Here is a 288,358-nt window from a genome sequence, read left to right as displayed (position 1 = left end):
AAACGAAGAAAGTCAATAAGTTCTATTTACTGTGCATAAGCTGCAAGTATATAGAACTCATAAAATAAGTTCAAAAAGTTGAGAAAACATGGAAAAAAGTACAGAATTAAGATAAAAGAGAAAAAGAAAATTATTTTAAAAAAACTTTAAAAATCTGAAAAAAAGATATAATATCTTCATCAGCTCACACGATTATATCCGCAAAACTTTTCCCTCTCATTTATGTTCATTTGAATTCGCTTTATACTTTCGTTTTATGTTTTATTCTGTTTTTTTCTTTACATTTTAGTTTCTGCCTTTTTACGTGATATTTATTAGACGAAGAGTAATAAAAAATAAAAGTTAACACGATTTTGTTACTACGTTTTGTTTTTGTATTTCCTTTCGGCATTTATTTAAATAATGTCAGGTTTATGGAAAGTCAAACACACCCGAGAGAAATACACCACATTAAATTAAATAGAAATAATTTATTATTCCTTGGGGTGATGCTGCATAATTTGTTCCACGGATAGGTACCAGTTCACCCCCGGGGATTACATCATAGGTTTTCGCATCGTCAGTTATCAGATCAATTTTATTTTGCATACATATAAGTACAGTCCGCAAAAAAAAAAGATGTCACCCTGAATAACTTTCGTTCTAATGATCGGATTTTCACGAACTGAGTGTCAATCTTAATGGTTCCGGGGGGTGACCTCAAATATGCTAATTAATTAGTGCTAATTATTAATTAAGTTACGAAATCAGACACAAAAATGTACTTTCTCTGAATAAACATATAATTTTTTTTTTGCATATTTGAATTCCTTATCTCCAAAATATAGGGGGTAGTCGCAATCTGGGAAATGTGGTCCCCATAGTTGGGTCAGGAGAGTGATTCGAAGTTTGGACCCCTTAATGTTAATTTCGTTTTTTGCGTTTTCTGTCATATTTTAAAAACTAATGAAGCAATTCAAAAAAAAAAAAAAAATTGCACCCACTCATAAAACTCATTTACCCAAAGATAATTTCATGAAAAAAATTAATTTTAATAATTATTTTTTTTTTTTTTATTGTTTAATTAAAGTGAGGATGAAAAAATTTTGAATTATAAGGTAAGGATTTTTTTATACCATTTTAATCTACATATTTTTCAATTGAAAAATCTAAAGTTTCTATTGTTTATATTTATTAGAAGATGAGCAAAATTAAAATTAATTACTTAGAAAATAATAATTTGGCGACAATGAAGAAATGATTTAATGGAGCGATTAATATTAAAATGTGATAAACTTACGAGGAGCTTGACTTAGCGCGAGTGGCGTAAAATTTGATTAATATTTTTTTCGCTAATAATCGTTTGCAAATATTTTTATTTTTACTTTTTTAAAACTATAAAATGCGATATTTCTTTTTCAGTCATCTAAAATTCTATTTGCAATTTAGTAAAGAAATTTGAACAAAACATTTTAATCAACGAATGTCGAGTTTTATAAAAGCACTAGGAGGCCTCGCCCCCTGCTCGCTGGCGCTCGCCAACCTCCGGAACTGCTTTCGCAGTTCATTTCGGATTGCTTCGCAATCCGATGCTCGCTTTGCTCGCTCATTGGATACGTTCTTAACGTCTAGCTTTTGTATACTTTTTTGAACACTGAAGTTCCGAAAACTTTTCACTGTAGAAAATTCTAAACCCGTGCATTTCAATATTAATTTGAAATTGCAAACAGTTCACATATTTTTCTTAATCACACTATTCTAAATTTCAGGTGTTGAGAAAAGTAACTGTTGTAAGTTTTGTTTTAAAGTCTTTCCCACCAGAGGGCTAAAACCATGTGTTGTAAAACAATTCGCGATCGCAACGCTCGAGTACGCCGTCTAGCGAGAGCCTGTAAATATCAGACATTAATTTATCACGTTTTCATTTAGTTCCATCAAAATCATTGACAGAATCAGACGTCATTTTTTAGCAGCAAATAAGAAACAAAATTTCCCTAAGGAAAAGGCCGAAGAACTTGAAAAAAATCTCCAAAATATTAGCAAATCTTTCAGGAACAGAACACGCCAAACATTTGAAGAAAAATTCCTCTATAATTTTTAATTTCTATTATCAACAAACTTGCAACTGATGACTTCCGATTTCGGATACTGTTACAGATGTGTGTATTAAGGTAAAATGCATTTCATCTGTCTTCAATTCATTACGAATTAAAGTGAAGTCAACATTGCTTTCGTCATTCCAGTGAATAAATATGAATTCAGAACATACAGAATTGTAATAGTTATAGCATATTCTTCTTCGTTATAGAATAGTATATATTTCTGTATCCATATAATTCGGAAAACAACAATAAAAAATTATCCAAGTTACTTGAAATAGTGCCATTTGTGCTGATTCTTAATTAATTTTAATCGTTTTCTTGGTAAGTATTTTTTAGTTTTGAAAGAATAAGTTCAACTAGAATTCAGCTATTCTGTTTTTAGCTACATATTCAAATTCATATCAATTATAAAATTTTGCTGTGTAGTATGTTATCTAAAAGTAATGAAGGGATAAACTATGTATCTATTATTTGAGAATAAAGTTTTCAAACAAGGAACATATCATTTTGGAATTCTCCGGGAATTATAAATCAGGTAAGTGCAATGATTTTTACAATAAAAAATTTGCTTGTAAATATTTTTTTTTCATTTGATGATAGTTCTCTACAGGATGCTTTTTTACGTCTGATTAAGAACTATAAGAATAAAAAGAGAAACAATATGGAAGTTTTTTATTTCAATATGAGGAATTTTTAAAATCGTTTTTTTATCCTAAGAATTCTTTATTTTACGTTTTTTAGTTTATAATTTTTTGATAAAAATTGTTGTGAAAATAATTGTTTTGAAAAATTAAATGGTATAAAATTATGTGCTAATGTATACTTCTTGCATATTCTAATGTTTGAAATAATATGATTCAAAAAGTATGAAATAAAAATTCGGTACTTACGTAATAACGCCACGGCAACTACAGATTTGGCGGTTTATAAGTGCCACCAATCTACACCAAAATTTTTGCGACAAATCATAAAATAAAACACTTTATTTAAAATCAAAGTAGTTTATCGGATTTCGGTGGACAATGGGCAAAATATTTCGCTCCTGAAAAAATAAAATTGCATCTTGTTCTATTTTTGGCAAATCCCAAAGACGCATTTTCGTAGCACTAAAAAATGGTAACAGAAATCGAAGAACAAATCATTTTGGAATTCTTCTGACTTATAAAGCAGGTAACTAATAATTTTTATAAAATAAAAAATTTTACTTTTAAGTAGTTTTCTTCTTATTTGATTATAGTTTTCTATAGAATGGTTTTTTGCGTCCGATTATGAATCAAAAAAGAAAAAACATGAAAGTTGTTTATTTTAATGTAAGGAATTTTTAGAATTGGTTTTTTCTTTTTTGCTTTGTATCGTAAGCATTCTTTATTTTACGTTTTTTAGTTTCTAAATAATGATTTTTATTGAAACTTGAAATTTTTTGATAAAAATTGTTGTCAAAAAACTTTTTTTACTAAATTAAATTTCATGAAATTATGAGGGTTATGTATACTTTTTGTTCATTTTAATTTTTAAAGTAATATGATTCTTAAAACTATGAAATGTAAAGTTTAAATAGGCCTTTGATGTTATATCATTAAATTTAGTAAAACTATTTCTCGGGCATTAGGTTTTAACTCTTATAAGAATATACATATTTTTTTCTGTTTATGTGCAAATATTTTTCCGATGTGTTTTGGATGTTCCTTCTCTAAAAAAAAAAGAGATACCATTTTGTTTTCGTTTGCATAAGAAAGGATATTAAACATTTTTCTTTTTTAAATTTAATGAGCCACGATAAAGAAGGAACGCTGCAATGCTACACGCTACATTAAAGACGTCCCTAGAGTAAATGAATGACTGTTCATATAGAAATCGCAGGTATTAGTCTCATACAACAACGCCCCCTATAGTTCGTTGCGATCGCGAATTAAACCTCTCCGAGCAATCACAGAGCATTATTTAAATTATTGTTTTGCAGTCAGAAATTGGTTGCTTAGCAACCTAGTGAAATTAAGTCTTCTTCTTTTGAATTAGTCAATGGGTTACCTTAAAATATTAATTTGCGCAGGCGACTTTTTTTGGCGGTTTTCTGGACTATCGCCAAATATATAAACATTTATTGTGGCCTAATTTAAGACCCAATTATTTCAAAATTTTGTCTGACCCCCTTAATTCAAGTGTCTGGATTTCAAATTTGTAAAAAAAATACATGTTTATTCTGAGAAAGTGCGCTTTTGTGTCTGATTTCGTAACTTAATTAATAGTTAGCACTAATTAATTAACATATTTGAGGTCACCCCACCGGAACCATTAAGATTGACACTTAGTTCGTGAAAATCCGATCATTAGAACGAAAGTTATTCAGGGTGATATCTTTTTTTTTTTGCGGACAGTACATGATTTTACCTGATTCGAGAGAAAGGACTTAAAATCTGAAATTAGCTTTGCTAGTTTTACTAATTTAATATTTTTTTTAAATGATATAATTAGTTTATTTTTTATTTCATTTTATTTTTATTTATTTGATTTTTAGACAGAATGGAAAGGTTTAAGAGGAAACATCTATAGGTTTATATATCTTCTATCTATGTTTATATAATTCTCTGTTCTTTTGAAAGTGACACTTCAGATATGAGTGTAACGTATTGCATGATAAACAGAAATATATTACCACCATGGTTCTACCACTCCCTATGTACCAGAGCTGTGGGGACACTTAGCAAGTCACTCGAGTGTAATTTGAAAATTTTTGGTTTAGACTATATTGCTGATCTGAAATTAATGATGAGAAAATATCTTAGAACTGTAAAAAAATCTGTTATGTTAAATTATTTTGAAAACAGCAAGAGAATAAGAATAATGAAACATATGATTTTTAATCTCACCTATATGTTTTGAATTCACTTAAGTTTTTTTCTTCAAATAACTAAGTCTGAAAGCTTTCTATGAAGGATAAGTATAGAAGAAGGAATCAGTATTCTATGAAGGAATCTTTCTATGAAGGAATTAGTATTTAATAAAACATTCATTGCAAAATTAAACTTTGGAATAAGACTTAGCGTTCAAGAAATAATTTTAAGTTTCGTATTTATTTAATTTTATGCATCAGTTATAAAATTTTAAAAAAAATGTATGAAAAAGCACTTCATAGTTAAAAGAAATCAGCACTTTTCTTTGTTTAACATAATTTGAATTTTCTTCCATATTTATTATGATCAAAAAAAAAATCATCAAAGTAACGAAGCGGAAGCGAGAATCGCCTATTTTCAGTGTGGCAACTGCAACCCAGATGTACAAATTTTGACCACAGCACGTGCGCTCTAAAGAGTCCTCAACACTCTTTCTAATTCAGGATCTTTACTCATAAATATTTGTCATGACTTTTCAAATTTTCCTCGGTTGTGGTCATCATGATTCTTATTTTATAGCTTGAAATACAGCGTCTAGAACAGTGCTTCCCAACGTGGGGCCCACGCCCCACCGGGGGGCAATGGACTCTACATGAGTTTAACCCTTTTGCTCCGGGCCATTTAAATGCAATGTTAGATTTCGGTGCCGAAATTAAAAGAAAATAGCAAATTCTTAAATAATTGCGGCCAATAAATATTATAAATTCGTTTGACGAGAACAAAATATCAACTGGGTTTTTGGCGTCATCAAGTTAACCTCTCTGCAGCAGACGGCAGGCTACGCGTGGATCCCCGGAAAAAATCATACTATAGGAAAGAATTTAATAAAACCGTCAATATCAGCATTTCTTAAAATGGTTCTTGACAAAGTTGTAAAAGCTATGCCACTCAGCAACAACACTGTTAGTAGAAGAATAGACGAAATGAGTGAAGATATTGAAAAACAACTTGTTGAAAAGCTGAAAACTAGAAAATTCTCAGTGCAAACGGATGAATAAATTTTGTTAGACAGTGTGACAGTATTGATAACTTATGTAAGATATATTGATAAAGGGCATTTTGCTGAAGAAATGTTGTTCTGCAAAAGATTAGAAAGCACCACTTCCTCCAAAGATATATATAATAAGTTTAAAAACTACTTAGATGTCAATAATATACCAATGAAAAATGTAACATCTTGTGCTGCAGATGGTGCTCCTAATATGATGGGCAAGAAAAATGGCTGCTTAAAATTGAAGAAAGATGAGAATCCAGGAACGACTTTTGTGCATAGGGAAAACTTGGTAGCTAAAAACATCTCGCCTGTTCTAAATGAAGTACTACATTCAGTAATAAAGTGTATCAATGCTATTAAAACTAATGTGAGCGTCTCTTCAAGCTATTTTGTGAAGAAAAAAAACAGACCATATGAGACTTTTGCTTCACACTGAAGTAAGATGGCTCTCTATAGGGAACTTCTTGAAAAGATTTATGAAACTGTTTGATACTCTTTGTGATTTTTTTTAGTGGCAAACCTGAAATGAAGTACCTGTTAACAGTCGATTGTAAAGCATTTGTGAGTCATTTAGCCGATATCTTTGAAAAACTAAATAGATTAAATAAGCAACTTCAGGGAACAAATAAAACTCTTAATAATGCAAAGGCGAGGATATTGGGTTTTATTACCCTTATTGAGTTATGACAGAAATATATTAACAACAAAAACATTGAACAGTTTCATTGACTCCAAAAATGTGAAGTAAATGTTACCGCTTTAATTGTTATTGTCGATCATCAGAAAATTCTATCGGCCGATTTAAAAGAAAGATTTTCTGATTTAAAACAAATTGATTTTCCTACATGGATGATGCAGTCAATGCTAGTGGATTTGTCTGATATATCAAATATGCAGTATCAAGAAGAACTCGCAGAAATGCAAAATGATGAGTCAGTTAAAACTTCATTTAATATAAAAGGAGTGATGGCATGGGTTTGTGAGGAAACAGAAATCAAATAACCAAATTCAACCAACTGTGCAAGAAAACTATTGTTACCGTTTCCATCTTCATATTTAGCTGAATGTGGATTTAGTGCTGTAAATTATTTACTGGTTGAAAAAAAGAAATCGTCTGGATATAAAAAAAAACGGGGTGACTTGAAACTGAAGCTAACCAAATCAGAACCTAACATAAAATCTCTGTGCATCAAGCGCAAGGATCTCACTAAATTAAAATATTAAATTATTATAGGAAAATCTAATTAAAATTATTTAGAATTTAATTTTTCATTATGTGTTTTGAAAATTTACTTACTGTCTTTCGTTAACTATTTCCTAGTGATTTCTTCCTAAAACCCATAATTTAAGATTCTTAAACGAACAATTAAATTTTTTTTAATATTAAAAATTATGTATATGTTACATAGGGGGGCAAAAAAATCTTAGAAAGGCATAGGTGGGGCATGGCACAAAAAAGATTGGGAAACACTGGTCTAGAATTAAATAAGTATCTTTCAAGTAAAGCTATACCGGATGTAAAATTAAGTCCTTAGATATTAGATTCATTGCATTGTGGAATAATTTTTATTTATTTATGTATAATTAGTATTATGTATGACCAGTATTTTTTTCTGCTTCGTGAATTTTTGGAACTGATCTTAATATTTTCACCTCTTTGATTTCAAATTTCCTAGGAAAATTGGTTTATATTTACAAATTACAGTTTTTAACCAATTTAATAATATATTCTTCACCAGGATTTTGTAAAATTAATGAATACTTAATGTCCCCACTTCTCTTCGACGTAAGGAGTTGTAGGAAGGCTATAATGCGTTTCATTTTACGATGAGATACAAATTATTCCCCGGTGTAGTTATTAGTATGTTCACTATTTTTAAAATGCATACACATTTGTTTATAAAAGAAGAAAAATATTACACCTATAAAATTGGAGGATAGAAGAAGTAAATAATGTCTAAAAGTTGAATTAGACAGAAAAAAAAAATTGGAGGACGCAAGTACTAAAGATATTTATTGTATTAGGGGGAAAAATTGGAGTATGAAAAAAGTGAAGATATTTGGAGGATCGGATGATCAAAATGAATGGATAATTAAAGGAATGGAGGGGAAAAAAATTGAGGATGCAAGAAGTGAAGGAAGATTTGAGGGTAAAAATTTCAGGATGCAAGAAGTGAAGATATTTGATTTGAGAAATGTATTTTATATTTCATAATGGGTCTGAGAGAAAACCCTTTCGTCCTCTTCAAACAGCAATGCGAGAAACAATTACGAATAATGTTATTTTTGCAAAAAAAGAAATGCTGTCTTTACTAAAGCACTATTTTGGAGTTGCAAAGAATTTACGGATAAAAAAAATACATTTTTTATACTTTTTTTACTGAACTCACAAAGATCTATACTCATATTAACCCCTTGGGGACGGGTGATTTAGAAAAGCATTCGTACAAAATCAGAATCAAGTTGTAATTAAGTATAAAACGGAAACTTAAATGTAGTCGTTTCTAATTTGACAGACTTACTTTGCTCTTACTTTAATTATTGTTAGTTTAATCTTATATATAATCAATGTTAATTCAAAGCATAACTAAATAGATTTATTTTGAACAAAGTAATGGTGAATTAAATAAGTCAAACAATTATAACTCCGCCCACAAATAAACTGCTAAAGAAATACTTTGATTACCAGCTTTATCTTTTTACCCTGATTGATGCGGTTTTATGCTGGCACATATTTGTGACACTCGGCGCGAAAGGGTTAATAACGATTGATTAAAACTTTACCGAACAGGAAACTTTAATTCCATATTAAAGCTTAATTTTATTTTTTTTAAACTACCAGTATAAAACATCAAAAAAAGAATATATATATTTGTAATTCTATAAATTCCTGGATATACTTGTGTACTTCGGAAATTAATTGAAAAAATTGCTCGCTATGTAAGTAGTGGGCAAATTTAGCAAAAGTAGGTTCAATTTCTCTCTACATTCTATTAAATAGGTAACAAAAATAAATTAAATGTTATAAATCGTTGAACTAAGATAATTACACTTACTCTTGGAAGAAGTATCCACGAGATAAAAGCAATAAAGTTGTATTTTATATGATATGTCGATGTGAAATGGCGGAAAATTTTCTTAAAAGGTTGAATACTAAACTAAAAATAACTTAAATTTCAATTTCCCTTATAAAATACCTTTTTACAAGACGATACAGAAGTTGGCATCTCTGGAAATGTTTTGTCAGACAGATGAATTTCAGGATAATTACTGAAAATGACAACATATGATTTCAGTTCTTACCACATGAGCTGCATTTCTTTAAAATATTACTAGAGAGCAAATTATTTGTTGCATGTATACTGGCATTTAATTTTTCCTAATTCACAGATATGCCAACTTGCTCCGCTTTGCAAAAAAGTTGTTTTCTAATAAAGTTAAAGTTATGCTTCCTTTAGTATTTTTCATTTTAAGTAAATTTTCTATCACTATATATAAAAAAAAGTCAATGCACAATCATATAAAATGCAACTTTATTCTAGTTAGCACATGGTGATACCTTTAAAGAGTGGATGCAATAATCCTTATTATTCGTAATTTATTACTTAATTTATTAAAACATTTGCTGACGCTGAGCAGTTGTCATATCTGAATTCAAAGTAGGAAAAGGTGAGGGAATTTCAAAACTAAAATAAGTTTTGTTTGATTTCAAAATGATATTTTTAAGTTTAGCTTATGTCTGAATTTGCAGGTCTGAAAAACGTAATGGTTTATATAAATTCCATACACTTGTCGCCTCCTTTAAGTATATAACCTTAATATATCTCATCATAAATTTTCGAAACATAAATTACAACAATTCGTACCATAAATTAGTGGAACGAATTGTTTTGTTGCATGTGTACAAGAACTAGATCTTAGCTGATTCGGGTGAAAGGATTACAGATCTGAAATTATTTTTGTTCGGAAAGCTAGTATATTTATTTTTAGTATGATATTTATTTTATTTTTTATCAGAATGTTTATGTTTAATAAGAACATATACTCTGTGTATGTTTGTATATTTGTCTGTTATTTTGAAAATAACTCTTAAGATACTAGTTTATCGTATTGCATCCCAAACTGAAATATATTATTACCTAGTTCCTACCATGCCCTACGTACCAGAGCTGTAGAGACACTTAACAAGACACACTAGTGCAATTTGAAAAATCACTGCTAGGACTATGTTGCTGATTTGAAATCAACGATGCGAAAATATCTTAGCTCTGCAAAAAAAAACTATTATATTAAATTATTTTCAAAACAGAATAAGAATAATGAAGCATATAGTTTTCAAACTCACACCTACATATTTTGAAATCACCAAAGTTTTTTTTTCTCCGAATAATCAGGTCAGAAAAGGTCTCTATGAAATATATATTAATCAGTACTTAATAAAACATTCGTTAAAAATGAAACTTTAGATTAAGAATTACGTAAAAAAATAATTTTTAGCTTTATATTTATTTAATTCTATGCATCACTCATAAAATAAAATAAATGTATGGAAAAGAACTTTGTTGTTAAACAAGGCAGCATTTTGCCTTGTCTAACGAAGTTTGAAATTAATTCCATATTTATTATGATTAAAATAGTCCTCACAGTAACGTAATGCATACCTGCCAACTTTTACGCATTCGGCGTAAAGTTTTATTTTCATATTTAAAGTGGTAGTAAATATATACTACTTTTTTCGTTTGTAAACTTAATTTTTAAATGAATTTAATCACCACTATTCTTCAAAAAATTAGGCATATATATAAATACGTGTTACTATCATGGTTGTCAGCTTAAGCTTACTCAAATACAACATACTTTTATTTGCTTAAAATTGAAATTTTAATACCACTGGCAGAAATCGTAATGGAAGAGATTAAAAGTTAACAGGTATGGTAATGGAAGCGAGAATCACCAATTTTCAGTGTAGCAACCGGCAACCCATCTGGACAACATTTGACAGCAGCACGTAAGCTCTAAAGATTTCTTAACACTTTCAAGATCTTTGATCAAAAACATTTGTTATGACTTTTTAAATTTTTTCAGTTGTGGTCATCATGATTCTGATTTTATAACTTAAAATACCGTGGCCAGAATTAAATAAGTATATTTTAAGTAAAGCCATAGAGGAGGTAAAATTAAGTCCTTAGATATTAGATTAATTGCATTGGTGAATAATTTTTATTTATTTATAATTTTTTTTCTGCCTCGTGAATTGTTGGAACTAATCTTAGATATTTTCATCTCTTTGATTTCGAATTTCCTCCGGAAATCAGTTTATCTCTACAAACTGCAGTTTTTAACCAATTTAATAATTCGGCAGGATTTCTTAATATTAGCTTGAGTGAATACCTAGTGTCCCCACTTCTCTTCGACGTAAGGACTGGCAGGAAGAAGGCGATAATGCGTTACAGTTTACGATGAGTTACAAATTATTATCTGGTGTAGTTATTAGTATGTTCATTATTTTTAAAATGCATACACATTTGCTTATAAAAGAAAAAAAATTGCACCAAGAAAATTGGAGGATGCAAGAAGTAATTATATTTGTAGAATTAGAGAGAAAAAGAAATTGGAGGACGCAAGGAGTGAAGATATTTATAGGATTAGAGGGAAAAATTGGAGTATGAAAAAGGTGAACATATTTGGCGGATCAGGTGGAAAAAAATTAATGGATATTTAAAGGATAGGAGGGGAAAAAATTTCAGGATGCAAGAAGTGAAGATATTTGATTGGAGAAATGAATTTTGTATTTCTTAATGGGTCTAAGAGAACCCCTTTCATCCTCTTCGAACAGCAATGCGAGAAACATTTACGAATAGTGGTATTTTTCAAAAACTGAAATGCTGTCTTTACGCTATTTTGAAGTTGCAAAGAATTTACGGATAAAAAAAAATAGTTTTTACACGTTTTTTACTGAATTTATAAAAGATTTATACTCATATTAATAACAATTGGTAAAAACCTTACCTAATGGGAAACTTCATCTCCATATGAATCAAAATTTGATTTTTTTAAAAACTACCAGTATGAGAGATGTAAAAAAGTAAAAATGCAATTGTACTTTCATTAACCAGCTGAATATAGTTTTTTGAATACTGTATATAAATAAAAGCAATTGCTCGTTATCTATAAGTAGTGGGTAAGATGCTCAATTAAAGTGGGGAATTGATTTTTGATAAGTTCTATTAAATTAGATGTTTAATTCGTAGAACTAAGATAATTACACTTTCTCTTTGAAAAAGTAACCAAAAGTATTCAAGTTGCATTTTATCTGATTCTTTGATGTGAAGTGGTGGAAAAATTTCTTAAAAGGTTGAATACTAAACTAAAAATAAATTAAAATTCGTTTCCCTTTCATAATATCTTTTTACAAGACGATGCAAAAGTTTGCATCTCTGAAAATGTTTTGTCAGACAAAAGAATTTCAGGAAAATGACAACGGATGATTTCAGTTTTTACTACATGAGCTGCATTTCTTTAAAATATCAAATATTGCGAGAAAACAAATTATTTGTTGCATGTATACTGGCACTTAATTTTTCCTAATTCACTACTGTTGTGGTCATCATGATTCTGATTTTATGACTTAAAATACCGTGGCCTGAATTAAATAAGTATATTTTAAGTAAAGCTATAGAGGAGGTGAAATTAAGTCCTTAGATATTAGATTAATTGTATTGGGGAATAATTTTATTTATTTATAATTTTTTTTCTGCTTCGTGCATTGTTGGAACTGATCTTAGATATTTTCATCTCTTTGATTTCAAATTTCCTAGGAAAATACGTTTATCTTTGCAAACTACTGTTTTTAATCAATTTAATAATATATTATTCACCATGATTTCCTAAAATTCCCTCGAGTGAATACTTAGTGTCCCCACTTCTCTTCGACGTAAGGAGTGACAGAAAGAAGGGCATAATGCATTTCAGTTTATGATTCGATACAAATTATTCCTCGGTTTAGTTATTAGTATGTTCATTATTTTTAAAATGCATGCACATTTGCTTATAAAAGAAAAAAAATTACACCAAGAAAATTGGAGAATGCAAAAAGTAAATATATTTGGAGAACTAGAGAGAGAGAAAAATTGATGACGCAAGGAGTGGAGATATTTATAGGATTAGAGGTAAAAATTTGGAGTATGAAAAAAGTGAAGATATTTGGAGGATCGGATGGAAAAAAAATATGGATAATTAAAGGATTGGGGGGGGGGGGGAATTTGAGGATGCAAGAAGTGAAGGAGGATTAGAGGGTAAAAATAGCAGCATGCAAGAAGGGAAGATATTTGATTGAGGAAATGTATTTTATATTTCTTAATGGGTCTAAGAGAAACCCCTTTCGTCGTCTTGGAACAGCAATGTGAATAGTGTTTCTTTTGCTAAAAATGAAATGCTGTCTTTCCTAAAGCATTATAAAAAAAATTATACGTTTTTTACTGACCTCACTGAGATCTATACTCATTTTAATAACGATTGATTAAAACTTCACCTTATAGGAAACTTCAATTCCATATAAAAGCTAAATTTGAATTTTTAAAATCTACCAGTATGAGAGATATAAAAAAGTAAACATATATTTTTAATTTCTTTGACTTTTTGGAGATTATTAAAAAGTTATTGAGTTGACCTGAGTTCAGGTTTTTGATTCCGAGCGGACGTGTCGACTTTAAAACTTACTGTGTTGATCGTAGTAGTGTTAGAGTTGGAGTTTTCAATTGGAGATTGATGTTTTCCGAAGCTTTTTCATGAAGTCAGTTGGTTAATAACTAGGTTTTAGCGAGAGTAATGTGACTAAAGAAAAGCCACGTTTAAGTTTCTATTTCGAATTTTTATTATTTTCTGAATATCATTTTTTTTGTTGGATAATAAGCGAACATCCATGCATTTATAGTTAGATGTTAAAAATCTCCCTCCTTATTTCAGGATTACCAAAAAACAGGTAAGCTACTTTTACTCTTTACCTTTTGGGGGCCATCTGGTCAAAATGACCAATCTCCTAGACTACCAGTGGTGCTCCAAGGAGCCCATAGAAGATATTTTGGCTCATGCTAAAAACAACGGCTCAGCAGACTTTTGGTTTAATATTGAAGCAAAAGAAAAATCTAGTGCTATACCTCAGACCTCACCAGTACGCCTTAAAGCAGACCTAAATGCTTCTGTACCGACAAAAAAAATTAAAAGTATTAGATTCCAAAAAAGCGGGTCGCTCCTTATTCAATGTGACGACTTAGAAACTGCAAAATACATCTTAAAGATAAAAACAATCCTAGAGATTCCTGTAGCAGTTAAACGCCTTCTAGAATGCATTTCCTCCAAATTCATTCTCAGGAACTTTCCTGTTGAAACTTCGGTTTCGGACATTAGTCGGGAGTTCAATTTTGAAAACAAGACACAAGCTCTAGAAATTCGTCGGTTCTTAAAACAAGGGAAACCGACAACCACAATCCTTTTCAATGTCTTAGGTACTGTTGTCCCTGAGAAAATACGTCTCTGGTATCAATACTATGAGACTAAACTCTTCCAAGATAGCGTTACCCTATGCAAAAACTGCTGGAGTTTCGGCCACCCCGATAAATACTGTAAATCCCCAACCAGATGCCACAACTGTGGAGGCCTTTCTTCCGAACATCAGGGCCCGTGTACTAGGGTCCAGTGCTGCAGAAATTGTAACGGCAACCATAATCCAATTCAGCGTGATTGTCCTGCATTTTTAAATTTTGAGAAACTAATGAGAATTAAGTCTACCCATCATGTTCCGATGAGTGAAGCTAGAAGAATAGCTTATTTGAAAAAGCCCTCATACGCAGAAATAACTCAGTCTGTGCCAGGAGAATACATTACCCGAGCAGAGCTAAAATCGGAACTTAATAAGTTCGCGGGTTCCATGCAACAGCTAGTCGAGAATACCTGCGCAAAACAAGTTTCTATACTGGCAGCCCAAATTGAGAATTTGACTGCTTCCATAAATAATATTCTTATCCCCGCGATAACTAACATCCAACGAAGCACCACTGCCCAGGGTGCAATCACAGAAACAAAAATCTCATCCTACTCGTCCGACTTCTCTCCAGAACGGGCAAAAAAGAAGAAGAAATCAAACTCACCCCCAACTTATGTGCAATTCACTACAAATCCTCTCCTAACAGCTGATCACCCTATAGTCCAAGATCTGCCTATACCTATGGACAACTCCTTATCAATGCCTCTAATACCGTTGAACAACGATGAGGATGAATTATCTCTTGTGCCTTAAGAAAAGGCTTTAATTTAAAAAAAAAAAAAAACTCTTACCTTACTACATACATACTCTGTCCCAGGCGTTTAGAAAAACTTTAAAAAAAAAACAACTTTTATTTTTATTTCTTATAAACTATGTCAATTCCGATATTTAATATAGTGCAATGGAATGCTCGCAGTCTTAGAAATAAACGCTACTGGCTGAGTCAAAACATCTTTTCAGAAGCCGATATTATCGCAATTCAGGAAACCTTCCTTCAAAGCGATGATCAAATTAACTTTAAAAATAAAATTACTCTCCGACAAGATCGTGACCCCCCTAACCATAGAGGTGGTGGCACCCTCTTAGCTATTTCAAAACATATCCCATTTCAAAGAATTTATTTCCATAATCTCCCCCCTTCCCGAATTGAGACCCTCGGTGTAAAAATTCAAGTTAATAATAGACAAATCACGGTAGTTAATATCTATTCACCAGACGGTAATTACTCCTCACAATGGTTGGAAAATTTCCTTCCCAATATTGAAAAACCCTTCATCATCGTCGGAGATTTTAACGTAAGACACCGAGCCCTCGGCTCTGCCTCTTGCTCCCAAACTGCTGACATCTTTCTCGACTGGATCCTAACAAATAATATTACTATTTTGAATACAAATACTCCCACCCACTTTGGCGGCCCACATCATCAACAGTCATTATTAGATCTTACCCTAGTTTCCCCTGAACTTTACCAGAAATCTTCTTACTCTGTCTTCCCAGACCCTTTTGATAGTGACCATTTTCCAATTATTACCAAAGTTAAATTCTCCTTAAACAACCCTAACATCCCACGCCCGTACCTCCATTTGCAAAACGCACAAAATGAAATCACTCAAGCTCTGTCAAATAACAACTTCAACGCAAAGAACATAGAAGATACTTGCAATTCCGTAGTCAAAGATAATACCCGATTTACAAAATTTTCCCCGCATCCCACGACTCCGTGGTGGGATAAAAAATGCGCGTTTCTGCTAGGTCAAAAGCGCAAATTTTTGCGTAAGGCTAAAAAACAAGTCTCATCCTCATTTTGGCTTAAATACAAACACTACTCCGCTCAACTCCGCCAATACATTAAAATCAGAAAAAGAATCTATTGGGACAAAATTTGTTCCAATTTAGGTTCCTCAAAAAACATTTTTAAAATCTTAAAAAGTATCTCAACTCGAAATTCCTCTGCTCCCTCCGAAAACCTGATTTTAACCCACCAAGCGACAGCTATCACCTGCCCACTCGCCCAAGCGAACCTTTTTGGGGAGCACCTTTTTCATGCTCAAAGCCCCTGTCCAATCCCTTTCTCATTCTGGGTACAGGCTACAGCCACTTGGATACCCCTTTCTCGTCTACCGAACTGGAAGCAGCTATTCGTCGAACAAAGGACACGGCACCCGGGCCAGACCGCATTCCGGCTACTCTCATTAAATTTATTCACTCCCGTTACCCAACTAAGCTCCTTAACTTTTTTAATGTCGTTCAAGATACAGCCCAACCTCCATGTTCATGGACCCAAGCAAAAATCGTTCCGATCTTAAAACCAGGAAAAAACCCATCAGAAATTCTCAGCTACAGACCTATTGCTCTCACTTCGACTTTCGCCAAGGTCTACGAACGTATGCTTTTACAAAGGCTCCTTAATTTTTGCCTTCAGCAAAATATCTTCCCCCCCTCCCACACTGGCTTCCTCCCCTTTCGTGACTGTAATACAACTCACTCAATACTCTACCATGACATACGAGAAGCACGTGAACGGAGAAAATTTATCGTTTGTGTTGCTCTCGATCTAGTCTCGGCATACGACAACGTATGGATTGATGGTCTCCTCACCAAACTCCTCTCGGTCGGCATATCTGGAAAAACAGCACTTTTCTTACAAAACTTTCTCTCCGATAGAACCTTCTACATCTCTTGGCGCAACACCCGGTCTAAAGATTTTCAGCAACCCCAGGGCCTTCCGCAGGGCAGTGTCCTCTCCCCCCTTCTTTTTATGTTTTACCTTAAAGACATTCACAAACACCTTCCCACTGGAGTTCAAATTCTTGTGTTCGCTGATGACATCTACATTTACTATGCTGCAAAATCTTTTGACAGGGTTATTGCTAAACTTCAAGATGCCCTCATCACCATTCAAACTTGGTGCACAGAGTGGAAAATGGCTATTTCACCCTCAAAAAGTGCAACTATTAATTTCTCTAACAAACGTCTGTCACCTACGATTCAGTTAACAATTTTTAACGAACGAATTCCCCAAGTTAATTCCATCAAAATTCTCGGCATCCATTACACTGCAAACATTTCTTTCCTCGGTCATTTTCAATACCTAAAAAAGAAATGTTTAAAAAAAATTAATGCACTCCGCTGCATCTCTAGCACTCAGTGGGGGTCTCGAACCTACCACCTCATTCAGATTGTAAATGCCACAATCAGAAGTATCTTAGAGTATGGCAGCCCAATCCTCTTCTTTGCGCCAAAATCACATCTCCGAGTAATTGAAACAATCTACAACTCTAGCCTCCGCGCAGCAACGGGCCTCCCACGATGGACTCCAATTCATATCCTCCACAGAGAAGCCGGCACTACTTCAATCTCACACAGACTTGTTTTAGCAGCTAAAAAATTCTACCTCCGTCACTGTTCCCTTGGCTCTCACTCCCCAATAAATCGCCTTTTGCATAAATTCCATTTTACTAGACTTAAAAAGAAACCCCACATTTTCCTCAAATTTCAGGACATCTTCAGCCAAAAAGGCATAAGTAAATTCAATATCATCCCCTTCCACATTCCAGTTTTCCTCACAGATCTCCCGAACCTCTGTCTTTTTGTACACGATCTTCCTTTTCAAACTACGAAAAATCCCAACGAAATCCTCCCTCTCTATCAGGAAACCCTCCACACCCTTTGGAAAGACTCTGTCATCCTGGCTACCGATGCCTCAAAATCCAGTACGAACACAGGTATTGCGGCTTTTAACTCAAGGAACAACATGTCTTATATCTCTCAAATCCATCCTATTAACTCAGTTTTCACCGGAGAAGTTTTAGCGATTTGGTTAGCAGTCACAAAATTCACTACCGAGTATCTAGATTACGTTATTTTATCGGACAGTAAGTCCGCAATCACTGCCCTCATCTCAGCCACCCATAAATCCCCTCACAGCATCCTCCTCTTACAAAACAAGATAGTTTCAGCAAGTGCAAAAGTGAAATCAATCACGATCGCCTGGACACCAGCACACGTTGGCATCCCCCCCAATGAAACCGCTGATAAGCTGGCCAAACACGCCACCAATGCCCCTCGAGCCATCTCTTTTATCTCACCTGAAGACTTGTCATATTCAGCAGTTTTAGACTCAAACCGCGAACTCAGTAACCTCCGGACTAATTCAAAATACCACAAGCGTTTCCCCTTTGATCACCCTGTTAATAAAACTTCCCTCAATCAACTCCCAAACCGAAAATACGATATCTTAATCTCGCGTCTCCGAAGCAACACAATCCAACTTAACGAAATTTATGCAAAAATAGGGCTCGTAGACTCCCCTTTGTGCGACCATTGTCAACTTCCAGAATCTGCTATCCACCTCCTCTTTGAATGCAAAAAGTTCGAGCATCAGAGACAAACACTTCAATCGGAGTTTTTCCACTCTCCCTTCACCGTCTTCTTAGTTATAACCAATACGATAATCTTCTCAAAAATTTAGTGGATTTTTTAATTTCAACTAAGCGTTTCTAGCCTCCAGTTTTCAAATCCATAATTAAATGCAGTCACTAATTTTTAAGTTTTAGTTTAAGCCTCTCTGAGCGCCTGGGAAAAAGAGTATGTTTTTCTTATTTTTTTGTTTTGATGAACGTGTTTCTCCAAAAGTATTGGAACCACCAAATGCTAGTTTTTAATTTTTTCTAATCTTCCTCTCCAAAAGTGTTTTGGAAAATATTTAATTTTGATCTCTACTGTAAACTTGTTTCGCTTCTTCAAGAACAGCGTACACTCTCATCACCTCATCGTCATCATCTTCAGCATCAACAACTCAACTCACAAAAATACACCTTACAGCAAGGGGGATAAAAGCGAGTAGCAGAGATCCCCCCACATCATCATCAACAGTCAACAGACTTTTTGGAGTGTTTACTACATCTACATCTTTATAATAAAGTATTTGTTCGTTACGTAAGAAGTGGGCAGATGATTGAACATTATGGTTTTCGTAGAACTAATAACGATAACGTAGAACTAACTACGATAATCGTAGAACTAAGATAATTACTCTTCGAAAAAGTAACCATGAGATAAAAGCAATCAAGTTGCATTTTATCTGATACTATTTTAAAAATAGAATGAGAATAATGAAGCATATAATTTTCAATCTCACCTATATGTTTTGAATTCTACAAAGTTTTTTTTCTCCGAATAATTAAGTTAGAAAACTTTCTATGAAGGTTATATTAATCAGTATTTAATAAAACATTCATTCGAAATGATACTTTTTAGTTATATTTAACGTTCAAGAATAAGTTTTATGTTTATTTAAATCTGTGCATCACCCAAAAATAAAATAAATGCACGAAAAAGAACTTTGTAGTTAAAAAAGGCAGCATTTTGCCTTGTCTAACGAAGTTTGAAATTATTTCCATATTTATTATGATTAAAAAGATCCTCACAGTAACGTAATGGAAGCGGAAATCGCCAATTTTCAGTGTAGCAACCGGCAACTCAGCGGGGCAAAATTTGACAGCAGCTCTAAGGAGTTCTCAACACTGTTTCTAATTCCGGATTTTTGACCAGAAATATTTGTCATGATTTTTTAAATTTTTTCTCGGTTGTGGTCATCATGATTCAGATGTTAGAACTTAAAATATCGGAAATAAATAAGTATATTTTAAGATAAACTATAGAGGTGCTAAGATTAAGTTCTTAGCAATTAGATTCATTGCATTTGGGAACAATTTCTACTTATTTATGTTTTTTGTTTGTTTTCTGCTTCGTGAATTGTTGGAACTAGTCTTAGATATTTTCATCTCTTTGACTTCGAATTTTCACTGGAAATCGGTTTCTCTTTACAAACTAGAGTATCAAACCAATTTATAATAAATTCTGCGCCAGGATTTCGTGAAATTCCTCAGGGTGAATGCCTAGTGTCCCCACTTCTCTTCTACGTAAGGAGTGGTAGAAAGAAGACTCTATTACGTTTCAGTTTATGATGCAATACATTCAGACAATATTTTTTTTGGGTCGAAAGGAACTTTCATTGTTATTATTCATTTGTTATTTTCAAAGGAATAGACAAAAGTATATGTATGTATAGACACTTATAAGCTCTTCATAATTTTCTGCATTTAAATAAAAAAACAACTAAGCTGAAAAATATCATTTTGCAAGCATTCTGCAACTATCAGAACAAAAATAATTTCAGAATTGAAATATTTACTTCAATATTGTACTTGTAAAAATGCAACAAAAAATTATTCTCCAGTGTTATTACACAGTTATTAGTGTGATCACTATTTTTACACCACATACATATTTGTTGTTGGAGGAAAAATATATTTTACATTTCTTAATGGAAACTCCTTTCATCCTTTTTTGAACAGCAATGCGTTATTTTGAATCGTGTTATTTTTGAAAAAAAATTTAAAATTACTATCTTTATAAAAACGTTATTTAGGAGTTGCAAAGAATTTACGGATTAAAAAAAAATCCTTTTTGCTGAACTTATAAAAATTTGGATTCATATTAATTACGATTGATAAAATTCCACACAAGAGAAAACTTTATTTCCCTATAAAAGTTAAATTTTAATTTTTTAATCTACCAGGATGAGAGATATAAAAAAGTAAATATTAAATTTGTAATTTTGTGAACAAGTCTTGAGACCATTCTATTTCGCAAAGTATTAAAGCAAGTGCTCGCTCTGTAATTTGTGGGCAGATGCTATCTTAATTAAGAATAGATATGCTTGAAATCAGGAATGCTAGCACTCTCTGTAAAAGTTTTAATAAATTCATAGTGTTAGATAATAAATAAATAAGAGTCCGGATAATTTTCCAGCTACACTTTGAGAAAGTAATTACGAGATTAAAGCAATTATGTGCAATTTTATATGATATTTCATTGAAGACTTAGCTGCCAAATTTGTGTACTTTTGGTAAAAAAAAATTTTTAGTGGTAACTAAGTTTATGATTTACTGCATTATTTTTTATTCATTGAAACTTATTTTTCCACACTACTCTATACAAATGATTTAAATGCTCATATGGAACGGCACTTTGTCTCAGATCTTTCGTGGTGAGGCTTTTAAAACTTTGGCAACATTACCAAATATTCTGAAAGCTTTGCTTTTTAAAATGTTTACGTTAAAACATAAACTTAGATACCACCAGAATAAATTTTTACAAAAAGCGTAGAAAGGTAGCAGCCCTGCACTTGTCGGCTCTTTTAATAATAGCTAAAAACATATAACCTTAACTTATCACATAAATTTTCGAAACATAAATTATAATAATTTGCACTATAAATTATTATAATTTTTTTTTGTGGCATATATACTAGTATTTGACTTCAGCTAGTTCGGGTGCAAGGATTCAGATCTGCTTTCAGAAAATTACAGTTTCTTATTTCCATATGATATTTTACGGTTTACTTTTTGCGTGAATTTACAGGTTCATAACGAACATATCTTGGTTTTTATACACTATAGCTATATTTGTCTGTTCTTTTGAAAATAACTTTTTTACATTAGTGTAACATATACATAGACATAAGTCTAACGTATTGCATCATAAACTGAAATATATTATTACCCTGTTCCTACTACGCCCTACGTAACAGAGCGGTGGGGACATTTCGCAAGTCACTCTAGTGTTATTTAAAAATCCTGGTTCGAATTTTAATGCCGATTTGCTATCAACAATGCGAAAATAACTTAACTCTTTTAAGAAATCTCTTGCAAGAATACGCAGGGCTGCCAACTTTCGACGCTTTTTGTAAAAATTTATTAGTTTATGTTTTAATGTATTATTTTTTATTCATTTCAACTTATTTTTCCGCACCACTACAAAAAAATGATTTAAAAGTTCATATGCAACGCTACTTTCACTATACATGACGCCACATGAGACTTTAGCAAATTTCCAAAATTCTGTAAGCTTTGGCTTTTGAAAGACTACCACTCTGCAAAATATTTTGCGAGAAACGTAGTTGTTTACTGGCCTATACATTGAACCTTACCTCTGAGTTTAAAAGTAATCCCTTTACCACTTTCTCTCTTTAACGCGTTCACGCCGGGAAAAGTGAAAATACTGGTACAGGAAAAGAGAAAATACTGGTAGAAGAACTATTTCAATATTAGATAATATTCGGGAGGAGTTAATCTATTCTCAACAATAACAATTCACTGTTAGGAAATTTATCACGACGAAGAAGCAATTCAATATAAAAATTGCATCCGTTAAAAACAATTGGTAGTTATGGATTTTTATTATTCCCGGAAAAAAACTAAAAAATGAAATTTATTCTTACCAGTTCTTACTCCGGTGCGCTGCCAAGATGAGACAATCTAGCGTGACCCACCGGTGGGTCACCCCGGCGTGAACGTGTTAAAGAACCTTTTGTATTATTCTATAGAAGACGCACGCTTTCACGGGCATAACTTTTTATAATTCCATATTTATGATATTAATTTCAATCATACGTACCATCATCATGGATTTCTGTTTCGTAATGGTATATTTGAGTTGCTAATTTTTAAATTTCTACAAAAAGGAAAGAAAAAAAAATATTTTACTACCATTTTTTAAAAGATAAATGTTTTATGATACGTTTTCACTATATTTGAACGTTGAATGCCATAAAAGTTACTGGCAAAGCCAAGATTATTAGAAACACAAAATTCAGTTATATTTTTAATTTTTTTATATCATTATCCAGACCTGCCAACTTATAATCCCTTCCATTATCATTTTTCCCAGTGGTATTAAGATGGAATTAAAACTTCAATTTTAAGCAAACAAATACGTTGCATTTGAAAAAAATTAAGTTGACAACCATCACGGTAACGTATATTAATATATAAGCTTAATTTTTGTAAGAATAGTTGTGATCAAAATCATTTAAAAATTAAATTTATAAAAGGAAAAATAGTATATATTTACTACCACTTTAAATATGAAAATAAAATCTCCCGCAAAATCCGGGAGAGTTGGCAGGTATGCATTATCGTTACTAAAATGGTTTGAAGAAATTAATGCAATATAGAACACACAAAAATAGTTTTATTTATTTACACAGAGATGCCAACTTGCTCCGGACAACGAATAAATATTTTCAAGGGGTAATTTATTAATTGTGATTCTTGGTTTAATAAATTCAATTCAGTAGATTTTTATCCACCACTATTTCTAAACAATTCGTAGGCTTATATCATTCACCACTTTTCGTGATATGCCATGCTAAACCTTTTAAAAAACTAGCAAAATCTGTCTAATTTTTGAAAATTTAGTTTGAAGTTAATTGCTGTTGGTCAGACGAGCAAGCCATCTAAAATTAGCGTGTCATTCAACGTGTTTAAAAGGCGCCTCCCTGGCCAAGCGTGAAAGTAGCGGGTAGTAATCCAGCAGTTACTCTGGATGTATCTTTGTGCTGTCCTTTTTTCCACAAATGTTTATGAGCCTGCAATGTGTGTAATTCCAATAACCCCACATCATTAAAAATGGTAAGAAAAAGTCATTTATAGTAAACTTTGTTCTAACAACATTTCTTCCTTGCGTAATAATTAGCAGTTATGTATTTTTGTTTGTTAACGAAAGATTGAGTGACGTTTTCAGAGTGGATATAGTCAGGATAAGAGGAAAGTTGTCCAAATTATTTTGTAATAGATTTTTCCTCCCAATGAGGTGACATTGGTTCTAATCCGAGCGATGGCTATTCGATACAAATTTAACACCCGGCTGACATCGACTAAAATGGTGACCTATAATATCCTCTGTGGTAGACGGATCATCGGCTAGAGCAGTGTTTCCCAAACTTATGACTTTTGTGTACCCTTTCTAAATTTTTCGTAATGCTGTGTACCACTAATAAAAAAATGAATGCATTTTTTACTATAAAAAAATTGCACATAAGTTCAAAATCACAACTGGATGTTGACTCCACTAATTATTAACTGTTAAGTCTACAAAAAATAGCCGTTAGAAAAATACGTAATTGTAAATTTTCATGGTTAACTTTGTTTTTAAATAAAATGTTTTGAAATTTTCGTTTGTTGCAAGATATATCACATAAGAACGCGTACCCCCGCTAAACTGTTCCCGTACCCCAGGGCTAGAGCACCACCTCCTACATCAGAAAGCCTCCACACAGTTTCTTATAAGTAGTCTGCGCGGACTATTTAAAAAATGAGCCAGTTGTGCCCTGGGATCTAAATTCTAGTTTAAAAGCAATTGGGAGAAATTTATGATATATATTTGAGAATTGAATCTGTAGTGGTTGACGAGTAAATAAGACAAACCAATTATATTCATAAATTAAAAAAATTTTTAGACATATATTTTTACCACTTTCTTCTTTTTATTAGATTTTCTATTAAATGGCTCTTTCGTTTAATGGTTTACCTTCATAGTGGTCTGATCGGATAACCTATAAAAAAAACGTGCTAAAGCTTTTAGTTATAGGATGCGTTGGCTAGAGTCTTCTTGCAGTCAGGCTAACCGTGAGAAATTTTCATGCTTCTCCTCGCCATGTAACGTTAATGCGGGTCAGTCCTCAATAAAAGCAAATTTCCCCCACTTTATCCAGAAGTTCCCTTGTCCTCTGGATTGGGTTGAAAATTACAAGGCTACGGAGTTGAACATTGCTAGTCGTTTGTTCATATTTATGAAACAACCAATATGTACGTTACAGTGAATTACCGAAATCAAGATAATGTTGGCTTTGACCGGTGAATGTCAACAATCACATAGTCGCTATGGTGAACGTCCAAAATATTTGTTATATCCGATTTGATACTAATTTATTTGTTGATATAATTCTACTTATTCTATCGTTTTAATATCTGCTGAGGATAGATAAGGAGAAACATAAGTGTTCAGACTACCGGTTAAATGCATACTGGACACTTGATCTTAAAAAACATTGATGTAGGGCATACCGGGCAGTGGAACTTAACTAGACTAGTATATATTTCGGACATTTATCATAGAGTCTATATGATTGTCAACATTCACCGGTGGAAGTCAACAACCACCTATTTCGGTCATTCACAATAACATACATATATTTTATGCCGACATAACATATTATTATTTATTACACACTATATCAAATAATTATTTAACATATTATTTCTTATTACATATTTATAATTTCCGCTAGAAAAATTATTTTACCTGAGACAAAAGAGCAAAAGAACTATGCAATTTAATACGCCTTATAATAAGGCAACTATGCAATCTATACTCACTTATGCATTCGGAAGATGATATAGCCCAAACCGGCAATGATTATAATGAATCCAACACTTAGAAGTCCATAACCAATCTTCCATGGGGTGTCATTTGCATACCTGCCAACTTTTACGCATTTGGCGTAAAATTTTATTTTCATATTTAAAGTGGTAGTAAATATATACTGTTTTTTTTCTTTTATAAACATAATTTTAAAATGATTTTGATCACCACTATTCTCGAAAAAAAGTAGCATATAAATTGATATGTGTTACTACCATGGTTGTCAGCATAAGTTTTTCTAAATACAACTTATTTTTTTGCTTAAAATTTAAATTTTAATTCTATATAAATACCACTGAGAAAAATGATAATGGAAAGGATTAAAAGTTGGCAGGTATGCATTTGGTCCTGACTCAACTGCAATTGAAATTTTGTTAACATTATTCTATGACAGTCACAAAATCTTTTTTTTAAACGTTCCACGATCACTTTTAATGGAAGATTAAAGAGAAACAGTGTTACTGTGAATGACCGAAATTGGTGATTGTTGACTTCCACCGGTGAATGTTGACAATTACTGGGTAACAAAAAAGTATAGGGATCACTTTTATGGTTATCTACCACTAAAGTTTTAAAACTTTTTTATATATATAGCATACTGATCTAAAGCTCTGCTATTAGACTTTCAATTACAATACTATTTCATAAAATCAAAATTTTACAAAAAGCTAATTGGTCAATTACAAGCATTTTTAGAACTTCAATGGAGCCACAGGGTTATACAAACCCATTTTAAAAAGAAAGGTATTGCGATTTCACTCAGCCATTTCAGTCGCATCAAGAATTCAAAACTCGGATTGATGCAAAATAAAAGCCAAAAAGAAGTGGATGGCCAAGCAAATTGAAGAAATCAGATTTGCAGAAGCTTGATAAGATGACATCAAAACCGGATCCACCAGCACAGTCAAGCATGGCTAAAGCTCTCAACGTGAGTCAGCAAGTTGTAAGCTATCAACTAAAACAAAAGTTGAAGAAAAAATGCCATAAAAACCTAAATGTCATCATTTAAGTGAGAGATCGGTGCAGATTAGGAGGCAACGTACATGGCCTCTCTACAAGCTTCTCCGTAAGGACAGATGGCGAAAGTTCATTACAACTGATGAAGCTTGGATCTATCTATCTGATACCAATGCTTAGCCGTGGGCAGAACAAGCGAGACTTGACACCATCAACCACGGTGCCTCATCCCAAAGACGTAATGGTTTGGATGGGCATATCCGCTCATGGGAACCTGGGGCCAAAATAAATTCTGAGTATTACGTACGGAAAATATTAAAGCCCTTTCTTAAGGATGATTACTGCAGATTGTACCCTAATGGTGATGCTGTGTTCCATCAGGACTCTGCCCCATCGCATGCATCTAAGGTCACCCAGAAATTCCTAACAGATCAGCAACTGCAATTCCTGAGACTAGAACAATGGATTCCAAACAGTCCTGATGCTGCACCATGCGACTATTTCCTATGGGGACATCTGAAAAACAAACTGAATAAGCGAAGAATTTCTACATTAAAAGGCCTTCAAAGAGCTATTAGAGAAGAGGTGAAAAAAATCCCCCAGGAAATAATTTTGCAGGCTTTAAAATCATGGCCGAAGCGTTGTAGACAAATCTATTATGCCAGAGGTTGACATATTGAGAAGCATCGCTGAATTTATGTAATAATGTTTGGAAATAAAAACATTCAAAAATGATCCCTATATTTTTTGCTACCCTGTACATAGTAGTTTCGGCAAATGCCCGAAATATATACTAGGTCAAGTTAAGTGCAATTGCCCAGTATACATTTGCATACTATACCATACACAGATGTTTTTTTAAGGTTCAATACCTGGTATACATTTTCCCGGTATTCTGAGCGCTGATGTTTCTTCTAATCTATCCTCAGCAGATATTAAAGTATCGAATATATATAATGAAAGCAACGACTAAATTAATATCAAATCAGATATGACATAAATATATTTCGGTCATTCACCAAAGTGACTATGTGATTGTTGGCATAGAGAAAACATGGAAAATAATAAAGATTTATGAAAGGAGAAAAAGAAAATTTATTAAAATAAAATATCTTTAAAAAATATTAAAACAAGAAGTAAAAAGGCGGAAAACAAATAATGAGAAGATATAATTTCTTTATCAACTCAAAACATTATATATGCAAAATAAAGTCCTTTCTGATATTGGATCAATATAGCCAAAGTGAAATATATTAATACAATAGAGAAAGGAGCACTAAAAAATGAAACAAAAATAGATTATATTAAGTCAAAAATATATCAAGCAAAAAATAGAAAATAAAATGTAAAATAAAGAACAAAATACAAAACGAAATCTATAAAGCGAGTACCGAATTAAAATGAACTTACTCCTTTATATATATATATATATATATATATATATATATATATATATATATATATATATTTCGTCAAACTGGCAACGACTACATTTAAGTTATCGTTTTTTATTTAGTTACATTCTCTCTTTGTACGAATGCTTTTCTGAATCACCCGTCCCAAAGGGGTTAAGATTCTAACATTTTTTATTGTCGAAAACCTCAGATGGCTTAGTACAAGAAGCTAAGAGGATGTAGCCAACGCCTCCTATAACTGAAAGCCTCCACACTGTTTTTTGTAAGTAGAAACCAGTATTCTAAAAATACTCAGTAGACGCCTCGACTAATACCGCTATCTGAAAACAAAATAATGTTTGTTCGCATAAATGCAATAATTTTTAAATAATATAATATTTTTTGTAAATTCTTCGTGGTAGATAACAAAATCTCATCTTCTTTTTTAGTTTGAAAATAAACAGATTGAAATATTTTTCTAATAATATATTATACATTAATAGGGGAGAATTTCATTCCTTGTTTTCTGACAGAATAATCGCTGAAATCTTTGCAACTTTTGAGCTACCACCTGTGAAAAACTAAAGAAATTGTCTGTAAATTCCAGGCATATGCCCAAAAGTCACACAGTAATTACTTACCATCATTGACTATTTCCAAAATTGGAAACTTGCCCTCAATATCGACAAAACTCAGGTGGTGCTATTCACCAGAAAAAGGACCTACAAGAAGGATGTTATCATTGATAACAACTTCTCTTTCAAATGGGAAACGAAGGCCACGTACTTAGGTGTCATTATGGATAAAACCCTGACATTCAAATATCATTTTAAAAACATTAAGAGTAAATTCATGGCTGCAAAATGTGCACTTTATCCTATTCTAAAAAAGAACTCTCCCCTCAGCACTAATAACAGGATTCTAATTTTTAAAATGCTTCTCACCCCCCTATTAAAATATGCAGCACCCGCCTTCGGGGAGGGGGGGACTGCAAAGACAAATCTTAAACTCTTACAGAGTGCTTATAACAAAACCCTCCGCAATATCTAATGACACCTGTACGCCTAGCCTTCTTGACTTATACAAAAATAGCTCTCTTAAGTATTTTCTTAAGAGCACTGGACACTTCAACCCCCTTATTTGGTCTTCCTCTAACTACGATCCTGATGACCCTAAGAGCAGGAGACGGCCTAAGGCAATTCTCCATTACTATTATAATCTCCAAGACATCGTTTGAGACGTATTGCTGATTTTTCTATCCCCCTGACTGGCTCCTCTGTCATCATTACCCTTTTCCACCTTCTTGGGTTGGCCCAATCCTTCGCGGAATTTACTGATTCAACTACTAACAATGCTAATCACGCACTGCTTATTTGTCAATAATTTTAAATAAAAAATAAATAATGATTTATAATAAATAAAAAAAAAAATTTCCTTTTTTTTTCATTGTTTATGTTATTACCTGTCTGTGTTATCCCTGTTCTATCTTCTTTCCCACAATTTTATTTAACTACTAATATTAAGTTTAATAACCCAAATAATTTTAATATCAATGGCCTTCGATTCTGTTTGTAATCATATAATTTACGGAGGTGGCGTTTTCGGCCAGGTACTCCGGTGCACCAATTATTAGTTTCCGCAGTTTTTTCCGCAAAAGTCACACCGTGACTCTGAACCACCTTGTGCACTTCGACGAGACCATCGCCGTAGTCATCAAGGCCAAAAATCAACCAAAAATTTTCTTGGAAAGGCCATGTACCGCAGCGGTGCTTAACAGGGCTAATATTTAACTTTACAGGGATGCCAACTGCTCCGCTTTCTGCAAGATTTTTAAGAAAACGGTAACGAATTTAAAATGGCCTAACTCGTAGAACTAGAATAGTAACGCCTACTTTTTGAATGTGTAACCGCGAAATAAATGCAATATAAGTACGAGCTCTTGACCTGCTCGACTTCCAGAAAGTTCGCAACTGCTTATTACAGCTTATTCTGGGTGGGGATGTCCTTAAACAGTGTTGGCGCCTCTATCGGCTTTGGCTTCGTTTATCTTTTCATTTGGCGAAAAGAAGACTTCTTGTTGTTTTTGTTTTTGATATCGTCGGACGTCTTCAAATGGCGTCATTCATCGTTTGTTAATAAATTGTTAAATAGTTATCGTTTGTACTTAATCAATCGTAATATACAGTCCGCATATCGACCCCCTCAACATGTTCCTGTCTACCCGGAGTTCAAACTTGATATAATTTGAAAATAACAATTTTGATCAACTTTCGTTTTCGTTTCGTCATAACTTCGTTTTTGGATTTCGTTTGAAACATTTTTGATTTGCAAAAATGACTGATACTGAGGAACAATATGAAAAGAGCTTAAAACAATTGAATCGTCGTCGTGGTAGCTCTAAAAGCAAAATTACTAGATTAGAAAGCTTTATTTCTACAAATGGAAATGAGGCTGACTGTCTCGAACTGCAATCTCGTATCGATAGCATAGGATTAATTCTTCAAGAAATAGAAGTTTTAAAACTGGATTATTATTCAATTTTGAAGGATGAAGAATTAGAAGCTTATCAATCCCATTTTGATGAAATGGAAGAACAGATAGAATCTTGCAAGGTAAGCTTACAAAGACTTTTTCATTCAAGAAGTTCTAATATTTCTCATTTGCATAACAATGAACAATTAAGTAATAGTAAAATAAATGTTAAATTGCCAGATATTTGCTTGCCTTGTTTTGATGGAAAAATCGAAAATTGGAATAACTTTAAGCTTCAATTTGATAGTTTGATAACTGAAAATCAGTCTTTAAATAGCATGCAGAAATTGTTTTATTTGCGTTCAGCTTTAAAAGGTGACGCTAAATATATTGAAACACCAGAAGATACTTTTGAATCCTTGATGAAAATCCTAAAAGAAAGATTTGAAAATACTCGTTTAATTGTAAACAATTATATCTCGAACATTTTGAATTTTGAAAAAATTTCTGTTGAATCTTATAAAGAATTGAGACATTTAATTGATACTTTAAATAAAAGTTTAAGAGGTTTAAAATTAATGAAATTGGAAAGTAATGATCTTGTTGAACAATTAATAATTAACATAACTGTTCAAAAATTGGATAAGGAAAGTCGCAAACAGTATGAAATGAGTTTAACTTCTACTGAACTTCCAAAATTCAATACATTTATGGAATTTATTCAAAAAAGATGTCAAACATTAGAAAATCTTCAGGGAAACTTTTTTGTGAACAAAGCTAAGAATATTCAACATCAAAACAAAGCACGCAACTTTGTTGTGAAATCGAATTGCAATAAATGCCATTTGTGTTCAAAGGACCATTTAATTTACAACTGTCCCTCTTTTTTAAAAATGTCACCAATTCTCAGATTTGATGTTGTTAAGAAAAATAATCTGTGCATTAATTGTTTAAATGCATCACATAAACTGAATTCATGTCCATCGAAATTTACATGCAAATTCTGTCAAGCTAAGCATAATTCCTTATTGCATCGCAAGGAAAATAATTTTCGCCAAACGGAGATTAATTCGGAATCTCTAATAGAGCAAGAATCGCAGGCGCCAGTCTGTAATCCAACTTCTCAGGACATAAATAATGTTTCAAATGATAATTTAATATCTCATGTGTTCGCTACTACAAACACTTGTAAAAATAAAAACATAATTCTCGCAACGGCTCTAGCTTGGATATGGAATCCTGTGAGTAACTGTTTCGTTCAAGGACGTTTATTGTTGGATAGTGGAAGTATGGTAAACATTATGACTTCGGATTTCGCAAACAAAATCGAATTGAAAAAAGAAAGAATAAATATTCCAATAAGTGGGTTAGGAGGAAATGAAACAAATGTTAAATATAAATTGATTGCTCTTGTTTCTAATAAAGATTCATCGTTTTCGCTTCGCACTGAATTTTTAGTAGTCAATAAAATTACGGATTTAATTCCATCTAACACTTTGAATTTACAGAACATTGTTATTCCCAATCATTTAATATTAGCTGATCCCTCTTTCACTAAGGCTGGAAAAATTGATATGATCTTAGGTGCTGAACATTTTTTTGAAGTCATTAAAGAAAATAAATTTCGCACTTCAGAAAACTTAACATTTCAAGATTCTGTTTTTGGTTTTATTGCTAGTGGTTCATTTGAATCCAAACATCCAAAACATTATTGTAATTTAGTTTATCGTGCAGAAAACATTGAAAATAGCATTAAGAAATTTTAGGAAATTGAAGAAATAGATAATTCCCGAATTTTGAGTGATGAAGAAGCATTTTGCGAAAGTCACTTTCAAAAGAATCATAAAAGAGTAGAAAGCGGTCGTTACATGGTCAAAATGCCTATTCGTGAGGAAGCGCTGGAAACTATTGGTGAATCTCGTTATATAGCTCAGAAACGCTTGAATCAGACCGTGAGAAGATTGAACACCAATCCTGAAATGAAGAAACTTTATTTTGAATTCATAAACGAATACGAAAATTTAAATCATATGGAAAAGGTTGTAGATGGTGTTTCACCTTCTTTATCATATTACATGCCACATCATGGCATTTTTCGCCCGGACAAAACTTCTACAAAACTAAGAGTCGTATTTAATGCCTCTACGCCTACATCGACAGGACAAAGCTTAAATGACATATTGCTAACCGGAGAAGTGAGAGAAAACGTTTTTGATTTGATTGTTCGATTTCGAAAACACAAGATTGCCTTAACAGCTGATATTAGGAAGATGTTTCGTCAAATATTAATCGATCCGTCTCAAAGAGATTTATTGAGAATTTTGTGGAAAACTCAAGAAGACGAAGTGCCTACAGTATTCAGAATGAAAACAATTACGTATGGAACAAAAAACGCTCCATTTCTGGCCATTAGAACATTGAAGCAGTTAGCAATGGATGAACAGTTGAATTACCCTCTTGCTTCAGAAGTTGTTCTTTCTGATTTATACATGGACGATGTAGTTACTGGATCAACAGATCTTGAATCGGCTTTAGAGTTAAAGACTCAATTGGTAAAAATGTTTGATAGTTGTGGCATGACCTTGCACAAATGGAACTCGAATTCCAGGGACTTGATCAACTTTAACGAAGAATTCTCTTTCGAGACTGAAGAATCTACTAAAACACTAGGTATAATTTGGCAACCGGGACAAGACAAGTTCACTTTCAAAGTATGCGTGTTCCAGCAATCAACCTATACCAAACGAGATGTATTGTCAGTCATTGCTAGGTTGTATGATCCAATTGGCTTTCTTGGACCCGTCATCAGTAGAGCTAAGATAATGCTTCAAAAACTTTGGACTCAAAACCTTAATTGGGATGACAATTTGCCGGATCACATTGCTCTAGAATGGAATCGTTTTGTCAGTAACCTGAAAGCTTTAGAGAACATTCGAATCGACAGATATGTTCTAACCTCTAAAGTTAAGAAAATTGCTCTCGTTGGATTTGCTGATGCTTCCACTTTGGCGTACGGAGCTGTGATATATCTTCATCCTGACAGTTCTAACTCTGCCTTTAAAATCCTAGCCAGTAAATCTAGAATTGCACCTCTAAAAACAATATCCGTACCTCGTTTGGAGTTATGTGCATGCCTTTTGCTTGCTAAGTTAGTTCAAAAAGTTATAGCTGCTTTAAGAATGGATATCAAAGAGGTCACTTTATTTTCAGACTCTACCATCGCCTTGGCTTGGATTAACTCATCTCCGCACCAATTAAAAACATTTGTTGGAAATCGTGTATCCAAAATTCAAACACTTTCAAATAATTTTCACTGGAGACATATACCATCTGAGGAGAATCCTGCTGACTTGATTTCGCGAGGAATCGATCCTTCCGAATTGGTGTCACTGGACTTGTGGTTCTCTGGACCATCGAATTTAGACATTCAACCAACATTTCAACAATCCATTGAAATTTTGAACAGTGAACTTTATGAGCTTGAACTTAAAAAATCATCGAATATAACTCTTACTTTGTCTTCCAACTCAGACTTTGTTAATAGTTTTCTCACTTTAAGTAATAATTTTGTGAAACTAATTCGTATTTTGAGTTACATTTATAGGTTCATTTCTAATTGTCGGAAACAGGAAAGGATGTTTGGTCCCATCACTAGAGAGGAACTTCAGCATGCAAAGCTTTCTCTAGTAAAGTTAGTACAGGTAATTGTATTTAGGAAGGAGATACATGCATTAAAAAATAAAAAAAGATTGAAGGACAGCCACGTAAGTAATTTAAATCCTTTTCTTGATTCTAATGGTTTGGTTAGAGTAGGGGGCAGAATCAACAATTCGAATTTATCTTATGATCAAAAGCACCCATTGCTAATTCCAAGAGATCATAAAATAACTACTTTAATTTTCCAGTATTTTCAGTTAAAAAATTTGCATGTTGGTGCGCAAACTTTGCTTCATTGTGTTAGACAAGAGTTTTGGCCCTTAAATGGTAGGAACACTGCTCGGAAAATCGTTCACGATTGCATAACATGTTTCAAAGCTAAACCTAAGATAGAACAGCAAATTATGGCTTCTTTACCGAAAGAAAGAGTTACCATAAGCCCTCCCTTTTCAAAAACTGGAACCGATTTATGCGGTCCCTTTCTTATTAAATATAAAAATCAGCGGAAGGGAATCTTAAACAAAATCTATGTTGTAATTTTTGTATGTTTTATTACCCGTGCCATTCATTTGGAAATAGTAAGTGATTTGACAGCAGAAGCATTAATTGCCACCCTTAAAAGGTTTTTCGCGAGAAGAGGTCTGCCTTCTATTATATTTTCTGATAATGCCACAAATTATACTGGTGCTCAATCTGAATTGAGAAAATTGCATGATCTTGTTAAAAATTCAGAAAATCTTGCTTCCTATTTATCCCATGAATTCGTTGTTTGGAAATTTATTCCTCCCAGATCGCCAAATTTTGGTGGCATTTGGGAGTTAAATCTTTTAAGCACCATTTGAAAAGAACTATTGGAAACTCTAAATTAACATTAGAGGAATTTTTAACGGTTATAAACCAAATTGAAGGTGTATTAAACAGTAGACCACTTTTTCCCCTTTCTTCGGACCCCAATGATTTTGAGACCCTAACTCCCAGTCATTTTTTAATTGGGCGACCCATAAACAGTATTCCGGAATTTCCTGTTGCAGACATTCCTGATAATCGACTCTCTCGGTGGCAAAGGATACAAAAAATCAATCAAACTATTTGGAAAAAATGGTCAAGAGATTATCTAAATAATTTACAGCAAAGAAGTAAATGGTTATTCGAAAAAAACAATGTTAAACCAGGAACACTAGTTTTAATTAAAGAAGATAATCTACCCCTTTGTTCATGGATTATTGGTCGTATCCAGAAGGTTATCCCAGGAAATGATGGAAAAATTCGAGTTGTTATTGTAAAAACTGCACAAGGTTTCTTTAAACGCAGCATATCAAATATATGCGTTTTACCTATCAATGAGCCTACTAGTAATTAGTTTACATGTTTATTTTTTTTCATTGTTGTCATAAAGAATGTGATTGTATGCATTTAGTTTGCTTTTGAAAAATATTATGTTATTTGGTTATTTAGTCATAAATTTTTAGAACTCTTTTTTTATCATTTGCGTTATAAATTGTCTATTATTGTTTTTATGTATTTGTTTGAAATTGATATTTCAAAGCCGGGCGGTATGTTGGCGCCTCTATCGGCTTTGGCTTCGTTTATCTTTTCATTTGGCGAAAAGAAGACTTCTTGTTGTTTTTGATATCGTCGGACGTCTTCAAATGGCGTCATTCATCGTTTGTTAATAAATTGTTAAATAGTTATCGTTTGTACTTAATCAATCGTAATATACAGTCCGCATATCGACCCCCTCAACAAACAGGTAATTTTGTTTTCAATAAAAGAGATTAATTTTGTGACTTCCTTGCTCAAGTCTAATGTATTTCATAAGATATTAATGGTATAAAGTAAATCTGGAGAGTTTGAAACGAAAATTTACATTTAATTTATTTTTAGATAGATTGTTAAAAAAAGATGATACGGTTTCTTAGAAAGAACTCGTTTTTTTAGCAAGCCCTGGCTTGACCTCTTTTTACTTACTTATTACTGTTTGTTCTTGTTGCGAACCATGAACCGTCATACAGTAGTGCTAGCAATTTGGTCGAGCTACGAGGTTAAGCTAATTTTACAAAAGATCATTTAAGCTTAAATTTTCGAGTTGGTACATTCCTGTGAAGGTAATAAGCAGTTTATAACAAGTATTTTTTTTAAATGTTAAGTTTTCAAATGCTAAGCTACACAGCAAGAATCACTTCGAATTTCAGACATAAAACCCATTGTAAACTCAAATAATAAATCAGGTTACAAATACCATGTATACAAGAAATACTACGCAAGAGAGTCTCAAAGTAGAATGAACTTGTTGTGAGCCAAATGACTTTGAAATACACCGGAAACGCTAACCTGGAAGTATTCTGTAGGACTACATGGCCTTATATCTCCCCTTAATATTGACGAATAATATTAAAACTAGACCACGTAATATATTGCCTTGTACTAGTATTCCCTACCCGAGGAAATAATTTCTTTGAAAGGTGAAATTTACAAAGAGATAACTTTGTTTTTAATAAAAGAAATAAATTGTATTTAATTCTATGTAAATAAATTGTCTCATATTTTGTCAGAAACGATATGACCTCTTTTGACATGTTTATTATGGTGTGTCCTTCATGCAAACCGTGCACAATCATACGTTAGTGTTAACCTATTGTTCGAGCAGCAAAATTAAGTTCATTTTACAAGTTATCATTAACATTTAAATTTCAAATTTGGAATATTGTTGAGAAGGTAAAAAGTGTTTTAAAACGATTCTTTTGTAAATTACAAACAATAAATACACTTATGTATGAAATACTACTTAAGAGAGTCTCAAAATACAATGTTTAGATTTTGATCCAAATGGCTTCAAAATTTCCTCAAAAAAAAACGAGTCGGGTGTAAGGACAATTTAGTGCATCCTAGAAAACGCCTTCCATTTGATAAGTTATGTCATTATCTTATCTCTATGAGTTATGTCAGATAACATAAAGCAGTGAGGGTAGGTACTGAACCAACGCTTCCCATAACTGAAGGCCACTTCACACGGTTTTTTATACGTACTCACTATAAAGGTAAACCAGTTTACGAAAGAGCCATTTCATGGAATATCAAGTGAAAATAAGAAAATTAAGGCAAATATACGTCTAATTTTTCTTTTCAAATTTGTGGATTTAATTGATTTTTCTTATTTACTTCTCAACCGTGAAAGATTCAATTATTAAATGTATGTGATAACTTTTTCTCAATTACTTTTAAAATGGAATTTTGTTTCAGGTGCACCGTGTATAAAAAAAGCGTGTGGTGGCTCTCTGATGTAGAAGGTGATGACTGAACCAGGGGTGAAAGCGAGATGGAAAAGAGGAAAGACTGGTAGTAAAACTATTTCAGTTATTGCTAGTTTTCGGGAGGAGCTTACTTATTCTTTTTTTAAACGATTTAACAATTTCTACTAAATCTTGGAAACGAAGCAGTTTTTTATGTATGTTGAAATTATAAATGAAATATTGATAGTTACATATATTTTATTTTTCTTGAAAAAAATACTAGAATGAAATGTCTTTCGTACCAGTTTGTACTCTTTTCCGTCTTGCTATATAAGGGCTTTCAGCTATGGACTGAACTGAGTAAGCTGAACGACTTCACGCCCATTGCTGTTACTCCATAAAATAGGCGTTACTTTTCATCGTATTCTTGATAGATATTAACGTCTCGTTTAGTACTTTTCTGTTTTACTTATCAGAAGTTAATCGATGCAACTTATTAAAAGAAATTAAACTCAATTATTTCTATTATTGGCATAAACTAATATTTAAAAAAGTGTTAGTTTACACCGTATTCTATTAACTATCACGTTACAGCCAGCATTTCCTCAGAGTCATGACTGAAAACCCTTATATAGCAAGACGGAAAAGATGAAAAACTGGTACGCTACATATTTTATTATAGCATTATTTACGAGAAAAATAAAATATATGTAAGTACCAAGATTTCTTTTGGATTTGAGCATATATATATAAATCTGCTTCGCCTCGAAGTTAAAATAGATATTGTTAAAGAGCTTAATAAATGATAAGTTAACTTAACTCCTCCCATAAACTAGCAATAACTGAAATGGTTTTACTACCAGCCTTTTCTCTTTTCCGTCTCGCTTTCATCCCTGCTCAGAGTCAGAGCAGCGAAAACCATCGAATGTAAATTCACACCCAGGGTATTTAACTTCATTAAAATTAAAATCCCCGAGTTTATGTTATGTTATTACAAGTCGGTGGTAAACTAAGAAGTTAAAACTGAATTGATATTAATAGAATTATATGTTAAATTTTAAAAAATATATTGGTAACAGTTTCGAAAATGAATTAGGAAATTGGAGTAGGATTAAAAATGCCGGTAACGGGAAGAAAATTTCATTTTACAGTAAATTTTTTTTCTTTCACTTTGTATGTCTGTTGTTCAATGCCTAAAAGTTTCTTCGATTGAACATTTTTTTTCACTTTCCACTTTTTATGAGCTCATATTCTTTATATGCTAGGAAAATTAACGCCTACTTTCGACTGGATGGTTTATTTACAGGAAAATATAATCCTACACTCCTGAACTGATTTAATAATGAAGTAATTTATTCATAAAATCATCATGATCGACCCCTTCATCGAAAAATGGCGTTTCTTTAAAAACAGTAGTTCAAAGATTAAAATAGGAAGCAAAGCCTTTTAAACCTAAAATTTAAATTTTTCTAAAATAGCCTTATAAGTCGAAAGACACAAAAATTCTAACCTCAAAATATTTTGAAGCACTTTCCTGCCATATATCTAAGAATAAGAATGTGATTAAAAGCAGTTTCATCGTACGACGACACTTTTAAAAAATTAATAAATAAGTTTTATACTTTTCTAAATCTTTTCGAAAAAATTTTAAACATAAAACTTTTAAAGAGAGAAAGAAAAAAATGCCATTATGAAGCTATGGTGTTAATTTCATTAAATACTAATTGCATTGCATATATGGTGTTAATTTCATTTCTCTCAATCCTCCTCAGAACCTTGTCACGCTTGCAATTGTTTTCCAGACATTGGTTCGCACTTATAACAGACCGCATAATTGAAAGCATAGCTGTATTGCTGCTAGAGGTGATCTTACTCTACATTGAAGGTAGTTTTTCTATTTCAAATTGAAGCATATTACTTATTCATTTATACATATGCTAATTTCTGTTACACCATAATGGTCTTGTTATTTTTTTTGTTATTTTATGCATTACTATGTGCACTATAATATGTACCAATTTGTATGCCTAGCTTTTTGAGTTAAGGTAATTTCCATTTCTATAATGTTGTGCTTTCTTTCAGAATCATGAATACATCTAAGCAATGTGTTTCAAAGGGGGGAATGATGAATATAGATAAAAGTGTCAATAAAACAAAAAAAGAAAGAAAAGTGGGTCATCATTAATAAACAGAAGTAAAGCCCCATTAACATGACCGACTTAACACGACTCCATTAACATGACATGACCGACTATAAAACCTTTCAGAATTTTGTACCTATTCATTTATATTGTTTTTATTAATGGCCAAATGTGACTGTAAAAACACACTCATCTAACTTTTTAATCCCCACGGAAAGCTTGCTATACTCGAACTGTTTAATAATATTCATACCCAGGGTAAGTAACTTCACTGAAGTTAACCTCCCCCGAGTTTTAGTTTTTCTATTCAGATTTAGATAAATTTTTTTTTATAATTATAATTCTATATACTTTAAAATTTAAAACATATATTGGTATACTTTTTAAAAATTAAAAAATTAATGTCTTGGAGTACAATCAAACCTGCCCGATAGCGGGAAAATAATTTTTTTTCTGTTTTTTTGAATAATTTGTTTTCTTGTTGTTTAATGGCTAAAATTTTCTTTAATTAAGATTGTTTTTCCTCTTATGCTGTCATATTTTTAAAATTTTATATGCTAGGAAAATTAACGCCTACTTTCTTCTGCATGTTTATTCACACGAAAATATAACATTACGCTGATGAACTTATTTTAATTCAGAATAAACTTATTTATAAATCATGTAGATTGACTTCTTCATAGAAAATAGGCGTTTCTTTAAAAACAGTAGTTCAAAGATTAAAAGTGGAAGAAAGAATTTTTTTTTAAACCTAAAATTTTATTTTTTATATTATAGCCTTATAAGTTCCGTGCATCCAAAAGTAAAACTACTTCCATACTTCAAAAATTTAATTTATCCTCCACTAAAATAAAAGGAAAACTGTTTGATTAGAATTTTCAATTAAAAATCCTGTGCTCAATTATACTTTATTTACTTCTAGTAAGTACGCTTACAAATACAAATTTATTCGATTTGAGGTATGCTACAGGACGTCACAAACTATAATTTAACGCTAAACTTACCTAGTTAAGCGTTGAAATATAGTTTGGGTCGTTGTACCTAGTATTAGTTGGGGCGTTGAACCTAGTGATATGGCTGTTCGTTTAACAATCGTTTTAGCAAGGAATGAAAAATCATACACATCTAGTATTCAATTAAATATTCCGAACTCATTTGCAAGAGAAAGCACGCACGCTCACTGATTGATGGTTTTGCTACTGGTAGGATTGTCCTTACTTTGATTTAATAACAATTTTTAATAAAATTCTTCTTGCCGAAAGACACAAAAATTCTAACTTCAAAATATTTTAAAGCACTTTCCCGGCAAATGTCTAAAAATAAGATTGTGATTGAAAGCAGTTTCATTACACGACGACTAAGAGCAAACACTTAAAAAAAAAAAAAAAACATCATAGTTTTCTAAATATTTTCGAAAAAGTTCCAAACATAAAACTTTAAAAGAAAGAAAGAAAAAAGTGCCATTTTGAAGCTGGGGAGTTAATTTTGCTGTATGAAATGCCTAACATTATTTCATAAGTAACATATTGCTTCCTGAACAGTTGTAATACCGATGTTTTATTTTATGTTTCAAGCTGCTTTTCCTTTCCATCAAATTATGAATTACAAAAAAATAAATAAAAATATTGTTATTGCAGACTGTTTCAAAACTGGCAATTGCAACGTACATACATCTATTTCATGATTTTCTACTCAATCTTTTCTCTAAATTTCGTCTTTTAATTCATGATTATCACTTAACTACTGCAAGACTAAGACCTTTAGTAAAACCCGGGAGTACAACGTGGCTTCTGAAGCCTATCAAGGGGTCTATGAAGTCTATCTATATACATTACAAAAGTGAAAATACTTCGATAATGGGTAATGCCGAAGAACTTGCTTCCTCGTGCTGTTGCAATGCAAGTCAGTGTAGATCAGACTACAACGAGTTCCTTCAGCCTAGCTCCATATCTGCACACGCTTGCCTCATTCTACAAGTCAATATAGGGGTGTTTATATTTTGTAATATTGGTTACAGAAGGGAAAAATTTAGACGTATCAATATAGGTCCCTCGGTGCATGTCCTTATGGGACCCGTATAAGCCAATTTCAAGCCCAGCTGCAGCTAATGTAAAATTGTTACCAGGGCTAATTCGCGTGAAGAGATTTTAAATTTAACACTAATTTCGTTAAGAAAAATGCAGATGTTTTTCAAATATATTTTTAGTTTAGTTAATTTTTTTGGCAGAATGTTAAATTTTATTGAGATTTATGCACTAAACACTTGTCTACTACTTTGAAAATAACACTTGAGTGAGGCAGAAAATATATGACTTTAAAATAATGCATCATAAATTTAAATATATTATTGTCTTCTTCCTGCCTCACCCTATGTACCAAAGAAGTGGGGACGCTTAGTCTTCATTCGTATGAATTTTAAAATATCCTGGTTTGGAATTGAATGAGATAAATATAGCTTATACAGAAATATCGGTTTCAGATTTGAAATCAAACAATATGAAAATATATAAAATTCGTTAAGAAAAATCACATGCAACAGGAAAAAAATTATCCCCTTTTAACGACTCCCTCTGTTCCAAATTAATTGATACATTTCAATGCTTTTGTACTGATTATTGATGCTGATTAACCTCTATCCCATATTAGTTTATGCATTTGAATGCTTTTGCACTGCTTAGTGGTGCTGATGGATTCATGATTTTGTTTCAACAGTTATTAGAGATTTCAGGGTGCTATGCTATCAATCAACATCTTCTTAACAAGCATTTACTCCTTTAATCAGAACAAAACTAGTTTAAACTATTTCAGGTGTTCTGGCTCTTAAGCTGTCTGTTTTTATCATTGTTTATTTTTCCACCAGTACTATTTATATATCCGTCGTTAAATAGCCGGCCCAATTTTGGGTTTTCAACTACTAATGTTCAACTCCGCAGCCTTGTAATTTTGAACCAATTCAGAAGACAAATAAACTGCTGGTTCAGTACCCTCAGATGTATGATTCGTTATGGGAACATGAAGGACTTTATGAGTCGACTGATTTAGCGTGTATCAGCCACCATTTACTACACGGAAGGTCTTCGGCCGGCGGGAATCGAATCCACTAACTCTTGGATATGGGCCCAGTGCCCTACCAACCAGGCTATCCCGGCCCAGCAATGGCATTAAGCAATCTTTTAGCCAATGGGTCATGAACTCATTGTTGTAGGCGCTTTTGAGAGTTTGAGTAACGCAATTAACGTCAACCCTTTCGCCAACTCATTTTAGTTCGTGTTTGTCTTCAGTTGTGAATCATTTCATTTTGATTTCTATTAATTTCGTTTTTTTTTTTTTTTTTTTTTTTTTGGTAATTATATACTTTTATGGAGAAGTTTCGTTTTATCGGAACCTTATGATTGTAGTCATATCAAACTCGTGATAGAAAATGTTTTGTTATCTGTTAATTATTAAATAAGCTGTTATTTATTCATAACTTTTTCGTTGTTCGTCATAATGGGCATTCCATCATTGTTGAAATATTAAAATTGGCATCGTGCATATTGGTTCGTCGAGCTGGAATTGACTCGAGTGACATTCCTCCAGAAGAGGCCTGGTACCTTAGAATTTTTTGAATCCCTTAACCCAAAAGTGGCCCCTCCTGTTTACTGATCTAGCTACCCACAGCCTTGGCGGGCTCCGAAGAACCAGCAGGAAAAGAAGTTTTTATTGAAAAAATCTTTTTTTTTTTTTTTACATGGAGACTTTTACTCAAATAACGTTGACATTTTGTTGATAATTTTGACATTTTGTAGATATGTTATTTTACATAGCATTTTGGTATGACAGTACAATTTTTGTTTTTTTTTTAATATCGATGGTATATAACTTGAAATACTAATTTTGACAAATATTAGTTAGAAGCAAGGCCACTTGTTTGTTTTTGTTTTTTTTTGTTTTTTTTTTAAGTTTTAAGTAATTTTAGTTTATAATTTTATTAAATTGAAGAATTTATTTAATTTTTTTTTTAGCATTACTTTTTGAAGAGGTTTTTTTTTTTTTTAAGAATTTGATTAGATGGTCATTTTCTGCAAGGAAATTCATGACCTCATGAAGTTTTTTATTCAGAATTTTGTTATTTATGAATGAACTTCACCATTCTATTATGAAGTTGGGATTTGGCTTTAATGTGTGCCAAAAGATTGTAAGGGGCAGTCTAGTAGATAATGATCAGGATCTCCTATTTTGCCACTTGTGCAGGAATCTGTGTTTGTAATTTTTAAATAATAGAAATATTTTGGAAATGGGCCATGACCTGCCAGGAACCATATTTCCTGTTTCGTTAATATTTTTTCCTTGAGGGAATTTATGTTTTTATACTGATTAAAGAGTCTTCTTCCCGTATTTGAATTAGTCCATAATTCTTGCCATTTTTTGTTAATAATTTTCGTGAGTTCTGTTTTCAAGAAAGATTTTGGATATGGGTGGAGATAAATTGGTTGTTCTGAATTTGTTGCTTCTTTTGCTGATTTGTCTGCCAGATCATTACCCTTAAAATCATTGTGTGCTTTTATCCATTTTAGTTTTGTGTTTGAGGTTTGTAGGAGAATTTTAATGTTGTTGATTGTGTAGTTTTTATGGTTGGGATTAAGGATAGATTGAAGAGCAGATTTACTGTCTGACCAGATGTTTATTTTGTTTGATTGTTAGTTTGATTCTTTTATGAATTTCAAACATTCAAAGATTGCTAATAGTTCTGCCTGGAAGATTGAATTATTATCATTGAGTTTATATTTTTTTCCTATCATATTGCTTGCGAAGGCGAAGCCTGTTCCTGAGGGTTGTTTGGAGCCATCAGTAAAGAAGTTGTTATTAAGGATTTGGTGTTTCAAAGAGGTTTGAAATGTTTCTTCTGTTAGAATTTTTTGATTTATTGTTTCTGCTGGATGAAATTGTTGTTTGTAGAAATAAGTTTCATATTTACTGGCTTGGAGGTTTTTATCAAAAAGGGTTGAGTCTGTATTTAGTTGGATGATGTTTATTTTTTTAGCGATTGCTTGTATTTCAAGATGCATAGGAGGGAGCTGTGTTATTAAGAGGAGGGCGGAAGTGGGTGTAGAATGATAGGCTCTGGAAATTGATAGAAGAAATTTTCTTTGTATTGTTGTGAGCACTCTTTCTAGGCGAGGTGAGATGTTTTGGGCCCAAAGATTTGCTCCATGAGAGATTGTCGGGATTACTATTGTTTTGTAAAGATGCTTTCTGGCTTTGTTGTTAATTCCCCAATTAATGGAGGCTATTTTTCTGAACGAATTTTGAAGTTTTGTTGATTTTTCTTTAAGAATTTTTGAATGTGAACCCCAGTTTAATCCCCGGTCAATGTTTACTCCGAGGTATTTGAAGAAATTTGATCCTTTGAGAGATTGATTAAATATTTTTAGGATTGGTCTTCTTTTTGAGAAATTAAAATAAGTGAAGGAGGATTTATTGATAGAAAGTTTGAGGAATCTTGATGTGAGCCATTTTTCTATTTGGGATAAGATTTCATTGCTTTTGAGTTCAAGTTCTTTTCTCGTATGACCTCCTGTAATTATAAGGAGATCATCGGCAAAAGCAATAAGATTGTTTGAATAAGAAGAGTTTTTTAAAAGATCATTGAAAAATAGATTCCATTGTAATGGGCCTGAACAAGATCCTTGTGGACAACCTTTGTAGAGGTTTATTGATACAAAGCCCTCTGGGGTTAGAAGAGAAATTTTTTTGTTGTTGTTAATTGAAATGAGAATTTTTGCTATATTTATTGGAATGTTAGATTTCGTTAATTCTTGGTGAACTAGATGATATTGAGTGTTGTCGAAGGCTCCGGCAATGTCTAGAGAGATGGCTGCTGTATGTTTAAATTGTTGTTTTTGTGAGATTAGAACGTTGTTGAAATGTTGTAATGCTGAATTAACAGATTTTCCTTTCCTAAAGCCAAATTGATTTGATTTAGTTGCCCTCACCTATGAAGCATCTTCTTATATAGTGGGATTATTTACAACTGAAAAAGAAATAACTACCTATTTTCTCTTCATAAATATCATCAAAAACAACATGTAATTATCCAAGGCATCTCTGGTGAGTCTTTTCCGGGCCCTGGGAGCCCTTTATTTCATGTTTTAATTTTTTAAATTGGACGTTCCATTGATTAAGGCCTAACGTATAGGATCGCCATTTTAACATGTCTTGTAATGCAAATTTTTTTCATCGCTAACTTTCAGTACCTAAATATTCCTCAATTTAATTCTAAATTCATATCTGCCTGCTCATTTCAATGATACATACGATTATCCTTAGCTCAATATACTTTTCTTTATTTTTCGGCGATCCTAAATTAATTTTTCAATAACTTTAATTTTACATGTCATTTTAAGGTATAGGCCATCGCTATGTTAAACTTTTATTATTTTGTACTCTGACTTTGAGAAGTATTTAAATATTCTTAAATGTTATTGTATGTTCTAAATTTTTTATATGTTGTGCCCCAACTTGTGCTTTATGCTGAGATACTAATTTCAAAATATATAACCCACCACTTATTTTTATAATCATTTTCTATTAAACCTTTCTATTCACATTTTCGCCGTTCTTTTTCCAAGCAAAATATCAACAATATATTGTAAACAAACTAAAGTAAAGATTACAATAACAGTTAAGTTCTTATCATCACGCCACATCCAACTTTCAAAAAATAATTTTCATTATAATTGACATTATGCAACAACTTTCCAATTAGTTTTTCTTTCTTTAAATTATACCCATTTATCTCAGAGTCAGAGTATAAACAAAATTTAGTATTGCTTCTATTATTATTCTTACATATATTATTATTTTGCTGCATTTACTATATATATTGTATGTTTTATCTATTAAAAAATATCTTTGTGTGCACTGTTGTCTCTTATTACTTTCCTACACGTATATTTACGTCAAACCAATATTCCTCTTGGACGAACTAACCAAATAGGCAAGCCATCTTCAACTGTGTACAAACCTCAACTTGCATTGTAATCACTTTAGAAGGGAAATACTGACAACCACCATTTTAGGTTTGTCTTCTATTTATCTTTTGTAGTCTATCATAGCGTTGGCCAACCTTTGTCTAAGTTACTATTATGTTCATTGGTACTTGTTATCTCGCCAATCTAACTTTTTCTAGTAACCAACGCCAGTCTGGTTTTTCTTTTACGATACATTTATTTTTCCTCACCTAACAGGACCAAATTTATCTTATAATTTTTTAGCATTTCTGCACATTGCTAGCACCCCCAACTTTCTTCTTCTCATCAAATTACTATAATAATCTTTTTTATATTTACTCATTGTCTTCCTAACTGGTTTATATCAAAAGACCACGACTCTATTAACTTTTATTGGCGTCTCCGCACACTGTTAGCATCGACCAAAAATTTTTTTATTTGTATCTTAGCTTGTTTTAAACATATTTTTTCCTTCCACTCCTTCACCCCCACTTCTCTCATAAAAAAAAATAATAATTATTATTATTCCCCCCCCCCTCTAAATTTAGTAATGGATTTTTGGCACTAGTTTTCTCGCCAGTTTAACATTTATCTAAAAGGCACTTCTTACTGTTTTATTACTCTCGCTACGTTCCTAATCTTCATCTAAACTTATCTCATAAATCCAAAGTATTAATATATATTGCTGCACAATGTTAGCACCGATCCCTCTTTTTCACAATTCTAATAATAACAACATTTTCTAATAATCTTTCTCATAATCATTGTTTTTTCAACAGGGAAATTTCAAAAGACAACAAATTTATTACCAATAACTGGCACCTCCGCACATTGTAAGGACCTATTACTTTTATTTATTTTGCCCCTAAACAAGTAATAAACAAAAAATCCCACCATCATTACCTCACCCCATTTCCCCCCCCATTCCCTCCCCCCCCCCTAAAAAATTAAAATTAATCTTTCTCATATTCATTGTTTTTTCAACAGGGAAATTTCAAAAGACAACAATTTTATTACCAATAAATGGACCTCTGCACATTGTTAGGACCTATCAATTTTTTTTCTTTAAGCAAACAAGTCCCAAAACAAGTAGTAATCAAAAACTCCCACCATCATTACTCATAACTTAACATTACTCATAAGAAACTTAAAAAATCAGCTAAATAAAATTAATACATTTGGTAAGGATATCGAAGATGCCTAGGAAAGATTACAGCGAAATTAGAATCCGTAGCTCGATTAACACGTTCACGCCGGGAAAAGCGAAAATACTGGTACGGGAAAATTGAAAATGCTGGTAGAAGAACTATTCCAATATTTGATAATATTCGGGAGGAGTTAATCGATTCCCAACAATAACAATTCACTGTAAGGAAATTTATCACGGTGAAGAAGCAATCAATATAAAAATTGCATCTGTTAAAAACAATTGGTAGTTATGAATTTTTATTATTCCCGGTGAAAAACTAAAAAATGAAATTTATTTGTTACCAGTTTTTACTCCGGTGCGCCGCCAAGATGAGAGGTCACCCCGGCGTGAACGTGTTAAGGGAAACCTTGGAAGAGCTAAAACTGGGTTATAATAGCGAAGCTCAAATGGTTGATGTGGACTCAGCTTTGGATTTATTCAATAATGGCAGAGAATCGTTCTTTGAATAGATGTCCTGGTCCACGCATCGCACTAACACGAGAGATTTTGTGGAGTAGAAGATGTTGAACAGATCGGTGAATTCTCGAGCGGGAATTTTCCCCTTTTTCTTATTTCATGTTTGTGTCTGTCAATAAATAATTGAAAAGACACATGGTCCGTCATTTCTTACAATTTAGGAATCATCATCAATATTTATCTGGACCGTACAATTTAGGAATAACTTTTATCATCCCTATATTACCTTAACAAATAGTTAGAGGTAAATTTAAAAGAACTTTGTCGTTGGATTTACATAAGTCTGCCCCAATTCCTGATAATGTTTCAACTACCTTGGAGTAGTTAATTCTCACATTAATGCTTTATTGTTAATGGATAAAATTATACTTGATTCAGCTAAGGATCTATGCTTTTTAATTGATAATTTATTGAAAAATATTAGAGCCTTAACATTATTAAAATCTGAAACTAATGAATTAACTGAGGCTTTATTGATTAATGCGTCAGTTAATAAATTGTTTCAAGAATTGCGAAAAGCTTTTGAAATGTGTCTGAAGTCTAAAGACATACCCACTTGCTCAGAATTAATTGTATTTTTGCTGAAAAATCTAATTTGCATCATAAAAGTCATCGCTTTAGTGGATTTCAAAAATCGAAATCATTGTTGTTTAATTCTGAAAAAGAATAAAAAATTCTACTATGTAAAAAAAAAAATTACGCGTAAACAAAATTATCGATTTTATGTTTAACCATCGAATTAATAACTGTTGCTCTAATATCGTCCGCGATTTTTGCAAAGGAGGACATAATAAACTTTTCCATTTTCCTAATCAGACTATTGTAAAACTTAATTTAGTAATTATTTTTTCTCTCCTCCACCTATATCGTCTCCTTATCTGGCACCAGAAGAAAAAGATTCTGAAAACATACTATTTATGGCCACTTTCACTCATTCTAAATGCGTTATTTTGAGTATTGCATGATTCTTCCGGAAACAGGCATCGTTTACTGATAATGGATCTATGACTAATTTTGCTAGCTGAAAAACAGCCTGTAAATGTCTCGGTTACACCAATTAATGATAATTGTATGATAGTTAAATCAAAATTAATGTATCTGGTATTTTTCAAATATCTTTGGAATTTCATTCGATACCTAATATCTCTGATTATTGCTCTGTTCACTGTATTGAAGTCAAATCATTAAATATTCTTAAAAATTTAGTCTTGACTGACCCTGGAGTCGACATGTCTTTCAAATATTCTTTTGGGCATGGATACATTTTTTTTTTATTTGTTGAAAACTTATATATTAAAGGTGAATGATAGTTTGAATCCAATGCACAATGAATTTGAATGTAATGTTAGTAGGAGCCGCGATGGTTCAGAGGATAGAGCGTTCGACTTCCAGTGAGGTGAACCGGGTTCAAATCCCGGTGATGGCTGGTCATTACGAATTCCGTATCCGGCTTGCACCGACCACAGTGCTGCCGTGAAATATCCTCAGTGGTAGAATAATCATGGATTAGAGTTCATTTGTCGTCAGGCGAACCATCGAAGACTCTCGTGGACTCCATATATAAAATATTTTTGCTAAAAATTATTACCTATTATTTTTACTTATCAAAAGTAAACAAACATTATCTTCATATTTTTTTTTTACATTGAAAAAATATAAAATTTAACGTTACACGAAAAAAACTGAGAGCAAGAAATTTCTTTTTTGTGCTTTAAAATAATCTTGAATTATTGTTACAAAACCTCTCTCAAGAACAACCTCTTGATGTTTCCTATGTTTAAAAGCATTATATTTAACATTATGAGGAAAACAAACTGAAGTATTTAAAGATGCTTCTTTACAGTAAAAATTTTATGTAATTTGTCAAATAAATTCTCGTTAAAAAAATTTAATAAAACTTTTTTAAACCGCGTACAAATATTTTCAGCATTTTTAATTGTTTAATAACTTTGTCTTGTTTTGTCTTTGTAATAAGACATGAAATAAACAATATTGACTGAAACAGCAAATATATTGGCCTTTTTAACATTCGCAACATCATATGGAGTTAACCTCTTTACTTAAGTCGAGTCAAATTTCAAAATTGTCCCCTAATCACAATCCAAAAATTCTGAAAAATTAATTTAGCTCGTTTTTATCAAGAACTTTTCTACAAACATTTTTTATGAGAAATTGTTGACTTAATCCATCACTTCCTACATCTCAGAGATGCCAACTTGCTCTATTTTAAAGTGCTAGTTTATCAATTGTAATTCTTGGTTTAATAAATTCAATGAAGTGGATTTTTATCCACCACTATTTCTAAATAATTCGTAGGCTTATATAATTCACCACTTTATACTAGACATGTCATAAAGCAAATGCAGCAATAATAGCCATACAACCATTAATATATAATCAGAATATGTCACTTAAACTAAAGAAGCTACTATATACAGCAATGATCCGCCCAATACTTACCTATGCCTCACCTGCCTGGACAACGATACCTCAACATCTACTGAAGAAATTAAACCAATGCCAAAACAAGATCCTTAGAAAAATAACCTGTGCAAGATGGTTCATCCGGAATACCAATATACATGCAGACCTAAAAATACCAACTCTATCACAGCATATATACAAGCAAAACGCAGATTTTTTCGATAAAGCCATAGAATGTAAAACAGCAAATTTTAATGAAATCTTTAAATTTGAAAATTATATCAAAGATAAAAACTACAGACCAATAGCTGCACATTTCACCTCCGACGCCTCATATCATAACTATCAAAACAAATAATTTCATCAACCTTTCTGAAAATAACGTTTACTCATGCTGATACAATTCTGAACAACTCCAAAATCAAACAAACACAGTTTAGAGCAAGCTGCTCAATTTATTTTTGATTCCTTTTTAGTTATTCAAGCAAAGAGCTTGAAACATTCATAAAAGCAACTCCATTGCCTGCTTACTTCATTGCTCAACCAAAACTGCTCAAAAATTCCAGATGAATGGGATAGGGGCCGCTTCGCGGCCCAGGTGCCCAGTAAAATCTAAACACTTGGACTAGGACTAGACATGTCATAAGAGCTACTCCAGAACGCCGAACTTGTGACTATGCTCCAATCCCTCATTTCCGATGTCTCAGCCTAACCCAACAGGACACTGCCTTTGCCATGTACCGATCACAGCCCCTGTGATCTTTTCTTTTCTTCACAGAGTCCACCTCTCCTAGGAGTGGAAATTGACTGAACCAACATCATCGACTCTGAATAGCGACGAATCGGTTAAAGCCGCTACGCGGCTGTGCACCGAGATACTTCTAATTTCTAATGTTCTAACTAGTCATGTCATTTTATACCCTTCAAAAAGCAAGCAAAAAAAGTCAATTATTTGCAAAATTTAGTCTGTAGATATTTACCGTTATTTTAATTATTTTCGCGTGTCCGGAGCAGTTGGCATCTCTGACATCTGAAAGCCTTGACACGGTATTTTATACGTAGTCTGCGCAGACTATCTAAAACGTGAACCAGTCATGCGCATGAACCCAACTTCGATTGTAAAATTAATAGAGAGAAATTTATGACAAACCAATAATATTCATAAATTATACAAATATTTACACATATATTTGCTACCACTTTCTTACTTTTAATAGATTTTTTAATAAATGGCTCTTTCGTGTACTGGTTAGCCTACATTGTCGTAGTCTGACCTGATCGAAATACCTAAAAATACCGTGTGTAGGCGTTGCTGTGCTTGATTTCAATGAGTTTCTATGTAATGCGAAACGTTACGCTTACTTTTTCAGAACACTAAATAATTATGCTATGAGACGTAACGCCTACTAATGTTTACTAAATTGCAAAGAGCATCAATAAATAATTACACAGTAGAAAATTTTTTTTAGTTGTATTTATATAACTTGATCTTAAGTTTGTATTATCGCTTACAACGTCGAATACCTCTTCATGCATGGCGAGTTTTTTTTAACCGGAAAACAGCTCTCGTGAAGTATTTTTAACGATCAAGGCCACCAAAGTGGGCGGATCTTTAACTTAATGCTATTGCAGATCCCGAGCGATCTGGTAAAGATTTGAAGGTCTTCGACTAAAGAAATTGTTGACACAGACGGATCTTCAACGCCATTCATTTAAATTCCCAACTTTTCCACATAAAACTCAACTCAATCATTCTACAACTCGTTCAGTCGGACTCCAAACTCTGAGGGGATGACGGAGTGATAGATTTAGTAGTTGTCAGAACTTACGCTACAAATCTTTTCTTTATTGTTTAATCCCTCATAGTGGGATTCCAAAAATTAGCTTAAGCTCATTAGGATGCTCCTCTCCACGGTAATCTTTAGTAAAAGGCGAAAGATTTGCACGATTGATGAAGAAAAGCCAGAGCATGGTCATGGTACTCATTTGATTTATTGAAATTATTGATTTATTGAAATTACATACATTTGCAGACTTGTGTGCTCAATATATAGGCTTATAAGTCATTGTCAAGTAGAAAATACAAATAGAACAATTCAAAGAAAGACATCACAAAGAATACATCCATAAGAGAAATGCGCAAAATTAATGAAAAACGGAAAAAATGGAGAGTATCTTTTTTTCTACTTTATATCCAATCCAATTAATCCTTACTCTCCATCATGTGATTCAATCACGATCGTTAGTCGCCTTCTGAAATATTTCAAATGGCACTATCACATTTACCTTGTGAATGAACAAGTTCAAAATCGACATTACCCATTATCGAGGTATTTCCACTTTTGTAATGTATTTCTTGATAGACTTCAGAAGCCACGTTGTACTCCCGGTTTTTGCTCTAAAGGTCTTAGTCTTGCAGTAGTTAAGTGATAATCATGAATTAAAAGAAGAAATTTAGAGAAAAGATTGAGTAGAAAATCCTAAAATAGATGTATGCACGTTGCAATTGCCAGTTTTGAAATACTCTGCAATAACAATATTTTTATTTTTTTTGGAATTTATAATTTGATTCTAATCAAACAGTTTTCTTTTTATTTTAGTGGAGGATAAATTAAATTTTTGAAGAATGGACGAAGGTTTAACTTTTAAATGTACGGATCTTATAAGGCTATAAATAAAAAATAAAATATATAAAGAATAAAATTTTATGGTTAAAAAAAAATTCTTTCCTTCCAGTTTAAATCTTTGAACAGCTGTTTTTAAAGAAACGCCTATTTTCTGTGAAGAAGTGTCTTTTTGGTCAGTTTTTTTTAAACAACTTTTCGGGCAGAGTCAGGTCAACTTGAAAAATACAAAACGGATGTCGCCCATTTGATGTTCCTGACGAGGAAAAAATTTTGATGTTTTGAGTTATTGATGTTTAATCCTTTTGGTGAGTAGTTCTTAATAATTCTCTCGAAATTATGTCTGGACGTGGCAAAGTTTGAAGCTCGTAGTTTAAAGTAAAGTACAAAAATTAAGTTTATTCAATTCAATTTTTAAAGTACTGCAAAATGAGTCTTCGATGTTGCGGACGTGGTGGAAAGACAAGCACGCCTACCGGGCGTCACAACCTCAGTGACTCTACGACGGATGAGGAATCCACAGAATTCGACAACAAAATCAAATCACGCAATATGGCTACATATCAAAATCATCCACGTGGCGGAAAATGGCAAACCGAAAAGACTTCACGAGAACCAACGGTAAATGTGGAAAGCTTGAGTCCAGGTGAACGAAAGTTATATGAAGAATGGATGGAAATGATAAGGATGACCAACGAAGAAATTGAAACAACAGCGAAAGTGCTCCAGGATTGCTCGCAACTCAAAACTCAACTAATGGAAACTCAAGATGCAGGCCAAATTTTAGAACAGAAAAGCGAAATGACAACCGATACAGAAATACAGCTAAAAATAATGCAGAGCCCCCTACGAAAAAGCGAAAAAGGAAGAAGAAAAAGCAAAACAAAGCCAAAAATATTTAGGATACACAAATCATGATTACAGAAAGCACCTCTTCTTCACTAATAGATGCCGCCACCTCCTTGCCATTACCTGATGCAATAGTCAACTTCTACATAGCTCCACCCATAGAGGATGGAGTTTCATAGATATAAGGAACCCGTAAGAGGAAGTGAAGGTCCTATCTTCCCGGTGGCAACGAAAAATGGGTTACTTTTTTCAATCATCGTGGCGACTTTTTCTATCTGTTAAATCGCCACATCGCCAGTGTTCGTGTGCTTTGTTGTGATGGCTTGTTAATTTCACGTGTTGAAATTTTACTGCATGGGATCGATATCTAATCTGTTGTGGTAAGTAAAAATTATTAATATATTAATTTTTTGTATTTATTTTTAGCTAATTAAATGTGAAAACATTGCATAAATGTTTATATATTACGTTCTATAAAGCGTAAACAGCATTTTCGTGTTATTTTCCAATGAGAATGAATTTTATAATGCATTTATAACTCCACTCTTTTAGAAAATTATTTTTATGTGCTTAGCATTAATTGATTGAGTGGTTATTGTTTAAAAAATTTGTAAAATAATTTTTACAAAGGGAAATTTCTGATAACCTAAAAATGTTTTCATATTGGAATATTTATTCTACCGAATGTTTTGATCATTAAAAATGTTTTAGTAAAATATGCGATAATATAACGAAAATGAGTTTGCATAAATTTTAGGAAATTATATAGTCTGTTATTTATGCACAATAGTAAATGAACTTATTTAGAGATAAATGCTTGTGTTTTGTGCTGTTTGTCATTAGAATTTAGGAACGATACTAAATTTTACGTTACAAATAGTTTATAATATGGAGTATTAATATATGAAGGTTGTATTTAGTTATATTAAGAAAAAGTGGTGATTAAAGTTAAGAGTATTTTAGATCTACAATTCATCTTTATATATTTCTAAATTTCCTGGTAACTATCATAGGAATTGTATGCCTTGCATTCAAAATTGATAGATGAGATTAATGTATTTAAAATAAATAAGTTAACTCTAAGAAAGAGTAACAACATATTGTGATTTTTTGTCACTGTGAGAAATTTATCTCTTGACGTTGTAATTTTTTAATACAAGTATTGTTGATGTTACTTTTTTTTCTCTAGTGGTTCATGATTCATATATAGGAATGACTGGAAGCATGTCTGTGTACCACATACAGTTGGCAGATCGTGGAGAAGATAAACTTGGTGAAACAATAGCTAGAGAACTGCCTATTTAGAAAGTTTATTAACCTTTCTATATAGATGTTTTTAAAATGGTTTTCTTTTTATTGTTTTTTCCAAGTTCAGTATAACAGCTAAAGCTCACCTGCAAACTTGGCTAGATATTAATTACTTTCTAGGGTAAGTCATTCATTAACATTTTCAAGTACTTATAAGTTTAAGAATGTTCTAAAAAACTTATTACTACATTAGCTATATATGTACCTCTTACTGCAATTCGTATTGCATTGATATGACATCAATAAAAGTTAAGTGACATTTTTACAGACTCCCGAAACTGGTAAGTTCCCATTTTTGGGTAAAACATTGCAGTTTTATCAAAATATTTTTAGTTTAATTTTGATCTTTAAAGATATGAAAGTTTTCTGTAATTCATATATTATAATAATATATATTATAATATTTATATTGCCGATTATTTATAATTTGGCCTTTATATGGATATGTAAATAAACATTTGGAGTTTTCATTATTCTCCATTTAGTTGTGTGCATATAATCATATCATGAAATGTAATCCAAAGTTCTGATTCTCGTATTTATACAAAATTTAATCTGCTGTTTGGGAGTAATGTTAAGGTTATTGTTTCTAATTTATAAAAATTTAAGTATTGTTTTTAAAATTGTACATGATTAAATGATCAAGTTTTTGATTATAATTTAAGTTCTTTAACTCTTTTAATGCACATTCCATGTATTGTTGTAAAATGAGTAAACATATCACATAAAATTTCAAGTATATTGTCAATTTTAACTGGAAAATATTGCACTTTTTCTATTTTGATAACTAGAAAAATCTCTAAAATTCCTTTTGTGTAAAATATGTAGTACATTCTGTGACAATTATCATAAAATGTTTATTGTTTCGTAAAATCTACTGGATTTTTTCCTATCCCTGTCGTTCCAACGCAATTTTTCAGAGGAGAGTTTCGACAATTTGAAATATAGTTATTAAGGTTTATACTTATGTATATGAAACTTTTTTTTTTTTTGCATGCTGGAAATTTATTTAAAGAAGAAAATCTATGCAATGAAATTCTATAAACCACATTAACTTTTAATATCTTTCTATTTTTAAGTCTACTCTACTTGGTTAAGCAAACTAAAGTTGATAAATTTATTGTGTTATATTGTTGTTATATGTTCTTGAAAGTTTAAAAAAGTTTTTTTCTGTAATGCTTAAGCACATATTTATGTGTCTAACTATTTGAATCTTAAAATTATATTATGCATTTTATGGCTTGTCTTTCTCAGATTAATATTACTGTCATGCTTAGTTGGTAAGTTTAAACATGTGTCCAATGTTCTGTATGACACAAAATTCTATAAAATGCAAAGACACATGTTTTAAATGTGTTTTTAAGATATTGTTTTAATAAACTTTGAAAAAGTTACTATTAATCCTATAAATAATATTTTGGAGTTGTGAACACCTAATTAAATTTAATTGTAGGCTTTAAATGAATGGCAAATATTATTCTGAATTTTTGTTTTATTTTCAATTGCACATTATTTGTGAAAAAAATATATATATATATATATTTGAAAACCCAGACAAAATTTAATAATTTTCTCTTCTAAACTAGATTCTTTAAGCATGTATAATATAACGTTAAAAATTAATAAAATAGATTTTCGTATAGAATTATTGGGTGAATTATGTTAAACTTCCATTTTTAAATTAGATGTTTATTGTAAATGACAGTTTCTTGGATTGGGTAGATTTACATAATCAGTTTTTTCTAGCCTGACAAGAGCTTACCAATCCTGGTACTATTTGAATGTAATGTTTGAAGAAGCTACCACTAAGTAATAATTTTTAAAACCGTTCTATCAAGGAACGAATCCTTATGTGCAAAATTCTTATTTATATTTTTTATTTGTATCTAAAACTATTGTTTGTATGGTTATTAATACATTTATTTAAGAATATGCATTTAGATGAAGTGTATTTAAGTTGTGATGTCTGTCTGCTGAAATTTCAGAAAAATGAGAAACTGTGCAACTATTTTATTAAGTAAAGTTTTAAATTGTTCACATAACCAGTAGTAATTTTGACTTCTTTCATTTATTATAGCTTCGTACTTAAAAAATTTTTATTGAAGTAAAAATTCATACCCAATGCACCTACAAGATGTTGATTACAGTATCTTTGTACAATAAATAAATAAAATTAGTAAAGATATTTGTTGTTTTTTTTTGTTGTAAATAATGCTTAAAATATTTAATTAAAAAATTCTGTTGAGATATGTTTTGAGTTATCACTTTTGAAATTTGAAAACGGTGTGTAAATATCAATTTGCGATATCTACCAACTTAAAATTCTACACTTTTAAATTTTATTGCAATTTTTCAGATAAACTTTCTGTCCTATCTTCCTTAATATTAGTGCATTTTTTAAACGTTTGGTCTTCAGGTAATGAAATAGTTTGGGAAATTCTATACAAAATGCAATCAGATCCATTAAAATGGAACAATTGCTCAGCAATAACTCTACTTGGAACAATTTCTCTGCTTCTGAAAAATTAGCATCTTGAACACTTTTCAGAAGAATACAAAATACATATTAAAAATAAGCATAATATACTCAGAAAATAAAGGTTTTACTTTTTTTTAAGGTACATTTCAATAAAATTATTTTTTCTCTTGTGAGATAATGGATGTGGAATTTTTTAAAATAGCCTAGAAATAAATGAAATATTTTAAGTACTTTGTATGCAATTTTTCTTTAATTTATTAAAATTTATTAATTATGACGTTCTAAAATAAATTTAGGAAACCTTTACAAGTTCAGACCATATACATATATACAGCTGATTTTTATAACCATTTGAGTGTAAAAGGGGGTCTTTAAATCTTGTTTTTAATTTATAATTTTAGAATTGTTTTCAAAAATAAAGACAGAATTAACATTAGCGGTCGCAGATTAATTTTCAAACAAGGAAGAAAATAAGCTTCTTGAATGATGAATCATCATTGAGGAAAGCAGGATTAAATTTAAACCTAATATATTTCAAACATTTGCCTTTCACATCCTCCCGGTTTTCTTTAGCAACCTACCAAGTTTTATTGTTTTAAAATTACGAATGAATGATTTTTCAGATTTTCATAACCTTTCTGCGTTAGTTTCGTTGAACTTTACTTAGCAACACATGTATGTGTTTTCATTTAATTTTACGCATCCTCAAAAAGTATATTAAAAACAGTGGTAACGAGCTTCTTATATATGAGCTTATCAAAATATATGATAGCATATATATAAAGACTTTAGATCTAATAATTAAGTACGAATACAAAGAGTTTGAAAATTTTGTTAAATATTCTTCCCCAAATTTGTGAAACAAATAAATTTTCTAAAAATGTTACTATTCCGTTCTCACCTGATGCGTGTAGAAGATTCCCATCATAATGTATATTTGTAATTATTAGATTTAAGATATCAATAAAAACTAAGAAAATAATTATGGATCGCATTTTTCTATCATCCTTTGTATTTTGAAGCATTTTGCAATTTGATCCTCTCGAAATCCGCTGCTTCTCCAAATTATTTTATGGTCTAATAAAGTATTTTGGAATACATTCGATGCAAATATGTCAAAAAATTTCACGCGACGTATAAAATTAACCAGTAAGTAAATATAAAAAAGATATTTTGTTTCATATTAACTTTATTTCAACAATGGTTAAAAAATATAATATTAAATGCAGCGGGAACAATTTTTCAAAGAGACATTTTTTTTTTAGAAACTAGCTAATTTTAGATAAATAATCTCTTTGCCGAGAACAATCAAAATGAAAAAAAGCTAAATACAGTTTGTTTGTTTTTTTCATTCATAAATTATTTCCGAACAGTTTTAAGAAAATAAAGACATTTCATCACATACATTTATTATTTAACCGTGTAATTATTAGATATGGAATGACCTTAAAAGCTAAAAGAATAAAATTGCATAATCTGCCACTTACTATTGTTATGCATTTGACGCAATCCGGCCTTATAAAGTCGAAACGAAATTTTTAAAAGCTATTTGATAATGAAATAAAATAGTTTTCAACACCAGCATTTGCTGAAATTAAAAAAAAAATCGTACGCCATATTTTACATTAATTAGTAGTAAAAGAAGGATACATCGTCTGAAGTGGAAATTATTAGTTAAAAATTCTAAGAACATTCATCATAGTCTATCAAGTTTTATCAAGAAATTAATCCTTGAAACAAATCAGAATGTAAATTTTGAATTCGATAATGCTGTAAGTTATTTAAAATTGTAAAAAAAAAAAATCAGTATTGAACTTTTAATTTCAACAAAGGTGTCTTTAAAAATTATTTCTCTGTATCAGTGGAAAATAAAGGTAATTAAAAGAAAATTTATCTTTCGTAAATAGCAACTAACTCCAATTATAAACTAAATAAATACAACAATTGAGAATGATGCATAAATTTTGTAGTATTATTAAATTTAATCTCTTATTTTGCTAAATTACATATGAATTATATAAATTTTTAATTCATAAAAATATCATTTTATGGATTTAAAGAAAGAATTTTAAAAAAAATCGGAAAATTTTGAAAAATTTTTTGGGTTATGGCACGTGCTTCCTTAGGTCCCTTTCCTGGGAATTAATGATCCAAAGAAATCAGAAAATAAATTTCGAATTCCAAAACATATCCTGCCAGTTTCGTAGATAATTTGAATACTATGAGACAGAATTTATTTATATTACCGTGAATGAAAGAAATTGGTGGTTGTTAACTTCCACCGGTGAATGTTGACAATAACATAATCGCTTTTGTAAATGTCCGAATTATATACTAGCTCTAGTTATGTGCAACTACCCGATATACATTTGCCCGGTATGCCCCATATCAATGTATTTTAAAGGTTCAGTGCCATTGCCCGGTATGTCCTACATCGATGTTTTCTTAAGGTCAAGTGCCACTGCCCAATATGCATTGAATCGGTTCTCCGAACACTGATGTTTCACCCAATCTATCCCACGATATTAAAATAGCGAATAAATAAAATAATATCAACGAATAAAGTAATATCTAATCGGATAAAACAAATATTTCGGACATTCACCAAAGCGACTATGCGATTGTTGGCATTCACCGGTGAAAATCGACATTCCCTTGATTTCAGTCATCCACGGTAACAATTATGCTGATATATATATATACGAAAAAAAAGAAAAAGAAAACAATAAAAAAAGAGCATTATTAAAATCTGATAATTTAATTTCAGTCACGGATAGCATGTATGTCATCAAAATCATAAAAGACCAGTTAGTATGCCATAGACTAAATGGGGAAGTAAGGATATTATTTGGGTTACTAGATTTATTTGTTTGACTAATTGGATTATTACTATTTTTCCAATTAATTATGAATCCATTTAAACTGTGATTATCCTCAACAGTGATTCCTAAGATTTTGATAAAATTCTGACTGAGACATTTATTTGCGACACCAGAACATGAAGTTTTTAATCAGATTGCGACTTCATGTGCCACATGCATTTTTAAAATATATGAACAGAGTGTTCCGTTTCCTCGTTCTTAATATTAATTGTTTAAATATTTATTAAGAATTTAATCTAAATAGTACGCAATTAATTGCGTACTATTTAGATTAAATTCTCAATAAAATAACCTATAATTATTGGTTAATCTATAATTAAAGGTTATTTTATTAAGAATAATTATAGGCTAACCTATAATTATCGGAGACCGATAACTATAGCAAAGAATATAGAGGGGTTCTATAATCAGGCGGGAAGGTGGACGCACGATGCACCCACTTGAAGCTTGGGAGGGGGGAATTTTTACACTAAATAAAATGAATAGTTTGGGGGGGGGGAATTTAGACGAGAGAATTTTTTTCTTTTTAAGTACATAAATAAAAGAAGCAACGTAGCACTATTTCGAACAAGCTAACATGGAAGGGGGAAGTTAGCAAATTATTTTAGGGGGGGGATGAATGCGCCTAAGAACTTGGGGGGGGGGACACTGTCTATAATATTCTTTGATTATTGGTCGCAGGCTAATATGCGGAGAAGCGAGGAAGTAACAAAAAGATAGTTGGAAACTATCGAGTCCCTAAAGAAGAAAAGATGAAAAAACGGCAAAACCAATTTGATTGCCTAATGATTCTTAGATATAGTTCTACCAATCTCCTTTCAATTTTTTTCTGGTTCACCCGAAAATCAAGTATAATGCTTCGTTATTTACCCCAACTGGGATTCGCTGGTTTTCACAGATAATGTTTCGTTCTCGCTTAAATTTTAATATGCATGAAATTTATTTGCAGCCTTTGTCTATAGTTTCTTTTAAGTACAATTTCAAATATAATTTATTTTCCTTCTTCAGAAGAAGTTAAAAAGCTGAAGCGTCAAAACAACGAATTTTCGAAGAACCATTTTTTTTCAGAAAAGGCTAACATTAACACACACAAGATAATTTTTAAAACAATAGTTGAATACAGGGACGTAGGTAAGGGGGGTGTTCAGGGTGTTCAAACACCCCCCATTGTACAGAGCAATGTTGTTGTTTTTTTAATACTATAGATAATTTTTCCTTAATTTTACAAACTTTTTAAATGTTTTATTTACTGAAAAAAAATGTAGAATTCCCATGACATTTCATTTTGAGGCTTTTATTAGTCTGTAACAGAAATAAAATAATCACTGCTGCCTCTTTGCTACCCATTCATCAAGAGAGCAACAAACGCTTATCTTGAGTGATTAAATTAGATAGCATCCCTTTCCTCATTGATTTACCACCCACAAAACTTCTCCCCTCAGAAAAGTAGCCAGCCCAGCTCATATTACTCTAAGGGAAAATGTTCTTCCAATGGGTTCTATCTTATCTCATCTACTTTTTGAAATATCGGCTGTACACAGATCCTATTTACGGTCATAAAATGCATGCCTCAAACACAGAATTCTCTTGGATTTCTAGGACTGCATATATATGTTAACCTTTTCAAGACATAAAAACTTCCTTGGCAATTTTTTCGGTCATTCTGTCTGGGAACTTTGTTTTAGACACTCATCCTAAAAGCTCTAAGTTTTAGATTTTTCCTTTTGTTTAATGTAGCATTTTATTTAAAATTTCGTTTTATATTTTCTTTCTGATTAATTTTTATTTGTTAATTTCGTCCGTTAATTTTTAATTTGTATTGTGTAATTCTGTTTCTGTAAATGAAATGTGATCTTTCATTGGCTATATAAAGAACTTGAATCAAAAATATTGGAGGTAAGCAAATATTTGTATTAAATCAATCTTTCCGCATATATGTAACATTTATAATGTTTTTGTATTTTCGCATATACGTAACATTTAAACTGTACAACAAATTGATTTATTTAGTAAATTTGATTATTTATGCATAATTTTATTTTTAATTCCCAATTTTTGTTCTTATTTTATGATTAGGAAATCGGACTTAAAAATTGTTGAAGTTTTAAACTGAAAATTAAAACAAATTTATTATAATAATTCAGTCAGAATTGAAATATCTATGTTACATTTAATTTTATAATAAAACACAAAAATTTCATAAATTAATAGCTGAGAGTAATTAATCATTCAAACTGTCTTAGTATAAATGTGTAAGTTGTAACTTAAAGTTTAACTATTTTTTAGAAAATTAAAAAAACTTTCTATTACTAACTTTCTTTTCTTGGGATTTTATTGCAAGGGAAGTTACTTATGATATTGAAAAATTTTAAACGATAATACTTCATTGCATAATCAAAAGAAGCGATATATATAACAGCTTTATAAAATTAAAACAAATGTCATCAAACCTTTAAATTATCATAAAAATGACTGAAATTGTTAATTAAAGAAACAATTCAGTACTTTCTAAGAATGATTTAAATCAGCTCAAATAGATTTTTTTGTCTACTTAATTTCAAATATATTTATGGCAGAGTCGAGCCCCCTTTTTCTTTAGCTATTATATGCCTAGACCTTGTGAAGAAATCCTTAAAAAAGATATACGCCAACTGAAATTTAGTAAATAATGAATATTTTACCCTAACACAACAGATTAACAAGAAACCTTTACACCCACTTATTAAATAATATCAGTTTAAATTAAAAAATATCAGAATAGTATCGAAGAGCTTCTAGCCTGTAATGAAAAAAATTATTAACCAATAATAAATTTTTCGTAATAATATATTTTTCATAATTATAAATTTTTCGTAATAATAAATTCAACGTAATTCATAAATTTTCCGTATAATTAAGATTGCGACAACATGTTCTGAACTAAATAAAAATTACGCATAACGCATAACGCATTTAATGTTTATTTTCAGTGATTATACATGCATATATAAATATATATAGCAAATAAAATTAACAATAATTACGCTGCACTAAACTAAGTCTGACACTGAATAAAAAAAGAAATCAAGTTAAATAAAAGAGTAAACTACCTTAAAAATAATACTTTAATTCTAAGAGTTTGAAGATATTTTATGCTTTGACTTGAAGTATCCAACGCCTTAATTATGATTTATCGTCAACACAAACTAATGAAAAAAAATCTTTGTTTAGCAAAATGTTTCAAGATTATTAAAAATGTAAGGGGTAACATCTATTTCTCTTTAAAAATAAAATTTAAGTAGAAACTGCTTTAAAAAATATCATCAAGTCATTATTGTCGTACATGATACAAAAATTTAAGATCAAAATGGTAAGAATATTAATTATATTCCATTCTATGGTGAAGCTTATACAGGAGTTGAAATATATATATATATATATATATATATATATATATATATATATATATATATATATATATATATATATATATATATATATATATATATATATATATATATATATATTTCAACCCTGCTTAACTATAATATATATATTATATGTGTGTGTGTGCGTATAAAACATTTAAACACATAATGGTTTTCGTTACTGATAAAGTAACGAAAACTTGTTTTTAAAGTCCACAAACTTAAAAGAATTAATTGTTTCTCTGACATTTAAATTTAATTTAGTGTGATAAATAAGGCCCGGATTTTGATGACATTTGCATTTTTGGACATTTTTTGTCCTTTAGAGCATTTTTTTAGATTTATAGGGCATTTTTTTTAAATTTCGCATTTTAAAGCATTTTTTAAGTTTTTTGTTAATTTTTTCCAATTTTTATTATTTTTTGGGGCATTTTTATTTCATGAAATGCAAGATCTGTCTTATAATTTGTCTTGATTCAGAAGATGCTGCATCAATTAAGATAACGCAAAACGTGTTGGTCTCTGATAAAATAGAAGGAAACTTAACATTTATCAAGTCTAACTTTGCTATTGCGTCCTCGACAATAACAAGCTAGGAGAAACAAGAATTGGAACTTTGCGATGCAATAAATTATATTGACGTAGTAAGTCAAGTGTTGCAAAAAGCAAAGGGAAAGATAGCACAAAGTGTAGCAGCTAAATTGAACAAAGTTTTGGAGAAGAACACTGGCTTCCAAGTAATGAAGGTCCCGCAGTGGACTGATCGTTAAGACACGGTTCCCAGCAGATCACCGAAGTCAAGCATCACTGGCTGCGGTCAGTGTGTGGGTGGGTGACTCACTTGGATCAGTCTGCGTAGGGACCGAGGGTGTGCGGTATTGGTCCTCGTTAAACTGTGCTACCGTAAAGTGCTCGTCTTCGCGTACAGGTCGTCAGGCTACCGAAGCAGGGGTGCCATCCCCTCCGCAGAGGATCAAAATTGTGATGGCATGTCTTCGGATCATCCTCAGGGATGCTTCCCAGACCGTCGCCAATAGCCCATTGTGTAGCTCTAGTGCGACGTAAATGAACAACAACAACAACCAAGCAATGAAGAAAATCTCTAGGATATTAACAGGTGAAGCAATATCTTTTCAAATTGAAGAAGATTTGTCAGTAAGTGAGACCGTCTTTTTCAAGTACGCACCAATAACATCAGTAGACGTTGAAAGAAGCTTCTCCATTTATAAAAATTCACTTTCAGACTAGAAACGCTCTTTTACATTTCAAACTATCAAAAATCATTTAATAATCCAATGTAATTCTGACATTTAGTAATATTATGAGATGGAAGTTGTTATATTCATTAAAGTTTCTATACAAAATGAAAATGTTTTGGAGTCAATACATTTTCCTTTTTTTTTTTTGTTATTTTAGGATATAAACATGTTTTTCAAACTTTAATGAACGTAGAACTAGTATTGCATTGCTTTACATTTTTTATAATGACTCATGATAATTTTAAAGAGTAAAACATTGCTTTAGTTCAATATTTTTACTTTATTTAAGTCATGTCATAAGGCATTTTGAGCACAATTTTCGCATTTTTAAGGGCATTTTTGCACTTATTGAGGGCATTTTTTGCACTTTTTAAGGGCATTAGTTGATATTTTTTAGGTCATCAAAATCCGGGCTCTAGTTATAAGTAATTCTTTAAATGTTGAAATGCCTGCGGCCACTCTATCAAAATCCAAATTTGATAGTCCGCGACCTTACGAAACACGGATTTTTCATTCAATTTATTTATGAAATATTTTGAGGCTTTGTATCTAATTTTTTTTCTTGTGCTGTATATCTTTTGTATTTATTAATAATTTTTTGTTACGTTATTAGAGTTTTACACCTTCTAGTTAATAACGTAGTTCAACAGGATATTATTGAAATAAACAAAAACAAAAATTTGTCGTAAGATATATTCATTTACCGACTTCTGCGAACATACCAATATCTACGAGTAATTTTCGATAAATGCTACAATTTAATGTAACTGCCATTGAAATCTGATATCATAGAATAAAATGAAAATTTTTTTAAAGTTTATTTAACACCATTATTATTAGCTTTTTGGAATGATTTTACACATTGTCATTTTCCTGCGTTCTCTAAATAATTAATATAAACTATATTATTCTATCTAAGCTGTTTAATAAAGTCTTGTGATTAATAGCACAAAGACTAACTAAAAATGAAATGGAACATGGAAGTAAAAGCTATAAAATTACAAATTGTAATTTTTCTGGCACTTGAATGCCAAGGAATAATTGCAAACTGTTAAATGCCTGTTAACTATTGTACATTGCTCTCTATAAGGTATTAATTAGAGTAACCTTAATAAACTAGTATTTTTTTTAAAAAAAATATAGTATTCCAATCCAAAAGGTTAAAAATTTAAAAAAAAATTCCTATGTGTCGTATTTTCTGAAAATTACCCATATATTCTACTTCGTAAAGAATTCATTTTTTTATATATTATTTTGGCTGCTTAAACGCATTATAATTTGCGGTGAACAGGTGAATTTTTATTGATATTTTATACGTGAATTTTTGACAATAACGGTGGTTTTGCTTTAATGTTCTTTTTATTTGAATTTCGCTTATGTCCCAATCGAAGGGAAGCGATCAACGACGTTTATGTCTTGCCTTTATTTTGATCTCATTTAGATCACTGGTTGTGATTCTTAGTTTCAAATGAAGCTTACAGTGAAAATTTCTGTATTAGATTATTTTATCAAAACCAAAATGAGTTTACTTGTATGTATGTAACTGGTTTAATTAAATTACATCTAGTTAATAAATTCTTCAATCACAAAACACCCCCCATGAAAAAACTATACCTACGTGCTTGGTTGAATAGTATAAGAATTAGAAAAATGTTTTTCCCTCCCCCTTTTGTTTAAATTTAAATATCTGAAAACCAACTATATGTGACCAATGTGTTAATGCATGTAAATAATGCTTCTTCGAAGAAGGTTTAGGGCATTTTCAGCGTGGACGGAAAAGAAAATCTTTGATGTCAAGCTTTGTGCTCTCGAAATAGTGTTCAAGCACAGTAAAATCAACTAAATCAACATAAACTACAATTCAATTCGTAATTAAATACTTTTAAAGGTAAGTGTAAAGCAAAATGTCAACATAACATCTTTGTTTCAAGTTTTATGAAAGGAAGAAAAAACATTATTTAAATTGTAAAAGTTTCATTTTCTTCAATACTCTTTTCTATTTTGGAATGATTTGCTGGTCCGAATATAATAGCAATTGTTTCTACACTTTTTGACAATGTCAGTAAATTCTTCTTTTAAAATGCAAAAAATTCTTAAACGACTTATTTTTCAAGGAAATAAAAAAAAAATTCATCCCTCCCAAAATTTGTACACTCCTTTCTATTTTCATTTCATTGCTGTAGGGATTTACTAATTCCATCACTAGATGGCAGCTCTGCATTAAAGTACACTCTACTAAAGGCTCTGTTAGTAGTTTAGCATTGTAAAATTAAATTATCAAATTAATTATTAATAAGTAATTAACTAAGTTAATACATATTTCTAAATCGAGTTAAAAGTTTTATTAACTCTAAAAGTAAAAATACAATTTATTGTCCATTTTTTATATTTTATTATATTGTTATATTCGAAATCAGAGCTAGTACAACTAAACACTCAACGAAAAAAAAAAGGTAGTAAATTTTTTTAAAACGCCAATAATAAGATAAACCACAAAAATAAGGTAACCCTGAAAACTGGTTTTTCGTTGCCATCGAGAAGATAGGACCTTCACTTCCTCTTACGGGTTCCTTATATCTACGGCACTAATAGAGGATGCGATTGAAGTTCTTCACATCTTCAGAAACCGTTCAACCAGTCAAGCACATAAAAGTTCTGGTGCGTGGACTTCCAAAGGGTTTCCCAACAGATTATATCTACCCTGAATTGGACAAGAAAGGCATTAAATCACAGAAAGTAATTCAGTTCAAGAGAAAAGTGGGCGAGGCCTATCGGCTCCTCCCACTTTTTCTCATAATACTAATAGAATCTGAAAATAACCGACAAATCTACTCAATTAACAGCATATGCGATGTCCCAGTGAAAATAGAAGGGTTCCGCGGAAGGAACAGTCTAACTCAATGTTTCAAATGCCGAAACTTTGGTCACACTCAAAGAAATTGCTGTTCTCCTCCCAGATGTGTTAAATGTGCCGCGGGTCACCGATCCTATTTGTGCCATAAGGACATCAACATACCTCCAAAATGCTGTAACTGTGGGGAAGCACACACTGCTAACTACACTGGATGCAGCTTCCGTCCCCCCAGGAGGGGCCATCGTGTCACTCCAGCTATAGTTCCCACTTCAAAAGCAGGCAAAGCTCATAGACTGGTCTCAAGAACTATTAAAAGACAGAGAAGTTTTCCAACTACTGCAAACAATCATGTCCACTTCTGAACAATGTCTCCCTCTGACTTGTTTTCACTCAACATAGAACTCTATGAACTGGTAAATTCAACACTAAATTTAATACTGCTTATTGCCACGCTAGATAAGGAAGCTAGATAAGAAAACCACTAAGAAAATGCAAAACTTATGCTAAAACTTCATGATTTTGTTTCATTTCACATTTGTATTACAAATCACGTAATTCTAACTCAATTCAATGCTAAAATGTCAATTGTATTTGTATATATCTTGATTCTATTCATATCTATATCACAACTTATGACTGCATCAAATTTAAACTCCATTCAATGCTAAAATTTCAATTGTACTTGCTTATATTTTAAATTAATTCACTTTTAAAACACAACTTATGATTGCATCAAATTTAATCCCATTCAATACTTCAATATCAATTGTGCTTTTTATATTCATGAAAATTTCTGATTATTTTATAAATCATGACTCATATTAAATATCAAATCATGTTTAATTTATCAAGCAAATTTGCTTGATCATCTGTTCTGCTACCTTAATGCTGCATAATTCAAAATGTTTTTAATTCAACTTGTAAATACTTCATGATGAATGGGTTAGGGGTCGCTGCGCGGCCCAGGCACCCAATTTTGGATTAATAAAGTAAGTAAGTAAGTGAAGAAGTCAATCTAGATAATTTATTAATAAGTTTATTCTGAATTAAAATTAGTTCATCAGCGTAATGTTATATTTTCGTGTAAATAAAGCATGAAGAAGAAAGTAGGCGTTAATTTTCCTAGCATATAAAGTTTCAAAAATATGATATCATAAGTGGAAAAACAATCTTAATTCAAAAAAATTTTAGCCATTAAACAACAGATATTCAAAAAGCAAAAAAAAACATTTTTATTTTCCCGCTATTAGGTATTTTTGATTGTATTCCAATACATTAATTTTACTTTTTAAAACCTTTACCAATATATATTTTAAATTATAAAGTATATAGAATTAAAAATATTTCTTGCAATTCGGATGAGCTTTCAGCTTACAAAAACTGAAACTCGGGGAGGATTACTTCAGTGAAGTTAATTACCCTGGGCATGAATTTCATCACACAGAACGAGTAAATATAACAAGCCCAATCTCTATTCTATACTAACATTAAAAGCTTTCCGTGGGGATTGAAAAGTTAGATGAGTTTGTTTTTACAGCTATATTTGGCCATTAATAAAAACATTTCAGAATATAAATGAATAGGTACAAAATTCTGAAAGGGTTAATAGTCGGTCATGTCTGAGTTAACCCTTTCGCGCCGACTGTCACAAATACGTGACAGCAAAAAACCGCATCAATCAGGGTAAGAAGATAAAACTGGTAATCAAAGTATTTCTTTAGCAGTTTATTTGTGGGCGGAGTTATAATTGTTTGATTTATTTAATTCACCATTACTTTGTTCAAAATAAAACTATTTAGTTATACTTTGAATTAACATTGATTATATATATGATTAAACTAACAATAATTAAAATAAAAGCAAAGTAAGTCTGTCAAATTAGTAACGACTACATTTAAGTTACCGTTTTTTATTTAATTGCAACTTGATTCTGATTTTGTACGAATGCTTTTCTGAATCACCCGTCCCCAAGGGGTTAATGGGGCTTTGCTTCTGTTTATTAATGATGACCCACTTTTCTTTTTTTTCTTTCTTTTTTTGATTTAATGACACTTTTATCTATATTCATCATTCCCCCCTTTGAAATACATTGCTTAGATGTTTTTATGATTCTGAAAGAAAGCACAACATTATAGAAATGGAAATTACCTTAACTAAAAAAAAGCTAGGCATAGGAATTGGTACTTATTATAGTGCACATAGTAATACATTAAATAACAAAAAAATTAACAAGATAATTATGGTGTAACAGAAATTAGCATATGTATAAATAAATAAGTAAGATGCTTAAATTTGAAATAGAAAAACTACCTTCAATGTGGAGTAAGATCACCTCTAGCAGCAATACAGCTATGCTTTCAATTATGCGGTCTGTTATAAGTGCGAACCAATGTCTGCAAAACAATTGCAAGTGTGACAGGGTTTTGAGGAGGATTGAGAGCAATGAAATTAACACCATATAAGCAATGCAATTAGCATTCAATGAAATAAACACCATAGCTTCAAAATGGCATTTTTTCTTTCTCTCTTTAAAAGTTTTATGTTTAAAATTTTTTAGAAAAGTATAAAACTTAGTTATTAATTTTTTAAAAGTGTCGTCGTACGATGAAACTGCTTTTAATCACATTCTTATTCTTAGATATATGGCAGGAAAGTGCTTCAAAATATTTTGAGGTTAGAACTTTTGTGTCTTTCGACTTATAAGGCTATTATATAAAAATTTAAATTTTAGGTTTAACAGGCTTTGCTTCCAATTTGTATCCTTGAACTACTGTTTCTAAAGAAACGCCATTTTTCTACGAAGGGGTCAATCATGATGATTTTATGAATAAATTACTTCATTATTAAATAAGTTCAGGAGTGTAAGATTATATTTTCCTGTAAATAAACCATCCAGCCGAAAGTAGGCGTTAATTTGCCTAGCATATAAAGTTTTAAGAGTATGAGCTCATAAAAGTGAAAAAAAATGCTCAATTGAAGAAACTTTCAGGTATTGAACAATAGACATACTAAGTGAAAGAAAAAAAATGAATTGTAAAATAAAATTTTCTTCCCGATATCGGCTTATTTAAAACCATTGCAATTTTCAAATTTATTTTTGAAAATATTACCAATATATTTTTATAAATTTGACATATAATAAATTAAATATCCCTTTCATGTTGACTTTGACTATACTACTACTGCCGACTTGTAATAACATGACTAAAACTCGGGGATTTTAATTTCATTGAAGTTAAATACCCTGGGTGTGAATTTTCATTCGATGGTTATAGACCTCCTCTGCCCTCGGCAGCTGCTGAGCTTCTCTTCGGCACGGACAGTCTCGAAAGAAGGGAGAGCAAGCAAGAGGCGGGGTTTAGGCTCTTTTCTCAAATTTTTCTGTTATTTTTTCATCTTTCTCTGATGATAACCCATTTTATAATTAAAGAAAATAGTTATGAATTATCTCTTTTGGAAGATTGAAATGTATAGGTTTTGTACGCGTGCTAAAAAAAAGAAGGATTTACTGAATGAATTTTGATAAAAAACGGATTTCTAGAAGATAACACAATTAACGATATTTCAACTCCATCAAAACTTAAAATTTTATGCAAAAAAAAAGGTGAATACACAGAAACTTAGTAAACTATGAAGTTTTGAATGCTGAAATAATTTTATCAAATTGCAAAAAAATTTATCTGCAGATGAAGCTCCCATTGAAAAAGCATCAGATGATGGCATTGAGAGGTGAAGTATTGCGTCCTCTTTAAGAGTACTATAAAACTCATTCTGAAATCGACACACAACTACCTTCAGCTGGATGAATTGCGATTTAGAGATGTGACACTATTTGAGCTTGATGGGGCACTTCATACATATTTTTTATTGACAAAACCTCAAAATTGCTTTTTTTTTTACTTGTGTCACTTTTCTTGCAAGAGTGCGATACATTATAAACTATAATAAAATTGAATAAGTCTATAAACAATATTTACACTAATAAGAAGCCTTCTCTTCACATACAGTTTCCTCCCAGCTACATCCGCAAGTATACTTGCAGAGGAGCGCTTTAATATTTTTGGGGAATTTAACTGAACGAGATAGGTAGAAGTTCGAAAATCTGCCCACAAAACGAGCAACTCACTTTTTCATCTGTAAGTTTAGCAAAAGAGCAACGGTGACTATTGGCTTTAAAAGTGATGAGAATTTCCACAGGAGAACTGTAGACGTCTTGGTGGGATCGAGCGTGTGCGATGATCTCTGCATATTTGACTTCCCATCGAGTAGGGATCGGTGTAGTTTTACAAGCACTTGGTCCTTCTGCAACTTCTTGAACAGTAACAGGAATCTCATAGCTGGTTTGGAGACTTTCATTTTCTTGTCTGGGTTTCCTCTCTGTTTCCTTTTGGGTCTTGCAGCCGGAAAAACAAGCTGTTTGCTCATTATGGCAATTGATACATTACTTGGCCTACTCGCTTATCTCTTTTGTACATAAGTACGAGAAATGTGCATCAGCACATTTCATGCAAGCTGGCTCGGCATTGCTGGATTTTCGTTTGTGGCCATACTTCTGGCATCCGTAACATTGAATCTCGTGTCAGTCGCCACGAAACCTCTCCATCTGTAGTCAGGAGTTCTTTGACGTCAGAGATCTCTCAATGTTTGGTGGCCTCTTTGAGGGGGAGGAGCTTGTGCAATATTTCTTGGATAGTATAAGAGCCGATAAAAAAAAAAACTGTTAATGGGCTGTTTGTAATATTTTAATTAAATAATTCTTTACTAAAGATTTCACTAGAATTTGCCTTTGTCTCATTTTTCAGCTTTATTAAGGAAATTGGCATTCAATGAGGCAATATATGGAGAGAATATTTTGAATGCTTGTCATATCAAAATTCTTAAGATGAATTTAAAATCATAAATTTGGATTTTGAAGTAAATAAAATGGAATTATCGGGATTAACATGATGCTTTTAGGAAAAGAAGACCATTCTAAAAGTTTATTTATGTGTTAAATAAAACAACTAAGTGATAAATAAATTATCATTTATGTGATAAATAAGAAATTTAAAAAAGTGATGAAATAACTTAACTCTGAAATGTACAATATCCCCCATTCCTGTTTTTTCTCTACAACTAAATGCGAAAATAATTTTTTCTATTTAAATAGCACGGGAGAAACGGAGGTCGAAAATATTCTGTCGATTGATCACTTTGTTTCAATATGAGATCAAAAATTAAGGAGTAATTAAATTTCAAGTGGCCGGATCACGCTATTGGCTGAAAAGGAAAGTTCACTATGTGGGAGAGATTTAATATGTATTGACTGGCGTTTACTTTACTTTAGCTTTAGAATTCTTTTTCGTGTGTGTTCAAGATTTATTATTCTTATAACTGTTTACGTAAAAATATCAGTAATATATTATATTTCCCTGACTTTGACTCTAAAAAAAACACACACACACACAAAATGGAACAAATTGTTTTTGTTCATATTTTGACAAATAGTGTTTTTATTTTGAACTATTTCAATAATTAAACGAAATATTTATTTAGCCGTGTGCATTATAAATTATAACATTCGTAACAGAACTAAACAAAATACTGCCGACAATCAGGTCTTATGAAATCTTAATCTAAAAGCAGCACTGTTAATATTTTTCCAGAAATTAGTGCCTTTTTAAAAATCAGTATTATGAATTATTCCTTTGTATTGAACTGCCATTTCTTTTATTTAAATTAAATTTTTCGAACCATTCGACTAAAAAGCATGTATAAAAATAATGTTGTTATATATCTTGCGACTGTAATAAAATTAATTCTAAATTATTAAATAGAAATGAGGAAAATAAAAAAAAACTTGGTTAAAACCGTCTCCCTACCGAAAGTAGTGATTTCATTTTAGACTATTAACGTGACCCGGCCAGACGCAATTGCTCGTGTTACCATTCCAGAACCCAAAGCACAAACTGCTGAGGAAGTGGCCACAACAAAAGTCACAGTGCCAGTCCCATCCAATATACCGACTGAAATGGATACTACAGAAATTCCAGATCTCCCTGAGAAAAGAAATAAGAAGAAGAGGATAAAGACGAAAACGAGTGATAACCGGGAGACACTCCTTGTTATAGCAACAGAAGGCGAGCCACCCTAGTCCCAGCTCCCGCCATCCCAACGGACCCAGTATCGACAGAGTGCGTGGAGAGTGACGTTCCGGTGAACCCCATCACTACTATCAATTCAACTATGGACACTTCTCCAAACAAAACACTGAAAACCCTCATCCGAAGCCTGAAAATTGATTCATATATTCTCGAACTGGAGAAATATCTCAAAGAATGCGGACTTCTCCCGGAAAAGATAGATTTTATTAAAAAAAAAAAAGTGTTTGCTCTTAGTCGTCGTGTAATGAAACTGCTTTTAATCACAATCTTATTTTTAGACATATGCCGGGAAAGTGCTGCAAAATATTTTGAGGTTAGTATTTTTGTGTCTTTCGGCAAGAAGAATTTTATTAAAAATTGTTATTAAATCAAAGTAAAGACTATCCTACCAATAGCAAAACCATCAATCAGTGAGCGTGCGTGCTTTCTCTTGCAAATGAGTTCGGAATATTTAATTGAATACTAGACTTGCCGGATATCCAATTCCTTGTTAAAACGATTGTTAAACGAACAATCATATCACTATCACTAGGTTTTGCTTTCGATGTAAACAAAAGAGTTTTCGAAGATATGTAAAGGGTACTTACCCCTTTCTTAGGTTCTTTTTACGCCAGGATCTATATAAGACTTCTTAAAAAAATAATCGATCTGGAAAAACATAGATAAATTTATTAACAAGTGTAAATTACAAAAAATATATATGCCACTAGATGATAACAGACATGCTGCCTTCGTAAGTGTGTGTAGACAACTCCTAACGCGCATGCGTTAGGAAAGTTCTGTTTTGGGGGTTGCATTTCCGATATTGCTCCCACCTTGCGTACTTTATAAATATAAAGGAAAGTACGCAACCAAAGTCATATTAGTGTATAAAGTCACAGTTCGAGTCTCTGAACAGGTTTTACTACCCGGCCACATCGGGTTTTTTGTTCTTGACAGTTCGCATTCGAAGTCTCCATTGATGCTGACTCTTCAATCAAGAAGGATCTGTTTTTATCTTCTACTTCCAATGGATAAAGTCCTTGATATGATCGAACAAGTTCTCCATTCATAGTTTTTATTCGTGCAACACGAGAGTTTTTATCAACTCCAGGATAAAGTTCCAGTTTTTAGCCATAGGCCAGTCTAATCTTTTAGCATTGTCATTTCCAACAAGAGCAATTTGGCCAACTTTAAGGGTGGTGGGGAGTTTGTTTTTTGAATGATTTTTCAATTGACCCAAGTACTCAATACGGAATCTTTTCATTATATCTTCTTTTAATTTCTGGCGATAGCGGAAGCGTTTATTCAGATGTGCTGAATCATATACGCCTAGTTCAGGTAAACTTCCAAATCGGATTTCTTGCAGAAATAAAGATGGAGTTAAAGGATGTAAGTCGTCGACATCTTCGGAAAGATAAGTTAGAGGTCGATTATTTATGATACTCGAAGCGGTAGGGGGGAAACTCTCCACAAGGTCACGAGCTTGTGATTTTTCCGCAGTGCTCTGAATTAAATAAACACATTTGTCTTCTGTCGATAAATGCTTTTTTAAACAAACTCCAAAAGCCAATCCACCCTTTAATTGAACCATCATACTTGGGCAATTCTATCTTCGGTAATCTAACAGTCTTTTTATTTACCGATTCAGAAAAGAAATCATTATTATTTCTAAGCAGTTGCTGACTAAGCGATTCCTTACTTATTAAACGCTCGACTTTCGTTTTGAGCATAACGTATTTGTCTGCATACGAAGCTATTTTTTCATATTCAGAATCAAAGTCATTTTGAGATATTTGTGTATCTTTTGAGAGAATGTTTATCATTTGGTTATCGACCACTTCTAACTTTCTGAATTTATCACTTAAGAGTGACATCAAAATATCTAATTCATCGCAATTAATAGGTTTCGTATTCAATACTACCTCTACGCTGCTAGCAGCTTTTGTGAAACCGCTTCTTAGTGGCATTCTAACTTTAGTTCATTCAGTTTTATCTAGTGATTCCATTATTAAGAACAATTCAATATCGTTTAATAATAGTTTCAATTATTTTAAATCTTATACAGTTTTATTAACCTAGCGTCCCTGTTCGGGCGACATTAATTTTGCTTTCGATGTAAACAAAAGAGTTTTCAAAGATATGTAAAGGGTACTTAACCCTTTCTTAGGTTCTATTTACGCCAGGATCTATATAAGACTTCTTAAAAAAATAATCGATCTGGAAAAACATAGATAAATTTATTAACAAGTGTAAATTACAAAAAATATATATGCCACTAGATGATAACTGACATGCTGCCTTCGTAAGTGTGTGTAGACAACTCCTGACGCGCATGCGTTAGGAAAGTTCTGTTTTGGGGGTTACATTTCCGAAAAACTACCTTTAATGTGGAGTAAGATCACCTCTAGCAGCAATTCAGCTATGCTTTCAATTATGCGGTCTGTTATAAGTGCGAACCAAAGTCTGCAAAACAATTGCTAGCGTGATAAGGTTCTGAGGAGGATTGAGAGCAATGAAATTAACACCATATATGCAATGCAATTAGCATTCAATGAAATTAACACCATAGCTTCAAAATGGCATTTTTTTCTTTCTCTCTTTAAAAGTTTTATGTTTAAAATTTTTTCGAAAATATTTAGAAAAGTATAAAACTTATTTATTAATTTTTTAAAAGTGTCGTCGTACGATGAAACTGCTTTTAATCACATTCTTATTCTTAGATATATGGCAGGAAAGTGCTTCAAAATATTTTGAGGTTCGAACTTTTGTGTCTTTCGACTTATAAGGCTATTATATAAAAATGTAAATTTTAGGTTTAAAAGGCTTTGCTTCCAATTCTAATCTTTGAACTACTGTTTTTAAAGAAACGCCATTTTTCGATGAAGGGGTCAATCATGATGATTTTATGAATAAATTACTTCATTCAAGTTCAGGAGTGTAAGATTATATTTTCCTGTAAATAAACCATCCAGTCGAAAGAAGGCATTAATTTTCCTAGCATATAAAGTTTTAAGAATATGAGCTCATAAAAAGTGGAAAGTGAAAGAAAAAAAATGCTCAATTGAAGAAACTTTTAATCATTGAACAACAGACATACAAGGTGAAAGAAAAAAAATTAACTGTAAAAAAAATTTTCTCCCTATCGGCATTTTTTATCCTATTCCAATTTCCTATTTCATTTTTGAAACTGATACCAATATATTTTTTAAAATTTTTGTTATAAATAAATTAATATCCTTTATGTGTTAAAACTACTGCCAGTTTGTGTAAAAACATAACATAAGCTCGGGGATTTTAATTTCGTTGAAGTTAAATACCCTGGGTATTAGAGGTGGGCAAAACTGCTACTTCTCAGTCACTGTTACTTCTGCTACTGGGATCCAAAAGTAACAGTGACAAATAGTAGTGACTGTTATTATTTCGATATAGAACCAATCGATATTTTCTATCGATTAATCGTTTTTATTTATCAAAATGGTATACAAATTAATCGATTATATATTTTAATGAATAATCGATATAATTAGTTTTTAATATATTTAATCGATTTAATAATTTCTTCTGTAAAATTAATCGATATAATTAGTTCTTAGTAAAATTTATATATATCACCAATTTTTAATGTAGTTAATTAAAATAATTAATCGTTATACTGAGTAATCGTTTTTATGGCAAGTGCTGATTTTTAATAACCAATCTATATCGTAGTACGCAATATAGTAGTATGATTTTTTTTCTGAACCAATATGGGACGTTATTTAATTCTTCTAAAATGTTAAAATAACATAAGAAAACCTTTTATCTCAGATAAAGAAATTAAATAAAAGCTCATAACTTCGCGTTTTCTAATATTTTCATAATGTTATTACAGTGAAAATCTAATCTCTAAATTTTTGTAGTTGAGTTATTGGCATTTAAAAATGATGAATTACTCACATTAATTCAATATTTTATAATAAGGAATGCTGATTTCTTCATTAAATGTACAGTAAAATGCAAACTGTAAATTTGTAGTAATGTTGTCGAGCCAAAAATATCACTGTATTAATGAAATTCTTCGTAGCTTTTCAACATTTTATGAAAATTTTTTCTTCCATATGACAGAAAAAAATTCATGGTATACAAACAAAGATTTATTTAATTTCGTTGTTATAATGAGGAATTTCGATTTTGCCTTTATTGCATCCTTGACTGGTAGCATTAATTTCGTACACCAGGGTCAGTTATAAAATCCAACAGATGGCGCCACTAAACATTTTCCTTTTAAATTTTGCTGTTTGGAAAGGGAAAAAAACACTTTGTTTTAATTTTTTTAATGGATATAAAAAATTTATCTGCTTTATGCAATTATTATTCATATTTATTTCAGCAAATTACAATTAAGCAGTATTTTCGTCAGGCATGCATAGATGTGTGATAAAGAATCAACGAGTAATAATTGAACTCTAGAGTATTATAGAGGAATGCCCTAGAGTTCAAAACGAAAAAAAGATTTCAAAGACTGCTACTTCTCAGTCACTGTTACTTCTGCTACTGGGACCCAAAAGTAGCAGTGACAAATAGCAGCGACTGTGATTATTTCGATATTTATATAGATTAATCGTTATAATTTATCAAAATTTGATTTAAATTAATCGATTGAATATTTAAATAAATAATCGATATAATTAGTTTTTAGACAAAAACGAATTATTAGCAAATAGCTAAAAGCATCAAAACTTAACTGAATTTATATTTTGAATTTTTTCGTTGCCATGGCTTTTGCATCGATCTTGGACTTTCTCTCTACAAAATAGGCGCGAACGGAATTTCTTTTAAAAATCTTATTATTTAAAAAAAAAATTACTTAAAATTTCAATAACTTTTTAACGAATATTATAGAAATAAATACTAAGAAAGCAATAATTTATGTCTTTTTCGCAGAAGTGTTGCAAGTTGAGTTTTTTAAGTTTCATGTTGAGACAAATTTTGATTTAATTGTATATTCAGTTAACTGTATAGAATAGTTTTTCATATATTATAAAATGAATGAAATATAATAAATAATGAACAATAGAAAAATGTGTAATAAATTTTAAAAATAAAAGAATGAAAATAAAGAAACCATTTTATACAGTTTTCACTAATTTGCACCTTATTATTTTATCCTTTATTGAAGCATGTGTGAGAAAAAAAGAAGGAAAAAAATTAACATGACACCAATAAGCCAATTATAAAGTAAAATTTTTATTATTTGTTAATTGATTAAAAAAAAAAAGAGCTAAACGTGGAAAGTATATAAACATTTCGTCACTATAATTATGTTAAAATTATGCATCATTTTTTACACTACGTTCATATTAATGAAACGTTCGATTATAAATAAAAATGGCCCAAAAACGAAATATTTTTTCGCAGAAACCTTCTTCCATTAAAAAAATAAATAATATAAGTGCATTAATAAAATCGATTTTTTATTTATTTATTTTTTTATATAAATGTGTACTATAACATAATTTTATGGTACTAAAGAAAACTTTCTACTGATCTCGCAAACTTGCAAAAATCTGAAATAATGACATCCTTTATACAATAGAAAACCATTCGATTATGTGAGAGATTGAATACCATTAAAAATATGTAATTTAAATGACATAAAATGAATTATTTTATTCTAATTATCAAATATTAAAACATTCTGAACATTATAAAACAAATTATATTTGCAGTAAATATTTGATACAACCTTTAAATTAAAGAAATATTTAATGCAACTAAACTAATATGACTTTTAAAAAATATTAAAAAAAAGTGAAAATAATCAAGTTGCAAAACACATATCAATTCCAAATAAAAAGCACTTATCTTTGTTTAATAAGAAACATCTCTAATTGCAAATTTGCATTTTAAATTATATACAATTTCGAATTTCAAAACAGAAATTGGATGAATGAGAAAAGCAGAAAAAAATGCTTAGATCACATGCTAATAAAACATTTAAAAATATTAAAAAAAGTAAAAGTAATCAAGTTGCAAATCACTTAAAATGATTTCTAATACTAATTGCAGATTAATTCGAAATAAAACGATAGGTACTATCTTTGTTTAATATGAACCATTTCTGCTAGCAAATGTACAATTATTTGCTATCAATAGTACTAACATACTATTGACATCAAATCAACCGGGAGCTTATAAAATGAAAATGTCGTGAAAAAAAAAATTTCGACAGTGATGGGTCGATAATTATTATTTGAACCAAACAACATGGGATAAATGTATGAAAAAAGCACTTAAAATTGCAATTATGTTCAAACAAGCTGGAACTTCGGAAAAAAAGTTGCGTTAAGTTAATTGAATCTCCCTTTGAGAATGTTATGAAATTTTAACACTGCAGTTACAATACTGATGGCAGTAAATTAACCAATTTGTTTTTTTTTTTTTTTTTACTATAAGTTTTACATTTACTGATTCTTGAAATAATAATTTAATCTTTCATTGATTTAACCAACGAACCGTCATAATTTCAAGATGCTAAGTCTTATAGATTTTGAGCTGCAGTTTGTTTCTAAAAATGTAATGTAAAGTAGATGAAAAAAAAAAAAAAAAACGCCTGAAATTCTAATAGCTGTCAAACAAATTATATTATTTATAAATGTAGTTTCTAATAAACGTACATTTTTTTTAATATTAAATAAACTGATGGCATATTAAATGAAAAACTTTTCCACAATTAGAGAATAGTTGCTTAACTATTCAATGATAATCAATGTAACTTAGGTGCTATAAAAACTAAAGTAATTCAAGCATTCAAGTTTTTTTATAGTTGGATAGAATTTTTACTTATTTGTTGAATGGAAGGGCTGAGCAGTTAAATTTTTACAGAAAATCAATAGAGTAGATTTGTCTTTCTTATTGTTAAACTCTGCAATTTTGTAATTGCAAATTTAACCCAGAAGACATAGGAACTCCTAGCCCATTCTCGATTTCGTGAAAAACTATTTTTAGAGAAATTAACTTTGTATTTATGTTAATTGGAGAGGAAAACCGTGAAAACTCTCCTGACGATAATCGAACTCTAATGTTTCAACTTTAATGTTGACCGTTTTAAATGAGATTTAACAGTTAAAATTAAAGTATGGTCTTGTGTGGATATATTTTATTTTGATTTCAAAGCGTTCTAATACGTTTTTTCATTTAATTTATTTTAGTTTATTAAGATTTGCACTATAGTGAAACTTAAAATTCCCAAATTAGTGATGTCAGTCTTCATTGCTTTTTGAACAATCATTGCTCTATGAAAGTTCTAATACCGATCATTTAAGTAACCATATAGTTATTGATCTCTCTATATCTTGAATATTAACTTGTTAAGAAAGACTATTTCCTTTAAAAAATCTTCTTTGAATAAATCTTCAAAAGTCATCTTTGAATAATTCTGATATCGTTGATTTCTGTCTTTTTATTTATACGAAGAATTTGAATCTCTGTGACTAATCTATTGTGAAAGTTGAGGATCCTCAGTAAAATTTAAATGAGTTTTTAAAAAAAAAAAATTTAAAAAAAAACGTCTGCTTTGAGATAATTATGGTGTAAAGAATGTCAGTGGAGTGAAACAGGATGTCCAGTCAAAGAATATAGAGGGGGGAATTCCAGTTGCCCACAGAGATAAGAGATTTGACCTTTTAACCTTTTCTTCAGAAATCCTTGCTGGTAAGTTCTCTTCCCCACATTTGAAGAACTGTAGTTTGCAAAGGGGAATAAAATAATTTTTAAGAAATGAGATAAGCTTTCTTTTCTCGTATCTTGGTGAAAGTTTCTAATGTATATTAATGTCTCCAGTAACAAGAAAATCCCTTATATTATATTCGAAAAGAAAAAAGTGCATAATTAAAATTGAAACAAAGCTTACATTACTAAGATTACTATGTATCAGATACGTTTATTTCAAGCATAAAGAAAAAATTAAAAAAGAAATTTGTTCGTAAGGAAATATGTAAAGAAAATTCGCTACAAAAATAAATATTGAAAACCATAAATGAAAAGAAACAAATTAAATACCTTGAATCTTGTGCGATTAAAAGAAAGACTCTTTTTAGAATTTAAAGGAAATTAACTAAATAATAAAATGTAAGAATACCTTTTGTATTTTAGCTATAATAAACCTCTATTTTAAAAATAATATTTATTATATTATAGAATAGTTGTGTTTTAAAGAATATGTATTGTATTTCTTACAGATTCTTTAATGAGTTTCGGGAATAGTTTTTAAGGAAGAATAAGAGATAGATAATTTAGTTTTGTTTTCTGAAAAATATCTTTTAGCAACTAAAAAATAAACTCTTTAAAAATATTATTGATCATTCAATACTCTCAATGAAACAAAGAGTCACTGTTAGGTTCGCCAAATTTTTAAAAAGAGCGTCAGCAACAAAAAAAAAAGGGGGGGGGAACGGAAATAAAAGACTTAAATCTATACGAGATGATTCGAGCCCGTGAGCCTGAAAAAAAAAGCTAATTGAATATCCACCTAAATGTTATCAGATAATTTTTTACGAAAAGAAATTAATATACAATAATTAATTTGAATTTATTAAAAAAATTATTTATATTTTAATCTTGTATTACCCATATATTTGTATATTTTTAATATACGTTTTTCTTATGGGGCTGTAAAAATTGGTTTCTTGTTTTTTTTTCTTCTTGTTCTGTATTATTTAAAAATGCATATTTAACTGTTAAATTTAAGCAATTCTTTCAACAAATGAGTTGAATTTTACAATGTAAAAAGACTTCTATCTAGAATTAAAATGGATGAAGAAAGTCAAATAGCAAAATGGCAATTTTCTTTCCTCTCACCAAACGGGCTTAAATGAATTTTTTATTTCTTTCCTTTTGTTTATTTTTGTTTGCAGTGGGCCAAAAAATATTGACCAACCTGAATAACTTTTGATCTAATAATCGGATCTTAGACTCAATCTTAATGGATCGAAGGGATGACCTCAAATATGCTATTTAATTCCTTTCAGGCAATATTTTAATTTACGAAATCAGGCACAAAAACGTACTTTCTCTGAATAAACATACCTTTTTTTCGATGGATTTGGGAATTTGACCCCCAAAATGTAGGGGGTAGCCGTAGAAATCTGGAAAATATGGTCCTAATTGTTTGGTCAGGAGATCGATCCAAAGTTTTGATGCCTAATGTAAATTTAATTTCTTGCGTATTTCGCCATATCTCGAGAACTTCTAACTCGAATTGAAAAATCTCTGCACACAATTAAAAATTTGTTTATCCAAAGATAAATTCACGTGAAAAATAAATATTAGTAAATATTTATTGTTTTTTATTATTTTATTTAGTAACAATCGAAAAAGTTCAGAATTGTAAGGGTATATAAATTTTTACATTATTTTAAAGCATCCAATTTTACATGGCATTTACATTACATTTTACATGGTCGAATAGTTCCTGAGAATTTGAATTTTAAAAAAGTCGCACATTTAACTATAACGATAGATCTACATGTGTGCTTATCACTTAAACGACGGATTCTATACATTCGGACTTTTCAGTCCAAATTATATGCACATTTTCAAACATGTATTAGAAATTTTTTTTTTTTCTTTTTCTCAGAAAATCAAAAAATGTATAAAGATTTATAGAATTTTTTTTTATTTCGAGTTTTTTTTAAAATTTTATTTTATAACTTTTTAATGAGTTGAAGCTTAAGAAAGCTTTAAGAAATTGCTGAATTACAATAGTTAAATTACTAGACCAATTGTATTGTGATATCTTAACTGCATACAAATATGTAATATTTTTTCAAAGTGATATTCTAAATATTGCATTGACATTTAATAATCAATGTAATTCAAACAATTAGGTTAGAGTATACTTAATTGTATTTGAGAAAAATCATCGTTTGGGCTTTTACAATAGATATAACGAGAAGTGGATTGATAACTATTTTTTTCTATGGCTACAATGCTATGCTATGAACACTAAAATCGAATTTTAAAAAAAACTTATGAAACAAGATTTATTTTAGAATTTTTTTTTTTTTTTTTTTTTTTTTTTGCAATAAATAGGTTATCACGCAAAAGTGCTAAATGTATAGAAACCTCAATTTTAAGTTTTTTGTCTCTCGCATTGCTTTTCTGTTGCATGGCAGAGTAAATTCCATAATTTCCTACTTTTTTTTTTTTCTTTTTTTTTAAATCTCAATTATGGCTGTTACTCTAACTGGAAAAGAAAACCAAGTAAAATTGTTTCATTTCTCCTTTTTTTAAGAGAAGTAAATTATCTAAATAAACTACTTCTTTACCTTGATTATAACACAAATATGAAACTTCTTCTTACTTGAAAATTTTCTAATGAATAAATATATTTTATGCGTTTTGTTGTTATCACGGAAATTTTACTTCTCCCAATAATATGTTAGAATGATATGGTTATATTAACAGCTTTTCGCTTTTCCTGGTAAGTTACAATCCTGCGCAATATTTTATGCATCAGCTCTTCCTTATAAAATGTAAAAAGCTTCGTTTTTTTAATTATTTTTTTAAAATTAAAATTAAAGACAAAATAGGAAAATTAAATTTTTATGCGATATATTTCCTTTTATTTTTATTTCTTTCATTTATTATTTCACAACTGATTTTTTAAAAAAAATAATACCTTAGGAAAAATGGCTACAAACTTTTAAATGAGTAAACTGTTTAAACTTTGAAAAAAATTGTTTAGTTACATCATATTACTTAAATAGTGAATGGGAAAAATAATTAAAATTTTCCAGAAATCTTTCTGGCCGCTTTTATTTTAGTATTATATAGAATGCTACATGGGTAGACGGAAAAAAAGGTCCCGGAAATAAAGGTACGGAAAAAAAGGTCCCGGAAAAAAAGGTACCTCGAAAAAAAGGTACGGAAAAAAGGGTCCCTGGAAAAAAAGGTCCCGGAAAAAAAGGTCCCGGTAAAAAAGGTACCTCCATAGGGAAAATCTGTAGGGATATTTCCCCTCTCGCTTTCTGGGCAACATGAATGCTTCTCGCTGTTTCAATGAATATTCTTTTTATCTGTAATAATTCAGATTAGATCATTGAGGTAACGAGAAGGGTAAGGGGGGTGGGGGCACTTATAGGCTGGTTGTATTACGCTTTTTTTTTTTTTTTAATTTTATTTCACTTATTTATTCTTCTTTGATTATTTTTTAAAGCAGGAAGATACAATTTAAATTTGTCAATAATATTTTACTTTTTTTTAAAATTTTTTTAAGCGAAAAATGTGTTATTTTCTATTTTAAATTATATTTTGTGTAGAAGTTGCTAATGTGGGGCTTAAAGTAGCCAATCGGGGAAGTTGGGAGGATTTATGTGTTGGATGGTTATTCGTGATTGGAGGTGTAAGTATTGGTGCCTTTTAATTAGAGTAGCGGTATTTCTTTTTTTTATAAGCTGGGTATGTTTAATTTCTCTATTTATTTTATTTTTTTAGGGCAAGATTTAATATAAAATATGCTATTTTTTTTCATTTTAAATGATATTTTTTGAAAAGGGTGTTGATATTTATATGAGCCGATTAAGGAAGGTGGGTGTATTTCTGTGTTGGATGTGCTGTCTTATGGATCTCGCCTAAAAGTTTCTCCCCTACCTGAATGATTGATGAGGTGGGCGGAGGAGCTCTATTGAAAAACCGCACCTGTTCCTGTAGATGATTACTCGCCAAATCTTTATGATGCCAATGACGATAAAGGGTCTCAAATGGAAAACCGATTTCTCTCCGTTTTGAGAGACATAGTTGATTAATTCTTCCTTTAGTGGGAGAGTGAAACTTGCGGAATTTTTCGGATGTGCAAGGGATTTTTAGGGATTTGAGTTAAAACATTACGCGACATTTCCGAGTGTTTTTTTATGGGTACCGTTCAAATGACAAGGGGGGGGGGTACTCCGATGCTAACTTTTTGAAGAGATGCACGAAGACACATATCGTGTGTTTTCGTGCATTTTTTATACTTAAATCTGAAGGGCATACTGCATTGCATTATCCGATTGAAAATGCTGGGAATAATCAAACTGTAGCATTTGCTTTTTTATTTTTTTTTTGAAACCTCAAAATGATAGTAAAAAATAATCAGTACACCACAATGATAGTTATTTATGGAATTCAAGTGAAGATGCTACCGTTCATAAAAAGGTGCTTTAGGAATAGTAACATGATATTACCATAAAAGATGCTTTATGATTAAAATTTTCTTACTATGTAATATTCAAAAAACTCATAAACATTAAAAGACTCGATTAAATTTTTTTTTTACAAAATAATAAAAAAAGAGCTATTAGTGGCACTTCAGTTTAATAAATTAATGCTTTAAATTTTTTTTTTTTTTTTTTTTTTTTTTTTTTTTTTTTTTTTTTTTTTTTTAAATGAATGCTTTTGTTGCTGTTGATTCATTTGTCGTCGTCGTAAAGTGTAGGCGAAAAATTACAAAGGTAACATATTAATAATCTTTTGACGTAGATTGGAGAGTGGTGTCCGTTTTAAATTTTTTTTCCTGACACTCTAATTATAAACAAAAATATATTTAGGTATTTTTTAACTTTAAAAAATACTCGAATAGTTACTAAAAATTTGTTTAGATTATCAGGAAAAAACTTGTGCATTTTTTTAAAAGAGTTATTCGAAAGTTTTTTTTATAAAATTGTATCAATAATTCTTACTCAAAAGTATATCAATAATTAATTTTGTAATTTCAATAATGAATAATTGTTTTTCTTAATTTAACTCTAAATAAGTGCACATTTGAAGATTGGTTGGAAGCGTCATGTTTAGAAAATTTTAATGCAGGAAAAACAACGGTGTTTCATTTTGTACTTCGCAATCATAAATTATTAAAATACTAAATATAATATTTTCACTTATTTTGACTTAAATTATTCTAAAATAATGAGAAAAATTAAAAATTCCAGTTAAAAAATTAACGATTTAAAATATTGTAGTGTAAAATAAGTGAAGGAGTAAGAGTGAATCAGTACAGGAATAAAAAGTATTAAAAATTAACAAAACAAAAAATTTTTCTTTTATGAGCACCTGTTATATTGGGTATGGGTTGATAAGGAGTTGAATTTCCAGTTTTGTTTGTAAAAGAGGGAAGAGATAACACCACTATCTTTATAACTTTTTAAGGTAGGCTCCAAGATTTACATGCAAACAAAATGGCTCAGTTAGAGTATGCCGAATCAATTCGAGGTGGTAAATTGGTTTTATTTAGAATAAGGATGAAACACAGAACGAAAATCTATTACAAGTGTATTTCAGATGATTGTAAAGCTTCCTTAATTCTAGAAAATGATCATATAGTAAGTCATAAAGCTCAGCATACCCATGCGCCTGATAAGGGTAAAATTGTAAGAAAAAGTTTTTACAATGAACTGGAAAAAAAAGGAGCCCATTGTGCAGCTCTAGTGCGACGTAAATGAACAACAACAGCGAAACCCATGAGTATTCCCCGACAGGCCATTATTTTTTTAATCGTTCAATGAAAGTCGTCAAGCCAAATTTACCAAATATTCTAAACTTAAAGGGGAAAAAAATATTGATCCTATGTGAAATGGAATTAATAGTAGTTTACATATTCTTCAAATTATTGATTATACAAGTCAATCAGATAAAAATTCAAAAATTGAAACAAATTACAGTTTGTGCATACATTTAAGACTATTTTTAATGCTCACTAACCTTTACGAATATTTTGCGCATTAGAATATTTTGTGCACTCGAACAATCTCTAAATATCTCTCAATAGATAAAAGTTAAATTTAAAAAAAGAAAAAAATTCAGAAATTATTAATTTTTGAGATCTTTTAAACCTTTAGGATGGACACTTTGTCAGTGATCGTTTGATTATAGTCTATCAAAATTAATTTGGTGTGACTTTAAAATATTCTCACAGATAGGAATGATTTACTGTGGATTATTGTTAGACGCTCTACTTCCACATGTTTGTGAGAGTAATTATTTAACGGAGAATACAACTATTGAGTAACAATAATACATACTGCCCTACAATGATGGGCGAGAAACTTTCAGATTTTGACATTTTCATTAATTTCTCAAGAAATACTAAGAAGATTATTTTATAACTTTACAGATACTTAAGTCATTCGTAGGGTTTAATTTAGCAATAAAAATTTAGTCGTCCAAGGGCCACCTTGGTATTTATTTATTTGTCATTAAATTTAATATGGTAGACAAATTTTTAAAAAAATTGAACTTTACAATTGTACATTTTCTTATAGTACACATGAAAAATTAACAAAATACTATTAATAGAATTAGTAGTATAATATCAATAAAATTATCATTCAAGTAACGCAAACTCAGTTCTTTCACACAAAAATTAGTTCTGAAATTAAGGGTTTCCTTGTCTTCTGAGTTGGCTTCCTTGATAAAATAGCAATCACATGGTATATCTTTTCCCTAATCTACATGATGATTAGTTTGGAGTGGAGACGTGATTTTCATTACTTTTTAAAGAATGCATTAAATTCTTAATCACCTGTTTAATATATAATAAATATATAAAAATTATAAATTGATGAAAATGTTACATTTCTAAAAACATTTCTAAAATTATTCCGCGCATACATAGAGTGAAGAAACTACTTTAAAAGCTCATATATTGAGAAATTGTTAACAATTTTTTTTATAAACTTTAAAATAGCAATTTCAATAGTAATTGAAAATAGTTCCGAAAATATCGTTGATTATCTACAGAGTTATAGCCCAAAAAGATGCAAGAAAAAAATTACTATTCTATTAAAATTTTAAGTATGGAGGGGTTTGCAAACAACAAAAGTAATCAATGCAAAATCATTTACTTCATCTATCCATCATCAATCTTTTTTTTAAAATCTTTCATTCAAATTAATTGCTTTATTTTTTGGCATAGGGTGCTCAAAAATACTTGTTTTCGTTTGTAATTCATTGCTGCTCTTTGAAAACTTTGGAACATTTTTTTAAGTATGAGAAATTTCATGACCTAAACACGACTAAAGTATTTCTTGAGAAATAATTATAATTGGATTTAAACTATTTTCTTTTAATTCTGCTATTCAAACTTTTTTCAATGTCTCCTACCTCATAAATTATTGGTCCAGTTTTTAGTAGATTTTTCCATGATTCAATGTTATTTTGTGACATCTAATAAAAACTAAAAGTTCAACTTTACTTTTAAAAGAATTTTAAAAATGTAGTTTACAGGCGTTGTTTATTGGGATATTCTATGTGTAAAAAAAGTTTTCTGTACATTTTTTTTTCTTTTTGTATAAAATATAATTTCATTTCAATTTTAAAAATTTTTTGGATTGATCAAATTGATTTACATTCCTTCATTTCGTATGACAAAAACCAACTAACTATATTTAATTAATTTTAGTAAAAGGTGATTTTTCTGAAAACTAATAAACTGTCGAAAAATTTATTTGCGAAAAAGAACAATTAAGTTTTAAAAAGAAAATCTTCAGGATCAAGATTTTTGAAAAAGTAAGAAAAAAACTTTGGGCTGGGGAAAAAAAGAGAGTGAATTATAAAACCGCATTTAACAATGTTGTGCTTAATAACAATAAATAAAATTGTAGTGAAAATATTTTGTTAATACCATTAAAGACTATTGAATGATTTCTCAGTTCTGACATGATTCCTCAGTACTGAACATCAATTTAATTTAGTTTAGTTCGCAAGTCTGTATCACGGCTTGAATATCAATACATAGAAATAATTTCAATCATTATCCCATAAAATCTTGAAAAAAATTTATTATTTCTAATTGGGTATAATATAAAAAAAACACAACTACTTCCACTTAGTAGGAATAACATTTACCATGACGCAATGCTAAATTCTATGCCACTCTCCACATAAATGCCACTAACCACATAAATCAGTTATTAATCAAAAATCGAATATCAATTACTTTTCTTTATGATGCAATAAAATCTGGCGAGCAGCTATTTAAACGATCAAACACTTCGTTTGTTTATTTGGGGCTTGAAGTTAGGCTCGCAGAAAATGCCGTTCATGGGTTAAATTTAGTAGGAATAACACAACCTGTGACGTAGGCTATAGTATACCCAATTATGTTTTTACGGTGCAGTTACTATATTATGTTAAATTCTTATATGTCTTGCATTTTCAAACCTCATTCATACAGACGATAAATTTTATGGTTTAAAATTATTAATCATAATAGTAATAACATTATGAACGATTTCATTAAATTTAATTGACGTAATAATTGTACTCAATGAAAAATTAGATTTGAACTACAATTAAAAAAATTCTTAAAGATTTCAAATATTTATTTAATGCGATTGTTAATAACGACTTCCAATGCTTAGAAAAAAATGTTCTGATAATTGAAATTTTATAGCTTATTTAAAATTGCAGAAACACTACATAAATCTATTTCACTTCGCTAGACAAGATAAGCTATTCATGAAATGGTGGTAAGTCAAGGTCAAGCTTCTTTCATTCTTAGAAAATTTTCCCTCTGATAGCTAAGACTTTTCCCTCTCATGACTAAGACTTCGATTACACACTTGCGGACAGGAAAAATCCTTCTTCATACCAGGAGAAATAGTAACCTTGTTATAAGAAAAGAGCCAAGAGAAATAAACTATATCATGCCAACAGAGTATTAAGCCAAGCCCGTTCTAGGGGGGCTTTTTAACGCACCTGAAAGCAATTATCCTTATCTTGACAGCTTAACTTTAGGCGAGGTCTACAATGAACCGTTGGATGTTTATTCTCTAATTGTGGAGAAAGGAAAGTATTGCTCTTTTTTAATTAGAGTCACGGTATTTCTTTTCTTAGAAGCTGGATGTATTTAATTTATTTATTTATTTTATTTTTCTAAGGGGAAGATGCATTTTAATATGTTTAATGTAAAAGATGTTATTTTTTTTATTTTAAATGATAAATTGGAAAGAGGGTATAGATATTCATATTAGCCGATTGAGGAAGGTAGGAGGACTTTTGTGTCGGATGCATTTTTTCTTTCTTTTTATAAGATTTTAAATTGTTATAAGAGGTTTCGTCTTTTATTTATTTATTTATAGGTTTTTTATTTCTTATAAGAGATACGTTTATCTCTATTAACTTATTTTATTGTCGAAAATTCTGATTCGAATGGTTGGTGTCATGAAAATATTTTAAGTTCATATTAATTGATATTTAGTTTTGCTAATTGAGGTAAAGGAGAAAGAACATTTAAGCACAATGTTACTTTTTTCCCCTTCCTTTATATGATAAAAAGACTATTTAAAACTTTTTTGTTGTTTCTGTTACAGAACGTGTGTTATTCTTTATTTAACTAATAGTTTATAGAAGTAGTTGACACGACGCTAACGTTATGAATAGTTTTCTTGCCGTTTCATAATTTTGATTCAGATTCGTTAATTAGTGCAAGTAGGAGGAGGAGGGATTTGATGCAAGAAATTTTTTTCATTTCTAAGAAGGAGTTTCTTAAACTAGATATTTTTTTGTTAAATATATTTCTTTTCTTAATTAAACATGGATTTTTTTTAAAACATATGTCAGTTTTTAAGTAATTAGTGGAGATACAATTCTCTGCAAAATTGTTTTCACCCTATTTTAACAGTTATGATTCATTTATTTTGGTAAAATGAGGAGTCTTTTACCAGATAGGTAGTCTTTTAAGGGATTATTTTAATACTGAATTTTATTAAGAATATTTTTTTGTTAATACATCTCATTTTAACACGGTTAAGATTTAATTTAAGATTTCGGCATAAAAAAAATTTAATTTCAAAGAACTTATTCAAACACGCGTTATTTTGCGCTGATAAATTACATTAAATAGCCTGTAACACATTTCTCAGCTATTTTTAGGAAATATATAAGTAAATTTCGCTTTGTTTAAAATCTATTATTTATTATTATTTCTGTTAAGAAATAATAATAAATAATAGACATTTCTGTTCTGTTATGTCTATTTTTATTCAGTTTTAAATATTTTTTTTTATTTCATTAAAGACGGTTTTATTTTTAATTCTTTTTAAAAACAGCATTCATGAAACTACATTTTTTAATAAAAAATCACTTTCTCTATGCACTTTCATTATCAGAGAAATGTTTTTAAAAGGACGATTTTGTTATAATGGTCTAAAACAGGGGTTTCCAACTTGCATGAGGCCGCGGGCCACAATTAAAAATTCAAATCAAATGGTGGGGCCACAACTTTATCAAAATTTTATGAAGGACTTTTTCATGTTTGAAAGAACATTAAATATTATTGTCAGATTTTTAATAAGTTGTACAAAACAAAAGTATTGAATTACAAATTAAAATAAGAAGTAGATTTTTAGAAATATTTAATTCTTATTAATAATATTTTTAAAAATATTAAATAAATAATAAAATTCGGGCTACAATAACTTAGGTTTTTATTAAAACTTACATAGTAGCACACAAAATATTCAATGAGAAAATTGAGATTTGTCTGCTACAACCACCAGAGAATAGATATTTACATTTAAAATTTACAAATGTGTGTGCAAATATTTTCGTCCAAAATGAGTGGTCTCAAAAAGTTAAATCGGATAATTTCTTCGAGAAAATTTCTGATACGCACATGCTAAATTATATTAACAAAATACAAAAAGAAATGAAATAAAATAGAGCTACATACATGATTATTTTTGCATTTGAATAAATATTTTCCTGGGTGTAAAACCTGAGAAATAAATTTTTTTGCACAATTGGTATGTTAAATTTCACAGATACGAAGAAATTAGGTTTTTATTAACGAGAAAAGCATTTCAAACCCTTATTGATTCTTTACGAAAATTGTCCGCAAAAAAATGACAACTAGTAAAGTTTAGTCCGCGGGCCACAAAAAAAGGCTTCGCGGGTCGGATGCGGCCCCCGGGCTGCCAGTTGGAAACCCCTGGTCTAAAACAAATATCATTTTAACAAAGTGAATAATATATATTATAAATCATTTATTATCAAATTCTATAAAGTATGTTACAGATTGAATCATGTTAGATGCACTGAAGTGTGCCTTTACCAAAAAACAATCATTTGTGGCTATATTAAAATTTTTGCAAACAAAAGGAAATTGGTGTTATAAAAAAGGAAAGATGTTTATGTACTTTTTTGCGAGTCTACTGCTAGAATCAGTGGATTTCATTAATCTTGTAAATTTCTGAAGATAGCAATTACTTTGACGTATGTGTACATTAGTGTACTGCAAATGGATGTCCTTGAGGTTTCTTGAATACACCTACAAGAATAAGAGGGGGTTTCACTCTAACAACCCTTTCAACCTTTTTCTAGGAATGTTTCAGCCATTCTTTGTATTTCAGCTTTTCATTCTTTGTCATTCTTTGTATTTCAGTTTCCAGCAAATTAATGCTGGAGTGCATATCGCACATAGAAAAAAGAGGAGCTATGAAACTCTTCAAAAAAGGTTTAAAACACTTTGCGTTAAGTTTTTAAACCAAAATCTAGACATCCCAGAATTTTTAAGTTCAATAGCTAATAATCTAAGAAAGAAAAACATGTAAATTTAAAAACTAACTAAATTTAAAACCCCTAAAAACTCAAAATTGTCAACATACAAAATTTTCATTCATTTCCAATTTCATATTAAAATCTGTATTCATTACTTTAGTTTATTAATTTTTTTGAATAGCTAAAAATGATACTACATGGCAGTTTTAAATAAAGCAAATTTTATATTTAAATATTCCTAAATGTAAGTTTTTAATTTTCTTTAACATCTAAAAGACATACTATTTAAAAAATTTATAAGATATTTTAACGATGATATGTAATACCGTTTTTGCAGTTTCATAGCAATGAACTATTTATGTTTTTGTATATTGTATATTTGCGAATTTGTATATTTTAAACATCGAAATCGTCATTATTTTACAAAAAAATAAAAAATTTTCCTGTAATGTATTCCAATCAAGTTATTTTTTAATTTTCTTGTGTTTTCAAAAAATAATGTCATAAAATATGATGTTTATAAATATATTGTTGTAAGCAGAAACAAAGTTCTCCATATACGTCTAAGCTGAAGTTTTTAGAGGAATAGTTAAAAAAGTTGTCAACTACGTCATAAAAGGTTTGTGATATATTTTATTTTAAATTGAAGGAACTGATCTACTTATAAAACACATCTTATTTAATTCAACTTTATAAATATTAAAATAATTTAAATCCAATGAAAATGTAATAAAAATAATTACATATTTCAGGCAATATTACTGTATTATAAATTACTTTCTAGCAAATGCATAATGGATGCACAATTTTTGTTCAAACTAATTGGAAATTGAATATAAATGAATCATAAAAAAAATAAAGAAAAATACATGGGGTCCCCACGAAGGCAAATTTCTCCCAATGCTTGATCTAGGAGTTCTCTTTGTCTTCAGAGTTGAGTTCACTTTTATAAGACTACGTAATTGAACATTAGTAGTCAAATTATTTTCGATTATTTTTTAAAATTTGTTAAAAATTATAAATATTTGTAATGTCTTAATTGCTTTTCTTTTAAAAGCAATTAAGACATTACAAATATTTATAATTTTTAACAAATTTTAAAAAATAATCGAAAATAATTTTTAGATTTATTCACTAAAATAATGAAAATAAAAAGTCACTAACAGAGAAAAAATCTTTAAGAGAAATGGCACCGAAAATTGAAGTTTTTAAAACCCAAAATATAAAAAAGAAAAATATGCTCTCGAATTCGATAGTAAATGATATTTAAACATTAACCAGATAGTGGATATAGAATGCTCTGCCTTGTTTATTGCAATATCTTTTTAGATAAATTATAATTTTGTCATATTTTAGGGTTTAAATTATAAATTCAATAATTAGGGGATATTATGTTTTAATAAATCAAAAACTTTAAAAAAAATTTAAATCAAAAACTTTTTCTAAACTTCATTTTTTCCCCCAATATTGTAAACAAGAGGTGGCAAACAGTGGGTCAAGTAAGACCGTCAATGCATAAACCGATTCCCAAACATGCCATTGGTTAACTGAAACGGTTCTGTGCTATGTTATCAATTGTAACTTATTACAAAATAAAAAAAAGCGAAAAATGAAAGAAAATGACACCTGTCAAAAAATACCTGTCAAAAAATTTCTATTAGAAGCGTTATAAGCGAAACACATTAATTTTACTCCCCCTCCCCTAAAAGTTTCATGTAGCCTGATAACACTTTTTCAATAGATAAGAGTCAAGATTCCCGGTAGAATCATGATCTTAGAAAATAAATAAACAATTTTATTGAACATTTTCATATTTAATTAACTTTTTAAGAATAAATGCATAAATAAGAAAACAAAAGTTGGATAAAAAGCTCTTTGAACACGCGCGACACGCAAAAAAACATGCAGGGAACAGCAAAAAGCGCTTCAATCCAATCTTCTCATTTAAAATATTTTCCCCTATAGAATTTTCCCTACACAGGTACCTTTTTTACCGGGACCTTTTTTTCCGGGGACCTTTTTTTCCGTACCTTTTTTTCCGGTACCTTTTTTTCCAGGTACCTTTTTTTCCGGGACCTTTTTTTCCGTACCTTTTTTTCCGGTACCTTTTTTTCCTAGAATCTGCTACGATTCATGAATATTTTCCGAGTATATTTTATCACGTATAATAATAATTATAAAGATTCCAAAAACATATAAGACTATGTTTTCAGTAAGTTTAAAAAAGAAAAGCATTCTTTTTATGATAAATAATGAAAAAAATGAGCCACGTTTCTATTAAGTTTATATTTGAACCCCATGTTGACAGAATAAAAGTCTCCTTTTATTTCGAAAAGTTCGTTATAAAACATTAATTATTATACATTCTTAAGTACAAAATACTATTAATTATTAGTTTAATCAATTTTAAATGTATTCGTTTTCTTAGTTCTTTTCTAAAATTTACTTATTAGACTAAAAGAAGTATTCTTCGCTTTTTTATTTTTCTAAGAAGTCACAACTTACGTGTATGTGAAATGTGTAGTGAACTAACTATTGTTAAGAATTTTAAAAACTACAGATCTCAAAACATATTATAAATATGAGTATTCATTCTGACAACACACCTGAAGTAGCTATAGTTGAAGAGGCTGAACTGATTTCGGTATCTTTTAGAAAAGGAATAATAATTTTATTTTGTGAAAAGTAAGGTATTTGGCAACAAGCTGTGCAATCTTCAACAGAAAGTTCATTGGAACTTAAAAACTTTATGACATGGTATATGAGATTTCTTTTGTTCTTTTACTCTTTTCTAAAACGTTCCTTCTTCAATACATCAGTAGGAACTGGACCTCCAAATTCAGATTTAGAGTTCTAAATACAATGTCTATTTATAGAGAGAATTTCTAGGAAATATAGAACAAATACGTAGCATGCTTGAAAAGTGACAACCAAAAAGTAAGCCTGATAGTTAGTTATATCCATGAAAAAGAAATTGTGCTGGAAATGTGTGTATCTTTTTCCCTGAACATCTGTTTCCTGGGGCGGGGGGGGGGGGAGTGTGAGCATTATCCACTTTACAAAATGTCGAACATCTTTACTTTTCCTTACAAAAGAAGAAAAAGGATAGAGGCGTTTTGTGAAGCAATGATTTATTCCGTTTGGGCCAGGTGTCATTCAGGATTCCTTTACAGAGTACATTAGAGCCGATAATAATAAAATGTCATATTCTCATTAACGTTAAAATGTATTTGTGTTGCCCCAAAACACCCTAAATTTTCATATTTTATGACAAGAACAATTTTTAAAACTTCTTTGATTAATAGTAAAAAAAAAAAAATTATTCTGATAAATCTTTTAATTATAAAGTCTCTTAAATTAATGTGTGCACGCAGTGAAAGAAATTTTTATCAAAAACCCATCATTCCGAAACTGCAAAATACTTCAAAGCGAAACTTTTTATTTTAGTTTTTCATCGAATAAATGAATATTTAATTTAATAATATTTTTCCAGAAATTTTTTTGTATTAAAATGCTTTATTGTCAATTAAATGTTCAACAAAAAAAAAAAAAATTTATTTATTCCTCTCTTGCTAAACAAATTTATTCCAGGTTTGTTAATGTTAAACAAGTGCTAATAGAACATAAAATTTTTTAGTTCAAAATAAGTTAAAATTTACTAAAATCTAGTGAAATATCAAGTCATTTGATTTTGTATTAATCAAATTGATGCAATTGATATATATATATATATATATATATATATATATATATATATATATATATATATCTTTATCTAATAAATTATATTAATTTACTTAAAAATTTTATGAGTTTTGAAATAAGCTGGGATGGGGAGTTCATGGGACATCGCTGTAAACAATTTTCCTTTTTAGAAAATTAAGCTGGGACAATCGTGATATAATAAGGGACAATCCATTTTCTCTTTTTTGAATTAGAAAACAATAATGGTATTATTTAGTATTGTATCTTTATTTTACTATTTTAAGGAAAAAATTATACATAAGTATAAATTTTTCAGGTATCCAGTTCTCAATTCTTATATCTCCTTCAGCAAATCTAAACTCTTCCTTCACATTGGTCACATGCGAGAGTCTAGGCTCAATCGTTTGCCATGGAAAATCTACTTCGCAATACATGCGAGCCAGTTTCACTACAACAAAAAACAAACGTTTTTAATGCTAGACTCAATAAATTGTCCTTGGGACATCAAGAAATCGAAAAATCTACCGAAATAGAATTTTATTAGTCGCAATTTAGGTATGAATTCACCACCAGATTAAAATTTTCGCTTTGCGAAGTTCACAGATAATATATTTTATTATAAAAATAGCGTGTAAAAACATAATAGGCGTATTTCGTTTAAACGAATAAAAACCTATTTTTGCGAAACAGTGTTGTTATCTGAAACAACATTTTTTTAAAAATTTATTTACTACATTATTATTTAGCAAGTTATTGTTCTTTATCATTTTAAATTTATTATTAAACAACGTTTATTGAAAAGTAGTTAGAGTAAATAGGATTTATTCATTTATTTTTTTAATTATAAGAGAATATCTTAAACTGAAAGATAAAAATATAATGATTTCAGTTCCAAAATACAAATAAATAAAATCTGCTGAAGATTCTCTCTCTCTCTTTTTTTTCTTCTTCCGATTATTGATGGAAATTTCCTGTAATTTTCAAGTAACGTGATCTGTAATGTACAGAAAGATGGGAGAGTCTTAGTTACGCAACTAATATGAGTACTAGGTAAATGACAAAAGCAAAATTACATTTTAAAAAATGATGTTGTCATTACAAAAAACTATAATTATTGCTTATTTTCTTCAAACTGCAGAGATATAAATAAAATAAATTTCACTGTTTTCAAAGCCAATTCGATATGCATATTGATTATTTTTTCATTATAACCCAAATATTAAGAATTAAATTAGAAAAGCAAATAAATCTTTCTCTTCCATCATTTCTTTTTCAATTATTATCATGAAGAGCAGATGCCTCAGCAACTTTAAATAGAAAAAGGAAAAAACAAAATCTGTGTTACATAAAACAGAAGGGACCGATCTCAGGGGATGGGAGCATAATTGTTCTAATTAAATAAATCTAAGAACCCTTAAGCTTCCTAAAATCATGAAACTTAAAAAGAAATTTAATACTCAAAATTTAGAATATTTTTAATACGAATTTATAATTTTAAATTTCCTGGAACTTCTTATTAAATAATAACAAAGTGGAAATATATTGTCATGGTTACGCAGCGTTTTATACGTAATATTATAAAAATTCATATCATAAGCATAAATGGAGCTTCTAACTGAAGGTAAAGCGATAGATAAAAAAGTATTTTGTAAATAAAATATTGTAAGAAAAAAATTTCAAATAATTTTTCCCTTCGAGCTCTGCAAAATATGAATAAATTTTTAATGCGTTACAAATCTGGACGCTATGTAATGTAAAAATTATTTTATTTAAAAATTTGCAAGTCGTGCAAATTTGAGAGTTAGCTTTAATATATATATATTTTTCATTTTATATTCTTACAGAAAATCTGTATGCGGAGAATTCTTTAAAGAATAAATATCCGGAAGTAATAAATTATCCGGAATAAAATTTTACAAAAATAATATTTACGAAAATAAAGGAAAATAATATCAACTAAACAATAAATATAAACTTCTATTGTTTATTTACGTAGTTTCACTAATTTTTTCAAGCATTTTTCCTTAAATTGTAGTTACAAAGGAGCAAAAGCTATTGTAATACTAAATCTATGGAACACCTTCAATTTAAATCAAGGCAGTCAATAAAAATAGCTCACTTTTTGAAAATAAAATCATCAAAATTTGCCTGTTTAAAACATACTTTCATGTAGGTATAGAAACAGGCAAACTATGTTTAAAAATATGTTTAAACCATTCTTAAAAAACAAAAGATGTTTAAATATATAATTCTTCATGGAGGAAAAAATGTTTTTGAAGAAATGTCTCAACGCCATCTATCGCCTAAGTTTAAGTTTACACGATGTAAATATAATAATTTTAGTTAGACAGTGCCGTAGCGCCCTCTGCGGGCTATAATTACATTTATAGGGGTTAAGCTTAAATTTGCTAAGTTGTATTCAAAGAGGTTTATTTTATTTTTTGATTTGACATTTATTGATTGCGGTCTTTATCCTCTTCACGATTTTTACAGTTCTTAAACTAAACAGAAACAGGATAAAAAGAAAATGTCATCAGTCTTTCTCTCCCAGTTCAATTACAATAATTTAAATGAAAAACAAAATATGTTAAGATCAAAATTACGTAGAAATTAACTAAATATACACAGTTATAGGCAGAGTTTTGGAAATTATACCTATTTATTTATTTTTTTTTTTTTTGCAATATTCAAGCAAACTTTCCCCCCAAATAAAGTAGACATTTTAAAGAGTTTCCTGAACCTGATATTTTACCATTTATTTTTAGAAAATCATAAAATAATTTATAAAAAAAATATTGAAATTTAAATTTTATATATACAACTGATATCGACTTGTATTATGTAGATTGAATAAATTTAATAGAAAATATTTGCCACAAAATTTTGATAGGTATAAATAAATAAGTGATCTAAACACATGCGTTCTCGGGGCTTCGAACCTGAGATCTCCTAATTACCAGGACGGAATGTTACCCACTATACACTTCATTGCTCAGCAAGAGATAGCTTACAAAAATTAAAAAAGTTAATAAATGCTTTTAAATAATTATAGATATTTTTTGAAATATTTACTCATAAATCATCACTGATATGTAGTGACTTGTACTAACTTTTCGATTTAAAGGGGGGGGGGAGATAAAATTTTTCATTCTTTTCACACCTTAAGATATAAATAAAAGTGTTTGCAGTGTCTGAAAACCTGATGTAAAAAATCCAAGTCTTTAAGCAATATCTGTTTCTTCGAACATACATCATATCAACATATATCGAACATTCTTTGCTTAATTTTACGTTTTTATATGCTGCATAATTGATATTTATGACAAAAAATTCAGTTCCATTTAAAGGAGAAAAATCAAAAAAAAATTTATTTTGTTTTAAATTTCAAGTATAAATATAAACTAAGCTATATTTGAATATATACGAATATATAATATATTCTAATTATATCTTATTCAAATATATAATATTATATTAAGATTATTTCGAAGATTCATCATTAAAAACAATTTATCCTAATAGTAAATTATAAAAATGATCAAAACAAAAACAGAGATCATGGCTTTTTTTCTTTTTTTTTCAAACTGAAATAGAAATTGGTTGGACTCCGTTGTGAGATTTGATCAAAAACAACAGCAACACAGTGAAGCAGCTTGAACTTAGGAGCAACGAAAATACTTCCATTTGCAGGTTACGATATGAAGCTGGAGCATCAACAGGCATTGTTCACAGGTATTTCTGTATGATTTTTGGAGCAGCGACCATACCTGTAACATTTGGAACAGCTAAAGTAGCAGTGAAATTTGTCACTGTGACAGTAGCAGTGAAATTTGTCCCAATAACAGTAGCAGTGATTTTTGTCACAGTGACTGTAACAGTGACTTGTCACAGTGACTTGTCACAGTGACTGTAACAGTGACTTGTCACAGTGACTGTAACAGTGACTTGTCACAGTGACTGGAGCAGTCACTGTGACAACTTTTTGGTTGGAACAGGCTGTCACAGTGACTGCTCCAGTCACTGTGACAAGTCACTGTTACGTTACTTTTGACCCATCTCTACTGGGTATGAATTTAAATTCGATGGTCTTCGCTGCTTTGAGGCAGGGGTGAAAGCGAGACGGAAAAGGCTGGTAGTAAAACAATTTCAGTTATAACTACCTTTCGGGAGGAGTTAACTTATTCTTTTTAAAAACAATATTTACTATTTCCCTGGAAAATAAGCAGTTTTATATATGGACTAAAACTATAAAAGAAATCTTGATAGTTACAGATATTTTATTTTTCTCCAAAAAATGCTAAAATGAAATGTCTTTCGTACCAGTTTTAGCTCTTTTCCATCTTGCTATATAAAAGCTTTCAGCCATGCTCTGAGAAGATGCTGGCTGTAACATGATAGTTAATAGATTACGGTGTAAACTGATATTTTTTTAAATATTAGTTTATGCCAATAATAGAAATAATTGAATTTCCTTTAATAAGTTGCATCGATTAACTTCTGATAAGTAAAACAGATAAGTACCAAACGAGACGTTAATATCTATCATGAACAAGACGAAAAGTAACGCCTATTTTATGGAGTAACAGAAATGGGAGAGAAGTTGTTTTTGTTTAGCTTACTCAGTTCAGTCCATCTGAAAGCCTTTATATAGCAAGACGGAAAAGAGTAAAAACTGGTACAAAAGACATTTCATTCTAGTATTTTTTTTTCGAGAAAAATAAAATATCTGTAACTATCAATATTTCATTTATAATTTCAACATATATTAAAAACTGCTACGTTTCCAAGATTCAGTCCCAATTACCGCCTTTTTATGCTCAGACTGCATACTATCAAAATACTATTAACTTTATCATACAACTCTACTCAAGGGGATCTCCATATTCCAAAGATGATTTTCCCTTCAACTAAAGATTTGCTTCTTTACGGACTTGACTTGTTGTTACAACATACTACAACTTCAAAGATATATAGGACCTTCCAGAATACAACAAAACAGAATCGATGAATCGGTTAGTGGCGCTTCGCGCCAAACGCCGAGATAACCCCAATATCCAGCATCCAAGATTCAGTAGAAATTGTTAAATCGTGTAAAAAAAAGAATAAGTAAACTCCTCCCGAAAACTAGCAATAACTGAAATAGTTTTACTACAGCCTTTCCACTTTTCCGTCTCGCTTTCACCCCTGGTTCAGTCATCTTCTATTTTAAAAGTAATTGAGAAAAAGTTATCACATACATTTAATAATTGAATCTTTCACGGTTGAGAAGCAAATAAGAAAAATCAATTATATCCACAAATTTTAAAAGAAATATTAGGCGTATATTTGCCTTAATTTTCTCATATTCACTTGATATTCCATGAAATGGATCTTTCGTAAACAGGTTTTCCCAGAGCCGGATTATACCTTTCGTAGGCCCTAGGCATGGCCGTTTTTGGGCTCTCCCCTCCTTCCCCCACTCCTCCCCTCTTTTCAAAATATATGCTAAAATTTTCTTGCATATTTTTTTTTGCATTTTTATTAATATGGATTTTAATTTACAAATTGGTTTATCGAACTTTATCTGCAATTCGATAGCATAATACAAGATTTCGTTGAATCCAAAAATCGCAATTAATATTAATAGTAATATATTAGATCATAAGATTCGACAAAATAATTTATTACCGAAAAATATTATATTTTTATTTGTATCTTCATAATTTTGTGCAAAATACACTTGTTGTTTTTAAAGCTAAATTATTTTTGTCAACAAATTTTTTTCTCCCTAGTTTTTCGTAGGCCCTGGGCACGTGCCTTGTGTGCCTATAGGTTAATCCGGCCCTGGGTTTACCTTTATAGTGAGTACGTATAAAAAACCGTGTGAAGTGGCCTTCAGTTATGGGAAGCGTTGGTTCAGTACCTACCCTCACTGCTTTATGTTATCTGACATAACTCATAGAGATAAGATAATGACATAACTTATCAAATGGATGGTGTTTTCTAGGATGCACTAAATTGTCCTTACTCCCGACTCGTTTTTTTTGAGGAAATTTTGAAGCCATTTGGATCAAAATCTAAACATTGTATTTTGCGACTCTCTTAAGTAGTATTTCATACATAAGTGTATTTATTACCTGATTTATTGTTTGTAATTTACAAAAGAATCGTTTTAAAACACTTTTTACCTTCTCAACAATATACCAAATTTGAAATTTAAACGTTAATGATAATTTGTAAAATGAACTTAATCTTGTTGCTCGAACAATAGGTTAACACTAACGTATGATTGTGCACGGTTTGCATGAAGGACACACCATAATAAACAAGTCAAAAGAGGTCATATCGGTTCTGGCAAAATAAGAGTTCTTTCTATATCTCGAGAATATGTCACCTTTTTTTAAACAATAGAGCAATTTTTTCTAAATCTCGAGAATATGTCACCTGTTTTTTAACAATAGAGCGCTTCTTCCTTAATCTCGAGAATATGTCACCTCGTTTTAACAATAGAGCGATAAATGACTGAAGCAAATTTTCACTTCAAACTGAAAAGAATTACTTAATATTATTAATATCTTATGAAATACAGCAGTTTTAAGCTCAGAAATTATACAATTTATTTCTTTTATTAAAAATAAAGTTATCTCTTTGTAAATGTCCCCTTTCAAAGAAAGCTGTCGTAAGCAGCTGTATACTCTCTAACCGGAAGTAGAGCAGGTCAAGAGTTCGAGTTTGTTGTTTACACTGAAAACACCATCCGGAGGTGCACGGCTAATACCGTAGATAATAGAAACCCACCAGAAGAAGTAAAGTGCCCATCTTCTGGGTACTACATACATACTAAACTACAGGCCTAGAATTATTTCCTCTGGTAGGGAGAACTAGTGCAAGGTAATATATTAAGTGTTCTAGTTTTAATATTATTCGTCAATATTAAGGGGAGATATAAGGCCATGTAGTCTTACAGAATACTTCCAGGTTAGCTTTTCCGGTGTATTTCAAAGTCATTTGGCCCACAATATGTTCATTCTACTTTGAGACTCTCTTGCGTAGTATTTCTTGTATACATGGTATTTGTAACATGATTTATTATTTGACTTTACAATGGATTCTACGTCTGAAATTCGAAGTGGTTCTTGCTGTGCAGCTTAGCAATTGAAAACTTAACATTTAACAAAAAATAGTTGTTATAAACTGCTTATTACCTTCACAGGAATGTACCAACTCGAAAATTTAAGCTTAAATGATCTTTTGTAAAATTAGTTTAACCTCGTAGCTCGAACAAAATGCTAGCACTACTGTATGATGGCTCATGGCTTGCAACAAGAACAAACAGTAATAAGTAAGTAAAAAGAGGTCATGCCAGGGCTTGCTAAAAAAACGAGTTCTTTATAAGAAACCGTGTCATCTTTTTTTAACAATCTATCTAAAAATAAATAAAATGTAAATTTTCGTTTCAAACTCTCCAGATTTACTTTATACCATTAATATCTTATGAAATACATTAGACTTGAGCTAGGAAGTCACAAAACTAATCTCTTTTATTGAAAACAAAATTACCTGTTTAAAGACATACCCTCCCAGAATAAGCTGCAATAAGCAGTTGCGAACTTTCTGGAAGTCGAGCAGGTCAAGAGCTCGTACTTATATTGCATTTATTTCGCGGTTACACATTTAAAAAGTAGGCGTTACTATCCTAATTCTACGAGTTAGGCCATTCTTAATTCGTTACCGTTTTCTTAAAAATCTTGCAGAAAGCGGAGCAGTTGGCATCCCTGTAAAGTTAAATCTTAGCCCAGTTAAGCACCGCTGGATGACATGCAAGATCCGTCACAACTTATTCCCCCCAAAATGAACAAAAGGCATTGTAAGGAGTGTTACAAAGGAACACCTGCTACTAAATGATGGTCAAGATGACCCACCTAACACGCTGAAAATGTTTCCCCCACAGACTATAGGGTTATCCTTTTTAAGGGTATGTTCTGGCGCGTTTGATAATAAGCCGTGAATATTTTAGCTTTCCCGTTAGAGCCATGAAAAGAGGTTAATATAATATTTTGGCATGCTTGTAAATAGTGGCATAGAATTAGCATCGTAATTTGGCGACTTAAGTGAAAATAGTACTTGGTAGAATAATCGTAGATCATTCGCAATAATGTCAGCCACAAGTGCGGTCGCAAGGAAAAATGTTTTTTTCTTAAGTTCCCGAAGAGGGGGTAGGATTCTAGTATACAACAAACATACCTATAAATTACATAGGACAAATAAGGGAATAGAACAATGGAGGTGTAGGCACATGACGCCTCATTGCTCCGCAAGACTTCGAACACATAACGATGAGATAATTTCTGAAGCAGGACACCATAATCACGAAGATGATTCGAAGATGATCAGGGAATGTGAGTTTACGATAGCAATGGAAAGACAAGCTGTTGAACAAAATACTGTTCCTGTCAAGAGATTGTACGAGTAAGTCTTTATTTGATTGTCTTTATAATGAATGTAAAGTTCATTTTTAATTAACTACATTTGTTTCCGAATAAGGATAAAAAAAATCTAGCATTTATATTTTGTTAAATTTAATAAAAATTAAATATTTTTAAGAACTATGCGTATAACATTTAATTAGGTAAATAATTTTAGATTAATATTAATTATATATTATTGTATATTAATCTGCCAGTGAAAATTGAGGTACGACTTCACTATCAATAATGGTAATCAATTAAAGTAGGAATTCACTATGAATGTGGTCAAATAAATTAAAAATAAAGAAATCAAAATAAAATATCTAAAATCTTTTTTAACGGAATTTACACATCTATAGTTAAAATTTCGTTATATAATTTTATATGAAGCATGAAATAATATATTGTTATTTAAATACTATCTAAAAGGAAATTTAAGGTCGCACAAAAAGCAATGTATCTATATCGTTACTTAATAATCTATTTTAGTAATTTAAAAAATTTTCTTTTTTTTATTTTAATAATATATATATATATATATATATATATATATATATATAGTGAATTCGCACGTGTCCACCTCACCCTATTGATAAATCTCTGTTAAATATTTAAATTTTCAGAATTGTAATCAACATTAGTAACTAAAACTAAAAATATATGCAAACTAATTTCAAAAAAGTTTCTTTTTTTATTTTGATAATATATATATATATATTCTCTTGTGTCCACCCCACCCTATTGATAAAAAAATTAAAATTTTCAAAATAATAATTAATTTTAGTATGTAAAACTAAAAATATATGCAAACTAAGAATAAAGAAATTTAATTTTAAGCAATGTTCTATTTTTAATATTTTATTAACATAAAGTTTTGTTGAGGAAATTATTCTATCGACATCTTAAATTATAACATTAAAATATTATTTTAAAAACTTATAACATTTTTTATTAATATTATAAAATTTCTTTAATAACATTAATATATATTAATTAATATATAATTACAGCACTTAATAATTTGATTTGAAGTTGATTTTTACTTTGTTTATTTTAATAGTGAAGCAGTTGGAAAACATGCAACATCCCTGGAGGCTGCTGCCACAATACCCAGATTCACCACTCTAATAAAGAAGATGTACAGGGCCAGACATGCTCTCATACCTGCCTTGCCACATAATGTAGATGAAATTAACCTAACAGAAGATTGGCAGAACACAACAGATGGCCGAAAATTCCTCTGTATAGATGATGGCCAAGGAAAAGAAAGATTTCTGGTAAATATAAAAGCAATAATATCTAAATATTGTAAAGCTAAAAAAAAATATCTGAAATTATAATAACCTAAAACTGAGTAAGTTTCATAAAAAAATCTATATTGAAATAGAATTTTTGTACATATTATTGCTTGAATATTTAAATAATTATTACTAATATATAATGAAGCAACCCTCATTTATAGAAATCAGTTTAAACCTTACATTACATATATTAAAAAATCTGAATTATATGCCTATTCGAAAGTACAAGTAAACATAATTCACAGTTTGCTACAGTTATGATTAAATGTATATTTAATAAAATCTACTTGATTGGCAGCTATGATTGTACATCACTTATAATCATTTTTATGCTCCATAATAACATCACATTTGTTAGTTTACTTGGAATAAAACTTGTTTAATCATACAAAATTGATTTTAAAATTTAATAAAATAATGATTGATGACATTGATTTCATTTTTAACTGAATTTATAACAGTAATAATAACAATAATCAGTAATGATTATTGTTAACTTAATATAATGTGTCCTGCTGCACTGTGCAGTATGTCATAAAATGCTTAAAATTATTAAATTAAGAAAATAAGAGATAATAAGCATTAATTATATCTCTTATTAAATTAAAAAATTAAGAGATTAAAATTATAAAATTTGTTGAAAAATCCATAAACATTTACTTGTTGAATTTATTTACTAACTTATAAAAAATATTATAGATGTGAAAAGATGTATTATACATGAAATATATTTTTAGCGAAGACACTCATCTATCGCTTGCTCCTTTTCTATCGAAGTGCATTGAATGGTTTGAAACTATGTATATGTAAAAAGAACTGCTCGTGCATGCTATTATCGAAATAACCTGCCTCCGCATATGCAAATCGTAGGATGGAGCAGTTCATCTTAAGAATCACTCTCACAGGATAAAAAATATTTGCGTTAGTTTTTCTATTCATGTTATAAAAAACAGAATTACTGAAGAAACTAATAATAATAATGGTAAAATCTAAATTGCTGCGCCGCAGGGCCGGATTTAAGCTTGGCGGGGCCCCAAGTTACTGAAAAAGACGGGATTAACATTATTATTAAAATAATTTAATAATAATGTTAAGAAAAGAGAAAGGGGAAAGAATTAACATTAAATTATCAAAAAAATTTCTTTAAGTTACATTTTGCTTTGCTGCTCAAAATCTATAGACTTAGAAACACGTTTCTTTCGATTTTGTAAAAGCCAAAATGAGTAAAATTTCTCCAAATAAAAAGAAAATTCAGATAGGTGATATTTCGGTATTTACTTTCAAAATCCTATTTTTGCTAATATCAAATTTCATAATACTTTTGATCTTTATTTCCCTTAAAAGATTTCAAAAAAGATTTCACCTTTAAATAAAATAAATCACTTGGTAGAACAATATTTAATTATACTGATGTAAGCAAAAATTTATGGAGGATTAATATATCCCATTATGAATGTCACAAAGGATGATCTTGAACATATTATTACTGGTAATTTAAATATTATAGAAAACTGAGGAATTTAATGATAAATTCATATTCACTAATTATTAATCTTTATCTTATTTTTGCATTTTTATGGAAAAATTATACTCTTAACATTACATTTGTTTTTAGATTTATTGATGATTTCATTATCTTTCAAGATTATACTTGTTTATCGAATAATATTTACCCCGAGGATTTCTTCTTGCTTCGTAATCATGATAATACTATTGATTTAAATTTTTTTGATTTGGGTATAATAAAAGAAGAAAATATTTGCTCTATTGCTTTATACGATAAAAATTTCTTTGTTAATTTGTATATTTTTCACTATGTGCAAATCAATTCCGGACAAATCCATGGTTAATTAAATGTACAAAACACGCAATTCATTTTTCATTCTCCTTTCTATTAAATTTTTTTCTCAAATAACTACACTTTTATTTTTCCATTTAAGTGGGTACTTTATAAACATCACACTAGTGCTGCATAATGGGTTTATGTGCAGGAAAAGTTGTCAACACTTTCCAAAGTCGCCCCTGAAAGATGTAATTGAAATTTTTTAATTACTTTTGAGATCGGGATAAAATTGCTTTCTTCATCAACTGTCGAAATTTAAGGACGATAGCTCAAACGATTCTGGAGTTATAACGAAGACCATCACACATAAACTCTTCGTTTTAATTAAATTTTCATTTAAAATTTTTGAAAATATATTTAAATTTCTTATCTTCAAAGTGAAGGTTAAGAAAGTTTAATTTTCTGCTTTTCAACAAGTACAACATAATACAAATCAAATATAATCCGAATATTCACAAAATATATTTTTAATAAAGCAGTAGTATAATTGTAAACTAACGAATAAATAAATCAAGATGATAGTCATAAAAAATAAGTTTGAACTAAATTAAACTTAACTAAATTAAACTAGATAACTACAACGTAAATTAAACTAAATAACTACAATTAGAAGAACTTAACATTCTTAAGTTACAATCGAAATAATAATAATAAAAAAAAAACTTTAACTAAAACCTGCAAACTAAAATTATTAAATAACATTAAGTTATAATTCATGGAAATGTATGATTTTTTAAAACACCATTTATATGAAGTGATAAATATAGAATTATTTTATTTCATTTATGATAAAATCTCTGAAATTAAATAATTTAAACTTAAACCAAGAATAAGTTTTTGACATTTTAATAAAATAACTTTTATAAAAGCACGTGCTAAACTTTTAGCAGCACATGCTTTCCTCTACTAATCATCATTATTATCAGCTTGTCACCTCTTATATTCCAGAGTATAGATTGATGATGCCATTGCATTCTGAAATTTACTTCGATTTCATTTAAAAGCTGTTTGGCGATAAACATCTTGAAAAAAAATGATAAACGTTGCCACCTGGATTACACTGTGAACATCATTTGCTTGGCGTTAGTTTTAAGTCAAATAATTGGCAAGTAAGAAGCGATAAAGGATAATCCTCTAGCACCCCTCTCCTAGGTTCATCTTAGTCCTTCACCCCTCCGATTTTCCTTCTCCGATTTTGACAATTGAAGATTGATTACTGATTACGCCCACTGAAGAGGGGGAAAATATCTGCGACGATCGAGGAAAGACATGGCACCGATGTGGTACATGGCCTTTCCAAGAAAATTTTAGGTTGATTTTTGGCCTTGATAACTACGGGGAAGGTCTCGTCGGAGTGCACAAGGTGGTTCAGAGTTATGGTGGGACTTATGCGGAAAAAACTGCGGAAACTAATAATTGGTGCAACCGGAGTACCTGGCCAAAAAGGCCACCTCCGTAAATTATACGATTACAAACTGAATCAAAGGCCATTGATATTAAAATTATTTGGGTTAGTGAACTTAATGTTTATAGTTAAATAAAATTGTGGGAAAGAAGATAGGACAGGGATAACACAAACAGGTAATAACATAAACAAAAAATTTTTTAATTATTTATTATAAATCATTATTTATTTTTTATTTAAAATTATTGAAAAATAAGCAGTGAGTGATTAGCATTGTTAGTAGTTGAATTAGTAAATTCCGCGAAGGATTGGGCCAACCCAAGAAGGTGGAAAAGGGTAATGATGATAAAGGAGATGAGGAGCCAGTCAGGGGGATAGAAAAATCAGCAATACGACTCAAACGATGTCTTGGAGATTATTATAGTAATGGAGAATTGCCTTAGGTCGTCTCCTGCACTTAGGGTCGTCTGGATCGTAGTTAGAGGAAGAGCAAATAAGGGGGTTGAAGTGTCCAGTGCTCTTAAGGAAATACTTAAAAGAACTATTTTTGTATAAGTCAAGAAGGCTAGGCGTACAAGTGTTATTACGGATATTTTTATTCCTGAAATTCCAGGGTGAATTTGCGATATTGCGGAGGGTTTTGTTATAAGCACTCTGTAAGAGTTTAAGATTTGTCTTTGCAGCCCCCCCCCGAAGGCGGGTGCTGCATATGTTAATAGGGGGGCGAGAAGCATTTTACAAATTAGAATCCTGTTGTTAGTGTTGAGGGGAGAGTTCTTTTTTAGAATAGGATAAAGTGCACATTTTGCAGCTATGAATTTACTCAATGTTTATAAAATGGTTAATGTTTTTTAAATGATATTTCAATGTCAGAGTTTTATCCATAATGACACCTAAGTACGTGGCCTTCGTTTCCCATTTGAATGAGAAGTTGTTATCAATGATAACATCCTTCTTGTAGGTCCTTTTTCTGGTGAATATCACCGCCTGAGTTTTGTCGATATTGAGGGCAAGTTTTCAATTTTGGAAATAGTCAATGATGGTAAGGAGATGGTAAATGATTACTGTGTGACTTTTGGGCATATGCCTGGAATTTACAGACAGTTTCTTTAGTTTTTCACAGGTGGTAGCTCAAAAGTTGCCAAGATTTAATGATTATTCTGTCAGAAAACAGGGAACGATATTCTCCCGTATTAATGTGTAATATATTATTAGAAAAATATTTCAATCTGTTTATTTTCTAACTAAAAAGGAAGTTTAGATTTTGTTATCTACCACGAAAAATTTGCAAAAAATATCATATTATTTAGAAAATTATTGTTATCATACCAACTTTATTCTGGTTTTAGATTACAATATTTATCGAGGCGTTTACTGAGTATTTTTAGAATACTGGTTTATGCCGATGAATGGCGAAAATTTGATGCCTAGACTTTCGATGCACTCGGCTTCTCTTCGGCAAGGACAGTGTCATCACTTTTTGCATTCGATAGTTAGTTCTCCTCGGCAAGGACAGTTTCCTGATTTTAAAATGCAGCATTGAGGTAAAAGAAGGGAGAGCAAGCAAGACGCGCGGTTTAGGCTCTTTTCTCAATTTTTTCTGCTATTTTTTCATCTTTCTCTGATGATAACCCATTTTATAATTGAAGAAAATAGTTATGAATTATATCTTTTGGAAGATTGAAATGTATAGTTTTTAAACGCGCGCTAACAAAAAGGGAAAGAAAGGATTTACTGTATGAATTTTGATAAAAAACGGATTTCTAGAGGATAACACAATTAACGATATTTCAACTCCATCAATAACTTAAAATTTAATGCCAAAAAGAGGTGAATACACAGAAACTTAGTAAACTATGAAGTTTTGAATGCTGAAATAATTTTATCAAGTTGCAAAAAAATTTATCTGCAGATGAAGCTCCCAAAGAAAAAGGATTAGATGCTGGCATTGAGAGGGGAAGTATTGCGTCCTCTTTAAAAGTACTATAAAACTAATTCTGAAATATACACACAACTACCTTCAGCTGGATGAATTCCGATTTAGAGGTGTGACACTATCTGAGCTTGATGGGGAGCTTCATACATATTTTTATTGACATAACCTCAAAATTACTTTTTTTTAAACTTGTGTCACTTTTCTTGCAGGGATGCGATATATTGAAAACTATAAAAAAATGGAATAAGTCTATAAACAATATTTACACTAATAAGAATCCTTCTCTTTACATACAGTGTCCTCCCAGCTACATCCGCAAGTATACTTGCTGAGGAGCGTTTTAATATTTTGTGGTAATTTTATTAGACTAGATAGGGTGGGGTTCAAATATCTGCCCATCAAAGCTCGCAGCTCAATTCTGCTTATGTAAGTTTTGCCCTAGGGCAACGGTGACTATTGGCTTTTAAAAGTGATGAGAATTTCCACAGGAGGACTGTGGACGTCTTGGTGGGATCGGGCTTGTGGTATGATCTCTACATATTTGACTTCCCACCGAGTAGGTTTACAAGTAATTGGTCCTTCAGCAACGGCTGCATCCTCTTGGAGAATAGTAGGAATCACATATGTATTTCGAAGGGTTTGTTTCTCTTGTCTGGGTCTCCTCTCAGTTTTCTTTTGAGTCTTGCAATGCACCTGGGAAAACAAGCTCGTTGCTCATCACGGCAATTGATACATTTGGCCTGCTCGCATATCTGTTTTGTACATAAGTACGTGAAATGTGCATCGGCACATTTCATGTTAGCTGTCTCGGAATTGCTGGATTTTCGCGTGTGAAATCTCTTCATCTAAACTGGTGCAGTCAGGAGTTCTTTGACGTTATAGATCTCTAAATGTTTGGTAGTGTCTTTGAGGGGGAAGAGCTTGTACTCTTGGCCCCGCCTCATTCTCATCAGCTCGATTTTTTTTGGACATAGTCCAAAATCTTGTATGCCTTTTTCGATATCTGGCATATCAACGTTATCAACTATTTGGAGTCTGGAATGAGAATGCATATTGGAATTTGAAATATTTTTTCAATTAATTTTGAATTATTCATTAGGTCGCCGAACTGCAATGCGTTCACTCAAAAAACTATCGAACCTTGTTAAATATTGTTGGATAAAATAAAGACATGGCTACTCTTATAGTCTAGCAGATGGACGGCTCAAACATTGAAATAAAATAATAAAATAGATAATATAGGTTCTCGTCTGTTGGAGTGACCTCCCCTATACCTTCTGATGGATTATTCCCCGGTTACACCAGTCTCATACATATGAATGGTAATGAATTGGAAAAATGGTTATGTACAATATTTACACGATTTGCAATATTTCTTGGGTAGTATAAGATCCGATAACAAAAAAGCTGTTAATGGGCTGTTTGTAATATTTTAATTAAATAATTCTTTACTGAAGATATCATTAAATTTTGCCTTTGTTTCATTTTTCTGCTTTACTAAAGAAATTGGCATTCATTGAGGCAATTTATGGAAAGATTCTTGAAAGGTTTGTCATATCGTAATTCTTAAGATAAATTTAAATTCATAAATTAAGATTTTGAAGTAAATAAAATGGAATAATCGGGAGTAACATGATGTTTTAAGGAAAAGAAGACCATTCTAAAAGTTCATTTATGTGATAAATAAAGCAACAAGTGATAAATAAATTATCATTTATGTGATAAATAAAAAATTTGAAAAAGTGATGAAATAACTTAACTCTGAAATGTACAATATCCCCCATTCCTGTTTTTTCTCTACAACTAAATGCGAAAATAATTTCTTCTATTTAAATAGCACGGGAGAAACGGAGGTCGAAAATATTCTGTCGATTCATCACTTTGTTTCAATATGAAATCAAAAATTAACGAGTGATTAAATTTCAAAGTGGTCGGATCACGCTATTGGCTGAAAATGAAAGTTCATTGCGTGGGAGGGAGGTATTATGTATTGACTGGTGTTTACTTTACATTAGCTTTAGAATTCGTTTTCGTGTGTGTTCTAGATTTTTGGTATTCTTATAACTGTTTACGTAAAAAAATCAGAAATATATTATATTTCCCTGACTTTGACTCAAAAAAAAAAAAAAAAAAAAAAAAACACACACACACAAAATGGAACAAATTGAAAATAGTATTTTTATTTTGAACAATTTCAATAATTAAACGAAATATTTACTTAGCCGTGTGCATTATAAATTATAACATTCGTAACAGAACTAAACAAAATACTGCCTACAATCATAGTATTTACATTAATTCTACTTCAGGTCTTATGAAATCTTAATCTAAGGTCACTATTATTATTTTTCTAGAAATTAGTGCCTTTTTAAAAATCAGTATTATGAATTATTCAATTATTGCTTTCTATTGAACAGCCATTTTTTTTATTTAAATTAAATTTTTGGAACCATTAGACTAAAAAGCATGTATAAAAATAATGTTATATATCTTGCGACTGTAATAAAATTAATTCTAAATTACTAAATAGAAATAAAGAAAATAAAAAAAAAAAACTTGGTTAAAACCGTCTCCCTACCGCAAGTAGTGATTTCATTTTAGACCATTAACGTGAACTGGCCAGGCGTAATCGCTCGTAAAAATCATTATCATCTGCGCTCAATCAATTCAGTTCGACATTCAGAACGGTGTTCAGTTCGATCTTTTGAGTTTTAGTTGAAAGTAGGTGTTACTATTTTTATGCAAAGTAAACTGGCTTGATACGAAGGGAGGGGACAATACAAAAAAATCCCAAAACAAGGAAATGGTTGTAATTAATTACGTGATTTAATTCACAAATTAGGGTCCATTGGAAGCTGATTCATAATCCAGCAACCCTTAACGATTGATTCTCTTTTTTTGGAAATGTATCTGTTGGGTGCATTATAACGAAAGCTTTTATTTCTTTTAAAATGTGCAACTAAAAAAAAATAAATAAATAAAGATTCAAGTTTTTTTAATTGATCTAAATACAAGCCCCATTGTACTCTGAATCAAAAGGAGCCTTTACAGAAAAAAGTTGTTAGCATTTAAAAAAGCACTAAGGGGAGAACAGCACATAAAAAAGCACTACCATATATGGCTAAAGAGATTGTGTACATACATATTCACACGCGACACCGACACTAAGGTGACATCATATCACTTGGCACTACTAACATGACATTAAACTTGCTGCTGCTTGTATTTTTAGTAAACCTTGTACATTTTCAGGGAAAACTTTTTACTATTTTATTTTTCAAGTACACTTCACAAACACAGAAAAATAGGGCGTGTATTTTCGCGAACAGAACTTTTCTATAGATCTTATATTTCATAATACTACATATAAATGAACTACCAATATATTTTTAAAATTAAAATGACCAACCCTAAGCCTCTGTTATCTGTTATATTGAAATGAAATCAAAAATAAAGCTTCGCTCAACTAGTTCTACCTACAAACATTAGGTAGTAATAAGTCTGGAGTTAAAATGACAGGTACCTCAGAAGCTGCGAGTTAAAGAATTTAAATTGCTATTGCGCTGATATCAGAGAAATCTTTACTTTCATAACTATCACTATTCTTAGCAGATGAAGTATCAAATATTTCAAGACTTCTTTATTCTCAGATTCAGTTATAAAAATTGCACCTTAAAAAATTAGCACAAAAATCGCAATATGGCTCACAGAAATTTGACTAGTTAATTTTGCACCTATAGCAAGGCGGAGAGTAGTATTTTAAGTTGAAAGAGAACTACTCCTCAAATATAGACTAATACACTATTATAATTTTAGTGTAAAAATTTGAATTTAAGTCGCTTTCGCCGATGATACTCGGAGGCAGGGGGGGGGGGGGACGAGTTTTTCGAATCTACCTACAATTTACAAGCCTAAGATTACCAATGCAAGTTGTCAAAAGTAACGCCCACTTTATGCACCCACCTTAAGTGTATTGCGGAAAATGTGTGCTTTGTTTTTTCCATCATTCTGAAAAGCAAATAACACCCATAGAAAGCAATAACACCCATAGCAAATAACACTCTAACTCTATGATAACACCCCCGTTTTACGAACAAAAAAAGTTAAAATCATTGTTTCCTGACATAGTAAATCAGTATTACGCTTTTTCTGAGTCGATCCTTAAAATGCAGTTAGATTTGGATTCTTAAATTTCATTTCTGAAAATCAATATGTTAAAAGGGTATATTAATTGCAAGATATGAACTGTTCATTGAAGGTTTTAAATCCAGTGATCCTACAGTTTATAAGCAATGATATACTTTTATTCCGGTTCTGTTTAATTTCTTTTTCAAAACCTGGGTTAATTACAGCCGAAGAAAGGATATTTGCTTATTCAATTATAATTACAAGTTTAAAGGATATGTTTTTATTCAAATTTAAATGTATAAGTATATGATGTATGCATTTCAATGTAGTATATATAACTAACAAATATATTACTTACAAATATATTTTATTACTTACTAAATATTTTATTCATATTATACATTTTTAAATATTTCAAAATATTTTTTCGTGATTAAGTATTTTAATTATTTGAAATTCAGAATGTTATAGAAATTCAGAATGCTATAAAAACCAGTTTTTAAGTTTAATTTCCTTTTAAAATATATTTTGGGTAAAGAAAAACATTTAAAAATTACAAATCAGTCAAAAAAAAAAATTTGAAAAACATGTGTAAAATTTCCGAATTTCAGATTTTTCTGGCATATAGACACAGGTACAATGTTTTTGAATATTATTATTGATTTTAATTCAGGAAAAAAAAAGAAAGAAATTAAATACTGATGCTAGAAAAAAAATCAATTGTCTTCAATAGACTTATGCTTAGGCAATTTTGTAAATATGTGTACAATTTTGTGAATATTCTTTTGTTATGAAGCTAAATGTGCATAAATTATGCAGTTTAGCTTGAAAATTCGTAAGAAAGTCGCGTATTTTTAAAATACTTTACACCATAACTACCAACTCTTCCGGATTTTCAGGAAGATTTTATTTTCATATTTAAAGTGGTAGTAAGTATATAATATTTTTTCTTTTATAAACTTAATTTTTAGATGACTTTGATCACCACTATTCTTACAAAAATTAAGCACATATATTAATATGCGTTACTATCATGGTTGTTAACTTAGGTTTTCTCAAATACAAAGTATTTGGTTGCTTAGAATTGAAGTTTTAATTCCATTTTAATACCACACCAAGAAATTCAATATATATTTGCTGTCCGGAGCAAGTTGGCATCTCTGTAAGTGCTGTTATATGTACTAATTCGTTCATGCGTCAAATGACGCGTATTCGTAGAGATAAGTATATAAGAAACGTCCGTAAACCTAGTGTTATGTGAAGTGGATAGGATATAGTTTCTTATTACTTACTTATCCTCTACGTGCCTTGGGCACTTAAGGCCTCTAGCATATCCCTCCAACGCCTCCTGTCTTTAGCAATAGATCTTGCATCCTCCCGGCCAGATATTCTACATTCTTTTAATTCGCCCAAAAACATGCGCTGGATGGTAAGTCTGGGTCTTCCTCTTGTTCTTTTACCATCAGGGGCCCATGTAAGCGCAACAGATGAAATTTTTTCTTTGGGCATTCTAAGGATATGTCCGAGCCAGCTCCATCTTCTTTTTTTAATTTCATCTTCGATTGTTTTTATTTTAGCTTTCTTTAATAGATTTTGATTTGATACTTTGTAAGGCCAGAAAATTTTAAAAATAAATTTTGAACATTTGTTTTGAAACGTTTCTAATTTTTGTATTTCGATCTTAGTCTGTTTCCAGGTTTCTGCGCCATATAGTAGTACTGCTCTAACAATAGCTTTGTAAACAACTATTTTTGTCTTTATTTCAATATTTGACTCTCTCCAAAATTTATGTAATCCCTTAAAACATGTTCTTGCTTTGATTATTCTCTGTCTAATATCTTCACTACTTCCACTTTTTTTTTTTATCTACAATAGAACCTAAATAGCTTAATGACTCTATGTCATCTATTTCATGATTTTCGATTTCAATTTTGTCATTTTTCTTTTGATTTATTCTCATTACTTTAGTTTTCTTCTTGCTCATGAATAAACTCACACTATTTGAATATTTGTTGAATTTGTCTGTTTTAAGCTGAAGACATTTGGATGAAATAAGTACGATGTCATCAGCAAAATCAAGGTCTTCTAAAGTAGTTGTGAAATTCCACCTTATTCCTCTTTTTTCATCTTTCAAGCTGTTTCGCATAATCCAGTCTATCACCAGTATAAATAAAAATCCCGATAAAACACATCCCTGTCTCACGCCAGTTTTCACTAAAAAGAATTCAGTTAATTCTCCATTTACTTCTATACATGCTTTGCTGTTATCATACATATCTTTGATTAGGTTAATATATTTCTCTGGTATATTATAAAGTGATAAAATTTCCCATAATTTCTCTCTCTTAACTGAATCAAAGGCTTTACTGAAATCAATAAAGTTTAAATATAAAGAGGTGTTAAATTCTAAGCTTTGCTCAATGATATTTCTAAGTGTGAAGATTTGCTGCATTGTTCCATTTCCACTGCGGAAACCTGCTTGTTCTTCTCTTAAAATTCCACAAATTTCATGTTTTAGTCTATTCAAAATTATTCTTCCAAATATTTTTCCCGGTATGGAAAGTAGGCTAATGCCCCTCCAATTTTCGCATTTTGTTAGATCGCCTTTCTTGGGAATTTTCACTATTACTGCTTCTTTCCATTGATCTGGTATTCTTTCATTTCTCCAGATTTCATTGAAGAGCTTTTGCAACTGTCTTGTAGCGGTTTCAAAATTTGCCTTAAGCATCTCTGCCACGATTCCATCTCTCCCTGCAGCCTTCTTTGGTTTTGTGGCCCTCAGGGCACTCTGTACCTCATCCAGCGAGATATCTTCCAAAGAAAAATCTACAGTAGATGCTACATTAAATGTAACATTTGGGAGTTGCTCAGAATTTTCAACATGGTGTGCGTTAAGCGTATCTTCAAAATATTCTCTCCGTTTCTTATTGCTTATCACTATAATCTTTCAAAGCCCGACAGAGACTGCAATTCCAATTGAAAAATTAACGCTTACTTCTAAAACATTTACTCTAAACATAACGTCATGGAAATTTATTGCATGAATTCAAGATGATTTGATCCGCTTTATATAGTATTTCAAAAACAAAGTGTTTCATTAAGAACCTCATTATCTTAAAATATAAAAACAAAAGAATATTACATCATTGTCGATAAGTATTGACTTATTAAAGTAGACTTAAGTCATAAATTACAAATCATTCGTATTATTTTTGTAAACATTAAACTGAGATCGGATTTGCGATGCTCACGAGAGGGATTTTCCTCAAATATCGGAGGGGGGTTCCAAAAATTCTGTCCACGCTTGACAGGGAAACAAGAAATGTGACATCATATATTCTGGTTAAATTAAAAACAAACATTGAAATTTAGCAGTTTTTTTTATAGCATTATTAATTATTTTTACATACACATATATTTTTTTATTTGTACAAATTAAAAATCGTTGAATACATTTTGTCCCATTCAGCACATTATTGTTTGTTAACTCATCTTTCATTCTATAAAACACAAAATATTTAACAAGTATCTTAAGTATGCACGCATTTGAAAGAAATGTTTATCCATCCAATTAGTAAAAAAAGTAGCCAATGCTCCCTTTACGCTGTTAAGAGAACATTTCAAGCATCAAGATCAAGCTATACTTGCCTTCTGCGCATAATAAAATTACGCTGAAACCTCTAGCAATAAACTGATTGTTTTGATTAACTGTTCACTAAGTTTTGATTTATAAATATCAAAACATTTAATATATTTCATTACTGGTAGATATTCTATTAAAAATTTAAATTATGTCTAATTTTCGAAATATTCTGGATTTTCAAAAACTTTTAACAGTTTAAACATTGCTTACTTTATAATATTTTTGAAAATTAAATTTTATTCACCTTTTTCGCAGATGATTTTACCATACGCAAGTTGTTCTTACTGCAGAGGAAAGAATAGAAGAGAAAGTAGGCGTTACTGCCTAATAATGTAAGTTCACCATTTTTTGGGCGATCAACATTTAGGAAAATGACAAGTGCATAGATAAAATGGATACATAAATATTCCTCTTTACTCTTCAATTGCAGCATAGATCCATTGCTTTTCATTTATCTTCCTTTGTGGCTGACTCTTTCCATGTCTTGCTTTTAATTCATGTGTAGCAGTCCTTTGCCATGTTGAAAGGAAATATCAGTATCGAGAAGAATAATGTTTTCATAGTTTGTGAATGCACCGATTTCGAGTATATATTTTATGACCACTTAAATGGTATTCAAGATATTCACTCCATCTCCCTGAAAAAAAACTTTAATGTTGCAATAACAAAGATTACTATTCTTCTTTAGTTACCTCTTTAACAATTAACAAAACAGTTTAGTTACCTTTTTAACAGTTAACAAAAGGAAATTCAACCTATAAAATTGAAATTTATTTATTGGAATTTTTTTAAAAAAAATATTTGTATAATTATTGAGTTAACATACGTAGCAATTCGAGACAATACTATTTCTTGAATTATGTCTTTCCCTTCCCTTTGCAATTTTTTATTTTTTTTTTATTTTTAAGATTTTTAATAGGGACCCAATATATAAATTTATAATTATGTGGTTTTTTCTTTTTCTTTTTTTTGAAAAGAAAGACTGGTTATATAATTAATATTTTAATTTTACGCCACACTCTTGTTAGCGAAAAGGCGTGGATTTACAGCTTGAAATGTAATAAAAATTAAATCACTGCTGAATTTTCCGCGTTAACAATATTTTTAATTGCAAGGTAATCATTTTTACCCTTTTCTTCATAATTTCCTTTTAATTGACAAAATACAAAATTTCAAGTCTAGTTAATTGTTTTTGAGGAAGGAAAAGCATTAAGTTCGATTAATCAAGCATTACAGAACTTGAAATAAACAACAACTTTGATGTTTAGCGCATTAAGTTGTCAAACATCATGGATGTTAACTTTAAAATGTCTGAAAAAACTGAATTATCTATAGTTTATTTTAAAACAATAGCTTCAACTGCACCAATCAGAAAATTCTATTTTACAAATGTCGCCTTATAGAAAATATAATTAAAAAAATCAAAAAACGGGCTTCATCATTCTTTTGCAATTGTACTTATTTAGCTTCATGTTGAATATCTTAATCTTATTACCTACGGTAAACCAGTATATTTTGTCTACTGTAAGAACCCCCCCTCCCTACAAAGTCTGAGGCCGCCTGCTGCCAAGAAAACAGGAATAACGTATTTCAGGGAGGGCTTCTCTTCACTCTAGGTCTTATACAATAGATCGAAGAGCCCCCAAATTTATTTTTTAGGATCATGTCCAAAATAAGGATGGTCGAAAAAAATTGGAAGGTGGTTATTTGTGGCCAAAAAGTGATCAAACGATTACAATATAAAAATTGAATTTTTATTTATTTGGCGTAAAAATGAAAAATTTGCCCCGGAATTTAATTTTTAGGATTATGTCCGAAATAAGGGTGGTCAAGAAAATTAAGAGATGGTCATTTGTGGTCTTATTTTTAGGATTACGACAGGAAAAAGGTTTAGTCAAGAAAAAAAATTTAAAGGTGGTCAAACGAATGCAGTTGAAATTTTAAATTTGCTTCTCCCAAGTCCAATTTTTAAGATTACGGCTTTAATAAGGGTGGTAAAAAAGAATTTAAAGATGGTCATTCGTGGTCAAACGAATACAATATAAAAATAAGATTCTTATTTCATTGGTGTAAAAATGCGAAATTAGCCCCCAAATTTAATTTTTAGGATTATGTACAAAATAAGGGTGGTCGAAAAAAATTAAAAGGTGGTCATTTGTGGTCAAGCGATAACAATATAGAAATTGGATTTTTATTTTCTTTCCTTATAAATACGAAGTTAGCCAACGAATTTAATTTTTAGAAATATGTCCAAAATAAGGGTGGTCGAAAAAAAATTAAAATGTGGTGATTTGTGGTCAGACGAATGCTGTTAAAAAACTTTATTTTTATTTTTTTTCGGGCAAGCTTAATGCTTCTGAAAGAAGTTGATAAATTTTGTGTGAGAACACAAATTGCGCTGAAAGGGAGGGAAACTGATTTACACCATGTGCACTATATTTAATTATTTACTTTTAACTGCTTGATTATAAAAAGCTAATAACATTAATTAAATATGATTTTACCGAACAATGAAATAATAATAATGATTCTACTGCTCCGCACTATGGAACAAATATCCAACTATAAAAAAGTTTAAAATCTTGGACTAATTTAGTTCCTATTTCATCTATATTGCATTGATTATCATTGGACAGTTAAACAAGTTAACTCTAATTGTGGAAAAGTTTTCATTTAATATACCATCATTTTATTTAAGATTTAAAAATAAAATTTTGACCCTGAACAAAAACTACATTTATAAATAATACAATTTGTTTAAAAATTAATGAGAATTTTAAGTCCCTTTCTTTGCCATTTTTTTTTTCCACCTCATGTAACATTTTGTTCTACAACTGCTCAGAGTATATCTATAAGACTTAAAAAAGTAAAACTATTAGGCTTGGTAGAAAAATTAATACCATCATTTTGTTTAATATTGAAAAAAAAAATTCTATTGTTAATAGAAACAACATTTATAATTATAAGTAATAAAATTTGATTGAAAGATATTGGAATTTTATAAGACATTTTTTTTTTTCTTTCTTTTTTTTTTTTTTTTTTTTTTTACTTTACGTTAATTTTTGTTTTGCATTAAACTGCAGCTCAAAATCTATAAGACTTAGAATTATAAAGGCGTGTGGAAAAATGAATTCGATTCAATAAAAACAAAATTCCAATTCGTTCGAACATTGTTACAATGTTAAGTGCAATTTTCATGCATTTCATGTACGTTTCTTGTTTAAATTATTATTATTTGTCCATCGTTGTACGCGCAATTTCATCATTTATAAGAGCTTCCTGTAATTTATAAATTCTAATTGGCTGTGAGCCTAAGACAAATTTAAGAAAATTAATATCACAACATAAAAAAAATTGTAAGGTTGGCCATGTTTTGAGATTTATCCCTTATTTGGCTACATTTGTGTAAAATATCTCCGTTAGTTAATTTTTTGGGTTGCAGGGAGTTTGCCATGAGTTTTGCAAATTTATATGCGGTTTGTTCCGTTGAAATTTAAATTGAAAAAATGTTTTATATTGCATACACTACAAGTATAATAATATTTGATGGCTCCCGTTCTCAAGCTTAGGCGTAAAAATCGACCGGACATATTGATAAATTGTATTTTAATTAAATAAATATAAATAAAAATTGCATAAAGCAGTTAAATTTTCTATATCCATTAGAAAATTTAAAACAAAGTGTTTTTTTTCCCTTTTCGAACAGCAAAATTTAAAAGAGAATGTATAGTGGCGCCATCTGCTCGCTCTTATAACAGATCCTGGTGTACGAAAGTAATGCTATCAGCCAAGGTTAAAATAAACGTAAAATTATGGAAATATCTAAATTCTTCATCATAACAACAAAATTAAATAAATTTTGTTTTCATACCATGCATTCTTTTCTTTTAAAAAGGAGAAAATTTTTTCATAAAATGTTGAAAAGCTATGAAGAATGTCATCCATGCGGTGATATTACTCAAAATTTACTTACGATTAAGTTTGCATTTTACTGTACATTTTAAGAAGAAATAAGTATTCTATAATGTAAAATATTGAATTAGTGTCATCGTTTTTAAATGCCAATAACTCAACTACAAAAATTTTGAGATTTGATTTTTCACATCTCAATGAAATCAATGAATATCATTATGAAAATATTAGTAAGGCGAAGAATTATGAGTTTTTATTTAATTTTTTATCTGAGATAAAAGCTTTGATTTTGTTATTTTAACATTTAACAAGAATTAAATAGGGTCCCATATTGGTCATTAAAAATCATACTAGTACTATATTGCGTACTACGATATATATTGCTTATTAAAAATCATCACTTGCCATACAAATGACTACTCAGTATAACAATTAATTATTTTAATTAACTACATTAAAAATTGATGATATAGTTTAATCGATATAATTAATTTTACTAAAAACTAATTATATCAATTAATTTTACAAAAAAATTATTATATCGATTAAATTTATTAAAAATTAATTATATCGATTATTTATTAAAACATGCAATCGATTAATTTATATTAAGTTTTCATAAATTAAAACAATTAATCGATAAAAAATATCGATTAATTCTATATCGAAATAGTAACAGTCACTTCTATTTGTCACTGTTACTTTTGAGTCCCAGAATTCATTCAATTCATACCCTACCCAGATTATTTAACTTCACTGAAGTAAAAATATCCGATTTTCAGTACAAGTCCCGTTATTTCAAGCCTAGCAGGATTAATTACAATGGTGCTTGGTATGAGTGGGATCTCAGGGCCACCAACTGATTCGTCATATTCTGGTAGGTCGTAAAACTAGTAGTCTTGTTCCTATAAGAAATGAGATAAATGAAAAGTAATTCACAGCGGTGAGCTGTGACGTCAGGATAAGTAAAAATCCTGGTAGGAGTGGGTCCAAAATCAATTTTGGGTCTCTGGGAGTAGAGAACGAAGAAGCTTAATAAGCTCCTCATCCTTCAAAAGTTCTTTCATCTCCTTGAAGAGCTGTAGAAATCTGGTTGCGTTGTCGGTAGCTTTCACGCGATGAGACTTCCTCGCTTTCCTGGGTCTTGCACCGCAGCCTGTAAAACAGGCTGGGTGCTCACCGTTGCAGTTGACGCAGATGGCTGGGGTCGTCCTGGGTTTTGTACACTCGTACGAGAAATGTGCACCGGCGCATTTCATGCAGGCTGGGTTGGATGCAGGGCAGTTTCGTTGCGTGTGTCCGAATTTCTGACAGCGGTAGCACTGAATCTGGTATCTGCCTCCTCTGAAGCGTTCTATTCTCACAGGTTTTTCTAAGACTGAACTGATGTTGAAAGGCGATGCTGTTCTCCGATTGGATGACCAAAAAAAAATGGGAGGGGCCTAAGCTACTGACCACTCCTCCTTTTGAGTTGAACTATCTTCTCTGGAAAAAGTCCAAAGTCTTTAAGATATTTTTCCAACTCCTGAGAATCGGTATCGATATCTAATCCTCTGATCAGGGTCTTGAGCTTTTTACTCGATGAAGAGTCACTAGAAGTTGTAATTGGAGTGGGAAGGTCCACCGCTGAATTTATTACAATGATATACACATACCCTCCAACTTATGAGGATTTTGAAAATAATTACAACTGTAACTCCACCAACAACGGCAGGTCAAGCCCATAGACTTGTCTCAATCATCAAAGAATTAAAAGAACTATTAAAAAACAGAGAAGTCCTACAACTACTTCAAGCAATCATGCGTGAGTCCACTCCAGATTAAAGCCACTATGACTAAACCTGAACTCTTTTTCGAACTTTTGATAATATCTCTAGTACTATGCATATTTATATTCTTGAATGTTTATCACACTAGATGGCGCCACTATGGCTTAGAAAATTTATGTAGAATTTTCATAATTTATAATTTTTATAATTATTATTTATAATCCTCATAATTTTCCCGATCATGTGTATATATGTTATCATCAATTTTTTATGCTCAATTTCAAATTTCAACTGCAACTTATGTAATATCACAGATAAAGCTTGTATCTCATGTATATCGACCTAATCATGGCTGTATTCACTTCTTTTTTAAAGGCAATTTATGCAAATCATCGATCAAGTTGTACAAATTTCTAATCATGGTTATTTTTATGTTACCACACTGTTACATAAATCAAAATGTCATATTCACTGTAATAATATTTTTAAGATGGATGGGCTAGGGGCCGCTGCGCGGCCCAGGCACCCTGTTTTTGTTAAATAAAGAAAGAAAAAGAAAAGAAGAAACATGTGGCAATTTGTGTAAATCACCGTTCAACTCAGTATACTTCAAATCATGTTTATATTCCTGTAAGTGTTACCGCAATGTCACAATAACAAAATGTCTTATTCACTGCATAATTTTCATGATGTATGGGGTATGCGCGGCCTAGGTACCCAATTTGTTTTAAATAAATAAAGAAAGAAGAAACGTATGCTCGGCTTCTCGTCATCAATCGTGCTAATCATTCGCTTTTTACTAAAGAGCTTAAGCTAACTTTTGGATGGGATTAAACAATTAAGAATAGTTTAGTAACTTAAGTACACGACAACCATTTAGTCTACCGCTCGGTCACCCAATTTGTGTTTGGAGCCAGCCTGTTTGAGTTGAGTTTCATGTAGAAGGGTTGAGAATTCAAAATAAATGGTGATCCGTCTGTGCCTAGCGTTTACGACCTCCATTCATCTCTTCGCAAAATCTTTACCAGATCGCTCAGAATCGCATAAAGTTCAAGATCGTTAATAATACTTCGTGAGAGCTGTTTTCGGGTTTAAAAAACCTTTCCATTCATTCGACGTTGCAAACGATAATACAAACTTAAGATCAAGTTATATAAATGCAACTAAAAAAAATTTCTACCGTGTAATTATTTGCTGATGCTCTTTGCAATTTAGTAAACATTAGTAGGCATTACGTTACAAAGTATAATTATTTAGTATTTTGAAAAAGTAAGCGTTACGTTTCGTATTAAATAAGAACTCATTGAGATCAAGTCAAAGTTTTTTCATAAGAAATGGTATATAGAAAAGTTCTTGGTAAAAATTAGCTAAATTAATTTTTCAGAATTTTTCGATTGCGATTAGGGGGACAATTTGACTCGACTTAAGAGATTAACTACATACGATGGTTGTGAATGTTAAAAATGTCAATATATTTGTTGTTTCAGCCAATAGTCTTTATTTTATGTGTTGTTACCAAGACAAAACAAGACTAAGTTATTAAACCATTGAAAATGCTGAAAATATTTGTATACATTTAAAAAAAAATTTATTAAATTTTTTTAACGAGAAATTATATGACAAATTACTTGAAATTCCTACTGTAAAGAAAAATCTTTAAATGCTTCAGTTTTTGTCTTGTTTTTTCCTCATAATGTTAAATATAATGCTTTTAAACATAGGAAATATAAAGAGTTTGTTGTTGTTGTCTTTAAAAAGTTTTTTTTGTAATAATAGTTCAAGATTATTTTAAAGCACAAAAACGAAGTATCTTGTTCTCAATTTTTTTCGCGTAATGTTAAATGTAATATATGGACGGCACTAAATATAAATGTAAACACATAGCATAGTTTGTCTACGATAGGTACTCTGACCGCCACAAAGTCTGCGACAGTCTGGTGCTATGGAAACAAGAAGAGGGCATTTTAGGGAGGGTAGCTTCGATGATAGCTTGTATGGGGAGTATACCAGATTGGCTGACTCAGCCACCAGTAGGAAACTTATTTAATCTGATTCAATAACTTTTTTAAAGATTCGCATAGATATTTCTTTCTTACTTAAAATGAATCTCTCTACTCAATCGGTTGTTATTTTTTAAATACAAAGGAAAAAAAGTGAACAAATTCTGACATTAAGGGTAGTACAGGCTTTCTTAATTTTACGATATTTATTATGAATGTTCATTGATTGTTAGATGGTTTAATTTCTAAATTTGCACATTTTTTAAAGCAGTTAATTTCTTTTATTGTTTGAGTTTTCTGGAAAAAGTGAAGTGCTTAAACTTATTAACTTTGATTTTAAAAGGAGATAAAACTTTTGCTGAAGATAGAAATAGTTCACGTTATCTGTGCCGAAAAAATATTAAATATCTTTGCTTTTATTATTTATTTTTTACTTTTTTTTAAACTGAAAGCAAGTTACCGCATATAGGATGAAATCTAAAACTATCAACGATGATTTTTACTTGCACCCATCAAACCATCTGAAATTATCTAAGTTTTTTTTTGTTGCTTAAATTACGTTTTCTTACTTGTATTTTAATGTAATCTGTATAGTTTTTCTCACTATTTATTAAAAAAATAATTCTAACAGTTTTTTATTAGCAAATTTATTTTTTTTCCTAATAACCAATTTGCTATGTATGATAAATTTATAGATGAGTTATTTATTAATAAAACATTGAGCATGCTTTAAACAATTTTATAATATTTCCATACATATCCTATTTATCAATCATTACACAGAAATAGCAATTTTAATTAGTCATTGAGTAAAAATTTTAATAGCGGTTACACCCAAATTTGATATCTTAATTTTTGCATTTTTTGTTGTTTTTTGAAAAGTATATATATTACACAAAACAATAGCCCAAAACAATTTTTTTTTATTAAATTTATTTTACAAGATGTTTACAATTAAATTTTAAAGCTCTTTTTAATTAAAAAATAAATATCTAAGGATAGAATAATTGGATTTAAAAATATTGTATCTCATTTTACGCGGAAGTTCTTGAAGTTTTTGATAAAATAGTTATAAATAAAATATATTCTTCTTGTTCCAAGTTTGAACTCAAAAAATTATGTAAATAAATTATAAATAACTAATTATTCACCTAAAATTATAAATTTATTATTTAATATAATGTTTGTTATTTTGTGAAACTTTAGTTGAGGTTTTAAAATTTCCTCCAAATCAACTGATACAGCGCGATTGAGCGATCAGCGGAGTGGAGTGGCAGAGCGCGCCACGGTGCAGCGTTTCACGATAAAAGCTATAACTTTTTATGGAATTGCGATCCATTTTTTTGAAAAGCCATTTTGTTCAGAATAAAATTTACTTTAAAATGGGTTTTGTTTGAACTTTGTACGACACTAGCAACATGTTTGTTTTTCATTTTACAACTTAATTTTGCAATAAAAATTAAATTTTTTAAATATTTGTTTCATTTTAATCATTTTATCAAAAACTTCAAATATTTCCGCGTAAAATGAGATACATTTTTTTTAAAATCCACTCATTCTATCCTTAGATATTTATTTTTTAATTAAAAAGAGCTTTGAAATTTAATTGTTAATATCTTGTAAAATAAATTAAATAAAAAAAATCGTTTTTGGACTATTGTTTCGTATAATATATACTTTTTAAAAAACAACAAAAAATGCAAGAATTATGATATCAAATTTTGGGTGCTACCGCTATTAAAATTTTGACTCTTTTAAAAAAGAGAAAATCGAACGATCTAAACGATGTTTCAGGTGCGAATTCTTATTTCTCTTCACTCTAGAGCTAACACAATAGACCGAAGAAAGAGGTCTGATTTTCTCGCGCCAAAACCAGTCTTAAAGAGGGACCCGCACCCCTACTTGAAATAATCATACCTCGTTACCATAGTCACCACCACCCCTCCAGACACATAGCAATATCATGAATATCGTTCCATGGTTGCACCTGTCTGATGTATATGAATGGTACTGAATTAAAAATAAGATTATGTACTGTTAGAAAATATAAATAAATAAACAAAATATAAAAAAACAATAAGAAACGTGTATCTTTTAAATATTGATTGGTTATTCAGATTTTCATTCTGCAAAGTGCTTTAGTACAATCTCAAAGAAATTTCTTAAAATATGTGCAACAGTAAACTGCAACAGTTTTCATATATGCCATTTTGACCATGACAGGTACTTTTTCTGAATATATAAGCCTTTATTCATCAAATTCGTTTTGATTCCTCCCCTCCCCGACCCTTAAAAAAAACGAAAAGATAATGTTTTGAAAAGCTAGATTTTCCAACTTAGATGCAATAATGGTTAAAAAAAATTTATTATTTTAATGGGTCACTTTCTTTTCACATTTTTTTAATGATTGTTTACACTACAATAATTCTTTCACAAAAGGTTATTAGCCCTTAGCCCAATGAAATGTATTTAATAGAATGGAAAATTTAAATTAATTAAATAAATTTCAAAATTTATATATAATTGATGAAAAAAGGTTTTATTTCCTGTAAAGCATACAAATTTTCTTTCAATTCGATCAATAAAAAAAAGAGCTTAAAAATTTATTTAAAAAATAAATATTAAAGAATGGCATTGAAATATCACCCCATTTTAAAATTGCAGTTCATCATATTATACGCCATATAAGGTATTAGAAAAAATAATTCCAAATCTATCACTTTTAAAAGAAAGCAATTCAAAAACCAACAAAAGGTTTTTTGGGTAACAAATTTGGATCTTATTTTATCGGATTTCATTTAAATAAATTTTTAATGGGCCATGGAGTGTTTGGAGACTATCAAAGGAAATTTTTTTCACAAGGCCGAAAATGTCAATTCTGTGAGGATGACCAAAACTCTCATAAAGGACTGTAACAGATTCCAGCACTCCGTGGCACACAGATATCAAATCCAGATTGACAAATATAAACTACATTAGCATGCAGGAAAATAGCATTAAAATAACAAGGGAATAAATGCTAGTCCAACTTGACCTTCAATTATTATCGCACCCCTCCCGACACTGTGTCCAAGATTTTTAAATTTATCATATCTAAAGTCCTTCGGTTTTAGCTTTGACTTTTAACCACCATCGCCAAGTATTTTAGACTTTGATTTTAATCCTCCACTGTGAATTTAAACTTTGTGGATTCTCGAAATTTTAGACTGCCACCAACGAAATTCGTCAATTGATGCTGACTTTTTAGTGTACATATAGCACCTTTTAGACACTCACATACTTTTAGATTCGTTAGCTTCGTTTTTACAGTTTTAATTGATTGTATTAATTCAACTGCATTGGTTTTGATGCAGTGTTTTATCTTTTAGTGTTTTGCCAATTTTATGGTGTTTTTATTTCCTACCTTTAAAATTTTAAGGCTTTTTATTTATATTCATTTTCATGTCATGAACTTCACTACTTATATTTTAGAAAATGTCATTATTCTCCATATCGTGAGTTACGTTTCCTCACTCTATCCTGTTGTCTTCTATATTTCTATCTTAAATTTTAATGTCATAAAGATTTTTTGGCCCTGTTCCCAAATTTCCATTTAACACCTTTCATGTTCAATGACTTCCTTTCATTTTTGTTCCAGCAATCAATGTAAACTTTGAAATCTGGCAATCGTTTTATTGTCAATTTTTAGATTTTAATTTACACCACAGAAGACCTTCGCCGGCTCGCTCGACAGGAGCCTGTGCTGGTATGAACCTGCCCCTACTCCAATATACACTTATATTAATAGGGGGTGTCGGGTTCATTATACCCTTCATCATCATCAGTAACTAGTCGTATTCTTTTGCATAGAGTCATCATTTGCTTGCAGTTGTTAATCTTCCTCTAATGTTTTGTGCCTGCTAACTCAACAATGTCATCTCGATCTACTTAAGGCAAAGTACCAATTATTCCTGAACCATCCTACCTGGGTCTACCAGATCCTTAATAAGGGTAATGATGAAAGAGGACATGAGGAGCCCGTCAGGGGGATAAAAAAATCAGCAACAGATATCAAATGCAGAGATGCCAACTGCTCCGGACACGCCAAAATAATCAAAAAAGCGGTAAATAACCAGATATGCCAACTGCTCCGGACACGCCAAAATAATTAAAATAAGGGTAAATAAACTACATAGTAAATTTTGCAAATATTTGACTATTTTTCCTTGCTTTATAAAAGGTGCAAGATATAAGAACTATAAAGTGGTGATGCTTATAAGCTTACGAATTATTTAGAAATAGTGGTGGACAAAAATCTACTAATTGAATTTATTAAACCAAGAACCACAATTGATAAACTACCACTTTAAAATATATATTTGCGGTCGGGAGCAAGTTGGCATCTCTGCAAATGCAATGAAATAAGCAATGGGTGATAAATTTATAAATATATATTGAATTTAATATTATTAAATACTGGTAGATATGTCAATAGTGTAATAAGAGATTCACGTTTTTATACAATGGTGAACATTGATTACGATCCTATTTTTAAGAGACTATTATCCATTAGCTTTCATCGATAGCAATGCAAGGACAACACGCTGGCATGGAGTGAAGCTATAGAACTCCCTATGATAGCCAGATAGAGTTACGATATTTCATATTATCCGTTTCGTTGCTAACACGTTCACGCCGGTGTGACCCACCGCTGAGTCACGCTAGATTGTCTCACCGGGCGGCGAACCGGAGTAAAAACTGGTAACAAATAAATTTCATTTTTTAAGGGAATAATAAATATCCATAACTACCAATTGTTTTTAACGGATGCAATTTTTATATTGAATTGCTTCTTCGCCGTCATAAATTTCTGTTCTAATCAAGGTCATATTTTCTGTAATTTTTTTCATGGCAATTACTGTAAATATCTCTGTTCAAGTTTGTATTTTCTCTAATCATGGTAATATTATTGTAAAGCTACCCCAACGACTGCTTCATTTTTGTAGTTTCATGATGAATGGGATAGGTGCCCAGCTGTTTTCAAATAAAGTAAGTAAAGTCATAAATTTCCTTACAGTGAATTGTTATTATTGAGAATAGATTATCTAATATTGAAATCGTTCTTCTACCAGTATTTTCTCTTTTCCGTCCCGCTTTCAGGTGCAACACCCGGTGTGAACGTGTTAAAGCGTAAATTAGAGAGAATTTCCAAAATGCTCTGGAGTTTCAAAAATATTTCACAGTTTTAATCTTGTGCACTACATTACATTTTTGATAATCAAAGTTAATTTACATTACTCGCCAGTAGATATTGTTGAATAGTTGGAAGAAAATAATCGATCTTTTCCTCCTGCAAAGAAACACTGAAAAAGTCTCACTTCCATATTTCATCATACCATCCACACATAACAAGTTTCGCAGACAGTTTTTTTAATTTGATTTTCTTGGATTCTTGCGCCCGCTTCGCTTCGCTTTATTTAAAAAGAACTGGGCACCTGGGCCGCGCAGCGGCCCCTATCCCATACATCATGACATATATACATTGTGTTTAAAAACATTTTGAAATTTTGCTACATTGTGGTGGCAAAAGATTCTTGCGCCCGCTGTAAAATTTATAAATATATATTGAATTTAATAGTATTAAATATTGGTAGATATTCAAATGGTGTAATAATTTTTTTTAAAGTAGCGGGCACTTGGAACAGTTGTCCATTGGCCTCAGAAAGTGCCAGAACTACTACCCTCTTCTCGTTACCCAGTGGGCACCTGTGGCGAAGCCAAGGCGGTGGAGCAGCGTCGCGCACGTCACACAACCACAAACCCGTTTATAGGGCGGGTCACATTCACACACAAAGGAGAAAGGACATAGAACACAAAGAGAGAGAAAGAAACATTCATGCCCAGAGCCGGATTCGAACCCGCTGTCTGGCACGCAAACCGCTCAGCCACCTGGCCGGCAAATGGTGTAATGTTATAGTCACTTTTTTATTTTTGTGAACATTGGTTACAATTATATTTTTAAGAGACTATTATTCATCAGCTTTCATCGATGACAATGCAAGGACAATTCACCGGCATGTAGTTACGATATATAACTCCCTATGATAGCGGAAACTAGTAATTGGTGCACCACAGTACCTGGCCGCAAGGGCCACCTCCGTGAATGATATGATTACATTCTGAATCAAAGGCCATTGTTGGTAAAATAATTTGGGTGAGAAAAACTTAATGTTTGGTATGAAGGTGAATATAAAATGTTCATTGCTGTTTGAATTATTCCCTGTCAAAAATAAATAAATAAAAATATAGGATATATTTTCCTCTTTACTCCCTATTGGATCATCTATCAAAGATTTCAATCTTCTGGTATTAGTGTTAGACTTCTTCCATGTCTTGCAGATTGCTATTAATTCATGTGTAACCGTCTTTCGCTTACTAGAAAGAAAAATCTTTATATCAAGTAGAATTTTTTTTTCTTAAAAATGAGGAATTTCTCCAAATTTCTTAATGTTTTGCCAGTTTTAAATTTGGGAACTACATTATATTTATGAAAATTAATATTTTTTTTCTCACTTTGCTCGTGATTTAACTTTAGATGTGTATTACCATACGCCATCTGCATGGCTGAAAGCCATTATATAGCAAGACGGAAAAGTGCAAAAACTGGTACGAAAGACATTTCATTTTAGCATTTTTTTTTCGAGAAAAATAAAATATTTGTAACTATCAAGATTTCTTTTATAATTTTAGTCTCTATATGAAACTGGTTATTTTCCAAGGTTAATGTAGTTATTGTTGAATAGTTTGAAAAAGAATTAGTTAACTCCTCCGGGAAACTAGTTATAACCGAAATGGTTTTACTACCAGCCATTCCTCTTTTCCGTCTCGCTTTCACCCATGGCCATCTGTTCGTACTGCAGCAGGGGTGAAAGCGAGACGGAAAAGAGGAAAGGCTGGTAGTAAAACTATTTCAGTTATAGCTAGTTTTGGGGAGGAGTTTACTTATTCTTTTTTTAAACTTTTCAACAATGTCTACTTTATCTTGGAAAAGAAGCAGTTTTATATATATGCCAGAATTATAAAAGAAATCTTGATAGTTACAGATATTTCATTTTTTTCGAAAAAAATACTGGAATGAAATGTTTTACGTACCAGGTTTTTCTCTTTTCCGTCTTGCTATATAAGGGCTTTATGTACTGCAGAGTAAAGCAAAGAAGAGAAAGTAGGCGTTACTGTCTAACGTAAATTCACCATTTTTGGACGATTAGTGTGTATAAAATTCATACATAAATATTTCTCCTTTTTACTCCAAATTGAAATATTACTTCCATGTCTTGTAAATTGCTTTTTATTCGTGTGTAACTGCCCTTCGCCAAGTTGAAATAAAATATTAATATTGTCACAGTGACCTGTGACTATATTTTGATCGCATAAGTACTTGAAGATTTTGATTCTAAAAATTTGTTTTTCCGCCTACCAAATTTGTCTTGTAATAAATAGAATGGTAGAAATCATATAAATCTCGGTGAGCTGCCGCGAAGCGGCATTAACCGATTCATCTGTAGTAGTAATTCGATGATGAGGAGTAGTGAGGTGGAATGGAGATGGGGGGGGGGGAAGAGGTGGTGCTTAGCACCAAAAATCGAGAGTGTATTTCGTGTGCTAGGGCTACGTCATATCCCTAAGGAAAAAGGCAGTGATTGGGCTAAATTTAGTGTTGTCGTCAATTAATTCAATATCTAGGAGTGAGTTAAAATTGCTGGTGGTACAGGTTTTTGCTGTAATAAATAGTATGTTTCAATAATGTATGTATGTTTTAATAATTTTATGCTAGTATGGTATTGCTAATGGAATTCATGAGAATAAATTTACGTAAATTTTCTGTAATAAGAAATCCTAATACAATTTTGCAACTATTTAAATTTTACGTTAATAGGGTTAGAAATAAATAAACTTATGTCCATTATCTGCATAATTTAATTCTAGTAGTGGTGAAAGAAAAACTTTGCTATTTAAGAGCGGACTAAACAAATTATAAACTTTTGTCTTTCTATTATTTACCAACTTTTACTAGGCACAGCAGTTGAAATAATTTTTCTAAAAAAATGAATCAGATAAGTTTTTAATCATTTAATTTTTGAGCTACTTTTTTGACAAAGACTCTTCAAATATATATTAAGAGTGATAGTTCTGGAACACCGCGTAAAATTGTTCTTTAATTCACCTACTATTTTACTTCCAACCCTGAATGTTTATAATTCTTTATTTTAAAATCTGAAATTAGTGTTAAATTAATTTAATAAGAGACTGAAGCCAGAAAGGCAAAGCGATTTAATTTTGCAAAGCTCGAATTGATTTCAGCTATTGAATTGTAAAAGTTAATTGACTTAAATTTCCTTGAATTTTTTTTTTTAAGTAACTAGAATTTTTGCTCGCTAACAACTGCAATACATTTTGATAAATCTTTCTTTATTAAGTTTTTAAACGTCAACAGTTCCTGTAAAAATGCAGAACATTTTGGTTTTAAAACATACAATAATTTTTACTTTATATGCGGATGCTTTTTAATCGTAAGGAAGTAGGCCATTACCAGGATTTGAAAAATAATTACCTGCACTTAAAAAAAAAAAAAGGCAAAGGAATACAAATTGAGAGATTAAATTAGAATGATGAAAATGAGAAGCAATTTTACTCATTGATGAGACTTATAACAATTCAAATAAGGAACAGCTTTTATCTTTATTTATTTAGTTTTTATTTTACTATGAAACAAGATTTGTACCTGGCAACAAGAAATCTCTCTTTCTTGCTACGTTCGACTGATTTCAAAATAGTCAGCTTTCACAAAAATGATAATCAAATATTCAGCTTATTAAATAACTAAAAGTCTCGTGAGGGAGAAAAGAATTTCCTAAACAAGTCAATATGTAAAGTAAAAAATATTAAAAGAAGTGATTAATGATGATATGAAATGAATATTTTCATGAAAAAAAAAAACTGATATTCTCCTCATGCAGAATTGCTCGCCCTTTCACAAATCATCTTACCATCCGCACATAAAAAGTGCAGACAGCTTTATTTATTATTGAAAAGCTTCAAGAAAAAAGACGTCTTCAAATGTAGGTTTAAATTAAAAAATTTTTATTAATTTTTAATAGTTTTAAATACTGGTAGATATGCTAATAGTGTTATAATATAGTCACGTTTTGATACATTGGTGAGAATTGATTACGGTCCTATTAAGGGACTTTTATACAATAGCTTTCATCAATGATGATGGAAGGACAACACAATGGCTTGTAGTGACGATATAGAACTCCCAATGATAGCCAGATACAGTTACGATATTTCATATTATCTGTTTCGTTGTAAACGCATAAATCAGAGAGAATTCTCAAAATGTTCTGGAGTTTCAAAAATATTTCACAGTTTTAATCTTGTGAACTACATTACATTTCTGAAAATCAATGTTAATTAACATAACTCGCCATATTAGTTAAGATCATCATTACCATATGCAAATTTTTCGTAATACGGAGGAAGTAGGCGTTACTGTTTAATGTCTGCGAACCATTTTTGGTTCATTCATTGTCAAGGAAATGAAGGATGTATATAAAATGTTCATTGCTCTCTGGATGATTCCCTGACAAAAATAAATAAATTAAAATATAGGATATATTTTTCTCTTTGCTCTCTATAGAATCATCTATCAAAGCTTTCCATTTGTGTTTGACTTCCTCTTCCATGTCTTGCAAAGTGCTTTTAATTCATGTGTAACCGTCCTTCGCCTACTAGAAAGAAATCTTATTATCAAGTAGAATTTTTTTTTTAAAATAAGAGAAATTTCTCCACATGTTCTGAAATTTCATAAAATTTTAACCTTGAGAACTATATTATATTTTTGAAAATTAAATTTTTTTATTGTTACTCGTGGTTTGACTTAAGATAATATTACCAAACATACGTTATTTGTTGTTCGTACTGCACAGTAAAGCAAAGAAGAGAAAGTAGGCGTTACTATCTAAGGTAAGTTCATTTTTAGACGATTAAGTGAATATAAAATTCATGCATATATATTTCTCCTTTCTCCTTATTGCAGCATAGGGATTCAATCATAGCTCTCCATCTTCCTTTATTTGTGTATGACTCCATATCTTGCAAATTGTTTTAAATTCATGTGTAACTATCCTTCGCCATGTTGAAATGAAATATTAATATTATTACAGTGACCTGTGACTATATCTATTCTTCAATTAAAATTTTTAATAAATTGTAATTTTGCTATTTTAGATTTTTTTTCCTCCATTTTTTTAATACTACCTACCACCTTTTAAACTTATTCAAATTTTTTTCTTCTCTTTGCCTTTGATGGCTATTTTTTTTTTATTGAATCCTTTTCCTTCATTGTTTCAGTTTGTCTCATTCAAGGTCACAGTCCATTCAAGATACAAGGTTTTTTACATATATATTTTTCCCGTTCTTTTCCTTTGTTGTCATGAGTTCTGTTACTCGCCGTCACTGATGCCACATTTTTGACCGGTTTCAAAGAGATTTTCGTTTAAATCCTTAACTTTTCTAATCAAATCAACTTCCCTCTATTTTAGATGTAAAATTTCCCCCCTCGTTTCAGACACCACTTCTAATTTCACTCTCGTTGTTGATTGAATTTTCTGTGGCTCTGTCTTTTTGAAACCGATAAATATGGCGTTTTCCTTTGAGGAAGTACTATTTCAGAATTTCTTTTTTTTTCCTTATGGTTTTAATGCTTGTTTAAGGATGGAAATTTCTCCCTCATACAAACTTTCTCATGAGAAAAACTGTGATGAATAGCATCATCTTGAGAGTTTTCCCACTCAGCAAATTTGACTAAACAAGTTCCACTTCCTCAATTTTATTCACCCGCCATGCTGATTGTTAGATAGCGATGTTCTGTTCCTGACGAAAATCTATTTCTTTTCTTCAACATGCCCTTCCGCCATCTTGATTAGCGGATGATGATTCCTGTTCCGCAGTGAGACGTGTTTTTTCTTCAACTTTATTCATCCGCCATCCCCATTGTTAGATAGCGATGATTGTTAGATTCCTGACAAAAATCTATTTCTTTTCTTCAACTTGTTTACTAGATCCGTATAACTTTATCGTTACAATTTCTTGTTTTCAACAAAATAAAATTAAATTTAAATACATAATTAATTCGATATTATGGATATTTTTCAATAAAATTAATTCCATTGTTTCTCTTAAGAGATGAAAGTTTTCATGAACGATTTTAAAGAAACCCATAACCAGCTAAAATTTCCTTCGAATTATGTTTTTTAAAAAATTTCCATGATTCTATAATAATATACACAATCTAGATATACCCAGTGCAAGTGAAATAGCGAGGAATAAAGGTCTAATGTGTTAGCCCTAGAGTGAAGAGAAGCTACCCTCCCCAAAATGCGCTTGTTTCCATAACAGCAAACGGAGTCTAACATTGTGGAGGGGAGAGTTCTTACCGTAGACAAACTAGTTTGCTTATAGTAAGATTTTCCCTAGCCATTTCTCTGGACCCGTGTGGATGACCATGGCAACGAAATATAATTATTTCTCATAGTGGTGTGGGGTCGTTGTTTAGGACAGGTTTTGGCTCAGTTAGACGAGAGAAAGGGAATCTTTTTTCACGGTCTGTTGTGTTTGCCCTAGAGTGAACAGAAGCTACCCTCTTGTTTCCATAGCAGCAGACAGCAACAGATATTGTGGCGGGGGCAGTTCTTTCCGTAAACAAACTGTAGTGGGGAAAGAAATTTTTTTGCCCGTAGTCCTTTTTTTTCACAAACAGGGAGGGGGGGGATAAGGATCATGGTATGAAAGGAAACAGACATTTACTAAAAATACCGACTAAGCAAGGGATCGACACATAGAGAACTTGTGAGTATTTTATTTGTTTTTTTAATCATGCACATTTTGATATTATCCAAGACAGAAAAGATTTAAAACTTTTGTCCAACTCTCTCCTACTTACAGAAATACAATTTTACAAAGCGAATTTTCGATTTGTAGAGCAAATTTTACTTAATGTTCATCGTAAAATTATTATGATTATAAATTATGCCTATCATACATTACAAACTACGCAAAAAATGTAGCAATCACAGTAGTTCCACTAGTTGCGCTTCTTCCGACCACTGGTCTTGATATTGGAGAGAAGGGTTTGGAGAAGAGCCCTCGTCTTTAGTAGTATTTCTTTCAAGAACTGCAGAAATTGAGAAGATGGGGTGGCAACATTTCGGTGGAGCCTTTTCATCTGTGTGGTCTTGGATATTCAGTTACAACCAGTAAATAAAGTCAGGTGCTCTCCTTGGCAGTTGATGCAGGCCGGTAGTTCGTAAGATGAAATTTTTACAAAGATACGAAAAATGTGCCGCGGCACATTTCATACAGGCAGGATCGTCTGAGCAGCAAGCGTGAAAAGTTTAAAAGTAATCAAAATGTAATTGGATTTTTTGCAGACAGCATTGTCAGTTTTTGAATTCGCCGATGGCCGTTGTGATTCAAGAGATGGTTGCATGTCAGGTGTCGGGAGTTATGTTTACATGTGATCCAGTCAGCAACAACCCGAACAGCATTACTATCACAGCAAACTATGGTTTGGGAGAGGTATTTATTTGAAATTCTAATTTATTTTAATTTTTGGATATTAAAATGCAAGTATTAAAGAATTCTGTACCCAAAATAAAGAACAGCTTTATAATTTTTAACTTAATTATTCGATTTTCATGCACAGTGATGCTTTTCTCGATGAAATCAGGGAGTAATTTAAATATGTTAATCAGTTTGTGGTGACGATATTTTAAGTTACGAGAGTTACAAAACAATCCTTATCTTAATAGACATGCCTGCAGAGGCATATATTTGATATATTAAAACTGAAACTTTTAGTATTTTCATTAAATTCAAACGTGTTTCGATGTTTATATTCACTATATTAAAACTAAAACTTTCAGTATTTTCATTAAATTCAAACGTGTTTCGATGTTTATAATTATTATATTAAAACTAAAATTTTCAGAATTTTTATTGAATTTAAACATATTAAAATGCTTATAATATTCAAAATTAAGACTTTCAGAGTTTTTTTTATTTAAGTCAAATTTTTCTGGATACTTATATTAATCATTTTAAAGCTAAGACTTCAGCATTTTCATTAAATTCAAACATACTACGATGTATATGTTTACCATTTTAGAACAAATGTACTGATAAAAGTTAATTTACAGTTTCTTTTTTTTGAATTTATTTTTGTGCCAATAGGTGGCAGCATGAGTCTTAAAACTTATAATAATGACAGTAAAAATAAACCTTTTTTCTGAACTTTTAATATTTTTATATAAATGTAATAATTAAGTTTTATTGTTAAATATTTTAATTTTAACTAAGAATAGATTAATATAAACCTTTAATTTTATATATTTCACTTTTGGTCGTAAATTTAATTTGTACTTTTGTAATACTGTATGGTGGCAACACACTGGGTTGGATGATAAAAATTGATGTTTTCAAAAGAATTCTGTTGATGTTCACGAGCTGAGGAGGTGGTTTAAAAGCTCCTGTAAAAATTGTTGAGTATCCAAATGAGTTGATAAACTCTTTTTTAGAGTAGTGTGATCCGTGCCTTATGGTAAGGCGTATTGGCATGTTATGTGAGTGAATAACATAACCAGAATGTATGCCACATGAGTTAGTGCTGGTGAGAAAAGTCTCACGTGTAGTAGCCACACGTGGCCTGGCATTATAGTGGAAGTATTACATCTACCAAACCTAATGGCTAAAAGTTAATGGTGTGATTTGAAAAAATGTATAATCTCCAAGAGATAATGTTAGTATGAAACTGTAAGGTATAGTAACTTATGTAAGGGGCAAGATGTTAGCCCGTGGTAATCACTGATGTGCAGTTTTCCTGTTTGATGCTAGTCCACTCGGACAACTTTTTTCATATATATTCGTAATGAATGCGTTATTTTTCGTAATTTTTAAAAATGTTTTTTAATCAAGTCCCTTAAGGACTTAATCCTTTTTTTGAAGTAATTTAATAAACCCAGTTATTTAATCTAATACCTTAGATAGTATTTATTTTCTTGTTGTGTGATGAGGGTGTTAATTTTTACTTTGCAGGTAAACAGGTAAGGTATCCCATGCTGAAGAATCGGTGGATCATTAATAATTAACTTAGATAAGGAAAGGAATACACAACGCGATGTTTAAATTTAGGGGAATATACTATACTAAACGGAACACAAAGACTTTTAAAATTTTCATTAAACTAAAACATTGCGCGATGGTACGATGCTTATATTAATCATATCAAAACTACGACTTTCAGCATTTTCATTATATTTAAACATGCTACGATATTTATATTTACCATTTTAAAACAAAGATTTTAAAAATTTTCATTAAACTCAAACATGGTACGATGCTTATATTAACCATATCATAACTAAGACTTTTAGCATTTTCATTAAATTCAAACATTTAACGATGTTAATATTTACTATATAAAAGTTTTTCAGCATTTTTATTACAACAAACACGGTACGATGATTTTATTTACCATATTTACAAAGACTTTCAGCATTTTCATTAAATTCAAACATGGTACACTGCTTGTATTTATCATATTACAACTAAGATTTTCAGTATTTTTTATTAAATTCAAACACCTTAAGATGCTTATATTTGCCACACTAAAACTTAGACTTTCAGTACTTTTGTTAAATTGAAGTATCTTAGGATGCTTATATTTACAATATTAAAACCGTGACTTTCTGTATTTTTATTAAATTCAAGCAGCGGAGGAAACTTACTAGATTAAATTTAAACATCCTAGGATGTTCACAATTTCAAAACTAAAACAAAGGTTTTGAGTATTTTTATTAAATTCAAACATTTTTGATGCCTATATTTACCATATTAAAACAAAGACTTTCAATATTTTTACTAAATTCAAGCATATTTGGATGCTTATATTTACCATATTAAAACCAAGATTTAAGTATTTTCATTAAATTCAATCATCTTATTACGCTTATAGTTACTATATTAAAACTGTCACATTCAGTATTTTTAATTAAATTCAAATAACAAAGGAAACTTACTAAATAAAATTTAAACATCTTAGGATTCTTAGAATTACAATACTAAAACTAAGACTTAATATTTTTACTAAACATCCGAGAATACTTATTTTACCACATTTAAACTAAGACTTTCAGTAGTTTTATTACAAACAAACATCTTAGAACACTTAAATTTGCTATATTACTATGAATTATTTACTGTATTACTATTTATAAGTCTTTTTGAATCTCTTACAAATTTAATTTTATAGTTTTAACTCTCAATTGATTCATCGTTAAAAAATAAAATAAAATGAAAAAAACTCATCTTGTTTAGACTGTGGTGTCTGGATCCGTTGAGCCTGATACTTTTGTACTGAAGAAGAACGGGGATGATACTCCCACAATAGAAGAACTGACTATTGGATCGAAGTTCCAGAAAGAAGTCATGGATGGTAATATTCGATTATTTATGTTGTTGCTGTAGTAGGAAGGTAAGGGGTGTGATTGTTCTAGTTTTCCAGTGGCGCCATCTATGGCCAAGATTTTGACTTCTGCTACACCCATACGTCACACCCCTTTATAGAGCGGATACATTCATACATCCACAGATCGTAATTTTAACCTGAACCAGAGAACGATCAGTCTCCAATTCAGTACTCCAGAAGCAGTATTTGTTATGGGACCACGGAGGATTTGGTGACTCGACAGATTTAACATTCGCCAGCCACTATTTACTACACGGGGAGTCTTTGACCGGTGGGAATCGTTTTCACGACCTCTTGGACAAGGGTCCAGTGCCCTGCCTATCAGGCTATCCCAGCCCATTCAATTATTAATAGTTTTAAATATCGCCTATGGGCCAGGATAGCCAGGTTGGTAGGGCACTGGGCCCATGTCCAAGAGGTTGTGGGTTCAATTCTTGCCAGCCGAAGACTCCCCGTGTAGTAAATGGTGACTAAAGCACGTTGAATCTGTCGCGTCTTAAAGTCCTCCTTGTTCCCATAACAAATCATACCTCTGGAGGTACTGATCCAGGAGTTTCCTTGTCTGCTGGATTGGGTTCAAAATTACAAGCCTACGGAGTTGAACATTAGTAGTTGCAAACCCAAGATTGGGTCGAGTGTTCAACGACGGTTATAAAATAAAATATCTCCTAATATTCAAATTTCTGATTAAGATTTTTTTTTGTTGAATTAAATTACGTAGTTTTATGCATTAACAGGTTGGCCATGTAACAGGAAAATCACGGAGAACAGGAAAAAATAAGGAAATTTTAAGAATTTTGAAAAATCACAAAAATATCAGGGAATTTAATTTAATATCTAAATTGTCAGGGAAAATGAGTTCACTGAAATTTGAAGTAACTAAAAATTCAGTAATAATCCAAGTTTCTAAAAATATTAAAAAGAAGTGAATTTCCTGGTACACTAGTCCTGTTGTTTAACTTACTTATTATTGCTTAAAGGATGTCCATCGAGGTTCTTAATAAATTAGGCAGATCGTAATTAACAACATTTTATTAACACAAACAACAACAATAGTAAAAGACAGAGCGCCGCATTAAAGCGACCGTATTAATTGGGTCGTACATATCATCTGAAGACGTGGGTGGAAGCGTTACGTAATTCTTTGCGCATGCGCGCCTCTTATATATTCTTTAATTTCTTTTAATTCTCCACATACACTCCCACCTTTTGAGTTTAATTAATCTTAATCACACTCAAAAATTAAATCTTACTAAACACTTATAAATGTAATGTACTTAAACTTATAAAATGACACACAAATATGACATACATGTAACTTTAACAGAAAACATATACATATAAAAATTCACAAAACATTTAACTTTTGACTTCTAATCTATAAAGTCTCTGGACAGGTCTCATAAACTCAGAATTCTCTGTCTTTACGAGAGCAAGCCTTGTTTTGCCATCACGACCTGGAATTAATTTCAATACTCTAGCTAAATTCCAAAAAGCGCGTTTTTTATTAGCATCTTCAACTAATACAATTTCACCGACCACTAAAGGATTATCCTTGAAATCTCTTATAGTTTGTTGACGTAACTGACCTAAATATTCAGTCCTAAACCTATTTCTTAAAGACTCTCTTACTCTTTGGAGATGTTTAGCTCTCTTACTTAAACCTTCCTTATCTGCCTTATCGATGTCTGTAACACCTGAAGAAGGTATTTCGTGCAGAAACATTTCTGGAGTCAAAGGGGAAACGGTGTCCACGTCTTCCGATACGTAGGTGAGGGGTCTCGTATTAATTATTCTTTCACAATCACACAAAATTGTGACCAATTCCTCATAATTTAAGGAAGAGCGTCCTAATATCTTACGTAAAATTCGCTTCACCATTTGTATTAACCGTTCCCACCAACCACCCCACCAGGCGGCGGAAGGAGGGTTAAACCTCCACCGTATCTCATGCTCTGCAGCTTTTGAAGCTAACTTGTCCCATTCTATCGAATGAAGAATCTTTTGCGCACCAACAAAATTTGTTCCGTTATCGGAATATATTACCGACGGTCTTCCTCTGCGCGCAATAAAACGTCTTAAGGACTGAAAAAAGGCTTCCGTAGTTAATAGAGTTACTAACTCTAAATGTATAGCCCGGTACACAGCGCACGTGTAAAGTACTATATAAGACTTTTTGCCATCCTTAAGATATAGTGGTCCGGCTAAATCGACACCTACAATTTCGAAAACAGATGCATCATTAACTCTAACTTTAGGCAAAATTCCAGGCGTGACATTACACTTTGTAGTATTAAATCTTAAACATTTTACACATTGTCTTATACAATTTCGTATAGTTTTACGACTTTTCAAAATCCAAAACTTTTCTCTTAAATGAGACATTATCATAGTAGTACCAGCATGTAAAAGTTCATTATGACAATTAATAATTAACAATTTGACAACTGGGTGATCACTAGGTAATATAACTGGATAAATGAAATTAGATTTATCTTCACGAAAAACTAAATTAGCTTTAGCTCTAATAATACCATCATTATCAAAAAATGGCCTTAATTGTCTCAACTTATTATCATTGATACCTGTAAAACTGTCCTTTTGTATCAAAAGAATGAGACTTTTCTCTGCTCTATCCAATTCATTTACATTCAAAAACTTAGAACAGTTCTTACCTAAATTTCTACAATTATTATAAAATCTAAAAATCCAAGCTATCATATTTACAATTTTCTTATATGAAGAAAAATATTTATAATACCAATTATCATAAACATTATCATTTTTACTTAAATTTACAATGACAGATTTACGCAGTTCAGAGTTGACTAAATTCTCATCTGGGGCTTCAAAGGATTTTGGCCAATTTTGTTCGTTTTCATACAACCAGTTAGGCCCCTCCCACCAACGACGCTCAATAAGTTGCTCAGCTGAACAACCTCGCGAAGCAAGATCGGCAGGATTAAAAGATCCGGGAATGTGGCGCCACATGGCGTGAGAAGTCAAAGAACGAATTTCTTTTACACGATTTTGAACAAAAATACTCCAGTTGAGTTCCCGTTTTATCCAACTCAAAACTGTCGTTGAATCTGTCCAACAATAGATATCAATATTGTTAAGATTCAAATCTTTAATTATATTTGCTAACAATCTAGATCCAATACAACATGCAAGAAGCTCTAGCCTTGGTATTGTCAATGGTTTCAGAGGTGCAACTCTACTCTTAGCTTGCACTAAATTAACTTTAACAAAAGGTTCATTGGTACTTTCAACTCTTACAAACACACAAGTTCCATAGGCTAGCTTACTTGCGTCACAAAACACATGTAGACTCATCAAGGTATTTGACAAATCGAGACAAATCCATCTTGGAATCTTAATGTTCTGTAGCAAAGGTAATCGGATAAACCAAGATTTAAATTTCTTAATCAAATTATCAGGTAGTTTGTCATCCCATTTGATTTTTGAACTCCAAGTTTCTTGTAAAATTAACTTAGGTAATAACATTACCGGTGCCGTAAAACCGATTGTATCAAATACCTGATGAGCCACAGCTAACACTTTTCTTTTCGTAATTAATTCGTCAGAATTATCTGCTCGTTCAATCTTACATGACAAAGTGTCCTTCTCCGTGTCCCAAATAAGTCCCAAAATTGGTACATTTTTTGTAATAGATGAATCCTTAACACATAAATCAGGTAAATTTGTCTGCCAATCTCTTAAATTAAAATGACCCTGAGACATTATACATTGTGATTCTAAAATAAAATTTTGAGCTTCAGTTTCTGTACTTAGACTAGTTACACAATTATCTACATAAAATGATTGTTTAAGAATATCTGCAGTACTATTTAAATTTTCAGAAACTCGATTTAAATGGTAACGCAATGTAGCGGCAAGTAAAAAGGGACTTGAGGTAATTCCGATGACTACCCTTCTGTGCCGATACATTTTAAGTTCGTCCGAATTGTCTTCACTGTACCACAAAAATCGCAAAAAATCTCTTTCTTTTTCCCGTATTGATATCTGTAAAAATGCTTTCTCAATGTCCGCAGATATACCCACAAAATTCTTACGAAATCGAATAAGAATAGACGGGATCATTTCTATTAAGTTTGGTCCAGTAGCCAAACATTCATTTAAAGATGGTTTTCCGGCCGACTTGGCTGACGCATTAAAAACCGGCCTTATTTTCGTACTAGAATTTTCCTTAACCACTGCTCTATGAGGCAAATAATGAACATTATCTACCTTTGCATCGTTGGCCACTTCAATAATCCCTAAAGATGACCAATCCTTAAATACGTTAGAATAAGCTTCAAAATTACCCGAATTAATTAATTTCTTTTTCGTATTCAAAATCGACTTAAGTGCAATATTTTTATTATCAGGCAAAAGCGAGCTGTCTAAAACCCATGGTAAAGATATTTCATACCTCCCCTCCAAATTGACTTGAATGGTATTCTCGAAATGTTTTAATGTTTCTTCCTCCAACTGAGTTTTTGTTTTGTCTATCTCTGGATCCGTAATTCCCAATGCGTCTAATTTCCATAAATCAGAAATGTTTCTATCCTTCACGAGAAGTGTAGAAATGTAACAAGAAGCCTCGCTCTCCCCCTTTGGCATATTGCCAACATTTAACTTCCCAATTAAAGTATACCCTAGCCTAGTATGAATCGCACAGGGTCCTGCACTCAAGTTTTTTATTCTACCCGTAAATAATTTTCCGGCAATATCTGCCCCTATCAACAACTTAATTCCTTTATCAAAATTACAAAATTCTTTGTCCAAATCACTTATTTTAATATTTAGTTTTCGTAACTCTTTAACCCAGGGGCCATATGGGATCTGTTTAATATCAGAACAGATTTGTTTTTGACTTAAAGCTTCAAATCTGCATCTATAACTCCTATCAATGCTACTTAATTCTACATTATATACATTGTGCATACTTTCTTCAGTTTCGACCCCACCAAAAAGTGATTGCTTAATTTCTACTTGTTTTATAGGCATATAACTCATACATTGTGCAACATCTTCAGAAATATAACTTCTCATACTACCAGTATCTATAATTCCACGAATTAACATTTCCTTTTTACCATTATGCACTCTTACAATTAAAGTTTGAAGCAATACGTCTGAGAGTTGAATTTGATTATTTAACGTACTTATGTTGGTTTCATGGTTTTCTTCATTCGAAACATTATCGATCTTATTTTTCGGATTATCAGGACAAAAAATAGAAAAATGTCTATTATTACAAATTAAACATCTAACATACTTTGCTTTGCAAGTATTAGCTCTATGACCCTTTTTTAAACAGATGAAACAAACGTTCTTTTTCTTAATTATTTCTTTTTTGGTTTCCAAGGTCATAGATGCTAATTCTCTGCAACTCTCAGATGTATGTGCTTTATCACAAAATATACAAATATTCGTATCAAATTTCTTAAACTTATTTATACATTCATTTTCATTCTTATTAGAGTTAAACAATTCACATGAAGAAGCAATATGTTTTGTTTCATTACTATTCACATTTTTTATCTGAAGAAAATGATTCCTTACTTAATTTTAATTTATATTCAGATTCAACTTCATTTCGTAAAAATTCTATTAACAAATCTAAATCAGTCTTACCTGACGTATCGGTCGCACAATTCTTTTGCCTTTCAAATACCTGTAATAAATCCGTGGGAATAGCTGATTCTACCAAAGGAAATAAGAAATCTGCATATTTATCTTTCGTTAATCCCAGTGATTCAAGAGCTCTTAGTTGTGTTTGTAGTTTATCATATAATGTAGCTAAATCAACTTTAGATTTATCACTTAACACAAGTTTTAATAAGTCCCGTATGTAGACTTGCGTGAGAACACTTTCATTTCCAAATCGTGTTTTTAAGTGTTCAACAGCTTTCGTATAATTTTCTTTTGTTGCTGGAAAACTCTCGATGATTAATCTTGCTTTGGATCCCGCAACAGTGCTTTGTATTAAATACTGGAACTTTTCCCGCTCCTGAATTCTTTCATCATCGTGTATTTTGCTGAATAAAGTCCAGAAATTAAGCCACTGCCTTGGATCACCCGTAAATTTCGGTAGTTCGATGTCAGGTAACTTATACGCCGTAGATGGAGACTTATTTGGTGTAGACGTATCATCACGAATCGGCGTCGTAGTTTCGGTTTTGGTAGTCGCCGATATTAGCTTTCCGGCTTTCACTTTCGTGGCAGAAAATTTGTCGTAGTATTCCTCGGAAGCTTCATATTCATTGTTGTACTCCTGCTCCGTGCATTTTGCGGCTTGCATATTTCATAGGTGTAAGTTTTGAGTATCTCGTAGCTGCTTACATTTTTCCATTAAAGTATCCAAACTTATTTCTATTTCGATGATATCCGGTGTCTCAGTTCGTATTAATCCGTCTAACTTATTTAAGGCTTTCGTAAAACTTGTCCGTGAAGCCGCTCGTAATTGTTTTGAAGCATCCATGCTTACGTAATTATAGTTTCTTTACTGCGTAGTTGATGTTTTCTTTTTACGATCCGCTTTGCATCAATTCGATGCACGTCCAGACAGGGATGCCACTATGTCGATTAACTTACTTATTATTGCTTAAAGGATGTCCATCGAGGTTCTTAATAAATTAGGCAGATCGTAATTAACAACATTTTATTAACACAAACAACAACAATAGTAAAAGACAGAGCGCCGCATTAAAGCGACCGTATTAATTGGGTCGTACATATCATCTGAAGACGTGGGTGGAAGCGTTACGTAATTCTTTGCGCATGCGCGCCTCTTATATATTCTTTAATTTCTTTTAATTCTCCACAAGTCCAATGAACTGCGTATTTAAAATTCGTTACATTTTCAGCTGCTGAATAAGTAGTGCAAATTTTTAGATATGGAACATTTTTTGAGTAGTTTCATATGAACCCTTTTGCTCCGATTGTCACAAATATGTGCCAGCATAAAACCGTATCAGTCAGGGTAAACAGATAAAGCTGGTAACCAAAGTAGTTCTTTAACAGTTTATTTGTGGGCGGGGTTATAATAGTTTTACTTATTTAATTCACCATTACTTTAGTTCAAAATAAAACTATTTAGTTATACTTTGAATTAACATTTATTATATATATGATTAAACTAACAATAGTTAAAGTAAAAGCAAAGTAAGTGTGCCAAATAAGCACCGTTTTTTATTTATTATTTAAGCTACTTTTGTTTATTATTTATTATTAAGCTATTTTTTATTTAAGCTACTGTTTTTTATTTATTTACATCCTGATTCTGATTTTGCACGAATGCTTTTATGAATCACCCCTCCCCAAGGGGTTAAGTAAGGTTAACATTAGGTAAGCTTGGAAATCTCTATATTTTTTTTTTTTTTGACACCGATATTGCAAATAAACCCGATTTAGTGAATTCAATTCTCGATACCGATGAATTCGTTAAAATGGAATGCCGACTCTATTTTTTTTAATCTTTTCTTGGTACTTGGAAACGAATGTGTACAAAAGCTAGCTTGAAATAGGCGAATTGCAACAACGTAGCGTTTAACATTTGTTTCGAAATTTTTAAGAAAATACATTGTCTTATGACCAGTCTTTGATTGCTCTGCATTCATATGAAGTAACTCTGCACTCATATAACTCTGAACTCATTTGATATAATTCCTCACTCAAACGGCTCTTCACTGGTACGAAGTATCTCCGCACTCATATAACTCAGCACGCGAATGAAGTAACTCTGCACTCATATGAGTAACTATGCACTCATATAGCTCAGAACTCATATGATGTAATTCCACGTTCAAATGTCTCGTCAATTATATGAAGTAACACTTTTGAAAGAATAATATGCTATTATAAGTTCTTGCCAATTTTTACTGCTTGTTAGGTTTTGCCCATGAATGCAGGGATATCTTTAATTAATGAATCGTAACTACCACTAGGACTTAATTTCGAATTATTCTGGGAAACTGGAAAAAAATATACTATAAAAAGTTGCTCATCGCTTTAACCCTTTCGTGCCGACTGTCACAAATACGTGCCAGCATGAAACCGTATCAATCAGGGTAAACAGATAAAACTGGTAATCAAAGTAGTTCTTTAGCAGTTTATTTGTGGGCGAGGTTATAATTGTTTGATTTATTTAATTCACTTAGTTCAAAATAAAATTATTTATTTATACTTTGAGCTAACATTGATTATAGTATAAGCTTATTCCTTCATAACTTTTGAGCATAAAAAGTATGAGATGAATCGGTTGGTGGTGCTACATATCCAGCACATTGATTATATAATGATTAAACTAACAGTAATTAAAGTAAAAGCAATATAAGTCTGTCGAATTAGCAACGACTGCATTTAAGTTACCGTTTTTTATTTAACCGGTTAACGCACTTTTTTCAGCATTTTCATTTATCTGGGTGAATTAAAAGATTCTCAGATACCACAATGATTTAGTTATTTCTGGTTAGATCTAGAATTATAAGGAGCAAGTATTTTTTGATCTATCAAAGACTTTTTGAATGCCCTAACAGTAGAAAAACCAATTAATTTCGATAATGTATTATACCACTTTTTCCATAAAACCACTTTTTGTATCATTTCTATATATAAATTCGGGATTAAACGGGTTAATTACATCCTGATTCTCATTTTGTAAGAATGCTTTTCTGAAACAACTGTTTTTCTTTATTTTATTAAAAGTGTAAAAAATATCTCGCCTTTACTTCAAATGGTGGATTGCATGCGATTGCTCCTCTTTGGCAAAAAAGTAGGCAATTAATTCTAAAACTGCACTAAAGCATTATCACGAAGTGACTGGAATTAAGTAGCATTTCGTATTAATATTTAATAAATTTACAACCCTATAAAGTGATCTGTATTACTAAAGAAGAATGGTTGTATGTATGCACCGTATACTAATTCGCAATTGGATACCTGCAAGTGACGTCATCGAAGGTAAATCAGGACATGTGTCGATTCAGAAGCCAGTATACGCGTGAAATCGCTTACCGGCATTCAACTAAATATTATTTTAATAACATGGTTAGGCGTAATCACTTCACTTCTCGAGTTGTCAGTACCCAATTCTAAATCGTGGTCAAATCTGATGTAAATACATTTAAGGACACAGCTGTCCAAATTGTTTACTTTTAAACTATCTCCAACTACCGGTTCGCCTGCTACACCCCAATAAATGAGTTTTCCATATAATTCGATAAATATTTCTTAATGAACCGTGGTGGCTGAGGAGATAGAGTGCTTGACCTAGGTTCGAATGCCAGCGATGGCTGGTCTATCCGCATCTGACTCGAACCGACTACAGTGCTGATGTAAAATATCCCCAGTGGTAGACAGATCATTAGAGTCTCCTTGCCGTCTGGCTAACAGTCGGAAGATTTCATTTATTTCTTCTTCATGTAACGCAAGTGTGGATTTCCTCTGCAGGTAAATCAAATCCATCAATAAGTCCTGCAAGACTGAAAAATTTCTCCCAATACATGTCACAGGGAAAGGAAAATTACAAAACTCCCCACGGTTAGCTTGACGGCAATGGGATTCTAATATTTCTACACTTGATGCCATTTTATGTCAGTACTGTGGCTCTTACGAGCTGGAAGCAGAATTCATATCGACCGACGAAGGTTGAATTCGAACATGGGTCGCCTCATTGGAAGACGAGCACTCTGTCCCCTGATCCACCACGGTTCTAGCGAAATTAATTGAAATAGTACGATTATATCGAATAGAAATTAACATTCATATTTACTCATTTCAGGAGCTGTTGTGAGCAGGGAATATGGCCTGCCGTGTGTTGTCGGTGTACGAAGAGCCACAAAGCAGTTCAAAACAGGTAACTTTAACGGGGCTGCAATCTTTCCTCCGTTTTTTGTAATAATTTATTCTAGTAGTAACTAAATTAATGTTTTAATGTATTATTTGTTATTCATTTAAACTTATTTTTCAACACTACTACTTGATTTAAAAGTTCATACGCAACAGCACTTTGTACCAGCTCCTTAGATCTGAGGTTTTTAAAATGTTCGCAAAATTACCTAAAAATTCTGAAAGCTTTGGTTTTTAATTGTCTACCACTTCGTGAAACATTTTGCAAAAAGCGTTGTAGTTGGCAGCCCTGTCTTTCATATGCTTAGGGGGATTACAGTTCCTCTCCTCAAGCCTACCAACTACTACGCTTTTTGTAAAATGTTTCACGAAGTGGTAGACATTTATGGAAAGGAGTAGTAGTTGGCAGGCATGTCTTTATAACCAGTTATTTTCTAGATGCTTTGGAACCCTGCTTAGATCTTACTTTTTATTTTAAAAAAGTACTAAGTGTATTTATCTTTTCTTTCATTTAATTCCATTTTAAAATTCTTCAAGATATTTTTTTTTAAATTTGCTTATTAACTGTTTTAAAATAAGATTTTATTTCATCGACATTATTTAGATGTTATGTATCGATATTTTAGGTGATTATATTTTGATTGATGGAAAGAAAGGTATTTTACAGAGATTGCCACAACCGAATGGTTTAGAAGACAAAGAAGCAGATGAAACCGTAAGCTGAAATGAAGAAATTCGTCTGAAACTGTTTTCTGAGAAATTATGAGTTCTGAGAAATTATGAGAATTTAACAGAACTGATCAAGTTTTTTTTTCAAATTTCTTTTTCTATTTAAAAATAAATTGTAGTCAGAAATTTATGCATTTCTGTTTAATTCTGTATGAATGGATGTCACTTTTACTTATTTATACGAGTAAAGATAGAAAGAATAACCGGCAAGTTTTAATTAATCTATTGCCGACTTTAATAGTATGTTGTAAAGTGTATTGTTAAGAATAGTATAGAGTCTTAATGTACTTTCTGTGAAGGAAATTGTAGGTTCATGGTAGAAAAATTATTTGCTGAGCAATATCGGTGCAAAGGCAATGTCTAATATTAATATGCCGGGATAGCATGGTTGGTAGAGTGCTGGGGTCATGTCCAAGAGGTCGTGGGTTCGATCTCTACCAACCGAAAACTCCTTGTGTTAAAGGTGTTTCACCCGGGGAGTTTACGGTTGGCAGGAATAAACTCCCTGTGTACATGGTGGTTGGTGTACGGTAAATAATTTGGGTCACGAAGTTCTCCATGTTTTTTCATCCTTCCATAATATGTAAATAGTAACAAAGAATGCGCGTTTTTCTAATAGTTCATATCTTAAATGTTAGTTTTTCAAAAATAGGATAGCATTTTTCCCCATCCCGATTTCCGCTTCATTTGAGCGTTTTTCGTTTCCTTTTAAACGCTAATTAACCAAAAAAATTTAAAATAGGGATTCTACTTTATTTCTACGATATTTTATAAACAAAACCACCCGATATTTATTGTAAAAGAAACATTTATTATAAAAAATTCAATAATAAATAATAAAACATAAATAAATAGATAAAACAATCATATTTTTCGTAGAGGCAAACAGCACATAGAAGATGAGACAGCTATAGACCACTCAAAGAGTTCAACAGTTTTTAAAAGAGAAGTTTACAATCAGTCCTTAAAAAGAAAAACAAAAGCTCATAACGCTCAATAATATCATCATAAAGTTGAGTATTTTATATATATATATAATTATTTCTTTCTTTTCTAGTCAATGATTGATCTAAAATCAGATATCAGTTTCTAATGAAATATGTGATTGATTTAATTTTATTAAGCACATGTCGTTGTTATTTATTTGTTAGGAAACTCGAAGCACTGTTAGTCATGAAAATAGATTTAAAACATGTTGTGTACTTCTTATGCATAAAACTACAATTACAAATCACTTTCTGACAACCATGCCGAATGTGCAATGCAATATGTCCCTTAAACAGCACTTGTAGAGTGAACAAAGAAAAATATCTCTTTCATAACTTTACATCTGATTATCAGATTTTAGAGTATTAAGATTCAATATTTAGGGTTTGAGGACGTAACCAAATCGTATTGAATTAGAGCAGCGATAGTTAAGTTACAAAATCAGACACAAAAATGTACTTTCCTGTAACAAATATTATTTTTATTTAGTTTTTATGATTTAAATGTTTATTCTAATTATTTATCTAGTCATGCTATTTAGACACATTCAGGTTTTTGATTCAATGTGGAAAACACGATGCAAAGCTTTGACTGCTCTCTTGTATTAACTATTGGAAACGTATTTTCTAAATTAGGACTACCACCCTCTTATATTTTGGGGGTCAAAATTTTAAATCCATCGAAAATAAAGTTATGTGTTTGTTCAGAGAAAGCAAGTTAGATAAAATATTTTCTCCATGACCCGCAGTGCTTCAGGGGATAGAGCGTTCACCTTCCACTTAAATAACTCAGTTTCGAATACCATTGGTGACTGGTTGATACGAATTCTGCTACCGGCTCACACCGACCACAATGCAGACGTAAAATAGTCTTAGTGGCAGATGGACCATGGTCCGTCCTTTTACCGTCAGATTAACCGAGTAATGCAAATGCTGATTAGTTCCATCAAAAAGTTAATCTCTGAGGCGAAATTTCGCCCAATCCCGATCCTTGAGTTCCCTTTTCTTCTAAATTGGGTTCAAAATTACTTGACTATAGAGTTTAACATGGGTAGGCAAACCTAAAATTGGGTCAACTGTTCAACAGCGGTTGTAAAAAAAATATTTACTCAGGGTGATCTTGACTGGTTAAACTTTCAAAAGCGGTAAAGAATGATTGAGGAAACAAAATTTATTTGAACTGATTTTCATCTTCCAAAATATATTTTCAAGTTAAAGAAATTGCATCAATCTTTTAAAACTGCATTACTTTATTTTTTTTTAAATTTTCAAAATCCTCAAAAACATTTGTCATTACTTTTTTAGTTTATCCCGATTTTGGTCACCCTGACTCTGATTTTGTAACTTAGAATATTGTCAGCAAATATTAATTAGTGCAATTAAGGTTAAACCCTTCGAGACCTTCATAAAGTCCTTGGCCATTGGATTAATATCAGTGGGGAGCAATTTTTATTTATTTACTTGTTTGTTTGCTGTCTGCTGTATGAAATTTTTGAGCAGATATTAAATATTTTCACGTCGTTTACTTCAAATCTGCAATCAATTGTTTTCTATAAGCAACAGTTATTAACCTATAATTATATAAATTATTCTTCTATACCTGTAAATTATTCTTCAGGATTTTTTAAAATTTCCTTGAGGGAATACTAAGTACTCTCACTTCTCTAATGCATAGGGATTGGTAGGAAAGAAGAAATAATGCATTTCAGTTTATGCTGCGATACGTTCAGACTATATGTTTTCGGTCTTAAGTGTTAATTTCAAAGATGCATATAAACGTATACGTTCATTATAAACTTGTACATACTAATTAATTTTTTTAATAACAAGAAAAGAAAACTCATTTTCAACCATAAAACTGGAAGGTGGTAAAAGTGAAGATATTAATTGATTGGAAAAATGTATTTCATATTTATTAATAGGTCTATAAAGAGACCTCTTTCATCCTATTCGAACTGCAATACAGGACAGACAACTTTCAACTTTTTTTAGCAAAACTTTATTCTAGTAGTAACAAAGTTAAGGTTTCAATTTATTATTAATTTAAACTTTATTTCCACTACATATAAACGATTTAAGAGTTCATATGCAAAGCCTCATTGAAAATCCACATTATTTTGGTGAAACTTTTGTAATTATCAAAAATCAGTAAATTTTGAGTTTTAAATGTCAACTATTCTAAAAAACATTATACAAAAAGCGTAGCAGTTGGCAGCAGGGGTGAAAACGTGACGGAAAAGAGGAAAGGCTGGTAGTAAAACCATTTCAGTTAGAACTAGTTTTCGGGAGGAGCTAACTTATTCTTTTCAAAACTATTCTAAAACATCTACTTTATCTTTGGAAAATAACCAGTTTGATATATAGACTAAGATTATAAAAGAAATCTTGATAGTTGTAGATATTTTATTTTTCTCAAGAAAAAAATGCTAAAATGAAATGTCTTTCGTACCAGTTTTTGTACTTTTCTGTCCTGCTATATAAGGGCTTTCAGCCATGCTCGGGGGTCAAAAATTCCCCGCGGACAACGAATTTCTCGAGTCCGACGTCCGCGCGGACGGCCATTTTCCCGTTAATGTTCGCGATACATTTTCAATTTTTGTGAGCTTTCAAGAGTCTTACAGGTTACAAGGCAGCAAAATGACCCACAATACAGCAACATACTGCGCATGTTGGAATTGATGTTTTCTCTATCTGGGAGTACTGCAGCGGTTGAAAGGGGCTTTTCAGCAATGAACTTACAAAAAAACACATTACGTACTGGTCTTAAACAAGAAGTGTTAAACGCAATTATGAGCATCTACCTAAATGGAAAACCCCTTTCAAATTTCAGTGCAGAAACCTCTGTAAATCATTGGCTTGATAGTGGAACTGGCAAACGTCATATTTGATTCATTTAAAAAACGCAGTACCCTCGGATAAATTGACATTCCAGATAACTTGACCTTTGACATTTAAATAAATTATTTCATAAAAGAAATAAATTATTTCATGAAAGAAATACTAGGTTACTATTAGTAACGCAGTATTTCTTTTATTACTGTATAATGTAATACTAGTAAGTACTAATTCATTGTGCAATTTATATAAATGTTTGTAATAAATAAGAGAAAATTATATTTTCATTTATTTAGAAGCTATGGGTTAGTTTCGAAGGAGGACGGGTTCATTTTTGGACAAGCCGTCCTCGGGGCCGGGTAAAATTTCTGAGTTTTTTCGAGCCCTGTGAAAGAAACAACAGTTACAAAGAGTGTTATCATTACAAAACTAAAAATTACTTTTTCTTTCACTAAAATTCAAGCACGATGTTGGAGTGGTAAAGAATAAACAAATAAAAGATTGCATTAAGGAAGTATACTATGCAAAAGCAACATATAATTTTATGAAAACTACCAGTATAAAATACAAAAATAAGTAATAAGAAGTTGGCATTGGCATAATATTTATGTAAATGTCTAATTTTGTGGTGGCAATGATTAGGTTTTATTGAATTTTTTTTATTAATTTATATTTCATTCCTCACCACTGCATAAATGTTTTTTAAGTTCATATGCAAGTTCATTTATTAGATCTGCCTCTTTCGTGGTAAGATCTTTAATATTCCAAATTGCATACCTGCCAACTTTTAATCACTTCCATTATCATTTTCCCCAGTGGTATTAAAATGAAATCAAAACTTCAATTTTAAGCAAACAAATACGTTGCATTTAAAACAACTTAAATTGACAACTATGATAGTAACGCATATTAATATATGTGCTTAATTTTTGTAAGAATAGTGGTGCTCAAAATCATTTAAAAATTAAGTTTATAAAAGAAAAAAATAGTATATATTTACTACCACTTTAAATATGAAAATAAAATCATCCGGAAAAGTTGGCAGGTATGAAATTGATCAAAATTTCTGAAAGCTTTGGTTTTTAAATGTTCACCACTCTATAAAATATTTTGCATAAAGCGTAGAAATTAGCAAGCCTGATTATCTATCATTTAATAATAAATTAAAACATTTACTCGCTACATATTAAGTTAGTAGACGTCGTCTCAATAAAGCTAAATATGTTTTTCGTTTGATGTTATTATAGGCTGTGGAGTTAATAAATTGCTGTAAGAGACAATAAAAATAATTTTTTAAATAACACTTGTTGCACGTATACTAGATCTTAGGGGATATCAAACTTACAATGAGTTTGTTTTGAAAGCTAAAATTTATTTTCTTCTATAAGCTATTCCTTAGTTTATTTCTGTGTCTCAAAACAAACAGGTTCAAAAAGTTTGTATGTGTTTATATACATACTTATACTATTTGTTTGTCTGCTCCTTCGAAAAGGACAGAAAACATTTGACCTTAACCCTTTTTAAAGTCGTGGTAAGTATATTTATCACTCATGTTTTAAAGTGCATGTTAACATTTCTACCACTTTTATTTTAGTTTCCCATTTGTTAATAACTTCAGCTTTCTAGAAGTACATTTGATAAAGGTGATTACGATTGTTTAGTATGAGAAAACGTATATAATTTATAAAATTTATAATTCCGTCTGACGTTTGTAGCATTTGTATGACGTTTGTAGCATTTATTTTTTTATTTTATAATTAAAGAAAAATATAATCTAAGTATAATTTAAATAAATATAATTTAATGAATATAATTTATAAAATTTATTTTATAAATAAAGAAAAATAAAAGTCAATAAGCTACTAATAGGTCGTGGTAAATATACTTACCACCATGGCATTAAAATTTAGATTAATTTTTTAAAAGCTTATATAATTTTTTAAATTTATATTATTAATTTCTATAATGCTTATAATTTTTATTATTAATTTCTATAAGCTTATAATTTTTTATTATTAATTTCTATAAGCTTATAATTTTTTATTATTAATTTCTATAAGCTTATAATTTTTTATTATTAATTTCTATAAGCTTATAGTTTTTTATTATTAATTTCTATAAGCTTATAATTTTTTATTATTAATTTATATAAGCGTATAATTCTTTATTATTAATTTCTATAAGCTTATAATTTTTTATAAGCTTAATTTCTTCTATCAATTACTATTTTTTTGTGAAAATTCTATAATTTACCTTTATTGAAAATAAATGGCCCTTTAAAGGGTTAAAGCAGCTTTCTCTATCCAGTTTATCGCCGTGGACCGGTCAACGATCAGATAATTTTACCACAGGTTAATTGTTTATATTTTAGGTTGTTTTGATTTAATAATTTTAATTTCTTTGTATTTAAGTATGCTTTCAAAATATAATATGGTATTGGTTCGGTTTTAGGTGATGTTTCTCAGCTCCCGGTTAACCGCTCGTCTATGAAAAATCAAACACTCCCGAGAGAAATACACCACATTAAATTAAATAGAAATAGTTTATTGTTCCTTATGCATAATTTGTTCCATTGTTCCTTAGGCAGCATAATTTGTTCCATGGATAGGTACCGGTCCACCCCCGGGGGTTGCATCATAGGTTTTCGCATCGTCAGTAATCAAATAAATTTTATTTTGCATACATTCTCAGGTGAGTGTACATGATTCTACCTGATTCGAGGGAAATGACTTAAAATCTGAAATTAGCTTTGCTAGTTTTACCAGTTTAATATTTTTTTTAAATGATATAATTAGTTTATTTTTCATTTTATTAATTTTCTTTATTTGATTTTTAGACGGAATGGAAAGGTTTAAAAAGAAACATCTATAGGTTTATATATCCTCTGTCTAGGTTTACATAATTGTCTGTTCTTCTGAAAGAGACACTTCAGATATGAGTGTAACGTATTGCATCATAAACAGAAACATATTATCACCATGGTTCTACCACTCCCTACGTACCAGAGCTGTGGGGACACTTACCAAGTCACTCGAGTGTAATGTGAAAATTTTTGGTTTTGGACTATATTGCTGATCTGAAATTAATGATGAGAAAATATCTTAGATCTGTAAAAAAATCTGTTATGCTAAATTATTTTAAAAACAGCAAGAGAATAAAAATAATGAAGCATATGGTTTTTAATCTCACCTATATGTTTTGAATTCACTTAAGTTTTTTTCTCCAAATAATTAAGTCTCAAAGCTTTCTATGAAGGATAAGTATAGATGAAGGAATCAGTATTCTATGAAGGAATTAGTATTTAATAAAACATTCATTGCAAAATGAAACTTTGGAATAAGACTTAGCGTTCAAGAAATAATTTTAAGTTTTGTATTTATTTAATTTTATGCATCAGTTATAAAATTGAAAAAATGTATGAAAAAGCACTTCATAGCTAAAAGAAATAAGCACTTTTCTTTGTCTAACATAATTTGAATTCTGTGCAGTATGCAACCCAGATGTATAAACTTTGACCACAGCACGTGCGCTCTAAAGAGTCCTCAACACTCTTTCTAATTCAGGATCTTTACTCATAAATATTTGTCATGACTTTTCAAATTTTCCTCGGTTGTGGTCATCATGATTCTGATTTTATAGCTTAAAATACCGCGTCTAGAATTAAATAAGTATATTTTAAGTAAAGCTATACCGGATGTAAAATTAAGTCCTTAGATATTAGATTCATTGCATTGGGGAATAATTTTTATTTATTTATGTATAATTTTTTTTTCTGCTTCGTGAATTGTTGGAACTGATCTTAATATTCTCGCCTCTTTGATTTCAGATTTCCTTGGAAAATTGGTTTATCTTTACAAACTACAGCTTTTTACCAATTTAATAATATATTCTTCACAAGAATTTCGTAAAATTCCCTCTAGTGAATACTTATTGTCCCCACTCCTCTTCGACGTAAGGAGTCTTAGGAAGGCCATAATGCGTTTCAGTTTACGATGAGATACAAATTTTTCCAAGGAGTGGTTATTAGTATGTTCACTATTTTTAAAATGCATACACATTTGACGATAAAAGAAGAAAAAAATTACACCAAAAAAATTGGAAGAGGCAAGAAGTAAATATATTTCGAGAATTAGAAAGAAAGAAAAAAATTGGAGGACGCAAGGAGTGAAGATATTTATAGGATTAGAGGGAAAAATTGGAGTATGAAAAAAGGGAGATATTTGGAGGATCGGATGATAAAAATTGATGGATAATTGAAGGATAGGAGGGGAAAAAATTCAGGATGCAAGAAGTGAAGGAAGATTTGAGGGTAAAAATAGCAGTACGCAAAAAGTGAGAATATTTGATTTGAGAAATGTATTTTATATTTTATAATGGGTCTGAGAGAAAACTCTTTCGTCCTCTTCAAACAGCAATGTGAGAAACAATTACGAATAGTGTTATTTTTGCGAGAAAAAAAATGCTGTCTTTACGCTATTTTGGAGTTGCAAAGAACTTACGGATAATAAAAATGCATATTTTATGCGTTTTTTACTGAGCTCACAAAGATCTATACTCATATTAATAACGATTGATTAAAACTTTACCAAATATGAAACTTTATTTCCATATTAAAGCTTAAAGTGATTTTTTTAAACTACCAGTTTAAAAGATATAAAATTAAAAATATATATTTGTAATTCTATAAATTGTTTGATCTGGAAAATGCATCTGGCAATAATTAAAGCTATTGCTCGCGCTATGAAAGTCGTGAGCAAATGTTCTAACAAAAGTAGGTTCAATTTATGTCCGAATCTTGTTAAATTGGTAGTAATTTAAATTTTATAAATCGTAGAACAAAGATAATTGTACTTACACTTGGAAAAAGTATCCACGAGATAAAAGCTATAAAGTTGCATCTTATATGGTACTTCGATGTGAAATGTTGGAAAATTTTCTTAAAAGATTGAATACTAAACTAAAAATAACTTAAATTTCAATATCCCTTATAAAATACCTTTTTACAAGACGATGCAATAAATAGTTGGCATCTCTGGAAATGTTTAGTCAGACAGAAGAATTTCAGGATAATTACTGAAAATGACAACGATTGATTTCAGTTTTTACTACATGAGCTGCATTTCTTTAAAATATAAAATATTACTAGAGAACAAATTATTTGTTGCATGTATACCGGATCTTAATTTTTCCTAATTCACACATATGCCAAACTCGCTCCGCTTTGTAAAAAAAAAGTTGTTTTCTAATAAAATTTAAGTTATGCTTACTTTAGTATTTTTCATTTTAAATAAATTTTCCAGCACTATACACAAAAAAAAATTAAAGTTATAAAATGCAACTTTACTGTAGTTACTTCATGGTGACACTTTTAACACGTTGAATGTCATAGGGGTTATGCTTACTTTAGTTATGCTTAATTTAAGTTATTAATATTTCAGTAGTAGTATTATTAGTAGTATTAGTATTAGTATTTAAGATATTAGGGAGTGTATTTAGTATTTTTCATTTATTCTAGTTGCTTTACAGTGACACTTTTTAAGAGTTGACGTAATTATCCTTACTCTTCGTAATTTACTACTTAATTTGTTATTCATTTATTAAAACTTTTGCTGAATCTGAGCAGTTGTCATATCTGAATTAAAAGTAGGAAAGGGTGAGGGAAGTTCAAAACTAAAATGAGTTTTGCTTGGATTCAAAGTGACATCTTTTAGTTTATTTCATGTCTGAATGCACGGTTCTAAAAAAAAAAAACGCAAAGGTTTATATAAATGCCTATTTCATACACTTGTCGGCTCCTTTCATAATGTCTAAAAGCATGTAACCTGAATTTATCAAATCATAAATTTTCGAAACACAAATTACAACAATTCGTACCATAAATTTTTGGAACCATTTTTTTGTTGGATATGCACAAGAACTAGATCTTAGCTCATTCGGTTGAGGGGATGACAGATCAGAAATTAATTTTGTACGGAAAGTTAATTTTTTTTTAGTATGCATGTTTGTATATTTGTCCATTATTTTGAAAATAACTCTTAAGATATTAGTTTAACGAATTGCATCGTAAATTGAAATATATTATTACCTTGTTCCTACCATGCCCTACGTACCAGAGCTGTAGGGACATTTAACAAAACACTCTAGCGTAATTTGAAAAAATCGCTGCTTGGACTATATTGCTGATTTGAAATCAACGATGCGAAATTATCGTAGATATGAAATAAAATCTGTTATATTAAATTATTTTAAAAACAGCAAAAGAATAAGAATAATGAAGCATATAGTTTTCAATCTCACCTATATGTTTCGAATTCACTGAAGATTTTTTTCTTAATAATTAAGTCTGAAAGCTTTCTATGAAGGATATATTAATAAGTATTTAATAAAACATTCATTGCAAAATTAAACTTTGGAATAAGATTTAACGTTCATGAAATAATTTTACGTTTTGTATTTATTTAATTTTATGCATCACCAATAAAATAAAAAAAAATGTACGAAAAAGGACTTCATAATTAAAAAAAATAGCAGCATTTTTCTTTGTCTAATATAATTTAAATTGTCTTCCGAATTTATTATGATTTAAAAATAAATCATCACTGTGACGCAGTGGAAGCGAGAATCGTAAATTTTCAGTGTAGCGTCTGGCGACCCAGCTGGACAAAATTCGACCTAAAGAGTTCTCAACACTCTTTCTAATTCAGGATCCTTGATCAGAAACATTTGTCATGACTTTTTAAATTTTTATTCGGCTGTGGTCATCATGATTCTGATTTCATAACTTAAAAACCGTGTCCAGAATTAAATAATTATATTTTAAGTATTTTAAGTAAACTGATAGAGCAGGTAAAATCAAGTCCTTAGATATTAGAGTAATTGCACTGGGGAATGTTTTTTATTTATTTATATTTTTTTTCTGCTTTGTGAATTGTTGGAACTAATCTTAGACATTTTCGTCTCTTTAATTTCAAATTTCTTGGGAAAATCAGTTTATTTTTACAAGCTACGGTTTTTAACCAATTTAATAATATATTATTCACCAGAATTTCTTAAAATTCCTTCGAGATAATTCTTATTGTCCCAACTTCTCTTCGACGTAAGGAGTAGTAGGAAGAAGGCCATAATGAGTTTCAGTTTACGATAAGATACAAATTATTCCCTGGAGTAGTTATTAGTATGTTCACTACTTCTAAAATGCATACACATTTGCTTATAAAAGAAGTAAAAATTACACTAAAACAATTGGAGGATGCAAGAAGTAAATATATTTGGAGAATTAGATAGAAAAAAAATTGGAGGACGCAAGGAGTGAAGATATTTATAGGATTAGAGGGAAAAATTGGAGTATGAAAAAAGTGAAGATATTTGGAGGATCGGAAAAGAAAAAAATAAATGGATAATTAAAGGATTGGAGGAAAAAATTTGAGGATGCAAGAAGTGAAAGAGCATTAGAGGGTAAAAATAGCAGCATGAAAGTTCTGTGCTCATATTAACAACAATTGGTAAAAACCTTACCGAATAGCAAACTTCATTTCCATACATAATCAAAATTTAATTATTATAAAACTACCAGTAGGAGAGTTATAAAAAAGTAGATATGTTCTATCTTTTTATATGGGAAAAAAGTTTAAAATGGCAAGTATTTTTTGTAGCAGATGCATATTTTTCTAATAATTTGACAAAGTTGTTAGGAGAAGTATTTTTTCTTTCTAAGAGTAAGAAAATATCGCGAAGTTTTTTTCTAGTTATTTTATTAAACAAAAAGAAAGCAGTTAAATATTTATTTCTCTTTTATTCCCTATTGTTTAAGCTCGGTGACAAAACTATATTTCGTCCTATGTATTCAAGACACGGGAGGAGGAAATTCGTGGAGTGCCTTACGCTTCGTAGGCTGTTTTTGTTACAAATATTAATGTAGAAATTTTTTCCCCCATACATACAAGAGTGCCTAGGCATGGTTCTTGAATTCAGTTCTAGCGGCACCATGCAAAATAAAATAAATAAATAAAAACCTTGTATAGAAACGCAATCTATTGAACTATAGAAAATAAGCTGTATAAAAACATTTCTAGAAAATAGCTACGAAAAAACATTTGATTTTAGCAAAGTAATCGTTAAATTAATAGATTTAAAACAGCTCTAAAAAATTATAATAATGGAATAAAATTTTTATTTTGTCCATTTTTAGGAAATAAATTGGAAAAAAATATATTTTTTGAATTATTTAAATAAAAATCTAACTAGTTTCAGAGCTATCTACTTTCTTCGAGATTTTGCAGAAATAGAAAACTCATAGGGTCCCTCGCAACGTCTGGCGACGGCCCTGTATCAATTACATAAATAAATTTCTGATCTTTCTTTTATTAAACTGTACAAAGAGGGCTTCAAAACAATTTAAACATCATAAAAAAGCAGAAAAATTAATGTTTGGCAAGATAATTGAATTACAATTTTTGCCCAGTACTTTGGAACAGGCCTTTGGAAGTAAACTGCTATTTTAATAACAGGCATGATAAAATAACTGGTGAAGAATACCTGTTACTGAAAATATTAGCCATCTCTAGTTTGATTTCTGTTTAAGTTCTATCGCTGTTAAGTATTCTGAATATACTCTTCACCAGGGTTTCTTAAAATTCCCTCAAGAGAACACTTAGTATCCCCACTTCTATTCGACGTAAGGAGTGGTGGGAAGAAGGCCATTTCAGTTTACGACGAGATACAAATTATTCCCCGGTGTAGTTATTAGTATATTCATTATTTTTAAAATGCATGCACATTTGTTTGTGAAAGAAAAAAAATTACACCAATAAAACTGGAGGATGAGAGAAGTAAATATATTTGGAGAATTAGAAAGAAAGAAAAAATTGGAGGACGCAAGGAGTGAAGATATTTATAGGATTAGAGGGAAAAATTGGAGTATGAAAAAAGGGAGATATTTGGAGGATCGGATGAAAAAAATTGGTGGATAATTAAAGGATTGGAGGGAAAAAAATGTACCACCACTACATATAAATATATACAACGAATATATAAAAGCATAATAATCTATATCATAGCGGATTCTAACCGAGTCAAAATATAAATATATTTATGAGTAAGATTGTTTTTCGATGATTGTTTTACGGTGATTGTAGTGATTGTTTAAAGAGTAAAAGGTATGTACCTGTTCCAACAGGTCTGAGGAAAAAAAGTTCAACTTTTTTATATGTGAAAGGTAGTTTAGATTGGCAAGTATTTTTTGTAGCAGATGCATATTTTTCTATTAATTTGACAAAGTTGTAAAGAAAAGTATTTTTTCTTTCTACGATTAAGAAAATATCGCGAAGTTTTTTCTAGTTATTTTTTAAACAAAAAGAAAGCAGTTACATATTAATTTCTCTTTTACTTCCTATTGTTTAGGCTCGGTGACAAAACTATATTTCGTCCTATGTATTCAAGACATGGGACGAAATATAGTTTTGTCAGGAGGAAATTCGTGGAGTGCCTTACGCTTCGTAGGCTGTTTTTGTTACAAATATTAATGTAGAAATTTTTTTCCCCATACATACAAGAGTGCCTAGGCATGGTTCTTGAATTCAGTTCTAGCGGCACCATGCAAAATAAAATAAATAAATAAAAACCTTGTATAGAAACGCAATCTATTGAACTATAGAAAATAAGCTGTATAAAAACATTTCTAGAAAATAGCTACGAAAAAACATTTGATTTTAGCAAAGTAATCGTTAAATTAATAGATTTAAAACAGCTCTAAAAATTATAATAATGGAATAAAAATTTTATTTTGTCCATTTTTAGGAAGTAAATTGGAAAAAAATATATATATTTGAATTATTTAAATAAAAATCTAACTAGTTTCAGAGCTATCTACTTTCTTCGAGATTTTGCAGAAATAGAAAACTCATAGGGTCCCTCGCAACGTCTGGCGACGGCCTTGTATCAATTACATAAATAAATTTCTGATCTTTCTTTTATTAAACTGTACAAAGAGGGCTTCAAAACTATTTAAACATCATAAAAAAGCAGAAAAATTAATGTTTGGCAAGATAATTGAATTACAATTTTTGCCCAGTACTTTGGAACAGGCCTTTGGAAGTAAACTGCTATTTTAATAACAGGCATGATAAAATAACAGGTGAAGAATGCCTGTTCCTGAAAATATTAGCCATCTCTAGTTTGATTTCTGTTTAAGTTCTATCGCTGTTAAGTATTCTGTATATATTCTTCACCAGGATTTCTTAAAATTCCCTCAAGAGAACATTTAGTATCCCCACTTCTATTCGATCAAAGGAGTGGTGGGAAGAAGGCCATTTCAGTTTACGATGAGATACAAATTATTCCCCGGTGTAGTTATTAGTATATTCATTATTTTTAAAATGCATACACATTTGTTTGTGAAAGAAAAAAAATTACACCAATAAAACTGGAGGATGAGAGAAGTAAATATATTTGGAGAATTAGAGAGAAAAAAATTGGAAGACGCAAGGAGTGAAGATATTTATAAGATTAGATGGAAAAATTGGAGTATGAAAAAGGTGAAGATATTTGGAGGATCGGATGAAAAAAATTAGTGGATAATTAAAGGATTGGAGGGAAAAAAATGCAGGATGCGAGAAGTGAAGGAGGATTTGAAGGCAAAAATGTCAGGATGCAAGAAATGAAGATATTTGATTGGAGAAATATATTTTATATTTCTTAATGGGTCTAAGAGAAACCCCTTTCCTCCTTTTTGAACAGAAATGCTAGAAACAATTACGAATGGCGTTAGTTTTGCAAAAAATTGAAAATTACTATCTTTATAAAAGCGTTATTTAGGAGTTGCAAAGAATATACGGATAAAAAAAACATTTGTTATACGTTTTTTTACTGAACTGACCAAGATCTATTCTCATGTTAATAATGATTGATAAAAACTTTACCGAATAGGATACTTTATTTCCATATAAAAGCTAAATTTGAATTATTTTGAATCTACCAGTATCAAAGATATAAAAAAGTAAATATGAATTGTAATAAATTAAATTTTGCTTCATATTAGGTTAGTTACATCCAAAAATAAAAGCAATTGCCCGTTATCTAAATAGGCGGCAAATGCTGTCTTAACTAAAGTAGATTCGATTTCTGTCTAAGTTCTATTAAAATGGTAGAGCTAATATAATTACACTTACGCTTTGAAAAAGTAACCACGAGATAAAAGCATTAAAGTTGCATTTTATATGATACTTCGATGTGGAATGGCGGAAAAATTTCTTGAAAGGTAGAATACTAAACTAAAAATAACTTAAATTTCGTTTCCCTTATAATATACCTTTTTACAAGACGATACAAAAGGTGGCATCTCTGGAAATGTTTTGTCAGACAGAAGAATTTCAGGAAAATTACTGAAAATGACAGCGGAAGATTTCAGTCCACATGAGCTGCATTTCTTTAAAATATTACTCGAGATCATATTTTTTGTTGCATGTATACCGGCACTTAATTTTTCCTAATTCACAGATATGCCAAACTCGCTCCGCTTTGTAAAAAAGTTGTTTTCTAATAAAATTAAATGCTTACTTTAGTATTTTTCATTTATTCTAGTTGCTTTACAGTGACACTTTTTAAGAGTGGACGTAATTATCCTTACTCTTCGTAATTTACTATTTAATTTGTTATTCATTTATTAAAACTTTTGCTGAATCTGAGCAGTTGTCATATCTGAGTTAAAAGTAGGAAAAGGTGAGGGAAGTTCAAAACTAAAATGAGTTTTGTTTGGATTCAAAGAGACATCTTTTAGTTTATTTCATGTCTGAATGCACAGTTCTTAAAAAAAACGCAAAGGTTTATATAAATGCCTATTCCATACACTTGTCGGCTCATTTAATAATGTCTAAAAGCATGTAACCTTAGTATATCAAATCATAAATTTTCGAAACACAGATTACAGCAATTCGTACCATAAATTTTTGGAACCATTTTTTAGTTGCATATGTACAAGAACTAGATCTTAGCTGATTCGCTTGAGGGGATGACAGATCAGAAATTAATTTTGTTCGGAAAGTTAGTTTCTTTTTTTAGTATGTATGTTTGTATATTTGTCTATTATTTTGAAAATAACTCTTAAGAAATTAGTTTAACGAATTGCATCATAAACTGAAATATATTATTACTTGGTTCCTACCATGCCCTACGTACCAGAGCGGGACACTTAGCAAGTCACTCTAGCGTAATTTAAAAAATCGCTGCTTAGACTATATTGCTGATTTGAAATCAACGATGCGAAAATATCTTACAACTGTAAAAGAAATCTATTATGTTAAATTATTTTAAAAACAGTAAAAGAATATAGTTTTCAATCTCACCTATATGTTTCGAATTCACTAAAGTTTTTTTTCCTAATAATTAAGTCTGAAAGCTCTCTTTGAAGGATATAATATTCAGTATTTAATAAAATATTCATTGCAAAATGAAACTTTGGAATAAGATTTAGCGTTCATGAAATAATTTTATGTTTTATGTTTATTTAATTTTATGCATCACCCATAAAATAAAAATAAAAAATGTTCGAAAAAGGACTTCATAATTAAAAAAATAGCAGTATTTTTCTTTGTCTAATATAATTTAAATTGTCGTCCGTATTTATTATGATTTAAAAAATAAATCATCACAGTGACGCAGCGGAAACGAGAATCGCCAATTTTCAGTGTAGCGTCTGGCAACCCAGCTGGACAAAATTTGACCTAAAGAGTTCTCAACACTCTTTCTAATTCAGGATCTTTGATCAGAAACATTTGTTATGACTTTAAATTTTTTTTCGGCTGTGGTCATGATGATTCTGATTTCAAAATTTAAAAACCGCATCCAGAATTAAATACGTATATTTTAAGTAAAGCTATAGAGCAGGTAAAATCAAGTCCTCAGATATTAGATTGGAAGTGAAATATATGAAGAAAATATTAATCAGTATTTAATCAAACATTCATTGCAAAATGAAACTACTGTTTTTAACCAATTTAATAATATATTCTTCACCAGAATTTCTTAAAATTCCTCGGAGCGAATACTTAGTGTCCCCACTTCTCTTCGACGTAAGGAGTGGTAGGAAGAAGGCCATAATGAGTTTCAGTTTACGATAAGATACAAATTATTCCCTGGTGTAATTATTAGTATGTTCACTAATTCTAAAATGCGTACACATTTTCTTATAAAAGAAATAAAAATTACACTAAAAAAATTGGAGGATGCAGGAAGTAAATATATTTGGAGAATTAGATAGAAAAGAAATTGGAGGACGCAAGGAGTGAAGATATTTATAGGATTAGAGGGAAAAATTGGAGTATGAAAAAAAGGGAGACATTTGGAAGATCGGACGATAAAAATTGATGGATAATTGAAGGAATGGAGGGGAAAAAATTCAGGATGCAAGAAGTGAAGGAAGATTTGAGGGTAAAAATAGCAGCATGCAAAAAGTGAGGGTATTTGATTTGAGAAACGTATTTTGTATTTTATAATGGGTCTGAGAAAAAACCCTTTCGTCCTCTTCGAACAGCAATGCGAGAAACAATTACGAATAGTGTTATTTTTGCAAAAAAAAAAATGCTATCTTTACTAAAGCGTTAATTAGGAGTTGCAAAGAATATACGGATTAAAAAAAAACATTTTTTATATGTCTTTTACTGAACTCTTTAAGATCTGTGCTCATATTAATAACAATTGGTAAAGACCTTACCGAATAGCAAACTTCATTTCCATATAAAATCAAAATTTTATTATTTTAAAACTACCAGTAGGACAGTTATAAAAAAGTACATATCGTATTGTAATTTTGTGAACCCTGTGAAGTTTTCCTCAGAAAATTCTGTAAGTTAATGCAATTGCTCGTTATCTAAGTAGTGGGCATGTTACGATACAAAATAATTCCTGCAGAGCTGCTAACTCTTTCGGTTTTCCCGGAAGATTTTAATTTCGTATTAAAAGTGGTACCGAAACTCATGTCATGCCATTAGACTTTTCGGATTATAATAATAATTATAAATGAGTTTGACCACCACTACATATAAAAGCATAATAATCTATATGATAGCGGATTTTAACCGAGTTAAAATATTAATATATTTTTGAGTAAGATTGTTTTTCGGTGATTGTTTGACTACCACTTGAAAAATCCATTCTCAGAAAGAGTAAAAGGTATGTTCCTGTTCCAACAGGTTTAAGGAAAAAAAAATTAAACTTTTTTACATGTGAAAGATAGTTTAGAATGGCAAGTATTTTTTGTAGCAGATGCATATTTTTCTATTAATTTGACAAAGTTGTTACGAAAAGTATTTTTTCTTTCTACGATTAAGAAAATATCGCGAAGTTTTTTTTCTAGTTATTTTTTAAACAAAAAGAAAGCAGTTACATGTTAATTTCTCTTTTATTCCCTATTGTTTAGGCTCGGTGACAAAACTATATTTCTTCCTTTTTGTATATATATTCAAGACACAGGGAGGATAAAATTTATTCAAAATGTTTTTAACTCATTTTTGTAATTTCATGATGAATGGGATAGGGAACGCTGCGCGGCCCAGCTGCCCAGTTGTTTTTAAATAAAGTGAGTAAGTAAAACCTTGCTTTGTTATGAACTGATTATTTTCAAAAATTAAGGCAAATGCCCGTTATCTAAGTAGGTTCAATTTCTGTCTAAGTTCTATTAAATTGGTAGCAAATTAAATGTTATAAATCGTAGACCTAATATAATTACACTTACTCTTTTAAAAAGTATCCACGAGATAAAAGCAATCAAAGTGCATTTTATATAATACTTCGATGTGAAATGGCAGAAAAATTTCTTAAAAGGTAGAATAAACTAAAAATAACTTAAATTTCGTTTCCCTTATAAAATACCTTTTTACAAGACGATGCAGAAGTTCGCATCTCTGGAAATGTTTTGTCCGACAGAAGAATTTCAGGAAAATGAATGTAAATGACAATGAATGGTTTCAGTTTTTACTATATTACATGAGTTGTATTTCTTTAAAATATTAAATATTAGTAGAGAACAATTTTTTTTGTTGCATATATATTGCCACTTAATTTTTCCTAATTCACAGATATGCCAAACTCGCTCCGCTTTGTAAAAAAAGTTGTTTTCTACTAAAATTTAAGTTATGCTTGCTTTAGTATTTTTCATTTTAAGTGAATTTTCCAGCAATATGCAAAAAAAAAAAATTTAAAGTTATAAAATGCAACTTTACTGTAGTTGCTCCATGGTGACACTTTTTACCCTTTTGAAGGCCGTGGTAAGTATACTTATCACCACGTTTTACCACCTTTAGGTTTTGGTTTCCATTTTTCAATAACTTCAGCTTTCTTGAATTTAGTTTGAATAAATTTGGTAACCATTTGTCACTTTTAAAAAACGTATAAAAGTTACAAAATACATAATTCCTTTTGAAGTTTGTAGCATTTAAGGAATTTATTTTATAAATAAAGAAAAATAAAAGTCAGTAAGTTCCTAATAGGTCATATTAAATATATTTACCACAAAAAAAATGGCATTTTTATAAACTAAATGAGTTTTTTTTAATATCAATTACTGTTCTTAAAACAATTTCAATTCCAGAAATAGTTTAATTTACCTTTACTAGAAATAAAGGGCCCATTAAAGGGTTAACACGTTGAATGCCATAGGGGTCACCGGTGACTGGCGAGGCCAAGATTATTAGAAAGACATAAGTCGAGTAAATTTTTATATTATTATCGTACCTAAAATGGTTTGAAGAATTAAATGGAATATAGAACACACAAAAGTAGTTTTATTTATATACTCAGAGATGCCAACTTGCTCCGGACGGAGAATCAATATTTCCAAGAGGTAGTTTATTAATTGTGATTCTTAGTTTGATAAATTCAATTCAGTAGATTTTTAACCACCACTATTTCTAAACAATTAGTAGGCTTATATAAATCACCACTTATTTTCTAATGTGTCAAGCTAAACCTTTTAAAAAACTAGTAAAATCTGTCTAATATTTGCAAATTTAGTTAGTAGTTAGTATCTTTAGTTAGTCCAACAGACGGGCAAGCCATGTAAAATTAGCATGGCATTCAACGTGGTGGACGAAATTGTCCTTATTCTTCGTAATTTACTACTTAATTTTTTACTCATTTATTAACCCGTTTTGTCCCGGATATAAATATTGAAATGATACAAAAAGTGGTTTTGTGGAAAAAGAGGTATAATATACTATCGAAATTAATTGGTTTTTCTACTGTTAGGGCATTCAAAAAGTCTTTGATAGATCAAAAAGTACTTGCTCCTTATAATTCTAGATCTAATCAGAAATAACTAAATCATTGTGGTATCTGAGAATCTTTTAATTCACCCAGATAAATGAAAATGCTGAAAAAAGTTTCCCACCACCATGAATGTCTTTGAAAAAAGGAACTGTCCCAAATATATGACGCTGGGCGTTAACCGGTTAAAACGTTTGCTGAAGCTGAGCAGTTAATTAATCATTGAATTAAAACTAAGAAAGGGTGAGGGAATTTTAAAACTAAAACTAGTTTTGTTTGGTCTGCTGAATTTGTTTTCAAAATATTTTTCAATTTATCTTACGCCTGAATGCACAGTTCTAAAAAACGCATAGGTTTATATAAATACCTATTCTATACACTTGTCCGCTCCTTTAATAATGTCTAAAAGCATGTAACTTTAATATATCAAATCATAAATTTTCAAAACATAAATTACAACAATTCGTACCATAAATTTTTGGAACCATTTTTTTGTTGCATGTGTACAAGAACTAGATCTTAGCTGATTCGGTTGAGGGGATGACAGATCAGAAATTAATTTTGTTCGGAAAGCGAGTTTCTTTTATTTAGTATGATATTTATTTATTTTTTTTATCAGAATGTACAGTTTTAATAAGAACGTATTCTCTGTGTATATTTGTCGGTTACTTTGAAAATATAACTCTTAAGATGTTATAATTTAACGTATTGCATCATAAACTGAAATATATTATTACCTTGTTCCTACCATGTCCTACGTACCAGAGCTGTAGGGACACTTAGCAAGTCGCTGTAGTGAAATTTAAAAAATCGCGGCTTGGACTATATTGCTAACTTGAAACCAACGAGCAAAAATATTTGAGATCTGTAAAAAAAAACTATTATGCTAATTTATTTTAAAAACAGGAAAAGATTAATAATATTGAAGTATATAGTTTTTAATCTCACCTATATGTTTTCAATTTACTTAAATTTATTTCTCCAAATAATTAAAATTGAAAGCTTTCTATGAAGAATATATTAATCAGTATTTGATAAAGCATTCATTGCAAAATGAAACTTTGGAATAAGATTTAACGTTCAGGAAATAATATTAAGTTTTGCATTTATTTAATTCTATGCATTATCCATAAAATAAGAAAAAAATGTATAAAAAAGGACTTCATAGTACAAAAAAAAGCAGCATTTTTCTTTGTCTAACATGATTTGAATTTTCTTTCATATTTATTATGATTAAAATAATCCTCACAATAAGGTAATGCAAGCGAGAATCGTCAATTTACAGTGTGGTAACTGCAACGCAGCTGGACAAAATTTGAACACAGCACGTGCGCTCTAAAGAGTTCTCAACTCTCATTCTAATTCAGGATCCTTGATCAAAAACATTTGTTATGACTTTATAAATTTTTTTTCGGTTGTGGTCATCATGATTCGAGTGAATACCTAGTGTCCCCCTTTCTCTTCGACGTAAGGAGTTGTGGGAAGAAAGCCATAATGCATTTCAGTTAACAATGAGATACAAATTATTCCCCGGTGTAGTTATTAGTATGTTCACTATTTTTAAAACGCATACACATTTGTTTATGCAAGAAAAAAAATTACACCAAGAAAATTGGAGGATGCAAGAAGTAAATATATTTGGGGAATTAGAGAGAAAGAAAAAATTGGAGGACGCAAGGAGTGGAGATATTCATAGGATTAGAAATAAAAATTGGAGTATGAAAAATGTGGAGATATTTGGAGAATCGGATGAAAAAAAATTAATTAATAATTAAGGGATTGGAGGAAAAAAAAATTCAGGATGCAAGAAGTGAAGGAGGATATGAGGGTAAAAATGGCAGCATGCAAGAAGGGAAGATATTTGATTGTGGAAATGTATTTTATCAGTAGTTTCTTAATGGGTCTAAGAGAAACCCCATTCGTCGTCTTCGAACAGCAATGCGAATAGTGGTATTTTTGCAAAAAATGAAATGCTGTCTTTCCTGAAGCATTATAAAAAAAAATATACGTTTTTTACTGAACTCACTAAAATATATACTCATATTAATAACGATTGATAAGAACCTCACCTAATAGGAAACTTCAAATCCATATAAAAGTAAAAATTTCATTTTTTTAAATCTACCAGTATGAGAAGAATAAAAAAGTAAATATAGTTTTGTAATTATTATAAATATTAGGGTCAAAGCTTACACTAGTGTCTAAAAATTAAAGCATTTGCTCGTTATGTAAGTAGTGAGCAGATGTTGTCTTAACTAAAGTAGAGGGTCAATTACTGTCTAAATAATTTTAAACCAGAATATTTGTTAAGATTTTTTAAATTTTTTTCTCGGCTGTGGACATCATGATTCAGTTATTAGAACTTAAAATACCGGAAATAAATAAGTATATTTTAAGACAAGCTATATAGGAGCTAAAGGCCTGGTTTCTTAGGACAGGACGCCGTCAGCTGGAAATCAGCGCTAACCTCTGATTGGTCCATTTGTGAGTTTGATAGTATACGTCATCGAACGCTCATCTTGAACTACAATTGCCGTCCAACTCAACTGCAATTGGATTACAACGTGACGTTAACCACAGAAGCAATGACGGACAACATCCAGCAGTACATTGAAATCAGCCAAGATTTTGATTTTGACATTAAACATAACTTCTTAATTAACCATAGCACTCTTCATTTAGCTCAGCTATAATGTGTTTTTTCTTGGACAAAGTCATTATTTGTGCTCTAAGACACTGGTCGACAATAACAAAATCAATACAAATTCAAAATAAATATTTGTTTACGTTATTAACGCATGCGCAATGAGAGATAATGTCTGCGTTGGACCGACTGCTCACGCTGAGTTAACAAAAAAGTATTTTTCTGACGTCAGCTCTACGTCAACTTTCCGCTGATGCCCAGATCAGGCGCTAGTTCTAAGAAACCAGGCCTTGAGCTAACAAACCAGTATTTTGCTGGCGTCAGCGGGACGTTGACATCCCGCTGACGCCCAGATCAGGCGCTTGTCCTAAGAAACCAGACCTTAAGATTAAGATCTTTGCTTAGATTCATTATATTTGGGAACAATTTTTTTTATGCATATTTTTTGTTTGTTTTCTGCTTCGTGAATTGTTGGAACTGGTCTTAGATATTTTCGTCTCTTTGACTTCGAATTTTCACCGGAAATCGGTTTCTCTTTACAAACTAGAGTTTCAAACCGATTTAATAATAAATTCTCCGCCTGGAATTCGTTCAATTCCTAAAGGTGAATGCCTTGTGTCGCCATTTTTCTTTTGCGTAAGGAGTGGTAGAAAGAAAGCTCTAATACGTTCCAGTTTATGATGCAATACATTCAGATAATATTTTTTTTTGGTCGAAAGGAACATTGTTATTATTCATTTGATATTTTCAAAGGAACATACAAAAGTATATGCATGTATAGACACCTATAAGTTCTTCATAATTTTCTACATTCATATAAAAAATAAACTAAGCTGATATTTTATGGTTTATTTTTTGCGTGAATCTACAGGTTCATAACGAACATATCTTGGTTTTTATACACTCTAGCTATACATTTATCTGCTCTTTTGAAAATAACTTTTTTACATTAGTGGAACGTATACATAGGCATTAGTTTAACGTATTGTATCATAAACTGAAATATATTATTACCTTGTTCTTACTATGCCCTACGTAACAAAGTGGTGGGAACACTTTGCAAGTCACTATAGTGTAATTTAAAAATCTTGGTTCGAACTTTAATGCCGATTTGATATCAAAGATCCGAAAATAACTTAACTCTTTTAAGAAATCTCATGCAAGAATACCTGCCAACTTTCTACGCTTTTAGTAAAAATTTATTAATTTATGTTTTAATGTATTATTTTTTATTCAACTTATTTTTTCGCACCACTACATATAAATGATTTAAAAGCTCATATGAAAAACCACTTTGTAATAACACATTTGTGATGAGACTTTAGCAAATTTCCAAAATTCTGAAAGCTTTGGTTTTTGAAAGTCTACCACTCTGCAAAATATTTTGCGAGAAGTGTAGTAGTTGGCTGGCCTATATATGCTGTGTAGCTTTAAGCTAGAACATTACCTCTGAATTAACCGGTTCTCGCCCAGCATCATACATTTAGGACAGTTCCTTTTTTCAAAGACATTCATTGTGGTGAGAAACTTTTTTCAGTATTTTCATTTATCTGGGTGAATTAAAAGATTCTCAGATACCACAATGATTTAGTTATTTCTGATTAGATCTAGAATTATAAGAAGCAAGTACTTTTTGCTCTATCAAAGACTTTTTGAATGCTCTAACTGTAGAAAAACCAATTAATTTATAATTGGTTTTTTTACATTCTTTTATTGGTTCTGGTATAATATATTTTACCACTTTTTCCATAAAACCACTTTTTGTATCATTTCAATCTATAAATTCGGGAGAAAACGGGTTAAAAAGTAAACCCTTTACCACTTTCTCTCGTAAAAGAACCTTTTGTATTATTCTATAGAAGACGTAAGCTTTCACGGCATAACTTTTCATAATTCCATATTTATGATATTAATTTCAGTCATACGTACCATTATAATGGATTTCTGTTTCGCAATGGTATGCTTGAGTTGCTAATTTTTAAATTTCTACAAAAAAGAAAGAAAAGAAAATATCTTACTACCATTTCTTTAAAACATAAATGTATTATGATACATTCCAACACATTCGTTTTCAAAATAATGAAACGTTCAATACCATGCCTGCCTACTCTTCCGAATTCACCGGAAGATTTTATTTTCATATTTAAAGAGGTAGCAATACTCAGGTTATTCCAATTAACGTTTTGAATTATAATGATAATTATAAATGAGTCTGACCACCACTACATATAAATAATTACAATAAATATATAAAATCATAATAATCCTTGCACAAGCGAATTTCAATAGAATCAAAATATAACTATATTTTTGAGTCAGATTTTATATTTCGTTTATTGTTTTACAACCACTCTGAAAATCCATTCTCGGAAAGAGTGAAAGTTGGCAGGTATGCAATACCATAGGAGAGACCGGCGAAGCCAAGATTATTGGAGACTCGAAATTCGATTAAATTTTTTTTGTATCATTATCGTTACTAAAATGGTTTGACGAAATTGATGCAATATAGAACAGACTAAAATAGTTTATTTATATACACAGAGATGCCAACTTGTTCTGGACAGCGAATAAATATTTTCAAGTGGTAGTTTGTTAATTGTGATTCTTGGTTTAATAAATTCAATTTAGTAGATTTTTATCCACCACTATTTCTAAACAATCCGTAGGCTTATATGATTCACCACTTTTCCAGATATGTCATTCTAACCATTTAAAAAACTTGCAAAGTCTGACTAATAATTGCAAATTTAGTTTGTTGTTATTTACCTTTTGGCCAGCCGGGCAAGCCATGTAAAATTAGAGTGGCATTCAACGTGTTAAAAAGGCGCCTCCCTGGCTAGGCGTGAAAGAAGCGGGTGGGAATCCAGCAGTTACTCTGGATGTATCTTCGTGCTATCCTTTTTTTCCACAAATGTTCATGAGCCTAAATTGGGCACACAAGCCAACAATGTGTGTAATTCCAATAACCCCACATCATTTAAAATGGTAACAAAAAGTCATTTATAGACAACTTCGTTCAAACAACTTTTCTTCCCTGCGTAATAATTAGCAGTTATTTTTGTTTGTTAATGAAAGATTGAGTGACGTTTTCAGAGTGGATATAGTCAGGGTAAGAAGAAAGGGTGTCGAAACTATTTTGTAATAGATTTTTCATCCCGATGAGGTGACATTGGTTCTAATCCGAGCGATGGCTATTCGACACAAATTTAACACCTGGCTGGCATCGACTAAAATGGTGACCTATAATATCCTCTGGGGTACACGGTTCCTTATAAGTAGTCTGCGCAGACTATTTAAAAAATGAGCCAGTTGTTCGCTTGAACCTAAATTCTCATATATATTTAAGAATTGAATCTGTAGTGGTTGACTAGTAAATAAGACAAACCAATTATATTCATAAATTAAAAAAAAATTTTAGACACATATTTTCTACCACTTTCTTCTTTCTATTAGATTTTCTATTAAATGGCTCTTTCGTCAATTTTTTTACCTTCATAGTGAACTGCTCGGATAACCTATAAAAACCGTGCAAAGACTTTCAGTTATAGGTCGCGTTGGCTAGAGTCCTCTTGCCGTCAGGCTAACCGTGAGAGATTTTCGTGCTTTTCCTCGCCATGTATCGTTAATGCGTATCAGTCCTCAATAAAAGCAATTTTCTCCCACTACTTGATCCAGAAGGTCCTTTGTCTTCTGTATTGGGTTGAAAATTACAAGCCAACGGAGTTGACTATTGGTAGTCGCAAACGACATTGGTAGTCGTTTGTTTATATTTATTAGGCAAACAATATGTACGTTACAGTAAATATCCGAAATCAAGACAATGTTGGCTTTCACCGGTGAATGTCAACAATCACATAGTAGCTATGGTGAATATCAGAAATATTTGTTACATCCGATTTGATATTAATTTAATTGTTGATATTATTCTACTTATTCTATAGTTTTAATATCTTCTGAGGATAGATAAGGAGAAACATAAGTGTTTGGACTACCGGTTAAATGCATACTGGACACTTGATCTTGAAAAACATTGATGTAGGGCATACCGGGCAGTGGAACTTAACTAGATCTAGTACATATTTCAAACATTTATCATAAAGACTATGTGATTCTCAACTTTCACCGGTGGAAAGTCAACAACCACCTATTTCGGTCATTCACAATAACATATATATATTTTATGCCGACATAACATATTATTATTTATTACATACTATATCAAATAATTATTTAACATATTATTATTTATTTCATATTTATAATATCCTCTAGAAAAATTATTTTACCCGAGACAAAAAAGTAAGTGGCTATGCAATTTAATACGCCATATAATAAGGCAACTATGCAATCTATACTCACTTATGCATTCGGAAGATGATATAGCCCAAACAGGCAATGATTATAATGAATCCAACACTTAGAAGTCCATAACCAATCTTCCATGGGGTGTAATTAGGTCCTGACTCAACTGCAATTGAAATTTCGTTAACATTATTCTATGGCAGTCACAAAATCTTTTTTTTTTAAACTTTCCACGATCACTTTTAGTGGAAGATTAAAAAGAAACATTATAACATCAGTCAATGTTGACAATCGCATAGTCGCTTTGGTAAATGTCCGAAATATATACTCGTACTAGGCCAAGTTAAATGCAACTGTCCAGTATACATTTGTATGCTATACCATACATAGATGTTTTTTTAAGGTTCAGTGCCAATACTCGGTATACATTTTCAAGGTTCTCCGAAAGCTGATATTTCTTTTAATCTATCCTCAGCAGATATTAAAATATCGATTAAATATAATGATATCAACATCTAAATATCAAATCAGATATGACATAAATATATTTCGGTCATTCACCAAAGTGACTATGTGATTGTTGATATAGAGAAAACATGGAAAATAATAAAGATTTATGAAAGGAGAAAAAGAAAATGTATTAAAATAAAATATTTTTAAAAAATATTAAAACAAGAAGTAAAAACACGGAAAACAAATAATGAGAAGATCTAATCTCTCATCAACTCAGAAGATTCTATCCGCAAAATAAAGTCCTTTCTAATATCGGAATAATATAGTCAAAGCAAAATATATTAATACAATAGAGAAAGGAGCATTTAAAAATTAACAAAAGTAGAATATATTAAGTAAAAAATATATCAAGCTAAAAATAGAAAATAAAATGCAAAATAAAGAACGAAATCGATAAAGCGAGTGCCAAATTAAAATGAACTTACTCCTTTATCTATCTATCTATCTATTTATATATATATATATATATATATATATATATATATATATATATATCTGTGTGTGTACACGTAGGTAAAAAAACAATACCAACCTATCTTTTCACACAGACTTTTCTTGTCAGTTTCGGTTGGAGAACGCCCTTGGTACCCTTGTTGGCATCGACATTTATAGCTTCCTAAGGTATTCTCACAAAGTGTTCCTGGTCCTGGACAGGCTTCAGTATTCAAGCACTCGTCGATGTCTAGAAAAATTAAATTAGTAACTCTATCTCTATCTCACTTGAAGGCAAAAACATTTTCTTTTATTAGGAAGAGCTTAAAGGCACCATCATATGATTATCGAACAGTTGAACTCATGTTTAATCTATTTATCAGTAGTGGTGGTTAAAATAATATTGAACTAAATGTATATATTCTAGAACTAAATGGAAAGCATAAATTTAACTATCATTTTATATAAAAATAAAATTTTACGCAAAATGTGAAAAATTTGGCTGTATGATTTTATACTGAGTTCTTGGAAATGAGAGTCGTGGTAGCCTAGTGGTTAAGGAATCGGACTCCGGACAAGAGGGATCTGGATTCGATCTGCATGCAATAACCGACCGAACCCACCGAATGCATGCAATAAAATTTCTCATAAGATCTATAGAATCGAAAATCCTTTGGTCGATCACTGAGCAGTAACATGGGTATATTAATGTAGAGAAAATGTTCTTCCCCTTTAGATCTATAGAATCGAAAATCCTTTGGTCGATCACTGAGCAGTAACATGGGTATATTAATGTAGAGAAAATGTTCTTCCCCTTTAGATCTATAGAATCGAAAATCCTTTGGTCGATCACTGAGCAGTAACATGGGTGTATTAATGTAGAGAAAATGTTCTTCCCCTTTAGATCTATAGAATCGAAAATCCTTTGGTCGATCACTGAGCAGTAACATGGGTATATTAATGTAGAGAAAATGTTCTTCCCCTTTAGATCTACGTCTAAATTGAGGAAGTGACCTCACGAATGAGTAGTACTGCCGTTTATTTGTGACGTTCTGAGACAAAAAAATACTTTCACCCTTGTGGAGCTCTCTTGTTAAACGAAAGGAGCACATTCCTGATTTAATTCTCTAGGGCAATGGCGGGCGAGCTTGGTTTGTCCACCAAGTGTCATTAGAAGCAAATGAGAGCGCAAAAACATATAACCTTCATAATACAGTATCTTTATATAATGGCAAACAATTGTGAACTAATGTGGATACAGAACATTTCATATTTTAGCTTGGTGGCTTTTTGTTTCCAGTCAGTGCAGCCATTGATCAAAAGGAAGCTTAACCCGATAAATGGTCCCCTACTTTTTAAGTGTAGCATAAAGGTTTGAAGAAAAAAATACTAAATACTACCGTTAAGATGTGAAATCCGTGAATTCAGAGAATAACTAGGTATTTCATGAAAAAACTAGTGAGTCTGTTAAAGTGTATAAAATTATTGAATTTTACGATTTAAATAAGTATTTTGTAGAATAACAATTATTTGATTGTTTACAGTATGAAATATGGCACTCGAAAGTTCCTTGAACTGTCGAGTGCCGTAATGTATTTTGAGTCACAAGCTTTTACTCACTTTCAACCACTTAAAGCTGCTTTGCAATGACGTGTGTGTACGATTCAATTCATTGCTTTTAGACGCAGCTATTAATATGAGCAATGATAATTCATATCATCTTCCTTTCCTTATTATTTATCAATTAATCACCCGAAATAGGGATTAAATGTATTTTTCGTTTGATTTTAGCTATTAATAATAAACTAATTTATAAAATGAGTATGAAATTGTTTAATAGTCAATAATTAATTATTTCTTAGAATAATTAGGTAAAATATGAAATTTTTAATATATTTTACATTTTAATTGACTTCCCTAGTTATTTCCTGAAATACCTAGTTATTCTATGAAATAACTGAATTGTACACTTTAACGGTAACATATACATTGACACAAACTAATTACATTTTTTCCCTCTTAGTTATATAAAGTGTAATGATTGATTTTTGCGTTTTTCTAATGAAGTTCTGTTAATATACAGAGAACTCTGTTGTATTATGACAAGCTCAATTTTATAGTACTCGGGGGCTCTATAATAGCCAAAAAGTTACTTTTGGATTTATTTTTAAAAAGCTCTCTAGGTTATAGTATGGGATTTATTTTAATTGAAAAATACTTTTACCTGTACAGTATCCTTCGTCATCCTTGTATCCTTTAGCACACAAGCACATTTTTCTTTCATTTTGGAATGAACATTTGGATTTGGGTCCACAATCACAAACTAAAAAATACAAAAATAATATAAATAAAAATAAATAAATATACATAATATATATAACTAATAATAAATAATTTTGTAAAAAGAATAATACTGTTAAACAAATCAGAAAATGTCGTACTATCTATCATCATAAAATCTTCTATATGTAAGTTTGAAATTTTCCTTTTTTAATAATGATTAAGGATTGACTTTATAAAACTAAGAAGAAAAAAAGGGAAAAAAAGTTGCAACAATTAAAATTATTATTTAAAATATTGAATAAATAGATTAATATCAACGAATAAATTAATATCAAATCGGATATATCAAGTATTTTGGACATTTATTAAAGCGATAATGGAATTATTGACATTGACCGGTGAAAGTCGACATTCTCTTAATTTCGGTCATTCATGTTAACATATATGTTACGGTGAAGCACCGAAATCTGGAGAATGTCGACATTCACCGGTGAATGTCAACATTCACGTAGTCGCTCGGTGTATGTCCGTATAATATTTGCTAAATACCCTTATTTCTGACTCTCACTAGTGAATGTAAATAATCACATAGTCGCTTTGGTGAATGTCAGAAATATTTGTTATATCCAATTTTATATTAATTTATTCGTTAATATTATTATATTTATTTGATATATTTATATTTATTCTATATTTTAATACTTACTGACGATAGATAAGAAGAAACATCAGTGTAGGGTATACCAGACAAATGTATACCGGGCACTGGCACTTAACCTTAAAAAAACATCAGTGTAGGGTATACCGGGCAAATGTATACCTGGCAGAGGCACTTAACTTTAAAAAAACATCAGTGTAGGGTTAAAATATCATTATATCAAAAGTTATTCAGGGTGGTCCGTTTTTAATTTTGCGCAATACTTTATTTGCTGGAATTGAAAACAAATTCATTACTTTAGACGACAGGAAGACAAGCATTAATGCAGATATTGCTACACATTATTTGAATTGTTTTGACTTTTATGATAGCCTATCATCTTCTAAAATATGTATTGGAAAATGCCAGCATCATATAAACTTAAACACTTCCTTATATAAGGATGAAAGTAATTTGAATGTAAGTAATTTAATTATACATCAAATAGAAGTAATTTAAGAATTATACATCAAAACATGAATATCGCTCTATTACTGGAAAATACTTGTGAAAAAGTTAGTTCGAATTTAGCTGGCCAAAAACTCCCCGTTCTTGAGAGCTGGCCTGCCAACTACTATGTTTTTTGTACAATATTTTATAGAGTGGTAGACATTTAAAAAATGATTTTCAGAATATTTTATAATCTTGCCAACATTTTTAAAGACTCACCACAAGAGAACTGGAACAAAATGGTGTTGAAAATGAACTTTTAAATCATTTATGTGTAGTGGTATAGAAAATAAGTTTAAATGATAAGTAAAATACATTAAAACTATAACGTTGCTACCAACAGAAAAGTTTTACAAAAAGCAAACAATTTTCAGACTTGTGAGAGAAATGAAAAAAAGAAAGAAAACAACGTTTTTCAAACGTCACTACGTTTCAACGTTTCTGAAAGAATTTTGGAACAGTGGTTTAAAATTATAAATTTTACACGCTGCTAAACGTCAAAACGAATATATATCACGCCACTAACAGCAAAAAATAAAAAAAGTTCAACTTTTACTTGCTGCTTAAAATTCTCACTAACAATTAAGTTTCTGGATTGTTTGTGAAAATTTTTGGTCTCAAACAATCAAAGGTCATCGGTTTCAGTTCTATCAATCTCCAATTCAGTATCTGGAGTCATAATAGAAACAGACGGTTAAGCTTTTCCTTTTATTAATGTAGATGGAAAATAATTCAAATTTAATTTTTATTATATCTAGGAATAAATATGAATACAATATTTTTTACATTGCATTAATATAAAAAATATTGAGTTAATAATTTTATTATAATATTAATACTTCAAATGAAAATGGGAAAAGTGGAGAAAATTGGCTGATATGTTTCTGTTTTTTGATAATTTCATACATGCCAATTTCTGTCCCTAATAGAAGATATTTTATTCTATAACCGTCGTTGATTAGCCAACCCAATATACGGTTTACGACTACCAATGTTCAACTCTGTAGTCATGTAATTTTGAACCCTATCCAGATGACAAGGGTTCACCCGGTTCACAAGGGTTCACCAGATGACCTGGTTCAAGTATTGGGGAAAATTTGCCTCTGTGGAAGACTTTTTGATGGAACTAACCGCATTTGAGTTACATGGAGAGGATGACCACGAGAATCTCCCACGGTTAGCCTGGCAGCAAGGGGACTCTAACCCATGATCCGTCTACCACTGAGGATATTTCATGCGAGCACTGTGGTCGAGGAAAAACGGCTACCAGCCATCAGTGGGATTCGAACCCGGTTCACCTTATTGGAAGGCGTAATTTTGACCTGAACCAAAGAACGATCAATCTCGAATTCAGTACCTCCAGAAGTATAATTTATTGTGGAAAAATGGAGGACTTTGTAACCTGGCAATTTTAAAGTGCACCAGTCACTTTTTATGCGAGAAGTCTTCGGCCAGCTGGATTCGAACTCTCGTTCTCACGAACGAGAATCTAGTATCCTTCCAACCAGGCTATCTTGGCCCTAGAAGTATACTAAGAAAGATTATAGAAGTATTTTAGTATACTAAGTGAATTCATTGTCTGGACAAAACTGTATTTTCATCAGCATTCTAAAGAAGAAAGAATAAATTTTACATATTTGAGCTCAAACTTACGGACACATTTTCCAGAATTTTCGGAAAAACCGGAATCGCAGAGACACTTCGAAAAGTTCCCGTTGCTATCGAAAGAACACTCGCCATTTGATCCACAATCACATTCTGAAATATTTAAAAAGAAGTAGTATAAAAGCTTCAAAAATATTATGTTTTGTATCACTAAAACGTTTAAATTAACGCTACCAGCAGCACTTAAAGTGATCTGGTATTCAGGGCAAATAATATAGAAAGGAGAATACGTAACTAAAGCGGGGAACTGTTCAGTGCGGTACGCCATACCAGAAAAATAACTTCCAGATTGAGCAACATACTCAGATTTAACAAAACTTCGCATGTACTGAGATCCAGCGCATGAGCATAAGAAGAAAAGTGACAGTCAGAAGGTACAGTTACTTGTGAACCGGATGGACAAGTCTACATATATGGTTGACTTAATATAAACAATAACAAGCTCCTTAAAACCGGAGGAAAGTTGGAAAACTTCCGGTGTATCCCTCCTCTTATCCCTCCTCTTATATGCTTACGAGGTGATGCGTGAACAGGCTTAATATTCTAGGAAGTTTTATTATTGTGATTTGTGTTAGGATTTACGCGTGATATTACCATTCATAAGATTTTCCTGCAATGCGTAAACTCTTACTAATTGTGAGCCTGAAACAAATGTAAGAAAACATAATCACAGCAAAAATAAAGTGTAAGATTTGCCATGTTTTGAGTGTTATCCCTTATTTGGTTATATTTCAGTAAAATATCACCGTTAGTAATTTTTTTGGGTAGCATCTTGCTGGACATAGCATGCTTGCGGAGTCTATCAAATTTTTATGTTATTTGTTTCTTTGAAATTTAAATTTAAAGAACACGTTATATTGTAAACACAAGTATAATAGCATTTGATGGTGCCATTTTTCAAGATTAAGCATTAAAATCAATCGGAAGAAATAAACCGGAAGTCTTATGGCGAATTGTAACCCCCCAGCGCTTTCTGAGCTTAGCTTCATATGGTCAACCATTCATACGTTGCCTCCCTCCTATCCAATATATATATATATATATATATACATATATATATATATATATATATATATATATATATATATATATATATATATATATATATATATATATATATATATATATATATATATATATATATATATATATATATATATATATATATATATATATATATATATATATATATATATATATATATATATATATATATATATATATATATATATAGTACCCTGTTCGAACCGTGTTATTCCATATTAGGAAGTTGTTGTTCTTTGAGCCTATTTGCCTATTTTTATGGATTTTAGCAAAAATATTAATTTAGGTCCTTTTAAAAATATGCTAAATATTTTAATTATTCTACATGTTGTACCCGGTACTAATTAATTCAGAGGGGACCTTTGGATCGACAACCTGCAACTTTCATATATATATATATATATATATTTTCTCAATATTTTAGCTTATGTATATATATATATATATATATATATATATATATACAAGAAAACACGAAGAAAGTTAAGAAAAACAATAAGTTTCATTTGATGCGCTTAAGCTGCAAGTAAACAGAACTCATTAGATATGTTTAAAATGAAGAATAAAACAAAGAAAAATAAGAGACATATGAAAAAAAGGGGGGGGGGAAATAATAAGTTAAAAAATAACAAACAACAGTTTAAAAATCGTGTGGGCTGAAGAAAAGATTATGTCTTTTTTTCCCGGTTTTTTAAATAAAATTTCATCCTTTTTTTTTTTTAAACTGTTGTTTGTTATTTTTTTACTTATTATCCCCCCCTTTTTTTCATATATATATATATATATATATATATATATATATATATATATATATATATATATATATATATATACTCTGACTGAGCAAAACTCATGGGATACCCACCTAATATCTGGTCGGGCCCCCTCCGGCCCTGCGGAGTGCAGCGATACGGCGTGGAAGTGAGTCTGCAAGGCTCTGTAACACGTCCGGAGGTAGTTGGCCTGTTCGTGGGTTGAGGATTCAATGCCCTGAGCCTGACGTCGAGGGTATCCCAGATATGTTCAATGGGGTTCATATCAGGACTTCGAGGTGGCCAATTAAGTCATTGGATCTCACCTGCATGCTCGTCGAACCAGGCACGGACGATATTGGCGCGATGTGGGGCTGCGTTGTCATCTTGATACACAGCAATGTCATCAAGGTGTTGAGACATGATAAAAGGGTGGAGATGGTCTCCAAGCAGCTGAAGATACCTCTGACCAGTCAATGTGGCATACAGAATGACCAGGGGGCCCATTACATGCCACGAAAATGCACCCCACACCATGACTGATAGGCCACCGGCCTGAACTGTGCTCACTTGGCACGTTGGATCCATCGCTTCGTGCGGTGTGCGCCACACACGGTGTCTATCACGGTGTCTTGGAACAGTTGATAACGTGATTCGTCAGACCAGATCACGTTACGCCACTGTTGCAGTGTCCATCCGTGGTGATTGGTGGCAAATGCACGCCGAATTGTCCGATTACGCGGGGTTAGCAGTGGCACACTTGTGGGGTGACGGCTCTCATATCCGAGAACACGCATGTTCCGACGGATTGTCAATTGGGACACGTCTCTATCACGGCCAGTGTTGAATTCAGCCGTGATTTGTTGCACATTTGCTCTCCTATCTCGAGTTACCACTCGTCTCAGGTTTCGCCTGTCTCGGTCATTTAGGGCCTGTGGACGCCCGGTATGGAGTCTGTTGTGGACTGTGACACCCTCATTCACCCATTCTCGGTAAACTCTCGACACGGTTGACCTTGGGAAACCGAATTCCTGAACCACTTCCGAAATGGAATGTCCCATGCTTCGGGCGCCCACAACCATGCAGCGTTCAAATGCCGTCATCTCACGACAACGTTGCATTTTACCTGATCACTCACACAGCCACTTCAAGCAATGTCTAACACACAACTGAGACCGTCGCGGAGGCCACCAGGTGGCGTTGGTCACACGTGCTGTCCATCCACAAATTAGAGCCCTGCTATCCCATGAGTTTTGCTCAGTCAGTATATATATATATATATATATATATATATATATATATATATATATATATATATATATATATATATATATATATATATATATATATATATATATATATATATATATATATATATATATATGTCAGAAATGATGTTGCAGTTTGAATTTGAAGACTTTTTTACTCCTGATTGAATTTGCTCATTTCAGTCACAAACACCTATGAATATTTTGGAAACATCCTTGTTTTAATTGATAAGAAATTTCCTACAAGAACAAATTATTTTACGATGAATGAAACAATAATATTCGCCACCTGATTTTTCAAAGGACGAAATGGAGAGACACATATTGGGTTACAGCTATGTTGGGATGCCTTTTAGAAAATGAAGAATTTAGAAATTTAGGATGCTTTTTAGAAAGACAGTAAATTCGTTACGTGGGGACGAAAAAATTCGAAATTATCTGAAGTTTTCACATCGGCAATTGATATTTCATTCTGATTCAACCGCAACTGAAGAAATCTTTTATTATAATTTTGGGTTCAACGAAGAGTTTTATTTTTTTCATTCATGGTTAGGCGAATTTTCATAATTTTTTTTTAAAATTACAAATTTAGACTTTAATGAAAAAAAAAATACTTATTAAGTGGTCAGAAAGAGGAAGATATAAGAAATTATTTACTTTTGCATGTTCCTAAATTGTCAATATATCCCTTTAAACATTGACAAACTTTTTCACCTTTGTCTTCAAAACTGCATGTTTTTGATTTGTTTCCACAATCACATTCTAAAAAAAATATTTAAAAAAAAACGCATCATAAAACATATTGATGCTTAAGATTTGAAGAAATAATCATAAAAAGTATATCATAATTCTATGTAAGGAAGTTTCCTAGAAGCTTTAAAGTACTTTTTCAAAAAATATTAATGACTGTAAAAGACTTAACTTTTTCTAGAAATAGACTTTTTCCCCATTGTTCTAGTAAAATAATTATTGAAGATAAATTTTTTTTGTTATCCATATGTATATCAGTCATTAATGCACAATTATTAAAAAATTGTATCACCATTATTAATTAATATCATTAATTAATGAAGCATTTTAAATAAAATTTCAATCATCTGTTATTTACTGGGTATCAGTCATTTATAAAGCACAATTTAGATATTTTCTTTTCACTTTTGAGTTCAACAAGACATGAATAATTTTAAAAATATAAGTTTAAAACATTGTATTATATAAGCGCTAACTTTTTAAATTTCTGTATTTATAACATGATTAAATAAAGATTAAAAAATGTACAATAAGATGAAAAATTGTAGTTATGTTAAGTTAATCCCAATCGTTTCGCAATTCGTTAAAAATCCCCTTCTTTTTTGCAATCTTCTACTTAATTGTTCCCTCCTAAAACTACAGTAAACAATTTTATAAATTTAATACAATTAACATTTTTATTATATATTTTTAAAATTTTTTTTAATAATACATGGACAATTTATTATATCTCGCTCATAGATGTTTGATAATTATATTTTATGGAATTTAAACATTTTACTTTTAATACAATTGCAGATGATGTTTTATATTATTGTTTTATGCTTTGTATTCATATAAGCTCTGTAATAAAATCAAGTAATTCTGTGCTACATTGATATACGATTCCAAATAGCAACCAATCAATTTTTCTAGACTAAGCAGAATTTGTTTTACATTAAAAGTGGTAGCGAACGTAATATATATATATATATATATATATATATATATATATATATATATATATATATATATATATATATATATATATATATATATATATATATATATATATATATATATATATATATATATATATATATATATATATATATATATATATATATATATTGTTTACTCCTTGGTTTAATTAATTAAAATTAAAATGATTTTGAATATAATTACATGTAAATAAATATGGCATATATGTAAATTATCACACATCGTTCTTTCCAAATTCTGCCAAAATATAGAAACTTATTTGCGTCAAAATTGTTATTTTTAATACATGAAAACGTTTGCAACTTTTGAATTATTGCTTCGATTGACTTGTGTATAGTCATCACCTACTACATCAGAAAACCTACACACGGTTTATAAGAAGTTGTCTGTGCAGACGGTTTAAAAATGGTGTCGGCTTTACGCATGAAGCAAACATCTATTATAAGATTGCCTGAAATAAAAGCTGCAAGGTGATGTTTCAAGTAAGATGAATTTAAAGTAAGTTTCAAGTAAGATGAAAAATATTTAGCTTTAATGTTCTTACATTAGATAGATGAATATAGTGTGTAGAACAAAAAAGTATACCCAGACATTTATCCGCTTTGGGACTATAAGCATATCCTTCAGTGCATTGGCATACTTTTTTTCCAAGTACGAAATCACATCTCTCCCATTCAGTTCTTAAATCATCACCGCAACTACATTCTAAAAATAGAAGAAAAAGTATCATGAGCTCTATAGGAGAGGGGATTAGTGTGGACATAGTGTAGTTAATTGGTATGCTTCCTTTATTTACAATTCAAAATTTCTCTGCAAATTTTGGCAAAGTGGAAAAATGATTTACACTTTTACATATAAAGTTAAAAGATAGTATGTATCAAGTTGTATGTAGCAAGTATGTAGTAAGCGAGTATGTAGCGATAGTATGTAGCAAGCGAGATAACATGTTTCAGGTGTATAGATCAAGTTGAAACGTGTATCAGGGGCGTATATCAAACTACAAGATAATATGTATTAGTTGCATATATTAAATACAGAGTTATTAGAAAAAGCACTACAGTGTTGAGTACCAAATTAAGAAACAACGTTTTTACGGTATAAAAGTGACTTTTTGCTTTAATAGCGACTTCAGACTTTTTTATTTCATTGTTTTTTATAATAGGAGTTATTATGTATGTAGTATGCTTGTCACAGATTTTAATAATCACTTTCGATTAACCTTTCTCAAATGAATTTGACTACACGAGCCAAGTGTTGGACACACAGTGTCGGCGGAAGAATGGATGGGACTACATCATTAGGGATTAAGTCTTCTCAGAGTGCTAGAAATACTTAAGACTGGTTGTAAATTCATACTTGCAAGAATTTATTTCATGATTAGTGGTTGAAGGGATGCCACGGGGATAGAAAATGTAAGAAGGGGTAAAAGCCCAATTCATTATTATTTTTTGAACTATCTTATTATTCGCACGCAACTATCACAATTGTAAATTATTTTTGTATAAAGCGAAAACATTCTTTGTAATCACTTTCAAAATACACTGAAAGGAATATGTGTAGTGGAAGCAAAACTATTTTCGTGACTGTAATTTGACCTCTTCAAAACGGGCTAGATGTAACCAACCTTTACAACCACAGAATCTGAAGAGAGATTTTCAGCATTTTGATTAGATTTCGCGGCTACGTCATCTGCGACGTTATTTCATTCTGCTTATACTTGCCGTTTTCATAGAGCTATTTTGTACTAAAGTTGTACTTTCGAAGTTGAAATGCCAGCTTTTTCGTCTGAGGAAACTGCCTTCTTTATTTATGAATGAAATAGAAATTATTTCGTCTAACATTATTACCTTTAGAAGCAATGTTCGAAATTTTGCAAATTGCAACAAGTGAATAAAAGAATTTGGGGAACTGACAAACGTGAAATAGAATTCCAGAGTTTCGAAATTTCCCAGACAAAGAATTGTTTGTTGATAAGTAACTATTTTAGTTATTTAAACAAAATTTTGTATTTAATTTTTATGGGAAATACTTTATTCGTTACATTTATAACTATCATTTGCACGAATTCTTATAAAGCTAATATTACTTTAGTTTCTTGAATAACATTGAAATCGGAGTTTAATTGCCTTGCTCAATTCTTATATCCACTAAGAAATTAAACATTGATAGTTTTAAACTGATATTATCGAATTAAATTAATATTTCATTTATTTGTGGATTACTAAGATTAAATTAATGAGCTTCACTTTAACATTTCATTTGCGGCTCCATTTATCTTTCTAAAATTAAACTAAAAGATCTGCATTTATTCCATCTATTTAAAATTTATTTTGAATATTTCCTTGTGTCTGTTAAATGTTTTTAGTACAAAAAAAACTATTATATGACTTCAAGGAAATCAAGCAGAGGTCTTTAAAGACGATTATTTTTTTAATTTTTTATAGATAGCTCCCATCAAAATTAAATTGAATGATTTTGAATTGTTAGCTAAATTAATGCAATGAGTTATGGAAGAATAAATTTTCAAAAAATTGTATCTTTATAATTCTAGTATATTTCTACTGCATCGAAAAGTTTTTTTTTATTATTATTCAATTGCTGGATCTTATTTGTTTGTCACCCTACTGTGTTTATGAAAATGCCGTAATAAAAATGTAAAAGAAAGGTCTCAAAAATTCTGATTTTCAAGCAATAATATCCATAACAGAAAAAAAAGCCGTAAATCAGAATAAATTACGGGAAAACGATATAGTTAAAAGAGGAGCTACAAAAAGACGTAAGAGAAGGCATTGCTGAGAGAGAGAGACAGAGTCAATCTGCCTCTCAAAATCTATCTGCATATTCTGTGATTGCAACGGTTAGTTAGTTATATCATTCTTCTGACAAACAGGGCAGAAAAGATTAAACTGCAAGACTATTTCTTGTTGTCTAAGCCGCTTATTAGTGGGCGGTATGATAATAGTAGTTTGATTTATTTAATTTACTATTACATGGTTCAAAATAAAAATTTTAGTTACTTTTTGAACTGTTGTTTTAATTCCTATGTTAATCCTGTGCCTCTAGACATAACTTTTCAATCTTTATGTAATTGTTTTAATCTGGTTTATAATTATGATAAAGTTTATGATTATGTTATGAATTTATGTTTATCTGTTATTCTCTATGTTTAGTGTTTATACTCCCATATTCGCTTATTTCAAGCCACGTTTTTATCACCGTCTATTGTCATCATATCAGATGAATCGGTGAGAGCCTACGGGCTGGTACAGAGTACCTGGTAACTTGGCTGGCACCTGGTCTAATGATAAAAAAAACATTTATTGCATTAAAAACTGAAGGTATAATTATAGGGAAATCAAAAATAATCCTGTCAAATTAGTTACCGATTTTTTCCATCCTGATTTTGATTCTGTACGAATGCATTTATGACTGACCCGTCTCGAAGAGGTTTAACCCTTTGCGTGCGGCTGGTTCAATAAGTAGACCAGAATGGCTTCATCAGGTCAGTGCCGTATGCAAAAGGTTAATGGATAAATTTTTTAGAATATCAGAGAGTGAACTATTTCCAGATCTATGCTTATGTAGAAATACGAAAAAAAGAATTACTTTTGCAGGATTTATCATAGCTGTCGTACGTCTGTTGTGCAGAATTGCACTGGCAGTAAGCTCTTTGGGTATGGCTATCATATTGGCAGGTGACGTCATCACCACAAAGCTTGTCTTCACATTCATAGATGGTCTCACAGTATGGTCCACCCGTGCCTGTCAAACACAAGCAGATGTTCTGCAGGCAACGTCCTCCATTTGAGCATGCGTGTTTGTCGTTGCACATGGCTGAAAATCAAGGTGCATATTTAGCAATAATAGCCTGTTAACAATGTAGCAAAAGTAGTTTTTAAGAATCAGAGTAAATACCGAAGTACAAAATTCTCCCTACAAATTTAAAATGGTAAAAAAAAGGATTTAATTTAAGATTTAGAAAAGAATTTGGACATTTTGATGTTTCATAAGACACCAAGACATTTTAATAATTTAAAGATCTTTACATAGGTACGATGTAATATTTTTAAGTGTTTGTGAAATTCCTTTAAAAACGCCTGATTTTTGGAGAGTTATTTTTCTATCACTTTTAATAATGTGGACTCTCAGATTGACAGGTCTAATAAATATAATATAATCTGTAATTAATTACAATCTGATAATCTAATTTTATTGTGTTATTTGATTTTCATAATAATTATTTAGAACTTTCAGGTTGACATGTCAAATAAATATAATATAATCTAGAATTGATAATGATCTGTAACTAAAATCTAGTTTGACTGTGTTATTTGATTTTCATAAAGATAATGATTTCTGTAAAAAATTAGAAAAACGATGAGTAGCTTATCTATGGCCTGCCAACATACACTATAAAAATTAACGTACGAAACAAGAAATTCGAAATTGAGGTGTCTGCACCTAAAATGGTAGCAAATAATTTACACCACAGTGGTGTAAAGTATTCTAAACATTTATAACATTCAATATATTTTCATTAAAATAATAATTGTTGATAGACGTCATTTTCCAAAGTAACTAAGTACATAAATTGTTATTATTGTAATAAAGTTATGTCTCTCTACATGCGAACAAAATTGTATATCCAAACATGTAAAGCATGATTCAAAAATTCTAAAATCTATAATTATGAATAATTTTATGTAAAATAATCTTATAAAAACAAAAAAGAGGCGAGTACCATATCTATGACCTTTTAACATACAAAATGAAAATCAACGTGGACAACAAGAAATTCAAAATTGAGGTGTCTACCTTAAATGGTAGCAAATACTTTACACCACAGTTGCGTGGTGAAACACCATAACTAACTCTTGGTTCATGGTGTTTCACTACACTAAGAAACCTGGATTATTCCAAGTGTGACGCCGAAAATGTTAGACACTATTTCGTGTAAAGTAGCTAACGCCATTTTCAGTATTCAGCAACACTAAAAGTATCACTGAATCTTTAAGAGTATCTCTCAGTATTACTGAATGATGTGACACACATAAAATTTATTGTTATGATACAATGTAAAGTAAGAATTATGTTTATGATGCATGGATATTTAAAATAATATCAGTTTATTATTAAAACCTATACAGCATCCCTAGCAGCAAAATAACTTTGGCCTTGGACTAATATTCACGAATCTAGGCTTAATAAGGATTCAAAATTCGTTATTTTTCCGATAGTGGTCCTATATAGAATTGTCCTATTCACTTGATATTTTACAGTCACTTTACTATCCATATCGGCCCTATATAGAGTTGTCGGGTTCTCCCGATATTTTATAGTTATTATTCGGCCAACATAAGCCCTATAATGGTTGTATATAGACCGATATTGGCCCTATATAGGACCAATGGTAAAAACTCAAGACATCCCAATATTGGTCAATCGGTATATGTTCATATAGGACCGATATCGAGCCAATTTTGAGCCCAACTAGGGTCAAGGCAAAATTGTTTTTTAACGATGAAGAGAATACTAAGATAAACTCGAAAAAAGCTCAACAAAACAGAAGCGAATAAAAATTAAATATGATTTAAATATTTAATGCAATTAAAAGATTTAAAACTTCGTATGAGAACATAATTAAAGTGGTAAATGTTAAAAAAGGGCAGTATGTAACACTTTCACGAAAATATGTTTTTTGTTGCTTTTAGAATATCAATCACCGATTATCAAATACAGATTAATTTTTTAGACTATCTAAAGAAAAGAATCCAACAATTTGGAAGCATTTAAAGCAATCTTTCCACAAATTACAAATTGTTTTCCCTTTTAAGTGCAGATTTGTAACAAGCCCCCTTTTAACATTGACTGTTTCAACTATCTTGATTACACCACTAAAAACGTGCATGATTTTCATGACAGTTAACTTCTGTTTCGGTGGACTGTTCGGCAACATGCGACACAACAAAAATTCACTTTCATGTGATCGATTAATCGATCGTTGTCAACTCACGGTCTCCAAAGGCACGCCAAAAAAGGCGAAAAAACGTAGCAAGAAAAGCGAGACTATTGCTAAAAAAAATTGTGATCGACGGAAGGCGATCGCAGGTTACTCATTGGCAAAATGGTTGTTGTCTAATTTTTTTTACCCTCTTTATTTGTGATATTCACCTGAAATAGTATTGAAAACGATCCAGTTGGAACTGTAGGTTAGAATTTCTGATTCTTAATTAAAACAATAAAAACAAAAATATCGTTAAAATAATAAAATTCTCTTTCATTCACAACTCAAGAAAAATTTATGGAATTTCTCTGGTCCCATATCTCAAAAATAAACTCACCAACTTAATGCATAACAACATTAAAAGTGAAAAAAAGAATTTTAAAGAAATTATCAAACAGCAGCAGTTGCCATAGCAACGCATGCAATGACGACGCATGCGCACTGTTTACTATTACTCTTGAACGCAGGTGAAAAGTGTGATGACGTCTAAATAAGGTGCGCACGCCATCAAGTCCAAAACAAAACCCATATGGAGGCTTTCACAATTACATAGTACTTTTCTCATTCTCTTTGTTTTTATAAATATACGGTGTATCACCATGTTGTATAAAAAAAATATGATTCTCAATAAAAATGTTACATAAAAACACAAATTCCATGGGGAAAACAAGTAAACTACTTACGTGTACAGATACTATAATTTCCTGCTTTAAATCCAGGTTCACATGTACAAACCTTCTTACCATCTTCAAATTTGCAGTCTTTTGAATGACTGCCACAATCACATTCTGAAATTTTTACGAGTACTTTAAACATACATTTATGAAAAAAAAATGAAAATAATGAATGAACATTCAACTATAAGAGATTATAAGAGATCGTTGTACATAATGAGCATTATCTGAGATCACATGTAAGCAAGAGCAAAAATTGATAGTAAAAATGATTTCTATTTTAACCCTTTCGAAAGCCGTAGGAAGTCTCACCAGTTTTGATTTAGGTTTCCATTTGTTAATAACTACAGCTTCCTTGAAGTGCGTTTGAATAAAAATTGGTAGTCATTTGTTAGTTTACAAAAACGCATGAAAGTTATGAAATACATAATTCCTTTTGAAGTTTGTAGCATTTATAAAATTTATTTTATAAATAAAGAAAAATAAAAGTCAATAAGTTTCTAATAGGTCGTGTTAAATATATTTTCCTCCAAAACAATGGCACTTTTATATATTAACTGAGTTTTTTTTTCTTATATCAATTACTATTCTTAAAACAATTTCAATTCCGAAAATACTTTAATTCACCATTACTAGAAGAAATAAATGGCTCTTTAAAGGGTTAAGGAAAATCACAGGTTACCAGAAACACCATCGATAATAAAAGGAATTTTGACTATTTATCATAACATCTAACGTATAGTCTTTTCGAAAAATGTTTCTTTGTGGTGGCAACATTTCCAAGTCTGAATCTTAGCTCTAAATTTAAAAAAAAAAAAAAAAAAAAAGACTGGGGGACAAATTTTTTTGTTGCATTATAATTTTTTATTGCATCTTACCTAATCCGGGTGAGGGGATTTCAAATCCGTAACTAGATATATTCTGAAAGCTATAGATTTTTTTAAATTGTTTATTTAGTTTAGTTTATTTTTTCGTTTGAATATACAAGTTTATAGGATTAATCTATAGGATTGTATTCATACGTATACGGTTCCTGTGAAAACATAACATAAAAAACATATGATCTTAACATATTGCATTACAAATGGTGATGAATGGCCTTCCCCCTACCAATCTCTCTGCAGCAGAAAAACTGCCGTTTTGCCAACTATAGTAATTAATAGGTTTAATCGAATTAAAAAACATTGTCCCTTTAATTCATTAGTTAATTTCATTGTATAATTATTGAGTTAAGATGGCAATACATTTTTAAGCTCCTCCTTTAATTCATATCAATAAATAATCTGCATTTGATGCAAAAGAACTTAATTCAGCGAATATTTTTTTAAGATATTCTTCCGAGCCTCGGTGGCTCAGGGGATAGAGAGCTCGGCTTCAAATGAGGTGAACCGGGTTCGAATCCCAGCAATAGCTGATCGATATGAATTCCGCATCCAGTTTGCACCGACTACAGACGTAAAATATCCTCAGTGATAGACGGGTCATGGGATAGAGTGCCCTTGCCATCAGGCTAACCGTGGGAGGCATTCGTGGTTTTCCTCTCCGTGTAACGCAGATGCGGGTTAGTTCACCACGAAGGTATATTTCTCCCAATACTTGATTCAGGAATTCCCTTGACTTCTGGATTGTGTTCAAAGTTACAAGTCTACGGCGTTGAACATCAGTAGTCGCAAACCCAAAACATTGGGGCGGCTGTTCAATAACGGTTATAAAATGTAAAATATATATTCTTTTTAAAGCTAAGTGTGGATGAAGGACTAAGTTTCCTGTAAAATGTTTCTCTGCCAAGTACTTCGATTTCTTCACATTAGACTCTTATGTTCCTCCATCAGCTCACATTAATTCGACTCTACATCTACTCCTCTTCTTCGCGTGTCTAGAACAACTCATTTAATTGAAAAAAAAAATAAAATTATATATTTTTGTTATGTTGGTCCCTACTATAAAATAATTTTTTTTCGATGTTTACAATTAAAACCATTGGACGGAGAAAAGTGTTCTCACATTTAATATATAAATTGTGTTATCAGTTTTGCTTATTATGAGACACTGCATATCTAATTGAAATATCTAACTTCGTTATCTAATTGAACATATTATACCTCTTGGCGAACAAATTCTCACGTATTCTTTGGCCAAGTTATACCTATTCTTAACTTACATTTTCTGTAATGACTCATAAAATATGAAATAAAAAAGGAAAATGCATTACTTTCACAGACGCCATTCAGTTCGTTGTACCCTGGATTACAAAAACATTCTTTAACACCGTCTTTGTAACTGCAACCTTTAGATCCTTTGCCACATTTGCAATCTGTAAAGAGATGGATAAATTACATAAGTGGAAGTGAATCCAATAATTTTGATAAAAAAAGGGAATATTACCTAATTAAAAACTTCGTTCGCTTCAAAAATATACGAATGAAAAATAACAGTCGACAAGTTTCAAGGGGCCCATTTACGAAACTTGCCAGACGTAAATGGGAAGAAACAAAAGTGATTTAACCCTTTTATGGGCCATTTATTTCTAGTGAAGGTAAATTAAAGTATTTTTTGAATTGAAATTGTTTTAAGAATAGTAATTGACATAAGAAAGAAAAAACTCATTTAGTTTATAAAGAGGCAATTGTTTTGGTTGTAAATATATTTAACACGACTATATATTACTTATTGACCTTTATTTTTCTTTATTTATGAAATAAATTTTATAAATGCTACAAACTTCGAAAAGAATTATGTATTTTACAACTTTTATACGTTTTTTTTTTCAAACTAACAAACGGTTACCTATTTTAGTCAACCGCACTTCAAGAAAACTGAAGTTATTAACAAATGGAAACCTAAATTAGAAGTGGTAAAAAAGTGGTGAGAAGTATACTTCCCACGGCTTTCGAAAGGGTTAAACCAATAAAAGGAAAATTTGTTAACGACTAATATATATATATATATATATATATATATATATATATATATATATATATATATATATATATATATATATATATATATATATATATATATATATATTATATATATATATATATATCATATATATATATATATATATATATATATATATATATATATATATATATATATATATATATATATAATATATATATATATATATATATATATATATATATATATTTATATATATATATATATATATATATATATATATATATATATATATATATATATATATATATATATAATATATATATATATATATATATATATAATATATATATATATATATATATATATATATATATATATATATATATATATATATATATATATATATATATATATATATATATATATATATATATATATATATATATATATTAAAGCGAGCCAAGACATTAATCAGGTAATATCTTACCATTTTTGTTTCTTGGGATTAATTAAATAATATCTCAGACTTCGTTTAAGCCGCCAAATATTCAAAAACAGCTTCTTATTGACTTTAATTACACTGGGAAACATATTTTTTAGGAGGATTTATAAAAATATTTGATCTTACCTAATTCGGATGTAGAGATTTCAAATCTGAAAATAATTTTCCTCGATAAGCTACAGATTTTTTTATAAAATGGTATTTTTAGTTACGTTTATTTTTCTGTCGGAAGTTACGAGGGTATCAATAACGTATAAGCTTATACATAACTTATAAATAACGTATAGGCTACTATAAAAACTTGCCTGCTCCATTGAAAATAACACTAAAGGAAAAGAGCACATGACCTTCATATTTCACTTTAAAAAATGAAATATATTATCACCTTATTCCTAGCACTCCATTTGTAGCAGGGATTTTGGAGTACATGGTATTCCTTCGAGGAAATATTAGAAACTTCTGGTGATAGTCTCAATAAATTGTATAAAACCTATTAGTTTAAATGAGAAACTGATGGCAGATTTGAAATCAGAGACTTGAAAATATTCATGATCCGTTCTCATGTAGCAGGGGGAAAAATTGTTCCTCTGTGTTACACGAACCTGATAACATAATTGCTTTCTATTGTCTGTTGATTTTGTTGTGTTAATTCAGGTACATGTGCATTGCAATAAATTATTATACCTAGAAATTTGGGGTGCAGCAGAAATGACTAATGCTACGAACCCCTAATTTCCCATTAAAGCTACGAATTTTTATTACGAATTATAGCATATCTCTTTATCCTCTTCTCTACTGAAATATAAAAGAATATTGCAAAGGAATATTATAAAGGAATATTGCATTTATACAAGTACTTGGTCTTAACTGATTCGGAAGTGAGGATTTCAAATCTGAAGCATTAGTTTTGTTCCAAAAAATGGAGATTATTATTAAAATGGTATTTTCGATTAAGTTTTTTTCATCTGTAACTACAAATTTATGAAAAATGTAGTTTTAAATGCATTCATATATACTTGTCTGTTTCTTTAAATATGACCTAAGACAAGAAAAAAATATGACCATAACATATCGCATAAATCGAATATCATATGAATTGAATTGTATTATCCCTTTTTTCCTAACACCGCTAGCAACAGTATCTATATAGGGCTATATATCAAGACGTATCTATATAGGGCTAATATTGGAAAAATAACGGCGCTTTGAACTCTTACGGAACCAAGATTCGTGAATATAGGTCCAATGAAAGCCCGAGTTATTTTTCTGTTAGGCACCCTGTAGTAAAGATGTATGGACCCTTCGCATTTACTCATGTGAATTTTTAAAAAAAAATCCTCTTTAGGGATAATTGCTCCTTAATTTTATTCTAAGTATCAGCTTTGTTATTTAATTGTTGATTTCCACATTATACCTTCACATCTGTCACCAAAGTTGATGGCGTCAGATTCACACTTGCACCTTCTCATACCTTTCTTAAAACGACACTCTTTAGATTTAGTTCCACAATCACAGTCTAAAAAGAAATGAAAACAACATATTTTTTATATTGTTCGCTTCTGTAACACTACCATAACCGGTCAAATGACCGATTAACAATTTTGCACTTATTGTTTTTGCACATTTGACTTCATAACTTTTTCTAACAATTATATACAGTTGATATTCCATTTATTATTTTTTGTATTTAGTTTTTGTTTCAAATAATACTTGTCGTATACCTATTTCTACTACAACCGGTCATTTGACCGAGAGCAAAATTAATTGCTTTATAAGGTTATCGGATCAGAAATGACGTTGCAATGCGTGTTCACGTATTGTATTCGATGAGTTGCACATTTCTGCAAAGACTGTTGTTCAGTCAGAATAACTGTTAGTTCAGTCAGAATAACTGTGAATTCAAATTTCAAGAAAGTACCGGACATTTCAGATTGAAATTTTTGTATCAGAAAAAGTGTCAAAAACTAAATGTTTTGGTAAGTAGCTTACATTTTATTTTGACAGCTTTACTTCATTTCTAACTAACTGTTAGCTTTTGCCAAGAAAAATGTCGAAACAATCAAGACAGCATAAGTTCTTAGAAGAAATAATATTAATTATATGAGTAATTATAAGAATTATAATTCTTGTAATTGTAAGCTTAATTATTAGAATTATTGAAATAATAATAATTAAAAGAAATATCTTTGCGGAAAATGTACAATGGAAACACCCGTATATGCAAAAAATGAATTGAGCAATGAATTAAAAATTCTATTCTTTGTGTTTGTAATGCAATAAAAATTGGTAATGTAAAATTTTATTTAATTATAATGAAGTTTTTTATGTTTATTTCCTTCCTAACATCCATATTTCATACACTCCATCAAGAAACATAAAGTTCAGTCTTTTGACAATCTATGTTAGAAATAGGTATGGATTAAGTGTTGGTTTGCTTTGTATTAAAGATTCCGACTTGTAAGTACTTCTAGTAAGATATTAAGACAACTCGCATTGAAAACTTTTGTGCAGAAAGTTTTGCTGAAAAATGTAATTAAATCTCTTTTATAGAATTTTTTTTGTCAAAATTTGAAATTCTTGACACATCGAATCCCTTGGCCAAATGATTTATAAAATTTTGAGTTTTAAAATATAAGATTTTTAAAATTTGGTTATAAGAATTCTTCATGTCTCTTGCACTGAGATCTACAAAGTGGTGTGTTCCCCGAAACGTTAACGTTACGCTATTTAACCTTCACAACACTTGTGGGAAAATTTTCCTTACAGATTGCAGTGTGAAGATGTAAGAAATATAGTTAAGCGTTGTAGGTTAACATGAGGCTAACTTTTATAATAAAGATATTTTGCATAATATTAGGGCTCCCTCTAACACTATCGTCAGTAGTGTTCGAATTTCACAGCGCGTGCGTGAAAATGTCAATAAAAATAACACTGTTTCGAAAGTGTAGAACATAAATTAAGCGTTACGTAGCTAAGACAAACTGAATTGAAAGCACTCTTTTTACGGATATAATCGTACGAGCTGATGAAGAGATTATTTCTTTTTTCTTTATTTTGTTTTCCCGGATTTTTAACAATGCTTTTTAAGATACATTATAAATTTTTTTAATTGTTTTTTTAAACATAATCTCATTTTAATAATTTTTCTTCTTCTCTTTTCATTAATCTCTATTATTTTCCATGTTTTCTCAATATTTGTGAGGTTGGAAAGATATATTATACTTTTGCAATTTTAATCTTTTATAGTAAAATAATACTTAATTTGATTTGGATAATATATAAATACATAAACCCTGTTTATTTTGATTGGGTGCAAAGTTCAAATAATTTGTCTATTTCTATCATTCATACGGTAAATTTCTAACGGTTGTATTAACCTTTTCTGGACTGGCGAGTCATAAATGTATTCGTACGGAATCAGAATAGAAAAAAATAAAAAGCGATAGCTTTAGTTTGGGCATAGTTAATTTGGAAGACTTATTCTTGCTTTCACTTTGAAGCTAACACTATAATTCGAACTAAGTAGTGGTGAATTGAATGAAGCAAACTATTTTTTCCCCGTCCGCAAATAAACTGTTGTAAAAATAGGTTGGCTCTTTTTTAACCTGATTATCGATTCCCTGAGAATGCATATATGACTCACCCGTCTCGAAAAGGTTAAATCTGAGAAAATCGATTATGATGAAGTACACTGCCTTTATACAGAAGCTTCCGTTTCCTTAATAGTGATGTGCGAAAAACGAACGAATTGATATTTTAATCAACTCTTTTTTTGTGAATCGATTCATAAAGTTCATTTTTTAAAAAGAATCGATTCTTTTTCTTTCTTTTTGTTGTCAATATTTGGTATTCTACACTGTGTAAGCTCATTCAGAGTTCATACTTACCATATGCATTTCCTATAGCTTTTCGTTTATACAATTGGTCATGCTAAAATCCCAACTCAGTCGAATAGACACAGGTCCATTCTCACTCGATGATCATGTGAATGACAATCTGATTTGCTGAAAATATTTACATGTGAAAAACTGGCCAATAAGGTACTTGTAAGTGTGAGATTTTTTGCAGGTGGGAAAATCGCAGCCAATGAGATTGGCCCCAATGTCAATGTTAGCGCACAACCGGTCTCGAGAGGTGATTGATAAAACGGACTCACTTGAAGAATGAAGGGAATTGAAAATGTTATTAATCCAATACGTACTGCATTCTGATGCAGTGAAAAGTATACATTACTCTCTCTTCTTTTTTACGAAATTAATTAACTCTATTAATAAACAGAAATTTAAAAATGGCAACAACAACTGAAAAGCTGTCTTCTATAGTTTCGGTTCTTCCTTTCAAATAAAAAGAAATTAAAGCTGTAAAGCCCTGATATTACTTTTCAGTAATTTAGCATTAAAGAGCGAATTTTTTCATATACACGGGTAATTTTCTATTTATAAATTTCAGTAAATGTGAAGCAAAACAGAATTTTATGTTATCGTTTATTCGATGCCAAGAAGCGAGAGCTATAGAAAATGAAACCGTTGCGCTGATTGGGTAATGAGATGAAGTATGAATGCAAACCTCTGATTGGTTGAAAATGAGTTGAATGAGAGAAAAGGAATCGAGAATCGAATGAATGACCCTCTGATTGGTTGAAAATGAGTTGAATGAGAAAAAAAGAGTCGAGAGTCGAATAAACGAATCAATGAACTGTTTGCTTATCTCTTAGCATTAAAAGAATCATAAGGCCAAATGAATCGATTCTTTTGAACTGTTTCCTATCCCTTAACATTGAAATCGGCTCAAAGAGTTGAATTGAATTTCTACGGTTCTTTTGAGTCGTTTTCCTATACTTTAACATTGCATTCGATTCATTGAACTGTTTAAACGATTCTTTGGGTTGGTTATTCGATTCATTTGAGCTGTTTTATATCTTTTAACATTAAAAGAACTGTTTTGTGAAATGTTCGATTCTTTTCGGTATTATCTTATTTTCTAAAATCAAAGGGTACCTTCAGAGGGTCGGGGTTATGAAGAGGGGCAAGTAACCAAACATTTTTAAAAAAATGGACTTTTTTTTTAAAATTTTTTTTCAGAAAAGAGAAAAAAAATTTTCATTAATTTTATATGGTTGAAAAAGAGTTTATTGCGAAAAATTTGAATATTTAGAGTAATTTTTTTTCTTTTTTGTGCTGGAGGGAGGGATATTTATCTATTTTTTTTTATGGGCAAATTTATTGAAAATTCAATTCACTTCCTTTCACTTTTTCGATTATAAATCTTACAAATCTAGTGATTTTGCTAAGCGAAAATGTTTCTTTTTTTCATTGGGGGAGGGATGAGGCAATTTTTAGAATCTCTTTTGATTGGAGATAAGTAATATGTCATACCACTCCATACGATTCTTTTACCTTGCTGTAGTTTGTCATTTGAAAATAAAGTACAAATTGACAAACGATGAAATATTAAATTTTCATGGCTTCCTAAATAGCTAAAAAAAAATTTTTTTTTTTGTAATAAAAAGAAAGGTGTCTGTATATGTTTTTATCCTTGCGTTTTGTTGTCTTCGTAAAGCGAAAATGTAATTGGGTGGTGGAGGTACAGGATCTCCCCATCAGCCTTGGAGGAATGGGTATCCCTGTGAATCGAATTTTTGTATCGGTTATTATATATATATATATATATATATATATATATATATATATATATATATATATATATATATATATATATATATATATATATATATATATATATATATATTTTAAGCTTCGAAACGCAATTTAAATTATTTATTTTTTAATTTCTGGTCATACATCTTGAAATTTTTTCATTATTATATGCGAATTTACAGTTTTATTTTTTTACGAATATCGATTATTAATTATTGGTCTTTATATTGACCAATTTTAAAACAAAAAAAAATCTAATAAAATTGTATTTTTAAGCAAATATTTAAATTCTAAAAAAAATTATTAGTATTGCCCAGATCAGCAGTTCCCAAATGGTGTTCCATGGAACCATAGGGTTCCGTTAAGAATTTCAGGCGTTCCACTAGTTAGTACTTTTTATAGCCGTATTTGACTTCACCACCAAAGTGGAACTTTCTGCTTCCGCATCCTAGAGCCCAAGGTCTAGATTAACTGTTTCCAATTGGTGTTCCGGGGAGCCCTATGGTCCGGTGGAAAAGCTACAGCGATTACACAAGATCGCACTTTTATAGCCATCAAAGTAGAACATTAAACTTCTGCACCCTAGAGTACAAGGTCTAAAAAAGTGGTTCCCAAATGATGCTCCATGGAACCCTAGAGTTCCGTTAAGAATTGCAGGGGTTCCGCTAATTGGTACTTTTTTGTAGCCACATTCGGCTGACCACTTAATTGGAATATTCTGCTTCTGCACCCTAGAATACGAGGGTCTGAAAAAGCGGCTTCCAAATGGTGTTCCGTGGAACCCTAGGGTTCCGTTAAGAGTTACAGGGGTTCCACGAGTTAGTACTTTTTATAGCCGGTGATGAGTTTCAAAACCTCAGATTGTATGTAGATACAAATCTATAATTTATTTAACATTTCGGTTGCCTTTATGAAATTAATTCTGAGAAAATACCAATAAAATAGAAATGGCATTTTTTAAAAGAAAATATAATATTTCTAATAACAATATATTGAATAAATTATGAAAAGGGCAGGCATTCATAAAATATTGCATTAGTATTCCTCATCACGCTTTTTCGATCAAAATAATTATCTCCTTTAATAAAGAAATATGTTTAATAATATAAATGAGTTGTAAAATAAATAATATAATCTAAATAACCATTTTCAACGTTTGTAGCAGTTTTTCTAAATTTTCATTTCGAAGTAAAGCATAATTCGGCTTATTTTAACTTATTTATATTATTTATTTAAAATTATTTATTTTCTATTTAAAACATTAAAAACTAATTCTTAGTTAGACTAAATATAGCACAAGAGCTGGAAATTTAACTTTCGGATATTAATGATGAAACAATGAAAATTTCCTTCTTCTATTTGAATATTTTAAAAATAATGTTTAATAGGCTATAACGTTCACGATTACCTTAAAAAACTTTATTTATGAAGTCGGGGGTTCCGCTGAAAGAAGGGGAATTATCTAGGATTCCGTAGTCGAAAAATATTGGGAACTGTTGACCTAGATTCAAACACTAAAACTAATTTGTACGACCTCCTCTTATAACGACCATTTTAAAAAAAAGAATCGATTCTTTTAAATGAATCTATTGGCACATCACGATTCCTTAATAACATGCAGGGGCGGAGTATCACCGCCCGCCTGCATTTCTTTAAATATAAATTGTAGTAGGGAATTTCACCTGTGTTAGAGTCTTTGGAGTCAAATTTTCATAATATACTTTTAAAACTTTAATATTACTGGTAGATAAATTTTATCGCTTATCGTGTAAATTAAGATAATGTGACTGACAAATTCGATTTGAAAAATAGTACATTTTATTGTTTGCAACCTATACGCAACACAATTGATTCATATACACAATTTATTTTGATTGCGTGTAAAGTTTAAATATGCTTCTCTCTTGTAAAGGTTTAATTGGTTTCTGTTTCATTGAAGCTGAGAATATTCAAGTTACGCCTACTTTTCTAACCGTAGATTTGCAATTACTATAAGCAGAACTGTTTTATAGCGTTCAGGCTTCAAAAATAACATTATTTTTAACTTTCATTATTTACTTTCATTATTACTTTCATTATTACTTTCATTATTTTTATGTATGTTAATCCATTTAGATGTAATTCTGTGGTTTAACATCATTTAAATTAAACTTAAAATCCAAGATATAAATGGGACGCATCAGTGGCATTGTTTTGGGGAGGGTTTTGAGGAAAAGACCCTCTTCGAAATTATATATATTACTTGATTAATTAACTATTGTACGGAACTCAGGATGCAAATATAAGAAAGATTTCATTCTTCAGTGTTTTGTAGTTTAAACGTTTATTTTATTTTATTACCGCCGTTGAATTGTCGACCCAATTTTATGGGTTTACGACTACTAAAGTTCAACTCCGTAGCCGTGTAATTTTGAACCCAATCCAGAAGACAAGGGAAATCCTGGATCGAGTATTAGGGGAAAGTTTGCCATCGTGGAGGACTTTTTTGATGGAAGTAACCCGCATTTGCGTTACATGGAGAGGGAAACCACGAGAACCTCCCACGGTTAGCCTGACGGCAAGGGGACTCTAACCCATGATCCGTCTACCACTGAAGATATTTCACGTCAGCACTGTGGTAGGTGCAAGCCGGATGCGGAATTCGTATCGACTGAGATACGAACACCGTTCACCTCATTGGAAGGCGAACGCTCTATCCATCGCGGGCCCTGAGCCACAGCTGCTCATTTTAAATGTTTAGAATATATTAGAGTGAGATAGGACCAGGATAGCCAGGTTAGCAGGACACTGGACTCACGTTTGTGAGAACGAGAGTTCGCATCCAGCTGGCCAAAAACTCCCCATGTTGTAAATGGTGACTGGGGCAGATTAAATCAGTTGGGTCACAAAGTTCTCCATGTTTTCATACCTCTGGGGGTACTGAATGGTAGATGGATCGTTCTCTTGTGTAGGTCAAAATTACGATCTCTGAATGAATGAATGAATGTATTTGATCTATAAACAGGTGTGACGTATGGGTGTGGTAGAAGTCGAATTCTTGGCCATAGAGGGCGCCACTGGAAAACAAGAACAATCGCACACCATCTACTTTAATGGCCGATGACAACAACCACGACAGATGGAGATAACCAATTCCCCCCCCCTCTAACACACATTAAAACTACACCCCTGGAAAGCATAAAATTTACTGCCACCTTAAATATAAAAATAAAATCTGACGCAAAATATGTAAGAGTTGGCTGTTATACAGTTCCCTCTATTTCTAATTATCTGCCTCCGAAGGCTAACCGATCTATCAGTGGATGTTAAATTGTCACATCTAATATATGTACTTGGAGAAGGAGGTTGTTAACAACAGATTGCTCGTGTAATGCTAATGTTTTTAGTGCTGAAGGACAGGTAGGTACTTTATTTACCTTATGCTAGAGCTGCACAATGGGCGACGGTCTTGGAAACATCCCTGAGGATGATCCGTAAAAATACCATTGCAATTTTGATCCGCTGTAGAAGGGGTGGCTCCTCTACAGCGTTTTTCTTTTGTTATTTGTGCTTTTGGCTTATGTTGCCTGACTATAATAATGATTGGTTTGTTCGTTAGAAATAATTTAGAAACATTATTTTCAGGTCACAAAAATAAAATTTTAAAAACGATTTGAGAAAAAAAAAATTGGATTTCTATGCAAAACTTACATACAAAGTATTGAATATCTGTTCTCTTTAAAAATTTTACCAATTTAACGATCCATTCGATTCAGCCACAGAGCGAAAATTCAATGGAATTAAACATTTGTCCAAATATAACTGGATTTTTTAAAAAAATATTAATTTATAAACAAGTATTAATTTATAACAAGGGAAAAAATGCTTTAAAAACTCAATACTTTTTTGACTATATAACTCCTACGATAGTATATATTTTCAAATATTATGCATCAATTAACAATACTCTCCCTGGGGCAGTCGTGGTGGCTAATAGGACAGAGCACTCACTCCTCAATGAGGTGCTCTGGGTTCGATTCTCATCAATGGCTGTTTGAAACAAATTCCGCATCTGGCTTGCATCGATCACAGTGCTGACGTAAAATATCCTCAGTGGTAGATGAATAATCGGAAATATAATTATTTTATGCTTGCTGTCAGGTTTTTGTATTACATTAAGAAAAAGTTAGTTACTTTTATTAATCTATGTGTCTGTGTATTTCGGAATCACACACAAAAATATATATATTGTAGAGTAAGCAATCCAAGTATGGTCCCACCCCCAATAAATTTTATCTGTCTACGCCAATGCACACACACTCTCACAAATCGATAATAGTAGAAATGTTTAATACAATTAATTTCTATGACATAAAAGTTGAAAGTGGACAAATAGTTACTATTATAAAATTAAAATCCTAATTAAAAGGAGAATTAACTGAAATGAAATTTATCACACTTGAAAATATAAATTGTAATAACTCGAATGAATTATAGATCCAAGGAATGGTAAAAATATATTCAAAATTCATTAAGTAAAACGTGTAATAAAATTAGTAATAAGTCAGGAACTTTGACTGAATGTATTGTTACCCTTCTCAAAACTTTAATAATAAAAAAATTTTTTAATTATAAAGTTCAATTATTAATAATAGACTGTGCTTTCAGAATATTTCGTGCATAGAAAATTTTTAATAACATCTAATCGTTATCTATCTATACATGTAATATGTAATAAAATAAAGATGTTTTTCGCGAGTGCGTGTGTGTGGGTGTGTGTGTACAAATACAAAAGATTGGTCATCACTAAACAACATGCGCATGAAGAAAGTGTCGTAACTTAGGTAAATGCTTAGGTACTACACATAAATGTCAATATCTTTATTAAATCTGTTTGATTTACCTTTGCAACTTTTACTGATTTCATCGAACTTTTGGCCACTTTTTGTACATTCGCAATACGCATGTCCTCCAACTCCAATGTTGTAGAAATATTTGCAGACTACGTTATCTCCTGTTCCACAATCAACAATTTTGTTGAAACAGTCGTCGATAACTTCACAGTTTTGACCACTGGTCCCTTCTACGCAGTGGCAAGACCGTTTGTCTTCAGTGTCTGTGTAATTACACTGTTCCCATGGTTGGCAACGATCAGAGCATGCACCATGAATGGTGCTGCACTCTTCGTTATTATTGCATTCAGCTGGAAGTTAAGAACAAAAATTATTAGATAATTGTAAATGATAATGATAAAAAACTAGATGATGATGAATTAGATAATGATGAAGGATAATGTTGATGAATGAGGGAAATGTGAACGAAAAGGTACTTTCTTTCAAGTAAGGATTTTAAAAACCAATTGAAGGCCGTAGAGAAAAAAGGTTTTTATAGTATTTTTGAAGAAAATGATTTTTGTTGAAACTCTCCATAACGATATCAATTGATCCCCCTTGAAAAACTCGCTGTTAGTTAAAATTTTGATATTTGAAGGTTGTAGCTTTTATGTAAATGTTCCAAATTTTATTGATTAGTCGATATGACTAGATAAAACATAAATAATTTGACTTTCAAATAAAAATGAAATAATATTTGTTATAAAGGGACATTTGTGTGATGGATAATTTTCCCTCACATAATACGAGTTCAGCCATCACCTCTTACATCAAATAGCCTCCGCACAGTCTTTTATAAGCAGTCCGCGCAGACTATTTAAAAAGTGAACCAGTTGTGCGCATGAACCCAAAAACTTTTATAAAGGTCATCATCATCGAAATATAACTGGGCGCCTGGGGCCGTTAGCGGCCTTTTTCCAATTCATCTTGTATTTAATCTTTAAGGTGGTTCTTTCTGGTAGTTTTTATAAAGGTAATTGAGAGAAATTTATCATATATATTTGAGAATTGAATCTGCAGTGGTTGACAAGTGAATAAGGATAACCAATAATATTCGTAAATAAAACAAATTTTTAGTCATATATTTGCTACCACTTTCTTATTTTAACTGGATTTCGTATTAAATGACTCGTTCGAAAAATGGATATCCTTCGGAGCGGTCTGATCGGGCTACAAAAAAACCGTGTGGAGGCTTTCAGTTATGGGAGGCATTGGTTCTGCCCGGATCTAACACGAACTTATAAAGAAGACTTCAAGTTCTGGATAGATATACTTCTTGCTACTTTCAGACAAAATATATTCAGTAGAACATCGATTATACGAACGTCGATTCACCAGATTGTCCAATAATTATACACCTTCTTATTCTTCAAAAAAATAAATAAATAAAATTAAAATTTATATATATATATATATATATATATATATATATATATTACCAAAATGCTTTTTTTTCTCCAGAAAATCTGAAATGGGTCGAAAAATGACATCTTTTGCCTCTCGGAGACCTTGAAAAGATCCTCACATTCTTTCCTCCTTATTCAATGCGGGACAAAGGTGCTTAAAAAATGTATAAAACTCAATAGTTTAAAACACGTTATTTGTAATACGATATAGTATGAAATTATATGCGCGAAAAAAAGTGCGAAGGGAAGTTAATTAAAAGCATTTTCATGGAGCAGTTTTTTAAAGTTGCTCAATTTTCCGGATTTTTAGTTATCGGTATAAGCTTTGCCCCATAGTAATCGGTGCTCTACTGCAGTGTTCCCCAACCCCCGGTTCATGGATCAAATGGTACCGGGCCGCCCATTTCATTGAAACTGAATTTAAATTCCTAGGTTTATACCCCTAATTAAAAATATCTATGTTCAATTAAAATTTTATTTAATTAAAAAAAAGGGGGCCCCGAAGGTAATGACATAATTTTTTTAATGTTTGTAATGTATCATTGTCTCCGATTACCCCCAGATGGAACCGTCTCATTACAAAGAAACAAACTCATGGTTCTCATTGATTTAACGTTTTAATAAGTTAAAATGTTAAATCACTTTATATTTATTTTTTGGTGTAATCTTATTTTGAACGCATGTTTAAATACAATTAAATTAAAATTAATAAATCAAAATAATCTAAAATATAAACAATCAACGTCCGTCCCTCCCAGCGGGCCGCGATAAAATTATCAAACGTTGACAGGTCCGTGGTGATAAAAAGGTTGGGGAACACTGCTCTACTGTATACTGAAACCCGTTTGATTCAGTTAAGAATAAAAAATAATGTAAAACGTTATTAGAAGTGTTATATCCCTAAATAAGTAATAATGATATAGTTTAAGATGGTATATTTTATTTAATGTTTCCTTTCGCCAATCTCGGCTTTAAATCTTTGAGAATTTCTGTCTGTCATATTAAATTTCAGCAGGTTTGGGCACAGAAACTCTCTTCCTTGGGTGGGTAGCGTGGAGTATTGAAGCCCGGATGCATGATAAATTCAAGTTACTAGATTTTCTTTTTTCGTGCACTACTTTAACGTTACGAAGTCTTGGAGAGGAAATATCGCATAAAGACAATCAGTGAGCTAAAGCTTCTGGTAAGCTTAAAAAGCGTGTTTATAAAAATGGACACTGATCAAAATGCATAATTAAGAAAATGGACACAGATCAAAATGCGTGTTGCAGAATATGGCCACTGCTATAAAAGCGTGTTTTTCCAGATATTTAAGCAAAGGAAGATTTAAAAAAAAGGTATTTAAAATGGAGTGAGATCAAAAAGCGTGTTTCAGAAAATGGACATACACCAAAAGGGATGTTTAATATAATGGACACAGCTCAAAAAGCGTAGAAAACAGACACAGATAGAAATGGATGATTCAGAATATGCACACAGATCTTAAAGTGTGTTTAAGAAAATGGACATGTCCCATGAAGTGTGTAAATCAAATGAGAGTAGCATAAATTTCAGCTTTCCGATGGCTAAATCAAACTTAACAACTAAAAGAATCATTTCGTTTTCCCCTTTCCTTGCTTATTTAAACGCTAAGTGTAATCATTGCGAGTCCCGGACATCGGAGTGACTGTGTATATTACAATCGTAACTCATCAGATGACTCTCAGAATACTAAACGGAAAATTGGTTTTCAAAAATCTAAATTATTACAACTTAATTTTAATGCCACTATTTTAAATTTCTATAACCCGTGGCAATAGCATAAAAACAGCTGTTGACTATCAAAGTCTGACTATCGAAAACACTAACGTAAAGTAAAGAATGATTAAGGAAACCAAACAATATCAAGTTGCTGACTTATTTGCATTTATTTACAGGCATTTTGAGCCATGTCTAGAGAAAAAACAGCTCATCGAAGAAAAATGGTTTAGATATAGACATTAATGATTTAGATAGTTCAGACTTTGAAATAAAGATATTAGTTAGCACAAGAATAGAAAGAGAGTATTTATCTATCATAAAAGGTATTTATACCTTTTATGATAGGTATTTAAAGGTATTTAAGGAAAAGGTATTTAAAGGTATAACAAGTCGAGATAATTGCGATCCCAGCTTTCGAATAAAGAAAGAATAGGAATTAACCTTCTGGTTGACTTACTTCGATTAACGCAGCTTTTCGATGACCAGTCGAACCTTTGGTTGATGTCGTCGCAATAACAGAATGCACGTCGAAGTCGAGTATTGTATCCGCATCCCGCATCACCGCACAGGTTAGGATTGTCGACACACTCTTGGATGATGTCACAGAAATCTCCGCTCGTTCCATACTCACAAGAACAATATTTGTCAACCCCTTCTCTTTCTTCGCAAACAGCACCATTATGGCATTCTTTATGATTTGTGCATTTCTCTGAAATGGGAGTAAAAAATGAAAAACACATAATTAGAAACAATTTATACTCAAACACCCAGTGGTTCGCCAAAAATATTTAAGATTAATATATTCAGAGACTCCCAGGAGCGACTAAGAATTCAAAAGGTGGTGACTAATAAAATTCAAACATTTTTAAAAAGAGATTGAAAATAGAAACTCGTTAGTAGCAGTCGGCAAACTACTAAAAAGTTGCTACTAAAAGTTTTAGTAGTAGTAGTTGGCAATCTACTATCTTCTAAAGTATATAGTAGTTGGCAATCTACTATCTTCTAAGGTATATAGTAGTTGGCAATCTACTATCTTCTAAAGTATATAGTAGCTGGCAATCTACTATGAGTGGGCTGCATTGTAGTTGCAAACTACTATGCATAGTAGTTGGCAAACTACTGTGCTTGGATTGTGATGACTCAGAGGATAGAACACTCGCCTCCCACTGAGGATTTGGCTCCCAATTGTTCGCCAAAAATATTTAATATTAATATATCAAGAGTAGTCAGGGACGATCAAGAATTCAGAAAGTGGTGAGTAATAAAATACCAAAATTTATTAAAAAAAGATTGAAAATAGCAACTTTTTAGGGGTCTGCCAACTACTACGCTTCTGCTGTGGGGGCTCAGGGGATAGAGTGGTTGATTCTCAATGAAGTGACCCGGATTTGAATAGTAGCGATGGCTAGTTGACTCGAATTCCGCACAAGACTCGCACAGACCACGATGCTGACGAAAAATATCCTTAGAGGTAAACGGATCATGATTTAGAGTCTCCTTGGAGTCAGGTAAACCGTGTGAGGTTTTCCCGCTTTATGTAAAGAGTATGTATATATATATATATATATATATATATATATATATATATATATATATATATATATATATATATATATTTATATATATATATATATATATATATATATATATATATATATATATATATATATATATATATATATATATATATATATATAAACTAAATGCAGATTTCGTGGATAAAGCTTCAAAATGTAATACAGTGAGCTGACAAACTGAATATTCAGTGAAATATTCAACTTTGAAAACTACAGCAAAAAACAAAAAATACAGGCCAATAACAACACATTTCACTTTTGACGCCTCGTATCATAACCACTAAAATAAATCGTTTCATCAACCTGATAAAACACATATATCCTCGACAAATCACATCAACTTCAAACCTCATCACAGTTTCAACGCCAGCTTCAGCTAAAAGATCTCAATATAAATTTCAAATCCGGTTTTAACTAAAATTCTATAGAAAACAAAATTTCAACTGCTACGTCCATTCAACCTGCAAAAAGAATACCCTCATGCTTATATTCTCATCTAAAATTTTGAGCAAGCTGCTTCTTAAATTTTATTTGTATTTTTTCATAGCGCAAAACCTCCACACGGTCAAACCATAATGAACCACTATGGGGACAATTCACTTTGCGAAAATCCTTTATAATTATTAGAAACTAGGAAAAATAAGAAAGTGGTTGCAAATATATGTCTAAAAATTAGTTTATGAATATGATTGGTTTGTCTAATTCACTTGTCAACCACTATCGATTCAATTCTCAAATATATAAGATAAATTCACCACTAGGCCTAGGTCAAAGGGAACACATCTCATTAAATTGCTCTTTTTAAATCCATTGACCCTTTAATGACCAAGGGCTGCAAACTTTCTGAACTTTTTGAGAAAACTTTTTCTAGTGGTAGCTAAGTTTTTGTTTTTTTTTTCTTCTATTTTACAGCATGTATTGAATATCTGACCCAATTTTGAGTTTACGACTATAAATGCGTATCTCCGTATCCTTCTCATTTCAAACAAAGCCATATGGAACTCCTGTATCAAGCACTGGGACATTACTAGCCTTAGCGGATATCTTTTTGATGGATGTAACCCTCTTTCGAGTTACATAGAGAGGGAAAATACGAAAACTTCACACCTTACTCTCAGAAAATATTTTTTCTAGTTCTAGAAGAATCAATAAATAAATATTTTAACATTTTAGAATTATAAAAATTTTTCCATCCCTACCCTTAAATAATTTGAACAGATATGTGCGCAAATAGTTAAAATCTGATAAAAGTTTTATAAGAATTCTACTTGTTTCAGACACTTCTGCGTACATTTAATACCACACAGAAAAAAAAGCGTTGTAGGATAAGGGTATTCTTTCCTAAGATATCTGTAGAGTTTAAAAATTTGGGTTTATTGTTTACCATGAACCGATTACAGCGGCTTGGCAAATGAACTTGCCAGTTATTTAGTCCAAAATTATAAGAACTGGTAAAACAATCAAGTCATTTCTTTATAGTTTCATATTGAAAATACAAAAATTCTTCATCTACTGCGATATTTTATATGCCAACTGCTCCGAGCAATTCCAAAAAATTAAAAAAAACGGTAAATAACTACAAAGTAAATTCTGCAAATATTTGACTATTTCTGCTCGCTTTTTAAAAGGTATAGCATGATATAGGTAGAATAACGTGGTGAAATACATTAGCTTACAAATTATTTAGAAATAGTGATGGATAAAAATCTACTAAATTGAATTTATTAAACCAAGAATTGATAAATTGCCACTTTAAAATATATATTTGTGGTCCGGAGAAAATTGGCAACTCTGTATATGCAAAGATTTATATTTAAAAAAAAAAAGGAAACGTATATTGCTGCTTACTTAAGGAAATTGCTGACATAAATTGGATAAAACTGGTTAACTTTGTGTGCTTTTTTCAGAATGCCATTCCCATGCCTGCCAACTTTCACTCTTTCCGAGAATGGACTTTCCAAGTGGTAGTGAAACAATAAACGAAAAACAATCTCACACAAAAATATAATTGTACTTTGATCACGCTGTTATTCGCTTTTGCATTGGTTAGTATGCTTTTATATATTTATTGTAATTATTTATATGTAGTGGTGGTCAAACTCATTTATAATTATCATTATAACTCAAAAAGTTAATTGGAATAACAGGAGTCTCGCTACCACTCAAAATATGAAAATAAAATCTTCCGGGAAAACAGGAAGAGTTGGCAGCTATGCATTTCAATTTTCCTTTGTTTTTAATGGTGTGTTGTGATCTGGCCTGAAAGCGAAACGGAAAAAGGAAAGCACTGGTAGTGGGACTATTTCAATAATAGATAATTTTCAGGAGAAGTAAACCTATTCTTAATAATAAATAATTCCTTGTTATTAAATTTTTCTCGTCTCTTTCTCTCTTTATTTAACTAAAATTGGGTGCCTGGGCCGCGCAGCAGCCCCTAACCCATACATCATGAAGTATTTACAAGTTGAATTAAAAAACATTTTGAATTATGCAGCATTTAGGTAGCATTACAGAAGATCAATCATATTTGCTTGATAAATTAAACATGATTTGATATTTAATATAAGTCATGATTTATGCAATAATCAGAAATTTTCGTGAATATAAAAAGCACAATTGATATTTAAGCATTGATTGGTATTAAATTTGATGCAGTCATAGGTTGTGATTAAAGTATGAAATTAAAAAAAAGGCAAAAATGAAATTTATTTTTTACCAGTTTCTACTCTTTTCAGCCCTAGCTGTGATCTAATCCCATTGCGTGTTACATGTATATATTTATCCCAGACCTTGCATTATTTGTAATATGGTCACCCATTGAGACTTAACATATGTTAACCCCCGTACCACCCGTCCCATCCTCGTTTTTAATTTTATAACTTAGATCAGTGTTTCCCGAAGTGTGGTACGCGTACCCCCAGGACAAGTTTAGCGGGGGTACACGTTTTTATGCGAAATATCTTGCAACAAACGAAAATTTCAAAAATTTTATTAAAAAACAAAGCTAGCCATAATAATTTACGATTACGTATTTTTCTATTGGCTATTGTTTGCAGATATAACAGTTAATAATTAGTGGTGTCAATAACCAGTTGTGATTTTTAACTTTTGTGCAATTTTTAATTGTAAAAAATACATTCATTTTTTATTAGTGGTACACAGCGTTACGAAAAATTTAGAAAGGGTACGCAAAAGTCATAAGTTTGGGAAACACTGACTTAGATGAAGGAGCAGATATCCCCCTAGGATAGGCACTCCATTAAAACTGTATCAGTCATTTGTGATTTATTTCCTTACTTTCTAAACGCGTTTTTGGAATCTATTTACTTTGTTTTAAATCGCGCTTCGAGATTTATTTCTGTTTTCAAGCACGTGTTGTGATCTATTTTCTTTGTTTCAAAACGCGTTTCCGGATCTATTTCCTCTTTTTTCGAAGTTGGAGTTTCAAAAATTTATTTGATGCGCCTCAAAAATAAAATGTTTAAAAGAAATTTTCATAAAACTCACTTTGTGGCACGCATTTCTTCGTTGGTTCATCAAATCTTTGACCTTCTTCTTTGCATTTGCAGTAGGCTTTCTTTTTCATCATGTGGAACGAACAATCGGCGTCCCCATCTGCGCCGCACATACCACTGTTTTGAAAACATTCATCAATTATCTCACAGTTCTTACCGCTCAATCCATTGTAATAACAATCGCAAATATTTTCTCCTGCAATATTGATGCATTGTCCCAAGAAATTACAGTCTTTTGTTGAATTGCAAACATCTGAAAAAATGAAAATAATTGTCAGCAAATGTTTAAATACTATTTAAATTCAAGAAAATTTTTAAAAAATCAAGTGGTGAGCTATATAATTTGAATCAATCCAGTAGTATTATTGAGGAGCAATAGAAATCAGTGATGACTCAAGGTTGTTTGAATCTCAGAGAAGAAAAAAAAATTGATAGTAAAACCACCTTACTTGTTTTTGAGAAGAGTATCGAAACTCTGATAAACAAAACTTTTAAAAAGTTATAACGCATACTTAATTTAAAATAAAATCTTAGTTGCGTTTAATGTTTTGGCCTCATTAAATCTTGATGTTTAAAGTTTAAAAAAAAATTGTTTTACTACCACGACGAGTCATTAGGGAGATTTTGCAAATTTACATTAGCTCCGTTTCAAGTATAGTTCGTTCACCAGGAGTTGGCACTTGGCTCCACCTCCTCGGACGCAAAGTTCATTTCAGCGCGGGGGAGTAAAAGGATCCCCGCTTGAAATCGAGATAACCTCTAATGCGCGCAAAGCTTCCACACGGTTTTTTATAGGTAGTCCGATCAGACCACTATGAAGGCAAACCAGTTTACGAAAGAGCTCTTTAATAGAAAATCTAGTAAAAATAAAAAAGTGGTAGCAAATATATGTCGAAAAATTTGTTTAATTTTTGAATATGATTAGTTTGTCTTATTTACTTGTCTACCACTACAGATTCAATTCTCAAATATATATGACAAATTCCTCTCTGTCACTTTTAAAATAGAATTTGGTTTCATGCGCTCAAACTGTTCACTTTTTAAATTGTCTGTGCAGACTACTTATAAGAAACCATGTGGAGGCTTTCTGATGTATAAGATGATGACCAAGCCAAACACAAACAGAGAATTATTTTTCAGTCACTTACTTCGCTTTCTCATCAGCTATTATACTATTTTCGTTATTCTAGCTAATTTACATTTAAAAACTTTTTCCCAGCAAAATATCTCAAAAAGAACAAACTATTCAATAAAAAGAGAGAAATATCAACTACTTTATGAAATAAAATGCACACGTTCAAAATATGCACATGAAGATTGCGAAATAAATATTTTTGTCATACGATCGCCAAATAGCAGTCTTGTTCACATCCTTCTCCCCAAAATAGCGAAATAGTATCATCCGATACCACGTGATGAAGGCGGAGCCAAGTGCCAACTCCTGGTGAACGAACTATAATTGTACTTGCGCACTTCTAGCGCACATGTGTCAGTTCTGGTGAAATGATCATGCACTTGTGAAAAAATATAAAGCTTACGTACGTGAAAATAAGCGAGTATACAAAAATCAGTAAGTTAAATGCCGCTAACATATTAAAATATCATTTAACTTCGATCTCAAAATCAAAACAAACATTTCCAAACATAATTGTTGTTTCCCACTTTGTAAAATATTTTTCAGCGACCCTACAAGCTAGCAGATATGTAAAATTAAAATCCATCACCTCATCCACAATAGTTCAATGTTCATGATGAATGGGGAAAATATTATACACAGTTCTTTCAGTAAAATTAACATTCAACAATTTTTGGTATTCACGGACGATAGTCTCCCGAGGAAATGATAGAAATTAAATGGTATACTACTAGTTTTTTCTACTTTTCGGAATATTAACAACTCTGATAACTACAGCATTTCATTACATTGTTTCTACAAATTCAAATTATAATTAAAAAAAAATTAATTCTAATTCGCATTCTAAAAATATACCACTTTAAGATATAAATACGTTTTATGATATACAGGGTAAGATCTTTGATCATTAAAGTATTTTTTTTCGTTCATACAACTTAAAAAATTGCGTTCCGTAGCATTGCTGGTGGACGCTAACATTAAATGCGAAGTAAAATAGGTAACACTTGTAGAATAAGGGCAATTACGCTTCCTTTTCAAGAGTTACCACGTGACAACTTCTAGCCATATAGTCAGCTCAAGGCAGGGGTAAAAGCGAGACGGAAAAGGGAATAGGCTGGTAGTAAAATCAGTTCAGTTATTTATAGTTTTTGGGAGGAGTTAACTTATTCTTTTTTATAGCTATTTAACAATATCTATTTAATCTTGGAGACGAAGCAGATTATTATATATGTTAAAATCTTAAAGAAATCTTGGCAGTTACAGATATTTTATTTTTCTCGGAAAAAATGCTATAATAAAATGTGTTGCGTACCAGTTTTTTCATCTTTTACGTCTTGCTATATAAGGGCTTTCACCGGCCAGCTCTGTGAGATTGAATCATGTCATCAAGATTTAGTTATGCTACTGGATTTGTACCTTCACGTGTTGGTTATTCCTCACGCGGCGGCTCTAATCATCGTTCCGGCAGGGTAGGCAAGACTACGTCTAGCGCTCCACCACCGACAGCTTATTCTAGACCGGCTATCTACACAGACTACAAACTTCCCAATCTAAAACCAGGAGATATATACGAAGACTGCTACGGAACGTTTATTCAGCTGGACAAGAAGGGATATATCCTAATTCTGGACGATTTCCAGGTTCCCGAAGGAGCAACTAGGCCATATTACTCAGGAAACCCAATCCAGCCGAGTCCCCCCGAGGAGAATCCAATTTCGGGATCGGAAGAAATAGAAAAATCTACTGAGACTTTCCCCCCTCCTATGGAGACTGAAAAGAATCAAGAGCCGAATGAAGAGGCTTCGGCCTCTGAATCGGAGAATGCTGCCAGTAACTCCCAAGAACCACCGACAAAGAAGAGAAAAAAGAAGAAGAAGCCCACTAATGCTGCTAATACCACTCCAAGCCCTACTTCTACGACACTAAGCTGCTCTTCTCCTTCCGAGCCCTCTTCTCAGCCGGAGACTAAGCCTACTTCTACATCTGCTTCCACGGACGAGACTCCCAAAAAAGACAAAGAGACTTCCAATGAAACAGAAAAAGCTCTGACTACCAAGCATGCCAAAATACTCATCCGAGGACTGCCAGATGATTTTGATACGGATATCATTTTCCAAGAATTTGGAAAATTGGACTTAAAAATTCACAAAATTATACAGTTCAAGAAGAGGGTGGGCGGGGCCTATAGGCTCCTCCCCCTTTTTCTCGTCATCGCACCAATGGCAGATCAGGACAAGATCTTCGCAACGAAAAGTATTCAACAGTTTACCATCAGTGCAGAGAGATTTCGTGGCGGCCGCCGGCCGAAACAATGTTTCAGATGCCAAGGCTTCGGCCATACGCAGCGTTTTTGCTCCAATCAGCCAAGATGTATGAAATGAGCAGAAATGCACTTCTCATATCAATGCAAGAAAGATAGAAGTTTCCCCGCCAAATGCTGCAACTGCGAGGGAAGCCATACATCAAATTTCTCTGGCTGCGAGGCCCGTCCCAGAAGAAAAAGTTTTCAGACTAAGGATACACCTGCTACCTTAGCACATCGACTTGTTACAATCATCAAGGAACTGCAGGAGATCCTGAAAAATCAAGAAGTGCTAGGTTTACTTCAATCTCTAATCAAGGGGTCTTCCCCTACAGAATGATGATCTTCTATTCCAACTCATGCCAACCCCCAACAAGGACTCGATTTTTTATCGAACTCTATCGACATTATTACAGGCGCCCTCGGGCACTACTTTAGATGAAGAAGTCAATAGTCCGCTTCGCGGACAGGTACTTTGTTCCCTACTATAGTTCAAGTTCAAGCTCAAGGCTTTTATTCCCCTAGGAGGCCTTTCACCTTTTCCTCTTGATTTGTGAAATCGTGAGGTAATTTTCATTATGAGTTTTGAAAACAAGAAAGAAAAATAATTTTGAACTATTTGTTGCAATTGCAAAGCCATTGGCTGAATCGTAGCACCAATAAGAAATCAGAGTTATGAGCAGTTAGAAACTTGCTCTTTCTTTTAAATTAATCATTTCTAAAGATTTAAGCTATTTTTAATTAAATAGTTCTCATTTTAATTAATTTTCCCACCACTGCATATCAAGAATTCAAAGTATCATATGAGCTGCAACTTTATTACACTTGTATTTGCAAGCAAACAACGACGATATTGACTCAGATATCTCTTATTTAACCCTTTGGGGACTGGTGATTCAGAAAAGCATTCGTACAAAATCAGAATCAAGTTGTAATTAAATAAAAAACGGTAACTTAAATGTAATCGTTGCTAATTTGACAGACTTACTTTGCTTTTAATTTAATTATTGTTAGTTTAAACATATATATAATCAATGTTAATTCAAAGTATAACTAAATAGTTTTATTTTGAACAAAGGATTGGTGAATTAAATAAATCAAACAATTATTACTCCGCCCACAAATAAACTGCTAAAGAAATACTTTGATTACCAGTTTTATATTTTTAACCTGATTGATACGGTTTTATGCTGTCACGTATTTGTGATAGTCGGCCCGAAAGGGTTAAATCAAATGCTTTCCTTTGTTTTTAATAAAGCCACACATGAAAAAACGTTTACTCCAAGTGACATGAAATTACCTCCACAAATCAAAGAAAAAATCTCAACAAACATAACAAAACTGTCCACATAAATAAAACTATTTTTGTGTGTTCTATATTGCATTCATTTCTTCAAACCATTTAAGTAACGGTAATAATATAAAAAAATTAAAAATTTACTCGAATTATGTGTTTCGAATAATCTTGACTTCGCAGGTCAGTGGTGACCCCCGTGGCGCTACGAAGAAACTCAGTGCCGATCTCCGGTGACCCCCATGGCATTCAACGTGTTAATATAATTCCAGTGAACATAGAAACAATTTTATTGTTGTATTTATACAAGTGCCTTGATCCTACTTAAATAGGGGATTTCGCATCTGAAATTGGATTTGTTCCGTAAGCTACAGATTTTTTTTTCAAAATTATATTTTTAGTTTCGCTTATTTTTTTCCCCCTCATTTGAACTTAATAATAGCTAGAGAAGAAAAAATAAAAAAAAAATTTCCTAGTTTTTATTTGAGGAAAAAAAAAGACTTACTACCACTTTTTGTTTATTTTATTAATCTGATGTAATATAAAAGTCAAAGCCCAAGTGCAAAATTTACGCAATGAATGCATTTTAAATATATGCTTCGAATAATTTTAATATACCACGACTAATTTAAATTTATGCTTTTCTTTTAATATTGCGAGTTTATTGACAACGTATTGGTTTAAATTTATAGATATACACTTGTCTGCTTCTTTAAAAATAACATTTAAGACAAAAAAAAATGAACATGTGATCATAATTCATCATAAACTTAGATGTAATTCTACCGCATAAAAGTGAAGTGGGTAGTACACTTACTATTCACTCAAGTAAATTTTAAACAAAATTTGGTTTGCAATATATCATTAAATTGCATAAAACGGGAAATATTTGATGGTAGTTGCTAATTAACTTAAAACATCTTTATTTGTCTTAATTTAAAATACATTAAAAAAAACTTCCCTACAGAGCAGACAAAGCTGGCAACTCTGCCACTATTAAGCTTTGAGACAAGTGGGAATCACGTATTGTTATAGTAAACTCTCTTTTATCATGTGCTCGATTACTCAATTAGTATATCGTATAATCGATTTTCCGAATCGTACACTACACATATCAAATAATGAATAACACGAATCGTATCGTATATCGTATCGATTACTCAAATTGATACTAGATTACTCGATTCATATACTTATATACTCGATTCGAATGCATATCGTATACTATATTATTCGATGCCTCCGTATTCTCGATTATTCGATTAGTATACAAATTTTAAACTCTATTACTCTGTTTACATATCGTATACTCACTTCGTATTTATATCATATACTCAATTCATATACATATCATATACTCGATTCATATACACATGATATACTCAATTCGTATGCATATCGTATACTCGATTTTGGTTTATCATTAAGTAGAAACAAAATATATATAAATACCTGCGGAGATGGCACTGTGATTTTCAACATCCTTGAACGCATTTGATAATTCAAAATCTTTTTCCTCTGCCTTTGTATGAGTAAAGCTAAAAGTAAATGATAATAATAAAAAACAAAATAGTTTCACAAATCTTTCCTTACTCATTTTAAGTTCCGTTTGTTTTAATTAAATATTTTGACTTTTTGAGACAGTAAAAAAGCTAGAACCGCAAGGTGCAAACATAATATGCGTCAAAGAAAGAGAAGAAACTATTAGATGATATCGTTTTGATGCTGTTTTATCTCTTCCTTATCTTTTTCAGATATAAATTCTAACAATAAACTAACGTTTTTATACAATATTTTTCTCACTCACTGTTTTATTTTATTATCAGAAGTTTATTTCTTTTCCCCGTTTTCAGGGCTGCCAACTTTCAAAGCCTTTTGTTAAACTTTATTCTAGTGGCAGCTATGGTTCTGTTTTTATTTATTATTTTAAATTCATTTAAACTTATTTTCCACACCACTACACACATAAATTAATTAAAAATTGATTTACGACGCCACTCTTTCGTGATAAAGCTTTTAAAATTGTGCAGTCTGAAAATATTCTGAAAGTTCTGGTTTTTAAATGTCTACCACTCCATAAAATATTTTGCAAAAATCGTAGAAGTTGGCAGGCCTGTTTTCTTTTTCGCGTTATGTAAAAAAGATATTAACCCTTTACAGAGATGCCAACTGCTCCGGACACTCCACAACAACTAAAAAAAACGGTAAATCACTACAAAGTAAATTTTGAAAATATTTGACAACTTTTGCTTGCTTTTTAAGAGGTATAGCATGACATAAATACTCTTCTCTTCTCTTTATTTAACTAAAACTGGGTGCCTGGGCCGCGCAGCGGCCCCTAACCCATTCATCATGAAGTATTTACAAGTTGAATTAAAAAACATTTTGAATTATGCAGCATTTAGGTAGCATTACAAAAGATCAAGCATATTTGCTTGATAAATTAAACATGATTTGATATTTAATATAAGTCATGATTTATGCAATAATCAGAAATTTTCGTGAATATAAAAAGCACAATTGATATTTAAGCATTAATTGGTATTAAATTCGATGCAATCATAGGTTGTGATTAAAATATGAATTAAATTAATATATAAACAATTACAATTGTTATTTTAGCATTGAATGGAATTTAAATTTGATGCATTCATAAGTTGTGATAAATTAGACATAAATACTTACTTACTTACTTTATTTAAAAAGAACTGGGCACCTGGGCCGCGCAGCGGCCCCTATCCCATACATCGTGACATATATACATTGTGTTTAAAAACATTTTGAAATTTTGCTACATTGTGGTGGCAAAAACAAAAAACAAAAAAATAAAATATATAAATTTACAGTTGATGATTTAGAGTTCACAGATTGATTATTTACATATTTGAAAATTCTATTGTAGTATTTTGTAATATAATATAATTTTTATTAGAGTAGAAATTTACATAAGTTTAAAGTAATAACATTTTGAATTTAGCAGTCGATGTGGTAGCTAATACAAAATTACAAGCACTTTGCTTGGGTAAATAAACATTTGAATATCGAAACTAAATTTACACATATAAATAAAAACATAATTTGAAATATATATACCTAGGTTGACATAGATAAATATAGTAGATATAACATTTGAATATCAAATCTAAATTGACACATATAAATATAAACGTAATTTGAAAGGAACATATTGACATTGTGGTAGTCATAAAAAAATCAAGCAGTTTGCTTGTGAAATAATAAAACAATGAAATTTTCAATATGACAAATTGGCGTTTTTACATGACATTCGAAATGTTGATTCTAGACTTAAATTAAAAATAAAGATAAAACATGATTTGATATGTACAATAATTGATTTTTGAAAAATGAAAGACATAATTGATGAATATAGACAAATCATACCTTGATACATGATAAAATAATATATTTGGAGAAAATGCAGTAAATATATCGTATCAGAGAAATATTGCTCATTAAATGCAATAATAGAATTTGCAAAGAATTTAACGTGCATAAGTTGATAAATATACATGCAAAAATTGGCTATATTACCAGAAAATAAATTTTAATATAATTTAATTTAACTTAACTAAAAGTTTGCTGTGAAAAGTTCAGTGAATTTAACTTGAGAGCAATGAAAATAAAAATAGAACTCACTGGGATTGAGAAGTATCTCCGATGATTCCCCGCAGAAGGCGGAGCACTTCTTCATTTTTGAGCAATTCCTGTAATTCTTTGATTAATGACACTAATCGATGAGCAGGTTTAAGCTTCGAATTTGATGTTGCTCGAGGGCTCCTTCTGCTGGGTCGGGTTTCGCACCCAGTAAAGTTGGCTTTGTGGTTTTTGTAACAATTGCAGCATTTTGGAGTAGTTGTTCTGTCTTTGTTGCATTCATGAGACCTGTGGTTTTCTGCGCATTTTACACACCTTGCAGGTGCATTGCAGTGGCTTTGCGTATGTCCATAATTTTGGCAGTTGTAACATTGTATTGGTCCTCGACCTCCTCGAAATCGCTCGATTTTGATCGGGATCTGCTGTATGTTGTTGACTTCGAAAACTCTATGGTGATTCGCCGTTGATGTTAGGATTATGAGAAAAAGCGGGAGGAGTCGATAGGCCTCTCCCATTCTCTTCTTAAACTGCACTATTTTAAAGGTTTCAATATTGTTTTTCTGTAATTCTGTATTAATGGTATCTGTATCAAAGTCCACAGGCAGGCCCCGGACTAAAACCTTTATAAATCTGGCTTGCGGTGTTATTTCAGATTTTCTGGGTGGATTCCGTACTTTGTCGGTATCCTCCTTAGGTTTTGTTGTCGGCAAGATAGTGGCGTCATCTGTTGAGCTATGTTGGCTAGAAGAAGAACAGCTGTTTGTAGACATGAGTATAGCATTATCTTTAATTATTTTGACTGCATTTTGCTTTTTCTTCTTCTTTTTTCTTTTCTTTGCTGGTGGTTCTGTATTATTGTTAATATTGACGTCCGTGTCAGTTTCTGTATTCGGTGTTGTATTCAGGTTTTCGCCTTTATTTTCCATTGTTATGTCTTCAGTGCTTGGATTAGTTTCAAACATTATTGATTCGGCTTGAATGGATTTCTTATTCATATCCTTGTTTTCTTCTGCTTGAGAGTTTTTCCTCTTCCATCTGACGTGATAAGCTGCATTTGTAAGTTTTAGGAAGTATGAGTATTCAAAGTCTCCAGGGTAACTTGATCTTATTTGAATGAGCAGTTTGCTTAGTAATTTGTCTAAACGAATCAGCTCCTCTGTATCAAACTGAGTGTAAAACTCTACAAGATCGTCAATATGTCTATGTTCAACTGATGGAAAATATCTTTTTGAAATCCCACAGGTAGCAATGATTTCTTCTAATGACGTGGATTCTTTGCAATCTTACTTTACTTACTTTATTTTCAAAAATTGGGCACCTGGGCCACTTAGCGGCCCCTATCCCATACATCTAGAAATTTACAGAAAATTTATAGTAATAACATTTTGAATTTAGCAGTCGATGTGGTAGCTAATAGAAAAACAAGCACTTTGCTTGAGTAAATATAACATTTGAATATCTGATTCATCGAAAAGTTGACATATATAAATATAAACATAATTTGACATATATATACATAAGTTGACATAAATAAATATTAACATAATTTGATACATATTTCGCTAATTAAATTTCTATAATTTAACTAGCACATATTTAATTATGACATACATTGAAATTCATTCGAATAAATTGTGGTAGCCATAAAAAATCAAGCCATTTGCCTGTGAAATAATAAAACAATGAAAAAATTTAATATGACAAATTGACGTTTTTACTTAACACTAGAAATATTGATTGTTGACTTAAATTCAAAATAAAGATAAAACATGATTCGATATGTACAGTAATTGATTTTTGAAAAATGAAAGGCATAATTGATGAATATAGATAAATCATACCTTGATACGTGATAAAATAACATATTTGGAGAAAATGCAGTAAATATCTTTTATCAGAGAAGTATTGCTCATTAATTACGATAGAATTTTCAAAAGAATTTTAAATGCATAAGTTGCAAATGTATATGTATGCATAAATTGGCTGTATTATCAGAAAATAGTTCTTAATTAACTTAATTTAATTTAACTTAAGTAAAAGTCTGCTGCGAAAAGTTCAGTGAATTTAACTTGAGAGACTTGAAAATAAAAATAGAACTCACTGGGATTGAGATGTTGCATTAACTTCTTACTTTACTTCACTAATATTCTGCATTTTAAAGCGTGAAAAGTCAATGCATAAATAAACGCGAAATATAAAAAAATTCAATGCATTCAATACAAACATTTAGACGTTTTTTAGACGTTTAGGTAGCTTCCAGTAGAAAAATATCAATTCAACAGCGGCCTTTTAAAGCATTCTCAATTCAATTAATTAATTAATTCCTAATTGAGTTAAATTAAATATTATCACGGTTTTAGGGCATGAATCTGAATTGAACAACCTGATAATGCTCACTCTGGTTATTGTTTCCGTTTTTAAAAGCTCTATATGTTTAGCCATCTCATCTAGATTTGCCATGTGACATTTTTAGCAGCAATCATTGGTCGATTTTCTAGCGTTGCCATTCGGGGAGTTGTAATGAGGCTTTTTTTTGGTGCCGTGTAAGAGAAATATATATATAGATTACACTATAGTGCGAATCTTAACATTATTAAAAAATTATCATTCATATAATAATTCAAAATAATATTTATATCATTTATGTATAATTACACTATATGACCTGACCTTTTCTTCGAATTTGGGATTGACAAAATGTCAATTGATGGTGCAATCTTCTTCTGTTTTAGGTGCTTTATAAATACCTAATAATAATGTAAACTTTCTCTGCTTTTTGACGCTTTAAAAATACTTAATATTAGTGCAACCTTCTTCACTTTTAATTTCCTTCAACAATATCTAATCATGGTACAACATTCTTCAGCTTTTAGTTATTTGGAGCTAATGAAAGGCCATGTTTCACCATCATGCCAACAAATGAATACCAATGTTTGGCGCAACAAATCTCGAAATTTTTAACAGTTTACTGACGATAATATGTACTACTGGAAATTGCTGCAGCTTTGATAACAATAATGCAACGGGTTTACCGTAGCTCCATAAAATATTTTTCCAGTGGTAGCTAAGATAATGTATTAATATTTAAACGAATTAGAAATAAATGAACTTTTTTCTACCACTACTTATAAGTATTTTAACAATAAATGAAATGTCAGATAGAGAAATGGTCTAGCTCCAAACTCTTTAACAAGGTTTTACAGGAATCTTATTTGCTTTAAAAATTCCGACTTCAATATGTTGCCACTGATAAATGTAATTCGCGCAAAACTCATATGTTGAAGAGTTATGTAATAAGTACCAAATATACTAATACAGGGTTATTCATAATTCCCTCCGGGGGTTCGAAGCGTTATAGTAAAAACACGAAGACGAATATAGCAAAAAAAACATATGAATTTATTCTGAAAGCATTCAAGTTTTAATTTCAGCAGTTGCCGGTAGATGGCAGAAACATGTACTACTGAAGTCAGTTGAATTAAAGAAAAATGGCGTTTATAGGCGGAGGGAATTATGAATAACCCTGTATAAGTATAAAACATTGTATTGATATATTTTAACAAAAGGGGGTTTTGTGAAAAAAGTGGTATAATATGTTATTCAACTAAATGGCTAATATCAACTGTTTGTTACCATTTCATTTGGAAATGTCCCTCATCTTAGAGGATCTATCCTAAATCACTATTAAATTTTAGCGGAAGGGAATCTCTTAATTCTCCTAGACAAAACTGAAACAATTGTCCCACCACAATATATGTTTTTGTGAAAGGAAACTCTCCTATAAATATGACGCTGGACTCTAACATGTTAATACCGACAGCTTGGAATTAAGTGTTTTAAATCTCCTAGTAAGGAATGTGCCCCGAAGAAAATTACTTGAGAGTGGTAAGTTTTGACTGCGATTAATAGCATCATGCAATGTGATGCTGAATACATTTTATCTTTTTTCTAATGGGATGGACTACAAAAAACGAGTGTTGCTACTTCAGTATCGTAAAGCCCCCTAAAAAGGGCAACAAATAATATTTAATAAAAAAAATTGAAATTATTTTAGCTATATTAATTATTACTTACTTAGTGGAAGAACCAGGTATGTGACATTTTGAGAAGGTAAAAAATATTGTATCCGAACTATTAATGCAGAGATTTTATTATTGAACTTATTACCCATTTATTAAAAGACGGGACTAATAATTCTTTACTTTACTTTATTTGCAACTTCATAATTTGAAATAAAAATCACGCACTCATGCAAAAAACTATTGTGGACTAGTTATGTTAAGATTAAAGTTAAGGGAAAATTAAACGTGACCATACTGATACAACCACTTTATGTTATTTTCTCTGATTCTATAATTTCCCTAAAACATCACTTGCTCGGTTCTTTAATAAAGCTCTTCAATGGTGTCGGTATATTCCTTTTAGTTTTGAGTATTGACCTCATAGTGTTTCCCAGCACTGATTTATTGAATCTTTTCTTTCTTTTTATGCTGACCTACCTGAGTAGGGGTTAGGGAACTGACCTTGCATCAGAAAGGTTCTGGGTTCGAATCCCGGGCAAGGCATGGATGTTTTTTCCTTCTCTGTACCATCTGTCCTTACAGTGGGAGCAACGTTGGCCCACCTAATATGGTTGTCCCTGAAAGAGTGGTCAACAAATCTGTCCTTCAGGTGCCTGAATGACCAAGGTCATTATTCAGGCGGGCATGGGAAAAAAATCTTTTTTTTTATTCAACCAGTTTAAAGAACGGGTATTCAGCTAGTATTTTAATAAAATAAATTTCAGTAGTGAAACAATTCAGTTACCAAACTTATGTTTGGGAGATAAGAGCATAGAGACGTTGGCTCTTAACAGTTGAAATACATCAAGCATAAATATTTCGGAAAAAAAGGGAAAAAAATATTTTTTTTAATGGCGGGCACTTGAAACTATTGTCCATTGGCCACAGAAAGTGCCAGAACTGCTAACTCTCTTTTCGTTACCCAGTGGGCACCTGTGGCGAAGCCACGGCGGTGGAGCAGCGTCGCCCACGTCACACTACCACAACCCGTTTATAGGGCGGGTCACATTCACACATAAAGGAGAAAGGACATAGAACACAGATAGAGAGAAAGAAACATCCATGCCCAGAGCTGGAATCGAACCCACAGCCACTGGCTGCCGTGGCCGGCAAAAAAAAGAAAAAAAAACTATAGTATATCAAAATATCATACCCTAACGTATGAGTATGCAGAGATTTTATTATTTGAGGCTGAAGTGAATTTTTTATGCTTTTTGTAAAAATTTATTGTAGTGGTAGCTAAGTTAATGTTTTAATGTATTAGTTTTTATTTACTTTATTATTATCAACACCACTACATATAAGTGATTTTAAAGTTCATTTTTCAGGGCCACTTTGTTTCAGCTCTTTTGTAAAGGGCCGGAAGGCCTCCAACGCCCAGTTCCACTACAACGAACGAACGAATTCAGCTCTTTTGTCGTAAGGCTTTTATAATGTTGGCAAAATTACCAAAAATTCAGGAAGCTTTGGTTTTAAATGTCTACCACTCCATAAAATATTTTGTGAAAAAGCGTAGTAATTGGCGGACCTGCATAAATAACGCAGAAGATATCTCATCAACGAAATTCGGCCAGCAACAATTTTTCTTTTTAGTTCTCCAGACCTTTTTTTTAATTTTTAAACACTTTTCAAGTTTATGTTAGATTAAAACTCTTGAAACAGTTTTGTTTGCAAATACTTTACGTTTTAAACTTGTATGTAGAAAAATCTTAATTATTTACAACAGTCGTTGAACAGCCGACTCGAACCAATTTTTAAGGTTTACTACTTCTAATGTTCAACTCTGTAGCCTTGTAATTTTGAGCCCAATGCATTAGACAAGGGAACTCCTGGATCAAATATTGGGAGAAATTTGCCTTCTCAGACGACTTATTGATGGAACTAATTCTCATTTGCGTTACATGGGGAGGAAAATCCCTCCCACGGCTAGTCTGACGGCAAGGGGACTCTCATCCATGATCCGTCTACCACTGAGAATATTTCACGTCAGCACCGTAGTCGGTCCCAGCCGGAAGCGGAATTTGCGGCACCGCCATCCCTGGGATTTGAACCCGGTTCACCTCATTGGAAGGCAAACGATCTATCCCCTGCGCCATCACAACTCAATGTATATAGATTGAATGAAATGTACATAAATCAGAGATCTTACACTATGTTTCATACAAAATGTAACAAAAAATCGCTCTTGTCCAATGAGAGAGATCGAAGAAATCTGATTAAAATTGAGAAAATAGTTTCGGGAGGAGGATGAGTGTAGTGATTTGAGGTTTAATCAACACAATTTATCTTCTTATTTATATTTCAAAGTCATGATTATTTATTTATTTGTAGTGTCATGATTAAAAAAAATTGAATATATATATACCTTTCATAAACCATAAGATACTCCAAGTCAGGTTTTTAATTGAATTTAACATTAACAGTTGGTAATTACTGCTTTGATCAAACTTTGAAAACAAATTAACATTTTATGACATTGCAGCGTTTGAGAAAAGCAAAAATGAAAAAAAAAAAGGACAGAATCAATTTGTCTTTAAAAATATGCTTTTATTATTGTTTCTATAAACTTACATATTTAGGATCGAAGTTAAATTTTTTTTAAAATTTAACCGAGAACAGCTCCTAAAGATTGACTAACAGCCGCTGCAGAATTTCCGATTGAGCTGAAGTCGATTTGACCTATATTGGAGGTACTCAATATGTGTATGAGGGTAGCCACCAGTTCCAGAAGAGCTTGTATAACTACTTCAGCTTGAGATGCTCCGGCAGAAGTAGCACTGACTTGTCCGATCAAGTTAGATACAACGGATTGCAAGGCACCTACATTCAATACCCCACCTGAGGCCAAACTGGAAGCAGCTGAACTGATTCTGGATTGAGATGCTCCAGAATTAATTCGTGAAGCAGCGGATGCACTAGCTCCTGCAGCACTTCCATATCCAGTTTGTACACCTTGGCCATAGCCTCCTGCTGCAGCACCTGCACCAGAAGCTGCACCACCTCCAGAACTGTATCCGGTTTGTACTGCTTGGCCATAACCACCGGCGGCTGCTCCAGCACCTAAAAGGGGTTTTTATGTACTTATAAATTTTGAAAGAAAAAGCATCAAACTCATGCATCATTTTTTAAAAATTTGATAAAAAGTGTTAAAATGATTTTGTGCAATCCATTATTTGTATTGTGATAAATATCACGGCTAATTTTAGGTAATAAGACAACCAGACGGTATAGTGTACAGGAAGACGACTTAACGTCAGAACGATCCTGGGTTCGAGTGCCATGGATGTTCCTTCCTTCATTGTGATATCTGTTCTTACTTTGGGAACAGCGTTGGCCTACCTAATGTCCTGCCCCTGAAATAGTGAACCAAAAATCTACCCTACTGCATACCTGAGTGGCGAGTATAAATCTGGTGGGCATTGGAAAAAAGATAAATGATAATTGTTTCTCTTCTCTTTTGCTGTTTACGTGAATACCCCAAATAAAAAAATTTTAAAAGAAAGAAAATGTGATAATTTTAATTTAATAAATGTTTTAAATTTAGCTTCTGCTGTTTAAAACCAAATGGTGCATAGGAAAATCATCAATCCAGTCTGTACCTTTGCAGAATTCGGGCAAGGAGCATGATTCACGTACATCTGCTGGCGTTCATTGTTTGATTACGTCGGGAACACTCTACAAATTCCCTACCAATAACGACAAGGGAGTTGCATCCAGAAAACAAGATATAATATCAATTGATTTCAAAATTATCGTAAATATTTCATGATAGGCTTGTCATTTTCTGCTCCTCGTCAGGTAATTTAAACATATAATGAAGATGTCTGAAACGCGTAAATACGTTTCCATTATTAATTGATGAGATAACTCGAATATTGCTTCCCAGATTTCTTTATTGAGAAATAAGTATAAAAAAGCAAAAAAATTAATGTAAAAAGGAAATCAATAAAAATAAATCGATATAAGCTAATGTAATCGGTATAATCTAAAAATCGATATAATCTAAATCAATATTACGAAAAAATGAATTTTAAAAAAAACTCTATTAATTAGAGACAAGATTCTAATATTTCAAAATTTCATTTATGTATTCAAATATCCGTCAAAGATCATTGTACGATATTGGAATAATAAACATGCAAAAAATAGATTAAGACACTATTATTCGTTGCTCAAACGCAACTCCAGAGAGAGGATTGGAAATAGAAAACTGAGTAAAAAATTTTCATTAAGATATTTACCTGCTCCAGCACCATAACCTTGCCCTGCCCCTTGTCCATAACCACCTGCACCGGCACCAGATCCTGAACCAGCACCATACCCTTGTCCTGCACCTTGGCCATATCCTCCTGCTCCTGCAGAAGCGGCAGCACTGCCTGTACTACCACCTGTAGCAATTATATTCTCTGTTTGAGTAGTTGTAACTACATTTTGGGTCTGTGACACTTGTGATGCGGTTGATCCACTGGCAGTTCCTACTGAATATGCTCCTGCTGATCCAGAACCAGTACCATAACCTTGACCAGCTCCTTGTCCGTATCCTCCAGCAGCTCCAGCACCTGCTCCTGCACCAGATCCTGCACCAGCACCATAGCCTTGACCTGCTCCTTGTCCATAACCTCTAGCTCCTCCTGCTCCAGCACCTGCTCCGGCACCTGCAGAGGCTGCTGCCCCTGCACCGGCTGCAGATCCTGCACCAACGCCATAGCCTTGACCTACTCCTTGTCCATATCCTCCAGAAGCTCCAGCACCTGCTCCTGCACCATAGCCTTGACCTGCTCCTTGTCCATAAACTCCTGCACCTGCTGCAGCTGCAGCTCCGGCACCAGCTCCAGAGCCTGCACCAGCACCATAGCCTTGACCTGCTCCTCGTCCATAACCTCCTGCTCCACCTGCTCCTGCACCTGCTGCAGCTCCTGCACCTGCTGCAGCTCCGGCACTAGCTCCAGCTCCTGCACCAGCACCATATCCTTGACCTGTTCCTTGTCCATATCCACCAGCTGCTCCAGCACCAGATCCTGCACCAGCACCATAGCCTTGACCTGTTCCTTGTCCATAACCTCTAGCTCCTCCTGCTCCAGTACCTGCTCCGGCACCTACAGAGGCTGCTGCCCCTGCACCGGCTCCAGATCCTGCACCAACGCCATATCCTTGACCTGTTCCTTGTCCATATCCACCAGCAGCTCCAGCACCAGAACCTGCACCAGCACCATAGCCTTGACCTGCTCCTTGTCCGTAACCTCCGGCTCCACCTGCTCCTGCACCTGCTGCAGCTGCAGCTCCGGCACCAGCTCCAGAGCCTGCACCAGCACCATAGCCTTGACCTGTTCCTTGTCCATAACCTCTAGCTCCTCCTGCTCCAGCACCTGCTCCGGCACCTGCAGAGGCTGCTGCCCCTGCACCGGCTCCAGATCCTGCACCAACGCCATATCCTTGACCTGTTCCTTGTCCATATCCACCAGCAGCTCCAGCACCAGAACCTGCACCAGCACCAGCACCATAGCCTTGACCTGCTCCTTGTCCGTAACCTCCGGCTCCACCTGCTCCTGCACCTGCAGCTCCGGCACCAGCTCCAGAGCCTGCACCAGCACCATAGCCTTGACCTGCTCCTTGTCCATATCCTCCAGCGGTTCCAGCACCAGCACTTGCTCCAGCGCCAGCACCATAGCCTTGACCTGCTCCTTGTCCGTAACCTCCTGCTCCTCCTGCACCTGCTCCTGCACCAGCACCTGCTCCTGCACCATAGCCTTGACCTGCTCCTTGTCCATAACCTCCTGCTCCTCCTGCACCTGCTCCTGCGCCAGAGCCTGTGCCAGCACCATAGCCTTGACCTGCACCTTGGCCGTATCCTCCTGCTCCTGCAGAGGCTGCAGCACTGCCTGTACTACCCGCTGTAGCAATTATATTTTCTGTTTGAGTAGTTGTAACTACATTTTGGATCTGGGAAACTTGTGAAGAGGTTGCTCCACTGGCTGATGCAGCTCCTACTGAATAGGCTCCTGCTGATCCAGAACCAGAACCATAGCCTTGACCTGCTCCTTGTCCATATCCTCCAGCAGCTCCAGCACCAGCACCTGCTCCTGCACCAGATCCAGCTCCAGAACCATAGCCTTGACCTGCTCCTTGTCCATAACCTCCAGCTCCAGAGCCTGCACCAGCACCATAGCCTTGGCCTGCTCCTTGTCCATAACCTCCAGCTCCAGCACCTGCTCCTGCACCAGATCCTGCGCCAGCACCATATCCTTGACCTGCTCCTTGTCCATAACCTCCTGCTCCACCTGCTCCTGTACCTGCTGTAGCTGAAGCTCCGGCACCAGCTCCAGACCCAGCACCAGCACCATAGCCTTGACCTGCTCCTTGTCCATATCCTCCGGCAGCTCCAACACCAGCACCTGCTCCTGCTCCCGACCCTGCGCCAGCACCATAGCCTTCACCTGCTCCTTGTCCATAACCTCCTGCTCCACCTGCTGCACCAGCACCTGCTCCTGCACCAGACCCTGCGCCCGCAACATAGCCTTGACCTGCTCCTTGTCCAGATCCTCCAGCACCTGCTCCTGCACCAGACCCTGCGCCAGCACCATAGCCCTGACCTGCTCCTTGTCCGTAACCTCCTGCTCCACCTGCTCCTGCACCTGCTGCAGCTCCAGCACCAGCTCCGGAGCCTGCACCTGCACCATAGCCTTGACCTGCTCCTTGTCCATATCCCCCACCAGCACCAGCACCTGCTCCTGCACCAGAACCTGCTCCCGCACCATAGCCTTGACCTGCTCCTTGTCCATATCCTCCAGCGGCTCCAGCACCAGCACTTGCCGCTCCTGCACCAGCACCATAGCCTTGACCAGCTCCTTGTCCATAACCTCCTGCTCCTCCTGCACCTGCACCAGCACCTGCTCCTGCACCATAGCCTGTGCCAGCACCATAGCCTTGACCTGCTCCTTGTCCATAACCTCCTGCTCCTCCTGCACCTGCTCCTGCGCCAGAGCCTGTGCCAGCACCATAGCCTTGACCTGCACCTTGGCCGTATCCTCCTGCTCCTGCAGAGGCTGCAGCACTGCCTGTACTACCAGCTGTAGCAATTATATTTTCTGTTTGAGTAGTTGTAACTACATTTTGGGTCTGGGAAACTTGTGATGAGGTTGCTCCACTGGCTGATGCAGCTCCTACTGAATAGGCTCCTGCTGATCCAGAACCAGTACCATAGCCTTGACCTGCTCCTTGTCCATATCCTCCAGCAGCTCCAGCACCTGCTCCTGCACCAGATCCAGCTCCAGAACCATAGCCTTGACCTGCTCCTTGTCCATAACCTCCAGCTCCAGAGCCTGCACCAGTACCATAGCCTTGACCTGCTCCTTGTCCATAACCTCCAGCTCCTCCTGCTCCAGCACCTGCTCCTGCACCTCCACCAGTTCCTGCGCCAGCACCATAGCCTTGACCAGCTCCTTGTCCATAACCTCCGGCTCCTCCTGCTCCAGCACCTGCTCCTGCACCAGATCCTGCGCCAGCACCATATCCTTGACCTGCTCCTTGTCCATAACCTCCGGCTCCACCTGCTCCGGCACCTGCTGCAGCTGCAGCTCCGGCACCAGCTCCAGACCCTGCACCAGCACCATAGCCTTGACCTGCTCCTTGTCTATAACCTCCAGCTCCTCCTGCTCCAGCACCTGCTCCTGCACCAGATCCTGCGCCAGCACCATATCCTTGACCTGCTCCTTGTCTATAACCTCCGGCTCCACCTGCTCCTGCACCTGCTGCAGCTGCAGTGCCAGAGCCGGCACCAGAACCATAGCCTTGACTTGCTCCTTGTCCATAACCTCCTGCTCCACCTGCTCCTGCACCTGCTGCAGCTCCGGCACCAGCTCCAGAGCCTGCACCAGCACCATAGCCTTGACCTGCTCCTTGTGCATAGCCTCCAGCTCCACCTGCTCCGGCACCTGCAGCAGCTGCTGCCCCTGCACCAGCTCCAAATCCTGCACCCATTCCATAGCCTTGACCTGCTCCTTGTCCATATCCGCTACCAGCTCCAGCACCTGCTCCTGCACCTCCACCAGTTCCTGCGCCAGCACCATAGCCTTGACCAGCTCCTTGTCCATAAATTCCGGCTCCACCTGCTCCTGCACCTGCTGCAGCTGCAGCGCCAGAGCCGGCACCAGAACCATAGCCTTGACTTGCTCCTTGTCCATATCCTCCAGCTCCACCTGCTCCGGCACCTGCAGCAGCTGCTGCCCCTGCTCCAGCTCCATAGCCTTGACCAGCTCCTTGTCCATATCCGCTACCAGCTCCTGCACCAGCACCTGCTGCTGCACCAGACCCTGCGCCCGCACCATATCCTTGACCTGCTCCTTGTCCATATCCTCCAGCAGCTCCAGCACCAGCACCTGCTGCTGCACCAGATCCTGCGCCAGCACCATAGCCTTGACCTGCTCCTTGTCCATAACCTCCTGCTCCACCTGCTCCTGCACCTGCTGCAGCAGCAGCTCCGGCACCAGCTCCAGAGCCTGCACCATACCCTTGACCTGCTCCTTGTCCATATCCTCCTGCAGCTCCAGCACCTGCTCTTGCACCAGATCCTGCTCCAGCACCATAGCCTTGACCTGCTCCTTGTCCATATCCTCCAGCAACACCAGCACCTGCTCCTGCACCAGATCCTGCGCCAGCACCATAGCCTTGACCTGCTCCTTGTCCATAACCTCCTGCTCCACCTGCTCCTGTTGCAGCTGCAGCTCCGGCACCAGCTCCAGAGCCTGCACCAGCTCCATAGCCTTGACCTGCTCCTTGTCCATATCCTCCACCAGCTCCAGCGCCAGCACCTGCTCCTGCACCAGACCCTGCTCCCGCACCATAGCCTTGATCTGCTCCTTGTCCATATCCTCCAGCGGCTCCAGCACCTGCTCCTGCACCAGCACCATAGCCTTGACCTGCTCCTTGTCCATAACCTTCTGCTCCTCCTGCACCTGCGCTAGAGCCTGCGCCAGCACCATAGCCTTGACCTGCTCCTTGGCCGTATCCTCCTGCTCCTGCAGAGGCGGCAGCACTGCCTGTACTACCAGCTGTAGCAATTATATTTTCTGTTTGAGTAGTTGTAACTACATTTTGGGTCTGGGAAACTTGTGATGAGGTTGCTCCGCTGGCTGATGCAGTTCCAACTGAATAGGCTCCTGCTGATCCTGAACCAGTACCATAGCCTTGACCTGCTCCTTGTCCATATCCTCCAGCACCTGCCCCTGCACCGGCTCCAGATCCTGCACCAGTGCCATAGCCTTGACCTACTCCTTGTCCATATCCCCCAGCAGCTCCAGCACCTGCGCCTGCTCCTGCACCTGCTCCTGCTCCTACACCTGATCCTGCGCCTGCACCATAGCCTTGACCTGCTCCTTGTCCATAACCTCCTGCTCCACCTGCTGCAGCTGCAGCTCCTGCACCAGCTCCAGAGCCTGCACCTGCACCATAGCCTTGACCTGCTCCTTGTCCATAACCTCCTGCTCCACCTGCTGCAGCTGCAGCACCAGCTCCAGAGCCTGCACCAGCACCATATCCTTGACCTGCTCCTTGTCCATAACCTCCAGCTCCACCTGCTCCGGCACCTGCAGCAGCAGCTGCTGCCCCTGCACCAGCTCCAGATCCTGCTCCAGCTCCATAGCCTTGACCTGCTCCTTGTCCATATCCTCCACCAGCTCCAGCACCTGATCCTGCTCCAGAACCTGCACCCGCACCATAGCCTTGACCTGCTCCTTGTCCATATCCTCCTGCGGCTCCAGCACCAGCACCTGCTCCTGCACCATAGCCTTGACCTGCTCCTTGTCCATAACCTCCTGCTCCTCCTGCACCTGCTCCTACGCCAGAGCCTGTGCCAGCACCATAGCCTTGACCTGCACCTTGGCCGTATCCTCCTGCTCCTGCTGAGGCTGCAGCACTGCCTGTACTACCAGCTGCAGCAATTATATTTTCTGTTTGAGTAGTTGTAACTACATTTTGGGTCTGGGAAACTTGTGATGAGGTTGCTCCACTGGCTGATGCAGTTCCAACTGAATAGGCTCCTGCTGATCCTGAACCAGTACCATAGCCTTGACCGGCTCCTTGTCCATATCCTCCAGCACCAGCACCTGCTCCTGCACCAGCTCCAGCTCCAGCACCATAGCCTTGACCTGCTCCTTGTCCATAACCACCAGCTCCTCCTGTTCCAGCACCCGCTCCGGCACCTGCAGAGGCTGCTGCCCCTGCACCGGCTCCAGATCCTGCACCAGCGCCATAGCCTTGACCTACTCCTTGTCCATATCCTCCAGCAGCTCCAGCACTCGCTGATGCTGATGCTCCTGCGCTGGAGGAAACCTCATTTTCTGCTGAAACTTGAGAAAACATTCTGACGAGACTACCAATTTCGTTCAAAAAAGTCTGGTCAACTGTGCCAGTAGTTTGCAAGAATGCTCCTCTTAATGCGTCAATGATTGCTTGGATCTTAACGCTGTTTGGAACACCAATATTTTCCGAAAAAGCTATTTCTGACACAGATGAGGCAAAAGCCATGTTTAAAGCTTGCAATTTCGATCTTGAATTACTTGGATTTCTTTCAATTGCGAGGATTATAGTGTCACTAATTGAAGAAATGTCATCCATCTGAGTTGAAGATAGAGTTCCAGATTGGGCCATGGCAGCGTTAAAGGCTCCAATGAAACCTTCTGCCAGCTGTGTGTTGTCCCATGGGCTTGCAGCCTTCAGAGGTGATATACTCCAAAGGCAAAGAACAAGAAATAGAAGAGAAAATCGAGTAGGCAACATTTTGATTGTAAAGCAATCTTCAGTTGTTCTCAATAGAGTGATTTTGCTAGGCTGTTACCTCTCTTTTTATACTGCATTTTTCGTGACTTGTCGAAGCAAGAAGTCACGACATGAAAGATTCCAGCTGTCTTTTGACTGCGCAGTTGAACAAGACGCAGGTACATCGTGACAAGACAGATTCTTATTTGAATTTTCTACTACGCAGTTTCGACCTGTTCATGAATATGTAATATTTCCTTGCTACTCATGCCTGCTTGGTACTCCGCATTTTTCCCGTTTCATTAAAAAGTTCTTTTTAATCACACTGTCTTCAAATTATGTAAAACACAAATAAATTAAGAACTTTTCTAATTATTAAGAGATATAAATTTTCCTACTACCATTTTTTGACAAATACGTAAAGTAACTAGACATTTAAAACAGTGTCTCCAGCATTAAAATTGGTTTAATTTCGGAAAATACAGTCAGACCCAAATTAAGCGAATTCATGGGGACCGAAAATATTATTCGCTAAATCGAGGATAATTCATAATATCAGGGGTATAATAAAAAAATTGATTATCTATATGGAATATCCGAACATCTCTAATAATCAAATACGGAAAACAAAAAAAAAATCTTACACTTTTTATTCAGGAATTTAAAATACAGCGAATGATTACGCGCTGATTAATTTGAAATTTTAAATCATTTAGTGAGAAAGGGTTGCTTATTTTTCTTTATTTCTTACTTTATAAAAAAGTTTACTTCTTCATTTGCTGCATTAGGTAAGTTTTCACTGTTTCGAAACTGTGCAAAGCATCAGAAAAATAGCAGTTATCACTATAGATATATTATCATCGACTTCTGTGTCAGAGTCACTATTCATTGTTTCTTACAAATCTACTTCAGTAGCTTTATAAAATGTGTTAAATCGCGAAATTCGGTAAATAGGGGTTCGTTAAACCGGAGTTTGACTTTATTAATAAATTGAGATTATTAGAAAACGGGATTATTTCTTATTAGTAACTTGTAATACTGTTTAAAAGAAAACTTTTCATTTAGTTATACTAACTTTAATTAAGGAAATTTAAGTTATTTAACTTAACATTACATTTAGATTATATTAACATTTATAGATTTAGATTAACATTTTAGATTATTTAGATTATATTAACATTTAGATTATATTAACATTTAGATTATATTAACATTTAGATTATTATACTAACTTAAGTTTAACAAACTTAAATTATAAGAATTTTATTGACCACTATACATAAATAACCTTAACAAATGTATTAAAGTCCCATAAATATTATTTGAAAATAAGTGCGTGAATGTTATGTAAAAATATTATCTGTTTATAAAAATGAAACAAATTTTTTAGGACAACCACTGCGACGAATCTCAACCAGAAAGTGTGGATTAACAGAAGTTTTGATCTAATCAGAATTTTAATCTAATTTCTTTTCCTGTTTAAACGCATCCAATAATGAAACTGTTTTAAACCTATCTTCTTTCTCTGCCGCAAAATTTGTAAATATTTCCATTTGGACTTAAATTTTTTCTAATGTGACAGTAAGCGTATTTACTTTTATACTAAATAGATTATACGAGGAGAGATTAACGAAGAAAATTAAGAAAAATAACAATAAGTTTTATATCAATTAGTATTAATACAATATTCAAAAGCACTCGTCCTTACGGATATAATCGTGGGAACTGATGGCGAGAATATATCTCATTTCCTTATTTTTTCGACTTTTTATTTTTTATTTACTATTTTTTATTTATTATATTTTTTTATTTATTATATTTTTTTATTTATTATTTTTTTATTTATTATATTTTTTATTTATTATATTTTATTTATTATATACGACTTTTTATTTATATCTACCTATCCACGAAGTTACACTAAATAGACCATTAACTGTCTTGCCTGCTTTCGAACGAGACAATACACAATAGCATTTTGGTACGGTACATTTATTTACGTCACACTAGAGATCCATAATGGACTATTGGCGACGGTCTGCTGAAGACTACTGAGGATGATTCGGAGACAGCATACGTACATCACATCCTGTTTAACAGGGAGGACGCATTCACACACCGTCCATCCATCCGTAGATCATAATTTTGATCTGAGTCTGAGCACGATCAATTTCCGATCCAGTACCTCTAGTATCTTGACTTGCATCTTTTACCAGTATCTTGACTTGTTATGAGAGCTTGGAGGACTACCCCGGACGGATTTAGCGTGCAGTAACCATTTTGTATGCTGGGGTTACTGCGGCCGGCGGGTTCACAATAATTTGGACATGGGCAGCACCCTACCAGCCATGCTATCTCGGCCCCCAATAATGTTTTGGAGTGTAAAATATAGAAGTTTTGCAGTGGGACCTTTTGTGATTTAAGAACTTTTTTGAGATTGTTCAACGTCTCCAGCACTCTGATCCTAATAGATTGCATTCCTATTTTAGTGGCCCCGCAATGGACTGATTGTTCCCAGAAGAACACCGAAGTCATTCATCACTGGCTGTGGTCAGTGTGTGTGTGCTCGTGATCACTTTGATCAGCCTGCAAAGGGACCGAAGGTTTGTGGTATTAACCATTCCGTCCTGATATTGTATTAAACTGTTCATTAAACCATTCCGTCCTGAAGTGCTCGACTTCACGCGCAGGTCATCGGGCTACCGAAGCAATGGAACCATTCCCTCTGCAGAGGATCAAGATTGCGAAGTCATGTCCTCGGATCATTCCCAAGGATGTTTCACAAACCTCCGCCAATAGCCCATGATGCAGCTTTAGCGCGACGTATATTCCTTTTGGATGTAGTCGGTTCCAATTATAATGAAAGCTTTAATTTCATTTAAAATTTCTTAACTAAACTAAGGAAATGCGAATTGTTGACTATTTTTATATTTAAGAAAATGATAAACAGAAGAGCGGAACGAATAAAGCGGACAAATTTGAAAATCACGAACGACTCTGCGCATGAAAAAACCACAAGTACTCTTACCGGGGAGCAATTTAACAATCCAGCATCATTTAATCACACTATCTCCTGATTGGCATTTTATTAAATAAAAAAAAATTTTTGATTCTTTTTCGTAGTTCTGATAATGCATTTTAAAGAGAATAAGAATTGCACTGCAACTGGAATCAATTATAGCCTAAAGGAAAATCTCCAAAATAATATTGTGAAAACCAAGGTTTTATTTACATTTAACTTAAGTGACTACTAAATGTCCCCACTTCTGTGGTACGTTGGATGTGGTTGAAAGAAGGCGCGATAATATATTTCAGCTTATGATGTGATAAATTAAGGTCATATGTGTTCAAAATACAAATGTCAAAATTGGTCGAATTTGTTACCTAGTGTATTATGCGAATAAGATTGGTTGATTAATTAAAAATATATGATTGTAAATTGAAAAAAAATCTCATTTTTAATCAGTTATTTTGTTTAAAAAAAACTATTAATCTAAACCTAGAATCTCAGTTTCCCTTCAATTTTTTCTCGGTAAAAAGATAATTATATTATTCTATATTTAGAGTAATAATCTCTTTTTGAAGTTGTAAAATATACAGTAATTTCACTAAATTGTGCAGCTACACTAAACGATTTCAAATTATCTTGCAATATAAAAAATTTTTATATTGGTGCTACATTTATCCATTGTTGCCGGTGCATTTTTATTCACCAGAAAATCACAGGGTAGGATCCAGTTTTCCCACATTCATTTTCAAATTAGTTTGGTTGTCATCAGCATAAAATTGATATAAGTCATGATGGTAATTTCCTACAAAACTTTTTGTATCCGTAATTTAAATGTATTTGCATGTACCACTATTAAGGGTTGCAGCCAACCGCACCCTACCTCTTCTGATCTTACCGTCCTTGAACTCTACTCACTGAAGAAATCCCAGCTTCTCAGAGACTGGTTGATTCCCTCCACCCACCATTGGTACAAGGGAAATAAGCCTGGAGCTTTTTTGACCCTTCCCTTTGAAAGGAGAGTCTGCACCACCATCTCCCGCCTAGCTACCGGTCATCTTAAAGGTTTACTATTTTCTGAGGGAACTAAAACCTACCCCCTCTGCCCTAAATGCCATCTACACCGGGCTTCCGCCGATCACATCCTGAACTGTCTTCTCTGGGAAGACATTTACTCTACTCCTCTTTTGGTGTTTGATTTTCTTCAGGTCAACGGGTTCATAGATCTGCTCTGACTTCGCCAGGCCAGAAGAGTATTAGCAACAACAACAACTAATATTACGTTTTAGATTTTTTTCTTTTAAATTAGGAATTTAAGAGGATTGTTTTTTTTCAATTATTATTATTGTTAGAATAACGTAGTTCTACGTTACATTTTAAGGTAAAGATATTTAAATCTGTGTCTGATCTTATTAACTGTTAAATTTGTTATAACACTTTTCATTTTAAATATCATTTCAAAAATGATACTAAGAAAAAGGATTATATATATATATATATATATATATATATATATATATATAGAGAGAGAGAGAGAGAGAGAGAGAGAGAGATTTAGTTCAGTAATTTCAACTGTTTCTTGCCAAGAAACAGCAATTATTGCGAATCAATCATCGGGGTGGAAGAGCGAGAGAGAACAGTGGGCTTCGCCCCGACTATCTTCATAATATATGTATTTGTATAATATGTATGTTACCGGCAAAGTAAGAAATCCGGCATTGTATAGAATGCCTAGGCAATGCAGAGAATGCCTAAAATTAGCCGGCAAAGTATGAAATGATTTATATTTCACACATTGCCTAGGCATTCTATAGAATGCCAAATGAGAAGCCGGCAAAGTATAAAATACATCTCCGATTCGTCAAAATGTCATTCAAAAATGACAAATTCAAAACGTCATCCGATTTGATGTTGATTTATTCGTGGATATAATTACATTTACTCGATATTTTAACACTTATTGACGATAGATTACATTTATTCGATATTTTAATACTTACTGACGATAGATTAGAAGAAACATCAGTGTTTGGAGTATCGGGCAAATATATAACGGGCAATGGCACTTGACCTTAAAAAAATATCAGTGTAGGGTATACCGGGCAAATGCATACTGGACAGTGGCACTGAACCTTAAAAAAACATCAGTGTAGGGTATACAAGGAAAATGTATTCCGGGCAGTGGCACTTGAGCTTAAAAAAACATCAGTGCGGGATATACCGGGCAAATGTATACCGGGCAGTGGCACTAGACCTAGAATATATTTCGTACATTCACCAAAGGTCTAGTCATACTAGGTCTATTTAAGTGCCATTGCCCGATATACATTTACCCAGTATATCCTACACTAATGTTTTTTTAAGGTCAAGTGCCACTGCCCGGAATACATTTGCCTTGTATACCCTACACTGATATTTTTTTAAGGTTCAGTGCCACTGCCCGGTATGCATTTACCCGATACTCCAAACGCTGATGTTTCTTCTAATGTATCGTCAGTAAGTATTAAAATATCGAATAAATGTAATTATATCCACGAATAAATTAATATCAAATCGGATGTAATAAATATTTCGGACATTCACCAGAGCGACTATGTGATTGTCAACATTCACCGTAGTAAGTCAACAACCACCAATTTCGTCCATTCGCAGTAACATGCACATCATTTACTTAATAACCTCATCAGGACGTTTATTTCATACTTTGCCTAAATAGCATTTGGTATTCTATACAATTCCTAGGCGTTCTATACAATGCCTAGACAAAGTATGTAATACTTCTCACATTTCATACTTTGCCTAAAAACGTCAGGCATTCTATACAATGCCTAGGTATACTATACAATGCCGGCGTTTCATACTTTGGCGGTAACATATATAATTGTTACAGTAAGTAGATTTCTTTCATGAAGTTTGAAACAGATTTGTATAATTAAACTTTTTTAACTTTTATACAGAATTACCCTTCTTTGTTCATTAAGTCTGTCCTTAAGCTAGAATTTTACTATTGACTTTTTTTCTATGTATTCTTTCGATCAAAATAGCAAATCTATATTATATAAATCGCTAATACGTACGTATGTATGTATGTATCAATAAAACCGATGATATTTCTTTTCTCGCGCTGGCAACAGTTTTCATTTTTAATTGATTGGATTCGGCGCGCAAGAGCACGTAGTGAGCAACCAGATAACAATAACCAGAGTGAGCATTATCACGTTGTTCAATTCAGATTCATGCACTAAAAACATGACAATATTTAATTTAAACTCAATTAGGAATTAATTAATTGAAGTGAGAATGCTTTAAAAGGCCGCTGTTGAATTGATATTTTTCTACTGGGAGCTACCTAAACGTCTAAAAAACGTTTGAGTGTTTGTATTGAATGCATTGAATTTTTTTTATATTTCGCGTTTATTTATGCATTGAATTTTCACTCTTTAAAATGCAGAATATTAGTGAAGCAATATTTGATAATTTATTTTGCTAATATGTTTCTTATTTAGCTAATGTTTTGATTTTTTCACCATGTACGATCTAAATAGCTAATATACTTTTTTTAAAGCCAATAAGAACATTGGTAGAAATCTTCTACATAAGTACAATACTATGTCTTTGATGATAAAATACTATGTCTTTGATGATAATATATTATGTCTTTGTGCTAGAACATTGTGTTCATTGGCGAGCGAGCGCAGCGAGCCATGGTTCACGGCGTGAACCACATAGGATTGCGTAGCAATTCTCGGGGGTTGGCGAGCGTTTGCGAGCAGGGGGCGGAGCCTCCTAGTTTTTATTTAAAATAGATTGTGAGTAGAATAGAAAACAAATGATTCCTATGAAATAAAGTACTAAAAATTAATTTTTGGAAACTAAGAAAGAAGCGTCATCAAGATAATAAAATAAGAAAAAAAAAATTTGAGGATTAGCAATTTGCATATTTTGTAAATACCAAGGAATTCTGAATGCTTTTACTCGACAGCAAATGAAAGCAATCGACAATAAAAGTTAACTAATGCAAATTAGCACCTTTTTTTGTTTCACGAATATAAATTAAATGCTTAATTAATTGATAAAGTAGCTAATTAATTGGAATTGAAACGCTGAGTTTTTTACCTGTCTTCATTTTGAATATTTATGAAGATTTCATGAGAAATGTTATTCCGTTTCAGTTAAATCTGCATTGATTATCATTGAGATTGCGACCTGTCACAGAAAAATACATTTTATGAGTTGCAGGTGTCACTTTTATCACCAAACCTCAATAAAATCTGTCTCTGTTGTCGATTTTATTGACGTATTTATCACGTTGACTACTTTTATTGAAAATATTTTGTCAGTTTTTCTCAGGTGCACATCGAAAGTTATGGATTTTATCGAAAACGCATGATGTTTTTATTATTTTTAGTATGACTCAAAAACCATAAAACAAGTTAAAAAATAGGATAAAACTATTAATATCGATGGAAATATAAGTAATGTATTCATATAATCAAATAAAATTTGGTTTACTTCGTGGTTCTGTGGAATAAGCTGCTTACTTCGTGTCCCTGGGGTTATTCATGAAGACCCCGTAGTTATTTCATTTTGTTTCCGTCTCGAGAAACACTTTCTTTTTTACCTACCTAGGAGATGAAAAATGACGCTAAAAAGTTTGTCTTTCAAACAAGTAAGTTTTCATTCAAGAATGCCGAGTAAGTTGTTCGGTAAGTAGTAATCAATTATTTTTAAGTTCATTGGGAGAACTTTTCATTTTTTTTCTTGGACGTTTTGAGGTGCGTTAAAGGAAATAGATATAAATTTTAAAGACGTGTCAGAGAAAATGAATAAAGCTCAAAATACTTTAACAAAATTGAAGGCGTTACTTAAAAATTTACCCGCCGATATCGAAATATTGAGAAAAGAGTTATTAAGTGGATATTTTATTCAAAATCAATATGGTTAAATAGAATTATAATCCAAACTTTCAGAACCAAATATATATATTATTATTTAAATATGACGGTAAATACGTATACCTTGCTTATCCTGGATTAATGCTAACAACGAAATATTTGAGATACAAGTCTTCTTTGTCTTTACGAAAAATAGACATTTAACAACCAATATGGTTTAATAGTATTATAATCCGAATTTTCAGAACCAACTATATAACTTAGTATTATTAAAATATGTTATTAGATTAAATACACTTAAATTTTTAATTTAGGAATGATGCTAACACTGAAATAATTTAGATACATGTCTTTGTCTTTTTGAAAAATAGACATAGACCAAAACGGTAAAAAAAGAAAACGATCGTGGCGTTTCATTTTTGTTCTTTGTTCTATATTTAAAAAAATTTTGTGAGCCACAGCTGTTTTATCTTTTAAACTTTAAGAAATACTTGCAAAGATCATTAAATTTTTCATAACATTTAAACTTTAAAACATTTATATTTCATAAACTTCTTGGTTTTAAAAATTGATTATTAAAGTTTCGTTATTAATCTAATCAACCTAAATTGAAGTGTTCGAACCATTGAAGAATGAGTTGGTTTGACTCGGCAATTTCATTTGTATTGGTAAATATTTTTATAATTCAACTTTTAACTGCAGAAGGATCACAATTGGCTGGTATGGAAAGTCAGAAGTCTTAAAATTATTTTAAAAAAGACATTTCTATTCTATTTTAGCAATTTTATAATATAAATAGAACCGTATAACCACAAAGACAATATTTTATATTTATTTCAACTTAAAAAACAGCCTAAACTTATCACGAATTTTCATTTTGTGAATTACTACAAAAAAAAAGTTCACATTTTTGGGAATTTAAATAAAGAATTAATTTTCTCCTAATAGCTCGTGAATTTTTAAAAACAATTATTAAAATTTTGATTTCTTTTGAAGCTTCTTAGAATTCAAAGATGATTTTTGCTTTTCAGTACTACACACACGCACACAAATTACTATATACATATTTTAGATTTATATTGTTTTGTGCGTTTGGCTTAAGTGTTTTAATTGGACCGGTAAATTTTGATTCAATAATAGATTAATGAGAACTGATTTGATCAATCCTGAAATTAATAAAAAACAATAGTTTTAAAATTAAATTTTAAAAATAAATACGTATTTTATTGCTAACATTCAAGTTTTTCCTTAAAATATGAAGCTTTAAATTGTTTCCCTACGAAGCAATTTGCATAATAGCTCTATTCAATTGATTAGTGCTATACAGTTTACTATCTAAAATTTAACTAGTATGTTTATAGTGCTAATCAGTTCAATTTATTTAAAAAACAGTCTAGAACTTTTAGTTAGAACAAATTTAAAAAACAAGTTTGTTTAATCATTTAACAGAAGGTGACAGAATTCTTATAGTAATAAAATAGATTTCTGAAAATTAATTTTAAGCAGCTGGCCACAAAAATTAAAACCTTGTCACGTGATGTTTAAAGAAACAGGAAATATAAAAATAAAAGCATACAACTGAAGTTATATTGCAAAATTTTCTTGCATATGAGGCACTATAAGTACATATATTTTTATTTATGTACAGTTTTTGATATCATTTACCATAAAGTTAATTTTAATTACCAATCCTTTTTATCTTCAACGTTCAAACATTTCTACCTATTTTTGATACTCAATTAAAATCGCCAGTTTAAATTCATTTTCGCTGACAATAAAAACTTTTTCATTTTCATTTTAACATTTTCAAATCGGAATTATATAAGGTATTTTGAAAATAAATAGATACCAATTGCAAAAATATAATTTGCGAAATTCAATATATCAAGTTCTACTTTCAATTTTCTAAGATGAGAAAATATTGAGAAATAGATTCCAATCTTTAAAAGGCTTAGAAAAAACAAGGAGGAAAAATAACATAAAATAAAATAAGTTCTAAAAATTTAAAAACAATAAATATTGATGATTTTGAGTGAAAGAGTATGAAAAAATAGAGCAATTTAAAAGAATTTAGTTGATATAATATTAGTTAATTTTCCAGATATTATGTTCATTTTTTTCTTAAAATGTGTTGAAAGACTTTCTTCATAAAATTTTTTAAGGAAAGCAAATGGAAATTTTGTGATTTTCGTATAAGTATAGCAACATCAATTACTCTATACCTATATGAAATAAAAAATCATCAAGAAAGCTGTTAATTAAAATATTAAAAATTTTGTTTCATTACAGAAAGTTGAAAATCCCTAAAATTTTGTAATTAAGTCTGTCAAAAAGCTTTCAAACTCCAAAAAGTATTATCTTGCGATTATATTCAATAAATTAATTGTTTAATACATTTGAATTACTAAGCTTTCACTTTTCTTATTGGCTGTCCCAGTTTAGTTTTAAAATTTAAAAAAAAAGGAACTTATTTATTACCAAACAATTGTCTGTAAAATTAAAGAGAAATAAATGCAGATAAATCATTTCTGTTACGCATGCTAAATATAGTTTTCTTGTCATTTAAATAACATTTAAGTAAAAAGAATAAAAAATGATAGAAAATAACGTTAGTATGATTCAAATAAATTAACTCAAAGGATGCTAATTATGTATCAAAAATGATTGATATTCACACAAATTCGAGATAAAATTATGCACTCAAATGATGCTAATAGTTTATCAAAATTGATAGAAATGCACCCAAGTTTGAGTTAAAACGATTGAATTAAGCGCTACAGATTGTTAATCAAAAATGAATTGAAATCCACTCAAGTTTGAGTTAAAATTGTGCACTGAAACTTGAGTTATTTCTGTTGACGCTTTGACTCAAGTAAATTGAACTCAAGATGATAAGGCACATTCTTCCCAGACAAATGAGTGAAATTTATCTGAAGTTGAGTTATTTTAATGCATTCATTTAATGTGAATAAGGCAATGCATGATTTTTCGCATTTATAACACATTCTTACATGTAGAACTGGCAACAGTTTTAGATATATTAATAAGTAGATTATCATTTAGCACTTAAGTTTAAAGGAAAACAGCACACGCATGTGTGGAAAGCTTAAAATTTTGTAAGTTATGTAATAAATGATGTGGGAATTTTTTGCATCTAATTGTTCTTTAGTATTGCTTCCCGATGAGTACTTTACAATTTTCACAATTTTAAAATTTGAAATATTTCTCAAAGCATAAAAATCGCACGTTAGTTTATAAAACGAAGAAAAATTTTAAAAAACAATATTAGTAATAATTTCATATTTATTAAAAAATAATAATAAAATGCACATGGGGGGCATTTTTGACAAAAAAGTACGATTGTGACGAAAAAGTACGACTGACAGATAATTTTTAAATCTCTGTTTATCATATTTAGTCATCCTGTGGCCGTTAGTGACCGTAAAGTCCAGTAAAGTTAGAGCCCAATATTCAGGGACCCCTTAAGCACGACAAAAAAATGCTCTGATAGCAATTTTTTATGAGTTAGTAAACACAGAGTGCTATACCCTATTTTTGATTCAAATTATTCGAGTTTTTTTTCCAGCACCCACCCAGTTACTTAAGTTGTTCTCAGATTTGTTGAATCCAATTGTGCTTTAGCATTGTTTTTTGAAACTCTGTCGTCAAGCAAAAATAAAAAAAGCTACAGTTTACGTGCCTTACACTTGAAGCAATGCGATGATTTTAAACTGTATATTATCATCCAACCGTAAAGAATTTACTGGGCTTCAGAATGGACAAATAACTTAAATATTTTAAAAATTACTAAACCTTTTAAAAAATCGCAACTTGACGAGATTTTTCTAACTAGATAAAAATAATCAAATCACTGCCTTATTCTGAGTTTTTGAAAATTTTTATGAGCCCAAGTAATGCAGCATTGGAGTAAGTTTTGAAATATTAAAAAATTTAACTACAAACGTTTTTTATTTCCTCAAAACTGTTGCTTTTCCCCTAATTGACGTTTTGCGCCATTTTCAGAATAAGCATCGCTGGCGTTAAATAGACTGAACTTGACATAACAGTTGCAAACTCACAGCAGTTTTAAAAATTATCATATTCAGCACAATAGAGCATCATTTCATATGACGCGGGAACCTTCGATCAATAGTCATTTACAATAAATAGAAATTTCAACCATAGTGTCAATTGTTTTTATTTTAAAAGTCAACTGTAAGATATGCCAATTTATTTATAACGCATTCTTATATAAAGAACTGACAACAGTTTTGGATATACCAATAAGTGGATTATCATTTGGCATTTATGTTTAAAGGAAAACAGCACATGGATGTCTGAAAATCTTAAAATCATGCAAGTTATGTAAAAAATTATTTGGGAAATTTTGGGACCTAATTGTTCTTTAGTATTGTTTCCTAGTAGGTACTTTACAATTTTCAAAATTTTTACTAAGTACCGTTTCAATAGAGAGGAACATTTTATTGCCAGCGTGGAAATCACAGTGCTTTCAGGAAAAATATTTTTAAATTCTCATTAACAAGAAGTGGATAATCAACCTATTGGCTCACTTCTTATGGTCATCAATTATGGTTAATGGAATTTTCCTACTTAATATTTTATTTTTTTTTCATGTCAGGTCTTATGGTAGGGTGGAAAGGTTATAGTGCGAACTAATTAACTGAACTGGTAAATGAATCGAGTAAATCAGGGTGTGTTTGGAATCAAAGTATCAATTCTTAAGTGACTGGGTATTTGCAATTAGAGAGGGCAAAGCCTCTGACCCAGTGATCTGAATATTATCCAGCAATCAGGGAGCGTGCGTCCAACAGGAGGAGGAGCCTTCTGGTATTATTATAAACTCTCATTCAACGGCAGAAAACTGAACAGCGGTGGCTTAGGTGATAGAGTAATCATCTCCCAATGAAGTGTCCTGGGTTCGAATTCCAGCGATAACAAGTTTATACGAATTCTGCATCGGCCACAGTAGTAAACATAAAATATCCTCAGAGGTAGAAGGATCAAGGGCTCTCGGGCTAACAATGTGAGTTTTTCGTGGTCCTTCGTGGTATAATTCCATCAAAATGTCCTCCATGAAAACTAGTTTATCCCATTCCAGAAGTTGATCCAGGAGTCTCTTAGCATTCTAGATTTGGTTCAGAGCTTAAGAAGTTGAGTATTGATAGTCGTATACTTAGAATCGCGATGGATGCTTAACACCGGTCAAAAAATAAAATAACAGAAAACTCATTTTTTTGAATACCGATTTTATTTCTGTTGAATGCTTTGGACAGAAATTTTATTCCGATTCGCAAATACCACCAACATCTTTGTATCCAGTATTGCAGATGCATATTTTCCCACTCTTTGTGAAAGTACATCCTTCCGCGTCATCTCCGCAGTCGCAATCTATAAAATAAATCATAAATATAAGCCTTTATTTCATAAACACAGTTTATTCTCTAGAAATACATAAAACTCGACACAATCAATTCATTGATTCAAGAGAAACTTAAAAAACTAATTAATAGTTAATTGAAAAATTATACCGCTAATATCTATTAGAATATTTTGATTCCAACCGTTTAATAATATGACTATTTTCCCTATAATATGGAAAATTCTCCTACAATACAGGAAATCAAAGAGGTAAATATATTTCCTGTGGAATTATAATAATTGTTGGAATCAAAAATGAGGTTATTTATACGCAGAATTTTTGAAAGAAGTTTTATTGACACTTAGGAGACATATTTTATTTCAAATCGGATTAATTCAAATTGGGATGGGCGTTGCCCAGCCTAATTTATCATCGTGCAAACGGAGTAATTGAGGCTAAACACGAGCTTAATGATAAGTAAAAAGCATTTTTTTCTGTAGAATGAAGATTCAGGTTACTACTGTTGAAATTAAAGATGGCTTGCTGATACTAACCAAAAATATATTTCCTTTTTTTGCCGAAAACTTTATTATGTCATTTAAAATTATATCTGAAAGCTCTTCTACTCTACGCTGCACGCTGCTTTCCCCGATTTTGAAGGAAATGGGAATGACTTGAAAGCGCATTTCTTCAAAGCAAGTAAAGTATTGCTTGCAACGTTTTTTTTCATACTGAACTGAAACTGAACTTCGAGATCCGGACTAATAATTTGGAAGGAGCCGTGGTAGCTCACGAGATAGACAATTCGTCATCCAGTGAGGTGCACCGGGTTTGAATCCCAACGATGGCTGCTTAATCTAAATTCCACACCTGGCTTGTACCGAAGGGGGGAAATAATAAGTAAAAAAATAACTAACAGTTTAGAAAAAAAAGGATGAAATTTTATTTAAAAAAACAGGAAAAAAATTAAAAAAGATATAATCTTTTCATCAGCCCACACGATTATATCCGCAAAACAGAGTGCTTTCTGATATTGTATCAATAAAGCCAAAGCAAAATACATTAATACAATAGTGTGAGGAGCACTCAAAAATTTTTTTTACAAAAATTACAACAAATAAAATAGAACACAAAAAGTAAAAATAACATGTAAAAACAGAAAATAAAATAAAAGAAAAAGAAAAAAACAGTATAAAAATGGACTATAAAGGGAGTAGCGAAATCAGATCTACTTGGACGGGAAATTTTTCAAGAATGATTTAAAATTTTTTTCGCAGAAAGATTTCCAGATTACAAAATATGAAAACAAAAGCACAAATTGAGTGTAACTAGAAGGTATTATCTATCTATCTATACATACACATGTGTGTGTGACATTAAAAGCTTCAATTAATCTTTTTATGTTATTCCTTTTCTTAATTTATTATTAAAAACGAAATGCTTTTTCACACTTTTAAATTCACATCCTGTCCTTTTCTATTTTTGGCTCAAGTATGCATTAGTGAAAAGCAAGACATTTTCTCCCTTTGCTCTTTGTGGGAATCGCGTTTGTCTATTTAATGAATAGCGTGATCTATTTAATGAATCAATTACAATTACTTAGATTTCCCTAAAATGAAATGTTTTACGGATTTTCTGTGCAAGATAATCCCTAACTTATATTTAGGAGCACAACATTCCGTGACCACTTTTATAAACGTTCGCTGTCTAATAATTAGTAAATAAATTTTGTACCCTCCTTCCTTGCCTAAGGCCTGTTTTAATCCTTCCACTGTGTGTGTGTGGGTGTGTCTGACTTCGTAACTTAAATAATAGTTATCACCAATTAATTAGCATATTTGAAGTCCCCTTTTGAAACCATTAAGATAGACATTTAGTACCTGAAAGTTCGATCATTAGAACAAAAGTTGTACAGGGTGATATCGTTTTCTTTTTTTTTTTTTTGCGCACTGTAAATACATATATGTACTTGTCTGTTCTTTTAAAATTAACACTTAGGAAAAAAAATTATATGACCACACTTCTTACATTTCGGAGAAATGGGGACGCTTAGTGTTCCCTAATGTGAATTTTAAAAAGTCCTGTTAAGAATCTATTATTGAATTGCATAAAAAATTTCACTTTCTAGAGAACAAACGATGATATAATTGTTCCCCTGTGTTATCATAAATTTGACACAGTACAAGAGGAGAGGGGGACCAGTTGTTTTCGTATGGCACTTGTCAATAGTGGCAGGCCTATTTTGAAACAGGGGGACGAGTTTCTTCTTGTTCTCTAGTGGCGCCATCTATAATCAGGAATTAGAATGCTGCCACATGCATGTCACAGTCTGTTTTACAGGGATTACACAATCGCTCAACATTCATCCATCCTCAGATCGTAATTTTGACCCGAACCAGAACACGATCAATCTCCGATTCATTACTCCCAGAAGTATGGATTTCTTTTGGGAACTTATAGAAGGATTTTTGACCTAACAGATTTAAAGCACAGCAGTCGACATTTGCTGTACGGGAAGTCTTCTGCCTGCCGGGATCGAACTCATGACCTCCTGGACATGGTACCCATGCCCTACGAACCAAGCTATCTGGGCCCCGAAGAATTAAAAACCCTTTTACCTCTGCATCTGACTCCGTTGTAGTAAAATCCCCGATTGCATGAGCACGTTTTCACTCCATCTATGAAATTACAGGATGTTGCACCATCACCACAGTGGCAAGCTGTAATTTAATAAAGAGAGCATCAATGTGTTGTATATATAGAAACTTATAAAATGAATGGCAAAAAAATAATAATACATGATTTCTAGAAGACAAATGCCTGCATTTGCAAACATTTATCGCTAATACAACAAATTGTTTTTAAATCTGACAAGTAATTTATTTCATTTTTAAGGAAAATGTAGAATTCAGAAAATTGAAAATTTTGAAGGTCGCATATTTCTAAACACTATAGTGCACCCCCCCCCTATAAAAAAATAGATAATTTTCCAATGTTTTAAAAAAAACTCGCGTATAGTTTCAATTTTAGAACAGAAAGTGGGGCACTGTCGCACTTTTACCAGGCTGAAAATGTTAAGCAAATCATAGTAGTTGACGCCCTTTTTTCAAATTACTGACTTCTATGAAATTCAATTTCTCAGGAATAATTCAACTGATTTTGCCCAAATTTTCCCTTTTTCCATGTAAAATCACATTCATTACAATGATGCAAAAAAATTTATGCATTGCAAATCAAAAACTTTTTCTGCCTTTATTAAATAAAATAATAAAGAATAATAAATATTTACTAAACATTGTTTGGTACTGAATTGTCTTTGGATAAACAAATTTAATAATTGCGTGCAAAAATCTTTCGGTTCACTTAAAAGTTCCCTAGATATTTCGAAATACGTAAAAAGTGAAATTAACATTAAGGGGTCCAAACTTTCGAGCGCTCTTCCGATCAAACTATCGGGACCCTATTTCTCAGATTGCGGATACTTCCTTTTTTTTGGGGAGTGACGCATATATTGAATTTTCAGAAGAGATTTCTTAAATTCGCGAACTCTATGAACTTAGAATTTACAAAAAAAAAAAAAAAAAAAAAAAAAAAAAAACGGATTATTTTGAATGACTTTTGATCTAATAAAATTTGTTTATCCAAAGATAATTCCATGCAAAAAATAAGTTTCAGTTAATATTTATTACTTTCTTATTATTTTACTTAATAATAGTCGATAAAAATTTTTAATTGTAACGTATAAATATTTTTAGGTCATTTTGAAGTATGTAATTTTACACAGCAAAATGTAAATTTTCTGAAAATTCTCTCAATCTTGAACACCAGTGTATAAATAAAACTTTCTGTTCTCGTTAAAATCGGCGTGAGGTTAAAATATGATTTAATGTCCTTTACGAAACAGGAAACAAAAGTTAAAAAAAAATTTTGGGATTAAAATACAATCTCGTAAAAGGAGAAAGTAGGTAAGCAAAGATAAATTAACTGTTCATCTGAATTATTGTTTCAAGTCGTTTCTTCAACAATCCGATAAAATAAAACATATTTGGTTACCTCACCAGAGTTGATAATAGTCTGGAAATATTAGAATAGAGATGATAAACGTTTTTAGATACTTATCTCTATTTAAATTTTCCTCTTTACGTACATTTTGAAGACTAGCAGTTCTCAAATGATGTTCAGCGGAATTTTAGGGATCCACGATCACAGGAGATCCAAAGATTTAAAGTTTTTATATCAGTATTGATTTATGAAACTTGTAAGTCTATTGGTATCCAAACAATAAACTATAAGTTATTTCATATTCTGGTTATTCTTATAAAATTATTTAATTAAAATACCAGTAGAAAATTAAATAGCAAAATTTATTTTTAAAAAATCCATGAATTTGTCTTAAGAGAGACCAAACTAAAAAAAAAAACTGATTATGCTTTTTTGATAACTGTTTTCAACGCTTATAAAAGTTCTTTATCGAAAACCTTAATTCAACTTATTTTATTCGTTCAGTTTTAGCACCAAAACAAATTCAGAACTAGACTATAGGTACCACTCCAGGCCTGCAAATTCAAGTGTTTGACATAAAACATATTATTTTAAGAAAGTTATTGATAAAGTCATTATGGAAAAAGATTCCAATCTTCGCAGTGAATATTATTGAAATAATTAGTAGACTTTATTTGATTACTATATTCGAAACTGCTAATAAATTTTATTTATATATTTGGGGTTCCTTCAAACGATAATTAATCGTTTAGGGTTCCGTAGTAGTAAAAATTTATGAACCGCTAGAGTAGACATTAAGTTGAAATCAATTTTAGGAATTCATTTGACCATTTTTACGACATATTCATTCTACAATTATTTTTAATCAATTGCAAATAATTAAAACACTTCATTTTCTTGATCTTTTTTAACTATTTCATGCTTAACTATCTTGTTTCACTAGTTATTTGTCTGGAATGTGGTTACCTGGTCATGTTTCTAACTTTGAAATAAAAACGCGTTAACAAATCTTGTGAACTTTACCCTTGCATTGTTTGTCATAGGGATCGAACTTCAGATCGCGATCTTTACATCTGCAGAAAGCGTACGCTGTTAAACCGTGGTTGTGGTAGTAGTCGCAGGTCACGTTGTTGCTCGTGCCGCAGTCCACTACCTTGTTGTAACAATCATCGATCACTTGGCAGTGTTCTCCACTGGTGCCCTCGATACAGTGACAGGAACGCTTCTTCTCAATATGGCTGAAATCTTGACAGGGCTCCCACGTGATGCACTTATCTTGACATTGACCGAAAGGTAAACAATCCTCGCTTGTCCGACACTTATCTGAAATATCAAGCGAGTGAGCAGCCATAAGCAAGAAAAGAAAAAAAATATCTAATAAATAAGATATCTATTAAATAGAAGCATTTAGTAAGTAAAGCAAAATCTAATTTAAGCATAAATTATTTCCATTCAGATATGCATTTTCAATTGACATAAAAATGAAGCTTTAAGCTTGCTGATGTTTATAGTTTGGCGCGAAAGTTTCATTAAACAGATTTTTCATATTTTTCTCTCCTTTTTTTGTAGAAATTTAAGTTAAAGAAAACTAAAAAATATTATATTTAACATTTAAAAAAATTATAATTATGAAATTTAGCCCTTGACACCAGTATTGCTTTCTACGTTAGATGCATAATATTCCAAACCCAACTCTGTTCCAAATAATAATTTTTGAAATTTACTGTTACTTAGAGCTAAGAGAAATAGTAAGAAGTTTAGAAACAATTGAACGCATATTAATCTTTTTTATCAAAGATTTAACGGCTATAGAACCAAATTCTTCCCTAAAACTATTGCAATGAAGATAATAGACAGATTTTGAAGGCATCCAGAAGAAATAATCAATTTAGCTCTCTGCCTATGTATTAACTTGTAATTGCTGTAAACTGATATGTAACTCACAATGTACCATTTATATCTACTTGCGTACTTAATCTCTTCGTTTGTGTCATTTGTTTCACTTTATTGTAAGTTTTGTAAATGTGTCAAATATTGTTTGTGTTAATTTTTTTGTAATTTTCTAGTTCAGTCAGGACTGCTTACTTTTTACTCTTTATGGGAGTATTTCTTCTGGTGATAGCGAATTTTACCTTTATGATTCACGGTTTAGTAAATTTGATTGAAACTAATTTTATTAAGTTTTTGAAATTACACCACTGTCAGTAAATGATTCAAAAGTCCATATAAAAATCCAACTTGTTCCAGTTCTTTACAGGGGCCAATAAGTGGACTCCCTGGGGACTCACTCGCCGAGTGATACCGCATGTCAAACGCTGTGCGAGGCGTGGAGGTAACGGGTTTCAATTCCGCCGTTTCCCTTAATATATCTTCAAGCTGTATTTTGCAATCCTTCTGCTTGACAAAGGTTTTCAAACTTTAACTAAGCACACAAGTATGTTGTACCAATAAACCAATTCAGTTCTCTAGAGGCAAGATCTCTGAAATGTTGGTAAAATCAATCAACTTTTTATTTAATTTACTTTTTTATTCTGTACCACTCTAAGAGTCCCGGTGTAGAATTATCATAAAGACATAGTTCCCAGTAGAACACCAAAATCAAGCATCACTGGTTGTGGTCAGTAAGCAGGTTTGATCAGCCTGCGTAGATACAGAGAGTGAGAGATATCGGTCCTCGTTATACTATTCTACCGTAAAGTGCTCGACTTCTCGCGCAGGTCGTCGGGCTACTAAAGCCTTCTGCAGAGGATCGAAATTACAATGACATGTCTTTGGATCATCCTCAGGGATGTTTCCCACACATTCTCAAAATAGACCATTGTACAGTTCTAGAGTGACGTAAATGAAGTACTTTCCAACGTACCACTCTATGAAATATTTTTCAAAAATCATAGTGATTGGCACAGTGTTGCCGATCTGATAACACTTATTCAAAAAATAATATATATTAAAACAATTAGTCTGTAAGCGTTGGCAACCACTATTTCCTTTCGTATACTTCTTTATGGCAAGCATTATTATTTAAACAGCAAGGAGCTTAAGAATATAATTTTTGCTTCAAACTAAGGGTCTAATGCACTCTTGCCTCGAGTTGTGCTTCTTTGCCTCAAGTTTTCAGTCAAAATTTCAATACATTTATTTTCAAATGAAGGAACATCAAAACTTACTTCGTTCGACGCATCTTTTTTGCGGCCAATCAAATCTCTGGTTCCGATTCTTGCACTGACAATAAGCTCGCATCAGAAATTTATTATAACTGCAGATAACGCCATCTCCATCACCGCAATAGTTGGGATTGTCGATACATTCTTCTATTCTATCGCAGTAGTCTCCACTTGTCCCAAATTTACATTCACAGTAATGAGGTTCCTTTCCATCCTCCTCGTGATTAGCATTTAGACAGTCTGCTCCGTTAAAACACTCCTTATAAGATTTGCAGGGCTCTGAAAGAGAAATGAAAGGTTTACGGTTCATTCAAGGCGCATTATCAATAACTAATCATCAGTAATCCCATCCACACAAAAACATTGCTCATTAATAGGAAATAGATTCAAGAAAAAGGTTACATTCAGGTCATTTGAAAAGCATAATCATTAACTTATCATCAGTACTCCCATCCAAAGAAATTTGCTTAGTAAGAGATGGATTTGAAAAAGAAATTACATTCAGGTAATTTGAGACACATGATCCTTAATATCCTCATCAAAAAATGAATAATAGGAGATGGATTCAAAAAAAAAAGTTACGTTCAGATCACTTTTGTGACGCATAATCAGCAACTAATCATCAGTTACCTCACCCAAAAATTTTTAATTGGGAATGGATTAAAAAAAAGGTTAAATTTGAGACACTTAATCATCAGTAACTGATTATTCAGGTCATAATCAGTAACTAATCATCAGTTACTTTATCTAAAAATTATTAATAGGGGATAGATTCAAGAAAAACGTTGCATTCAAGTCATTTGAGACGCATAATCAACAACTAATCATCAATAACCTTTTCCAAAAAACGATTAACAGTGGATGGATTAAAAAAAAAGTTACATTTGAGAAGCCTTATCATCTGTTACAGCTACCAAAAAAATGGTTAATACGACCACAAATTCGAAAGAAAGCTTACATTCAGGTCACTTGAGATGCATAATCATTAACTAATTAACTAATCATCTGTCACTCCACCAAAAAACATTATTAATATTATGTTGATTAAAAAAAAGGTTTCAATAACATATTATAAAATAATTATTATGTTGCTAGAAACATATTTCAGATTGGGCAAAAATGGCTCCAGTTGTCTGACAGCCTTAGTGTGGTTAGCTTGTGCATACATGTCATGCGGTAGTCTTAAAATCCCACAATGCCTTAAGGAGTAAAGAAATAACAATAATGGTTAAGCTGAATTTTAAAATTTAGCCAATACTTAAATCAGGGATGTCACTGACCATTAAAAATATAAAAAGTGGTGAATAGCAAAAATTTGTTAGAAGAGATTAAAATAAGCTACTTTTCTAACAATTTTTTCCTATTGAATGTAAAGGCAAAAAAAAAAATGTTTTTTGAATATGAATAATTTGCGATATAAGTTATGTTAGTAGTAATGATTGTCCTGCAGTGGACAGATCGTTAAGACACGGTTTCCAGCAGGGCACTAAACCACCTCTTTCATAATTGGTGATGCTGTGCCGTAAAAGAAATTATAATAATAAAATGAAATAAACAATATTTTGTAAATAATCTTTAAAATTTGAAATAAAGTTTCACATCTCCCACCACTTCATCTTATATTTAATCACCTCCCCCCTCCCTTTTTTTAAAAAAAAATTATTGCGATACTTGTAAACTATTCCTTTGTTATTTTTGTAACTGATAACAACGTAGAATAATTTTTTTCTCTGTTACATGATATATTTCAAATGGATCTTGAATACTTTTGCGCGGCTGATTTTAAATCTGCAATCGGTTTATCTCTACAAGTTATAGTTGTATAATACTTTCCTAACGAGGAGTTTTTAAAATTTGTTCCAGTCAATACTAAATTCCCCACTTCTCTGCAACGAAGGGAGTGGTAGGAAGAAGGTGTTTCAGTTTATGAAGCGATACTATAAGGTGATATAGTTTGTCTTAAGTGTTATTTTGGAAGGAGCAGACAACTACATATATACGTAAATAAACTTGTACGTTCTTTGTAAACTTATACATTCAGTCAAAAATTGAACAAACTAAGAATATCATTTTGGAAGAAAAAAACTGAACAAAACTGAATTCAAGTTGGAAGTAACCACACCCGAATCAGGTAAGATCAAGAAATCTTATAAATGCAACAAATTTTTTTTATCCAGTGTTATGAGTTGTGCAGGCACATTTTGAAATATTCTTTACTCTGCGATGCAATACATTGATATTTAAGGTTGTTTTTCGAAGACTCCGCCGTTGTATGAAATAATACTTTTTTTGTGAATAATGTGCCATTTTAATTACTGCTGTGAGTTTGCAACAGTTACTCATGACTGTTCGGTTTAAGGTTAGCCAAGACTTTTCTGTCAAGTTTAGGGCTGTCAACGCTTATTTTGAAAATGGCGCAAAATGTCAATGTGGAAAAAAGTCCCAGTTTTGGGGAGCGATTGTAGATTGTAGCGATTGTAGTGTAATTTTTTAACATTTAAAAACCTACTGCATTAACTGGATTCATAAAAGGTTGCAAAAACTGAGAATAAGGCAGTGATTTTTGTAATTTTCATCTAGGTGAAAATGTCGCCAAACTGGCAATTTTAAAAAAAAGTTAAATAACTTTTAAAATACAATTTATTTGACCGTGCTGCAGCCTAAATAATTTGTTACGGCAAGTTTATATATAGAGCTTAAAATCATTGGATTGCTTCCAGTGTAAAGCATTTAAACTATGGCTTTTATTATTTTTCTTGGTGAGGAGTTTCGAAAAACCATATTAAGAGAAATATCGAGAAAAAAGAAGAATCAGGTATGTGAAAAGTAAAGCTTAAATAATGTTCTCAAAATCTGGAAAAATTTCCTGTAATTATGGAATCATATTTTCGAGTTTGAAGATGGTTTGAAGGCCAAAACAAAATAAATAAATAGAAAACTGTATTTTAAACAGCAAAGTATGTTCCTTTTTCTTGTATTTCAAAATTTAAAATATTGCCTGACATAATAAATTTGCTTTATGATTCAAATCAGACTTACTTTGATCTACACATGTTTTAGTGGGAATGTCGAATCTCTTCCCGAATGTCCGACATTCGCAGATGATCCTCTTCTTCTTCCTGTGGAATCCACAGGAGACATCCGGATCATTGCCACACATACCCGGATTGTCGACACACTCATCGATGATGTCACAATTTTTGCCACTAATGCCTTGAAAACACTTGCAATACTTTCCTCCAAAGTTACCTTGACAATCACACAGGAAGTTACAATCTTCTCTTGACGTGCAACGACCTGAGCAACAACGTAAACAGCAATCAGTGCAAATATCATTTTTTGTGAAAGAAAAAGAGTTTCTATTGCATTGTGTACTTACAAACGTAAACTCTTTGTAAACAGAATAAGTGTCTCAGGGTTAAGTGATTTTCCTTCACTTCACACTTTTCCCCTCACCTCACCGTCACCATAATTCAGCAAGTCTTGCTGTTTCTCATCTCTAGTATATTCCAACTTGTTACTGAAACGTACTGCCATGGAGAAAAAGTAAGATTTGCCAAAACCGAAGAGGGGGAAAATGTGAAGAGTAGGGATACCGCATAACCTTGAGACGCCTTTTCTATTTACAGAGATAATTTTTTTTTTAATTTAGAGAAAAACATAAGCCAAAATTTTACCTGTGTCTTCTTTGTTTCCACTTAATACTTTTAAGTCCATGAGATAAATGTCACTCACATTTCTTTCAGCACCAACCAGCTGAAACATGAAATAAATTATGAAACAATTTATTAGCAAGAGTGACGTATTCACCCCCATGTTCAAAAAGATAAAACTTTTAAATTTGTATATATTTCAGTTCAATTTATGAAAAGAGAAATGAAATTGTATAATTTCCTTTAAAAAAGTTGCTTTTTGTTTTTTTAATATGAAAAGAACACTTTGTGCCAAAAAGAAATATGAGATCGGATAATATTTTGTTTTAACTTTAAGAAAAATAAGAATCAAATTTTTATCAACTGACAAAAAATGATTTGCCTTATCATTCTCTAGATAACAAAATTATTCGTCAAAATTTTTCACATGGGTTTTATTGAAAAATATAGAAGAAAAAAAGATAAACAGATGTTGTTTACGATAGATTTTAACTCGATTGGAAAAGTATTTCATAAATTGCGACGGTTTTAAAGTAAAGATTTAAACTTACTGAAAGTGATAAATGAAATATGTAGGAAATATTTTCGATATTAAATTAGATTTCTCCAAATAATACCATCTCATAATACTACAATACATTAAAATTCCGATTGTTACACAAAATGCTTCGCATTGGTAGCCTTATACAAAAATTTCCAGAAAAATAGAAAAATAATTTTATTTTATTTTATGATCAGAATTGAACAGTCGACTCAATTCTGAGTTTACGACTGTCAATGTTCAACTCCATAGCCTTGTAACTTTGAACCAAATCCAGAAGATCCAATCCAAATCCAGAGAGCAAAAAAAAATTTCTTGTTGAAAAACCTAAAATTTGTAATAAAAGCTACGTTTGGAAAAAAAATTAGACAAAAATTTATAGGAGTTTTGGAGGTCACGAGTCTTAACAACAGAATTTAAAACAAAAAAAGTGATTCTTAAATAATTTTAATCTCAAAATTTTATGAAATAAATTTAAACACTGGGTTGATTTGTACGAAGTTACATAGCTTATTTGAATTTAATCGGAAAATTAGATCACTTCAGTTGAAGCAAAGGGGTGCTGCAACTTGCTCTCCTCCTGTATATATATACTTAAGCATTGTAAGCATTGTTTCAAAGTAAGCATCACACATGCTTGCGTATGCAGCCTGGGGGATAGTAATTTGCTTATTTTTGCAGACAAAAAGAGAACGGGAGTTAAAAATTGATAAATAAAACTTACGTACGTAATTTTTTAACGGTCCTTAATAGCGAAATAAAATGAAACAAAAATAAATCTCTTTTATATGTATAGTATCGGCTAAAGGTATTCCCATTTGAGGCGAAAATAGAAAAGATCTTATTTCAGGTTTTAAAGGATAAATAGGTGGTTGATTTATTTAGTTTTCAGCTGTACATCTTGAGATTTCCATAATTGGCTTATAAGCCTACCCCCTTTACTCTGAAGAAGAAGTGTTTACTAAGTTCAACTAAGTTAAAACTATCAAAGAAAAAATCCCTTCCCTTTAAATCAATACATTTTTTTTATAAAAGTGACTTAATGAGACATGAATTTCAATTTAACGAGATTATTCGACTATTATTATAACAAGGATATTATAGGAAAAGATCAGAGTCGGAAATACCGAACAATTGCATTTAATCAGAAAAAATTAATAATAATAATAATAATGTGAGGAATATTTTTTGAAACAGTAGGCACTAAACTCTTCTTTTTCGCCTTGAAAGATGACGCAAGTGTTGCTCATTTAACGTTACCGGGTGTGCATCTGAGAACCTTATAAGTCACGGAGGCGAGCAGCACATAGCCACGGATACCCGTTCGTTGTGGGGGGGGCACATTCCCACGTCACGCCATAAAGCAACGTCATACAGTTGTTTCTTTTTCAAAAACGAATATTTGCCAAGGCAAGGATTTCAGTAAGACTGCGAAACTATACTCCTTTTTTTAAATAATTCTATGATATGTATCCTAAAAGAGAGCACGAATTCAATTTCCATCTGCCATGTTTCACTTTTAAAAGCTTTTATATTGTTTTGAAAGCATATTTGTACAATATCACAACGAAATAGAACGGAGCTATCTGCAGTCGCTGATGATTACTTAAATCGTTAACCGCGATGATCTTTTCTAAACCCTTTAGCGCACAGTGGCATGACAGCGAAACCGCTCTTTTTAAAAAAACTTTCCTAAGCGCACAATGGTCAATCTCTGAAACCAATACTTTTAAAGTAATATTTTAACTTTCTTAATCATCACTAGATAGCACCACTACACTTAGATTATGTCTTCCTTTCAGAAAAATGAGAAGTTTTCAATACATTTTTTCTTTACTTCAAAAAAAAAATTTTTTTTGCCCCATAAAATACGAAAAAATTTTGAAATATATTACTCAAATTTGTTGTTTGTGAGCTCCTTTTAACATACAAAATTTTCCCCAATAAAGATTCCAAAGAAAAGTAATTAATTTTTACATTTATTTTTCTTGGTTTCAGAGGGAGACCACTGTGCCCCTAAAACGTACGATATTCCAACCAGCGCATGTCCTTTTTCCCCCTTTCACTCATTCAGATAGTAAAGTAGATCAAAATTTATTAGGGTTTTTCTTTAGCATGGGGCTTATGAAAGGAAAAACATGTGTCTTTTATCCATGTATATTGAAAATAAAGCCAATTATCTCAAATTTCTTATTTGAAACAAATTTGTTCTTCTCATTTGTGTTCTTTTTGAATTAGTGAACAGTCATATTGAATTGATGCTAAATTTATTTTTTTATTACTAATTTTTCTGCATTTTGCTTGTCTTAAAAATTAACAATTTAAACAATTTTTTTTTAATTATTATTTTGTATTGTTGATTTTCAATTACGAGATGAGAGTTTAATTCTTTATAATGGAAAAGTTCTACAATATATATAGTAGAGAATGCCGCAGTAAGATATTTACTTTTTATTAAATTTCTATATATATTTTATTTTCATTATTATATATCTCTGTATTATTTATTTCATCATAATATTGTATAATATATATTATATTTGTATTATATTTAATTTCTTAGAACATCTTCTTAGATCATTCTTGGTGTTAAAAATTCATACGTTTTATTTGCACTATTATATATTTTGTATTTTATTACATATTATATTATATTTGTTGAAGCCTTTTTTCGAGTTTAAAATTGTATAAATGATTTTAGGATTTAAGTTTATTATTCAGTTCCAATAAAGTTACAATTTATTGTAAAAAATGTTAAAAAGCAAGTTAAAAAAATATTATTTTCTTATCAAGCGAAAATGTTCTGTGTGGACAGCGGTTAACCACCGAAACCACCACCCTCCTTGTGGAACAATGAGTCAGAATTTTTTTAAGTGTAATTTTCCCATTCTTAGACTCTATGCATCATAATTAGTTCCTCAATTTTAAAAAAATATGAAAATTTGAATTCGCGTGCCTCAAAGGGCTTGCAACGGAGTATAATGGATATTTTTTGGACAGAGATAAACTCAAAACCCCGATAATAGAAATCGAGATTAAATTTTAGCAGGTGAAATACCATAACTGTATCCGTTTAATTTATTCTTTTTTAACGGTGGACATTGAAATTATAGCTTAGGAAGATGACGGAGGTGTCAACGTTACCTTGATGGGCACCTGTGAACCTAGTCGCTGAGGCGAACAGCATTATCCAAGCCACACTGCCGCCGACAGCCGTTCATAGGGTGGGCCACATTCCCACGTCACGCAATTTCATACAGAGAGAAACATCTATATGCCCTGAGCAGGATTCGAACCCGCAACCGTTGGCATCGCAGTCAGTCATGCCGATCGCTCGGCCACCAAACCGACAGAATATTAATTTGAGGAAATTAAATATTGATTTAAAATTAAATTAGCTTGAGAAATTAATACAATTAATATAAATTTCTTTGCGAAATTGCCAGATGTATATCGGGTAGTAATACTTTAACAAAATCAGTGTAGGGAAGACCGGACAAGTGTAAGCCAGGCTAAGACCAATACCTCCTGTATTCACCGTTGACACTATTTTTTGACACTCTAATTCTTAACTTGCATTCCGGTGGGAGATTTATAGCCTTATTAAAAGTGTTTACTTTCAATTTTTGTTGCTATTTTTTTAAAAAAGAACTTGTATTGAAAAATATTGCATTGAGTAATTAAATTTGAATCACGCTCTTACTGCATAAGTGAAAAATATTTTACGTTTCATTTTTCTAACTGGTTTGTGACTTGTTTTGGTGAGAAAATGAATCAGAGTTTTATTATTACGAAATTAGATATTTTATTATTATGGATACCATAAAGCCGCACGCAAATGTAACTAAAATTCAATTAAAAATATGCTTTTATTTCGCACAATTATTTCATACTTTTATCTTACACAACGATCAATTGGGCATCCGCGGTTACTCCAATTGGGTAAATCTTCAGTTTAAAATTAGTTAACTCAGGGTTCAACTGACACTCTCAGTTACAAAAATGATGAAATGAAATTTTTAAATTGTAACCTCGAGTTGCTCTCGTAAAACCTGTTTTGAACTGTGACTGAGGGTTAGTATCCATGGTGAATTCGGGCTTTAGTATAGTTCGTTCACCAGGAGTTGGCACTTGGCTTCGCCTCCATCACGTGGTATGTGACAATACTATTTCGCTATTTTGGGGGAAAGGTTGTGAGCTATCCTGAACAAGGTTGCTACTTGGCGATCGTATGGGAGAAAAAAAATATTTATTTTCCAAACTTTATGTGCATTTTTTAACATTAAATATTTCATAAATTTGATGATAGTTCCCGGCCTTTTTTATATTTCTCTCATTTGAGTGAATAGTTTTTCCTCTTTGAGACATTTTGCTGGGAAAACAGCAGTTTTTAAATTTTGAAATATATTTTATTAGCTAGAGAAACAAAAGGCAAAATAGCAGATGATAAAGCGAAGTAAGAGACAGAAAAATGATTAACTGTTGGTGTTTGGCGTGCATTAAGGGTTATCTCAATTTCAAGCGTGGGGATGTTTCCTTTCTTACTCCCACGCTAAAATGAACTCAGCGTACGAGAGGTAGAGTCAAGTGCCGGCTGGGATCTAGTTCCCACACAAGCAACATCTCTATTCAGAGCTCCAAAAAATCGCTAATAAAAGCGTTAAATATCTATTTGTTCTACCCAATTCTTAATAAAAACAGCATGTAACACCCCAAGGCATCCCTGGTGAGTCTTTTCCGACCCCTGGGAGGCCCCTTTTTCCGTTTTCAAGTTTTAGATTTTCGATGTTCCATTGATTTAGGCTTAGAGTGTCAGATCGCCATTTTAACATGTCATCCACTGCAAGTGGTAATCATTGCTTTCTTTGGCTTAAATTTTCCTTAACTTATCGACTCTTTTCAAATTTAAAGCATTTCATTTCAATCCTCCATGCGATTCTCTATTCAAATATATTAACTTTTTATTTTCCAGTGGTCTGGTACTCTAATTATCAGTATCTTTAAACTTTTTGACGCTCCTAGGTATAGGCTATCGCTATGTTAAAATTAGTATTTTGTGAACTCTGACTTTGGACACTCAAATTTTTATCTTAGCGTTTTTATTTCTATCTAAATTTTTTATATGTTGTTCCCCCAAATGTTTTTAATTGTCCGCCACCCTGTTTTTAATTTTTCATCCATCCTTTGACTTTATATTAAATTTCAAAGAGACATCACTTTCCCATGTTAATGGTGTTCCATTCCCCATAACAAAATGTAAACAATTTCTATGATCGCAAACACAGTTAAGTGCTTTAAATCACACCATATTCATAATTCTTTAATCAATTAAATTTATAATCGACATTATTCATTTTAATAGCTTTTCCTATTCCATGCTGTTTTTAAGTTAATACCAGAGTCATTGTTTACAAACCTTTATTAAATTGATTCGATCATACATTTGTTGTCTTAGTTCATTTTTATTTCTTTTTACATAGATTAGGGCCATTTTATTTATCTTTAAGTGTTTTTTTTAATTATGTATCATTATATTATTGTCAAAATTGTCTCCGAGTGCTTTATTTTGATTTTTCTTTGCATTTTTACAATGTTTTTTCTCAAATAACAAAGCTCAAGTTAGATTTACATACTCATATATAGCTTAAGGTCATTTAGCAATATTTTGCAGCAGCCTACCAGAAGATTTTGGATACTACCAACCAATGGAATACCCAGGTCAACTCATCAACAGTAGTACTTATTTATTGTTTGTTAACATAGCGATGCACTTAGAAATTGTTTGTTAACATAGCGATGGCCTATCCTCCCTTTATTAGTACATTTATTGATATAACTTTTACCGGCCTAGTACCAGTTGTTATCTACTGTTGCATCTTATCTTTTTAGCACTAAATTTGATATATAGTTAACTGTCTTAAATTATCACATATGTTTCTAGTTAAATTTTCATTAGGCAACTTTTAGTACTTGTATGCCATCGCCAGTGTATCCATTAATGACTGATCATTCTGCTTCAACCAATTAAGTTTCCTCACTCTGCCTAGAGCCGCCTTCATTGTTTCCTGCATTCTATCAGGTTTTCAGCACATCTAATACGCATTTATCCTCCCACACCTCCTTTCTCTGGCGGTGACATACCTTATCAATGGAGCATCGGTTCTCAATTAACTTCTATTCTGGGTTTTCTCAGGGGCCAGGCTTTGACTCACCATTGCCACTCTTTGTAATTTGTATTTTTACATTAACTAACGTTTTTAAAGAGCTCTATTTACCCTTTCTGCTTACATATTGACTACCTTCTTTCATGGCTAATTCACAAGTTACAGATAATTTTCAAAATCCTGCAAGGTCAGCAAGATCCCAACGCAGAGTTACACAAAACTTTCAAAGAGTTGACAATAATATTTCACTCACAGAAACTCCTTACAGATCAAAAAATTCTCATCGAAAAGATAATAAAACCATACAAGATCCTGATACTAATACATCACCTTCATTAATCGTTGATCTCACTTCTATCTATAAACATACTTCTCCGGTAACCAACGACTGCATCATCAGTGATACTCCAACTTCTACCAACAAAAATACCTCCATCATGTCACAGACTAAAGCGGATATAGAACGCCTTCTTCATATAATAGAGAAAAACATCAACTACAGCAATCATAAGAAAATATTCCTTCCGCAAGAACCACGATCTGCTTGTATCAACGCAATTCAACAAATAAGGAAGATAACTTCGGAACAAGAAACTCATGACTTGATAAATTCTAGAAACTCCCAAACATCTTTGGACAAGAAAATTGACTATATGCGAATAAAACTTGATGACTTTTCATTAAATGTTCACTCCTCAAACCCACTAAATCAAATTGAAGAGAATCTAAAGACCATCAACGCAAGACTCGAAAAATTAGAAAATACCACCTCTATCAATGTTGATGTTCCACGAGTAATAATACCACCAAAACCAATAATAGTAAAACCACAAGAAGACTGCTCCACAACTGATATTGTGGAAAGGCTGATTCAGGAAGAACCTAAACTGCCCGTGAAAAATGTCTATAGAAGCAGCAAGATACTAGAACTAAAGTTTCATAACAATCAACATAAGGAAACGGTCCTCTCAACCTTGCAAAAGACAGGTATCCAATATCACGACAAAGACGTAAAGTTGTTCTCTCTAATTCTTCTTAACACACCTGTTACATTCACAGAAACTGAGATTATTAACTTGATTAAAATCAATGGCAATTTCAACCCTGCCTATGATATCATCAAACTGACCAAAGAAATCCCACATAAAAGAGATAATTCTAAGAGACACGTCATCATAAGAGTCAACAGAAAACTCTCCATCAAGCTTTTGAATCTTAATTATTTCTACGCTGGTCTACAACGTTGCACAATTAAAAAAAGACTGGTTTTATTAAGGTGCAGAAAATGCCAGACAATAGGTCATCACCAAAACACATGTATTGAGTCATACTGTTATTGTGAGAAGTGCGGATACAAAGGTCATAGTATCGAAAATTGCACAGAAAAAGAAGAATTCTGCATAAACTGTCACTCATCCAACCTAGACTCCAATTTAAATCTGGACTGTAATCACAGAGCCTCCTTACCTTCCTGTCCAACTTACTTGCACGATCTAAAAGAGCTACGTCAATCCAATCAAGTCTATACACATCCCTACTAAAAAGACATACATTTATATATATATTTGTTTATTTAAGATTTCTCTATATCTAGTAATACTTTCATCTCTATTAGTCTTTTTTAACGCTATATTTTTTTCTCTCTTTCTTTCTTATTAATTTATTTTATTCATTTCTTTTTACTAATTTCTCATTTCACATGTATATTTTTTTTGGTCTTATTTCTTCTTAAATTCCACACATTCAGTAAAAAAATATATATACATATTTTTTTTAAATATCATGTTATGTAGGCTGGAGTGGAGCTGGATTAGTGGCCAAGTCTTGGGCTATATGGTTAAGGGTTTTTCATAACCTAGGTACATGCCCAGGGCTTGGAGGAAAGAAAAAAAAAAAAAGAGTCAAGTGCCAACTCCAGTTGAATGACCTATAGTCCAAATTTAATAACATCTTTCGTATTAGCACCACTGATCAGCTTTGTGTCCCTAACGTAGTGACGTCTTTCTAATTTATCATCCACTGAGCAGTTTACGTTCGTTGCGGCAGTCTACTAAATTGATCCATGCTGAGGCCGCTTGATTTCGCTTAGTTCGAGTGAGAAATTACCTTTTTTTTATGAGGTATTGCTACGACACTCAGCTTTGTCTTGTTATTATGCCATTAACCCGATTATTAATAATAATCAAGCCACTAATAACCCCAATTCCATACAGTAGAAATTTTTTATAAATCTATCATTAATCTATCGTAAGAAATGAAGAAGAAAATTTTTAAAAAAGAAAAACTTATCTTATGCATGAAAAGTATGATGTTAACACGTTGAATGCCATGAGGGTCACCGGTGACCGGCACTGAGTTTGTTCGTAACGCCACGGATTTCACCGGAGACCGTTGAAGCCAAGATTATTATAAACTCATTCGAGTAAATTGTTAATACTCTTAATTATTTTTAATATTATTACCGTTACTAAAATGGTTTGAAGAAATTGATGCTATATAGAACACACAAAAATAGTTTTATTTATAAACACAGAGATGCCAACTTGCTTCGGACAGCGAATAAATATTTTCAAGTGGTAGTTTATTAATTGTGATTCTAGGTTTAATAAATTCAATTTAGTATATTTTTATCCACCACTATTACTAAACAATTCGTAGGCTTATATAATTCACCACTTTTTTCAGATATGTTAAATTACCAAAATGGCTAGAGAGTTAGCAGACATGGAAAGGAGAATAAAGAACTACTTGAGAAACTAAATCATTTGGAGCAGTCTCTCATGCCTGTGCCAAATAGACCCAAAATACCGACAACACCAATTGATGTCATTGATATGGAAACTTATGAAGGCGGCCAACTTTTGGAACAGACGGGGAATGAATCAATCATAGATTCAGAAAGCTCAACCAAAAATATTGCAGAACCCCCTTTGAAGAAGAAGAAAAAGAATGTCAAAAAAGCTAAAGCAAATCTAATCATGACCACAAATAGTAAACATTTTTCACTGATAGATACCTCCACCTCCTTACAACCATCTGAATCTATATCTGATACTGACTTAGCTCCACCCAAGGAGGTTTCCAGTTCAACTGCAGATCCACCCACAACTCCAGCAAAAGTTCAACCAATTAAGCATATAAAAGTTCATATTCGTGGTCTTCCAGTTGGATTCTATACTGATCATATCTCCCAGGAACTGGCGAAGTCAGACATCATAACGCAAAAGATAATTCAGTTTAAGAGAAAAGTGGGCGGTACCTACAGGCTCCTCCAACTTTTTCTCACAATTCTCACAGAAACAGATGTTAATCGACAAATTTTCTCCATCACCAATATACAAAGTATCCCGGTCAGTATTGAAAGGTTCCGAGGCGGGCGAAATCCAATCCAGTGTTACAACTGCCAAGAATTTGGACACAGTCAAAGATCATGTAATTCACCATCAAGATGTGTTAAGTGCGCCACCAAACACCGATCATACGAGTGCCAAAAAGATAAAAAATGCACCACCTAAGTGCAGCAACTGCGGAGACTCTCATACAGCCAACTACACGGGGAGCAGAGCCCGTCCCCGCATCAGGGGAACACGTGTTATACCACCACCAACAACAGGACTTGCTCAAAGGTTGGTTACAATAATTAAGGAATTGCAAGAACTTTTGAAAAATCAAGAAGTGCTTCAACTGCTTCAGAGGATTATGGGGGAAGCCACTCTTGCACAGTAACATCTTATTTGACTTGATTTGAACTTCTATTTGAACTCTTATTATTATTCAGAACTCTAATTTTCCATACAGATTATTCAAAAAAATACTGCATACTGCCCTTTCAAATTAAAGTTGATCATACTAGATGGCGCTACTAAGGCTTGTCAAAATTTATGTAAAATCTTCACGTCCATGAATCACGACTTTTGTATATATATAATCATCATTTATTAATGCTCATATTCAATTTTCTGTACATATTTTTCGGCAATTAATGTAAATATCTCTGTTCAAGTTTGTATTTTCTCTAATCATGGTAATATTATTGTAAAGCTACCACAACGACTGCTTATATTCAAAATGTTTTTAACTCATTTTTGTAATTTCATGATGAATGGGATACGGGCCGCTGCGCGGCCCAGGTGCCCAGCTGTTTTTAAATAAAGAAAAAGACAAATATGTTAAACTAAACCTTTCAAAAAATTAGCAAAATCTGCGTAATATATGCAAATTTAGATTGTAGATTTACGTGGCTTTCAACGTATTGAAGAGTGGATGTAATTATCCTTATTCTTCGTAATTTACTACTTAATTTGTTATTCATTTACTGAAACTTTTGCTGAAGCTGAGCAGTTGTCATCTCTGAATTCAAAGTAGGAGAAGGTGAGTGAATTTCAAAACTAAAATAAGTTTTTTTTTATTCGAAATGAACGAATAAAATTCGATCTTTTAGTTTATTTCAGGTCTAAAAAACGTTTAGGTTTATTTGAATACCTATTCACTACACTTGTCGGCTTCTTTAACCCTTTCGGTCCGACTGTCGCAAATACCTGCCAGCATAAAACCGTATCAATCAGGGTAAAAAGATAAAACTGGTAATCAAAGTAATTCTTTAGCAGTTTATTTGTAGACAGAGTAATAATTGTTTGATTTATTTAATTCACCATTACTTTGTTCAAAATGAAATTATTTAGTAAACACTTTGAATTAACATTGATTATGTATATGATTAAACTAACAATAATGAAAGTAAAAGCAAAGTAAGTCTGTCAAATTAGCAACGACTACATTTAAGTTACCGTTTTTTATTTAATTACATTCTGATTTTGTACGAATGCTTTTCTGAATCACCCGTCCCCAAGGGGTTGAGAATGTCTAGAAGTATATAACCTTAATGTATCAAATCATAAATTTACAAAACATAAATTACAACAATTCGTACCATAAATTTTTGGAACCATTTTTTTGTTGCATATGTACAAGAACTAGATCTTAGCTGATTCGGTTGAGGGGATGACAGATCAGAAATTAATTTTGTTCGGAAAGCGAGTTTCTTTTTTTAGTAAGATATTTATTATTATTTTTTTTATCAGAATGTACAGTTTTAATAAGAACGTATTCTCTGTGTATATTTGTCGGTTACTTTGAAAATATAACTCTTAAGATGTTATAATTTAACGTATTGCATCATAAACTGAAATATATTCTTACCTTGTTCTTACCATGCTTTACGTACCAGAACTATAGGGACACTTCGCAAGTCACTCTAGTGTACTTGGACTATATTGCTGATTTGAAATCTCAGATGCGAAAATATCTTAAATAAATATGCAAAAAAAATTTCTTATGTTAAATTATTTTAAAAACAGTATAAGAATAATAGAGAAAATAGTTGTCAATCTCAACTATATGCTTTGAAATCACCAAAGTTTTTTTCGCAAAATAATTAAGTTTGAAAGCTCTCTATGAAGGTTATAATAATTAGTATTTCATAAAACATTCATTAAAAACGAAACTTTGGATTAAGATTTACGTTCAGGAAATAATTTTCAGTATTGTTTTTATTTAATTTTATGCATCAGTTATAAAGTAAATTAAATGTATGAAAAAGGACATCATAGTTAAATGACAGAAGCATTTTTCTTTGTCTAACATAATTTGAATTTTCTTCCGTATTTATTATGATTTAAAAAATAAATCATCACAGTGACGCAGTGGAAGCGAGAATCGTCAATTTTCAGTGTAGCCTCTGGCTTCCCAACTGGACAAAATTTGACCTAAAGAGTTTCAACACTGTTTCTAATTCAGGATCTTTAATCAGAAACATTTGTCATGACTTTTCAAACATTCCTCGGTTGTGGTCATCATTATTCTGATTTTGTAACTTAAGCTATCGTGGGCACAAATTAATTAGTATATTGTAGGTTAAGCTATCGAGGACTTAAGATTAAGTCCTTATCCATTAGATTAATTGCACAGGGGAACGGTTTTTATTTATTTATTTTTATTTTATTTTTTTTTGTTTGTTGTATAGCTTGTGAAATGTTTGAACTGATTCGCCTCTTTGATTTCAAATTTTCTAGGAAAATCTTTTTTTTTTTACAAGCTACAGTTTTTAACCAATTTAAAAATATATTCTTCACAAGGATTTGGTAAAATTCTCTCTAGTGAATACTTAGTATCCCCACTTCTCTTCGTCGTAAGGAGTGGTAGGAAGAAGGATGTAATGCGTTTCAGTTTACGATGAGATACAAATTATTCCCCGGTGTAGTTATTAGTCTGTTCACTATTTTTAAAATGCATACACAGTTGTTTATAAAGGAAAAAATATGACACCTATAAAATTGGAGGATGTAAGAAGTAAATAATGTCCAAAAGTAGAACAACAACCCTCTCTAAGAGGGGGAAAAAATTGGAGGACGCAAGGACTGAATGTATTTATAGGATTAGGGGGGAAAATTGGAGTATGAAAAAAGCGAAGATATTTGGAGGATCGGATGAAAAAAATTAAAGGATAATTAAAGGATTGGGGGGGGGGGAATTTCAGGATGCAGAAAGTGAAGGGGGATTTGAGGGTAAAAATAGCAGCATGCAACAAGTGAAGATATTTGATAGGAGAAATGTATTTTGTATTTCTTAATGGGTCTTAAAAATTCCCCTACCATCCTCTTCGAACAGCAATGCGAGAAATTTTACGAATAGTATTATTTTTGCAAAAAAAAAAAACGCTGTCTTTACTAAAACACAATTCAGGAGTTGCAAAGAATTTGCGGATAAAAAACCCCCGATATTTTATACGTTTTTTTACTGAACTCACAAAGATCTATATTCGTATTAATTACAATTGATAAACACCTTATCGAAAAGGAAACTTCAATTCCATATAAATCAAAATTTCATTTTTTTAAAACTACCAGTATGAGCTATTTAAAAAAATAAATATAAATTAGCAATTTTTCACGCAGCTCAAAAGCTTAACGAGAACATGCCTGCCATAGAAGAATGGTGCTCAAAAAATAAAATAGCAATTAATACAGACAAATCCAAACTTATGTTTATTAGAAGAAGGAAAAGAAGTAGACAGGTTACAAACAAAGTTTACCTATTCTCCGATAACATCCCGGTCGTAAATAAAGCCGATTACCTGGGGCTCACCCTGAATCATAGACTTGACTGGAATGACCACATTAGCAAAATCATTACAAAGTCACAAGCTGCTTTCGCCAGCATGCGACCCTTACTGAACTCCAGCTCAAAGCTACCATTAAATTTAAAAAGGCACCTTTACTTAAGTTGCATAAGACCGATTTTCACTTATGCATGTCCTGCATGGAACTGTGTCACCAACACCCAAATCAAGAAATTGGAAACACCGCAAAAAAAACTCCTACGTAGAATCACTGGAGCCCCTTGGCACATCCCAAATAAATATATACGTAGAGACCTAAATATTGAGACAGTCAACGAATATATTAACCTAATGAGCGCTAGCTTTTTTCATAGTGCTAACAACACAAATACAGTAAATTACAAGAATATTATGGACAAAGAACTTATCCAAGATAGTAGGAGCCACAACCCTATTATTAACTTCCTGCTATCCGACGGTATACTCTCAAGAAGGTACAACAGATAAGGTTCTCCCCACACAAACATGCACAGCCATGACACTAGGCCTACAGCGAACCCAGGGGCGACTTTACACATTGTCGACTCCCGGGCACTTCTTTGGCACCGTATTTTGAAATTCGCCAATCTTACATTCGCCAAGTCGGCTTTCAAATTTTCTCGCGAAAATCTTCGAATATTAATTCGCGCATGTTTCCTTTTAAGGATAAAGTTTTGTTGTGGGTGTAGGATATATGAGAAGGGTATAGCTTTTTAATTATTTTTATAAATTTATTGCAAATAATTTATGGTGTCTTTGCCAAGTATGTGGACACAATATTCAATAATGCAGCAGGGTTTTGTACCTTATTGTTTAGTTTTTAAAACCTTTAATTTAAGTAACTACACAATTTATGAGTTTTAAGCATTTTCTTTTTATATACGTGTAATGATGAGGAGATTGTTGCTGTCAGCTTTATACATGAATTTATTCTTTTTTACTTTTCTGACATTGATATATATGATTAAATTTGATGTAATGATTCCCATTTGCAGTGCCAACAATATTTGCGTCCAAACAATTGTACTTAGATTTGACACTTTTTTGTAAATGTTATGTCCCAAACAATAAATTCCTTCATACGTCCACAGCTTTGGTAGCCAAGGCTTAAAAATTTGTGGCAGTTAAAGTATATTTATGAGGTGAACACAATTTTGATTAAAGAAAACTTTTTATGATTTGTAAAATAAGAATATAATGTAAACAGTAAGCATCAACTTTGACATTCTCATATCATAACTGTATAACAATTTAAGGACAATCTGTTTATTTATTTCTGATTCATTAAAGACAAGATATTGAGTCAAATAAGAGAATCTTAACAATTTTCAAATTTAATAATTTATTTTAAATAAAGAAAGTAGTTTTAGAGCAATTGGGTTGAAAGGCTGAGGACTTACACTTTTCTCAAAAAAAAAAATTAACCGATGTTATGATAATAAAACAAAACTCTTGCGATCAGTTATCTCAGCAAAAGTAAGACTTTTATTATCAAATAAGAAACAATTATTACCATTCTGCAAGGAACAAATAAAATAAAATAGGTCATACAGTTTTCAGACACACAGACTGCATGACAATCTGAGAATAAATATTTGAACTTTTAAAGCAAATTACATCCAAAAAAAGCTATTGTGTAAAAAAAATTTAAAAATCAAGTTGCTACAAATGAGACTATTATATGATTCCAGCAACTAAAAAATTCTTTTGGAATTTTAAAGACTAATGAATACTATTAAATAATAACAGAAAAGTTTCTGTGTCTCTTTTGTCTCATTTTTGAAGCAGGATATAAATTAAAATACACATCTCACTTTTTCTGATCCTGCTTTTCTCTGAATCGTTCTTATTAAAATAGATGAATGGTGTTAAATTAAGTTACCTTAAGTTAGTAAATGCGTTTTCGCACTTAGGAGGGAAAAAAGGCCTAATTTTAGATTGACAATAAAAATAATAATTTTAATAGTATTTTTCCATAGCTTATTTAGAAGCCCAAAAATTGAATAAAAAAATTATAAAATATATAGACCAATTGTTGAGTTATAGAATCTAATAAGCTAAAGTTGTTATAAAATTATGAATAAAGAGTTACAAGATGGATAAGTTATGAAATTAATGAAGCATAGAATGAAAGGATAAATATATATAGCAAAATATATGATAAAATTAATTAGGAAGCAATTAAAACGAAGGTGAGTAATTTCAGATATATACAAATAATAGTGATAGAAGCAAGAAAAATGGAAAATATCGGAATTTTCCCTGACAAATTTAAGAAACATTAAAAAAAGTTAAGCAGCCACAACTTTAAGTTTTAATAAATATGATTTGATGTTATAAAAAATAAATTAACTATACGAGAATAGTAGTGAGTATGTCAGAGATTTGTTTCTTTATGTCATGGCTTTACTAAAAATATTTTTTTTCCCTGTTTTCATAATAGCACGCATTTTACTGAAAATATTTGAACAAATTTAATGAAAATATTTTCAAATTTTTTTAAAGACTCTCTTATGAAGGAAATATTGTCAATCAAAAGTTGTTCAGTATAAAATATATGCAATTTTTTTAAGATATTGTAAGCATTTTGAAGATTACATATTTTTTCCAAAATAGAAACAATTGAAAAACCTGGTAAAAATGAAGGAAATAAAAATAATTATTTTTCAAACTGCGTAAAATTTTTTTTAATAGTTTTATCTTTAAAAATATGTACACTTAATAATGTGATGATTTATATAGGGGATTATTTTTTTAAAATTTTGTTTATTAATTAAGATATTCAAAAGAAATTGATTATTCTGAAGATATAAATATTTTATTACTCCAGATTTTTATTTAATTTACAAGAATAGTTTCTATTTGAAAAATTTTTTAACCGAAATATGTATGCAATTAACTGAAATAATTGTGTGTATGTAAATTTTTCTTCCTCTTTTTTTATAGAAGGACGAAGTATTTTGTTCTCGATATTTGAATTTTTCTAGTCTTAAACGAGGATAAAATTTTAACTTGATTCAGCAAGCAACTTTTAAAAATATCCATGAGCGCGAAGATTCGTTTATGACTTTTGCGAGTGCTGTATTGAGGCGAGCGTAGGGTTGCCTCTGAGTGAGGGTTACTAGATAAGGCGGTGAAACAGTTGACAAATAAAACGGCGGCGAGTGGAGGTGCCCGGGAGTCGACAATGTGTAAAGTCGCGACTTTACACATTGTCGACACCCGTATTTGGCACCGTATTTTGAAATCCGCCAATGTTACATTCGCCAAGTCGGGTTTCAAATTTTCTCGCGAAAATCTTCGAATATTAATTCGCGCATGTTTCACTTGCGACATACAATTTAAAAAACGCATGAGTGAACATGAGGTGTGAATAAATTTAGCTGCTTTAAAAGTTTTTGTGTATTATCATTCTCTTTTTATTCGGTTCGGACTTCCTGAAACACATATTTATTTCTTACTTTTTTATATCCTTTTTAGGATAAAGTTTTGTTGCGGGCGTAGGATATATGAGTAGAATATAGCTTTATAATTATTTTTATAAATTTATTGCAAATAATTTATGGTGTCTTTATCAAGCATGTGGACGCAATGTTCAATAATGCAGCAGGGTTTTGTACCTTATTGTTTAGTTTTTAAAAACTTTAATTTAAGTAACTACACAATTTATGAATTTTAAGCATTTTCATTTTACATACGTGTAATGATGAGGAGATTGTTGCTGTCAGCTTTATACATGATTTTATTCTTTTTTACTTTTCTGACATTGATATCTATGATTAAATTTGATGTAATGATTCCCGTTTGCAGTGCGAATAATATTTGCTTCCAAACAATTGTACTTAGATTTGACACTTTTTTGTAAATGTTATGTCCCAAACGATAAATTCCTTCATACGTATTAGCCAACTCCACAGCTTTGGTAGCCAGGACTTAAAAATTTGTAGCAGTTAAAGTGTATTTATGAGGTGAACACAATTTTGATTAAAGAAAACTTTTTATGATTTGCAAAATAAAAATATAATGTAAACAGTAAGTATCAACTTTGACATTCTCATATCATATAAGGGCAATCTGTTTATTTATTTCTGATTCATTAAAGACAAGATATTGAGTCAAATAAGAGAATCTTAACAATTTTTAAATTTAATAATTTACTTTAAATAAAGAAAGTAGTTTTAAAGCAATATGGTTGAAAGGCTGAGGACTTACACTTTTCTCAAAAAAATTAATCGATGTTATGATAATAAAACAAAACTCTTGCGATCTCAGCGAAAGTAAGATTTTTATTACCAAATAAGAAACAATTATTACCATTCTGCAAGGAACAAATAAAATAAAATAGGTCGTACAGTTTTCAGACACACAGACTGCATGACAATCTAAGAATGAATGTTTGAACTTTTAAAGCAAATTACATACAATAAAAGCTATTGTGTGAAAAAAATTAAAAAACAAGTTGTTACAAATGATCCTATTGTATGATTCCAGCAACTTAAAAATTATTTCGGAATTTTAAAGACTAATGAATACTATTAAATAATAACACAAAAGTTTTCTGTGTCTCTTTTGTCTCATTTTTGAAGCAGATTATAAATTAAAATACACATTTCACTTTTACTGATCCTGCTTTTCTCTGAATCGTTCTTATTAAAAAAGATGAATCGTGTTAAATTACGTTACATTAAGTTAGTAAATGTGTTTTCGCACTTAGGAGGAAAAAAGGCCTAATTTTAGATTGACAATAAATGTAATAATTTTCATAGTATTTTTTCCATATCTTATTTAGAAGCCCAAAAATTGAATAAAGAAATTATAAAATATGTATACCAATTGTTGAGTTATAGAATCTAATGAGCTAAAGTTGTTAAAAAATTATGAATAAAAAAGTTACAAGATGGATAAGTTATGAAATTAATGAAGCATAGAATGAATGAATAAATATATGTAGCAAAATATATGATAAAATTAATTAGGAAACAATTAAAACAAAGGTGGGTAATTTCAGATATATACAAATAATAGTGATAGAAGCAAGAAAAATGGAAGATATCGGAATTTTCCCTGACAAACTTAAGAAACATTAAAAAAAAGTTGAGCAGCCACAACTTTAAATTTTAATAAATATGATTTGATGTTATAAAAAATAAATTAATTATACGAAAATAGTAGTGAATATGTCATAGATTTGTTTTTTTATGTCATGGCTTTACTAAAAATATTTTTTCTCCTTGTTTTCATAATAGCACGTATTTTACAGAAAATATTTGAACAAATTTAATGAAAATATTTTCAAATTTTTTTAAGGACTCTCTTATGAAGAAAATATTGTCAATCAAAAGTTGTTCAGTATAAAATATATGCAATTTTTTTAAGATATTGTAAGCATTTTGAAGAATACATATTTTTTCCAAAATAGAAACAATTGAAAACACATGGTAAAAATGAAGGAAATAAAAATAATTAATTTTCAAACTGCGTAAATATTTTTTTAATACTTTTATCTTTAAAAATATGTACACTTAATAATGTGATGATTTATATAGGGGATTATTTTTTTAAACTTTGTTTATTAATTAAGATATTCAAAAGAAATTGATTATTCTGAAGATATAAATATTTTATTACTCCAGATTTTTATTTAATTTACAAGAATAGTTTATATTTGAAAATTTTTTTAACCGAAATATGTATGTAATTAACTGAAATAATTGTGTGTATGTAACTTTTTCTTTATAGAAGGACGAAGTATTTTGATCTCGTTATTTGAATTTTTCTAGTCTTAAGCGAGGATAAAATTTTAACTTAATTCAACAAGCAACTTTTAAAAATATCCATGAGCGCGAAGATTCGTTTATGACTTACAGTGTGTGCTGTATTGCGGCGAGCGTAGGGTTGCCTCTGAGTGAGGGTTACTAGATAAGGCGGTGAAACAGTTGACAAATAAAACCGCGGCGAGTGGAGGTGCTCGGGAGTCGACAATGTGTAAAGTCGTGGCCGGCGAGTCGTACTAACAGAGACTCACAGATGTAAATACTGTAAATAATGTATATATTTCCCCTCAATATTCCAGACTTGTATTAATATTTTTATTGTACATATTTTATAATTATTAATTTCCTTATTCAATTGTATATTCCTTGTCCAATTTAATTTCATTATTCATGACTTGAGCTGCTCATGCAGATACTACGAGCCGCCCACTGCCTTGTACTCCTTCCTTTATCCTTTCAATGCCAATTATACCAGTCGCCCTAGGGCAAAATGTACCAGATG

At 31.6% G+C, this 288,358-nt stretch overlaps 7 protein-coding genes, 1 long non-coding RNA gene and 1 other non-coding gene across 60 annotated transcripts; 5 read left to right on the top strand and 4 right to left on the bottom strand.

Annotated features, from left to right (window-relative positions):
- The first annotated feature begins 30,463 nt into the window (after positions 1-30,463).
- Positions 30,464-32,368, top strand: LOC147808528 (uncharacterized). The gene has a single exon (XM_087162599.1). It carries the CDS (start codon positions 30,464-30,466, stop codon positions 32,366-32,368), a length of 1,905 nt encoding a protein of 634 aa, XP_087018725.1.
- A 264-nt stretch (positions 32,369-32,632) lies between these two features.
- On the top strand, positions 32,633-41,711 carry LOC147808527 (uncharacterized). The gene is made up of 2 exons (XM_087162598.1): positions 32,633-34,303; positions 41,268-41,711. The coding sequence occupies exons 1-2, from the start codon at positions 32,633-32,635 to the stop codon at positions 41,709-41,711; spliced, it is 2,115 nt and encodes a 704-aa protein (XP_087018724.1).
- Positions 41,712-52,565: 10,854 nt separating this feature from the next.
- LOC122271633 (U5 spliceosomal RNA) lies at positions 52,566-52,683 on the bottom strand. Its single transcript, XR_006226513.2, has one exon. It is a non-coding gene; the product is annotated as a U5 spliceosomal RNA (small nuclear RNA).
- A 1,712-nt stretch (positions 52,684-54,395) lies between these two features.
- Positions 54,396-57,672, top strand: LOC147808526 (uncharacterized). Its single transcript, XR_015433600.1, has 3 exons — positions 54,396-54,565; positions 55,375-55,614; positions 57,240-57,672. It is a non-coding gene; the product is annotated as an uncharacterized LOC147808526 (long non-coding RNA).
- A 47,755-nt stretch (positions 57,673-105,427) lies between these two features.
- On the top strand, positions 105,428-154,493 carry LOC122272490 (uncharacterized). Its single transcript, XM_087163360.1, has 5 exons — positions 105,428-106,167; positions 107,227-107,443; positions 143,518-143,635; positions 153,459-153,533; positions 154,153-154,493. Exons 1-5 carry the CDS (start codon positions 105,854-105,856, stop codon positions 154,248-154,250), a joined length of 822 nt encoding a protein of 273 aa, XP_087019486.1. The 5' UTR covers positions 105,428-105,853; the 3' UTR covers positions 154,251-154,493.
- On the bottom strand, positions 139,985-227,407 carry LOC107448492 (uncharacterized). 3 transcript variants are annotated; one of them, XM_087163358.1, is made up of 16 exons: positions 227,145-227,407; positions 220,954-221,214; positions 216,327-216,578; positions 212,735-213,034; positions 203,610-203,711; positions 201,002-201,103; positions 198,799-198,903; positions 195,718-195,945; positions 192,697-192,816; positions 191,038-191,142; positions 187,305-187,409; positions 184,446-184,544; positions 182,322-182,471; positions 181,334-181,442; positions 178,904-178,960; positions 139,985-140,705 (listed from the first exon to the last, which is right to left on the bottom strand). In XM_087163358.1, exons 1-15 carry the CDS (start codon positions 227,287-227,289, stop codon positions 178,906-178,908), a joined length of 2,238 nt encoding a protein of 745 aa, XP_087019484.1. In that variant the 5' UTR covers positions 227,290-227,407; the 3' UTR covers positions 139,985-140,705; positions 178,904-178,905. The 3 variants fall into 3 exon arrangements, with proteins under 3 accessions (XP_087019484.1, XP_087019483.1, XP_087019485.1); XM_087163357.1 differs by lacking the exon at positions 139,985-140,705 and adding an exon at positions 155,046-155,218; XM_087163359.1 differs by lacking the exons at positions 139,985-140,705; positions 187,305-187,409 and adding an exon at positions 155,046-155,218.
- An 8,487-nt stretch (positions 227,408-235,894) lies between these two features.
- LOC107446970 (uncharacterized) lies at positions 235,895-244,203 on the bottom strand. 50 transcript variants are annotated; one of them, XM_087163314.1, is made up of 10 exons: positions 243,127-244,202; positions 242,806-242,853; positions 242,632-242,667; positions 242,284-242,556; positions 241,996-242,217; positions 241,756-241,827; positions 241,204-241,407; positions 240,844-241,113; positions 237,610-240,765; positions 235,895-236,428 (listed from the first exon to the last, which is right to left on the bottom strand). In XM_087163314.1, the coding sequence occupies exons 1-10, from the start codon at positions 244,139-244,141 to the stop codon at positions 235,974-235,976; spliced, it is 5,751 nt and encodes a 1,916-aa protein (XP_087019440.1). In that variant the 5' UTR covers positions 244,142-244,202; the 3' UTR covers positions 235,895-235,973. The 50 variants fall into 50 exon arrangements, with proteins under 50 accessions (XP_087019440.1, XP_087019433.1, XP_087019431.1 ...); XM_087163307.1 differs by lacking the exon at positions 242,806-242,853 and having other exon boundaries at positions 237,610-239,559; positions 239,635-240,765; positions 242,284-242,751; positions 242,926-244,203; XM_087163305.1 differs by lacking the exon at positions 242,806-242,853 and having other exon boundaries at positions 237,610-240,672; positions 240,730-240,765; positions 242,284-242,751; positions 242,926-244,203.
- Positions 244,204-251,525: 7,322 nt separating this feature from the next.
- Positions 251,526-279,100, top strand: LOC107455680 (uncharacterized). Its single transcript, XM_087163361.1, has 2 exons — positions 251,526-251,796; positions 277,612-279,100. Exon 2 carries the CDS (start codon positions 277,707-277,709, stop codon positions 278,439-278,441), a length of 735 nt encoding a protein of 244 aa, XP_087019487.1. The 5' UTR covers positions 251,526-251,796; positions 277,612-277,706; the 3' UTR covers positions 278,442-279,100.
- Positions 257,292-268,595, bottom strand: LOC107443279 (uncharacterized). The gene is made up of 6 exons (XM_043055418.3): positions 268,246-268,595; positions 267,608-267,865; positions 264,572-264,847; positions 262,428-262,727; positions 260,021-260,122; positions 257,292-257,431 (listed from the first exon to the last, which is right to left on the bottom strand). The coding sequence occupies exons 1-6, from the start codon at positions 268,382-268,384 to the stop codon at positions 257,322-257,324; spliced, it is 1,185 nt and encodes a 394-aa protein (XP_042911352.2). The 5' UTR covers positions 268,385-268,595; the 3' UTR covers positions 257,292-257,321.
- Positions 279,101-288,358: the final 9,258 nt, after the last annotated feature.

The sequence above is a fragment of the Parasteatoda tepidariorum genome, chromosome 5 (assembly GCF_982258835.1).
Source record: "Parasteatoda tepidariorum strain Cologne lab strain chromosome 5, Ptep-v5.0, whole genome shotgun sequence".
Lineage (NCBI taxonomy): Eukaryota > Metazoa > Arthropoda > Arachnida > Araneae > Theridiidae > Parasteatoda > Parasteatoda tepidariorum.
This window is presented reverse-complemented; position numbering and strand designations above follow the sequence as displayed.

Coding starts and splice junctions, on each gene's coding strand:
- LOC147808528 (XM_087162599.1), top strand. CDS start 30,464: ATGACTGATACTGAGGAACAATATGAAAAGAGCTTAAAACAATTGAAT.
- LOC147808527 (XM_087162598.1), top strand. CDS start 32,633: ATGGAAAAGGTTGTAGATGGTGTTTCACCTTCTTTATCATATTACATG. Junction 34,304..41,267: donor CTCTAGTAAAGTTAGTACAG/GTAATTGTATTT, acceptor TTGTTATTGCAG/ACTGTTTCAAAACTGGCAAT.
- LOC122272490 (XM_087163360.1), top strand. CDS start 105,854: ATGTCAGCCACAAGTGCGGTCGCAAGGAAAAATGTTTTTTTCTTAAGT. Junction 106,168..107,226: donor CCTGTCAAGAGATTGTACGA/GTAAGTCTTTAT, acceptor TTATTTTAATAG/TGAAGCAGTTGGAAAACATG. Junction 153,534..154,152: donor CACAAAGCAGTTCAAAACAG/GTAACTTTAACG, acceptor TCGATATTTTAG/GTGATTATATTTTGATTGAT.
- LOC107448492 (XM_087163358.1), bottom strand. CDS start 227,289: ATGAGTAAGGAAAGATTTGTGAAACTATTTTGTTTTTTATTATTATCA. Junction 195,946..198,798: donor AAATTATAGTATCTGTACAC/GTAAGTAGTTTA, acceptor CTTGATTTTCAG/CCATGTGCAACGACAAACAC. Junction 191,143..192,696: donor CAAAGCGGATAAATGTCTGG/GTATACTTTTTT, acceptor TATTTTTTTTAG/AATGTGATTGTGGAAACAAA.
- LOC107446970 (XM_087163305.1), bottom strand. CDS start 244,141: ATGTTGCCTACTCGATTTTCTCTTCTATTTCTTGTTCTTTGCCTTTGG. Junction 242,218..242,283: donor AGGTTATGGACAAGGAGCAG/GTCAAGGCTATG, acceptor GACAAGGAGCAG/ATCAAGGCTATGGTGCGGGA. Junction 241,408..241,755: donor TGGTGCTGGCGCAGGATCTG/GTGCAGCAGCAG, acceptor GAACTGGTGGAG/GTGCAGGAGCAGGTGCTGGA.
- LOC107443279 (XM_043055418.3), bottom strand. CDS start 268,384: ATGGGGGTGAATACGTCACTCTTGCTAATAAATTGTTTCATAATTTAT. Junction 262,728..264,571: donor AAAAAGATGCGTCGAACGAA/GTAAGTTTTGAT, acceptor TTGATATTTCAG/ATAAGTGTCGGACAAGCGAG. Junction 257,432..260,020: donor CAACGGAGTCAGATGCAGAG/GTAAAAGGGTTT, acceptor TTTATTTTATAG/ATTGCGACTGCGGAGATGAC.
- LOC107455680 (XM_087163361.1), top strand. CDS start 277,707: ATGCCTGTGCCAAATAGACCCAAAATACCGACAACACCAATTGATGTC.